This window comes from Acinonyx jubatus, chromosome A3 (assembly GCF_027475565.1).
Source record: "Acinonyx jubatus isolate Ajub_Pintada_27869175 chromosome A3, VMU_Ajub_asm_v1.0, whole genome shotgun sequence".
Lineage (NCBI taxonomy): Eukaryota > Metazoa > Chordata > Mammalia > Carnivora > Felidae > Acinonyx > Acinonyx jubatus.
The window spans coordinates 131559652-131848009 of NC_069388.1; the positions used below are offsets into that span (position 1 = coordinate 131559652).

At 43.6% G+C, this 288358-nt stretch overlaps 5 protein-coding genes across 24 annotated transcripts; 3 read left to right on the plus strand and 2 right to left on the minus strand.

Annotated features, from left to right (window-relative positions):
* Nucleotides 1-347: 347 nt before the first annotated feature.
* MBOAT2 (membrane bound O-acyltransferase domain containing 2) lies at nt 348-128696 on the plus strand. Of its 6 annotated transcripts, none has more exons than XM_053201264.1 (13): nt 348-460; nt 50191-50336; nt 55783-55860; nt 87860-87955; nt 100265-100320; nt 101868-101922; nt 107506-107689; nt 112307-112499; nt 112869-112972; nt 116577-116641; nt 118284-118416; nt 120594-120745; nt 122734-128696. In XM_053201264.1, exons 3-13 carry the CDS (start codon nt 55829-55831, stop codon nt 122957-122959), a joined length of 1296 nt encoding a protein of 431 aa, XP_053057239.1. In that variant the 5' UTR covers nt 348-460; nt 50191-50336; nt 55783-55828; the 3' UTR covers nt 122960-128696. The 6 variants fall into 6 exon arrangements, with proteins under 6 accessions (XP_053057239.1, XP_053057238.1, XP_053057237.1 ...); XM_027077835.2 differs by lacking the exon at nt 348-460 and adding an exon at nt 1045-1255; XM_053201265.1 differs by lacking the exon at nt 348-460 and adding an exon at nt 25560-25723.
* Nucleotides 128697-139521: 10825 nt separating this feature from the next.
* LOC113604918 (uncharacterized) lies at nt 139522-143312 on the minus strand. The gene is made up of 5 exons (XM_053201399.1): nt 143268-143312; nt 142936-143044; nt 141869-142503; nt 141397-141586; nt 139522-141201 (listed from the first exon to the last, which is right to left on the minus strand). The coding sequence occupies exons 1-5, from the start codon at nt 143310-143312 to the stop codon at nt 141068-141070; spliced, it is 1113 nt and encodes a 370-aa protein (XP_053057374.1). The 3' UTR covers nt 139522-141067.
* On the plus strand, nt 141935-243304 carry KIDINS220 (kinase D interacting substrate 220). Of its 15 annotated transcripts, XR_008289701.1 has the most exons (35): nt 141935-142066; nt 148847-148990; nt 155931-156029; nt 156755-156853; nt 161782-161880; nt 162787-162888; nt 165369-165467; nt 167171-167368; nt 169631-169729; nt 171357-171455; nt 172727-172825; nt 176102-176279; nt 179927-180091; nt 181353-181532; nt 182357-182522; nt 184434-184585; nt 184766-185055; nt 186271-186411; nt 187076-187319; nt 187485-187573; nt 189026-189170; nt 193664-193826; nt 212401-212579; nt 213892-214118; nt 216496-216609; nt 217365-217421; nt 221433-221468; nt 223092-223124; nt 227750-227881; nt 230101-230199; nt 231200-231436; nt 238833-238889; nt 239800-240522; nt 241109-241221; nt 242480-243304. XR_008289701.1 is itself a non-coding variant. In XM_027077819.2 (32 exons), exons 2-32 carry the CDS (start codon nt 148883-148885, stop codon nt 235338-235340), a joined length of 5391 nt encoding a protein of 1796 aa, XP_026933620.1. In that variant the 5' UTR covers nt 141935-142066; nt 148847-148882; the 3' UTR covers nt 235341-237101. The 15 variants fall into 15 exon arrangements, 9 of the variants coding, with proteins under 9 accessions (XP_026933620.1, XP_026933622.1, XP_026933623.1 ...); XR_008289700.1 differs by having other exon boundaries at nt 241109-243304; XR_003426947.2 differs by having other exon boundaries at nt 240425-240522; nt 241109-243304.
* An 8497-nt stretch (nt 243305-251801) lies between these two features.
* LOC128311388 (translation initiation factor IF-2-like) lies at nt 251802-270281 on the plus strand. The gene is made up of 5 exons (XM_053201400.1): nt 251802-251808; nt 252301-252413; nt 255115-255181; nt 263382-264443; nt 268169-270281. The coding sequence occupies exons 1-5, from the start codon at nt 251802-251804 to the stop codon at nt 268321-268323; spliced, it is 1404 nt and encodes a 467-aa protein (XP_053057375.1). The 3' UTR covers nt 268324-270281.
* On the minus strand, nt 265370-267834 carry ID2 (inhibitor of DNA binding 2). The gene is made up of 3 exons (XM_015081124.3): nt 267364-267834; nt 266955-267018; nt 265370-266125 (listed from the first exon to the last, which is right to left on the minus strand). Exons 1-2 carry the CDS (start codon nt 267709-267711, stop codon nt 266962-266964), a joined length of 405 nt encoding a protein of 134 aa, XP_014936610.1. The 5' UTR covers nt 267712-267834; the 3' UTR covers nt 265370-266125; nt 266955-266961.
* Nucleotides 270282-288358: the final 18077 nt, after the last annotated feature.

The following is a 288358-nucleotide window of genomic DNA, read 5'->3' on the forward strand; positions in this document are numbered from 1 at the left end:
TTTCTACCAAAAATTTCAGACCGTTGAATTTTGAGCTTTCCTGATATTCACCTCCAGGAGTCCTTTTGAAAAAGTCTTCTAAACAGATACTTGCATTTCCAAGGAACTCAAATGGTTCCCTTTTTCACTAAGTCTGGGCAAATAGATTCGATATACGCATCACACACAAACCACCACACACATGGTGCGGCAAAAGCAACAGCAGTGGGGACTGGGGGGAGGTGACCGAGGGGTGCAGAGATGCCCAGGGAACAGCTGCTGGCCACCAAGAGCAAGCAGTTCAGGTGAGAACGGCCTCCAGCCCGGGGTCGCGCGTCCAGCTGCACCGGGGTCTCTTGCCCCTCGAGGGCCCCGGGCTGGGGGTGGGGGGGGGGTCACTGAGGGGCACACACAACTTAAACTGGCTTCAAGTTTGGGCTTGTCCACCGCACTCCTGAAGACAAAGGGACATCTTATCCAGGTCACTTTTTTGGTTTGTCGCCCTCCTCTTCCCAGCCTCCTGGTTTTGTCCCCAACTTCCCCCAGTCCTGGCTCAACGACGACCCTCACGTCGTTCCCTTTGTCTGGCGGCCACCCCGTTCCCCTTTGTTGTCCACGGCTCCTCCTAGCGAAGGGTGGCTGTCCGCCGACTGTCGGGAAGGACGACGAAAAGGGTGACGGGGCAAAACCCCGCCACGTCCGCACCGCGAAGGGCCGCCTGCGAACGGCCCTCGGCCGCGACCGCCCCTCGGCCCCTCACCGAGGCCTGAGATGGGGGCGGGGCGCGGCGCGGCCAGCGCCCTCTGATTGGCTGCGGGCGTCGAGGCGCCGCGCCGCGATTGGGCGGCGGGGCTGTCTGGCGCGAGGGCGCGCAAGGTGGGGAGGGGGCGCTGGAAGCTACTGGAAGTCAGGGGGCGGGGCGGGCGCGGGAGCGGGCGCGGACGCGGGCGGGAGGCCGGGGGCGCGGGCGCGGGCGCGGGCGCGAGCGGGAACGCGGGCGCGCGCGGGCGGGGGCACCGGGGGAGGGCCGAGCCGGTCACCGCCCCCGGCCCCTCCCTGGCCCCGCCCCGCGCCGCTCACACCGCGGGCGGCCAGGGGGCAGGCGCGCCGGCTGCATCCCCATCCTCGGCGTCGCCCGGCACGGCGCGCGGGCGAGCGGCGCGGGCGGCCGGAGCGCGGCAGGCGGAGCGCCAGGCCGGCCATGGCCACCACCAGCACCACGGGCTCCACCCTGCTGCAGCCCCTCAGCAACGCCGTGCAGCTGCCCATCGACCAGGTACCCGAGGAGGCCCTGCTGGCGTCGCGCCCTCGCCGCCCCCTCCCCGGCGGTGTGCCATCCGCGCGGGAGCCGGGACCCCGGGCACGGGCTGCGGCGGGGGCCGCCCCTTGAGGGGAGGGGGCGACCCGCCTGTTATTGTCCGCACGCCATCTCGCGCCAGCCGCCCCTCCCCGGCGTGCCCACCCAGCCCCCATCCCGGCCGTGCCCGTGCAGCCCGGGGGGGCTCCGGGCACCGACGTGCGCGCGTGCATGCTTGGCCCTGCTGCCCGCCACAGCAGCGCCCCGAGCCGGGTCGTGTGTGCGCCGGGCACTCGGCGATCCGGAGTCCCGAAGCCACTTGCAGTGCGTGTGGGCACGGGTGTAGACGGTGTAGAAAGGCTGTGCTTTGGTGTCTGTGCCCTGCGCGCGTGGCACCGAATGCCCCCACGGGGAAGCAGGATGCATGGACCTCAGCGGAGAGTGCACTAGACCCGCGAGCGTGGCGTGGGGGTGGCCAGCTTAGGGCTCCGCGACCTGCACCTTGGGACAGTTTGCATTGAAGTGTGGCTTATTGAACAGAGAGGCAACAGTTTGCGGGGAAGGCAGAGGTTATGAAGAAAAGTCAAAGTCAGATAATAATCCCAGGATTTCTAGCTGAGAAAGTTGCAACCTTGTGGTTGGAAGAAGCCACCCTACCCCTCTCTCCCACACCCCTCCAAAACAAAAAACAAAACAAACAAAAAAAACCCCATATGACACTGTTTGGGGAAGGGAGGTATTTAAAGGAGGCCAGTTGAGCTTGTGTGAAAGGCCTAAGGGTTTTTGAGAAATAAACAGTAGTGTGATGGGAAAAGCAGCGCCATTTTTATTCCGAAAAAGTTTGGAAGTATTTTCTCAGAGTGACATTTAGGATAGTGACATTTAGGGTCATTGTTGGGGAAGTGGGGCGGAGGGGGGGAGGGCGGAGATAGATTATTGCTGTAGCCCCAGAGTAGATCAACTGAAAATTTTGCTTACAATTATTTCAGGTGTACTGTGATCTAGAAGTGTTTGGGCTTTACAAGGATCCTGGTTCACTGCCGTTTTCTTGAGAGTGCTGCTGTCCTTTGATGTCATCAGGGATTTCATTTATAAGACAGGATTCCTCTGTATCCAGACTGGGTTTCATAGCAGCCAGATGGGAAACCACTCCTGTGCCTGATACTAGGACATGAACTTACTTTGTGCTTTACTGTTCTCTCTTTTTTTTTTTTTAATTTAAGGACTGGTGTGTGTACGACTATATAAAAAATTCTACCTGTGTTCACATCTGAATCTCTTACTTCTATTTCAGTCATAATTTTTGGTTCCTGGTAAAATGCCTTTCCCCCACAAATCTTGAGCAACAGTTGTAGGTCATGCTAATAAAGTGCCAGCGGTGAAATTAATCATGTACTATAAGAAAGTAGTTTCCTCTGTTTATTAATAAACTTATCAGAACTTAGGGTTTGGGGTTTTTTTTTTTTAATCTTCTCAGCCCTGTGGAGGATTCTCACTTTTCCAAACTGAACTACACTGTGTGACCTTTTAGTGTTTTTACACCCGTGACTTAAGTAGGTTGCTGCCAGGGTATTGGCAAATGCAGGGTGGGTATCTGCTTAAGATTTTTTTTTTGATGATGAGGAGCAAGGGAGATAGGCCTCGAACTTTTTTTATTTTATTTTAGTCGATTTATAGTATTATATTAGTTTCAGGTATACAGCACAGTAATGGGACAATTCTGTACATTACACAGTGCTCACCAGATAAGTGTAGTTACCATCTGTCACCATGTAACCTTTCGTTAATTTTAGGGAACAGGTGTATTCTTTCTTTCTCTGCTTACCATGATGAAATATATTTTTTTCCTGTGCTAATACCTTTTATTTTTAAAAAATGTTTATTTATTTATTAGAGAGCCTTTGTGCACTCATGCGAGCGGGGGAGGGGCAGAGAGAGAGGGAGAGAGAATTTCAAGCAGCCTCAAGCAGCTGTCAGCACGGAGCCTGCGGGGCTTGATCCCACTAACTGTGAGATCGTGACCTGAGCTAAAATCCATAGTTGGAAGCTTAACCAGCTGAGCCAGTCAGGCACCCCTATGCTAGTGTCTTTTTTTTTGTTTTAAGTTTGTTTATTTTTGAGAGAGAGAGAGAGGGAGTCAGAGCACACGAGCAGGGGAGGGACGGAGAGAGAGGGAGAGAGAATCCCAAGCAGGCTACACACTGCCAGCATGGACCCCGATGTGGGGCTCCAACCCACGAAGTGTGAGATCGTGACCTCAGTTGAAGTCAAGAGCCGGACGCTCAACCAACTGAGCCACCCAGGCACCCCTCTTTTCGTTTATGTAATGCTTAACAACTTTTTAAAGTGATTTGATATTAATGAAATCATTTAAACATCTCAGCAATCCAGAGCAAGTTCTTTTCGGTACTGAAATAAGCAGGAAACTCAAGGGAAGGTGACAGGACTTGAGATTTTGGCTTTCCTTCTTTGATTTGTTATCTTGGACAACCTTCCTTCTCTTGGGACTGCTCTGAATTTTTGCAGCCATTTGTATTTTGAATTGTTTCCTCTTTTCTAAGCACATCTTAAGATTGGATTACTAACCATACATGTCTTAACTTTTTATGGTGATGATTGAACTATTTCTTTGAAGCAGTGAAGAATTAACTTTTTTGCTGATAAAACTCTTGGAATAACTACAAACTCTTACTGTAAATTGGATGAATAAAGAGTCATTTAATCATTATTTTGAAATACAAATTAATTTTTGTAACATGTAAATAATTGAGTTCAAGTTGAGAGGAAGCCTAAGAATTACTTGTAATCAAATAGTGTGATTCAACAGGAAAAAGACAAATCAGGAAATGAAAAGTGTAAAAATATAACTTGTTAGTTTGTTAATTTGGTATGTGCTAATTAAAAATGTTTTGAAAATTTAGGAAATTATAAAAGCAGTCGTTTTTTTTTAATGTTTATTTATTTTTGAAAGAGAGAGAGAGACAGGGAGAGACAGAGTGCGAGCAGGGGAGGGGCAGAGAGCAAGAGGGAGACACAGAATCCAAAGCAGGCTCCAGGTTCTGAGCTGTCAGCACAGAGCCGGACATGGGGCTTGAACCCACGAACTGTGAGATCATGACCTGAGCTGAAGTCAGGCGCTTAACTGACTGAGCCACTCAGGCGCCCCTAAAAGCAGTTGTTTAATGTCAGAGGAAAAACAGAACCGTAGGACCAGAGAACTAGTTCATCTCTTGTACTAGAGTGAGTGTAGAATTTTTGAAACAATAGAAAATACTGGCCTGTATGGAATATACAAATGTGCATTGCAGGGTAAAGTTAAGAGAGAAAAGAGAAATATTTTGTAGTAAGACCAGGCAAGGAAAAGGAACAGATCTTTTCTTAGACTCCTGGGCTGTTTAATCTTTCCTGAGAATTGCAGAGTGACCTTGAGGTAACCATAGTATTTGTTTAGTGTGCCTTAAATTAAAAAAAAAAATTTTAATGCTTATTTATTTTCGAGAGAGAGAGAGAGAGAGAGTGCAAGTAGGGGAGGGGCAGAGAGGGAGACACAGACTCTGAAGCAGGCTCCAGGCTCTGAGCTGTCAGCACAGAGCCCGACTTGGGGCTCGAACTCACGAACTCTGAGATCATGACCCAAGCTGAAGCCAGATGCTCAACCGCCTGAACCACCCAGGCACCCCAAGTGTGCCTTAAATTTAAATGAAAATACTAACTCCGCTATGAAGTGAGGGTAAATGATGCTGTAAGCCTGTGGGGTTTCACCTTTCTAGGCCTTGCATTCCAGGTGACTTTACTGGGTGGTTATCAAGAAGGGGATAGACGGAGAGCGGGTTTTGAGGAGGATTTGGACGCAGGGAGAGAGCTGTACCGAGACAAGGGCCAAAAGTGCTGTGGAGAAGGCACCAGATGTCGTTGAATATAATTATGTTCTGGATTAGTTGCTGGTGCGGTGAATTTTTAAGACCCCGAAGTGAGGAGTAACAAGCAAGAGAGAATAATTACACGTCCCAGATCAACCTTTTAGAGAGAGAGAGAGAGAGAGAGAGAGTGTAAATCTCATCGTATGTATGTTCTATTCCATCTGATTTACCTCTCTGAGTTACTAGACTGAGGCTGCTCTCTTGCCCTCTCTCTCCTCCCTCCCTTTACTCTCTTTTCTTTCCCTTTTACCATTTTCTGTCCTTATTTCCCATGATGCTGCAATACCGTGAAACTTGAGTAAATTTCCCTAGCGACGTGGTATCCAGGTTGGCCTTCCTGGCAGCCAGTTGGCCTCATCAAGACAGTCCTGTTTGGGGACAGGATTAGTGTTTCAGAGATGATGGACTAAACTGTTTGGGGGGGGAGGGGGAGAGGGCAAGAAGGAGGCTCAAGATATTTTGAAAGGTTTGGAAGGAGGGAGAAAAGGATGGGTGGGGAATGGCATATGACCTGTCTGTAGCTAATCCTGCGAAGTTAGGCAATAATTACAGTGGATAACACGTTACAGTTTACAGACCTCTTTTCACAGCGTTGTATTATTTAATTGTCCTCTCAGTACCCTGTGAAGTCAGGTGAGATTCAAGGTCTGATGTATTTTAGGTGTATGTATACATACAATGTATGTGATATGTGTATATATTTTATATATGTGTTATGTGTATATAGATATGGTATTAAGCATTTGAGTAAAAGGTCAATTTTAATTTAAAGCCTTAACATCACTGTTGTAGATACGGATTGCCAGTAGATTTTTGGAGGAGAGAATGGAGATAAAGAGCTTCCCAAACACTGGAGGCTGGTGGTAGTGGTTGGAATAGGGGAAAACCGTGTGTGTGTGTGTGTGTGTGTGTGTGTGTGTGTGTGTGAGAGAGAGAGAGAGAGAGAGAGAGAGAGAGAGAGAGAGAGAGAGAAAGAAGTGTGGAGGCTTATAAAATCCTGTTTCCTTTGGGGTCGGTTGGTTTGGTGATTGACCTTTTCTGTATATTCTCGCCCTGTACGATGTAGGCAACCAATGAAATGAAGGAATGTGTTCAGGGAAAGAGTAGTTTAAAACATTGACTTACTTCATCCTCCTAGGGTTCTGTGCTATGGTGAACCCCATTTTATAGATGAAGAAATCAGCAGAGTTTTCAGTGCCGAGCCTTTTTAAGAACATGATTTTTAAGGGGAAGAAGGTGAGTGGCAGTGAAACAAGCAAAGCAAGGATTAATTTTATTTTAAAGCCGCCATTTGAATGCTTTAGGTTTAGGACATAAATATTTAACTCATTTGTCTGTCCTGTCTACTTTTACACCCGTAATGAGCATCAGTCTTCATCACGAGAACCCAGAAAATCCTGAGACAATCTGCCGTGGAAGATTCCTTTTAATAAGGAAGGCATATGGGACTAGGAATCTTGAATCTGTATTTTAGGCCCTGTCAGTTAACTAATTTTAGATATGTCACTTTACATAAATGAGTTTCCTTCTGTGTAAAATGTGTGTTGTGCTTAGTTTCAAAATTCCATGATCCTGTGTTTGTTTCATTAACTGAGGAAGCTGCCCCAAATTCTTTTTGGCCAGAGTTGGAGGGAATATAAATAAAAACTCAAGGGAGGAGAAGGGACTAATACGTTTTGAAGAAGTTTTTAACAGTAAGACTCGAAGTTGCCTTTCTGTTTAATCTGAGGCAGCTAAGCAAAATGCCACACGCCCTGACAATTGCAGTTCACACTGGTTTCCCGGTTTTCTGTCCCTCGGTCTGTAGGAAGTCATAGTGTGGTGGAAAGCGGAACAGGCACGACTGGGTCTGCAGCCAGACTCTGCCAGCCCTGTGCTGCTTGGCAAATTACCGTCTTTTTCTTTAAGCCCCAGTCTCTTCAGCTGTAAAATGTAAAATAAATAATAACCTATTTGTAGATGTTGGTGAAGATGAAAACACGTAGTCTGGGTAAAGTGCCTGGCTCCCAGCACATGTTTGATACGCTTTTCCTCCACAAACTATGGAGTGCATGTAAGTTAACATCTGTTCATATGTATTCCATTTTTAATCTTTAGGACTTCTTTTTCAGGAAGGGAAATAGGAGGTTCAGGTTCAGTCATATGCCCACACAGTGATTAAATTAGGATTAAAATCCAGTTTGGAGTTTGGAATCAGAAGTGGATTTTCTGCTTCTTAATGCTTCAAGAGTTCTTGGATTCCCCAGTGCTAGAACTTGACAAGATTTCTTCAAAAGAAAACACACACAATTTTATTTCATTTTAAAATAAAATAAACACAGTCCTCAGAAGAGATCCCTTAAAGATTTTATGAATGACACGGGCGAAGCCTGAAGTCATGCTTTGGTCAATGCATAGAGTGTGGAAAAGAGGGAGGGGTAGCTAATGTGTGAAAAGGTAGAATCGGGATTCAGGAGGGATGAACCGGTGCTAATGACTTGCCCCTTCTTCTTCCTCTGCTGCCAACATCCTGACCGTTCTTCCAATTCTGCGTCCAGTACACCGTGCGTGTCAGTCTGTTTCTGAATCCCATCTCACTGTGACTGATTCCTTACTCGAACCACAAAAGCGTTTTGGGTTCGGTGCTGTTCTGGCACTTACTCTGCTTAGTGATCTGTGCATCAGTCAGGGTCTGCTGGGAGCCAGATTGAACTAGGTAACCGGGGAGACCTTTAAGAACTATTTACTAAGATCAGTGCAGGTTTAGGGAAATCAGCAAGGAATGGGACAGTCCCCCAGTACCAGCTCCGCTAGGGCTAGAGAGGCCAGGGGGAGGAAGGAGAAAACCCCAAGGGGGGAGCCCTAGGGGCTGCTCCCTGCGGCGGTGAGCTTGAGGGAGGGGTTTGGGAGGGACGAATACCTCTACGTCCTTCTCATCCTCCCATCTCCTGCCGCTGTCTCCTCCACAGGGCAAGTTGATGCTTCGGGGGCACAGGTGGACCTGGACGGCATTTAAATATCCAGAACAATATGGTTACTAATAAGCCCTGTGTGGTATTACTCGTTTCTCTACAAGTAAAAACCTTTGGGCACACCCCATACTGCACATTGTCATTCTGTCTCTTCTCAGTTGCACGTTTTGAAAGAATAGTTGATGCTTGGTGCTTCCATTTTCCCAATTCCTATTCGCTCTTACAACCATTGCCATCAGGCTTCTGCCTCCAACACTAACAGCCACATCCAGCGGCAGACTTCGAGAAATGCCCCGTTATTTCCCTGCCTAACTCCTCACAGCGTCCACGCTTGCCTGTGCAGTGCTTTTGAAAGTGTGGCTCTGAGGCCACTTGTATCAAAAGTCACTTGGGTTTGTTGTTAAAAATAGATATTTTCAGTGTGTCCCCAGACCTCCTGAATGAGGGCCAGGGAACCTGTGTTTGTGACCAGTCTCCTACCCTAACCACCATCAGAGTGAAAGAGCTTTTTAAGGCTCTCCATATTACTAAAGGACTATAAAAATGTGACGTATTTTTTACTTTTTAAAGTTTATTTATTTATTTTGAAAGAGACAGAGACAGCACGAGTTGGGGAAGGGCTGAGAGAGAGGCAGAGAGATGATCCCAAGTAGGCTCTGTGCTGCCCGTGCAGAGTCTGACGTGGGCCTCGATCCCACGAACCTGTGAGCTCATGACCTGAGCCGAAACCAAGAGTCGGACGCTTAACCAACTGAGCCACCCAGGCACCCTATGATGTACTTTTTACATGTTTGTGTTTAATCCTTTAACACGTAAGCTCGAAATAGAATGCAGTGTAATGGTGCTGTTGGCAATATGATCAGAAGATTTGGAGAAATAAAATTCGTAACGTACTCTAGAAGGCATGGCCCTGAAATGGAACAAGTGTTTTGTTGACTGATGTACACGTGTCCTTTCAGTCCTGTCATTTATGCCCAGTGACTGTGTGTAACTTCTGGTGTAGACGGTGTGAGGAGTCTGAACGCGGGGCGGGGTCTTCCCTGAATGGGAGGCCTTCCTGTGAGAGGCGTTGCTCGCCCTGGTTCCTACCATCTGCTTACCTTTGCGAACCATTGGCCCCTGAAGGGTAGGCTTAGAATCTCTGTGTTGTGATGCCAGCTCCTTTTTTATTATTCAGAGCCCCCCACCCCCACCCCACCCCCAGACCGGAGCAGTATATTGCCAAAGGCCACGCATTTAGATTTGGAATTTAAATCCTTGTCTGCTGCTGCTACAAGTACTTTGTACTCAGTGACTAAGACTGCCCCGCTCCCTGCCTCCGTGCTTTCTCCTGTCTTCTAACTCCCTGCCTTTGATTAAGCTGTTTCCTCTGCCTGAAGTGGGCCCGCTCAACCTCTCTCCTAGGCTCTGGACTCCCACTCGCCCCTCCCTGTCTTCAGAGCAAAAGCCCATTCTTACCCAGATCTTTCTTAGCAAGGACTTGATGGGTGCTTCGTGGGGTCTTTCCCCTTTCCACTGGCTGCTTCTCAAATGTGAGTATCCTTCCAACTCTAGAAAGCAGTGGTAGGAGAATCCACCTTTGGTTTCCGGGTGATCTGCCCCCCCCCTTGTTGATGAGGGCGTCCCAGGCAACTGCCTCATGCCCCCTCCTGCTTTAACTCGCTCTGATAGCACCTGCAGCACTTTTTAAAAAAAATTATTTTATCTGCTTATTTTACAACTCTCCCTGCTGGGAGTTAGAATAGGGGCCTCGGGCGGCACAGTCGGTTAAGCATCCAACTTTGGCTCAGGTCATGATTTCGTGGTTTGTGGGTTCGAACCCCGCATTGGGCTCTGTGCTGACAGCTCCGAGCCTGGAGCCTGCTTCGGATTCTGTGTTTCCTTCCCTCTCTGCCCCTCCCCCGCTCACACTCTTACTCTCTCTCAGAAATAAATAGACATTAAAAAAAATTAACAACAAAAAAGGAATAGTGGCCTCCTCTTACTCCTGCTCTTGTCCTTCATGCTGAGGACCAGCGTTGGCTTAGACACTGCTTGGAGGAAGCGGAACTGGTGTGGTGAAAAGCACAGATTGGCACCAACGATCGTCATTTATTAGCTGCTGTGGTTTTAGCATTCTCTGATCTTTTGTAAGCAGCAGTGTCCTGGTCTGTCAGATGGGGTGGGGTGGGGGGCCGCCCCAGGGGGTGTGGTTGGCCTTGAGAAAGGGCAGCTCGGGCTGGGTGTGAATGACTGCCGAGGTCCTTTCCCAGGGCTTGTGGAGGATGCGGTGTTGTGCGGGGGTTCAGCCCATCCCTGAGGCTGGTCCGTCTGTCCCTCAGTGCGTTTTCAGCCACGCTCTTTGCAAGTGTCTGAGTGCCCATCGTACACCTGACCGTGCGCTAGACGTGCGGGATACAACGCAGAAAGCGGCTGCAGGCTAATGCTGTGGTTTTAGGACTGTTTCAGAACAGCCACGAGTAGGAGCAGCTGACCAGGCGGGGGTGGAGGGTCCTGGCTGAGGGGGTCACACAGGCCCGATGCTGAGTGAGCGGGCAGAGGGCCTGTGCAGTTGTGCCCCGGTTCTCAGGGCTCTTTGTCCTGCGGCCACTTCACTTTTTCACTCTGTCCTTGTCACTCACACCCTCCTCAGCTACAGGGCAGATCATGGGACCTGGAGATCAGTGGTGACCTCAGTGGATGAGGTGCTTTCTTGTGTTTGCAGCCCAGCTGGGTAAGCTCCCCATATTGGGTTCAGGTCCCCCTGGGATTTGGTCTCCTGCCGGTCCGTGGTGCCTCTTAGCAGGTGCATAGCCTTGAACGTCATGGGCCTGTGTTGTGAGGCTGACCAAAGACTGCACAGCATTTCAGAAGGAAGCTAGGAGGTCAGAAGGAAGCTACATCAACCCTTTGGGCCAACTTTTATTTTCTTCTAGATGGTGACTTAAACGGAGACTAGCAAAGCACCCAAGAATTTTGGAGGACTGTGATGATTATTCAAAGGGAAATGAAGATAACCAGGAGAGGTCCCAGTATTCTCAGCTAAATGATTACAGTGTCTGGTGATGAGGGGTGATTAGGGGTGATTGAAAAGAGAAGCTTTATCAGCATTGTTATCAAGAGATTCAGAAAAGCGAAGCCTTCCAAGTGCATAATTGTCTTTATTCACAAAGAACAAAGGGCCGCAGCTTGTGGTGCCACGCCCTCTCCCCTTTCATTTGGGCCCTCCAGAAGGCTCCTTTGGGATATTCCCCCACCTCCCCCAAGCCAATCCCAGGAAGCCTGGCTTTCTGCCAGCAGCAGGTGTCATCACTGGCTCCTTTCTGGGCAGCCAGTGTCCTTGTGGAGAGAGGAGGCCAAGGGGACCCCCCCCCCAGCTGCCAACCAGGGAGACCTCACTCTTCTGTGAAGGCCCAGGCCTCTGACCAGCTTGCCTTGCTCCTGTCTAGGCAGTGGACAAAAATGTAACATACTTTTTGTGCTAATCCGTAATCCCTTAGAAGCTTTCTTAGTTTTTAGAGGGTTTCTGTGCCAAACTAGGTGTTTATGGAAGGTCAGGCTTACAGATAATATCTAATTTTGGACATATTTAAGTTACTCAGCTACATGCATATTAAAATAAAATAAAGAGCTCCCTGCTTATACAAACAAAAACCTCTGAATCCTTTTCTTTTTTGACACTAAATTTTAGGTAGATCTGTGCACATGAAAGACATTTAGGTGATACTTGTTAAAAGTGAATGGAGAGAGGCTTTGCCTTTTTGCAAAACCACTAGTTTCAAAACCACTCGTCTTGTGGGTGCTCAATAAATAGTGACTGAATTGAATGCATCTAATTTAACAGTATTAAACTTCAAAGATAAGTGTAAAGACCTTCGGTGAAGTTCTAGAAATTGATTGTATAAAAGGAGAATTGTCTGAGAGCAGCATTCAGGTTTACGAGTAAACCCCTGGGAGTTTTTGTTTATTGGAAGGTGCCGTTCAGCTGACCAGGTCACCGTACAGCTGATCAGGTCACGGGTTAGGTGAAATAGCAATGCCAGCGTATTTCCAAATTCAGATGTCTAGAGGGCATGAGGCAAGGAAGGTAAATAAATGTAAATGTAGACTCAGCCATCTTCTGAGGCATGGACAGCCTGGCCATCTGGAAAGCCTATGCCCAGTCTAAAAGGAAAGCCCTCACTCACTTTTGCTGATGGTTACCGAAGCTGATTTTTCTTTTTCTTTTAATTTTTAAAAAATACTTATTTGTTTTTTGAGAGAGAGAGAGAGAGCTTGAGCAGGGGAGGGGCAGAGAGAGAGGGAGACACAAAATCCAAAGCAGGCTCCAGGCTCTGAGCTGTCAGCACAGAGCCCCATGTGGGGCTTGAACCCATGAACCGTGAGATCATGACCTGAGCCAAAGGTGGATGCTTAACCGACTGAGCCACCCAGGCGCCCTCCCAAAGCTGATTTCTCAAGGGCAGCTGGAATGCTGGATTGTTTGTGAAAATATGATTGTTTTAATTTTGGCTAAAATTTTCTGAAGTTTTCTTTTTTTTGAGCTCGAGCAACACATGTAGGACAGATTTAGCTTATTGGCCGTTAAGAAGTAGGTAGCAGTTTCTATTATAGTTGATGGTGGTCAGTCCACTCTGAAGTATATTGCCCTGGCATAGTGTAATAACTATACCAGACCAGATAATAACTGTAGCAGGCAGTCAGCGGTAGAGAAGGCTTGCAAAGCCTGCCGTGCAGTAGTTGGAGATGGAATTCTTATATTCATCGCTTGGTGACTTCATCCTTAAATCTGCCGACAGAATTTCAAATTAAATTTCACCTGACTAGTTCCTTTCCTTTGGAGTGGGTCACATCTTTGGAAATAATCTTGAAAGTTAATATCCCTTTTTGGTGGGAACGTTGGAATCTCACATTACCATCGTTTCATTCCTTTTTGCAGATCCAGCATTACAATTATTAGTTGATCTAAGTTGTCAAGGCTGTTTTATGGGGTGCGACATTTTAAAAAAAAGATCTAGCTAGTAGAGAATAAAGTAATACTTGGAAAGGGCTTGATTGCTTTATAAGCCCCTATCAGGTTTTTAGTGTTTTTTTTAGAGTGTACATTGAATTTTGGCCAGAGTATTCTGTCTTGCCATAACTGTTTAGGCTTTGGAGTTGAAGCTTACTCTACAGTAAGCTTCACTGTGAGTGTTAGCGTGCCGTTTCTAATACCAGGACCAGCGCAGCTGCTCATGTTAGCTACTTACCAAGAATAGAAATGACGAAGACTTTTGGTGTCTGAGTAGAGCCGAGCTGATGAAGGTGGAGGGCAGGGTGAAGCTACCCTTACTAGTGCTTTGTGTCTTCGGAGGTGGTTCAGGGGTTCTTAGTCCAAGATGATGCTCCCACCTGAGCTGGCTTCTGTACCTTCCCTGTAGTGTCAGCCTAGTGTGTCTTTTCCTTTTGCTCTTGTAGAGTATTTTTAAAGTCACATAGTAAAGTCTTAGTATGTTTGGCATCTTGACGGTGAGCCTCAGCCTTCTGCTAGATTTGAATGGAAATTCTAATAAACTGGTTAAAATTGAAGAGAATTGTGGATATCGTAAAGCTGCGTATTTGTTACAATTTCCGATATGGATTGGAAGGATTCCATTCTAAAGAGGTTTCTTTTGTAAGTATAGGAAATAGAAATTAATGGAGAAATACGCTGCCCCAAGAAGGTGTTTGGCACAGACTCAGAGTTTACCACATAGGACTATGAAGTAATTTATCAAGTAACTTTGGTAGCCAACACTTGAGTCGATTTAAAAAAAAAAAAAGTCCCCAGAATATTAAAGACAAGAGGATGTTGGGACCGTTTCAGCAGACAAAATAAATTGGAATAGTGCCCAAGGCTGGTCTTGGATTATTTTCCTTTCTGTATTGATTTGATTGAAAGCAAGGACCTCTGGAAAATAATGAAACTATTAAACTTCATTTCCCTCTTTTGTCCCTAATTCTAGATTTGGTAAATGTATGATATTGAGGTTTTAGCTCTTGTAAATTGAAGAAAGGCCCTATAGGTCAGTGTGCCTTGGCCAGGTTGGTGACATGGGTTAGCAAGTGAATTAACCGTCCCTGTTGGACAGCAGAGTGCAGCAGGGTCAGGCGCAGCCAAGGAAAGTCACATGTGTTGCCTATTACTGTAAGTCCTATCCCGGGCAGGTGGACCGTGACCAAAATCCAGAGCTATCTCTGAAACTGGGAATGAAGTCAACTAAGTAGTCGGCTTGTAGAAGACAAACCTTTGACAAATTGGCATCGTTCTGAGAATGATTGTGGAAATTTGGAGATAGTTGCAGGATTGTAGTCTGCAGTGAATGTTCGTACTTTCAGAACATTTTCTTTTTAATAAATCATTTTTTAAGTTTATTTTACTTTGACGGGGAGAGAGGAGCGCAGGGGAGAGAGAGAGAGAATCCCAAGCGGGCTCCGCACTGTGAGTCTGACGCGGGGCTCAGGCTCCCAGATCGCGAGACCACGACCCGAGCCGAAATCAAGAGTTGGGTGCCCAGCCGACTGAGCTACCCAGGAACCCCTAGAACATTCTTATAAAAGTTGGGTTTTATGAAAGCTGGGTTATGGTATCACTTGAGATGTTAGGAATCACCGTTTTGGTAGGACAGGTAGTACAGAGGTAGGTACACAGCACGGTGTGCTGAATAGGCGGTATGTATGGGCCGGGGGGTTATCGGGTCCTGGATGGGAAGATGGGACAGAAGGGTTCTGGCTCCTGAGCTTCTCGTGTAGCAGCGAGAGAAAGACGGACAAATATTTACAGCATGCAAGTGAGTGTCGGAGGAGAGATGTTGGAATTAGCTCAGAAAAGGCTGCTCCAGCAGAGAATCCCAACAAGAAGTCAGTGACTTAAAGATAGTGGTTTGTTTTCCTCAGGAAGCAGTTTCGATGCAGCTGGTCCGGACTGGGGGAGACCTGTGCACCACCTGGTCGTACAAAGACCTGTGTTCCTTTCAACACATTGTTCTGCTCCTGGCGCCCCATCGTCAGCCGGGTTGAGGCTAGTTCGCCCGGGACGGTGGTCCATCAGCTTGAGGTCACCTGGGAATCCCCTGCTGTGCTTGTTGAAGAAAGGCCCAGACTGCTGGGCCCTGTGGGCAGGGTTTCTCATCCAGGAGGTCTGGGTTGGGGCCTGATAGTTTGCACGTGTAGTGGGTTCACAGGTGATGTTCCTGCCGCGGCCCTGGCGACCATACTTTGAGAACTTGGAAGGTTCCAGTCCTCCAGTCTTTCCAGCAGAAAAGGAGAAAGAACCCCTGCGGTGGCAGTTGTTGGCCCCGAGTGGCACATACATATCACTGTGACTCACATTCCTTCTGCTGGAGCTTCGTCACGTGGCCACAGGTCACACAGCAAGGAGCTGGTTGGGGGTGCGGATGGGGGCTGGTAAGTAGTGCCTCCGTGGGCAGCCCTGTCCAGTTACGGTTCTCTTACTGCTGGAGAACAGGACAGGCTCCGTCACAGTCTGGAATCATCCAGGGAAAAACAGCCGTAACTTGGGGTTGGATTGGTCATGCAAGGTAACGTTTGAGACAGAATCTTGAAGGATGAATTTTTCTGGCATCCCAGGGAGGCTGTGCAGCCTGCGGTCGAGGAAACTTCGCAAAGGGAAGCAGGGCCGACCGAGTCCTTCAGTAAATGCTGGCCGGGCTTTGGTGCGAGGCCTCGGATGGCAGAGATTAGAGTAGACGGGCAGGGTCTGATGGCGTAGCTATTTAAAAAGCAAACATGCTTCGTGCATCAAGATTCCAGTGGTTCAGATCATAGGTGCAGCAGTCAGCCTGGAGTCAAGCTGTGGTTCTGCCATGAAGCGTCACAGGCCACGTGAGTCGCTTGAGCCTCGCTCTCCCTGTACCACAGAGCAGGCACCCCATGAACGGTCGCCTCTGTTGCACCTTTGGTGAGCGCTGCTCGTGTGAAATCGGATCTTCGCTGGGAAGTCTCTGGTGAGCGGCCCTCCGGCTTCTACTCTTCTAAAGCTTCTGGATGGAGAGTTTGCTCCCTTTATTTGGGCAGTGAGTTCCATTTCTGGATAAGTGTAGTTGTGAGAGAGTTTGTCATCCTGGGGCCCACCAACTTTCTGAAATAATTTAGAAATGCTCTGAAGAAGCCCATTCCTTCATGGTCACCTTTTAGGTCGTTGGGGACATTCCATTCATTCTTTACATGGTTGGCTTGTGAACAACTACGCTTCAGTAAGTTAGGTATCAGTACCCCTAAATCTTCTGTGGAATTCATGGGTTTATGTGTGAACACTTCTAGCTCTCCTGGGATGGATGCCACACATCTGGAAGTTCCACATTTTCCAGTGGTGCCCTTTTTAGGGTATACTTGTTTGAAGATTTTCTGCTTTTTGCCTCTATTATTTACTAATACATACTAAAAAAAGAAAAAAAATTACTGATTGGGGCCCCCGGGTGGCTCAGTCGGTTAAGCATCCGACTTTGGCTGTGGTCATGATCTCGCGGTTTGTGAGTTCGAGTCCCATGTCTGGCTCTTTGCTGATAGCTCGGAGCCTGGATCCTGCTTCGGATTCTCTGTCTCCCTCTCTCTCTGCCCCTCCACTGCTCACGCACTGTCTTGGCTCTCTCTCAAAAATAAATAAAATATTTTTAAAAATTAAGAAAAATTACTGATTGAGCAATGGAGCATGTTCGCATAAGTGATACTTTTGAGACAATGATAGAAACCACTGGGCATGCCCCGAATGTCACTTGTTTAGACTCAGCAGACTCATTGTACACAGCTGGCCAACTGTGTATTCAGGTGTGAAAAAAAGAGTGTACCTGAAGAACATGGATGAAATGCTGGAGATGTGTCATCTAAGATTGTGTTTAAATGGGGGTCAGTCAGATCACATTTTTGGTCAAATGTCTAACGGCTGAATGGTTAAAATCAACATTGGGTCAAAGCTGAATATTATCCAGGCAAATCTCAAGAATTTGTCTTCAATTCCTGAAAATGATTGACAGTGTCTTCTAATTATTTCTGCAAACACTTGTTTCCGTCTGTGGATTCAAAACAATAGGAATTCTTTTCCTAAACATTCTTATGAAGACTGTTGACTTCAGGTTTCATTAGTGAGAACAAAACATGTTTTGGATACCCCAGTTCTTTTTCACGCCTCCCTTTTTTTCATAGTCCTGATATACTTTTATTGTGTATGTATGATTCATTGTGGTTATTACTATGTGTGAGTTTCGAGTTTTATCTGCTTGTGAAATTGAGATGGCAAAGCTGATTATTCTGGTTTTAACTCATCCTCACAAGATGTGTAGAATTCCCAAATAGAGCATTTTCATTAAAAAAAAAAAAGGTCATTTTTCATGACTTAAATGGAACCAGATAGCTAATAGTTTTCATACTCATTCATTACAACAGCACTTTACTCTTGCGATAAGAAACCTGTACTTCTATTTTACGTGATAGAATAGTAATGTATAAATCCTATAGGGTGAATTTCTCCGAGGTTAACGCACAATGCTTGTCTATATATTGGAAGGTTAATGGTCGTGAAGAATAAACGTGAACGACATACTCTCTTTGTATAATTGGTGCGACTTTGCTCGTCGGAAATAATGATGGGTTAGGCTCTCTCGAGACGAAATTGAGGTAAGTGGGAAGTTCAGGGTTGCGAGAAATGACCAGGAAATAGGCATCAGGCCTTTTGACCTTTAACAGGCCAAGACCCAAACCAAAGCAGAACAGTGGCTTTGGGCTGGATGACAGGGCAGAACCACACTTCAGTTCATCTGTAACTTGAAAAGTGGGTGAAATAAGGCATCTCAAATTCCTTTTGCTCTTTGGGAGCTGCTGCTTCTTATATTACCTGTAAATATGTTTGACATTTGCGCATTTTTTATTTCATTTGTATTTTTACCGATGACGTATTATGTTCTCTAACAGGGAACTGAATTTAGTTTGTGTGTTGTCTATCTGATTTAAAATGTAACACGTAATTCGCTGTGTAAAATTTATAGAATACAGAGTATAAAGATGAAAATTAAAATATCACCCCTTATTTTTCAACTCAGACTACTTTTGCTAACTCATGTATGTGTTGTGTGTGTACACATATATGTATGTATTTAAATAAAGTTGGGTGCATTCTGGGCTGTTAAATTTTTGTAACCTTTTATGTTTACTTATCATTTGGAGAGTCATTTCCAATTTTATTAAATTGCTTTCCAAGACCTATATAATGTTCCAACATTTGGAACCATACCACTTGTGGCTTGGATGGTATGGGTGAGGGGCGCTGGAGGCTGGATATCTTCCTGCCTTGTGCTCACCTGTCATCCTGAGCCACCTCTAATGAGGTGTCATGGTTAATTGAGCAGACACTTTCAGTTTTCCTTCGTGCTTCTTTTAGTGAGTCCTGCCTCATGTTTCTGAGAATAAGAGGGACCACTCTTCCTTGATTCTCTACCCGTACATGAAGGACAAACGAAAAATTGTCATATTACCATAGGAAATGTAAAGGAGGATAACATTTGAAGATAGACATTTAGTGCAAGTCATAGGTCCTATCCCTGCTCAGAGCCCCACAGGGACTTCTCTTCTGCCTGAGACTAGCATCCCAACTCCTGCCATGATTGGGCCCCACCAGCCTCTCTAGCCCCATTTCCTATGATTTTTTTTTTCTCCTATTTCATCTACACTGGCCTTCTCATAGTTCTTTGACTACTTGAGGCATGTTCCCGCCTCAGGGCCTTTGCACCTCATATTCGTGCTCGAGATGTCTCTATGGCTTACTCTCTACTTAAAGTAGCTTTCTGCTCAAGGCCTTCTAAAGGAGGCCTTCTCCGATCTCCCCATCTGAAAATAAAACCTCCTGACATTTTCTTCTGTCTCACTTTTAAAAATATATTTGATACATTTTGACATTATATATTCATTTCTTTATTGTCTGTTTTTCTCACTATGTAACATCCATGAGAGCAGACATTTTGTTTTGTTTTGTTTTTTCACTAGTGCCTGGGACAGGGCCTGGCACATACGTAGCAGGTGCTCAGTAAATATTTGTCTGTTGTAATAATGAACTGTGAACCTGATAATTATATGTATTTTTTAGATTTTGTTTCCTAAAGCTAACTGAATATAATTTATCAGCAGCAAACGATAGAACAGATGACCTTTCTTAGCCTTAACTTCTACTTCCTTTTTGTCATTCTCCCTTAAGAGTAATGCATCACCAGTTCAGAAATGAATTTTTTTTTCTTGCTAAGAGGCAGTGGTGTAAAATGGGGACAGTGCTGCTTTTTAGGTGGGAAACTTGCCACTAGTCCTTTAACCTCTAGGTGGGACAAGTCTTGGTTCCCTTGTATGTCAAAAAGATAATGGTAGTGTTGGAGTTTGAGGATTTAGTCACTAATAACCCCTCCTGCCAAATTTAGACCTGGCCAAGAGACAGAGAGAGAGAGAGAGAGAGAGAGAGAGAGATACAAGAGTCAGACCAAAGTGGGCTGGATTGTCAGCCCTTCTGCGGAAGCTGGATTGGAGGCCTTGACTTAGACATGCCACCATGTGGAGTTCCCAGAGCCCTGCTGCTTGGGGGTCGACTCAACTCCCCCAACGCAGGCAGAGCCAGGAGCCTACAGGTTTCCCCCAGAAGAAACACTGCACCCCAGTAAACTTCCCACAGAGTGAAGCAGGTTGTAGGCTGGCTTTCAGCCCAGAAGGTTGAGTGAAATCACTCCTCCCCCAATGGGAAGGAGTAGGGGGAGTGGGGCCAGAGCATTACTAGGAGAAACAGGGCACCCAGGGAACTGAGGGTCCCCCTAACAAGTAGGATGTATTGTGGTGAAGACTTTTTTTTTTAATGTTTTTATTTATTTTTGAGAGAGAGAGAGACAGAGACAGAGAGAGACAGAGGGCGAGCAGAGGAGGGGCAGAGAGAGAGGGAGACACAGAATCTGAAGCAGGCTCCAGGCTCTGAGCTGTCAGCACAGAGCCCAACGCGGGGCTTGAACTCACAAGCTGTGAGATCATGACCTGAGCCCAAGTTGGATGCTTAACCAACAGCCACCCAGGCGATCCTATGGTGAGGACTTTTGTCCGATCTTTTCTCTGTGTAGACTTTGGAACATAGTAAGTGCTGAGTAACTTTTAGCCATTATTATTGTTCCAGCACCTGTGTATATCATGACTCATGGCAGTTATCATACTGGACTGTAATCTTGTTTTCTTTTCTTTTCTTTTCTTTTTTCTGTTTATTTACTAGACTAGATTGTAAGCTCCTGGTGGAAGAACTAACTGTTCATTACCTCTTGAATCTCCAGTGCTAGACGAGTTCGTGTTGGTTTGTAGCAGTCAGTGACTAGATACTGATTTGAGAACAGTGGCATAGTGAAAGCCCATGGGTTTTGGAGTCAGAAAAAAAGGAATCTGCTTTAAATTCTTTTTAAACCAAGGAGGAGAGAGGAAAAAGAAAACACCAAGAAAGGAAAGTGGAGATAGATAGATAGATATATGTTTTAACAATAGTAGTTAAAACAATTTCCATTTCACCAAAGAACCTAGCTAAGTGAAATAACACAGACCCTGAATCTTTCATCTTACCTAGGCTTTACAGTGTTTCTTTTCTTCTCACCGATAGGTAGTGGTAAAGAAGTTAAGTTCCTGCAGAGTGATGGATAAATATTAATATTAGAATATGATTTCTAATTAAAAAGTAAAGACAAAGTAGGAGAAGTTAACACTGAAAAAATACAGTGAAGTCTTTTTGGGTATATGTCATTCACGTGAACAGTCAGTAAATACTGTGTGGAAAAATGTATATATGGTGATAAAATTTAAGAAGACAGTAAGTTCTGGTCAGTGGCAGGAATCATTAATAGATAGTCGTCAATCTCATCTGTCTTCTCTGCCTTGAATCTCTAAACTCACTGTTGTCCTCAGCGTTGCTTCTATTTTAACAGTTTCTGCACCCCGTCAACCTTGTCACGTATTGTTCTGAATGTGCGTGGTGACAAGGCAAAAGTTGTAATGATGTTGGCACCCCCTTCCAGTGTGGAGAATATTACTTATTATAACTCGGGCAGAGGCAATCCTCGTTCACCCTGGAGCTTCCCTTCCGGTCTTTTCCAGTCGTGATGTCACTTGCACACTAAAATGTCATCTGGCAGACAGTCAAGATGGAGCCTCAAAATCAGGTGTGGCCTTGAGATCCTGATGGCCATGGGAAAGGGATGCCAGCCCAGAGATCCTCCTGCTTTACTGGGTGGGGGGGGGGGGGGGCCTGGGTCACAAGGCCTATAATACTGGCAGTTTAAATCTCATAGTCCAGAATTAGCATTTGTATGTCGGAAAATGTTGATGGTTTTTCATCATTCTTTCCCCAAACTGTTGTAAATTAGCCATATGCAAATTTGGGGGGGGAGTGGACTGAGGGTGATCTTTCCTTTCGGCCCCAGTTTCAAATCTGGCTCCCCTGCTCTCGGACTTTGGCACATTACTTGCATTTTCTGAGCTTCCGTTTCCTCATTTTTAAAATGTGGTTATTCATAACTGTTTTCCAGGTTACTGAGGTTATTATTCCCGTAACAGAGGCTATGAGACGCCTCAGTACATTGTAGCTGCCCAACAAACGGCAGTTACCACTGATCATCCTTTCAGAATATGAGCAAATTGTGTGAAATGGCTTCTTCCCCTTAGGGAGCGTGCGTTCTGTGTTGAGATAGGCTCGTTCTTCTCAGGTCTCCCCCTCGCTCCTCCCAACAGCACCACAAAGCTCACTTGTGTCAGGGTGTGTTGGTGCAGCTGTCCACCGTCCATATGCCTCCGGGCCCTCCCAGCTGGTGCGCAGTGGGGCTGGAGAACTCGGATCCAAGGACGGTTGTACTGAGTGGTTCTCCCTTCCGTGTGCACGTGGACACATAAGTGCTTTTGACAGGTGGTTACTTCTAAAATGAGCGTAAACATATGATGGAAATGGTTTTTGTGTGGATGTACCAGCTAGAAAGCAATAAAATCTCACTTTTTTTTAGAACTATGTATGTTTTGTAAATTGCTTCTTCTAGGACACAGGATGGAACCATTAAACACTGGAAATTTTCATTGGCAGCTAAACAGAAAATGACTTTGCGGGTTGGGGAGCGTAAGATTTTAATGGTCATTATTTCACTTTTGGGAGAAAAAAATACTTTCAAAGACTTAGTTTTAGGCAGGGGAAGTCAATTTAAAGTTAAAAATTAAAAGCCTTTTTTTCTTAGTAGCTTTCTGTCCTTTACATTGGTGATTTAAGAAAATTTTTGTATAATTTTTTTATTATTAAAATTAAGAATACTTGCCCATTGTGCAAATTTGGAAAGAGTGTTGCTGACTTAAATTTTGAATTCCAAATCCTTAGGAATAACATCTACACTTGGAGAATTTATTTTACTTTCCTTGGATAATTGTCTTCTGGAGCCTTCCACTTTCCACCTCCAATCTGGGTTGATGGCTCTATTGGCCTGATGCACAGTTGTCATTCTGCAGCTTTTCTGACCACATAGATGAGCCAGGTTCATTATTTCTTTAATCCTGTGCCATCTTTCTTGGTTTAGACTTTTATTTTGCTGAAGCACATTTCCAATTGACTTCCTAAGAAAGAGTACATGGGAAGTCAGCTTTCTGAGTCTTTATATATTTAAAAATATCTTCATAGAACTTTAGGTTGAAAATAACTTTCCCTTATAACCCCTAAGGCATTGTGCTGTTATTTTGCAGCATACAGTATTGCCGATGAAAAGTCTGATGCTAGTCTGGTTCTCTTATCTGTGTAGTTGACCTGATTTTTTTTCCCTTGGAGATTTGTAGGATTTTCTGTTTTTCTTCATGTTCTTAAATTTCACATTATCTCAGTGTGGATTGTTGGTAAGTTGTTCCAGTTTGAGGACTCATATTCTTTTTTTTTTTTAATTTTTTTTTTAATGTTTATTCCTTTTTGAAAGAGGGAGAGACAGACAGACCATGAGCAGGGCAGGGGCAGCGAGAGAGGGAGACACAGAATCCGAAGCAGGCTCCAGGCTCCGAGCTGTCAGCATAGAGCCTGACACAGGACTCGAGCTCACCCACTGCGAGATCGTGACTTGAGCCAAAGTCGATCGCCCAACCTGATGAGCCGCCCAGGTACCCCAAGGACTCATATTCTTTAACTCTTGGAAATCCTGTGGAATTGTTTTGAAGATAACAACTTCTTCTCTTCCTCCTCCTCCTCCTCCTCCTCCTCCTCCTCCTTCTTCTCTCTCTCTATTTTTTCTTTCTTTCTGGAACTCTTACTGGTTAAATATTGACATCTCGGATGATTTAAGTCTAGATATTCTCTCTTGCTACCTGTGTCTTTTGGAGACTTCCTTTAATTTTATATTTCAGTCTGGGGTAATTTTTGTTTTCCAAAAATGGTCACAGCACTGTTTCCAGTATTGTCACTACCTATCAAGGATGGAGTTTAGTTCCTTTCCCCTTGAACCTGGACAGGTCTATTACTACTGCTCCAGCTAACAGAATATGTTAGAAGCGTCGCTTCCAATATATTCCACTGGAATATAGTTCACTTCCAGGATTAGTTCATTAAAAGGCTACAACTTCTTTCAGTATGTGTGGTTCTGTTTCTGTCTTTATTTCTCTCTTTCTCAGAGGGCTTGTCCATGGAACCCACCCACCGTGTCGTGAGGAAGCCTCGGGCACACAGAAGCCAGGTGTAGGTGTTTCTTTTAACCTACAGCCCCGGCTGAGGTCTCAGATGGCAGGCGCCAAGGATCTGACATGAGCAAGTGAGCCTTTAGATAATTTCAGTCCTTGGCTGATGTCAGGCAGAGCAGGGATGAGCTCTCCTTGTTCAGAGCTCTGCTCACATTGCAGATTCAAGAGCAAAAGAAATAGTGTTGCTTTTAAGCTACCAAGTTTAGGGGTAGTTTTTATGTTGTCAAATTTCTCATTCTGTCAATCACGTGTTTTTTTAAAAAAAAAAAAGTTTATCGAAGTATAACTGACATACAGTGAAATGAACAGATCCAAAGTGTATATAGTTTGATCTGATTTGACAAATGCATATACACTTAGGTGACCTATATCCCAGGCAACTAACCCTCATGAAAGTGAACTTGGTAGTCCAGAGTGTTAGGTAATGACTTGAAAGAGATTGGTGGGAATATGGCTATAATCTAAATAGGATAGGAAGCCATTTGAATTTTTTTTTCTTAAATAAATTTCATTTTAGGACAGTTCTAAATTTATAGAGTTGTGATGATAGTACAGAAAGTTCCTATATAATTCACATCTACTTTTTCCTGTTGTTAATATGGTATATTAGTGTGAACCTTTATCACAACTAGTGAACCAATATTGGTATGTTATTATTAACTAAGTCCATACTTTATTTGGATTTCCTTGGTTTTTACTTAAGGTGTATATTACCGTGGGCTGCCATAGCAAAATACCATAGACTGAATGGTTTAAACAACAGACTGTTCTGGAGGCTGAAGTCTGAGGTCAGAGTGCCAGCATTGGTGGGGATTTGGTGAGGCCTCTCTTCCCGGCTGGCAGATGGCAGCTCATAAGAAGTTCCTTTTGTGATCCAGGATCCTATGTAGAGTTTCCCATGTTACATTTAGTTGTCGTGTTTCCTTACATCCCTCTAGATGGGGACAGTTTCCCAGACTTCCTGTGGTTTGGATGACCTGACAGCTTTGGGGAGTATTGGTCGTTTTGTAGCATGCTCAAGTGGGATTTGTCTGATGTTTTCCTCATGATCAGTCAGCCTGGGCTGTGTGTGTTTGGAAGGGCATCGAGGTGCAGTGTTGTTTTCATCACTTCTTATCAAGGTGCCTGCTTTCAACTTGACTTATCACCTTTGGTGTAATTTTGATCACAGGCTAGGCAGTGTTTGTCCGGGTTCACCACTGAGTTTTCTTTTTTACCCCACTTTCCACGTTATGCTCATTGGAAGAAGTCATTCTGAGCAGCCCACACACGAGGGTGGGCTGCAGGGGTGTAGTGTGCTGGCGGAGACGGGGAGCTGGGAGGGGAGAAAGGGGGTAAATGGGTTGGCCTGTGCTGAGGGGCGGGGCCGGTGGTTTGCTGGAGGGGCGGGACCTGCACTGGGGGTGGGGCCGGCGGCGTCCGGTACTGGAGGGGCGGGGCTGGCCTGCGCTGGGGGGCGTGGCCGGCCGTGCGCTTGCCGATGGATCTAAAATGCACAGGAGAGAAGAGGGGGGATGACGCCTGCTCCTGTTTTTGGCCTGAGCATCTGGGCAAGTGATGGGAGGAGGGAAGAGAGTGGCTTTGGAGCGTGGGAAAGGACGGACATGAAGGATTTTCCTTTGGCTGCGTTGAGTTTGAGAGGTCTGCTAGACTTTGAAGTAGAAATGTTGAGTAGACCATTGACTGTGAGTCTGGAGTTCAGAATACAGGGGAGGGCTCAGGATTCAGTTAAAGAATTCCATTGTGCGTTCAGACTAAGAATTTGGCTTGACAGAATAAACAGCCTGTGGTAATTTGATTAGAATGATGAGAAAAACTAAAATCAAACAAGCACATCCTTTCTGAGAGCACTGTGAATAAAAAGAAGGAAACAGGTGATCGCTCAGTCAGCATCAGTGGCTCTGTGTGTCTGACCTCAGGTCCCAGCTAATACAGCTAGTTGAGCAGTGGAGAACTCAGAATTTGATTTGCATGTTATAAGCTATCAGGAAAAGAAATAGGAAATTTTAGGTTTTTTCCCCGAGGAAAAATATATGTGTCCATATATTTGGAGCCTTGAAGACAGTCTGCCAGTGTATTACATTTTTTTTTCTTAGAGGGACACCGGTCAGGAGTGGGAGGGCTCTGAGCAAGCTGCATTTTCACGTAGCTGCCAGCCTTTCCATCTCCTTCGGGCTGCGTGTCTACAGGAGCCTCTCCCTGCTCTTCCGCTCCTGCTCTGCTCTTCCTTCTGCGACCAGGGGGGCGGCGACTGGCTTTCCTGTCTTGATGTCTCTCTTTGTGATAATGACTATAGGGAGGCTGAAGGATTTATACTATTTGGTGCCATAATAGGAATTTTAAAAGCTAAAACTGACATTTGGCCGTTAGCACATTAAAATTACAGCAGATTTGACTAGTGCTACAGGTGATGTCAAGTTTAAGTTGCTATCTGGAAGCTGGTTTGTTATTACTTAGAAAATAAAAGTTAATAATATTGGGGGATTTCTAGTTCTCTCCTTTTCCCTTCCATCCCCCCCCAGTTCTTCACTTATTTTTAGAGCCTTTTGTCCTAGTATATCCTCCCTTTCCTGGGGAGTTGATTTTGAAATCCTTACCCACGCTTCCAAGTTTCAGGGAGACCTTTTCGAGCTCCCTGGGTGCCCCTCAGAGCTCATCCAAGAGAGGAGTGCCTTCTCGAATTTGGGGCTCATCATTTCCTTTTCATAGCGGTAGCCATAAGTGTCTGTATCTTTAAGCAGCATGGTGTTTAGTTTTGCTCAGTGTTGACGTTTGACCTTTATTCGGATGATTTATACTGAATATTTTCTTCTGAGTCTTGCTTTTTAAATCAATATTATGGCTGCCAGATAGATTTCTTTTGCTCGCCGTAGCTGCAGTTCTTTTGTTCCTCCTTCTGCCCCGTGCGAATATGCCGTGACTCATTTGTGTTCTCCTGACCAAGGCATTTGGGTGGTTTCCAGTTGTTTGCTATTTATAAATAAGGCTGTAGTGAAGTTCTTGTTCTTGTCTGCCTGTCACACATGCAAGAGTTTCTCTAAGGTTTATCTACCTAGGGTGTAATTAATGGTCATGGGGAATGTATCTTCCACTATATTAAACAATGCCAAACTGTTTTCCGAAGCGGTTAGACCAATATAAACCCCCCACCAACAGTGTGTTAAAATTCTGTTCCGCATCCTCACCATCACCTAGCACATAGTGTTAGCAGACTGATACATTTCGGCCAGTCTTTTGGGTATGAAAAGATATTTTGTGATTTTTACTTCGTTTTTTTTCTGAACACGAGAAAATTAGTATTTTTAGCTCCTGGCCACTTGTATGTTTCTTCTGTGAAATGCTCATTCTTTTGACTTTTTAAAATTTGGGTAGTTTGTCTTCTTCTTGATGTTTTTAGGGGTTCTCTCTGTTTTAGATTTGAATTCTTTGTCCATTATATGTGTTGTAAAATATCTTCTTCCAGTTTGTAGTCTGAGTTTCCATTTTCTTTATGCTGTCTTTTGATGAAGTTCTTGATTATTCCTTGAAATAACTAAAATTTTTAAAATTATGATGACACATAGCATATATAAATATGTAAAATGTACCACCTTAATCATTTTTAACTGTATGGTTCGGTAGTGGGAAGTGTGGTCACATTGTTGTGCACCACATCTCCAGAATGTTCTCATCTCGTGAAATGGGAACCGTATACCTCTTAAACAACAACTCTCCATCTCCCCCCTCCCAGCCCCTGGTAACTACGACTGTACTTTCTGTTTCTGTGAATTGGACTATTCCAGATGCCTCCTATAAGTGGAGCTCCCCTAGTGGGTTCTGAATCTGCTGTGACTCAGTTCAGCTGGCCGGGCAGGCAGACCGTGTTCGGTAAAGCATCGGAACTGTGTGTAATGTCTGTGTGTTTTTCTTTGTAAATTTCATAATCCACAAATGTAGGTGAGGTTGTTCTTACCTTCCTATTAAGACACATGACATAAAGAGGTTAGAAATGCCAGAGGTTACTTGGTTATGGCTGGAGCAAGGATTTGTATTTATAGTTTATTAGGTAGTAATGTGCTGCTTTCTTTAGATCCACAGTTGTCAGCCCGCTATGATATGCTGGGTGACATTCACATGAGACACATTCCCATTTCCGTACAGTGTGTCACATATAGTTCCCGGCAAACTGGTTGCATCTCTGCTGCTGTTTTCTTAGAAATGGGAGGGCAAGAGTAATGCTTTGGGGATAACCTTTATTAAAGTAAATTGTTTGCAACCTTGAGGGACTATTTTAACTTTCATTAGTAATAAATTACTAGTGACACACCTCGAAACTGAGCAACTTTCCTATGGTTCATAATTGCTGCCTTTGACTACTTAATTGTGTTGACTTTCTTTATCAGCTGTGTGGAGCTGCTTAACGTTCACCTCGGAGTTGGTGTAAATATTTGATAATTTGGGATGTACAGATGGTCTTCCAGCTGTGTTTCCTCCCCGGCCCGAGAGCGGAAACTCGTGTTAGGAGTTTGGTGGCAGAGACCGTGTATCGCTACTGTGTGGAGTCTTGCCTCCTCTGCGTACCCTATGTGACGAGGACAGATGTCAGTCCCTTGCGATCAGTTCTCCAGACATCACCACATAATTTGGAAGTCCATTTTGGTTGTGACTGCATCAAAGAGTTACTTTTCAGTGCAAGCTTAATATTAAAATTATATCAAGCAATAGGAATAAGAGCTTATACATACATTTGGAATGATATGGTGATCTGATTACAGTAAGACCAAATGTGAGTAGCGTGCAAATATTTAACAACACATATTTGTTCAGTGCTGCTCATATACCAGGAATAGGTGCTAAGGGTTACAGTAAACAAAATAGACAAAAACCCCTGTTCTCATGAAATGTGCATTCTGGGGATTATTATTTTTTTTTAATTTTTAAAAATTTTTTTATGTTTATTTATTTTTGAGAGAGAGGGAGAGACAGAGCATGAGCAGGGGAGGGGCAGAGAGAGAGGGAGACACAGGATCCAAAGCAGGCTCCAGGCTCTGAGCTTTCGGCACAGAGCCCGACGCGGGGTTCGAACTCACAAACCACAAGATCGTGACCTGAGCCGAAGTCAGACGCTCAGCCGACTGAGCCACCCAGGCGCCCCATATTCTGGGGTTATTTTTAAAGATTTACTGTAGAATAATGTACAGTGTATGACATTGAGAGACCTACAGATCACTTGTGATATTTTTTTGATAGCAATGTCTGAAACCTTTAAAAGTTCTTTAAAAAAAAGTGAGAAATTAAAAATGCTTATCTTGGCTCATTTGGATAATGTATTATATAAGTGCTTAACGGCTGAGTATTCCAAGGGCAGCATCTGAGAGCTCAAGCTAATCATGAAAAGTTAATACTTTTAATATTGACATGACCCTTAATGAAAAGTATACTGCTGTTGGTGGTTGGCAGTATAATTTCAAAATCGAATCAACATATGTGTAAGCTGATACTGTATTGATGTGAAATCTGGTGCTAATGAGGCAGCCCAGGGGAGCCCAGCGAGTTTTTTGCGTGATTCGAAGCTGTATAAAATTAATAGTATTGAAATTGACTTTTTTTTTTTTTTAGGGTGGGTGCTTTTTACCCAGTAGTGCGTAGGTCCCTGGATATGAGTGCTTTCAAGTTAAGTTGGGAAGGGACCACTATTCTTATTTGGGCTAACGCTTCTGATAGATAGCAGGAATGAATATGTTAATAAATAAATTTTATTAGCAAATATAAATAAGCAATCAAATTTAGGAGATAATTTTAGTGATAACGTACCCTAAAGTGAATCAAATGAGGTATATGATCCCAGCCAACTGGGGATGCTGCTTTAGCCTGTGAGGTCTGTGAAGCTTTGGAAGGTGATGTTTGAGTTTAGATGTCACTGGTGAAGTCTCTGTGTTTTGTGCGTTCCAGGTGTGGGGTTAGGGTGGGGGACTTTGGCCTTGAGGTGGAAATGAGTTGGCTGTGTTGGTGGTGAGTATGGCTTAGAGATGGTCAGTGGGAGGAGTAGTGGTAGACGAGGCTGGAGAGGGAGGCCTGGTTCTTGGAGGGCAGAGAAGAGGCTCCTTTGAATTATGATGGGCCGTCGCCTAGCTTATTTGGAGCTGGGGACTGATGTGGTCACATGACTGGCTGCGTGCGGTGGCTGACTTGGAGAGGCGAGAGCGGAAACAAGGGGACCTGTAGGTGCTCAGGCGGGAGGCATGGGCGGCAGCGGAGATGGAGCTAGGACATGCGTGGCTGGTAGAACTTGGAGAGAGAGCTGCAAGGATTTAGGACTGGATTCAGTGTGAAAGGGGAGAAATAAGTAGTCGTCAAAGGTTCATTGCTAGGCTTCCGATTGAACGACTGATTTTGCGATGGTGCGCTTGCTGAGATGTGTCAGTTTTGGAGTAAGAAGTTGGTGGTTGGGGTCGGGGGTGGGGTCAAGAGTTCCCATTTGGACCACAGCCGGTTTTAGAGAGTTACTAGATATTGAGGTGAGGTGGTTTAGTGGGCAGTCGATTAAATGAGTCAGAAGCCTAACGGAGAGGTCCAGACTAAAATGACTGAAAAGGGAAGTGTCGGCAACATGGAGATGAACTCCCCAGGAGTGGATGGAATCTTCATTTTACATCTGTAAACTGAGGAAGTTGGACTGGATGATCTTTAAGCTCCATTCTTTCTGAAGACCAGACATTTATTGAGTCACAGAGACTCTCTGAGAAACTTGAAGAATTTTCACTAAAATGTGTCTAGCCTTTTGAATCATGACAGTGATGAACAGGGAGGAAATACAAGCCTGTAGGTGTTCCCTATCTGTATTTATTCCAACATTGTTGTCGACTGCTTGTCCGCAAGCATGATATGTAAGTGAAATAAATGAAATAGCCTTCTAAAAGTAAAGGTAATCTCAATCGCACGACCACGTTCTCACTTAAACCCCCAGGATGGTCAACGTGAGTTGATTTTTATTTTAAAAATTTTATTTTTTTAAAGTTTATTTATTTTGAGAGAGAGAGAGAGCGCGCGCGCACACACACAGGAGGGTCAGAGAGAGGGAGAGAGAGAAAAATCCCAGCACAGAGCCCGATGTGGGGCTCGAGCTCATGAACCGGTGAGATCATCACCTGAGCTGAAACTGAGAGTTGGACGCTTAACCAGCTGAGCCACCCAGGTGCCCCTATTAAAAAAATTTTAAACAGCCTTTGAGAGGTATAATTGACAGGTAGTAGACTGTGCATATTTAACATGTAAAAGTGGATGTTTTGACACAAGTACCCATCCGTAGCAACTCGCCACAATAAAGATAATGCACATACCCATCACTCCGGAAGTGCCCCTTAGTCACACCTCCCTGTTGCTTCCCCCTGACATGCATCTCCAAGCACCCCCTGATCTGCTTTTCGTCATTGTAGAATGGTTTGCCTATTCCAGAAATTTATATAAATAGAATTGTACCGCACATGGTCCTCATTGTTTTTTTTTTTTCTCAATATAATTATTTTGAGATTTATCCATGTTGTTGTGTGTGTCATAATAGTTCATTCCTTTTTATTGCTAAGTAACATTCTATTGTAGGATACAGTACGATTTGTTTATCCAGTCGTTGTGAATTTAGACTCTTACTTTTTCCCGTCACAAGTATTCCGATTTGCTAATATTATTTGTGACCATAGATGAGACAGATACTAAGGGGTACACACACACACACACACACACACACACACACACACACACAGATACACACTTTCTAAACCCTCTTAATAAAAGGGGGCAGTAGCTCCTTGTTCTTGTACTTATCCCCTTTCTCTTCAGGGATGAGCAACTTGTTAGTCACATGTCAGAGTAAGTTTGACAAGTGTTGTAGATGTTAAGCAGACTAACCCTTTCTTTGTGTCTGTGCTCATGTGATATTTTGGGATGTGTGTGTGTGGTGAGTTTATTTATTTTTATCTGGATTAAATTTGTTTCAGCAGATTGCCTTTACTTGAGCTTTGTAATCTAACAGCTGTGGATGTGTTAATCTAGCACCTTTTGATTTCATAGGCAAATATAAATAAATTCCTTTTAACTAGTTACCAGGAGTTTTACATGGATGGTTAAGAGTTAAATTAAAGGACATAAGCTCACGTTAACCTGGTAGGTAGAAGACAGGTACTTTTCACCTCTTTGAGGTCTTGATTAAATCGCTTGCTTTCTGCTTCTGTGCATTTGGAAAGGCTTACTGCTTTTTGATTTCTGTGGATGATCTGAGACTATGCTTCAGGATCTGTCAGTTAATAAACCCCTGGGAGTCTGGCTGTTTTTAATGATGTTGGATTTCACTGTGGAGTAGGAGGTTGTGGGAGGTCTGGCTCTTGCCTTACTGTTCTGTGTGCCCTTGCCTGGCAATGATAGAGGAAAGAATGTTGTATCTAGGTGTGTGCCTGTCCCAGTAGAGCAGGGTGCTTTGCTGCCTAAGCCCAGTGTGTTTGTTTATGTGGGAGTTGCCATATAATTCAGGCAGTTGCCATATAATTCAGGAGATAAGATATAGTCCAGAGGGGCACGCCACATAAGTCCCTTTACTTTGTGTTCTCATGACGCCACTCTTCGACCTACCACCCTTCTTTGCAGCCATCACCATTCTTCATTTGTCTTTGTGCTGCCTATAGATTGTGTGAGTGCAAGAACCACCATGTCTGCGTTGGTCATTGTACCTGAACAGTGTTTGTTGAATGTGGAATAGAAGTCATCCTTATGCTTCTATGTGTATTTTTAAGTTTCTGGTTATGAAGTTTCTCACGGTAGCACTTACTAGGAAGAGCTTTACGCCCCTAAGAGGGATGGAAGATAAATATGAGCTGTTATATTCTTAATGGTCTGCTCTCCTGGATTTTAAGCAAACTCTGAGGCATGACTCCCCCCCCCCCCCCCCAACCCCCTACTTTTTCTTTCAGTGAATTAGCAGCACAAATGGATCCAGACACTTCACTCGGGGACAGGCGGGAATGCAGAGATGAACAGAATTTATTCTCAAGCCTTGAGAAGCTCACAGTCTCAAGGGAAGTCAGACAAGTGACAAGTGCTGTATAGGAATGATTTAATGTTTTTTTTGAGAGAGAAAGAGAGAGAGAGACAGAGCGTGAGCAGGGGAGGGGCAGAGAGAGAGGGAGACAGAGAATCTGAGCTGTCAGCACAGAGCCTGACACGGGGCTCGAACTCAAGAGCCGTGAGATCATGACCTGAGCCGAAGTCAGACGCTTAACCGACTGAGTCACTCAGGTGCCCCTGTGTAGGAATGGTTTAAAAAGTTTTGGGAGCCCCAAAATATGAGTAAATGTTCCATAGTTTCTAGCTGAGGAGCCCGGTGGAAGTGATCCCGTTAATTAAGATGGGGCCCCAAGAGGGAAGGGGCAGGTTTGGCAGAATGATGAGGCCGAAGAGGGTACAGTAAAGAATTCACTTTACGTGTCCAATTTGAGTTTTGTGAAGAATATTATTCTTTCTTCTAACATTTTTTAATGTTTATTTTTGAGAGAGAGAGAGAGACAGACAGACAGACATAGTGCTAGTGGGGGAGGGACAGACAGAGAGGGAGACGCAGAATCTGAAGCAGACTCCGAGGCTCGGAGCTGTCAGCACAGAACCCGATGTGGGGCTTGAGAACCCACAAAGTGTGAGATCATGACCTGAGCCGAAGTCAGACGCTCAACTGACTGAGCCACGCAGATGCCCCGTGAATGTTATTCTTACTGGGTAATCTGTAGATTTTTATGGTGGTTTATAAAAACCAATTTTCCAGATTTTTGGTTTGAATTTATTTTTACTCTGTATGAGGAGGTTGTTGTTCTCCAATTGAAGAGCTTTGTATTACCTTACTAAAGTTGGTTCTGACAGTAGTGGAGTTTAAGTTACTTGATGCTTGATGAGAGGGTTGTTTGTATATAGCAGTGACCTAATCCCATTTGAAAATGCTTATATCCTTTGGGACCTGGCTGCCATGACGTGACATTTGTGGGATGAAACTCACGATGCAGAGGCAGTGTAGGGAGATGAGATAATTATCTTAAATCTTGGTGCCCAATTTTTATGTTTGGAAATTCGAAAACAAGCATGTGTCACTTTACAAAAATGTAATTATTTGGGGACAGACAATAAATGCCCATGGTGCAAAATAAAAAGGTAGACAGGGATATACGATGAGAAAAGTCTCCTTTTACTCCTGTCTTCTACCCTGAAGGGCAACCAGTGTTACCATTTCCGGGGGTATCTTTCCAGAGGTATCCCCCAGAGGATGTCTGTGATCTTGTGAAAGCTCAGGGATAGCATGTTCCAGGATCGGTTAACTCAGCAGCGTAATGATGTTATCAAAGCCTGCTTCTTCGGTCTTTCTCTTCTGCTGTCCTCTTTATTTCTCTTAGGCAGCGTCCCAGCTAACTTCCAGGCGCCTTTCCCATTCAGCGGGTCTCATGTAAATTGCAGAGGCCCCGGGCAAAGCCCATATATCTATGTCGTGTCGTTTTTACGTGTAAGGAAGACTTTCCCAAGAACCCTCAGCTTCATTTCTCATGGACCAGAACTGCGGCACATGTACATGTCCTGAATTAGTTGTTGGCAGTGATTGTCTGAGATCAGTCACTGCTCACCCCATGGCACTAGGAAAGGGTCTAGTTTTTCTGGAGGCAAGTGGCTGCCTGGTAACTGAACCAAATCAGGGTGTTCTTGGCAGGGACAGCGGTCTGCTGCTACAGGAAATCTAGATCATTTCATCTCAGTACTTATGGGGCTGCCTCATTCTTTTTGATGGCTGTTTAGCATTTTATTGACTTAATGTACCATACTTTAACCAGTCTCTGTCTTTTCCAATTTTTCCCATTATAGAATGCTGCAATACATATACATAACATTAAATATATCCTCTCCCACATTGCCAAATTGTTCTCCATCAGGATTCTGTGAGTATACACTGCCACCAGCAATGCTTCCTCATACATGTGACAATGCAGAGTGCTCTTGAAGTTTATTTTACCCAATTAGATAGGTGACACGTTACCTTATTCTGATTTTAATTCCCATTTACCTTATTTTAGAGTTTGGGCATCTTTTCATATGAAGGAGAACTGACTGTGTATATACATATACATGCCCATTTTTCTATTATTTTGTTCTCTTTATTATCGATTTGTAGGAGCTTTGTATATATTGAGGAAAGTAGCTTTTTATGGTATCATTTGTAAGTATTCCTTTCAAGTTTGTTGTTTATCTTTTTACTTTGCTTATAGTGTTTGGCAGTTAGGGAAAGTTTTATATGTATATTTATGTACCAGAATTGCATCTAATTTTTTTTGTTGGTTTTGCTTCAGAACACTTTAAAACGTTACCTTTATCGTATTCTGCATGCCCGTGATGTGTTTGCATCTGTCTCTAGACTTCCATTTCTGTATCATTGATCTGTCTTTTTATCTGGTCTTCATTCTAGCTTTTAAATTTGCTTTACTCTCTGACAGGGGAAGTCCACTCTCATTATAAATAATTTCCTGGCTATTTCACTTGTTTATATTTATGTATTAATTTTAAGATCATCTTCTTCTTTTCTAAAAAGCCTATTGACATTTTTGTTGTGTTAGACTTATATTTACTGATTGACGTAGGGAGCAATGAACATTTTTTATGATGCTGGAGTCTTTCTCTCTGAGAATGGCTGCCCTTTCTAGTCAAGTGGTTTTTGGATCTCTTCCTCTGTATGGCATTTTAAAATTTGCTTCATGTAGATATTGTCCATTTCTTTTTAAGATTATTTTTAGGGACTTAGTGTTTCTGGATGCTGTTGTATGTGGGTTTTTTTCCTTCCACTATATCTTCTAGCTGGTTGTTGTTTGTCTCTATGAAGATGGTTTTTAAGCTGAAGTTATTTAAGCAGATCGCCCAAGAGCATACTGCTAGTTAGCAGTTGGACTCCAAAGCCTGTTAAGCTACTTGACTCTCTTTTGCCTTATCATCTTCCTACCCTTGCTCTATTTGGGTTCTGATGCTCTGCTTAGCTCTTCAGAACCTCCAAAGCATTAAAACCACCCATGCTACAAAAGGGAATTATATTGGTGTATTCAGGATGACATTTAAATCTCAAGCAAAAAACTTCTGTTGGGCAGTTATTTTTAATTCCTGTTCCCCTTGTCATTAGAAAACTATAGGTATTTTTAGTTGAGTGTGATGTTTTGCTCCTGAGTCTATATTGAAGTCTTCTCTCCTCTTAATTTATTTGTATAGTCATGATATATTCCGCCAAGTGACATTGGACCTGATGCTTAGTTGCTACACAAAAAGCCATCAAGTTTTTGTTTTCTGATAGACTATTTCAGTTCACAATTTGGGAAATTGGGTTTATGTGATAGTTTTTCCATCTGAGCACAATCATTTGTGAGCAGGAATGGTGTTTAATATTTAGGATTAATAAGATCATTAATTAACTAAGGTTTATAAAGAGAAAGAGCAATCTATTAAAGTTTGTTTTGAGGGGGCACCTGGGTGGCTCAGTTGGTTGAGTGTCCAACTTTGACTCCGGTTGTGATCTCATGGTTTGTGAGTTCAAGCACCATATCTAGCTCACTGATGCTGTCGGGGCCTGTTTCAGATCCTCTGTCCCTCTCTCTCTGCTCCCCCGCCACCCACTTGCGCTCTGTCAAAAATAAATTAAACATTAAAAAAATTTATATATATAGTTTGAGGTGTTCTCTATCTCTTTACTGTGGAGATATTATGTAATTCTTGACTTTAATTTGAACATTTAAAAGCCATTAGTGTTGGTTGCCTGGGTGGCTCAGTCAGTTAAGCATCCGACTTTGGCTCAGGTCATGATCTCATGGTTCATAGGTTCGAGCCCAGTGTCAGGCTCTGTTCTGACAGCTCAGAGCCTGGTGCCTGCTTCAGATTCTGAGTCTTCCTGTCTCTCTGTCCCTCCCCTGCTCGTGCTCTGTCTCTGTCTCTCAAAAATCAATAAAACATTTAAAAAAAAAGCCATTAGTGTTGAGAGTATATAGAAAGTTCTATTTCCCCACTCCCTGAGAATGGATGCATTTGAAACAAGGACTGAGCTCTCTTCTTAACCTGTTCTCCAAAGAAAATATTTAACTAAGCTAAACTTTATGCTTTTTAAGTCTTTTTTTTCCCCACTTATATTTCCTTAGAACTTTTTATCTGGAATTCTTTTTCATGATTTTTAATGTTCCTGGTGGGTGTCAGAGCAAGTAATAAATTCCTAAGCAGTTTTTTGTCATCTAAAATACAGTTAACGAAGTGTCTAATGGTGACTTTAAGAAAGCTGCGTTGTAGGATTCAGAAATTGTTATATCAAAAGCAGGGAAATACCTGTTCTTCTGTATTTGAGTAGTGTGTACATGAATTGGACAGAGTTGGTCAAAAGTCTGGAATGCTCTTCTCCAAATAGCATTTGATGAGCTGCTGTGGCTTACTGTGGAAAGAAGTTGGCACATCGTCAAAGGAGTCATCCTCATGGAAAGATAGGCTTATTTTGTGTCTTTCTAGAAGACACAGATAGGGCCAATTCCTTAAAAAAAAAAAAAAAAAAAAAAAAGAAAGAAAGTTTGTGTGTCTTATACCAGATTCTGTGCCCCACTGAGGAGCGTAGAGGTGTACGTGGGGAAGTGTACACGATAGACGAGCACACTGAGTGTGTAGGTGCTGTGGGATCATCGAGGGACACTTGACTTGGCCTGGGCGGGGACAGAGGCCAGACGGATGGCAAGGAGGACTTCTTGGAGGAAGAGTTCAGGTCTCTGTCGGGAAGCATTTTGGAAAAGTTAGTGGTTTCCCACAATGGAACAGTTGGCTTGTGAAATAGTGAGCGTCCTGTCCTGTCTCTGGAGTCACGAGATGGATGATTGACCATCTATCTACAGGCGGCTTCTGAGGGAAACACTCTATGGACTGAGGGCTGGACCAGTTGGTCTTTTAGGACACGTCTAACATTAAGATTTATAGGTTTAAACATTCATAGTAAACTTAAGGCATAGATACATGCATAACAATTTAATACTATCCGTTTCATGCCTTGGCCTCCTAATTTAATTGTGTGTGTAAAGTGACATTTTGAATTTATTTCTTGGGGCAGACTCATGGCTACTTGGGCAGATACAGCTAGTGTTTCATTTTACTCTTTTAATTGTGAAATGTCATATCCACATGGGAAAGTAGATGAGACATAATGACAGGGTGGTGGAGACGGCTAGCTCTCCAGCAGGAGTCGGTGTCTCCCTGTCCTGGCACACAGCCCGGCCACGGGGCCCTGGCGGCCTCGCACTGTGGTAGGGTCCACCACCGGCTCTGCCCACAGCGATCTGTGCCCCATTTTCAGGCTGGGGCTCTTGAGAAAGAAGTGTGCCTTTTTGATGCTCTCGTATTTCCCTTCCCACGGCTGGGTGAAGCAACGATGAGGTTCTGGATGATGGCACCCCAGCATGGAGGGAGCAAGGACCCCTATGTCGCCTGCCTGGGAAGGCTGCCCGCTGGCCAGGAATGTCTGCTTTGGACTGTTACCTGAACCTCATTTTTGTGTGCCTCTTTATTACGGCACCTAATGCTATCATAGCTAATACGTAAAGTTTAACAAAAAACTAAAAATCGTTATCTTTGTAACCACCGTGGCCAAGAAATAGAATATTACCACCCTGTACGTTCCTCCTTGTAACCGGACCCCTTCCTCCATCGTGATCACTCTCATGGCTCCAGTGATAGTCACTTCATGCTGTTTATAGCTTTACCACTCATGCAGGCTTCCCCAAAACAATGCGGTTTTTGCTTTCTGTGAATATATGTTTTTATGTTGTGTGTAGGCTTGTGTGTTGTATTCCTCTGAGTGGATTCAAAAGATGTGTGGCTTCTTTCATACAACATTGCGTTTTGAGTTTAATCCATATGTTGTGAAAAAAATCTGTAATTCTTTCATTTTCATTGTTCTGCGTAGCCTCCTATTGTGTGAATATACCACAGTGTATTTAGCCATTTTATTGTTCATGGGCGTTGGGTTTTTTCTAGCATTTGGCTATAATGAACAACACTGTTTTAAATATTCTCGTACACGTCTCCTGGTTCCCATATTATACCTGTAAGTAGGGAAGTGGCTGAGTTGTAGGGTAGGAATATCTTCAGAAACAGTCCCGTCAGAAAATGCAGGCTGTTTTCCAGAGTAGTTGTGTGTTGGCAGTGTATGAGTTCCCATTGTCTGCATTGTAGTCTACGCTTAGTATTGTCAGTCTTAAAACTTTGGCAATCTGATGGGTATCTAATGATATTTAAAAAAACATTTTTTTAACGTTTATTTTTGAGAGAGAGAGGGAGACAGAGTGCAAGTGGGGGAGGGGCAGAGAGAGAAGGAGACACAGAATCCGAAGCAGGCTGCAGGTTCTGAGCTGTCAGCACAGAGCCTGATGTGGGGCTTGAACCCATGAACTGTGAGATCATGACCTGAGCCAAAGTCCGACGCTTAACCGACTGAGCCACCCAAGTGCCCCTCTAATGGTATTTTATATGGGTTTAATTTGTATTATCTCCTGAAGATTTAAAAAGTGGTTTTTTTGTCTTGCCTTTGGGGCCCATCGTAGCTACTTGAATTTGAGGTTGGTTGCTGAGGACATGTTTCCCAAACATAGCTGCACACAAGTTTTACCTGGGGACAAATTTAAAAAAAAAAGAAAAAATTCAAGGTCCTGGTTTAGACTAGGGGAATACAATTTCTGGGGCCAGTATCCAAGACTCCACTTCTAACTGGCTGTCTGGGTGAGGATTGTACAGCTGGACTTTCACACGTAGATTCGAGCACAGCGCCGAACATGCTGAGGGTCGTTCCATCTGTGGAGCCTGGAGGACCTTTGTTCCTTGACCACAGCCTGTGTGGCCCTGTCTCCGGCCCCCCACCCCCCCCACCGCCACGGGTCTCCCAAAGGCTGGCTGTTTACCTTGTAAGCCACTGGCGGAGGATGTAAACACGCTATCCAGAAGCCACTTACGCTATAGAAAAGTAACGTCAAAGCATATTTTGTATCCCATCGATAAGAGATACGGAGGTAGTGGTTGATATTTTGGGCCACTTTGTTAATGGTTGAGGATTGTACTCCTCTTGAATCGCCTCGAGATTTAGGTTTTTTTACTCTAAACTTAAGGTTTTTTATTATTTATTTATAAGTCAGAGAAAAACCGATACCGTATGATTTCACTCATGTGGAACCGAAGAAACAAAACAAATGAACAAAGAGAAGTACACGCCAGAAAACAGACTCTTGACTACAGAGAACACACTGGTGGTCACCAGAGGGAAGGTGGGTGGGGGGATGGGTGAAATCGGTGAAGGGGGTGGAGAGAACGTTTCTTATTTGTGAGCGCTGAGCAATGTATAGAATTGTTGACTCACTGTCTTGTACACCTGAAACTAATACCACGCTGTGTGTTAACTATACTGGAATTAAAATAAAAAAGTGCAGTATATCAGCTTTGCCAGTGGCTATGCAATAAGTATACAATGTGATCCACGAATGCCAACCATATAGATAATTTAAAATTTTCTAGTAGACACATTAAAAAAGTAAAAAGGAACAGGTGAAATTAATGCTCATAATGTATTTAATTTAATCCCCATGTTAAAAATATTTCGATTTGTAATCAGTATAAAAATTATTACAGAGGGACGCCTGGGTGGCTCAGTCAGTTGAGCTTCTAACTCTTGATGTTGGCTCAGGTCATGATCCCAGGGTTGTGGGGTTGAGCCCCACGATGGGCTCCACGCTGTGTGGAGCCTGCTTAAGATTCTGTCCCTCTGTCTGTCTCTCTCTCTCTCTCTCTCTGTCTCTTCCCCCTCCCCCCGCTCTTGCACACACACTGTCTCTCTCTTTCACTAAAAAACAAACAAAATTCTTAATGAGGTGTTTTACATTCCTTTTTATACTATGTCATTGAAGTCTGGTGAGTATTTGAGATTTCAATTTTGAGTAGACAATGTAAGTGCTCATAGTCACATGTAGCTGATGATCTATTGGACAGCACAGATCTGTCCAGAAGATTGCACGATGATAAGTGTATAACTTGACATATGTTTTATTTTTTTAAATATTTTTTAAAGTTTATTTTGAGAGAGAGAGAGAGAGAGCACAAGTACACAAGCGGGGGAGGGGCAGAGAGAGAGGGAGAGAGAATTCCAAGGAGGCTCAGCACTGTCAGCGCAGAGCCCAATGCCAGGCTCGAACTCACCAACCTCGAGATCATGACCTGAGCCGAAATAAGAGTCGGGCGCCTAACTAACTGAGCCACCCAGGCACCCCTTGACATGCATTTAAACACCTCTGAAATTCCCTCCTCATGTTCTAGGGAAGGGAGGAAACTTAAAGCATAACATTTTCTTAGCTATGCATTAGTTGAAGTGTAGACACCCTTAGTAAAAATGGGAAGATGGTAGGATCGGGTTCAACTTTGGAACTAAACAAAAAAGCATAAGACACAGCCAAGAAGTCTGGATTCCTAATCTCCCATGCTTGCTGTTTCCTTTAAGGTAGAGAACATTTATCTCACATTAATACTGTGAGGATAACTTAAGTTTTGTGAAACGTGACAACATTTATTCGATAGAATCAGAAAACGTTAGTGCTGGGAGCCTGAAGGTATTTGTAGGAGGTAGGCACAGATAAATGTTGGAACACCTTTCAGTAGGAAATTCAGAATTCTGGGTTTGATCTAATTCAGTGATACTATCACACTTGAACTTATTTTCTGTTTTTTGAAAATACCGACTCCACAAATTGATAGATACGTGTCTGTGTATTCATGTAATAAATACGGTTGTGTGTGTAGTGCAGAAAACAAAAGCTAAAGATGGGGTGGGAAGATGGGCGAAACGGGTGAAGAGGTGTGGGAGATACAGGCTTCCAGTTATGGAATGAATAAGTCACAGGAATAAAAGGCACAGCACAGGGAATTTCATAGTCAGTGAAATTGTAATGCACTGTATGCTGACAGAGGGTAGCCAACACTTGTGAATGTAGCATATTGAATAAACTTGTGGAATCAGTGTTGAACACCTAAAACTAATATAACACTGTATGTCAACCATACTAAAAACAAAAACAAAAACCCCAAGCTGAAGACCACACAAATCATAAAAAAAAATTTCTATTGAAAAAGACACCACGGGGCGCCTGGGTGGCGCAGTCGGTTAAGCGTCTGACTTCAGCCAGGTCACGATCTCGCGGTCCGTGAGTTCGAGCCCCGCGTCAGGCTCTGGGCTGATGGCTCGGAGCCTGGAGCCTGTTTCCGATTCTGTGTCTCCCTCTCTCTTCCCCTCCCCTGTTCATGCTCTCTCTCTGTCCCAAAAATAAAATAAAAAACGTTGAAAAAAAAATTTGAAAAAGACACCACAAGCAAAGATAAAAGGCAAGCCATAGGCCAAGAGAAGTTATTTGCAAAGATCAGCTTCAAATACCTAAGTCTTTAGAACAGTCATTGAGAAAACAACCCGATTTGAAAAATGAGCAAAGGATATAAAGAAGGAACTGCATGTCCAATAAACATGAAAAATGCTATTTTATTTTTACCGATTACTGGTGATCAGGGGAAAGCCAAATGAAATGATGAGATAACCTTTTACATCCATTAGCTTGGCAAAAAGTACAAGTCTGACAGTAGCAACTATCGTCGAGAATATGGGGCAGCGGGACCAGAATGGTGGTAGTGTCATCTTTTTTTTAAAGTTTACTTAAGAGAGCTAGAGCAAGGAGGGGCAGAGAGAGGAAGGGAGAGAATCCCGAGCAGGCTCCGCACCCACAGCACAGAGCCCAACATGGGGCTTAAACCCACGAACCGTGAGATCACGACCAGAGCTGAAGCCAGGAGGCGGATGCTCGACTGACTAGGCCACCCAGGCGCCTCCCCCTGCCCCCCCCCCCCCCCCCCCCGGCAGTAGTGTGATCTTAAGGGCAAGAAAAATGCAGATCCTTTGAGTCTTTTACCATTTTATAAAATTCAAAATGTCCAAAGCAATACAATATGTAAATTACACACGTGGTAGACGTAGGACAATACTCATGAGAGCGCTACAGCTTAAGGCCGGTCGTTTATTCTTGGCAGGGGACACGGAGGAGTACAGTCAGAAAGAGGGCTTTGCACAGGGGGCTTCACTGTACGTGCAGCATTGGCAACCCTGGGGTATTTCAAATCCAGCTCTTCTCCGTTAATCTCCTTCTCAGGGGTAACCAGTCCCACAGTTGGATGCCAAGTTCCGTGCACGCACACAGGAAAGCTGAGCAGCGTGTGGCGAGGAGCATGGGCTCTGGAGGTCAAGGTGCCTGCTTCCACGAGATGGTCCTGACAGTTATATGAGGTCGGCCTACGACTCACATGGCCTGTGCCTGGAGCACAGCTGGTGTTTGTTGAGCACCTGCAATTAGTGAAGTGTGGCATTCTTAAATAGATTACATGGAGACCATGCTGATGTCTGGCACATCGTGGGTGCCTAGCAGGCTCATAATTAGTACAGGAAATAAATAAATATAGAATTAATTAATGTAAATATACATTGTAACTATATAGTGTGTTTGTGTTTATGTACATATAAAATTAATGAACGCATACATAAATAGTTTGGATTTTTCTCCTGTTCTGCAGCCTGCGCTTCTCACTTACTAGTATATCTTGGGGATCTTCCACATCAAAACTTAGATCAAAAAGAGATCTATGCAGTTCTTTTAACCACATTTAAAAAATCCAATTTAACTTTTAGTTTCTGTCTGAGAATGGTTTATTTCTTTTCCCAGTTTTTAATTATGTTTTTTTTCCTATTGACTTTTAGTTCTTTGTACATTTTGAACTTCAAAAAAATTTAAACTTTGAAAAAATGTTTATTTTTGAGAGAGAGAGAGAGAGAGAGACAGACAGACAGAGTATGAGCCGAGGAGGGGCAGAGAAAGAGGGAGACACAGAATCCGCAGCAGGCTCCAGGCTCTGAGCCATCAGTACAGAGCCCGATGCGGGGCTCAAACCCACAAACCGCGAGATCATGACCTGAGCCAAAGTCGGAGTCTTAACCGACTGAGCCACCCAGGTGCCCCTACATTTTGAGTATTAAAGCTCTTTGTTATGTATCTCATGTGCATATTTTTTTTCTTCTAGATTGTTACTTATGATACTCTTTTAGTCTTCTTTTATTATGTAGAAGTTTTTAATTTTTGTGTAGCAAATCTCATGTAAAATTAATGTTATTTGTTACGTTATTTCTCTTACATAAGAAGCTTACATAATCTCTCGCGTTCTTGTCTAGGACATACACAGTTTTAGTAATCCTAGCAGTCAGGATGAAGTAGATGACGCTGGGCTGACAAACCGTCTCTAAATCGCACGGGCTTAGAACAACAAAGGTCTGTCTTGCCACTTGTCTAATTATGAGTTGGCAGGGGGGCTTTGCTCATCGTTTCTGGAACATTGCAGATGGAAAGATAACTTGGAAGGTTTTTGTTCTGGTAATTAAGAAGTGACACACGTCACTGTGCTCACAACTCACTGGCCATGGCTGGTCATGACAGGGAGTCGGGACACTCAGTCTTCATGTGCTCAGAAGGAGACGAGCAGAGGTAGGTGAATAGCATTAATGACCACCACAGTTGAGCATTCATTCGTTCGGGAACTTTTTTTTTTTTAATGCTCATTCATTTATTTTGAGAGAGAGAGAGAGAGATCGCAAGTGAGCAGGGGGGAAGCAGAGAGGGAGAGAGAGAATCCCAAGCAGGCTCCACACTGTCAGTGCAGAGGCTGGTGCAGGGCTCAAACTCATGAAGCTGTGAAATCATGACCTGAGTTGAAACCGAGAGTGGGAAGCTTAATCCACTGAGCCATCCAGGTGCCTGGGAATTTGTTCTTAAATGTGGAAGGCAGCACATTGGTTTCTTGTTTCTTCATCTCTAAGGTAGACCGTAGAGCCCATCTTAGAGGGTTTACGTGAGGATCAGGTGGGTAATTGTAAATTGCCTAGAATGGCTGTGTCCGTTTGGGTCCCCAAGGAGCAGATGCTGGGGAGCAGTTAGAGGAGATCTGCCTGGGGAAGTATTGGGACAGAAAGCGAGGGGCCCGGGAGAAGGTGGGAGAGCCTTCGGGTCTGAGTTTGTGGCGGGGTCTGCAAAGCCCATCCCCTGTGTCCTAAGACGAAAGCCTGCCTTCATTTTGCTGCCACCTGCTCCCCCCACCCCCTGCCCCCGGGAGCAGCCCTGGCAGGCCCTGCCCTGCGATGGGTTAGCACAGCGAGGACCGTCAGTCAGGTGGAGACCTGAGCGGTGTCGCACTAGACATGTAGCCCAGTGTTACCAGCAGAGTTGATGAGATGGGTGTGACTTTAGTTTTTCCCGAAGAAGAGTCCTTTCCCCCGGTTACGTTAACTGAATCGTCTAGCTTGCTTTCTACTGACAGGAGATGCTTCTTTTCTACAGATGGGAAATACACCGTTTGTTTGACACACAGCCTCCTGTAGACGGACACCGTTCGTGTCTGTTTTGAAGGGTGCTTGTGTATGCCCTTTGTCTGGGATCACGTTGTGGCTTTCTGAGGAAAGAGTAGTGCATTTTAAGTTTCGATGATAGCCGTTAAACTTCCTTTCAGGAGCTTGCAATGTGCCCGCAGTGATGGCTGCCCACTGCCCTGGTCCTTTAAGCCGGCTCAGGGCTCCATACCTCCTTGCCTGCCTTCATTTGCATGGCCTTACCTGGAGTTGAGAGAAGAGTTTTCAGATCTTTACTGGACATTGACATTTGTAAGTGTTCATGCTTTTTGCTTAATTTGCTATTAAGTAGTTCAGTTTTCTTGTGGATATGTAAAAGTTCTTTGTATATTAGGGAAACGACTCTTTTTTTTTTTTCTATCCCGTGTTCTGCAATATTTTCACACTTTTCCTTTATCTTTTGAGTTTTGTTTTGTTTTGTTTTTTCTGCATTTTGCCATACATAGTTTAACAATCTTTATATGGTAACATCTACCAGTCTTTTCTTTCGTAGCACCTGTATCTTTGAAACAGCTTTTTTTTTAAATTTTTTTTTCAACGTTTATTTATTTTTGGGACAGAGAGAGACAGAGCATGAACGGGGGAGGGGAAGAGAGAGAGGGAGACACAGAATCGGAAACAGGCTCCAGGCTCTGAGCCATCAGCCCAGAGCCTGACGCAGGGCTCGAACTCACGGACCGCGAGATCGTGACCTGGCTGAAGTTGGACGCTTAACTGACTGCGCCACCCAGGCGCCCCTGAAACAGCTTTTAAATGACCTACTTTTCTCCCCAGTTTTATTGAGATATGAGTACATAAGAGATTCTATGAGTTTAAGGTGTACAACATAATGATTTGGTGTGTAGGCATATTGTGAAATGATCACCCTTGGAAGTTACCATCCAGTACCTCACACAGTTATAAATCGCTCTGAGCGGAGCGGTAGATTCTGAGGGGCCGTGTGTCAGGCGGGAGGAGGCGAGCCCAGGAGCCTCCTACATCCCCGTCTCGGGCCCTTCTCCCTAAACGTGTTTGCAGATTTATTTGGGGATATTAAGCATTTCTTTGGATGTCCGTAAGAAATAAGTTACTCTTGTAGCTGTTACATTGGAGTGGCATAAATGAGCAGTAGGCTTTCCAGTTGAACACCTAGACACTCACTTAATTGTGAGGTCAAGCCATGTCATTTGGTGTTGAAGAAAATACTCCTGTCACCAGCTCGTGTAAAACACACTCCTTAAAGAGCATCCTTGGGAAGGTTTGCAGCTGTTGCTTTTATGAGGGCTTTTTTGTGCAACTTTTCAAAAAAGGCTTCTTTTGTATCCGGTGAGGTATGTGACCAGTAAGTCTTAAGTTAGCTCAGGTTATCCATCTTGACTGACTTCTCTCTTCCTGTATCCTGCCTGCCCTCCCACCCCCACCCCCCACCCCCCACTCCCAAATAACTGGGGCCAGTTTCTTTGAGGACCCATCAGGTCATGTGTGTATATTTCAATAAAATAGTTTCGAAAAAAGAACATAAAATCTTTTGTCTTTCTTTCCATCTAGAAGAAAGCTTGTATAAAGGGTTGACTTGTAACAAGTCAAAACAAATGGGTGTGAACTCCACATAGGATCTTTTTCATTGAGTTTATTAGCTATGGGAAGTGGCTCGTTGTAGATGTTTTGTTAAATAGGATGGCGGTATTTTGCAGCTAGCATCGTGTCTGAAAGTCTCGCCTGTGGAGATCAAGCTTAACCTTCAGACTTTCTCTGGAAGTGGAGGGGCAGCCCATTGTACAGCCTAGAACTAGTCAGACTTGGATTTGAGTGTGGGGTACCACCTGTTATTATAAATGATGTTGAGTTGGTTGAGTAAAATGGGAAGTGGCACCTTGTTCTGGGGATTAGATGAGACAATCAGTTTCAAGTACCCAGTGCATGATGATCTTCAGACACTGTAGTTCTGTTCCTTCTTTCCTGCTGTCTCTCCCTTTCCAGTAATCACTGGCCTCCCCAGCCTTTCCCCACCCATGAAAGAATGACTAAGATACAGTTTCAGTTTGGGAAAGTTTTACCTTTAAGACCTTTCAAGACAGGTATTTGGACATCTGGATGTGTAGCCTCCTATCCTTATTCTGTTCCTGCCTTTGCAGGACCACATCCCTTTTTTTATTTTAAAAAATTTCAGTGTTTTTTTCAGTACTTTTGGGCTCACCTGTAAATGCCTCAGCATGATGTGCAAAGCCCTCGCTTTCCAACCACCCTCTCCCTTTAGACCCCCCTCTCCCAGGATTCCACATTGTGTTCACTTCCATTTCTCACTGGTTTCTTCACATTGTTTTTGTTTGTTTGTTTGTTTGTTTGTTTGGGTGTTTATTTGTTTAACATGCCTTTCCCTGTTTTCCAACACTGTTGGTTCTTACACCTTGAGGATTATCAAGACATGTGGGTTGTTTTTTGTTTTTTGTATCAACTTTTGGGTTTACCCCCATAGATTTTGATTCAGTGTCTGGAGTGAGACCGGATCTCATTTTCTTTATCTGTAAGATGACAATGTTGAAAGGGATATTTACAAAGATACAACACGCTGTATGTCAGTGGCTCTAGGATGCTTCTGTGATACTTACCATGCTTTGTTTTATATTAGACACAAATGAAGACAGAAAGGGAGGGGAGAGAGAAGGAAGTAGGGACACAGGGATCAATGGCTCATGTGGCTGTGGATATCAGCTATGATTAGGAACTCATGTCACCTGCCTTCATGCTCCTTCATGCTCCCTTCATTCTCCTTCCTTTGGTGGGGTGTTCTTAAAGCACTTTCTATATAACCTTTAAAAAGATTTTTTAATCATCGAGGTGAAGTTCCTTGTGTACCGTTTTGCTTTTCCCATTAGATTCTGAATTTATCCAGGCCTAGCACTAGGAATTGCACATTTTTGATTTTCCTATGCTTTGCCCATGGTAGATGCTTTATAAATTTTTGTTGAATTAAAGGATGTTTGAAAGAAAAATTTTAAACTGTGAGGAGCTTTGCAGATATGACTAGTTTTTTATATTAAAAATATTTGTCTTTTTTTTAATGTTTACTTATTTACTTATTTTTTAAGGTTTATTTATTTTTGAGAGTGAGAGAGACAGAGGGTGAGCAGGGGAGGGGCAGAGAGAGAAGGAGACACAGAATCCGAAACAGGCTCCAGGCTCTGAGCTGTCAGCACAGAGCCTGACGCGGGGCTTGAACTCACAAACCGCGAGATCATGACCTGAGCCGAAGTTGGACTCATGACCTTAACCAACTGGGCCACCCAGGTGCCCCAATATTTATTTATTTTTGAGAGAGAAAAGAGGGAGACAGAGGATCCAAAGCGGGATTTGAGCTGACAGCAGTGATCTCAATGCGGGGCTTGAACTCATGAACCGTGAGATCATGATCTGAGTTGATGTTGGATGCTTAAGCAAATGAGCCACCCAGGCGCCTCCAAAAATATTCATTTTTCTGATGCATTTACTTTTTTTGCTTAATTAAGAAATTATTGTTAGAACCTTTTAGGAGGGAAAAAGTGCTTAGAACCTGTTGGAATGACAACTTGCTTGTATTGAGTCTAACTGTTTCAAAGAACAATGGTCTCTTAGACAAAGTACAACAATGTTCAACTGTTTTTCTCCTTGTAATGCAAGAAAGAGCGCATAGTTGTCTGTGTCTTTAGGCCGAGACATCTCTATGGATCTATAGCAGCATCTACATGTAGATAGTGTGATTTGTTCCCAGTTGAGGGGCCCGAAACAGTGATTTCGTTGTTGTTTTGTGTTTTTTTGCAAGTTCCTAATGTCAGATGGATTTTTAAAGACCTATTTTCCTCAACAGTCTCTGAGAATATCTTTCATAAGAAAAAAATGGAGATTTTTTTTCTTGAGTCTTTTTTTAAAAAATTTTTTTATGTTTATTTTTTGAGAGAGAAGCAAAGTGTGTGCGGGGGAGGGGCAGAGAGCGGGCGAGACACAGAATCCGAAGCAGGCTCCGGGCTCCGAGCTGTCGGCACAGAGCCCGACGTGGGGCTTGAACTTGTGAACTCCTATCATGACCTGAGCGGAAGCTGGCCGCTTAACCGACTGAGCCAGCCAGGCGCCCCTTGAGTCTTTAAATAATGTAAGAGATTCTTCTCCTTAGCCTTTTCTGCCCTGTTTGGCCAGGGCAGGCATGTTACGGGATGATGTTGCCACCTGCACTTTGTTCCCACTGTCAAGAGCAATGTCACTGCGAGTTACGAAGCAAAAATCTGATGCTGGTGGACTTGAGAGTCCGTGTTTTTCTTGTTGCTTTCTGAAGCCTCCTTTCTCTGTTTCCATCCATCCATTCGCCTTCTGAACCCGTCCCTGAGGTCCCCCAGAGCTGAGGCACTTGGTTCCCAGTGTTCCTCAGTGGTGGAGCTCCACATGGAAGAAGATGCACTCCACCAGACCTTCAGGAGCCTTGACCAGTTCTTGACCCAGGGCATATTTGGAGAAACTTGCCTGTGTCATGAAGACCAGATTCTCTTTCCCTTAAACCACAGGGTGTACCCTGTGCTGTTTCTGTGTCTGCACACCCACATCTTCTAGATTCTTCCAGGTGCCCCTCCCCCCGCCCCCCAACCCCAGGCCTTTCCACCCCGGACGCCACCTGACCCTGGAGCACAGGCAGGTACACGCGGGCCCATTCTTTGCCCTTGAGGCTGTCCTCTCTAAGAAGGCCCGGTTCTTGCTTTTGGTTTCGTTTCTTTTGTAAACTCTAGAAGATCTGGGCCTGAGACTTTAAGCGTGGTGGCGAGTGAAGAATTCAAGTCCGTGTTGCTAATACGAAATTTTAATTTTTCTTTGCAGGTCAACTTTGTCGTGTGCCAGCTCTTCGCCTTGCTAGCAGCCGTTTGGTTTCGAACTTACCTCCATTCAAGCAAAACTAGCTGTTTTATAAGACATGTCGTTGCTACCCTTTTGGGCCTTTATCTTGCACTTTTTTGCTTTGGATGGTAAGTCATTATTTTGATGGTCTTTAAATGAAGACTTGGGAGAGCGTTGTGAATTGAGTGTGCACAGAGATACATCATGTGGGGTTCTGTTCTTATATGTTGCAGGTCAGGTTTTATATTTGTATGTTTCATAGAAAAAACAGAGAGTGGAGAATGGGCTCTCTGTCTTCAGTTTGGGCTCGGAGGGCAATTTGCTATTTATAATGTATGACATAGGACAGACGAAGGAAAAAGACATACAGACACATTTTTCTGTCATGAGTCGTTCTTTTCACCTATTCTGCACATCTTTTAGGCCAAGACAAACAAACCATTTAAAATAGTTTTTTCTTTCTGGGCAAGTGGCTTTGAAGAGTCCGGAAAAACCCACTGATAGAACTCTGTTACCATTTTTTAGATGATTCTGCCCTTAGTAAAAAAGACATTTATTTTGTTTGTGTCTGACGGGGAAGAGTTCTGTATAATGGAAAGCTTTTACTTCTGCCCTGTCAGATGTGTGGGTTCCCTTCAGTCCACTCCCTTCTTAGCTGTCGGGGCTTCCCTGAGAGCCTTAAGTACAGAAACACCATACTTCCCGTGTGTCACAGGTGACTGGTCGTGTGACGGAAAAAATCAGGAGGAGAGACACAGTCTTGGCGAGGCAGCAGAGACTCTCTGCGGAAGGGCTTCTTGGTGATCTCATCTGGATTTTCCTTTTTACGCGAGAGCTTTGTGCTGCTTGTGCGTTTGCCGCACGGTTAACACGCTCACGGAGGAGGCTTTCGGGCTCTCTCTTCTGCAGACACTTGTCGGAGATAGAAATTCCCTGAGAGGGCAGGACCCACTCACTGTGTGCTCTGTAGTCTCTGTTGTGGGGCGTGCAATCCATGGCCCTTTGTGCTAGGATGTGGATTCTGATGCTGGTGAGGGTTGGAAGATACTGGTATCTCTTGATCTGATTTTTGCCTCTGGCAATTCACTTGTGTCCTAGGAACTAATAACAGATCAGACAGGCATCATTTGTTCAGTCTCTACCTTACGGCCATGTGGCCAGTCCTCTGCTAGGCACCGCCACTTGTGTGGAGTCTTGAGGTATAGAGATGGTCTCTGAATTCCCCCCGTGGCCTTTTCCACTTCCTCTACGCCATCAAATACATATCATCAAAGTTTTCCTCATTTCTCAGGGGATTCAATTTAAACTTCTCTTAAATCGTGCCATGGGGGTAGTATTTCCGTATATTTTATTTTAAAATTTTGTTGTGAAACTTTTCAAGTACAGACGCACAGAGAATAATGAGCCCTTGTATACCCATCACCCGGCTTCAGCGGTTTTTGAAAATTCCTCCATTCTCATTTATTCCCCGACTTATTTTTCTGGATGAATTAAAATTATATTCCAGTCTACATATTTCACCCATCAATGCTTCAGTACTTGGGTGACACATTTTAGAGAGGGGCTGGGGAAGGCTTGTAGTTCGGAGCAGCCAAGTCCAAGGACACCATTCATGTTGTGGTCAGTGTAAACAGAGTAGAAAATTGAAATGTAAGTAGCATCTTTCGGGGCCCTACAACACACAGCGCCACCAAGGGAAGCAGGCTCTCTTTCGTCCGAGGTCTGGACTGAGCAGGTATTTTCTTGCCTTCTCAGATGCTTCACACACTGGGCCATGAGGAGCCTGACTTTATTTATACTCTTTAGTATTTCAAATTACATGTGATAACCAGGATTTTTAAAAATAGAGTTCTCTGTTTCTTTTTTTTTCTCGCAGGAAAAAATGTTTTATATTCCTTTCTTTGGGAAGAGAAATTCTTTTAACTTATTTATTTATTTATTTATTTATTTATTTATTTATTTATTTATTTTGCTTATTTATTTCAGGAGAGACAGAGAGTGAGCAGGGCAGGGGCAGAGAGAGAGGGAGAGGGAGAGAATCCCAAGCAGGCTCCGTGCTGTCAGTGCAGAGCCTGATGTGGGGCTTGATCTCAAGAACCATGAGATCATGACCTGAGCCAAAATCGAGAGTTGGCTGCTCCACCGACTGAGCCACCCAGGCACCCCAAGAGAAGTTTTTGTAGTCTCTGCACCCGGCTCACATAACTGTATGCTAATTGGAATGTGAGGGAAGTAGTCGAGTGTCCTTTCATTTTGCAGTTCAACACCCTGTGTTTTTAGGCTCAACGGTAATCGTAGCTGCTATTGATTTTGACGGCTTCCCTTTCGGAAGACATACGTTAGTACTTTGTAAATATCATTGGCTATTTTACCTACTTCTGTTTTCTCTCAGCTTTTTTTTTTTTTAACGTTTATTTATTTTTGAGACAGAGAGAAACAGGGCATGAACGGGGGAGGGGCAGAGAGAGAGGGAGACACAGAATCGGAAGCAGGCTCCAGGCTCTGAGCCATCAGCCCAGAGCCCGACGCGGGGCTCAAACTCACGGACTGCGAGATCGTGACCTGAGCTGAAGTCGGACGCTTAACCAACTGACCCACCCAGGCGCCCCACAGCTTTTTTTTTTTAAACCATCATCTGCAAGTTGAGAATTTGCTTACACTTTATTTAACCCTCTCTGATAACCGTGAAGTGTAGTGCAACAGAGCTTAGACTTTGAAGTCATACCTGGGTTCTGCCAGGAGCCCTTTACTTTGGACATGTTACTCAAACCCTTTTGGCTTCATTTCCTTATCTGTGAAAGGGAATCCGTGATTATTATGAGACCCCAAAGGTGTAATACTACAGAGAGGAGCTTATTAGCCCAATAGCCAGCTCGTTGTGAACCTGGAGAATCACCCAGGGTCAAGGCTGTCATCATAGTTATCATCTGTCATTATCGTGCAGTTGGTGGTCCAGAATGGAAATTTTAGGTTTTCTAATCTCTTTTTTAGTGTTTACCACACAGTATGTTATTTATCACGTCGTCTGTTAGTTGCCCATCTTCCTCTCTATACTGGAAGCTCTCCGTGGACAGAGGCTGTGTCCTATTGAGTCTGTATTCCTAGTGCCCTGGACGGTGCCTGTCGGAAAGTACACATGCTCAGTACAGATCAGTTGAACAATCGGGAGAGGCGTTTCTCAACCTTTTTTCAACTTGTGTCCTTTTTTGCTAGAAGTAAAATTTATACCTGTGTGTGATTTGAAATTCAAAATGAGTAAGATGTGAGATCTAAAAACAAACTGAACTTTTGAGATAAAGGATCCCTTTGTTTTCCAAGCCCTCGGGCAGCTTGAGAGACTATGAAGCCCAGTGTGTGGGTTCCCTCCCGCCCTGCCCCTTGAAGAGTCAGCCAGTGGGTGAGTTGCCCAGGAAGAAACAACTTGAGTTTTACCATCAGTTAGGGCATTAACTAGGTATGTGACTTTAGGACTTAGTTTCCTCAGCTCTAAAATGATGACGGTTGGATTATAATAGACTTTTAAGATACCTCCTTTCTGGAATTTCTACTTTACTAATAATACTTAAGAGTTGAGTGCTTATTGTGTGCCAGATTCCCCAGTCAACGCCTTTCATTATTACCTCCTAAGCCTGAAAAATACTCAGTGGCCACTCCGTATTTATTCTCAGTTTACTAAGGAGAGCAAGTGGGGTGAGCGCATGTGGGTGCTTGTGAAGTCCACTAGTGCTATATACGCGAGTGGAAAAGCACCTTGATGCTTGTCGTGGAGGTGGATGGAACAGAGGCGACTGCAGATTGCTTCATATGGATGAACTTGAACTGTCACAGTAATAAAAGCTTGTACAACAGGAGGCTGGCAGAGCATTATGTTGCACCCCAAAAGATCGCTAAGCACATTTTCTGAACAGTGATGCCAGGGGACGGGGCATCTGAAGGTGCTATAAGGAACCATGGCGCTGTTTGAGAAATGAAACCCTTAGCTTCTAAAGTTGTTATCTATCCCTATGCTCCAAGGAAATTTACTCATAGAAAAGGAAAAAAATATGTATTTCCCCAAGAGTCCTCAAAAAAAATTTTTAAGATGAGTGTCTTTTTTTTTTTTTAAAGTTTATCTATTTTGAGAGAGCGAGAGAGAGAGAGGAAGAGAGAGAATCCCAAGAAGGCTCTGCACCGTCAGCAGAGAGCCCGATGTGGGGCTTGAACTCATGAACCATGAGATCGTAACCTGACCCAAAAGAGCCGGACGCTCAACCAACCGACCCACCTAGGCACCCCAAGACGAATGTCTACTGAGTTCTACTCTCAGTTAATAAAGCCCTTAATGTATCTAGCGGACCTCTTCAGCATTTCCACATTAGATGTGTCAGTGAATTGTCAATGCTGGCCACAAATAGGAGGTGGATAATTAATTAGAAATAGAAAAGTGTGTGTTTTAATGTTTTTAAAGCTTCCTTCTGTTTCAGTTTATATTCATACGTGTTTTTCTGCTTTCTTATGACTTTCTAGTTAGAGTGGTATTCCAGGCCGATGTCATTTTCGTGTGTGTGTGTATGTGTGTGTGTTCGATGGAAGCGGAGACAGACAGACTGGCATACTCTGTATAAAGGATAAAATATGTTTCTTCTGTGGCCCTGCCGTGACGCCTACTTCTCATAATATATCTATGGAAAAATTTATTCAAAAATTTAAGTAACTTTTCCACATTGGTGGTGCCTGTGACTCCATAATGATTAGGTTAAAAAGTAATTTTAATCACAGGTTAAGATCCTTGTTTATATTGTAAGTTGTATACAAGGGTATGAAAATTTTTTTCATAAATTATTCATGCCATCGATGGGGAAAGGAAATTGTAAGTTTGTGTGTGTGCCCATATATGTGTGATCTCAGGGATGGTTTGGATTGAGTTTGCAACCGAGATGTTCATCATGTTTTGCCTGAATGTTGTGAAATGAATGGATAAGTTAGTTTTCTCATTCAGTGGTGGATCTCTACATTAGAACACTAGGGACTTCTGTGTCACGTTAGCCAGAATTTTTTTATGGATAGGTGACTGCAGGTTAAGGATTAGAAGATTATTTGATTAGAGCCATCGTGTTTTCAGAATAAATAGATTTGGGGGTACCTGGTTTGTAGTAAATACTACCATTTGGTACTTTTTGTTGCTTTAGGAGAAGCAGTTTAGGTATTTGGGAAAACAAATAACTAATGTTCTGTCGGGACTGTTCTGAAATCCAGATTTATTACCTTTTCGTCATTGTGCCTTGAGTTATGGAAAAAGCTGTAATCCTTGAGCCACATAACCCTACAGTGCTTTCACGTAGCTAGGAAACGCGGCATGCCAAGGCACTGAGTGCGCCTTTATGGGGTTTCGTTTAATTTTCCCAGCTCTTCTGGGGCTTGTGATGTGGGACTCCCTCTAAGGTGTTCACAGAATTTTAGGCCGTGGAAGTGAGACTCCTTATTCTTTATCTGGGGATGTTTCGTGTTAAACAGAAGCACTTTGTAGCCTAAATGGCTCCAGCTTGATGTCTGCGGATGGGTGTCCCTCTTCTAACGGTGCTCTTATTTTTATAGGTATGCCTTACATTTTCTCGTACAAAGTGGAATTTCCTACTGTATCATGATCATCATAGGAGTGGAGAACATGCACAAGTAAGTGTCCCTCTTTGTACATATCAATGCTCATTTCACTCTGATAGAATCAGATCACAGTTCAGTTCTGTTACATTAAAAATCCTTCTAAACTGTGATAATTTTCTCAGGAGGAGCTGTCCTAAATTGCTTAAAGCCGGCAGCCTCCACCCTGCTGCCACCTCAGGCTGGGTAACGCTGACATGGGGACAGCACAGCAGGCTGTTGAGTAGCATCCCTGTCCCCCACCCACTAGGTGCTGGTACCACCTTCTCCCTCGAGTTGGGACACCCATGAATGTTCCCAGAAAGTTTCAAATGTCCCTTGGGAGGCAAAACAGCAGGCACATGGTGTCTGTTTTGTTTTCTGAATATAGTGCAGCACCTAGGAGGTTGTATGTTCTCAGTAAGCATTTATCGAATGAATGAATGAATGAATGATACCGTGACTTCTGCATGACTGCAAGCTCTTTCCCAGTAGTCTCCTCGAGCCCTTGTTGCTGGGCTGCAGCCTCTGCCTCCTGTAGAGCCCTGACCTCCACCTCGGGGCTGCCAGCATAGTAGCTCTGTCTCCTGTTCTACCTGCAGCAAAGTCCCGGATCTCATTCTTGAACCTGGACATAGGTGCTGGACTTCCCTTCCATCTCTGTCCCTGGGGTGGGAGGGGAGTGCGGAGTGGGAGGAGGGAAGCACAATGGATGGGAATGGGGGAGTGGGTGTAGGCCTTGGAAGAGGAGGGGCAGTAGAAGTGTGTTGCAGGCATACCCGCCTGGAATTAGGGAAGCATTTTCCCGGAGAAGGCAGCACTGTGTGGCTGGGCCCTGTGCTATTCTGATGTGCTAAATAAGCCTTTGTGGACAGGCGTGGGAACCTAAGCGCCTTTCGTGTTAGTTTTTTGTTTTCTAACTTTTCTATGGGAAAACTTATTTTGAGTTCTGAAAATTCTCAGACTTCTGGAACACAGCACAAGGGACTGCCATTATTTAAATACAAAGAGCAGAAATGTGGGATGATTACAGCAGGAAGAGTAGAAAAGCCCGTTAACTGAGAGAAGTTCACCTGAAGTATTTTCATTATAACTTGGCACGTAATTTTCAACAAAACAAATGGTCTAGAGAAAAAAACGTAGAAGGTGTAGATATATACAGTAAACTTGTACCTGTCTGATGGGTTGCCAAGCTGTGGACGGGATTATATCGTAAGAGGTGTAGGAAAGTAGTTTTAAATTTACCATTATATATCGCCCCACCTCCCCCACCAATTTGAACAAACATATCTTGTTTGCCTCGGTGTTTCCAGAAACTTACAGATAATGGAGATAGGGTCCTTACCCTGTGAAATGCACTTTGGGTTGGAGACGTTAAGATAGTCGCACAACAGATACTTGTTTGCTTGTGCTGGGACCCAGTGCTGCACACGAGGACGTGCTCTGTCTCAGCGAGATGCTTACTGTCACACTCCCAATCGCATTGCGATGAGTGTTAGAAAAGAAGAATGTACTCAGGGCTGGGGAAGCATAAAGGAGGGAGCGGCTGGCTTGGAAAGTAGTCAAACGCAGACCATGTGTGCGTCACCCATTCACTACATGTTCAGTAGAATGAAACAGTTGGAAACAGTACAGATATTTGGTGCTAAGTAGAAATTATGCGAAAGTGTATTTTTAAGACTTGAGACGTATTGACAAATACTTTCCTCAGCTGCCTCCTTTATGGATGATGACAAACAGCAGGCTAGGTCATGAGCAGAGACCCAATTCGGACTCTTGCACCGGATGGCCTTAGTGGTTGACCGGATGAGCACTGGTTTGGAGTATGGGTTTGAATTCAGACTCTTTGGTTTGGGACCTTGGCCAAGTCACTTCACTTTTTGGGGTCTAAATGAGATTAAACTGGTGACTCAGCTAAAGAGCACATGCCTCCCTCCTTCGTACTCTGGGTGTCCAGGTGAGCTTTTGTTTGCATACAGGGTTCGGCCAGGAGGAAGAGTTGTTCACATTCCGGACGATCTGCTCTCAGAGGTCATTCTTAGTTACAGATATTCTGCTGGGGATTTTTCCTCCTGATACCATGTCAGAGCTTGCTGTAAGTGCTCAATGCCATCACGCGGAGTGCTGTGCGCTGGAATTCATCCTGTCTTCTTCCCAGAAAATGAACTCGGTGGGGATCTTTTACTTATTTTTTGGTCCCATTGTTGAGCATATAGATGATAGAAGCTCTCGGTAGGTGAGGTTATCTTTTCTGTTCTGTTGAATAAGTATTTTGTGACTCTTGCTTTTGAATATTTTTTTCATCTGCTTTTGGTTTCGTATTTCCAGACAAGATTATACTCGTTCCTGCTACAGCGCTCCACGGCTTGACTTACAGCTCTCTTCCTGGTTCCTGCCCCCTTCCTCCGTGTTCTTCTGCCCCTTAGGCTCTTGTAGAGCAGCAGCCCCGGGGGTCGGGGTGGGGTTAGGGAAAGAAGAGGCAGTTACAGCTGCTCTGGCCGTTATCTCAGTCCAGGAGGACCCCAAAGAGCAGACCGTCCAGGTTTGTTTCCACCTGTTACCTGCCAGTACTAACAAGACTCCTGCAGAATGGATTCCTGGATAAAAATGTCGTTAGGAACTGCCCCAACTCTATGAGGACGGAATGATGATCTCGGAAATGGCATCTGGCAGGCAGAAACCTCAAGTCACTTGAAAATTTGTCCTCATGAAGTTAATTAGCAGTGGTTCGTGGCTCAGCAGGAACTCTGGGGAAAATATTAACTTCACTGAGGACAATCTTATCCTCCCATGAGAGGGAATAACATGTGGCAGGAAGGAAACTGGACTCTTAGATGTTTTCTTTTATGCTCTCTGTGGACCATGTTTGGAAGCCTTGTAGTGGTTTGGGATAAAGATACAGGCTCTTTTGGTATTGCTGGGCTAGAAGTTGAATTTCAGTTGTAAAACCATAAGTAATTCTAAAATTGATTTATTTTTTATTTTTTATTAAAAAAATTTTTTTTAACATTTATTATTGAGAGACAGAGAGAGACAGAGCATGATCAGGGGAGGGGCCAAGAGACGGGGAGACAGAGAATCCGAAGCAGGCTCCAGGCTCTGAGCTGTCAGCACAGAGCCGGATGCAGGGCTGGAACTCACAAACCGCGAGATCATGACCTGAGCCGAAGTCGGATGCTTAACCGATGGAGCCACCCAGGCGCCCCAAAATTGGTTTTTTATGTTACCTTCTGTTTATAATAGGTAATGCTTCAGTAATTATTGTGTATCAGTCACTGTGCAAAGCACATGCACCGGCACTTAAGCCTTTGGAGGTACTGTGTCAGATCTGTTTCACGGGGAAACAGAGGTTAGTAAGTGATGGATCTGGGATTAGAACTAGGTGGGTGGGTCTGATTGCACCTGGGACTCAAACTTTTTGCTTCTAAGCATTATGATCATGAGGATGCATCATTAGAAAAGAAATACCCTAAGTTGATTGAGGAAAAGTAGTGAGAGCCAACAGGGAGAGGGTCCCCAGCAAAGGGTGAGTTTTGTGTGTTTGTTACTCTTCTGTAGAAGAAGGTTGCAGGTATCTTTATCTACAAAGGTGCAGTGCCCTGTGGCATATTGTGCTTAGGGTCTAAGGATTTTAAGTATGCTCAGTTCTCACAGGGAGGAAAAATTATTACTTGGTGATGGGTAATCGGATGTCCAGGTTCTGTCGGATTTCTGAAGAATCTTGAGGACATAGCATCGTTCCATAAAATCCTGCACTAAGGAAAGGCTGTGATTCAGATCCCTTTATACCATTTCACCAATACAGTCTCTTTTGGAGGTATTTGAAGTCCAAGTTTATTTCTAATCGTAAACTGGATCTCTCTGTTAAGATGGTTCAGTCATCCTTGAGCAAGTAAGGGAAGCTTTTTTTTTCCCTAGGCTTACGCAGGGTTTTTATATAAAGTAGGGGGATTACATCAATGTAGGGATGCTAATGAGACTAATACACCTCCCTTAGTAAATAAAGGTGTTACTTTGGGTGGTGCTATTCATCTGAATGTGTTAGAATAAAGAGAAATGTGCACAGATTGCTTGTTCGATGAGGTTCTGCCACATCAGGTCTGTCTAAAATGTCAGATTAATATCTTATTCCAAATTAATCAGTTAAAAAACAAAAGTTTTGGAGATATTATCCAATTAGGTGAATATATTCTTCTTTTTAAAAAACTAATTCTTGCATTATTAAAAATAACTAGAAAATTATAATAATTAAAAATAAGAGTGCTTTTCATTGGCAAAGTGTAAGGACTCATCTTCTGGTTTTGGGTACTTCTGGAGACTAATGTTACTTTTTTTAATTATTTTTTTATTTTATTTTTAATTTTTTAAAATTTACATCCGAATTGCATATAGTGCAACAATGATTTCAGTAGATTCCTGAGTGTCCCTTACCCATTTAGCCCCCTCCCCCCTCCCACACTCCCTCCTGTAACCCTCAGTTTGTTCTCCATATTTAGGAGTCTCTTCTGTTTTGTCCCCCTCCCAATATAAAAACTAATTTTACTTTTACATTAAGATCTTAATCCTTGCCAGGATGTTGAAAGAAACATTAAAAAGCTCACATAACTATGTATTAGAATGGTGAACAAACTCATTCAGTTATGCGTCATAACACATGCAACTTACATAAAATAGGTGGTCCTTGTTGAAGTTTTGTGAGGATAAAAGCTTTAGAGACTGGGTTGTTTGTTTGTTTTTTCACTTTTAGGTAAGAAATGGGGAAGTGGTTTTGGAAAATCAGGGCTTGCTAACTGATGAACCGCCTGTGGTGCGTTTCTACCATACATGTGTTGACATGTGTGAGCATTGTCTTCACGGTGTCAGAAGCAGTGTGACGCAATCAAGCCTTTGGACTCTGACTTTGGCATTTGAATGATGGAGCGGCTTCAGGTGCCAGTGACCTTGCGGAGTGCTTTTTACAAACATCCCATTTAACCACCCAACAGGGGTTGGGAGGGTGTAATTTATGTACAGACCATGAAACGGAGGTTCCAGAAGGCCAATTCACTAGAACACAGTCACAAAACCAGTAACTGTCACGCGTGGAGATCTGTGAAATTCCTGGATGTTGTTAGATTGTTTATTGACCGAAATTCTGCTCAAGGTTGTGTGTGTGTGTGTGTGTGTGTGTGTGTGTGTGTGTGTGTGTGTTTTACTTGGAGAAACAAAAATCGTTCACCTGTTTGGCAGATAGCACAAAAATCCTAGTTGTTTTTTGGAAGGATAGCAACCACCATTGAGCCTTTGTATTGTGAATGGCTTTATAAAGTACATAATAAATACAGATTTTAAAATGCTGTTTTAATGTGACAAGAAATAGATTTTAAAATACTTCTGAATAATTAATTTGTTAGGGAAAAAAGTGCTGACCTCCTCCTACTTGTTGCTAGCTTATTAAATAATTCATTTTAGAGCAATTATGGAAAGATAGAGGGTAATAGAAATGATGGGCATCTATTTTTTACAGTGAAAATTGAGCTTTTGTGTAAATTTCATGAAGGGGGCACCTGGGTGGCTCAGTCGGTTAAGCGTCTGACTCTTGACTTCCGCTCGGGTCATGATCTCGCACTCTGTGAGTTCGAGCCCCGTGTCGGGCTCTGTGCCCACAGCTTGGAGCCTGGAACCTGCTTTGGATTCTGTGTCTCCCTCTCTGTCCACGCCCCCTCTAATGCTCTGTCTCTCCCTCCTTCAAAAATAAATAAACATAAAAAAATATTTTTAAACCCCAGTAATTAGAGAGCTGTTATTTAGATTACTATGCAGAGCTTTTTTCTTAAACACCAGAGCTTTAAAATGGATAGAAAACAAACTTTAAAGGATTGCAAATAAAATCCAATGAAAGGGAAGAATAAAAGTTAAGAAGTGAATAGGGTAAAATCCCCAAAGGACAACAGAACTTTAATCGCTAATAAACTGATAATAGCTAAGTTACCATGAATAGCTAACATTTATTAAATCCAAATTCTATGTCAGATACACATTAAGTGCGGAAGTGAATTCGCATTTGGTCCTCACAACTGCCCTGTGCTCTCAGACTGTAAGCTCAGCTTCCCAGAGCTACATACCTCCCCCAGGTCTATACCCTGGTCCTCAGCAGGCTCTGAGTTTGAAACCAAATCTGTTCGGTGCCAGAGCCCACGCACCCAGCTACTAAACCCCGCTCTTCCCCCGCTGTATGTGTGTGGATTTTCTATGGGCAATGATCAGTGCCCCACCCATTTTATTTCAGGGTTGTTTTCCTTCATTGTTAACCTGTGTGTATAAAAGTAAAATAATTTAATCTTCGTTTGAACACTATTGGGAAGCTAACACTTGTAATTCTAATTCTTGGGTGAGTTTCTTAGTTTACCTGGGCTTCATCTGATGGCTTCTGTAAGTAAGTCATTTTTCCTACCCCCAATACCAATAGAACATACTTTTATTAGCAATAATATTTTCTATAGCAGTGTTTTTTACGGATAAAGGGAGGTTATATCAGAATTGAGGGGAATGAGATCATGATTTTGATATATTGCACCCCTCCTTCCCCACCAAACAATGAAACGAAACTGGCACCAGCAGAATTTGTTATTTGATCTAATTTTTGTGTCTGCTAACACGGGGCAGAGATTCTCCTGCGTCCCCACTTCTTTTCCGATCTGGGGGCTGATCTGGCTGGTCTGCTCTTTGTCCCTCTGGACTGCCATTGTCTGCCCCCCTCTCGATGAGGAGTTTGCAGAGTGCGGTCCAGAGACCCCAGGAGTCCTTGAGACCCTTGTAGGAGTGGGAAGGTCAGGATGGTTTCTGTGACGACATTTAGACGTGATTTGCCTTTTTCGTTTTCATTCTCTCACGGGTGCAGGATGGGGCTTTCTCCAGCCTGCTGTGTGATACCGCAGTAGAGCCCTTGCGGATTCAGCCGTTGTCTGTTAAGTCAGGGGTTACAGAGACTTGCACAAGCGTAACACATTGCCACTCTTCTCGTTAATTTTGTTTTGGTTTTAGAAAATATATTTGTCACAAAAATGTTTATATTGGCATGTAATAGGTGTATCGTTGTTCTTGAATTAAATATTTTTAAAATTCTCAGTTTTGGGCGCCTGGGTGGCTCAGTCGCTTAAGTGTCCAACTTCAGCTCAAGTCATGATCTCATAGTTCATGAGTTCGAGCTCCGCATCGGGCTCTGTGCTGACAGCTCAGAGCCTGGAGCCTGCTTTGGATTCTGTGTCTCCCTCTGTCTCTGCCCCTTCCCCACTCATGCTCTGTCTCTCTCTGTCTCTCAAAACTAAATAAATATAAAAAAAAAAAGTTTAGAAGTTCTGAGGGGTGCCTGGGTGGCTCAATCAGTTAAGTGTCTGACTCTCGATTTTGGTTCAGGTCATGATCTCACTGTTCATGGGTTCGAGCCATGGGTTCCAGCTCTGCACTGGCAGCATGAAGCCTGCTTGGGATTCTCTCTCTGCTCCTCCCCTGCTCTTTCTCTGTCTCTCTCTCTCTAAAAATAAATAAATTTTAGTAAATAAAAGTTCTGAGATGGAGATAAAGATAATTCTTGGCAGATGATCCTTAAGGATGCAGGGTGAGGTGTTTAGAAGTAGTAAGAGGGGGAGGAGGAGGGGAACGAGCCCTACGGGGAGGAGGCGTGAGCTGACTGTCTGCAGGTGTCCCCCCTCCACCCCCCGGCCAGAGAAGGGTGCTGGCCCTTCCCCTGCCCTGTGCGTTTCCGCACCCAGCCCTCGTTAGCACGGAGCGCCTCGTGGGCCTCGGCCCCCTGCTTCCTCGCTGACGTTCTCTCTGGCGTCGTCTTCCGGCTGAGCAGCCCAGGCCGATCCAGGATCCCTGCTGCTTCCTCGTCACCTCCACGCGTGGCCGTCACTAGGAACTCTTGGTGCTTTGGTTTCCTCTTGGCTTGTTCTGGGGGCGACACACTTGTGACGCATTTAAAACGGCACCTGCCATGTCATGAGCGCTCGTTAACTGCTGTCCCTTCCCTCCTGATGCCCCAAGTCCATCCTGCTCCGCAGCCTTGGACCTGGACGCTCACATTAGTCTGCCCACTGGCGGCCTGCCCTCTGCTCTGGCCACGACGGCCTTTTTAACTGTCTGCCCGACCGTGGCTCCCTTCTGCCTCGGATTCCGCGTTGGCTCTCTGCAGCTGGGCCGCTTGGCAGCGCCTCGGTGCCTTTGCCCTGCCTTCCTGCCCGCTCTGGGTCATGGCTCTCGCTCCCCGACCCGGACGGGCCCAGACGTGATGAGCCATTCGTAGTTGGAGCACACATTCTGCCGTCTCACGCTCGGTTCCTTTCTGTTTGCCGGGAGCCCCCACCGCAGCATGCGTTCCTGACGGTCAGACAGCGTGTGAGCTCTGGGCTGAAGCCCTTTCCCCTTTTCCTCTTAACCCCCTCCTGCCAGAATTAGGCCCCCTTCACCTTGAGCGGCCCCTGTGAGGTCGCATGTGGTGCTGTGCTGTACAGATCTGTTCACAGGCAGGGTCACGCTGTGGTTGAGGGCCCGGCTATAGAGCCACCCCACCCCGTCCTCACCCGCTTGGTAGCGTGGTCGCACCGTCTGGGTTACTTAGCCCGTCTCTACCCTCACTTTCCTCATTTGTACCTTAGGAGCAATAATAATTCGTACCTCATAGGACCGTAGCAGAGACTGAATGAGGTATACGGTATTTCATTAAATACAAGATGCCATTATACCGTTATTTTATGTACCACTAAAGAAGATTACTTGCTGCCGGTTGGGAGAGCATTCTTGATTTCACAGACGTTAAAACGTGAAAATGCAGGCGTATCAGATTCAGTGAGGTCCAGTTTGCAGATCCCCTGCGGCTTGCTGGGCGAGTGGCGGGCACGTGGTGGCCGGTGTGTGTCTGCCTCCCGTGCTAGACTTGGAACCTGAGAACACAGGGACTGAGCCACCTTCGATTTGTAACCTCAGAATCTCGCCAGAGATTAGCGAGCCAAATGTGTACTTGAACCCAGCCGAGTGGGCTCTGGGCACGAGCTGACCGATTTCTCGGACCTACAACCAGAGGGCAGGCCGAAGTCTGTACTTCTCCTTCCAGGTCCCCACTTGTGAGAAGTCCTGGCCGGCTCCGCTCTGGCTCGGCTCTCGTGGTGCCTTCTTCCCGTTCCCACTTCTTGGATCTTTGGCATTCTGAGCCAAAATGTGGATTATGGAAAACTGTAATTCACAGTCTCTCTTTTGCTTTTAAGAGCTTTGAAGAATTAATTGAATCACTTGTTTTCCTTTTCCTGCTTTTCTCCTATAAATTTTTTCGCCCTAAAGTGTAATAGAAAAAAGATGCGTGGTCTTTTGTGTTGGTGGGAAGGGGAGGGTCGGGACCCAGTGTTAAAATGCAGCCCCTGATGGACAGAGAGTGACAGATTCCTAATCTTCTGCTTGGTAGAGGCCCAAGATCTTTGAATTGGGGACGGGGAGGGGTGATGTGAAGCCTTTTCCAAGCATTCTTTTTTTCAGAGTCCTGGTTGTAGTAGCAACGAGAACAGACTGAAATCTGGATGCGTTTTTTTGTAGATAATTGTCTTTCTCAGTTGCTCCCAAGATTCTGTCATTCCATTGTTTGCCAGATGTAGTTCTTGATGTTATTGAAAGCTTTAAGTTTATGCATAATTATTGACTTACTAGGACAGGCTGAGTTGGGACTACTAATCAGATAATATTTTGAACTAGAATCCGAAGGTTTCAAATCTTTTTAAAAAATATTTATTTATTCTTGAGAGAGAGAGTGTGAGTGGGGGAGGGAGGCAGACAGAGAGGGGGAGAGAGAATCCCAAGCAGGCTCTGTGCTGTCAGCGTTGAACCTGATGTGGCACCCCATCCCACGAACCGTGAGATCGTGACCTGAACTGAAATCAAGATCCGGACCCTCAACCGACTTAGCCCCCAAAGGCCTTAAATCTTGACGTAAACTATAAAAGTCTGTATTTTGAAAGATGAGAGAATCTTAATGCCAGCAGCCCAAACCCAATTTTACTTGCATATTTGAGTCAACTTTGAGAACAATTAAGTGACTTTCATTATGTTACTGAGCCAGGTGTGGGAGCAAAAGTTGGATTTTACAAACCAAACCAACAGTGGGGTGGTTTGGTTCATTTCAGTCTTCTGTAAACAGTGTGAGGACAGGAAAGAACTGGGTGACTTCATGTATCAGTGTCACTATTTGTATGTGGTCCAGTGAATACAGCTAAGCTCCTTTCCAATTTCTCATGAATAAGGCTCTGTAAAAGAACACCCCAAATCCCTCATGACTTTTATTACATTTGTAGCTCAGTGAGATCTCTTTGTTCTGGCCGAGAGAACACCTGGTCAGGAAAGCAGGGCGATCACCCAGCAAGGCCGGACTTCCCAAGGGATGGTGAAGTTTTCTCAAGGAACGTAAGAGTGCCTGCACATCTCTAGGGAGGACTCAAGAGTGTCTTCTGGTCACCAGACACCAGAACCTGGTGCCCCTTAGCGGGGTGATCCTGAAGAGGTGGTTACTCTACCCTCAGGAGGACAGCAGCATCTGAAGTGCCCACTACCTCTGAATCCTGTGTGAACGTGGCACGGCTGCCCTTTGTGGGTAAAGCAGGTGGGGTTTTTGGTGTTTCACAACTCCTCTCTTAGAGTGGCAGATCTGGAGATGATCTCCCGTGCACAGAACTCAGTTCACTGTCCTCAGGGAGGTCTGGCAATCTGCTCTTGCCATGAAGACTTCGCCAGGTATGGGGAGCTTTCTTCTTGTCTGGGTCTGTGTTGGAAGTTTGATTTGATTTACCTCCCGCACATACAGCGTTTCTGTGCCAGCCTCCCCAAACCCCGTCCTGACTGACAGAGCTTCCAGCTACGGAGGAACAGAGAGGTTGGCAAATGTTTCCCTCCCCCAAACGGTTAGAAGACGGGACACACTTACCAAAACCATTTTAGGGCTCTGGAAATTTAACAAAACAAACAACATTTTGAGAAGCATTTATCCACCGAAAGAAACTGCTGAACTTGGAGTCAGCATAGTGGGAATCTGTGCTATTCTTGTCTGAGGTTCCCTCCACTCCTCGCCCCCTGGCAAAGTAACTCTGCTGGTGCAGGGCTGGCCAGGGGCAGCTGACTGGATGTGGAGTGGAGGGCAGAAACCCCGCACAGTGGCTGTTCCTCCAGCCCTGCTGTCCTGCGGACGTGGGGCATGCATCGAATAGAGAGATCCTGGAAATAAGAGAGCCATCAGGGGACTTGAGAAGATTTCCACGCGACGCTGGCTGTGGGGAGGCCCGAGAGGGCCTGGGGGAGAGTAAAAGCTGAGGCGACTTCACAAGTGCTGGACTGCTGCATGAGCTCTCTAACCCACATGTAGATACATAGGCAGAGGGCAGTGCCCTGCCGGCTGAAGGTATTTGGACATAAGCGCTTACTAAGCCCTGGCTGACCACTGAGCTATGCGGACACAGGGGCGACCCCTAGAGCGAGGCTGAAAAATAAAACCCAAGTCTTTGAAAAACTGAGCAGAGACATCAGCTGCTACGTGCCATGGGTGAGAAAGATCCAGCAGATTAAGTCCTGGCAAAAAAACCAAAAACAGCACGACAGCAATGCTCAAGGAAAAAAGGCAATCAAAATTGAGTTACTATATTATTTAATATGGCCAGTTTTAAACAAAAACTTAGGACAAACAAGGGAAAGGCAGTCAAATGAAACTGTCTCTAAATAGATGCAGATGTTGCATTTACCAAAGACTTTGAAGCGGCTGTTATGGATCCGTTCAAAGACATAACAGAAGATATGATGACCATGAGTCAACAAATAGGGAATATCACTAACAAAATAGAAAGTATTAATAAGAACTGGATTGAACCGACTTGAAAAGTTAATAACTGAAATGAAGAAACTTACTAGATGTGCTACACAGTGATTTGTGATGGCCAAAGGGTCTGTAAACTTAGAGATGGATCGATAGATATTAGCCAGCCTGTAGCACCGATGTAAAACATACTGAAGAAAAACAGCTTCTGAGTCCTGTGGGGTAACACCATGTATACCAAATAGTCCAAAAAGGGAGGTACAGAAGCAATTCCGTTCATAGCAACATCAAAAAGAATAAAATATTTTGGAATAAATTTAACAAAAGAACTGCAGTAACACTTGAAAACCACAGAACATCTCTGAGAGAAATTAAAGGAGATTAAATGGGAGCGCCTGGCCAGCTCCATCCAAAGAGCGTGTGACTCTTGATCTTGGGGTTGTGAGTTCAAGCCCCATGTTGGGCGTAGAGCATACTCAAACAAACAAATACATACATACATACACAAATACATAATACATACATACATACATACATACATCATACATACATAAATACATAGTGCATAATACACACATGCATAAATACATAAATACATCATACGTACATAAATATACATACATGCATAAATGCATACATAATACATAAATACATAATACATGCATAAATACATCATACACAATGCATAAGTACATCATATATACATGCATAAATACATCATGCATGCATAAATGTATAATACACACATACATAAATACATAATACACGCGTGAATATATAATACATGCATAAATACATCATGCATACATGCATAAATACATCATAGTACATAAATACATCATATGTACATGCACAAATACATCATACGTACATAAATACATCATATGTACACGCATAAATGCATCATACGTACATAAATACATCATACGTACATGCATAGATACATCATGCATGCATAAATGCATAATACATGCATAAATACATCATACATACATGCACAAATACATCATACATACATAAATATATCATACATAAATACATCATACACACATGCATAAGTGCATACATAATACATAAATACATAATACATACATGCATAAATACATCATAAATGCATGCACAAATGCATAATACATATATACGTAAATACATCATACATGAATAAATGCATAATGCATACATGCATAAATACATCATACATACATGCATAAATGCATAACACATACATAAATACATCATACATACATAATATATACATACATAAATACATCCTACATACATACATACACACATACATAGATGGAGAGGTATTTCATCTTCATGGGATGGAAGACTTCCACTGTTAAGATGGTGGTTTTCCCCAAACTGATATACAGATTTAATGCAATCTCACAAAAATTTCAGAAAGCTTTTAAAATAGAAATTGACAAGTCTGTTAGGCATCGGACTTCGGCTCAGGTCATGATCTTCCTGTTCCCGAGTTCGAGTTCCATGTCCGGCTCTGTGCTGACAGCTCAGAGCCTGGAACCTGCTTCAGATTCTGTATCTCTGTCTCTCTCTGCCCCTTCCCCCGCTCATGCTCTGTCTCTCTCTAAGATAAATATTTAAAAAATTAAAAAAGAAATTGACAAGCTGATTATAAAATTTATGTGAAAATACAAAGGACCTTGAATAACAAAAAATTTTTTTGAAAAGGCACAACAGAAGTTGGATGTACGCTATGGTAGAGTCATAAAGGTGCTGTGAAAATGGCGTAAGGGTGGTCATATAAGTCAAAATTGGGAGTCTAGAAACAAACCCTTTATATACTTATGGTCAGTTGATTTTCAGCAAAAGCGCCATGGCCATTCAGTTGGGAGAGGATGGTCTTTGCAGCGCATGGTTTTGGGACAATTGAAATGTGAAGAGGTAGGCATAGACCTTTCCCTCACACCATACATAAAATGTCACTCAGAATGTATCCTAGACCTCACTGTGATACTGGAAACTAAAACTTCAGAAGAAAATATGGGAGCTTTTTATGACTCTGGGTTAGGCAAAGACTTCTTACCTATGACACCCAAAGAATGGCCCACCCAGAAAATTCACTAATTGTCCTTCATCAGAATGAAAACCTTTTTCTCTTCAAAAGACACTTCCAAAACAATAAACAGGCAAGTCACTGGGAGATATTTGCAAAGCATATATGTGATTCAGGACTTGCATCCTGAGTATATAAAGACTCTTACAGCTCAATACTAAGACAACCCAATTTAAAAATCAGTAGTATGGGGCTACAGCCAACAAATACACTCAACATCCACGTACCTGCTAGTGCCGTAGTCTGCTCTAAACAAAGATCCGTGACGTTCCTGCCATCCTGGAGTTCAAGGTAAAGAGGGGCAGGGGGGAGGCAGACAATAGGCCGGTAAACAAATACGGAAGTGAAATTATTTCAGAGAGAGATAGGAGTGAAATAACATGGGTGCCACGGGAGAGAGCTGAGAGCTGATGATGCATGTCAACCAGGGGGAGAGCCCGTGGGCAGGAGGGAGCGGCCCATGCCCGGCTCTCAGGAGCATCCGGTGTGGTCGGACACCTGAAAGAGGCCCCGCCTGGCTGGTGCCTGTGAGCAAGATCGCCAGTGGTGTGAGATGAAGTCAGAGGGACAGGCTGGGCGGGCTGTAGTTGTAGGTGCCGTGGGAGGACATACTTCCCATAGGGGGACATACTTCATCAGACTGTGGTTCCGAAGCCGTGTAGCTGGGGTTGTTGGGAGGGTATGTGTAGCAGGAGCAGAGGTCAGAGGGACTGGGAGACCCCACCAGACAACACACGTTGGTAGCTTTGGCCCAGGAGGGGACTGTGGAGAGAGAGGCGGACACATAGGGGTGGACTTTAGAGGCAAGACTAAGGACCGGATTGAGGATTGGCTGTGGGGCATGAAGAAAAGGGAGGACTTGGCTTGTGGCTTGAGCCGCTGGCGGGGTGGTGGTTATTTATGAGATGGAGGAGAAGCAGAGGCCGGTTGAGATGGCAGTGTCCGGCTGGCAGTCAGATGGGCCTGCCGATCGGAGTGAAGGCTCTTGAGCCTTAGAATTAAATGTAATCATCCAGGGGGGACATTGTTCATAAAAGAAGACTGAGGCTTCCTTTGAACTTGTCTCAAGTCACAGCCAGTAAGAGGTCAAGCTGGTGTTCCAACTGGTATCACTCTTTACTCCGGAATCAGCTTCTGTGTTTTCTTGAGACACCCTAATTTAAAAACTTGACCTTTCCTTCTCAGTTTCTATGGATCATATGTTATAAAAAGTTGGAGTTTTGTTTTGTTTTTTACTTTTCCTTGGAAATCCTTAGCACTTTCTTTCACATTCTCTACCTGAGCCGGGGCTTATTTCCTCGTACTGTTCAACTATTCGTGTGACTTCCAGACCTTTCTCTTATAATCCATCATGTACATCAATTAGTCTTAATTATCTGAATAACTATTTCATCCTATTACTTCGGGGCTCAAAAACCTTTGAATCCCCGCAGAAAAATGACCAAAATACTCATTCAAGAAATTCATGCCCTTCAGAATACTTTGAACCTGTTTTACCAAGTCAGCGTATTTCCTGTTGTCTTTCCCAGGTTTTGCTAGGTGGGTGCCATTCTGGCCACAGCATGACGTACTGACTCTTGGCTGTACACATCAGCTCAGCTGGGAAGCACCATCCTCTCTGTGTCACTCTTGTTCTGTGTTTGGGGCCTGTGTCCGCATTGTCATCCTGGGAGCTGTTAGTCCTTTCTGGCCTGTGGTGGTCTTTTCACACCAATTCTGTTGTACCCCGTATTCATCTTCTTGGTACCGTTCACTCGCGTGCACACGTCCCACACGACAGAACCGCACAGAACGCCTTCTCTTGGTCAAGCTCGGTGCTACGCACTGAGGGAGTCGGGTGGCTGAGGTCCTCGAGGAGCTCGGTGTGGTGGAGGATGTGGACATCTGAGAAACCGGTTTTTACAAAGGGTGGGAAAGCCATTCTGAGAGGAGATCCATGTATCTCTTGGGATTGGAGGACTGGCAGTTAGAGCTAATCCTGCAAAACCCAACACTGTTACTCAGCGATTGGCTGTCAGACATTGTGACAACATCCCTGACTTGATGGCAGGTTCTTGAACTGGAGAAGTTGTATCTTTCGTTCTTTCCGTTGCTCTATAAAAGGCAAGTGTATTGAGTCAAAATGACATCTTTAACAACCAACTCTAGGAAAACATAAGACACGTGATCTTAAAATGTGAAGAATGGCTATTGTGTGTCTTTAAGCGGGTGTGCTTATAAATGTAATAGTGGAAGGAGCTTTTGTCTTTTTTTTTTTTTTTTTAATATTTACTTATCTTGAGAGAGAGAGAGCAGGGGAGGGGCAGAGAGCAAGGAGAGAGAGAGAATCCCCGGGAGGCTCTTCAGTGTCAGTGCAGCCCCACACAGGGCTCAGTCTTATGAACTGCGAGATCATGACCTGAGCTGAAATCGAGAGTCAGGTGCTTAACCAACTGAGCCACCCAGGCGCCCCATTAGGGGAAGGAGCTTTTAAACTTGGTTTGGAGAGACCACGTGGCTAGATAGTTGATTGATCACGTATTGGTTATTTGAGGATAGATTAAACTGTTAATTGTAATACTTCTGCAGAAACACTGTATCTTAGCACGTGTTACTGCACACACAGTAAAAAGAAAGAGAACAGTATCACATTTGTTAAGAGTCCACTACATTTATAACTGGATTCTTAGAATAAAACTCAGGAAATTCTCAAATAGATTTTATTTTATGTATTTATTTATTTTTAATTAATTTATTTTGTTTTAATTTTTGAGACAGAGAGAGGCAGAGCATGAGCAGGGGAGGGGCAGAGAGAGAGGGAGACACAGAATCCGAAGCAGGCTCCAGGCTCTGAGCTGTCAGCACAGAGCCTGATGCGGGGCTCAAACTCACGGACCGTGAGATCGTGACCTGAGCTGGAGTCAGACGCTCAACCGACTGAGCCACCTGGGCGCCCCTCAAATAGATTTTAGAAGCCTGACGTGTTGACGATGGTTTTAAGACTCCATTTCGAGACTGCCAGTTGTTTGTAGCAGATTTAACACCCACATTTACCTGAAACTCCACTGAAACGGGAGTAAAATGTCAGAGCTATGAAGTCAGAGATGGAGAATTGGAGGTGCCTGAAGCACCTGCAGAGAGGATGGTCCTGTCGGGGCCCAGCTGTCCTGCCCGGGCAGGGGTCATTCTGGGACTGCGCGCAGCTCTGTCATCATGAGCCATGTCATACCTTTTGCCACTGAAACTCTGCGCATGTATGACTTTCATATAAATGGGGACGAAAGTCGAGGCGAGCTCCCTGTGGGATGTTGACCTGGGAATTATCAGCATGCCATTCCCGGGGCCACTTTCAGATGCTGTCGCATAGAAAAATGATTCTTCAGGCTGCCTTCCACTTAAAAACCACTAAATGAAAACGGAAAAACTTGCTTAATCATAAATTTTTAAAATAAGAAATATGAAGAATTTTTAAGCAGTGATCTTTCCAAGTCTCTGCTGACTTTATTAGACTTCAGATCTCGTTTGAAATATACTCAGAAATAGAACATGCAGTTTGTTTTGTTCATTTCATTCATTCCTAGGTGAATAGATTATTATGCCTAATAATTTATAATGTATTTACAGGACTGTTGTGGTTTTCGTGAAAAACTTTACATATATACATACTGAGCATTTTAGGAAATTGTGTCTGTTGTTAATTTTGTAAGTACTGTACCATTCTTCCGGTTACCTGTTATGAAAGTCAGTTTTTAAGCTCCTGTAAATTATTTATGGAGTACTTTTCAGACTATATTTCTTTTAGTGCCATCTTTGGGGTTAAATCTAGTGCCCCCTGCCAATATTTAATTTTTAGTTCTTGGCTTATATTTATTCCTACTGAACTAGATTTTTATTTAAAAAAAATTTTTTTTTAACGTTTATTTATTTTTGAGACAGAGAGAGACAGAGCATGAACGGGGGAGGGTCAGAGAGAGAGGGAGACACAGAATCCGAAACAGGCTCCAGGCTCTGAGCTGTCAGCACAGAGCCCGACGCAGGGCTCGAACCCACAGACCGCGAGATCGTGACCTGAGCCGAAGTCGGACGCTTAACCGACGGAGCCACCCAGGCGTCCCTGAACTAGATTTTTAAAAAAAGGCTAGGCAGACTGGGAAAATTGTAGTTTTGATTGTTTAATGTGAAATGGTATATTCTAGAAATGGAAGTTTGCAATTGTGGATAGAAGCTTTTGGATAGATTTTGAGAGAAATAGATATGAAATGTAGGTTTGGGGAATTATCTACTTATAGGTGTTTGAGTAGCATCTCTCTGCAAAATTACAGCGATATCCTATGGGCTTCGGTATAATTTGCCAACGAGGAGAGTAGAGGTCAGGGTTGCAGGTACCAGTTTGAATAAAACTTGCTCCCTGACTTAAAGGCTTTTGTGACCCACTGGCAGGTTTAACCTGAGCTTACTGCACTCAGCTTTGCGTCCCTCCCAGCAGTGCCAAGGAAACGGAGGGAGAGAAACGGAGGGTGAGAACCATCCAGACGGATGGTTTAGCAACACACTATTACATAAGAACAAAATTATCCTTAAAGTGAAATAGAGCCCTATCTCACCAAAGTAATTAATGTGAAAATAGCACCAATGGAAAATCATGACCAACTTGAGCCAACACTGATGGTGACTAACTTGTCCTTGCCCTGAATTGCTGGAATTTCTGTGATCTGCCCGTGTACACGTGATGACAGCTTTGGATGTTGCCAGGTTTCTTGAAGCTCAGTCATGTCCTGATGCTGTGAGTCTTTAATAATTCTTATTCCAGGGGCGCCCGGGTGGCTCAGTCAGTTAAGCGTCCGACTTCAGCTCTGGTCACGATCTCACAGTCCGTGAGTTTGAGCCCCACGTCGGGCTCTGTGCTGACAGCTCAGAGTCTGGAGCCTGCTTCCGATTCTGTGTCTTCCTCTCTCCCTGCCCCTTCTCTGCTTGCTCTCTGTCTCTCTCTCTCTCTCTCAAAAATAATAAACATTAAAAAAAATTAAAATAATTCTTATTCCATGGTTGTAATCAAAATAGAGGTCTAGTAAATGTGTATCATTCATGCCATTCATCCTATAGAACCAAAGAGGTTTTTGTTTTGTTCTGTTTTGAATTAACTCCTCCATCAATGGATGTTCTTGAAGAAACGTGGACTTTGTTCTAGGTGTGGTGGGTAGCTGTTGGGGAGTCTTGAGTAATGCCCACTGGGAGCTGGTCCCACTTGAGACCTTTTCCCAATGGGCATTACTCAGTCGTGTGTGTGTGTACGTGTACTTATTTATTTATTTTATTTTGAGAGAGAGAGAGAGAGAGAGAGCATGAACAGGGGAGAGGCAGAGAGAGAGGGAGAAAGAGAAAATCCCAAGCAGGCTCTGCACTATCAGTGCAGAGCCTGATGTGGGGCTTGAACTCATAAACTGTGAAATCATGACCTGACCGAAATCGAGTCAGACGCTTAACCAACTGAGCCACCAGGCACCCCAAACCAGTGTCTATTTTGTAGATAGATTTGGGCATGGATATGAGTCATCTGAGTACGATATGAAGATCGATTTGGAGATTTGGGATATGGGGTGTGAGTCATAAACATATATCAAAAATGACTTCCGGTTTTTTGGCAAAGCTGAAAGATGGTGCCATTTACAGTGATCAAGAAAACTAGAGAAAAGGTGGTTTTGGTGGGATCAGGATTTCTACTTGGAACGTGTTAAGTTCCAGATGCTTTCCAGGCAACACCTAGAGATGTTAGGTAGCTTGTTGGTTGTTTGACTTTGGAGAGGAGGACGCATAGCCAGGCTGGAAATTGAGAATCTGGGAGCTGTCAGTACATAATGGGTATATAAAATCAGGGGCAGCGTGACATCCTCTTGGAAATCAGTAACCGGAGAAGAAAACCAAGCCCTGGGTCCCCAGGCTGAGAAGGAATATGCAAAGAAGATTGTATAAAATGTGTTTATTTCCAAAATACTTTTCAATCAACTTTAGGTATAATTTACTTAAAACAAAACCACCAGTTCAATGGGTTTAGACAAACAAATAAACTGTAACTGCTGTCCAAATCAAGTTAGAGAACGTTTTACTCATCCCCAAAGTTTCTTCCTCTCCCTGTGTGATCAGTCCGTCTCTGTTCCTGCAGCCAGTGATCTGTTTTCTGTCACTAGAGAGGAGTTTTGCCTGTTGCAGAATTTTGTATACATGGAACTATATAGTAAGTAATCTTTTGTGTCTGCCCCCCTCCTTTTTTTAAACTCAGTTTAATGTTTTAAAATTCCTGTGTTAGTTGTGTTTATCAACAGATTGTTCCTTTTTTAAAAAAAATTTGTTACTTAATTTTAATGAGAATTAGAAACTGGAGACAAAGCACACTCTAAGACATTTACATAGGAAATGTTTCTGTTTACACAGAAATTTACCAACAAGAAATTCATTTTGTAACTTTATTTATAAGTGTTTATTTGTATTTAATTTTGAGAGAGAGAGAAGCATGTGCGTGGGGCAAAGGGCGGGGGGGGGGGTGTGGAGAGAGAGAGAGAGAGGGAGAGAATAGGAGAATCCCAACTAGGCTCATGCTGTCAGCACAGAGACTGACATGGGGCTCAAACCCTCAAACTGTGAGATTATGACCTGAGCCAAAATCAAGAGTCAGACAGTTAACCGACTAAGCCACCCAGGTGCCCCTGTACTTTATTTTTTAATAGAAAGTCTGACTCTGTGAATATCTTAATTAGGTTTTTACTTAAAGTGAACTTAAAATATACTTATATATTAAAATATGTACTATGATCATGGGCATAATTGTCTTAGAATATATCAGTGTGTATATGTATGTACATGTGCCTGTATTTGTATATATAGATACAATTGTATGTATGTGTTTATATTTTATATATGTATATATATTTATGATCCATATCTATCAGTCTATTTCTCTATATGTGCACACACAGATAATATATAAATATATATAATTTTCTTTTTAAAAAATTGTTTTGAAATGTTTATTTATTTTGGAGAGCGAGAGGCACAGAGAGAGCATGCGTGTGAGTGGGGGAAGGGCGGAGAGAGAGGGAGACACAGAATCTGAAGCAGGCTCCAGGCTCCAGGCTCTCCAGGCTGAGCTGTCAGCACAGAGCCTGATGTGGGGCTTGAACTCATGAACCATGAGATGATGACCTGAGCCGAAGTCGGACGCTTAACTGACTGTGCCACCCAGACACTCCTATATAATTTTCTTATATAATCTGTAGTAAAATGAAATCTTATGATATGACTCAATCTGAAGTATTACGTGGTATATGTGTTTTAATGACTTTTAATTGCATTTAAAAGATCCAAAGTGTAGCAATTATTATTTTTAAGGGTTTGTTTATTTTGAGAGAGAGTGTGCAAGTGAGGGAGGGACAGAGCGGGAGAGAGAATCCCAACCAGGCCCCATGCTCAGCACAGAGCCCGATGCGGAGCTCGATCTCATGACTGTGAGATCATGTCTTGAGCCGAAATCGAGAGTCAGACACTTTAAACACCGAGCCACCCAGGAGCCCCAAAGTATAACAATTATAATTTATCTTTTAAAAAAAATTTTTTTTAAGGTTTATTCATTTTTGAGACAAAGAGAGACAGAGCATGAACAGGGGAGGGTCAGAGAGAGGGAGATACAGAATCTGAAACAGGCTCCAGACTCTGAGCTGTCAGCATAGAGCCCCACGCGGGGCTACAACTCACGGACCGCGAGGTCATGACCTGAGCCAAAGTCGGCCGCTTAACCGACTGAGCCACCCAGGCGCCCCTTATCTTTTAGAAGTAAAAAGGAACACCAGATGGAAAGAGTCCGTCTTTTCAATTATTAAGGATTCCATGATGGAAGCAAAAGTGGTCCTTAGATGCTGTAATTTTTTAAAGAAAAAAATCAGATCACAACCTACCAGATTGTTCCTTTTATTGCTAAGTGGCTTTCCATTGTATAGAATATGTGTACTACAATTTATGTATCCTTTGTCCTACTTATTAATGGACATTGGAGATGTTTCAAAATTGGGGCTATTATGAATACAACTTCTAACACATTTTTGCACGAGTCTTTTTATGAACATATGTTTTCATTTCTCCTGCATGTTGTGCAGCAGAAGAGGAATTTCTGGGGCACAGGGTAAAAATATATTTAATTATATAATAAACTGCCAACCTTTTCCAAAGTGGTGATATATGAACCTGTTGCTTTTACAGTCTCACCAGCATTTGGTTTTATCATTCTTTTCAATTTTAGTCGTCCTAGTGGACACGTAGTGGTATCTCACTATGATTTTAATTTAGATTTCTCTTGATTGATGATGTCAAGCATCTTTCTTGTGTTTATTGACCAGATGTACACCTTATTTTGGGATGTGTCTGTTCAAATCTCTTGACCTGAACTTTATTATCATTTTATAACTCAAAGGATGAAGCCTTTTGTCAGTTTTATGAATTAGGAGTATTTTCTCCTAATATGTGACTTGCCTTTTCATTTTCTTAGTGGTGATTTGTTTTAATTAAGCTTTTAATTTTAATTCCAGTGTAGTTAACAGTGTTATATTAATATGTTTCAGGTGTGCAATGTAGTGATTCAACAACTCCATGCATTAGTCAGTGCTCATCATGATAAGTGTACCCCGGTGGTGATTTTTAAAGAACAGAACTTTGAATTTCTTTTTCTAGTTTATTTATTTTTGAGAGAGAGAGAGACAGAGAGAGAGAGACAGAGTGTGAGTGGGGGAGGGGCACAGAATCCAGGCTCCAGGCTCCAAGCTGTCAGCACAGAGCCTGATGCGGGACTTGAACCCACGAACCATGAGATCATGACCTGAGCCGAAGTTGGCCGCTTAACCAACTGAGCCACCCAGGTGCCCCATAGAACTTTGAAATTTTGAAGTCTGTTTATCAAATTTTTGTTTCATAGCTTAGAGCTTTTTGTGTCTTTTCTAAGAAATCTTCATCTGCCCTAATCTGTGAACATTTTCTTGTAGAAGTTTTATAGTTGTATTGTTTAGGCTTAGATCACTGATCCATTCTGAGTTCATTTTTGTGTGTGTTATGAGTTAAAGGTTGAAATTAACTTTTTTCTGTATGTAGATCCACTTGTCCCAGCATTGTTAACTGCAGATACCATCTTCTCTGTATTGGATTGCAACTCACCCTGTATGTTGTGGCTTTATTTCCAGACTATTCTGCTCATTGGTCCATGTGACTAACCTTACACAAGACTCACACATCAGAATACGGACTTTCTTCTTATTTTGCCCTCCTCCTCTGCCTATACTTTCCAAGACCCTGTTTGGTCATATGGTTTTTGTTTTATAGTGTCCCCTGTGTTTTTAAAGCTGTCTCAAAAATTACGTAGAAATGCAAAGGCTACAGATTAGCCAACAGTGTGTTTGAAAGAGGAGCGCATTTCGAGGTTTCACAACCCAGTGTAAGTACCTGACTTCAAGACTAAGTATAAGCAGAGGAGGAGGCAGAATAAGAAGACAGTAAGTTAGTGTTCAGATATGCGAGCCTTTCCCTGAAGCTGAGCTTCAGGTCATCTGAGCTCACACATCTGGGAAAGTGAACGGTTTAATTTGATTTCAGCACATGAAAACAATTACTCATTTGTTAGATTTTTTGTCTTTATTCCCGATAGGAATTTTGAACCTTTTGGTGATGATGTTACCTCTTTTCCTCCTTTCGGAAGAATTCTTTTTCATTTCCCCTCAGCACTTCTGGTTCATTAATCCCATAGTCCCTGAGTTCTGAGTTTTTCCTGAACAGTCTCCACACTCTATCTGATACCTAAATGAATAGCTATTTTAGATGTGATTTCTCTTTTTGAAATGAGGCAGTGATTCAACATTTATATTTCTAAAAAGAAGAAAATGTTCTGTTCTATAACTCTCCCAATGCGATTGATTTGATACGAGTAATAATCGTATCAGGATGCTCTGGGCTGCAACGAGCAGAAATCCCAACTCCTGGTACACAATGGTGTAAACAGTATAGAAAGATTTACCTCCCAGAGCAAGAAGTCGTGAGGCAAGGCAGCTCTTTTTGATTAGTTCAGCAACTCAGTCTCAATGAGGGCATCAAAAAGTTCTACTTTTTGTTCTACTTAACTTTTTTATTCTGCCTTCCTGGCGTATTGATTTGTCCTTCGGCTAGCTGCTTTTACAGGTGAAAGGTGGCTGCTGCACTTACAGATATGACAGTAGCAAGTGTCATACTTAAAGAAGGAGAGAAGCCTTTCTCCCATCCAAGTACTAACCAGGCCTGACCCTGCTTAGCTTCCGAGATCAGACGAGATCGGGCGCGTTCAGGGTGGTATGGCCGTAGACAGAGAGAAGCCTTTCTAAAAGCACCGTGTCAGGTTTCACTCACCAGACCTAAGTCGTATGCCTACCCATAAACCAGCAGGGAAGACAAGATTGCAGTTGATTGAGTTAGAGTCCTCAGGATCCCTGTGTCTGCCTTTTATAAGGGAGAGAAGGAGGGGTCAGAAGTAAGGTAACTCTCTTACCATCACACAGGATGTAATAAAAAGTGACGGAGCCATCATTTACATCTAGATCAGTTCTGTCCGGAGTGTATTTGCTTGTCTATGTTTCTGTTTGAAGACATTCATTGAAATTCTTACCTTGAGCATAGCACTTACGATAACGCTGCACACACACGTATTGGCCTGTCTGCTTTTCCTCTGCTGCTGTGTGAGTGTGCAAAGTCAAAGGCTTGCCCCAGCACCTTGCCCTGTGTGATCTGACTCAAAAGAAAACAACAAAAGTTGGCCGTGCTTTTCCGTCAGTTAGGAATGCATTTCAGTTGCAGATAATAGGGAAAAAGAATTCACCACCTAGGATTCTTTCTGGATATTAGGCTACTCAGAATCAATGCAGCAGGTCAACGTGTCATTGAGGAACCAGGTTTCTTCTCTTGTTCTTTCATGCTGTCTTAGCCTGTTTGCCACCTCACAGGATGCAGGAGGGTTGCTACGACAGCCATCACATCCATTTTCTAGGCAGAAAGAATTCAAAAGTGTGAAAAGCCACATCAGCTGTGTCTGTCCCCTTTTCTGCTTTCAGGAAAGCTATCTAGGACTGTACATTAGAAATACATTGTGGGGCGCCTGGGTGGCTCAGTTGGTTGAGCGCCGACTTCAGCTCAGGTCATGATCTCGCGGTTCATGAGTTCGAGCCCTGCGTCGGGCTCTGTGCTTGAGCCTGGAGCCTGCTTTGGATTCTGTGTCTCCCTCTCTCTCTGCCTCTCTCTCTGCCTGCTTCTCTCTCCCCCCCCCCATAAATAAATAAATAAACACTAAAAAATTTTTATAAAAAGAAACACATTGTGAGCCACAGATATAATTCTAAGTTTTCCAATATACACAGTTGAAAAAGTAAAAAAGAAATGTATTAATTTTAATGATATATTTTATTTTACCCAGTATATCCAAAATATAATCATTTCAAAATATAGTCAGTGTAAAAATTATTAACAGTGTGTCTGAAGTTATTTTTTAAGGCCTCAAAAAGCAAAGTGTATTTTACAGCTACAGAACATCTCAATTTAGACCAGCCACGTTTCAATGCTCCGTAACCACATGTGGCTGGTCAGTGGTACTTTCTAGGGACGCCAGATGCATAAATACACGTGCACAAGTTAACTATAAATGTTACTAATATAATGGATATATAGTTCATAACTTACAAATAATAAAATATGCAATACTCTTTATTGTAAATTTCATAGAGCCAGTTGATTGTCATAGAATTCTTTCGTTGATTTTTGCCAAACTCTTATAACTCACCACCTCTGGTTGTAGTTCAACCATGATATGACGTAATCAGACTACAAATAAATGTTTGGTTACCGACCAGTTCAGTAAAGAAGTTGCTTATGTCGTGGACAAACGAATGTCGTTCTACCAGGAATGTTGCTTGCTATTTCTGTTTATATTAACAAATAAGATGAAAATGAGACCTTGAAGATGAATGTTGGAATTTCACTCATCTGTCCGTATGTGAGCAACTTCTTTTGCTGCATTGAATAATAGGTTTTGCATAATGGAAGAGTATTTCCTCTTTCTTTGTTAGTTACAATACAATGGCTATAGTCATGGCACCCTTCTAAAAGATTAATGGGTATTTCCTTCATCGTTTTGTTCAGCATTTTAATTCTAATTAGGGTCAGTAAACCTGCCCATAAATTGGTTAGGCTTTAAGGACCATTACAGTTGCTGTTACAGCTGTTTAGCTGTACTGTTATAGGGTGAAAGCAACCCTAGACACATGTAAACAAATGGGCATGGGTGTGGCCAAATACAAAATTTTATTTACAAAGCTGGCGGTGAGCCAAGTTTGATCTACAGCCTTTAGCTTGTTGATCCTTGGTTTCAATGATCAGGAAGATTTATAACATTTGCCAGTTTTTGTAGTGTAAATGCTTCACCACGGTAGCTTTAAAGTGACTAACTTGGAGTCCTTGAACGTGGGACTGGGAAGAAATGCTCCATAGCTCACCATTAGATAGTATTTTTGTCGTGCAGATGCAGGAGATGTAAATAGCCTCAAGAGCACAGAAAATAGCAAATGATAAGATGGAACTGAGAAGTGACGCGTTTTGAATATTTAATGCCTTTGTAATACTGTTTATTTAGTTTTATGTTCTATCACTTCATTTTTAATGATGGCTGTGTTTAACAACCAGTTTACAAAAATTCTTAAACTAACAGCCCTTCGGAGCTGGCATGAGCCCAATCTAGGACAGTGGCTACCATATTGGGCAGCACAGATCTCGGACTTCTCCAGGAGCCTCATCCGACTTCTGCATGTGTCTCACAGACAAGATCTGTGTGTCCTGCCACTCTAGCTGCAAGAGAGGCTGGGGATTGGATATTTAGCCTTTGGGCCTCTGCAGTAGAGGAGAAAGCAGGGGACAATGGAGATGGAAATACACATGGAGCAAATCAGCCTAGAATGTCTACTCCAGTTTTGTTCTAGAACTTTTTCCATGATATTATCAGTATATGTTTATATACACACAAATGTGTGTATATATGGATACCTGCATAGGGGGTTCTGGTACCTCAAGTGAGATTATTCTTTAGTTCATTTTTTCTGCTTAAGTGACTTTCATTATGTGTACATACAGGTGTCTCTAATCACTATTACCGAATTCCATAGTGTGGTTTTCTATTTATTATTTCCATTTATTTTAACTAATACTGAATTGGAGACATTTAGTTGGTTTTCTATTTTTATATATTTATATGAAGTATAAATTTCATATTACTTATAGTACTTTAGTGAATATCGATGTGTATATCCTTGTGAATATATGTAAGTATTTTTATTTTTTAGGATAGACTCCAGAAAGTGAAATTGGTAGTTCAGGGAGCATGTACAGATTCTGAGGTGTACTGCAAAATCACTTGCCCAAAAAAGGGCTGTTTAAAATTTTGTCCCACCAACAGCATCTAAGAATGCCTGTTTTCCCTACCCAAACTGGATATTGCCTATTTTTAAACTTTGGGCAGTGATGTTGGGCAAATAGTATTCTAACATGCATTTCTGGATTATTCCTATGAATTCCTGATCATTCTTTATCTTGAATCACATTTCTTTTTTTTTAAGTTCATTTTTTTTTTAATAATCTCTCTATCCAACATGGGGCTTGAACCCACAACCCTGAGATCAAGAGTCGCCCATTCCAACAACTGAGCGAGCCAGGCACCCCTCACTTATTTTTCTAAATGGACTGGCTTTATAATTTTTTTTAACTCTATAATTTACTCATTCACATTCTCACCCATTTTCACTTCATTTCTTAAGTGAAATCTGATTTCTTAAGTGAGATCTGTTCATAATCTGGATTTTTGTACGTGTGCGTGTAGTGTGAACCAGGAAACGATTTTCTTTTTATTTCCGAAAGGAGAGCTAACTTTCTAACCTCTTTTACCTCATTCCTCCTTCTCCCACTCATTTCTGATGCCAGCTTTATAGTCATAAACAGAAACTTCCAGTTGGATGAGTCTTTGTTTGAACTTGTCTGTTTGGTTAATCTTTTGATCTATTTATGAAACAATACTACTTCATAAATCACTGTGACATGCTCTTTTGTCTGCTGGGATCCGGCGCGTCCTCCTCACCGCGTGTTTACTCAGTGTTCCAGAAGTCCTTGAAAGTCAGCTGGTCAGGTCCCACCCAAAGTATTGTTAGGATTTTGATTGGGATTGTGATGTTAAATTTAGAGATTAATTTCAGAAGAATGGGCTTTATGTTATTGAAATTTTCAAAATAAGTCTAAAATTAAGTTAATCTATAGTAACACATACACCGTCCCTTTCCTACTTCAAAAACTTCCATATCCTTTCTCCCAGGAATCCATAGTGTCTCAGGCCAACAGAATACTTAGTGTTTTGGTAGATTTTTTTTTTTAAGATTTTTTTTTTAATGGTTATTTATTTTTGAGAGAGTGGTGAGAGAGAGCATGCATGCACAAGTCAGGGAGGGGCAGAGAGAGAGGGAGAGAGAGAATCCCAAGCAGGCTTCACACTGTCAGCACGGAGCTCAGTGTGGGGCTTGATCTCACAACCGTGAGATCATGACCTGCACCAAAAGCAAGAGCCAGACGCTTAACCGACTGAGCCACCCAGATGCCCCTATTATTATTATTCATGGTTCCATGTGTTGGCTAGATTCGGCGGGACAATTTTTGCTTGAGTTCTTACGTGGTTGCTATTAACTGTTGGCTGCAACTGCAGTCATTTGAAAGCTTAACTACTTGACATCCAAGGTGGTTTCCTTCCACGGCTGGCGGTTGATGTTGGCTGTGGGCCGGGAGATCAGCGGGGATTGTTACTTCTCCACCCGGGTGCCATCTGCTCACACGGGTGGTGGGGCTCAGAGTGCTAAGGACAAGCATTTGAGATGGAGAACGCTGCAAGACTTCTTCTGACCAGGCCTTGAAGTTTCAGGAAGTCATTTCCATTATGTTCTATTTGGTAAACCAAGTTATTAAGTCCAGCCCGGATTCTAGGGGAAGAGAATTCGATTCCAGCTCATGTTCAGAGCTGCATGTGCAGTAGGGTTTTTACTGGGGGCAGCGACCTGTACTCTGGCCTGCGCAGTTTACAGTGCATCCTGCATGAACAGTATTCTCACTTCCTCTCAAGACCCCAGAGTGTCACCTCCTTACGGCATCTGGCGTGACCCCTCCATCTCGTCTAAGTCAGGTCTGCTATGGATGAGGCTTCTTCAGTGTGGTTCCTCAAGGACAGCTCTTGGCCATGTGAGGACCAGTGCGCTAATGGGGCCGGTTTTTGCACCCCTTCCCCCGGTACCCAGTATATAGTGGTGAACAGTGATAGGATACTTGTAGTAGATCCTTCTGTTAAAAAAAAAGGAGAAGAATGCAAGTCGCTTAGCAATCTCTGGTCCATAGTAACTGTGGGATCCAGATGGACACCTGTTACCCATGCCTTGAGTGGTGCCCCCATCTAGTCCCTGTGAGTTGGTCTCAGCGGCTCTTTATCCACACCCTGAGCTGTCCTTCCTTTTTATACAAGAGGTAGCCAGATTTTGCCGTTGAATAACTTTCTCAGCCCACTACCTACCAGTAGATAACTGGGGACGTGAAAATCTCTTCATTTTGAACTGTTTCTCCCTTGGAGTCCAGTCTTGTGTAACTCTCTTGAAAACTGATGCGGGCTTCCTGTGTGTCCAACTAGAAATCTCCTGCATTTGACCGAAGCCACACCCACAGACCTCTTTCAGACAGTCTCCCTTTTCTTTGCTCTGAAAGTGCTGTGGGACAGCACCCTCCAGGTTCTTGTCTAGCAGAGTGTCTAAGAGGCATAACCTTGAGATTCGTGGCAACTGCTGTTTTTTTCTGAGAGGTTCTCTAAAGGTGTGCCCTTAACGTCTCCCTGAGGTGCCATGTGGAACAGTACCTCTCGACTCATCTTCACTGTGATTGCTTGAAGAATATTTTGTGACCGGAAAGATTGTCCTGAGCTCTTTCTTTTTTTTTTCCTCTCTCTAAATTCTGCTAAACACCTGAACACTTCTCTTTTTTAGTTCATTGCTCTGTATCCATACTTTGTCGTATGCGCCTAAAAGGAACCCGTTAGCGCTTCTGGAAGGTATGTTTTCTATTTTCCACATCAGAGTGAGCAGCAGTGTTTCTGTAGCTTCCGAGTACAATTTCCTGACTGCTCTACATGTTCACTAGCAATTCCCTTCAGGCCTTTACTGCTTCCACCTGCCACACCATCCCAAAGCCCGTCCTGTGTGCTCCAGGTTTTTATTATGGTAGCACCCCGTTCTCACTTACCGATTTCTCTTCTGATTATACCACTCTACCAAACTGCAGTGGCCTCAAACAAGTAGGTATGTTATTTTGCTAATGACATTGTGGGTCAGGAATTCTGGAAAGGTTCAACGGGATAGATCGTCTCTTTTTGATAGGGCGTCCGCGTCGTCACCCACACATCTCACAACGTGGTGTCTGTCTCACTCTCTCTCCTACGTGGTGTCTCATCCTCCAGAACTTCTGCATGTGGTGATCTCCCCATAGTCACCCTTCTTTCCTGACCACCAGCTTCCAAAAGGCAAGAAGTAGAAAGTGCCAGGCCAATTGCGGGCTGTCCTCGGAACTAGCACAGTGTTACTGCCGTAATCTACTGGTCAGAGGAGTTGAAGGCCAACCGGGTTCAAAGTGGGTAGAGAAGTAGACTCTTGTTCTTAACGGGGGGAGGGGCAAAAGGTCAGGTTGTAGAAGACCATATGAAATGAGAGATATTGTAGCCAGATGTCAACCACATGATTGTTAGAAATTGTGATTTGTGGACTCTGTGTGCATGAGTATGTGTGTGTGCTATTTTGTCAGTTACAGCTATTGGGAGTATATTAGCTTTGTAAAACATTTCAGTTAGCAGGCTATCCTCCTTTCCCCCCCGACCTCAGGAATAATTCAAATAGATCAAATTACCTATATGTCTAAAGTTTAAAAGATCTCTTTCATAAAACTACCTAAATTGCCTACACAAGAAACTTAAGATTTTAAGTTAACCAAATATATTGTTTTTTACCCTATCGGTTCCTTCTGTATTATCAATGTTTTAGAAAGTATGTCCCCAATTTGAGAACATTTGAATATTTATCCACATTTCCTGTGTGTTTTGGTTTTAATGTTGTGCAGTAATTCTTTTCTTTTTAATTTTTTAAATGTTTATTTATTTTTGAGAGAGAGAGTGAGTTCAAGTGGGGTAGGGGAGACACAGACTCTGAAACAGGCTCCAGGCCCTGAGCTGTCAGCACAGAGCCCAGTTTGGGGCTCAAGCCTATGGACCACGAAATCATGACCAGAGCTGAAGTTGGACGCTTAACCAACTGAGCCACTCAGGCGCCCCTTAATGTCGTACAGTAATTCTTTAGTTCATCTGGAATTGTCTAATTCTTTAGTTCATCTGGAATTATCTTGTTAACTATTTAGATGATAATCCGGCCCTGCTAATTTGCATTGCAGCCTTTATCTATGCAATGTTAAGTGTTCTAGAATCTGTTTCTGGTCTCTTCTATTGATATGTAAATTATTTTCCATACTGTGTGTTTAAATATTGTAACTGTCCCAAGCACCTTGAGATGTGAAAATCACTAAATGTTCATGCTTGTAATATGTGAGTAAATGCTACCTGATCCACACTAAAGATGTATGATTTTAAACTGTTGAGAACAAGAATTTATTTAATGTATGATCTAGCCACACATTTTTGTGCCAAATTGTGTTTTCTAAAAAGGAAGAATAAATAGAAAAATTACCAATACTCACAGTTTTATACTTGTGAACATGACTTTCAATTCTGTCATTTGGGTTATGGAGGTCTTTCAGAAGGAAAAAAATAATGAAAGCATTGATTAAATGGATTTACCATTGAAGGTGGTACGAAAGTCAAGTAAACTAGGTACTAGTAAAGAGTTTTTACAATTTATTGAAGAAAGCTATTTGTGGAGTAGATCTAGAAATATTTAATTTTTGAACCATATCATATGGTTAATAAAGTATTTTAAAATGTATTCTCTAATAAAATGAATCTTTTATTTTCACTAATCTAGTTTGTTTCTGTTTTCCAGATATTGTTTTGTGTTTGCTTTGGGATACCTCACAGTGTGCCAAATTACTAGAGTCTATATCTTTGATTATGGACAATATTCTGCTGATTTTTCAGGGTAAGAGTAAAACTTTGATTCAGTAGCCTGTTTTATCTACTGTCACGTTGGTGGAAGGACAGCCTATGGTTGCATTTAGTAGTTCTAATGAAAAGCTATTGACAAACGTTTTTGTTGAAAATTCCTCTATGAGCTGAGACGTTTTCTTCATGTAAAGTGGCCTTTTGTAGTGCTTATAAGTCACAAAAATAACCTGTCCTTTTAAGTTGACTTCTATAAAATTTCCAAATATGTAGCGATTGAATTTGTCGTATGGCATTCTGATCTTGAAAGCATTTCCTAATTTCACAGAAATTTCTGCCATCAGTTATAACTGTTGAAAACCATCCCCCTTCAGCCTGTATCCTTGAGTCTCTTTCTTTGATCTCTTGAGCGAATCCCTTTTGTACAGTCATTCACCAGCTTCTCTGTAAGATCTGGTCACTTCTGCTTCTTAACAGCCCCTGAGACTTTTCTTTGGGCCAGAGGTCCTCTGAATTTTCTAGAGCAGACATTTGAATATGTATTTTGGTTGCATGCATTTTCGCTTTCATGGAATGTTCGCTTTCTTATGTCTGCACTCAACCGAGTAGTGGAAAGAACTTCTGGCTTTTTTGTTCCTTCAAAGGGGTCGTAGTCTAGTTGCTCCATGGTACTCTTTGTCCTGCAACAAGCTGATGAAATGTCTATTCCAAAATAAACATAGGCCGATCCTTAAGGACTGACTTGCTTACCATCCTTATAAAGGGACCTCTGCTAAGGATAAGCAAAGTAGAAAAAATAAAGTATGTCATGGCAACTCTGAAAAAAAGTTATTCAACATTAGAAATGGACCAAAGTTGTATGAGCTTAGAGAAAAATTACTGCTATGAGACAAGAGAATTCTAGAAGTTGAAATTTTCTTTTTCTCCTTAATGGGATTCAAGTAGATTTTACTTTTTTAAAACAGATTAAAAAAAATAGATTTGGATGAAAGGAGATCGCATGCAAAAGAACAAACAAATCAAGCCGAAACACACTGATTAAATACACTTTACAAACTAGTTAAATTAGCAATATATCGGGTAGAATAGAGAAATATACCCGGAATTCGGAAAAGGAGAATAAATGGCTGGCGGTCTAGCTTATAGATAATAGATATTCTTGGACAAAAAGAGCTAATGGATGGAATCAGTAAACATATTGGGCACTGAAAATCTTCACGAACTTGAAGGTGTAAGCCCGGTCACACGTTGTCATTAGGGTATGAGAGTAGGACCTAGTTGTGAATGTTTACAAGAGTCAAGATCACTTAGACAGTTTAATCTTCCTGGGAACAGTTACCCTACTGTTCATCGCGGTATCCGTAGTGTTTAGCACATGGCGACATGGAACAAACCCTTAGTGGATCAATAATAATAATACCTCAGTTAAGAGGAAAGTAGAAAATACAGTGAGAAAAATGGGGGAAAACAACAAACACAGAGTAGAAAACCTGAGCAGTGCAGGCAAAGCTGTGCTATCCAAGATAAGTTCAGAGCTTACTGGGGCACCTTGGGTGGCTCAGTGGGTTCAGCATCCGACTTCAGCTCAAGTCATGATCTCGTGGTTCGTGGGTTCGAGCCCTGCGTTGGGCCTTGTGCTGACAGCTCAGAGTCTGGAGCCTGCCTCAGATTCTGTCTCTCTCTGTCTCTCTCTGCCCCTCCTCTGCTCACACTCTGTCTCTCTCTTTCTCTTTCAAAAATAAACATTAAAAAAAAAATTCAGAGCGTTAGTGCTTGTGTTACAGTGAATGAAGAATGAATGAATCAAGCCTTTAGTATGAAATACAAACAAAAAGAATACTCTTGACTAATTCAGTTTATGCATGTAGATAACAGGAATGTGAACATTAGCAGCTAGTAGTTAATACTGTAAAATCACAAATTTTCAAATGGCCTTCTTCAGTGCTAGGACACTGTAGCCATGTTCCAGGGACACTAAGCAGGTGAGGCTGTCCCCTCTAGTCACACTTCAGCCACAACTGCTCTGTGTCTCTAGCTTATATTTTGGGATTCCGCATATACTTCATTTAACAAATATTGTGCTGCTTATATTTTTAAACTGCCAGATTTTTATTTATTTATTTAAAAAAAAATTTTTTTTTTTAGTGTTTATTTATTCTGGAGACAGAGACAGAATGTGAACAGGGATGGGGCAGAGAGAGAGGGAGACACAGAATCTGAAACAGGCTCCAGGCTCTGCACTGTCAGCACAGAGCCCGATGCGGGGCTTGAACCCATGAACCGTGAGATCATGACCTGAGCTGAAGTCGGACGCTTAACCGACTGAGCCACCCAGGCGCCCCTAAACTGCCAGATTTAAAAACCAGTCTAACGTAGCTAAATTGAGCTCACTGATGCAGTTCTTGTGAGTACAGATGTGCGTGACACAGTGTTTACTGGGCCCTCACAACTGCTCTTTTGGTTGATCTAGTCATCACCTTTCTGATTTCTCAAACCTGATATTCTAAACTTGTTACTGTCTAGCTGGAGATAGGCTCACATTGTTAAAACATCATCATTTCAGTGGCTTAACATAATACGTGTTTATTTCTCAGCCACTTTGATGGTCCACTGAATAGGGAGCCTTTGCTTCACACAGTCATTTAGGGAAGCTTCTTTCTTAGGGCTTCACCTCCGTCAGCATCTCTGGAATCCTTTTTTTTATTAAAAGGATTATTTTTTAATGTGTATTTTAGAGAGAGAGTGCGCACAAGTAGGGGACGGGCAGGGAGAGAGGGAGACACAGAATCCGAAGCAGGCTCCAGGCTCTGAGCTGTCAGCACAGAGCCCCATGCAGGGCTTGAACCCACGACCCATGAGATCATGCCCTGAGCCTAAGTTGGAAGCTAAACCACCTGAGCCCCCAGGTGCCCCTGGAATTCTCTTGATTACGCTGATGGAGATGCTATTGGGGAGCAGAGGGAGAGCATGCTTCCTCACCACTGCTGCTCACCCCCGATTGGAAAAGACTGCTTATGTGGCCCACAAATTAGAGGGTAGTTTGCAGTAAGAGCAAAACACGTGTTTAAAAATAGCTTTATATGGTGTGGCTTTATTTTGCTGAAATGTAAAATTTCATTTAAAAAATTTTTTTAGTGTTTATTCATTTTTGAGAGAGACAGAGCATGAGTAGGGTAGGAGCAGAGAGAGAGGGAGACAAAATCCGAAGCAGGCTCCAGGCTCCGAGCTGTCAGCACAGAGCCCAACGCGGGGCTCGAACTCTTGAACCATGAGATGTGACCTGAGCCAAAGTCAGATGCTCAACCAACTGAGCCACCCAGGCGCCCCTAAAATTTCACTTAAATACTTAAATATAATTTACAAATGTTTAAGTATGTGGAAGAAAACAACATAGCATTTTAAATATAAACCTGATACAAACCTCCTAGTTTAATGTGTAATTTTTATCCATTAGGAGGAGACATTTGATCATCATCAGTAAACTGATAAAGATTAGGCAGAGACAAATTAGCTGAAAGAGGCCTTCTGGGAGAATGAAGCTGAAGGACTTTTTTTTCTTACTGGACACAGGACAGAGAAGAAGCCATCTAGAGGCAGACTTTCCCCTTAATGAAATATTTAGGCATTTGGGGCACCTGGGTGGCTCAGTCCGTTGAGCGTCCGACTTCGCTCAGGTCACGATCTCACGGTCCGTGAGTTCGAGCCCCGCATCGGGCTCTGTGCTGACAGCTCAGAGCCTGGAGCCTGCTTCAGATTCTGTGTCTCCCTCTCTCTCTGGCCCTCCCCCCGTTCATGCTCTGTCTCTCTCTGTCTCAAAAATAAATAAATGTTAAAAAAAAAAATTAAAAAAAAAAAAAGAAATATTTAGGCATTTAGAAGCCTTGTCCTCTCTCTCTGCCCCTCCCCCGTTCATGTTCTGTCTCTCTCTGTCCCAAAAATAAATAAAAAACGTTGAAAAAAAAATTAAAAAAAAAAAAAAGGGGCGCCTGGGTGGCGCAGTCGGTTGAGCGTCCGACTTCAGCCAGGTCACGATCTCGCGGTCCGTGAGTTCGAGCAATGCGTCAGGCTCTGGGCTGACGGCTCGGAGCTTGGAGCCTGTTTCCGATTCTGTGTCTCCCTCTCTCTCTGCCCCTCCCCGTTCATGCTCTGTCTCTCTCTGTCCCAAAAATAAATAAAAAACGTTGAAAAAAAAATTTTAGAAGCCTTGAGCGTGTTATAATACGAGCAGAAAAGATCCTAACTTGAACCTAATTAGGGTAAATATCCAAAATGTTGGGCGTCTGAAGAAGGTAGAGTTGAATACAGTGGCCATCCTTTGTCCCGAACTGTGCTGTTGCCTTGAAGCTGGCCGCACAGGAGGTGGAACCAGGCTCTTGCTGAGGAACCGCATGGGAACTCTTCCGTCCGGGGCAGTCTTTCTTGCCTGAGGCACAGGAAACTGATATTGTGCCTGTATATGAATGTGAACATCTGTGTGTTTGGGGTGGGGAGTGGGACATGAGTTCAAGATACATTTGAAATGTTGATCAGATTAAAGGGACTCGTTTCTTAACAGAAGTTCCTTTTTGCAGAAAGGTCGAAAACCACTGTAGTCTTGACTTTCGTGGTAGCCTTAGAAAATAGAGGAGACATTAAAATAATTAAATAACTTCCCTTTAGATTAGCAATAACCAGTTAGCAAGTATAATAAAGGATCCTAGCTTCACAAGCAACGAAAACCATGACAATGTCTATCTGAGAATACACGTAAGAAGAAATGCACAGGACCTCAGTGTAGAAAACTGTAAAACTTTATTGTAGGATATAAAAGAACCCTAACGGGAGAAATATCTTGTTACTCAGACGGTAAAATCTAATATTATAAAGATGGGAATTCCTCTCAAGTTAATCTGTAGGTGTAATGCAGTTCAAGGTGGGGTTTTGAGGGAAATTAGATGAATTGAAAAGTTCCTCTAGAAGTAGAAATGCTCGAGAGTAGCAATTTCAGTACAAAACACACTCCTGTTTGTAAAGTAGCCGTCATTTAACTATTACAGGACTGACACGGGAGTAGATAACACAGTGAAGCCAGAGGAGAGAAGCAGACCCATTGATCCAAGAAATACAGGGACGGAATAGAAACAGTGGGAGAATAGATCCGTGGGGAAAGCCCTTCTCGGTTATTAAGTAAATGGTGTTGAGACAAAAGAAGGGTAACTGCTTTCCTTCTATGTAGGTAAAGAACTTGTAGACGGAAGTAAGAGCAAACTTGTGTGGCAGAAAGGTAATGAGTTCTGATTGGAGTATGTTGACTTTTGAAGGGGTAGCTGAATGCATCCACCAAAAGAGATGTACAGGACATAACTTTCCATTCAAATTAAGGCTGTGTTTTAGAGCTCACCACGTGGTATCAGATGCTCAGCAGACGTTTCATTACTGCTTACTCCTGTGTGTCCGTTCAGCTACGATTTATGGAGCACACGCTCTACCTTTTGCGAGGTGCTCAGTACTTTTGTAAGTGACAGTCCTGTCCAGCATAAGGGACAGACCGTTTGGTCTAAGAGCTACAGGTGCGATTGTCGCACGCACTCCTAGAAAGCCTCGTTTGAGTCTGATTGTAGATTCTCTGTGCCGCGTGCCGAGCTCTGGAAGGCCTCTCGCTCTCATCTCCCTCCTCTCACGCTGTGCCCAGTAACTGTGTTGCAAGTGGGATGGGTGTAAATTATTCAGCCCAACCGCTAAACGGCAGTGTTCCATTGACCCTGTTTCGTCCCGTGGGAGCATCTCCCACACCTTGACCTACATTTGTTTGCAGGAAACATTCTATCTGGCTGCTACTAACGTAGGTTGAGTTACCAAGAGTAGACGGCTAATCTGTGGCTTGATTTGTCTGGTTTCTGCCCTCCGCAGGCCTTTTCTACCGTTACATCCTTTCACAGAGCAGCGTGCTTTAATGAGATTTATCAGAAGTCTTCGGTTTTCTTGGGACTCTGAGCCCTCACGGTGTGTGCCCGGCTCTGCCCCGCAGCCCCGTCCCGGCTGCCTTCCTCAGTCGTCTGATGCCCACGGCCCTGCTCTCCTGTCAGGACATTGCCTTTGCGCCCAGTCCGTTCCCTGTGCTCAGGGCGCCCTTCCTGTCCAGCCATCGGTGCCTGTCCACCACGGCTAATCTTACGGGCCCAGATGACAGGACTCCAATTCGAGGTTTTATCCCTGGGTTTGAATTTTCTGTCATCCCTGCACGCCTTTCTTCAGATGTCTCGTTTGGCTCATGACACTTTTTTATATAGTTATTCACATACCTGTTCATCTCCTGTTTTAGTGAGAAAGCCTCATCAGAGACTGCACTTTACAGCTAATTATCGTGACCCCCCAGGGCCTTGTGCTTTAGTAGCAACTCCACTGTTTAGTAAAGAAGGTTTTATCAAACATTTGCTGTCTCTCAGATACTGTTCGAGGTATTTGTCATACTGCTGCATTATTTAATCCACCCAGTGTTACTTTTATCTGTTTTTTAGATAATAACTTGGAGGGGGGCTGAAATAGCTTCCCAGTCTTCCAAATTGATCAGTGGTGGGGTCAGGATTTAAGTGGGGTTTTGCGACTCTTGTCCCGCTGCCTGTTCACTGCCCACATCTCCACCCGAGTGTCCAGGAGGCAGCTCGCACTGGACACGCCTGAAACAGACTCCCCGATGCCCTCTCTGCCCCTCCTGTGATCCTTCTCCCTTGCCTCCGTCCTTCTGCGTGGTTGCTCTGGTCAAAAACCTTGGCAGCATCGGGTCTCAAGCCCTGCCTCGTATCCATTGTCAGACCGTCGGCCGATCCTGTCGTCTTTACCGTTACATGGTGGCCAGGCTCCACATCAGACCACACTTGCTATCACCCTGGTCTGAGCCACCACCCTCTCCTGCCCACTTATCCCCCTGCAGCTCCTCAGTCTTTTTTTCAAGAAGTTTGGTTTTTTCATTTTGTTTAAGTGTATTTATTTTGAGAGAGAGAGAGAGGATGTGAGCAGGGGAGGGGCAGAGAGAGAGAGAATCCCAGGCAGCCTACATGCTGTCCGTGCAGAGCCTGACATGGGGCTTGAACTCATGAACTGTGAGATCATGACTTAAACCGAAACCAAGAGTCTGACGCTCAACTGAGGGAGCCACCCAGGCACCCCTCCTCAGTCTTTTCAGCCCAGAGTCAGAATTCACCCATTTATTTTTTTTTTTAAATGTTTATTTATTTTTTGAGACAGAGTGAGACAGAGCATGAATGGGGGAGGAGCAGAGAGAGAGGGAGGCCCAGAATCCGAAGCAGGCTCCAGGCTCTGAGCTGTCAGCACAGAGCCTGACGTGGGGCTTGAACCCATGGACCGTGAGATCACGGCCTGAGCTGAAGTCAGAAGTTCAACCGACTGAGCCTCCCAGGCGCCCCTAGAATTCACCCATTTAACACCAAGTTCCTTCCGTGCGGAAACCCTCCCTCGCGTGGGTCACTCAGCTCCAGAAGCCTGCTGGGTCTGACCCTGACCGCTGCCCCTGCATGTCCCCATCCTCCCTCTGCACCTCCTCTCATCCCGCCAGTGGCCTTCTGTCTCCCCACATGCTAGTCGCGCTGCTATCGAACTGCTGTTGAACTGCTCTCCTCCTTCCTGAACATTCTTACCCCTTCAGGCTGCTCTCTGCCTTGTTCTCACTTGAAACGTCACCTTCAGGGTGAGGCCAGGTCTCCTCCCTCCTCCCCCCACCCTGCTTCGTGCCTGCGCTCAGCACTTGGCAGCATCTGGCGTAGGATGCGTTCACCTGTTGACTCCTTCATTATCTCTCTCTGTCCGATGCACCGTGAGGTCCGCGGCCCCGAGAACTTCACCTTGTGCACGGTTGTGTCTCCAGCATCTGGTTTCTTGTAGGTGCTTGTTAGGTACCTGTTTCTGAACGAGGCAGTAAAGTGAACGAATGAACGTGGCTCAGAAACCCGTGGCCCTCTCCGTGATGACTCACTGCGTTTTCTTTGGCATTCGGTATGTGGGGCTTATTTTGGCCTCGGTGGGTTTTGCTGTTTGTGGAGGAAAGAGAGGACCACAGTGGAGAGCTGACAGTTGGGCTCTGTTGTCAGGTGACTTGCACCCAGTGGCAAGCTGACCTTTGACCCGGCAGGTGCTTGCGGTTGATGGCGCTAGAGATAGCCTCTCCTGGAGGTAATGGGCAATTGAGGCAGCGACTGTTCTTTTCAGCATTCAGTTTCTTTTTTATTTATTTTTAATTTTTTTTAATGTTTGTTTGTTTTTGAGAGAGAGAGAGAGAGACAGAGCATGAGTGGGGGAGGGGCAGAGAGAGAGGGAGACACAGAATCCAAAGCAGGCTCCGGGCTCCGAGCTGTCGGCACAGAGCCCGACGCGGGGCTCGAACCCGCAAACTGAGATCATGACCTGAGCCGAAGTCGGACGCTCATCCGACTGAGCCACCCAGGCGCCCCTCAGAGGGTCTTTCTGATTCGTGTCAGGTGATCTCAGACTTCCCAGGACCCTGGAAGCGATTAGCATTTGGAGACTCCAGTAGATGCGAAGTCAGCAAGTAGTTAAAATGTCAGTAAAGGTCTAAGTGAAATCATGTGTGAGTCACTGAAACAGGTATTTGTGAACAGAGTGCCCTCTCAAGAAGACCCACAGCAGGTACTCTCTGAGAACAGTGGAGTTGTTTTCGTTTACAAGTGTTTTCTCCACACCCTGGGTTCTGCCGTATCGAGGTAAAGTTGGTCCTGCTTCGGTTGGCTTCCTGGTCAGGCACATGGCCCGTGTTGGCCTCGTGTGTCCATTTCCCCCTCTGGTTTACTTTTCTCAGCTCTCAGTGATCTGTTCATGCCTTGCTGAACTTTCACTGTAGTACTGGCTTACTTTCACTTATAACCCACTCCTTTTGAGTCTCTCTGTGCTACTTCTGCCTTCTAGCATTTTACTGTCACATTCACCACCCCCTGACCCCACCCCGTGACAGGTTGGACCAGAGGCCCTGGAACTGCCACCCATTTAAAACCAAAGGGAATAGTCGGGGCTAACCATCACCAGTAAAGGGAACAAAAAGATGCCGAGACGTTTTTGCGAACCAGTCGGTCCTTTGAACCCGTGTATATGTCTAGTGCCCCAGGTGCAGAGATAAATAAGTCGGCGTTCCTGGTGTTCAGTAGCCCAGGATTTTTTGTGGTGACAGGAAAGCAAACAGAAAAATGACAAACAGTATGGTAAATGCTTTCAAGCACAGATGAGAATGGACAGGCTAGAGGGAGTCCGACCAACCTGTAGAAGGAATAAGAGATCTTGACCGGACGCTTAGAGGAGTCCGTTTATTTAGTGTTTCTAAAATATTTACTCAGCACCTCTCTTGTGCTAGGCACTGTGGGTTCAGTGGTGAAAAAGACTGTTGGTTCCTTACCTCGTGGACTTTCTGGAGAGGAAAGACAGATTTTAAACCAACAATGAAACAGCCACGAACGTGAAAATATTTTGGAGGAGGAAAACAAGAAGCTGAGGTTAAGTGAAGGGCGAGTGTGGGCATTGAGGCAGAGGGGCTTGAGGCAGAGCTGTCCACGGGCCTCTTGCGCAAAGTGATTCCTCAGCTGTCCTTGCAAAAACAGTTCCAGGAAGAGTGGTCTAAGTGGAGGGAGCAGCATTTGGAAAGATCCTGGGGCATTCAGCCCTGTCACATTCACCACCACGAGGGCTTTCATGAGCCATCCTGCAGCCTGCACGGCACATAGCACAGCACTTGCATGGGGAGGCCAGGTGGCCAGGGCACAAGGAGGGCATGCACTCACAAAGCACATATTTGCATTTTTGGAACATCTTATATATACGCACCTAGCAGTTTGTCATTGAGTTGATATATTTTTTTTTTCTTTAAGTAAGCTTCACGCCCGGCGTGGAGCCAAGCGTGGGGCTTGAACTCAGGACCCTGAGATCAAGACCTGAACTGAGTTCAAGCGTCAGATGCTTAGCCAACTGAGCCATCCAGGCACCCCGTCACTGAGTTGATAAATTTAATAATTATTTTATCAGTGGTTTTTATTATGACTTGAGGTGAAATGGGAATTAGCATTTAGAACTGAAGAGTATTATATAATTCTTTGCTGAGCTATATTATGAAGAGAACTTAGGCAGGATGAGAAAAATGATTCTTTTCCCCCAAGGAAGTGGAAATCATTATTTTTGCAATTCTCAGAGGCACATAAAACATCCCGAAAGCTAAAACGGCAGCTGGGTGTTCAGAGAAGCCTGGGGGATAGGCTGGCTGAGGGATCATTTCCTGAGAGTGAGTTGCGTTCACATAGGAGCTGACTTTTAAATTTTTTTTTTTCAACGTTTATTTATTTTTTTGGGGACAGAGAGAGACAGAGCATGAACGGGGGAGGGGCAGAGAGAGAGGGAGACACAGAATCGGAAACAGGCTCCAGGCTCTGAGCCATCAGCCCAGAGCCTGACGCGGGGCTCAAACTCACGGACCGCGAGATCGTGACCTGGCTGAAGTCGGACGCTTAACCGACTGCGCCACCCAGGTGCCCCAGGAGCTGACTTTTAAGGGAGCCCACGGGGAATCTCCTCCCTTCTGCACTTTGAGAGCACCTGCCATCTGACAGGTTTTTCTTTTCTGAGATCTTGCCTGTTGGGTGAGGAGAATGAGCTGTAAGTCCTCAGGGGTCTGGGTCTGTGTGTCGCATTGCCCCTGAATGCCTGAAGGCATTCTCCTTTTTTTAGGTGTTGAAGGATGCTCGTGTTCGGCCACGGGTAGAGCTGATGGGTAGAGCTGATGCTGACCGGTCTCGTGCTCTGAGCAGTGGGGACAGGTGGAAGGCACGGGGTCTCTGTGACGGAGTCTGAGCCGCCTCCTGCCGAATGTGGGCTGTGGGGCTGGCCTTCCTGAAGGCCTTTCCTTGGCTGCACATACTCTGAGCTTGAGCTCACCCTCTGCCTCTCAGCAAAACGTGATTTTCTGGTTTTAGTGGAATATTCCAAAACTATAAATAAATAACTTGTGATTAATTGTTCTTTGATACAAACATCAGTAAGCTACCGTAATAAAGGATAAAGATGTATCCCGGTGGTTTTTTTTAACGTGGATTTATTTATTTTTCCTTTCCAAGTTATCCATTCAATTAGAGATTACAAAACGGGGAAAATATTGCCATTTTCTTAGTTGTAACACGACTTAAAGCCCTCTGTAATGTGCATGTTAGGTGCTATCTCTGGGGTGGCTCTCCCAGACCCTTGGTCCTTGGGCCCTAGACCAGTGAGGTGGACCTTGTCCTGTTTCTTCGTGCCCCATCTCTCCTGTTTTGTTCTACATTTCTCACCCAGTCTACCTTAATTTTCTACCTATTCCCCTTTTCCCAACTCATTTTTCACCTTTAAGTCAGCCGAGCCAAAGGGCAGCAGTGTGGCGTGTTGAAAAGTCAAGATCCGGAAGCCAGGGCCCAGCCCGATGTCTGCCTTCGCCTCCCTCTGGCCCCTCGTCCTAGTGCTCTTAGTGCGTGAGGGAGGAGGCGGGTGGCGATGCTCACACAGGGCCTCGTGGGGGATGAGCATGCGTTTCTCTTTCCCTCCCTTGCTTCCTCCTTTCCTCCCTTCCTCCCTTCTTTCTTCCCTTCTTCCTTTCTTTTCTCTTTTTCTCTCTCTGCCTGCCTCTTTCCCTTTTCATTTCTTCACTCTCTCTCTTCCTTCCCTCCTTGCCCTGTTTCCTTCCTTCCTTCCCGCCTGCCTGTCTGCCTTTTAAAGCAAGGGAGAAGCCCTAACTCCCTTAGCCCCTATACCTTCCCCAAACATAGCAGCCCCTGAATTCTCTCTTTGAAATCCCTTGGAGGTCTTTTTTTTTTTTTTTAATGTTAAAAAGTGTCAGGATTTTGTGATTGCATAAGTGGAATAAACTTTTTTCTTTTTTTAAAAAATATAATTTATTGTCAACTTGGTTTCCATACAACACCTGGTGCTCATCCCAACAAGTGCCCTCCTCCCTGCCCATCACCCAGTTCCCCCCCCCCCCCATCAACCCTTAGGTTGTTCTCTGTATTTAAGAGTCTCTTATGGTTTGCCTCCCTCCCTCTCTGTTTGTAACTTTTTTCCCCCTTCCCTTCCCCCATGGTTTTCTGTTAAGTTTCTTAGGATCCACATATGAATGAAAACATATGGGATCTGTCTTTCTCTGCCTGACTTATTTCACTTAGCATAATACCCTACAGTTCATCCACGTTGCTGCAAACGGCAGGATTTCATTCTTTCTCATTGCCAAGTAATATTCCATTGTATATATAAACCACATCTTCTCTAATACATCATCAGTATTATTTTAAATTTCTCCTTTTAAATACTTATTTTTTTTATTCTATTACAGCCCAATGATGATAATTACCCAGAAGATCACTAGTTTGGCTTATGAAATTCATGATGGTAAGAATTTAGAAATTAACTTTTCATCACCGAAAGAAATCCTATTCCAATATACTTTCACTTGAGATAAGACCATAACTTTCTGCATTAGAGGAGCTAAGAGACAGGAATATTCAACTCTGCTTAGGTTCATTAAAGTGTGTTTATTTACTATTTTTTTTTTTTGCAGTTTTTCATCTTAATTTCACACCTGATTTAGTGAAAAAAACAGTAAGAGTGGGGTCCGTCATATGACCAACATTAGTGGCAGTATAAAATATAAAAGAAATAGACATTTGGTCTCAATCAAGTTTTATTGGTCCCTGCTTCGTCTTTGTTACATTTTTATTAATTAGTATTTGAATGCTTTTCCCCCATCCCTCATCCCTTGTATATACAATACACGCACGCACAATTGCATGTATTTTTAGCATAAATATTTATATATTCATATTTTCAATCTTCAGTGAATGGACACCTTGCCATAGGAAATGCTAACACTCTGGGCTGTGAGTCATGAGTTAGACTCTGGTTTCTTCCCATACTGGAGGGACATCCCCGTCAGACTGGTCATCCGTAGTGGCCCACAGAGCTTTTTACGTGGATTTTTAGCCCCACTGCATACAGCACCCATCCTGTGCCATCTGCTAAGGAACACCTACAGATATGTTTTAAGTATATTGTTTGCTTCTTAATTTAGTTCTCCTTTGGTCTTTAAATTGGGCTTAGAATCTAGTAATGTGTAATCGTAAGTCCAAGCCTCCTCTTTGGGGAGAGAAGGTAAAGATGATGTATGTATACAGTTTTCATTCATTAGAGTCAGAGAGAGGTAGGGAAATCATTTCTTGCTTTATGTTGAGCTTCTGGTTCATAATACTGATGTTAGTCAATCATCTAACAATGGAAACATTTTGATGCCCCCTTCTGTTTTTTTAAATGTTTACTTACTTATTTTGAGAGAGGGGCAGAGGGCGTCAGCCGAGGAGGGACAGAGACAGAGACATAGAATCCAAAGCAGGCTCCGGGCTCTGAGCTGTCAGCACAGAGCCCAACATGGGGCTTGAACCCACAAACCATGAGACCATGACCTGAGCCGAAGTCAGATGCTCAACTGACTGAGCCGCCCAAGTGCCCCTTAAATGCCGCCTTTTGAAAGTCATAGTGTTTATTATAAAATATGCTAGCATTTTAGAATTTTTTTTTTTATTATTCTCAAATTAGTTAATATACAGTGTAGTCTTGGCTTCAGGAGTAGAATCCAGTGACTCAGCACTTACATATAACACCCATGGAATTTTTAAGTTAATAATAATTCCTCTAGAGAAGTCTCAGATTTGTGCCTTGATGTGTGTTATTTATCTTATACAGACCTAGACACGTTGGGTTCCATGGTGGTCCTTTGACGTGATTGAACCGATGTGACAATGAGAAAGAAAGGAACCAGTTACACCAAAAGTTGGGATTATAGCATGAATTTCCACTGAGAAAATGGTAGAAGTGTGAATGGGGGAAAATGCCATTCTTGGGGGAAATCACAGTTGACCAAAGTACCTGTTTTTATTTCCCAGGGATGTTTCGAAAGGATGAAGAACTGACTGCATCACAGAGAGGTCTGGCTGTAAGGTACGTGCCCTTCCGTGGTGTCCTGCCATGGTTCACGCTGTCTCTACCTGGGATATACTCGACTCTCATGGCTAAGGCTGCCTTGTCCTCCTAGAGGTACTGACTTCGTGAAAACCAAAGCTTCCTCCCTCCGCATACCTCCCTCCACCAAATCTGGCTGGGTGAGGCTGCATATCCCTTCTAAGGCTCACATAGCACCTTGGATATATCATCACATAGTATGTGCCTCCTGTGTACCATGAGGGTATCACCAAATTTTCTGTCTCTCCTGTGACTTTCTGAGTTCCTGAAGACAGCAAGATCATATAGTCTTCGTGTCTGCCATGTAGTAATGGTCTCCACTTCCATTTACAGACCAATAACTCAATAGCAGGTACTGAGTTAAGATATGTTAATATAGCACATAGATGCCATGTTTTGAAACAACAAAGAACCAGTAAAATATTCTCAATATTCTTTGAGGAATTTATTCTGGGTTGGTTTCTACTTCCTTTATTATAGTACTCTGTTGTCTTATCTAAGGAATAGCTTAATTTCTTGGATAGGGTCTATCTTAATACAATTAGACATCAAAAACTCATTTTACCTAAAGGAAAAATTCCTTGGAAGCCCCTTGCTTTCTGTAAATCAAAAACTAACAGGTGCCTGGCTGTCAGAAGAATGAGGTTAAGTTTGTGGTAGTGGATAGACCCTACCCTGAGGCTTCCCTCTTGGCAGCATATCTTGGGAATCTTCTTACATTTTCCCCACCTTTAAAATTACTCCATTTTGATATTCTCCGTAGTCAGTATTTACATATCAGTAAACACACACTTGAACAGACAGTTGATGAGCGGGCACTTTGATCTGGATTCTGGGGTCTTTAGGAGTCCTCGGCCCATCCCTGCCACCTCTCATTAATGGACAGTCAGCTCCCAGTTCCGCCTTGCCCTCCCCCCACACACCTACCTAGCAAAACCCCAAACGCTATTAAATTCAACTCTCCGCCTACCCAGACCACGGAAGGGAGCAGACTGGAAGAACGTTCGTCCCCGTTGACTGCACTTGTTTTGACGGGGTGGCCCCACGTTTAACATTAGGGCCTTAGCGTGGTCAGTGGCCGCGGTGCGTCTTCCGGTCCGCTCCCGCGAGCGCGCTCTAGTTCCTCAGACGCCCCGCACACCCTCCCCCAACTCAGGGTGGCAGCAAAGTTACTTCATTCTGCAACCACTAAAGCTGCCAAGCTGCCTGTGTCTGTAACGCCATGCTCCACTTCCTGTCCCGTCCCAAGCGCTGCCCATAGTCCAGCCCAAGGCCAACTTCTCACTTCTCCCTGAGTCCAGCTGCTTTTAACTCCAGGATCTCGCTTCTCGCCCCGGCCCGGGCACTGTCACTCGTCATTTCTCCCTGTCTTTTCGCACTCAAAGGAGAAACACCTTTACCTCACTTTCCCTGCGAGCTGCCTCCCCAGTACTCTGCAGCCTTGTAGAGCAAGCCTCTGTGAGAGATTTGTGTCGCCGTCTCCCCTTCCCCACGCCCCTGCTCTCCTCAGCCCACGGCACTCGGGTGTGTCCCCACTACTGGTCTGATAGCGTTTTTGCAGGTGGCCTTACCCTCGGCAGACGTAATTGTCAGCCTCCCAGCACCATCTGACCCAGCCGATCCGTCAGTCCTTGCACTACATTCCTCACTTGCCTTCCAGGAGGCCACCCTCCTGTGTTCTTCCCACCTCTCTGGCTGTTTCCGTCTGTCTTCTTTGCTGAATCCTCCCCCTCTGAGGCTCACCACTAAAGACTCGTGGGTTCCAAGGCCATCCTTGGACTCCTCCATGTTCTCTGGGGATCACGTGCCGTCCACTGGCCTTCAATACGGTCCACCTATTTGAAGTCTTGTAACTGTCTTCCCACGGCACCTCTCTTCTGAGTTCCAGCCTCACCCTCATCTGCCATTTCAACATCCTGCCGTGGATCTGAGCAGGTGTCTCAAATAGGACAAGTTCCAAAAAGAGTTCCTGATTTCCGTCTCCTTCTTCCCTCTCCCCGGCCCGCTACCTGCTTAGTTAACAGCAGTACCACTTGAAACTAGCCCCTTAGGGCAAAAACCGAGGCAGACTCATGCTTTCTTACTGCAAATCCACTTCTCTGGCAAGTTAACCTCTTCCTTGGAGACCTGTTTCTCATCTGACCATGACATCTGACCGTCCCTGATCAGACTGGCTTCTCACCATTCCCACTGAGATTGCCCCAGCCGGACCTCGCCCTCTACCGGGCCTACTGGAAAAGCCTCCCCAGCAGGGCTCAGTTTTCTCCCTTTTTTCCCTCCACAGTCTGCATTTCACTCAGCAGCCACAGGTCTTTCCGACATGCGTTGGATCATACTATTCCTCTCTTCTGAGGAAGAGCCCACAGCGGCTCCTCATGGAATTAACTGGGGGTGGACTAACACACTTAGGACCGCCAGGTACGGGGCCCGACAAGGGCCACTAGTTGTACACAGACCCCCTTGTCAGAAACCCCCCCCCCTTCCCTGCCATCACTCTCTGTCCCTTGGCCCTCCTTTGTTTTTCTTCACAGTATATGTTATTGTCTGATAGTATAGATTTATTTTCGATTGTCCTTCTTTCTGCCCCCTTAATGAAACAGCTGTGTGCAGAGAGAAGTTGAGCTCGTTTATGATTATATCCTCATCGCCGAGATAGCAGCTCACCACTGGGGGTGCTTGCGCGCCCTCCCCGGGGACATCAGACAATGTCTGGAGACAGTTTTCGTTGTCACAGTGGAGGGGGGTGACGCTACTGACATCTAGCGGGTGGAGGCCAGGATGCCGCTAAACACCCTCCAGTGCGCAGGACAGCCCCCTGCAACAAAGAGTTATTGTCCAAGAAAGCCCGTAATGCTGAGATTGAGAAGCTCGAACCGAGGACCCAGTGGAGTTGACCCCAAATAAACGCCTATGGAACGAAAAATGGTTCTGTCATTTCATGTCATAAAGGACATGCCTCTCATTCTAAGCAGCAAATACTTCTCATTTTAAGTAGCAAATGTTATAATTAGCTACTCAGGACGTAAAATGACTTGTCATTTGTTATGACAGTTGAGCCAGGACAGCTTCAGCAAATGTCATGGTTCAGAGTTATCTCCTGTCCTTGCAAATTGTGACACACTGTTTGACTTGGGAGGACTGAGCTGTACGCCTTGATAACCTGGCATTGTTTCGGGGCTTGAAATACTCAGTGTTGAAATGGAGCTGTTTTGGGGGAGCGCAGGAAGTTCATCACTTCGTGATTGCAGGGCACGCACCCTTGTTTGAGGCAGTGAGAAAGCATTCTCTTTCAGCATCACGGGAAGAAAGACAAGAGAAAATCTGCCAGCAGCATGTTTCTCACCTCAATTTTGAGCCTTCAATAGAAAAGACGTAAAGCCCAAAACAATTTTAAATGTGGAAAAATAATTCTGGAAGAATCTAAAAAGGAGTTTGGCTCCGTGGTGATCCAGCTAGTATCAGATGGACAGGAAGCACAGTTTTCTTTTTTATGGTTTTTTTAATAAAGACACATATGAGGGGGGTTCTGTCAACTTCTCTTGGCCACAAAGAGTGTGCTTTTTTAAGGAAAGCACTTCTCACATTTAGAGAGGAAGGAAGGATGGTAACATCTTCCAGAAGCCTGCTTCCTGTCCCCAGGTGTAGCTGTTCTTTTAAAAATCTCTTTTTTAAGTTTATTTGAGAGAGAGACTGAGCACAAGTGGGGGAAGGGAGGAGAGAGAGAGAGAGAGAGAGAGAGTCCTAAGTAGGCTCAGCACTGCTAGAGCAGAGCCCAAGGTGGTGCTCGAACTCATGAACCATGAGATCGTGACCTGAGCCGAAATCAAGAGTTGGACGCTTAACTGACTGAGCCACCCGGGTGCCCCAGCTGTTCTTTTATTTATGGTAGTTTATGATTGTCAGTGGACAGCAGACTTGATAAATGGAGCTGCTTTTAGGAAATCAATAAGGGGAGCCTGGGTGGCTCAGTAAGTTGAGTCTCCGACTCTTGGTTTCGGCTCAGGTCACGATCTCATGGTTCGTGAGTTCGAGCCCCGTGTCAGGCTCCACACTGACAGCTCAGAGCCTGCTAGGAGCTCCCTCTCTTTGTGCCACGTGTGTGCATGTGCTTGCTTTCTCTCTCAAAATAAAGAAATAAACTTAAAAAAAAAAAAAAGAAAATCAATAAAATGCAGACTGCTAAGTCACCTGTATGATAACGTATGTATTTTTTACCCGGTTACCTGCAGTAAGAACTAGAATGCTCTGTAAACTTTAGATACCACGTGCCATTTGCACAGACCTCAGAGCATTTGAATGGAAAATGTTGCAAGGCATCCCTCATTGCTTTCTCACACCCACATGCAGTGTATCAGCAAACCCTTAGGTTGTCCTGCCAGAATATACACCAATGCTGCCTCCCAGCCACTGTCCTCTCCTGCCTAGAGATCCCAGTGGCCTCCTGGCTGGTCTTCTGGCTTCCACTCGTGTCCTGCCCACCCTCAGGGGCTACAGGGCTTCTTTTGCAGCATAGGTCTTTTAAAAACCCTCCTGTAGTGTTTCATCGCATTCAGAATAAAGTCCGAAAGTTCCTACCATGGCTTAGAAGGCAAGCCCTATATGATCTCCCCTCGGTTCTCTTGGACTTTCTCCACGTCTCAGCCCCTTCTAGCAACAGCAGCCTCCCTGCTGCGGGGCACGCTCCGTCTCAGTGATTTTGCACACACTGTTCCCTCTGCCCTGATCCTTGTCACAGATACTCACAGGACTCCCCGTCTCACTCCTTCCGGGCTCTGCCCAGATGTTGCCTTGTGAGAGAGGCCTTCTTTGACTTGTTCATGTAATGGTAATAGCAATAGTAAAAGTAATAATAGAAACCTTTCTCTTTGTAGTACGTAGCATCTCTGAAAATACTTCATACATGTTTTTAAAGTATCTGTTTTTTGCATCTTCTATGTGAATGCAGAATATGTCTCTATTTTGTTCACTGCAGTATCTCTAGACCCTAGAGCAGGTGGGCATATACTCGGTGCACACATAAGATTTGTCGAGTGCTTGAATGGTTAGCCAGTCAGGGATGATTCTTTATGCCACGTCTTGTCTGTCTTAGGTTTGTTTTATAATGAAGAAATTAAGTAGAAACCTGTTGTAGTTGGTCATAAAGGCCTGTATGGAGGCTCCCTTTCCCAGAAACACCATTGTGCATCACTACATCCTGGTCTTTTATATTCTTACTGTTTGGGGACACCCGGGTAGCTCAGTCAGTTGAATGTCCGACTTCGGCTCAAGTGGTGATCTCACGGTTCATGAGTTTGAGCCCCGCCTTGGGCTGTCTGCCGTCAGCACGGGACCCGCTTGGGATCCTCTGTTCCCCTCTCTCTGCCCCTCCCCCTGCTTGCCCTCTCTCTCGCCCTCTCAAAAATAAATCAACATTTTAAAAAATTCTTATTGTATGAATGCAACTGAAAATTGAAGCTTGTTTTATGTTGGAAATGGTAAGGGCAGTGAGGAAGATGATTATTCCTATCAGATTTTCTGAACGCTTATGTCACATCTCACAAGCTGCGCGTTTTCCATTTACAGACGCATGCCAAGCCTCCTGGAGTACTTAAGTTACAACTGTAACTTCATGGGCATCCTGGCAGGCCCACTCTGCTCCTACAAAGACTACATTACTTTCATCGAAGGCAGATCGTACCACATGACAAGGTCAGGCGAAAACGGAAAAGAAGAAATACAGAACGAGAGAGCAGAGCCATCTCCAAATGTAAGGTCATGAGGTTTATCTGGAGCCTTGATAGCTTGTATTGACTAATGTTGTTTGTTTAAAGATTCTACTGTTTTCAAGTTTTGAACTTACCCATCTATTTCTTTGAAAATATTTTTCTAAGATAAATGACCCTTCACACTGTACCTAGTAATGATGCCCAGTAGAAGTACAGTCAAGTTCAAAGAACAAAATGAAGGTTACTTTACAAGCTATGCTGAGATCCTTAGTGAGAGTGATGCTTTATAGTTGCGGGATATTTTCCAGGAGAGCCGTTTGTCTGAAACTGACGCAACCTAATTTTCTAGGCTCTTTCCTTACCTGTATGCCATGTTCCCCTAATTCCCCTTTTCTCCTCCCCTGCCTTCCCTGTCCTCTTCCTGATCATCGCTAGTTGAAATCTTACTCCTCTTTAAAAGCCTACATCAAATACCACCTTTTCCATAAAACTTTTCCTGATTCCCACAATAAAAAAGTTAATAATGGAGCATCTGGGTGGTTCATTCAGCTAAGCCTCTGACTCTTGATTTCAGCTCAGATCACGACCTCACGCTTTGTGAGTTTGAGCCCCAAGTCAGGCTCTGTGCTGACAGTGTGGAGCCTGCTTGGGATCCTCTCTCTCCCCTCTCTCTGTCACTCTCTCTCTCTCAAAATAGGTAAATAAACTTTTTAAAAGAGTTAATGGTAGCTGACACTTTGATAGCATTTCCCATGTGCCAAGTCCTGCCGTGGACACTTCACGGTTTGCTCTCTCAGCCCCCCCAGCACAAGGCAGGTGCTGTTACTCTCACCACTGAATGGACGAGGAAACCAGGCCCACGTCATTTGACCACGATTGCCCAGGTTGGCTGTGGGAGAACTCGGGTTCAAACCCAGGCAGTTTGACTATGAAGTCCGTGCTAAATTGCTTCACAGCGGAGCATAAACTTTATTTCCTCTGAACTGCTGGGAATGATGCTACTTTATCAAGAAGGGCTCTCAGGCTTTGTGCCAGCTGAGTTTCTGGATTTGATCTGGTAGAATCTTTTGTGGTTTTTAAAAAAATTTTTTTAATGTGTACTTTTTTTTTTTTTTTTTTTTTTTTTGAGAGATAGAGACAGCATGAGCTGGGGAGAGGCAGAGAGAGGGGGAGGAGACACAGAATCCGAAGCAGGCTCCAGGCTCTGAGCTGTCAGCACAGAGCCTGATGTGGGGCTCAAACTCACAAACTGTGAGATCATGACCTGAGCCGAAGTCGGATACTTAACCGACTGAGCCGCCCAGGCACCATTTTTGTCTTTATTAAAAGTGACTTCCTTTTTAATGTTGGTTTCAAAGAAAAGAATGACGTTATTATAACAAGAGGTAGGCAAACTAACTATGGCCCATGGGCCAAATGCACTCAGCTGCCTGTTTTTGTTTTGGTCCTAGAAAAAAAATCTTTTTAATGTTTATTTGGTTTTGAGAGAGAGACAGAGCACAAGCTGGGGAGAGGCAGAGAGAGAGGGAGACACAATCCTAAGCAGGCTCCAGGCTCAGCTGTCAGCACAGAGCCCAACGTGGGCTCGAACCCATGAACCGTGAGCTCATGACCTGAACCAAAGTCGGACGCTTAACCGACTGAGCCCCCCAGGCGCCGCTGATCTGGTAGAATCTAAAAGTCCCATGAGAAATAGTCCAGTCAAAAAGTCTGAGACAAAAAAGGGAGCCAGTATGATTTTTCTGAATGTGGGGCTTGGAGCAAAGGATCACCCTCCTTTGAGTTTCTGTAAACTGAAGCATGAATGAAGAAAAGCACACCCAGTCTCTTCTCTGCCATGTGACCCATCGTGTTTTATACCAAAAGGTGCTTTTGTCTTCCCACTTTCTATTACTGGTTACATATTAATTGATAAACGTTGTATCAAGCGGGATCGAATTTCAGGCTTGACATGGAGTACATTCAAATCTCTTCCATTGATTGTTTGGTGTCTCCAGGCTGACCACTTGACCCTTTAGCAGTCTCATTGCCATCAGAGAAAGGAAGGATAATTATAGATAGCTCTGATATTCCAGAATCTTACCCTGGAGTAGTAGAAAGAGTATTAAAAGCTAGGATTCAAGATACTGGACATAATGTTATATAATACTAGAAAAATTTCAAGCACTTCAAACATGTGAGTAGTAGTAAATCACACCCAACAAAGAATAATACAAATGTATTCATTCCTTCTGTCACCTCACTCTGAATTTTTATGGGATACACTCTCAGAAAATGTCACTTTCCTTTTTTGGGTTATAGACATCATAAACCAGAGGTTGTTGGCAATGGCAAACACTCTTAATGTATGATCTCACTGTCTTAATGTATTTGGAATTGAAATTCCAGAGGCATAAAATTTACACAGTCGGAGGTGGTAGTGATTTACAGATCACTCAAAGGTATTTGGAAGCTCTCTGTGCATCAGTGGCGTGGGTAGACTCTTGGGATCCAAAGTAGGGCGGTCAGGTAGCCAGTGGCCCTTTTGTTGGGGACCTCCCAACTGTCTTTATCTAGGTAAGATACGGGTTTGGGTACTAAAACAAGGGCCAAGATAACAGCAGCTTAAAAAGGTAGGACATCTGGTGTCAGTGGTCTGTGGATAATGTGGAGGCCCTGGGGGTGGGGGATCTAAGCTCTCCCCTGTGCTTGCCATCCTTGGGGTGTTGCCCTCATTTACATGGTTTAAGCTGGCTCACCGCAGGAGCTGTCCACGTTACTTGTGCCGACATCACGTGGACCTCGTGGCTACACTCAGCTGCGAAGCGGACTGTGCTGTGTGGTCTTCAGCTAGAGTTCAGTGCCCCCAAGTAAACATTCCATCGTTGTGCAAGAAGGGGAGGGTGGCTTCGGGGGAGCACCTGTCTGCCTCCGTCATGATGTCTGTAGGACTTTTCTCTGAGGCTGCTTAGTTTCTTAGTGAAGGATCCTCCAGCCTTCTGCAGTCTCACGAGGTAGATACAAAGTTGACTGCTGGTTTCTGGAGCTGGCCCGGTCAAGGGGGCTGAGGATTTCACCTCTCAGGATGCAGACTTCCTCCAGAGTCTCTACATTTCCATCCCAGCACTTACCCCGCTCCCCACCCTGGACCTGTGCCCCTAAGCCTGATCTTCTCTGGCTCAGCTTCTCTGAGAGCTAACGTCTGGCCCCCCTGCTGGAATGGTGGAAGGTGCCACCTTATTGAGCAGGAGACTCTGATACCCAGGGCCTGTACCCGGCTTCCCAGGCCCCCACCCCCGCCTCCCCGGGTCCCTGATCTCGCTTTGCCTCAGCCTTTTTGGGGAGTCTCATGGGCGAGTGTGCCTACCGCTGGTTGCGATCAGATGTGTGCTACTTGAAGTTTTGTTTTGAGACTGAGACCTGGAAACTTGCACACGTAATCGGAAGGCCACAGCCTTTCTCACTGTGTCCCTGAGATGACGCACCCACTTTGTAGGTTAATGTGTCAGGCCATTTTCTCCAGCTCACCTCATTTGTAATTATAATTTCTCTCTAATTACCTGCTTTAAATCTCTTCTCAAATGTATAGGTTAGATATTTTGGGAAGAGGTGAAGAAAAGGTAGCCTTTTCCGTACTGGAGGAGGCTTTCAAAGACATGGAGGAAATAAGAATACGAGCTGCAGCGAGGAGCCCTTGACCACTCAGCACCTCCTCGCAAGGCCAGCCCCAGAACAAATAACGCTCTTCCAGCAGTGCAGTGAGCCGGGCATGTGCTTTGACTCCTGCCTCTGAGCCGTTTCTTTTGGCAGTGTTACAGAAAGTGTTCACGTATGAACGTTCATTTGCAGGTTAGTTAATTTGAATATTATTAGGTTGCTGAGCAGGAGACTCAAAATGCAAGTATTTTGTTACCTCCCATGACCTGGATACAGCCAGCCCTTCCTTTCCTCCACCTGCTTCCCTCCCTCGGCAGGGGCCGTCACCTCCCTTACACCGAGTCAGATGGAAATATTCCGGCCTACTAATGATCCAAAAACACCACGAGTTGGGTTCTCTTACGGTGATTTCGCCTTTCCAGGATACAGTAAAGAATGGCTTTTTTTCTTTCTTTTCCCCATCAGAGTCTTCTGTGCAGATGTTTTTTGTTTTCTCGGGCGTGTGGTTCTTTTCCTTTTGTGAACAAAATTGCATCCAAGAACTTTCAGATTTAAAGAGATGTATGAGTTGTTTGTTGCAAAAATAATGTTCATGAGATGCGTAGCGTTTGGGAAATACAGGGTAAAAGCACAATGGAGTAATCAACTGCGTATGAGTGTGTATATTAAATGTACAATCCACCACCAAAAGTTTTTAACGTGACTGTTTTCATGTACTCACACCTACACGCCTGTGTTTGCTTTCAGATTTTTCTTTTTAACCGAAAGTTTTGAAAATACAAATTGATATTTCTAGTGATTTGAGCCATACTCCGGAGGCGTTAGTTGGAGAGAAGGCTGGAAACGGTCCTACTGTGAGACCATGAAGGCTTCAAATGCCGAGCACAGCGTAGCTGATGATTTTTCACCGGGAAAGTTCTAGAATTAATGCTGCATTTGGGAAGATGAATCCAGCAGTAGTGGGTAGAACGAATGAAAAGGGAAATGGATTAAGTTTATGAAGTCTTGTCTGGTTCTGTCAGGTTGCAGTTATTCAGAAGCTCTTAGTCTGTGGACTTTCCTTACTATTTCACTTGACCATCTCTAACACCTTACCTGTGGAGTATAACATCGATGAGAATTTTCAAGCTACCGCTTCATGGCCAACAAAAGTCATCTATCTTTACGTCTCTCTTCTGGCTGCCCGACCCAAATACTATTTTGCGTGGACATTAGGTAAGTGACACGTGGTAGACCTCACCGTTCATGTGCTGAAGTGTATCTTACCCAGTGGCTAGCCAGCAGAGTGCCCTCTTGAGGAGATGCAGTTAAAGACCAATTAGGAACATTAGTCATCTATTAGAAGACACAAACCTTGCAGCTCGTATCCTAAATACAAGGATATATCCTACAGACTGTTAGCATGGCCTAAAAACTGGCTCAAGGCCCATTTTATTATAATATCAGATAAAAATGAGGATAAATCTACTTTTACTGTTTAAGAATAAAAGATCCTAGTATGTGATAAACATGTACCTTCTGAGAGAACGTGGTAGATTGTTACATAGGTTTTTCATACCTTCTTTTTCACTTTGTTTATTGCAGCGGATGCTATTAATAATGCTGCGGGCTTTGGTTTCAGAGGATATGATGAAAATGGAACGGCTCGTTGGGACTTAATTTCCAACTTGAGAATTCAGCAAATAGAGGTTAGTAAATCATTAACAAGTCAGTTACCCTGTGGTACTTTACGTACCCCACTTTGCTTTTACAGCTCGTGACGCGATGTCCCAAGAGTGATGTTGAAGGCTTTTTAACAATAATAACTTATTTTTCCATTCAACCAATATTTGTGGGTTGTCAATCATGTGCCCCGGGCGCTGGGGATCTAGCGGGTAAGATTGGTGTGACCTGGGCCCTTCGATCGTGGGGCTTTAATCTAGTGGGTGCTACAGAAGGGTAGATTGGGGTCAGAGGGATAGAGGGTGTGTGGGGGCTACAAGATAAGGTCCAACTCAGATGAGGTAGCTCAGGGAGGGGTCCTGAAGGAAATAGTCTTAAGCTGAGTCCTAAATGATAAGGAGGAGGTTGCCAGGCACTCCAAGTAGAGGGTGATCAACCTGAGAAAGGATTTGTGGCTCATGTTGGGTCATAACAGAGGGAGTGGTGACTGGAGACTGGAGACACAGAAGCCAAGCCGAGATACTTTCAGAGGCTGTATTAAGAGTTTTGAGCTCTCCTAAGAGCGATGGAGTGTGGTGGATGGGTTTTATGCAAGTGAGGTGGTCACAGCTGTGGTTTAGAAGGGTCTGGCTATGTTAGGTAGAATGAGTTGCCCTCGTGGAACAGAGTGGTCTGTTAGGAGGGTGTTGTGTTAATCCAAGGTGATGGTGACCTAAACTAGAGTAGGGACAGTGGGGCCGGAAAGACATAAGCACCTTGGAGCACTGAGATTCAGCAGAACCCGGTGATGTGCTGGCATCAGCAAGAGAGAATGAGTTATAAATTGGGACCAGATATCTGGCTTAAACCAGTTTTATGGCGATGCCTTTCCCTGGGAGAAGGAACAAAGAACAGGTACAGGTTTGAAGGGGAAGAGACTGTGTGTTCAGATTTCAGACTTAACTAAGTTGTCCGGCAGACAAACCAATGATCAGACACTAGCTGCAACATCTGAGCTGGAGATCCTAATTGGGGAACTAGAAGCATGTAGCATTTCAGGTTTTGGGGGGAAACCACGAGAGTAGCCATGAGAGAGCAGCGAGAGACCGAGAAGGGATGTGAACCCCCAAGGAGCACCTGTGCCCTTGGCTGGGCAGAGGAAGGCAGGTCAGGAGAAGGAGCCAGAGAAAGGAGAGGAAAAGCAAAAGTAGACGTTGCTTTGCAAGCCTGAGAGAATTATTCCAGCAGTGGCAATTACCAAAACCTAAGGTGAAAAGTTGACCGACAACTTGATAATGAATGGGTCAGGCTGGACCTGCCGCTGAGCCTTACCGTCACTGAACGTTCTTCACGAAAAGTGGGACAGTCAGTCATTAAGCGCCTGTGGAGGTGATGCCATAGGAAACACAGCACCGTCTTTCAAGTACTTTGCCAATACAGTTCAACGTGGTTAGGTCTCTAGATCTTTCTAAATGTAGAGGGAGTGTGCAGTATAGAGAAGTAAGTTAAACGCTAGATCCAGAAGCGGGAAATCTACAGGCAAAGGACCCAATTTCCCCCCACAAGTAAATGCCACAGAAGAGTGGGGGGCAGGGAGGGGCCGCTACAGATTCAGAGAGCAGAGCCAAACACATCATAGCACACTTGTTTGCACCCTCTGAAAAGACCAACTGGAAAACCATGTTTTTAAACAGTCGGGATATTAGGCCACAAAATGAGCGTTAAATGATATTAAGGAGTTAATACTTAGTTTTGTTAGGTCCGATCTTGGTTTTTTGAAAGTCCAGTAAATTCTGAACTATGTACAGGTGAAATAAGATGTCTGATACTTGCCTTGAAATTTTCCTACGATGTCAGTAATGAAAATGGGGAAGGGGAAGGAAAAGCGTAAAGTGTGGAAATTGAGTGATGAATGTATGTATGGCAGTGTTTCTAACTTTCTGTTCATTATTGCCACCCTGAGGAGGTTTTGAGACATGTGTCACCTCATCAACCCCCACCCCCCCCCCGTGAACTTTAATACTGCATACACGTATGTCCGTTTATATATCATGTATATACACATATGCTTTTATACATAAAACGAGTAAGCCTTTTTTGCCCCCAAGAACCAGTTTTCATCCTCTTGGGGGCAATATCGCCCTTGGTGAGAATGCATGGTCTAAGAAAAAGTAAAGAAGGGGCCGCCTGGATGGCTCAGTCAGTTAAGCATCCGACTTAGGCTCAGGTCGTGATCTTGCGGTTCTTGAGTTCAGAGCCCCACATCGGGCTCTCTGCTGTCAGCGCAAAGTCCACCTCAGATCCTCTCTCTCCCTCTCTCTGCCCCTCCCTTGTGTGTGCTCTCTCTCTCTCTTTCTCTCAGAAATAAACATTAAAAAAAATTTTTTTAGAGAAAAAATAACGAAGAAGGAGCTAGTTTCCTGAAGGAGGGGAGGGTGATCAGGGTTGGATGCGACTGAGATACGGGCAGTAAGAGCAGGACTCAAATGCCAGCAGCTGTAACACCTGGGGGTTGAGTGATGATTTTGGTAATGGTTTCACGGGAGGGATAAGCTATAGAAGCCAGATGATACAACTCTTAGGCATTTATTACCTGTACAAGGAAGGAGGGTAGAGATAAGGCCATAGCTGAGGGGAACAGGTGAAGGCAAGAGTTTTGTTTAATTTTGTTTTAAAATGGAGAGATTGAGGGGTGCCTGGGTGGCTTAGTCAGTTAAGTGTCTTGACTCTTGGTTTTGGCTCAGGTCCTGATGCTATGGTTCATGGGATCAAGCCCTGCGTTGGGCTCCAGGCTGAGTGTGGAGCCTGCTTGGGATTTTCTCTGTCTCTTTCTGCCCCTCCCATGCTCGCATGTGGGCTTGTGTGCACTTGCATGTGCACTCTCTCAAATAAAAAAAAAAGTATGGATTTAAGACAAGTCTCAAGTGTTATATGATATTCTGCACTTGGATTCAGAGGTTATAAGTAGAGAAGACGGAAAGTATGGTTGATCTGGGACTCGGAGTTTGATAAGCAGATGAATTAAAAGGAAGAAGAAACAAACGCATCAAGAATTTTGATGAGCCTAACAAATACTGCACCAGTCTAAATGGTGAGAAGGAAGTGAAGACATAGGAGGAGACACTTGCTTAGGGAAGAAGTAGAGATGGGAGACCAGACCTCCTTCTGAGGTCAAGGGGGAAACTTTTATCGGGAGAGGCTCGAGTGGAGAGGCTGGGAACTTGGATAGATGGCAGTAGTTCGGGTGAGGCCAAGGTTCCGAGCAGCCACAAATGGTGGCTGAAGAGGCGTGGGGGTGACGGAATGGAGAGGCTGTGGCTCGATGGGACGTCCAGTCCCCAGTGAAAGCGTCATGGAAGGGTCATGGAAAGGTCATTTACATATCAGGAATGTCTTTGGGATAATTCCATGACAACGCCTGTAAATGTTAACATATAGGAGAAAATGGGGATCATCTCGTAGATGTCCTCTCTGAGATGCAAGTTTTATTTGTACAAGCACATTACTGTATTAGAAAAGCAAATATTAAGGAAATAAATCAGTATACCGTCAGCATCAAGTACTTGATTTTTAGCGCAACAACATGTTATTGCTTGTATCTAAACCTTCATTATTTTGTTGGCCAAAGAAAAAGGTTCTTTTGTTTTTCAGATGTCAACAAGTTTCAAGATGTTCCTTGATAATTGGAATATTCAGACAGCTCTTTGGCTCAAAAGGTATGTTCCTTCAAGAACAGTCTTTAGCTGTGCTACGGTGTCTAATACTTGAGGTTGAGTTTCACTGAGTTCAGATTCTTGATTCAATAACAGTGTGTTGAGTGACACTGACCTTGGTGTTGACCAGGAAATACTGTTAATGTCTTCCAACGCAAGAGTCTATCGAATCTGAGAACTGTGTCGGCCTGAGTGGTGAATGTTTCTATCCCGGGCTTCTCGGTTCGCCTTCCCAGGCATCTTTCCGAGGTCGCCAGTGTCCTCCTGCTCTCGCTGGTTGGGGATCTGGTTAAATAAAACAGAGTAACTGTGCAACCACTGTCCAGATGCCCTAGATTGTCCACAGCAGTTCCAGTTGCAAACATATTTCAATTCGACAGATCTTTCTGTATGTTAGGCACAGGATACAGCGATGAGTGAGCCACAAAGACCCGACCTCTGCAGTCAAAGAATTCACGATCTTGTTCAAAACACAGCAGCGTCACCTGCGCGTTCCCTGTAGCCCTGCAGCGAGGAAGAGCGGAGAGAGAGAGCAGGAGCAGCGAGGCACAGGGGGAGAGGAAGTGCTGGTGCCAGGATCCGTGATGAGGAATTCGTCACACGGCCGAGGGGGAGCCACAGGCAGCCCGAGTGGGGCAGCATTTGTAAAAGAGGAAGTTAGGGAGCTGCACAGAAACTCCCAGGGACTCTGTCTCCTTGTTCCCAGTGAGATACGCTGCTGTATCTCGAGTTTATTTTATGAAACATCATGGCTCTAAGCACTGTGTAAAGCAGCCTGTTTTGGGAGGGTCCTTTATTTCATGGCAAGTTGCATATCTTTTTGCCTTGAGATACCCACCATATGACATTGTCGCTTTGTGGTACATTGCAGTCTCCCCAGTGGCTGCATATTTTCTGAACTAATCTGTGTGTGGTTGTTGTTGTTGTATTTTATTTTATTATTTTTTAAAATGTTTATTTCTTTATTTTTGAGAGAGAGAAACAGAGCATTAAGTGGGGGAGGGGCAGAGAGGGAGCCCAGAACCTGAAACAGGCTCCTGGCTCAGAGCTGTCAGCACAGAGCCTGATGCGGGGCTTGAACCACAAACCATGAGATCATGACCATGAGATCATGACGAAGTCGGAGGCTTAACTGACTAAGCCACCCAGGCACCCCTTTGTTGTATTTTAAATTTGATAACTTTTGGGGGCACCTGGCTTGCTCAGTCAATGGAGCATGTGACTCTTGATCTCACGGTCGTGAGTTCAAGCCCCGCATTGGGAGTAGAGATTACTTACGTACTTACTAAATAAATAAATAAATAAATAAATAAATAAATAAATAAGACACCTTTAGAAAGTCTTACTTTCATTTGAGTTCTCTACCATGTTACAGGGAAATTTTAGACTAAGCACATTGAAGTTTTTTGGTAAATAGTATAGATTTCTTTACATGTACCATAAAAAGATGAAAATCAAATTTGTTTTCCTAGATCAATAGGAATATCTAATAGCCTTCACCTCCCTGAGGTCACAGGTCAAGTTGTGGCCGACGCTAAGTTGTGGTTGTTTTCCTGGTTGCCCTGGGCCATGTCGGCTGAGAAAAGAATGATCGCTGTGGGCTGTGTGAACTCTAACCACTCAGTGTGGCGTTCATGGTTTCCAGGGTGTGTTACGAACGAGCCTCCTTGAGTCCAACCATCCAGACGTTCGTTCTGTCCGCCATCTGGCATGGGGTTTACCCGGGGTATTACCTGACGTTTCTCACGGGAGTGGTGATGACACTGGCAGCACGAGCCGTGAGTATCTAGAACCCCACGTCGTCCTCGAGGGGGAGTCCACGTGAGTGGGAGGAGGAGGCCGAGCTCACCCTCTCCCCTAAGGCCTCATTCGTGTGGCCGCAGATGGAGCCGTGCTCTGGTTAGAAGCGAGGGGGGCGCCTGGCGTGTTTGTCCAGCGCTCCTGCGGGAGGGACCTGCACAGCGTTGGTTGTCTTTACGCGGTTTTCTGAACGAGAGCTAAAACCTGTGTTAAATAAAGATGGGTTCATTTCACAAACGTTTCCCGAGAGCTGTCCCCGATGAATCCTCCTTTAGGTGAGGAGGGGAGCACGAAGACCATGGACAGAGCCGGTGGGCCATCCCCGGGTGGCGGGTGCCAACGTTAGAGACAGGACACAGTTCTTTAGAGTGTTGGCTTGGTTGGAACCTGGAGTCATACTTCGGGAAACAGTTGAGAAATCAGGTTGGTGACATGGGTGGGCAAGGAAGGACAGTTCAGTGTGAGTCCTTGAAAGTGACGTGACCAAAACAGTGCTCGAACAGGCTTCTTCCAGCACGTACAGGTGAGGAGGCCTCATTTAACAAACTAGCAGAGATTTAGTCAGTTTTCAGGTCAGTTTTCAGGTGGGGGTACATATGTGCATATGTACAGCACGAGGCATATATGATAGATCCCGTGGGCTTTATAGATAGTAAGTAACATAGTTGTTTAGAGGTGAAAGAAATCCCTTTTGGCTGGGTTGACCAGAGGTGGCCTCATTAGGGAAGCGTGGTTGGATTAGGGCTTTGGAAGATGAAGGTCGTTTTAAAAGTGAGCCAAGTTTGGTGGGAGTAGAACATGACACGGTAGGCCAGGAGATGACATTCTCGAAACCAAGTTTGGAAGTGGCAGTGTGTTTGGAAACGAGAAGTAAATCTGGTTGAAGCAGAGACTTTGTGAATCCCTAAATAGTGGATAATTCTGGAAGGGGAAAGGAGTGCAGGGGGCGGAGGGAGGAGGGCATAATAGAAGGACTTGACAGACGAGGAGAGGGCCCAGCCCTCATTCCGCCTGCAGCCCGGGGACTCCGGGAAGGTCTTCAAGGAGGGAGATGACCAGTGGAAAGCCGTGCTTCAGGAGAGTGGATTTGCCCCTGGTGGTCAGGGGCGGGGAGGGTGGGTAGGTGCTGCACGGGGAACCAGGCAACATGGTAGGTGTCGGGGCTCGTTCTGGCCACTACGAATGATGGTCTCGCTGTAGGGAGAGCCGTTAACCACACACCAGGTCACTTCTGAGAAACTCGGTGGTATCCTCACGGGGCCGTGTTTCACCTCTGAACATATTAGACAAGAAAAGCAGGGAAGATGATCGTAGAAAAGAGGAAATGATGTTTGGTTAAGTTTGCACATTTCAAAACTGAAATGTTTTGACTTTTTTGGAAGCTAAAAAAATGTTTGAATAGTGGTTATTAGGAAACACCTATTTTGAGAATGTGTGTCGTTGCCATTTATTCTAAGTGTGTTTGGCCTGAGCTCAGTGTATGATCTTCACTTGTATTTCACAAACCCAGGTCTTCAAGAAGAGGAAGGATGTCTCATTAAGTCATAGTAGAAAACATTGAAAACAGACAGAACTTTATTTATATACTCTACCAAATATGATTTAAAGAGCTCTAGTCAGTGTTATTTTTAACTTTGGGGGAAATTAAAAAAAAATTTTTTTTTAACGTTTATTCATTTCATCTTTTGAGAGACAGAGAACGTGAGTGGGGGAGGGGCAGAGAGCGAGGGAGACACAGAATCTGAAGCAGACCCCAGTCTCTGAGCTGTCAGCATGGAGCCCGATGCGGGGCTCGAACTCACGGACCGCGAGATCATGACCTGAGCCGAAGTGGGCCGCTCAACCGACGGAGCCACCCAGGCGCCCCGGGAAACTTTTAATTTTAATACAACTTCAAATCTCCAGAAGAGTGGCAAAGAACTCCTACATGCCTTTTACCCACACTCCTACATTTTGTTCTCTCCATATTTTTCACAGATACATGTATTCGTTTTTGCCAAACCAACTTTTCCCGTAATGGCAGCACCACCTTAGACTTGCACCAGCAACGCGTGAGAATGTCAGCCACTGCACGTTCTTGAAGCAGTGGATGTAGTCAGTGTGATTCTGTAGCAACATTGAAGATAAAGCACATATTTTTGTTTCTTTATTTCAGATGAGAAATAACTTTAGACATTATTTCATCAAACCTCCCCAGCTTAAATTATTGTATGATGTTATAACGTGGATAGTGACTCAAATAGCAATAAGTTACACAGTTGTGCCATTTGTACTTCTATCTGTAAAACCGTCATTCATGTTTTACAGGTAAGTGTCACTCTTAAAAATATACCAGTGGGAATAACTTTATTATTATTATTATTATTATTATTATTATTATTATTATTATTATTTTAATGCTTATTTATTATTGGGAGACAGACAGAGCATGAGCAGGGGAGGGGCACAGAGAGGAGGAGACGCAGAATCCGAAGCAGGCTCCAGGCTCCGAGCTGTCAGCACAGAGCCCGACGCGGGGCTGGAACTCACAAACCGCGAGATCATGACCTGAGCCAAAGTCAGACTCGGCTTAACCGACTGGGCCACCCAGGCGCCTGGGAATAACTTTATTTTTAAGAGCAAGCTCTTTGCTATTGGGTAGTGTAAAAAAAAACATGCCCTAGCCTTACTTTCTGTAGTTAACTTTTTCATCTTAAACCAAGCAGTCCCAAGATTTTTATGGAATGATTCACACCACTTAACCCTCATACGAATATGACTTAAGAGATGTGCCAGCTGGGCAGCCACTGCCTCAGGTCTCGCAGAGGTTTAACTAGAAAATGTAGCTGTTCTTTTTACACCTGGATGGTAACTGGACTCACCGTGGGAATCCTTTCACGATGTGTACATGTATCGAATCATCATGTTGCACACCTGAGGCTACTGTAACGTATTAGGTCAGTTGTACCTCACTTAACCAAATAAAAGAAGCAGCATCCGGCTAGTTGTGGCCCGTGGGCTGGAGTTTGCTCACCCCTGCCCTGGGGTCAAGGGCTAGGAGTTTATAAGCTGAAGCAAAGGCTTTTGTGTCTCTCGGGATATTCTGGGAGTGGAAGCAAAATAATATCTTCCAGATAATCACGAGTAAGTATTGGTTGAGTCTGTGCACCAAGAGTTCGGGTTGTCAGACTGTTAACTCCAAAAAGGAGAGGATAGGCGAACTTGAAATAAGATGAACAATCAAAAATAGGACAGAGCGGTTTTAAAATGTAGTTTGTTCTTAACAAGGGATTGTTAATCCTTTTCATTGCTTTAGTCAAAAGGAAATAGATTACTTGTATTTCATGAATTTGTTCCCTTCTTACTCTTTTATGTTTCACGGGTACTTTGTCTTCTCTGTATTATGGAAACTCTTGTCTTAAATTCCATGTTTTATCTCTTTATTGTCTCCCTCACCCACCAAATTCCGCTCTTGCTGTGTTAGCGAGATCTTTGAGATCAGACACTTCATCTTTCATAAAGTCCTCATTACCCCAGTGTTTAGAAACAGCAACACAGAACGCGTGGTCAAAAATTGTTGAATGGAATATGGCGACACATATGGACAGACATTAAGGAACTCCACTAAAATGTCCCCTTTTCACAGAATGATTACTTGTTTTTGAATGTGATCGAGCTGTTGGTTAGGTTTTCTATCCCAGGTACTTTGTTCATGATCACTTGAACTTACAGCTAAAAAAAGTGGCCTCGGTCGCACTTGATTTATACTTAATTTCAGGAATAATACCTCTAATAATATTCTTAATAATGTGACTTTCCTTTATTATATGACAGTGACCATCAAGAGGCAGTATTATCTATTACTCACATCACTGGAATATTTGTAACTTAATCAGGGGCCGTAAACAGCAGAGGAGGCCAGAGCATTTAAGGTCTTTATTATCTCTGCCTTCTCTTTGTTCACTCAGTGTTCGATTCTGTGGATTTGCGAGATTATTCTTAGGTCGCTGCAGCTGCTAATAAGTACCTTTTTGTTTTTGCTCTGTGTAGCCATGGACTTATGACCCTTACAGAGGAATGTGATGTGATACCTAGTGTCATGCTCCGAAGCGGTCTGGGCTTATATGCTGCTTTCTAAAAACTCACTAGCATACGCCTTAGAGCTGCATCTCATGGGGCAGGGGTGGGACAGGAATGCAAGAGATGTGGTGAATGCACACATCCTGAGTGGGGCCTGGGACATTTTGACGAGTGTGCAGTTGCTAAGCATCCGTGATCAAAATCTAATAAAGTAAATTCTGTTTTTTTTCTTCTAGCTCCTGGTATTACGGCCTGCACGTTGCTGGTATCTTAGTATTATTGTTGTTGCCGGTGAAAAAAACTCAAAGAGGAAAGAATACACAGGAAAATGTTCAGCTGGCACGATCCAAAAAGTTTGATGAAAGAGAAAATTCCTTGGGACAGAATAGTTTTTCCACAACAAACAATGTTTGCAATCAGAATCAAGAAATAGCCTCTAGACATTCATCATTAAAACAGTGAAGGGGAAAATATGCTGACGGCTATTTTTTCTATGTTAACAGAAACCACTCTTAGCACCTTTCAAGGGATTTGTGTTTGTTTGAAAAGAGATTAAGTGGGGGGACATCTGACAGATCTAGGTAGGGAATTTCCTGTATAGCAGATTGGAAACGGAGTGAATAACCCCTCCCAGGCCATGTCCCTGTGGGCCACGCCTTATATAAAAATATTTCCATTATTTCAATGGGCACTCAGGACCTCAGCATATGTCCACACGGTCATATGTGTGCCCTGTTGCTGAATGTATGTTGCGTATCCCAACGCACCGAAGAGGTGGACAGGTAATTGTGTCAATCTGGATGATTGAGAGAAATTAACTTTTCCAAATGAATGTCTTGCCTTAAACCCTCTATTTCCTGAAATATCGTTCCTAAATGGTATTTTCAAGTGTAATATTGTGAGAACACTGTTTCAACATTTGATGTTATATGCTGTAAAGGAATTCTGGAGGAATTTTGAAACAGGATATTTAAGATGTGGATACTTTAAAAATGCAATAAACATCTCAGTATTGGAAGGGTTTTCTTAAAGTATCTCAGATGACTACAGTATGTAGCGAAACCGCAAACAGGACCTATACGTAGCTTATTTTCCTGGAGAATTTAATTACTTTGTGTCAGAGCCCGTCAAGGAAGAATTTCTTCAACACAATTAAAGGTGGGTAATGGGATATTTTAAGTTTATTTTCTTAAAAAAAAAAAAAAGCAAGAGAAGATGACAAGGGAAGGAAGGAAGGCATGAATGAAGGAGGCCCCACGAGGACTGGCGTAGAGCCTGCTGGGATGGGGCACAGGTGCACAGTGTGGCTACCACGTGCTCCGCAGACGTGCTTTTCACCTTTACTTATCTGAGTTCTTTGTGATTATGTAAGACATCAAAATGTAATAACTTTTTAATGTGGTGGACTTTGAAATGAAATTTATCAAGCATAAATTATATAGGATTGTTAGAGGGATCATGAAAACAATAGTGGTGGATTGTGTGAGGGTTATGGAAGAGAAATCACTGAGTAAGGTGACTGTCTAGTCACTTTCTTATCCTTAACAGCTTACTTCCTATTTGGGAAAGTTTTAGGGAGATGAAAGCTTAAAGTCGTGGGGTCTGGCCCACATTTTTAGAAAATAAAATAAATCAGTTTCCAGACTCTTAAATTCTTACATTAAAATGTTGCTCTTCACTCTTTTTGATGAGTTTTAGGTTCTGTAAGTAGAAGAGTATGCTTTTATCTTACAGGCCATTTTCCCCATAATTGATCTCACCTTGAATTACTAGATGTCTCCTTTAATGCCACAGTCTGGTGACGGGCGTGGTAAGCTGAAAGCAGAGGAGGGGACTGCGAGGCCATCCTGGAGTGTAGGGCTTCGGCCACAGATAGTGAATCACGGGATCATGGCGTTTGAGAGAAGAGCGGGGGACACGGCCTTCTGACTTCACCTTTATTTGACCAGTCTTTGATTTGACTTCACCTTTATTTGACCAGTTCATTTCCTTTCTGCCTTACATTTTTAATGCAATGCAAATTGGTTAGGTGTGGTGTGTGTTTTATTTTTGTCGTTAGTAAGTTTGTAAGTGAAGTTAAAGCAGAACCCCTATCTGGCTTGAGCTGCGCAGTATTTCATTTAAAGAGAAACAGCAAGCGTCCTTGGAACTGGTGAGGTCTCAGTCAGCAAAAACATCAGCGTATCTTTTTAGAACTTCAGAAATATCCTGGTCTTTGTTTATAGCTAATGTGGTTATTTTTCTAAAGGTAGAATTTTTCCACCTGCTGAGGTCAGCCATACCCTGCTACTTACTTCCCAGGAAAGGACAGATAGCTAAATAAATTTTCCGTTTTCCCATGCATTGAAATTAAGCTAGCTGTGTAACGTGAGACGATGGAAAAGAATAATCATGGAAAATATCTGCCCCCGAAAGGTCTCCTTAGTTTAATTACTGCTGCAGAGAATCTGATCACTATTTTTCAAAAGTAAACAAATTCAGGGTTTAAAGGACAAGTCTAGGCATGTCATAAATGAAAATAAGAGAGCTTAATAAAACTTTTTTTCAGCCCACCTCTAGCCATTAATAAATAATAACTGTTTATTTTTATCACCTATGTCATTTCTCTGCCTGTAAACCTAAAATCATTGTTACCTGTTTCTTGTTCAATGAATGTCCTCATGGTGTTGCCATCCAGGAAGCAAGATGATTGAATAATTTTCCAATTACTTTGAAGATGATACATTATCTATACAGATTGACTGATTTTCATCCCTTTGGATCAACTAGTTTTTTGGTTTTTGTATGAAATGGTTTTAGGATAGCTTTTCTCTAATTTTGTAGAAATTCTCATAAGTATGTAATCTAGAAAAACTAAAGAAATCTAATTCTCGACTTTTCTTCTCAAGAAGAAACACTTTGTGCTGTGTGAAATGACTGTATCTACTTGGAGTGTTGTAAGGATTAATACTTCTACTTGAAGTGGAAACTGGTATATCTCTACTACTGTTAAGTATAAAGGGATTCATTGTACTATGTGCTTGCTTCTTTTTTAATCAACACAGTAAGATTCAGTCCATATTTATATTATTTCTCCACTCTTCAGTTGTCATGAAACTACTCCAGAGATGATCGGTGAACATCATTATTATACTACTCAGGGAAAAAAAAAAAAAAAAAGGAACAAAAACATTATTCTTCCCTCAATTTCATTTTCTTGAAACAGTAACAGTTAATTTGATGTATCTCAGTGATCACCATTTTACAAGTAGCTTACTCTCAGTTTTAAAAATGAGCATTTTTATTGGAACTCAGGGTAATTGGAGAAATGTATGCAGCTTCTAAAACATCCAGCATAGTAGAGAAGGTTTCTTTGGCTTCAACAATGTCCAGCCACCACTTTCGCCACCACCATACTTTTGGTTAAGAAGTATTTGTGTTATTGACCCCTGCCGTGTGTGACAGGCATATGCAGGATTTCCATAGATAACAGTTTTCAGGAAACTTTGCAGTACAAAGAGTGGTTCTTTTTTAAAGAGTGAAGGTAACGCACATGGAAACACTGATTGTCCTGGGAGATCTGGATGTTCATCTGGCTCTGTTATTAAGGAACCTTAGGATCTGGGCAAGTTGCCTGTCCTCTGGATCAGAGTTTCTTAATAAGAAATTAAAGGATCAGTTCTAAAAGTTTATGACCAGTCGATTTGTAATGAATGGAAGCCATTAGCAAGATGTGTAGGAGTCACGGACAAAGGCAGATTCACAATCAGAACTATTGTCATGGTCATTTACTTTTATTTCTTGAGCAGCTCCAAGCCCAGACTTTTCAAAAGGTTTTCTTGGCAACCGGCAACCGAGGAAAATCTTTCAATCCCTTAAATCAGAAGGCGTGGCAGCATAACCTTTCTACTGAATATAGCCCTTCACATGAATCCTTGATCATGAAATAGTCTGTAGTGAAGGAGACAGATCTTCCTTTTGCTTTCTCTGCTTGTTTGTTCATTTGTGCCGTGTGAAATTGAAGGTGATCTGTCCTAGAATGTGTCAGTGCAGCCCACCAAGTTTACTGGACAGGGTTTACCACTTTAAACTACAGAAGACATGTTAAAACTCGGCCGTGAAAATAATGACAAAATTTATACTTTTATTCAAGGACTAGATTGTGTTTAGGACAAAAAAAGTCTTTCCTATTTAAAATTCATACCCTGTAAATTTTAGTTTGTATATTCACAAACCACTTGGGCACTTACACTTTTTTGTTTCCTTATTATAAACTTCAAAATCATTACTTACTTGATGTTAAGGGTTCTCGGTTAAAACTGAAAGAAAAAATTACTTGAGAGAATAGTTGTTTCAGAATGGTGCCTGCTGTTGCGTCAATGGAGGACTTGTCCGGAGTTTTACATCTAAACCGGTATTTGATGGAGTTTCGTTCACCCACTGGTGGTCTATCCTGGCTGAAATTGAGTACATCAGATTTCACATAGGTGCGGAATTCTATGTAACACTGTGAAATGTAATCTTAACTGCCCTCAAGTACCTTATTAAACTCTTCCTCTGAACCAAGTGTACATTTAAGGAATGGCTGATCATTTATACGAGTACCTTAGATGCAGAAAGTTCCTTCTGCAGCCGTCCTCGTGAGAGTGGGTTCGTATCCGTGCACGCTCCTAATGCTGAAGGAAAAGATTGGCTAAACTGTACCTGAAATTGGGATTGGAAAGATCAGAGAGTAGAGGGTCTCCACAGTGTGTTTCTGCAGCACCGTGTAGTCAATCTATGTATAGTGACTCTGGTTACCGAAGAGAATTTACAATGAAATTTTCCATGTTGGTGTTTTATAGGAATGCTCTTATAATCAATGACTAGGCTGCTTTTTGAGGCTCTCATTGTATAGAGGATGCAGCCAGTTACATTTTAATCAGTGGGCTGCTTATTAATGTTTTTATATGTTTTAAAATAATATTTATTTTAATAGATTTTTAACATGGAAATCCCAGTAAACAACTGACAAGCTCTATAGTTTATTGATTGGGAAGACTTTCTGAAATGGCGCCTGAAGACACATTTTTATGCCGACTGATTTGTCTCGCCTTTAGAATTAATGATACCTGTCTTCTTTTAGAAAACCTTTTATAAAGCAAAACCAAACCAAAATGACCCCAAGACTCTATGTCCTAGAAATAACAACATAAAGAAAGATCCATGCGGAATCACTGTCTAAAGCTGAAGTCAGTGATGCCATCTCTCCGCTCACGTTTCCTCAGATTTTGCTGCCGCAGAAAGAAATGGAAATAAAATGAAAAACCAAAAGATACAGAGCAACACCCAACACAATGACTAGCCATTTTCTTAATAACATGTTTCAAGTGGAGAGAGTAACTAGCTACCTTTTCCTGGAGTCGTAAATGACTGTGCCCTGGCCAGTCTCTATTTTGGGGTAACTTCTCCGAGAAATTAACTTGGTAATATCGCTTTTCTGTCCTTCACCGCTGAAGGACACCCGTGAAGAGTTTGACAGACTTCAACATCTGCCTCCTTCCCAGTTTTAAGTATTTTTGGTTCTGTATGTGCAGATTGGTCAGCAAAGTACCTTTGCTCCTGACTTTGTGTCACAAGGAGAAAGGAATCAAACACCCCACACAGACATGTTCCAAGCCAAGCTTCGTCTGTCACCTATGCACGACCGCCTCTCGGAACCAGAAAGGCACCGCATGAAGCAGTAGGAATGACACTAGAGATAATTCAGGTGGAACGAGAGAAACCCTTCTACGTGCAGAGGGAGACCGTATGAGCTCATTCCTGCCTGCCTTGAAGAGTCGTATCTTGACCTGTGCCTAGGAGCGGTCGGACATCGTCGCCCGAACATGGGGAGGGGGCCCCAGCTGTAACAGCCGGTTTTTGTCGTCTGCCTTCCCCGGGTAAGACTAGAATGTGGCGTTCTGTGCTTTTTTGTTTTTGTTACTCCAAAATATTTTTTTAAAGAAGGGTTATTTTTCAACAGATCCGTAAACTATTTCTTGTTGTATGGTTCTCAGTTTGAACTCCCGCTGTGTCGGTTACACTGTGACGTGATGATTTCATAACCCCTCCTTTCCAGTCCGTGTCCCTGGCGCTGCTGGCTTATTGCTGGGTTTTACAGATGTTTTTAACTTGTGTATAAATGTTTTTTTTCTAATTTCTGTGTCTTTAAAACTGATTAAACGGTAGTTTAAAAATATGTGTGTGTGTTTGCTAATTTCTGAGGCTTTAAATTCCATCTACAGAAGTGAACTCCAGGCCTTTCATCTCAGGAGAGATCATGGTCTTTCGTTTACTAGGGGATTCTTCAACATGATGATTATATTCTAAGGAATCATTAACTCTTTAATCGCTTACAGATGACTTAAAACATTGCAAGGACGTGGATGGAGCTAGAGTGAATGTATTATGCAGAGTGAAATAAGTCAGAGACAAATGCCATATGATGTCACTCGTGGAATTTAAGAAAACAGATGAACATATGGGAGGGGGGAAAATAAAGGAGAGAGGGAAACAAACCATGAGAGACTTAAGGATGGAGAACAAACAGGGTTGCTGGAGGGAGGTGGGGGGATGGGCTAAATGGGTGATGGGCATTAAGGAGGGCACTTGGGATGAGCACGTGGTGTTATATGTAAGTGATCAGTCACTGAATTCTCCTGAAACAGTGCACTTGTATATTAACTAACTGGAATTTAAATAAAAATTTGAAAAGAAAAATACTTAAATTGTAGTCACATAAACACTTTGGAAGGCAATTAAAACAACGTTAAGTTAGGGGCGCCTGGCTGTCTCAGTAGAGCATGCGACTCTTGATCTCGGGCTTGTGAGTTCAAGCCCCACGTCGGGCATGGAGCTTACTTCAAAACACAAATCCCTCAAGTGAGTGTACCTCTCAAGTGAGACCTCAAAACACAAACCTCTCAAGTGAGAGCACCAGGGCTCCCACTGGGTTTCTGTGCCTTGATTTCAGACTCCAGGGAACTGTGCGTCCAGAGGCCCCTCTAGACTCTGTCGTGAACCACCATGGGAAAAACGTCTTCCGCTAACCCTCGTACGAAGATGCCAGGCTGGACACCCCCAAGTAAGCCCGTCCTGGTACTTGCTCCCTGGGAAGGCCTTAGACTGTGATGGCAGGTTTGATGACTCCCTTTTGAGATTCAGGGCTGTGCTGACATTGGGCCACGACCACGAGAGGCAGGGGCACCGCTCCTGGAGTTGCCTGCCAGCCCAGCACATCCCTCCCAAACACAACAGCTTGGGTAACATGCTTCGCGGGAAGGAAGGCCCGTGGAAGGGCTCCTGTTTTATATGGATGAATATTGTAATAGTGTATTTTGTATTCGTTCTTTGAACTATCCATTCCATGATTCATGAGTTCCTACACTTGCGGGGCAACTGAAAACTAAACCATGGCCCTTGGCTTCAAGAAGCTAGTAAGTGATTACCATATAGTACAGGAAGAGCTTTATTATAGGCATGCACAAAGGGGCCTCTGGGACCAGGAGGAGGGGGGAGCTTGGGAAGAGTCTGGGACAGCTGAGCACAGGGTTTGTGAGGAAGTGTTTTACTGGCGGAGGAAGATGTGGGAGGGGCAATAACTAGAGGAAGAAAAAAAGCATATGTGGAGAATTTTCTAGCATTACACACCCATAGACGAAAACGAACAAGGTTAAATCCACTATGTGCCAACTCTCCAACACTAACTTGTCTTCCTCCAATTAGGAAAGGAATAATAGGAAGACATGGAGTTTAGACCATTTTTTAAAAATAAAAAAATAAGACCTTATGAAATATTTCAAGCATATAGTTCACTACAGAACACAATTAATAGACACTCATGTACCCACTGCTGACGTTGAACAAATGTTTTTGCTTTGCCACATTAGGTTCAAAATTTGTCTTTTTTAAAAAAATTTTTTTAAGTGTATTTACTTTGAGAGACAGTACAAGTGGGGCTGGGGGCAGAGCGAGAGAGAGAGAGAGAGAGAGAGAGAGAGAGAGAGAGAGAATCCCAAGCAGACTCCATGCTGCTGGCTGCAGAGCCCGATGTGGGGCTCCAGCTCATGAACCGTGAGATCGTGATCTGACCTGAAAGTAAGAGTCAGATGCTGGGGCACCTGGGTGGCCCAGTCGGTTAAGTGTCTGACTTTGGCCCAGGCCATGATCTTGCAGTTGGTGAGTTCGAGCCCCACCTCCGGTTCTGTGCTGAGAACTTAGAACTTGGAGCCTGCTTTGGATTCTGTTGTCTCCCTCTTTCTCTGCCCCTCCCCCACTTGCGCTCTGTCCCTGTCTCTCAAAAATGGACAAACATTGAAAAACACTTCTAAAAACTCAGACACTTAACTGAGCTACCCAGGTGTCCCAACCTTTTTTTTTTTCTTTTTTTCTTAAATAAAAAGCATATTGCACATAAGGCCAACATACCTTTCTCTTCTCCCTCCTTTAGAAGTAACAGCTACATCAGTATGAGCCTCTTTTTGTCAGCTTTTTGGTTGCCTTTCTTTCTTGTAAACCTAGCTACATGTCTTTAAAAACATTTTTATGTTCAGGACGCCTGGGTGACTCAGTCGGGTAGGTGTCCTGCTCTTTGGTTTTGGCTCAGGTCGTGATCTCACGGTCTCGTGGGTTCAAGCCCTGCGTTGGGCTCCTTGCTCTCTCTCTCTCTCTTCCCATCTCCCTCTCATGTTGTCTCTGTATCTCTCAAAAATAACAAATAAACATGAAAATATTTTTAAAAATTTTACGTTCTATTTTGTATGCTTTTCTAGGTGTCTATAGCAAGACGGTGGCGTTGGCTCATTCAAGCTTGTTGCTATAGGCAGATGTCGGCTCAGATTGTTAATGTCATTAAAATACTGCATTTCTCTTTACTGGTAAGCTCTTTTCTATTTTCTTACTACATTTCTTTTTCAAATGTGCTTTGTTTTGTGCTCACGTCCTGCAGAGCAATTCCGGTGGCATCCATTAGCATAGGCTGAGACTCGCCACCAGCCGAGGGCAGGCCCGGATCTGCCGGCCAGGGCTGAGCGGGGTGCACTGTGCCCAGGAGAGGGATGCCATTCACTGGTTGCCGTCCTTTTTCGTGGGGTGGGTAAGAGAGTACTGTGACGAGATGAGCCTAAGATCTGAGCTACCGTCAGTGGGGAAGGCCACCGCCCCCCACCTGGAGACCGAGGGCTCCTGAGACCACGAGGCCCTTCCAGCTGGCCAACTGGACCACCAGCCCCTCAGGAAAGCTGAGTTCCTGTTTGTCACCCCACACCTTTTAAATGCATGAGTCACCTGCTCTCAGGAAGAATGTTATAAACACATTGCCTCAGGATTGAGCTGCTGCTCCCATCCCCGCCAAAAACAAAAAAAACACACAAGTACTGGAAAACCATCCCATAATCCACAGCCTTTACAATAAAGCTTAAAAGAGCAGTCAACATAGGACCTGTGTTTCCTCACTCGTTCCCAACCCTCTGCTGAACACCATGTGAGGGTCATTTTTGATCTCTGTTGCTGACTGTGGTAGTTGGTTTTCCATTTTTGTATCACATGATCTTTGCAGCATTGGGCTCTGCTGACCAGTCTCTTCTTGAGATCTCTTGTGTTTTTTTGTTTTGTTTTTTTTTAAGTTTATTTATTTATTTTCTGGCGGGGGGAGAGAGAATCCCACGCAGGCTCCACACTGTCAGCGCAGAGCCCAACACAGGGCTTGAACTCATGCACTGTGAGATCATGACCTGAGCTGAAACCAAGAGTCAGACGCTTACCCCACGGAGCTACCCAGGTGCCCCAAGATCTCTCACCTTCTATCCTCTTGCTTCTGCCTCTGGCTGATCGCTGTCTGCTGAGATACCACACCCTGTTCCCCTGTTTACACCCTTGTTTACTCTAGTTCCTCAGTGCCTGTCCCGCCCCCTGGGCAGGTCTGTCTCCCAGCTTCCTCTCCCTCCCTCCCTCCTTCTCCCGCATCTGGCCAATATGCATGCAACTCCCACCTCAAAATCACAGGCACCTCAAATTTAGGACCTCCAAATCCATCACCCAGTTTCATCACCCGAAACTTGTGATTCCTCTCGTAATGCCTGTCCCATTCACTATCACAGACATTTCCCTGGCTACCCAAGTCAGGAACGCGTGCACAACCCGTAGCCTTCCTTACCCACCGCCACATGTCTGCAACTTCCGCGTGTGCTACCTCCTGCGCAGTTGACTCCCCGCGGCCCCAGCCTCCCCATTTCCCACCTAGGTGGTAACCTTGCTGATCTTGCACCGTCCAGGCAGGCCTTCCTCCAATCCGCCCTCTAAAGCGCAGCCTTGGGCCGTCTTTGTAACATCAACACTTGTTTTATGTTCCTCGAAAAGGAAGCTGTTCCCCGAAACCTTTATGATAAATTCAAACTCTTAAGTATGGCATACATTCTACGATCCAACCCCCGCTTATCCTGCGCTGTGCTTTTCTCTCCTGATTCACGCCCCTCCCGATACACACGTACTGCCATGGACTGAAGGTGTCCCCCATGAGATTTACGTTGAAATCCTAACCCCGAGGTGATGGTGTTAGGAGGTGGGGCCTTAGGTCATGAGGGTGGGGTCCTCAAAATGGGATCAGTGTCCTTATTAAAGAGACCCCAGAGAGCTCCCTGGCCCCTTCCATCGTGGAGGACACAGTGAAAAGTCAGCAGACTGCAACATGCAGGAGGGCCTCTCGCCGGAACTTGACCTCACTGGCATCCTGATCTTAAACTTCCAACCTACAGAACTATGAGAAGGAAGTTTCTGTTGCTTATAAGCCACCCGGTCTACGGTATTTTGTTAAAAGCCCCATCGACTGAGACACTCACCTTTGTTATGCTTCAGCCTTGTTGGATAATTATACTTCCTCCAATCTCTCTCTCCTGCCTCCTAGCCTGTGTACCTGCTGTTCCCTTTACCCAGGATTCCCCTTCATACCACACCGCCCCGACCTGTGCTGCCTAGCTAACTCTGGTTTCATCATCAGGATACAGCCTCGTTGTCACTAGTCAGGAAATGTTCGATAAGCTAGTATTACGTGCCAGACAGAATGATGAGGACTAAGCGTTCAGACATGAGCCACTTCTCTCTGGGCCGAGGCATGAGCCGGGGAGCTGCCTGAAGCCAGCATTCCCGGCTTGCCGTGCTAGTATTTGAAATGTTCTTCCCATCCTTAGACGTGTAAAATTGTAAGCGGAAGATCTACACCTGGTCAAAAAGGAAGTTCTCTCCAGTCAAAATTTATTCAAGAGAAAAACAGCAGGCACATCGTAGTGGAGAGACATTCTACGAACTACCAGACCAGTATTCTTCAAAACTGCCAAGGTCGTCAAAAATAAGAAAGGTCTAAGAAATTGTCACAGTCAAGAGAGCCTAAGGAGACACGACGACTAAATGTCACATATCCTGCGTGGGATTCTGGGACAGAAAAGGACATTAGGATAAAAGAAAGGCTAAGGAAATCTGAATCAAGTGTGGGCTTTAGTTAATGATAATGTGTCAGCATTGGTTTATAGTTATGACAAATGTACTAAGATAAGATGTTAACAGTTGGGGAAGCATGTGGGGTATGTGGGGACTCTTAATCTCAGGGTCGTGGGTGTGAGCCCCATGTTGGGGGTAGAGATTACTTAAGTAAATTAATTAAAACTTGAAAAAAAAACTATTCTAAAATAAAAAGCTTATATGTACATACACACGTGTGTGTGTGTGTGTGTGTGTGTGTGTGTGTAATAGTGCATTGGTAACTCTATGCTAAATCACTGAGATTTAGAGTCTCTCAGTGATTTAGCATAGAGTTACCAATGCACTATCATGCACTAGAATTTTTTTTTTTTCTGGATCATACAACATAGAATTCATCAAAATCCCTGTGCTTTTAGGACAGTACTTTAACTGTAGCAATGCTCCAGTACTGATTACAGACCAGAAGTAAGAACGTGGGCTAAGGTCATGGAAAAAGTGCAAGGTGGTGTCAGAACAGATGGAACCTGTATACCTGGGGGCGTAACAGGCTCCGAAGCACGCCCCCTGGCGGCCTGACTTAGAACGGCAGACAAGATCTTTGTTGGAAGGCAGGCCAGGGACCTGGGAAGCCAGAGTGTGGGCAGGTTCTTCTGTAAGGATATTGAAATCATCAAGGATCATGTGGTGGAGAGAGTGACAATAATCAGGTTCTAATTTTTTTCAGTAGGGAGTGACCCAGGGAAGTCTGTAGGTGTCAGCAGCAAGGAGGGATGGCATGAGCTTCTAAACCCTAGGGTTTTAGGAAGGAAGCAGAGACAATTTTTTGCAGGTGACAATGAGGAGGAAGGAGGGCACCTTCCTCATCTCCAGGGTCAGTGATGAGAGAGGGAAACCAGCTAACACTTAAGATGTCTGCAAGGACAGGTATGATCTCAAGAGAGAGAAGGGTTTTCATTAGAGCAAATGTCGAAGGGAAGCAATTGAGGAAATAGGGGATATTTTACTAACAATGTGCCATAAATTCCGGGACAGTGCAGTTTCGGGGGAGGAGGGAGGGTGTGGAAGAGAGGCCGTACAGAGCGGCATGGGGATAGCAAGTTTTCCTCTTCCAATACTGATGAAAACAGAGATGATGTGGCAAACATAAATATACTGAAACGCTATCTTCTAGATGAGAGAAACTTCCAGGCAATCACTGTGGCAGCATGAAGTTTGGATTGTTTAGCCATTTGTACAGGAATTTCCACCAAAAAGCACCACCAAAAATACCTACTCACATTGTGGTTTATGGGTCGAAATTCCTAATGGAATAAAATGTCAGGAGCACATGATTATTGGAATAAAATTCCATAGTTCTTCATTATTAGTCAGTTTCTCTTTAAGCAAACTGATTCAGAAAGTCAGATGATAGTCATTTGGGCCGTTTCCTTATATTGGAGGTATTTTGAATCATCCTATTGTCTACTTTTCTGTTATTCTTGATAAAAGTTAATAAAAGTTTTAATTAATTTTATATGTTTATGGCCTACCTGTGCCCCTGGAGTAAAGTTACTTTCAGGAAAAGACTGTGCACCAGTATAGAAGAGAAGTACAGTGACTCACTCTCTTACTGCCTCGAGTACACTGATAAATGTAATTTGACCACTTCTTTTCTGTTTTTATGGGCTGGAGTGGGTTTCAGTGAACGTACGGCTTATGTCATCTGCAGATTAACCACATCCTTGAATTCTCTCTTCTCTTCTTCCTGTTGCCCCTTTAAGTAGACTTATTAGATTGGTAACATGAAGATGTGCCCTGCTGGTAGCCTAGTTTGGCTTTATTTTTTTTTTTATAATTTTTAAATTTTATTTAAATCCAAGTTAGTTAACCTATAGTGTAGTAATGGTTTCAGGAATAGAATTTAGGGATTCATCACTTACATATAACACCCAGTGCTCATCCCAAAAGTGCCCTCCTTAATGCCCCTTGCCCATTTAGCCCATCCTCCTACCCAACGCCTCTCCAGACACCCTCAGTTTGTTCTCTGTATTTAAGAGACTCTGATGGTTTGCCTCCCTCTCCGTTTTTATCTTATTTTTCCTTCCTTTCCCCTATTTCATCTGTTTTGTTTCTTAAATTCCACACCTGAGGGAAATCATGTGATATTTATCTTTCTCGGACTGATTGATTTCACTTAGCATAATATATCTCTAGTTGCATCCACATTGTAGCAAATGGCAAGATTTCTTTTTTTTTTTTTTTTGATCACTGAGTAATATTCCATCGAATATATATACCACATCTTCTTTATCCATTCATTGGTCGATGGACATTTGGACTCTTTCTATACTTTGGCTATTGTTGAAAGTGCTGCTGTAAACATTGGGGTGCACGTGCCCCTTCGAGTCACTATTTTTGTATCCTTTGTATAAATACCTAGGAGTGCAATTGCTGGGTTGTAGGGTAGCTCCATTTTTAATTTTTTGAGGAACCTCCATACTGTTTTCCAGTTTGCATTCCCACCAGCACTGCGAAGGGATTCCCCTTGCTCTGCATCCTCACCAACATTTATTGTTTCCTGAATTGCTAATTTTCTTGTTTGACTTTAGTCGCCCTGCAAACAACTAAAACTCAAAGTCTTTTTCATATGAACTGATAATGAACTCTGTTATAACTTTCTTTCCTCCAGTTCTGTCCCTCTTTCTGTCTGTCTCTCCCTCTGTCCCCACTCCATCTGTACACAGGGTTTTACGTTTGCCCCTCAGCACTGCCTCTCATTTCTGTTCTTAATGCTGTGTTCCAGAATATTCCTTTTCTTTCTGGTGCATCTGAGGGTGAAAGAGACTTCCTTCTGTGTGTGTGTGTGTGTGTGTGTGTGTGTGTGTGTGTGTGTTTTAATGTAGAGGGAACATACTAATTAGTCAGGGAGGAAGCTGGCAAAGATACTAACAGAAGTGACAGTGACACCATCATTAATTAAGGCAAAAAAAAAATGACATCTCAACAGCATCCCTGTTATCCCCTCTCCTTTTCAGTAATGGATGTTTAAAGCAACAACTTTGGTTGGGCCACCTGGGTGGCTCAGTTGGTTGAGTGTCCAACTCTTGATTTCAGCTCAGGTCATGATCTCATGGTTCGTGGGATCGAGCCCCATGTTGGGCTCTGTGCTAACAGCATGGAGCCTGCTTGGGATTCTCTCTGCCCCTCTGCTTGCGTGTGTGCTTTTTCTCTCTTTCTCTCAAATTAAATGATAACTTACAAAAAAACAGGTAATAACTTTGGTCAATAAAGTTTTTGTTTCAAATCTATTTAGAAAGTTAAAGAATTCTCTGTGGTGAGATTGGGAGAGATACCTCTTCAGGTTTTTTGCATTTTCCAAATTCTTCATAATGAACACATGCTCCTTTTATAATCAAAGGAAAGCAGTTAAAAAAATTAAAAAAAAATTTTTAATGTTTATTCATTTTTGAGAGAGAGAGAGAGATAAAGCACAAGCAGGGGAGGGGCAGAGAGAGAGGGACACATAGAATCTGAAGCAGGCTCCAGGCTCTGAGCTGTCAGCACAGGGGCTTGAACCCACGAACCGTGAGATCATGATTTGAGCTGAAGTCGGACACTTAACCGACTGAGCCACCCAGGTACCCCTGGAAAGCAGTCTAAGATGTTTATTTATTTCTTTTGAGAGGGTCAGGGAGGGACAGAGAGACAGGGAGACAGAATCCCAAGCAGGCTGCAAAGCTGTCAGTGCAGGGCCTAGGCATGGGGCTTGAACTCACAAACCATGAGATCATGACCTGAGCTGAAACCAAGAGGCGCCCCAAAGGAAGGCCGTTTTAAAAGCAACGTAGTGTGTATAACTTCTTAAGATTTCTATGGAAAATGTGATCTAAAATGAAACTGAAGCCATGTAAGGAGATTGGGCTGCTGAGATCCTCATCCCGATATGCTGATACTGTTAAAAAAGATGGAAGGGTGATTAAAATTACAGTGTTGATGGGGAGGGTGGTGAGGGGTGGAACGATACCTCATAGTTTTCCTTGCACGTAATGGCACAGGACACGTAGAGAGGCCGGACTCTTAGAGTGATTGACGTGTTTCTGCTGAAGCAGGAAAGCCTTCGGATGGGTTTGCCAGAAAGATTTAGGCAAGCTGTATAAACTGCAAAAATATCAAGGAAAGTGGAAAAAGAGAGAGGCTGGAAAGAAAACGGAGGAGAAGGAATTTCAGTTCTATTTTGCAATAGTTACATTGTAGCAAGGTGGGAGTATTAGAATCCCTAAGCACGAAAGGAATAAACGACATTTGGCATGAGTTAGGGCATATTTATTATCAAAACAGATGTAATTCCCTAAATGTAACCATTGTGTTGATAGAGGAGAATGGGATATGGCGGGATTATGAAATAACTCTCTTTTCCTCAGAACCGCACCTGCACAAACTCTACAGCCACGCCTCGCTCCCCACCCCTGGGAGCGGATGAAATATCCAGTAGGGCTCATCACTTAACAATTTTCCTCCTTGGGGCGCTTGGGTGGCTCAGTTGGTTAAGCGTCTGACTCCTGATTTCGGCTCAGGTCATGATCTAACAGTTCAAGAGTTGGAGCCCTGCACTAGGCTCTATGCTGACAGTGTGGAGCCCGCTTGGGATTCTTTCTTCTTCTCTCTCTGCCCCTCCCCTGCTATGCGCCCATATGCGTTCTCTCTCTCGCTCACTCTCAAAATAAATAAATGAACTTTAAAAAAAAATAATTTTCTCCTCCCTCTTGGATCATAAAACTATCTGTTCACTTTTGGTTTAAAGATTCTCATTTTGGTAATTAAATGCATGGCCTGGATAATACTAAAACTCCTGAATTTAAGGTTCTCCCTTCCCCAGGTCAGATCTGCAAGGGAGGAGGAACCCTAGCTGGCAAGATCTTTCATTTCCCTCAGTGCTTCTCTCTTCTCTCTCTCTGCTTTCCTTGCTGTCATCTGACCTTCCTCTCATCCTCCACTAAAATTTGGGCTGGAGTAAAGCCTGTTTCCAGTAGCTTCTTTCCAGGCTGTTATATGGACTGTTTTAAAAACGATTCCTAAAAGAACCACTTATACACTGAGTATCTTCAGGGTTTTTTTGGGGGGGGGGGTGAAAGAGGAAGGGAGGGCATTCAGGTAGCATCGGCAACTGTCTTTCTGGCGTCTGGGACTGAACGTCGCACTTCTAGAATGGGATTTGCCAGGCTCTTAACTGAGAAATCCCCACAGCAGTGCATGGGTGCTTGGGACCACCTAAGCTGGAGGACCAGAGCTTCCTGCCCCACCTCCCGTACCTTGCTTGCTGTTGTATATTCCAGTATCCCCCAGAGAGGTGTTCTGGAGAGGCGGTTCACTGGCACTCAGCCCGGCTGACACCTGCTGGGTGGGCAGAGCTCAGCTGATACAGAAGCTGAGGCCTGTCTAACGCCAGCTTGTTGGAAGGGGTGGTTGTGCTAACCGGGCAGGCCCGTTGCGCTTCCAGAAATTATGGGGTGAAGGGGCTGGGGCGCGTGGTGGTGCCGTGGGGATTACACAGGCGGGGGAGCTCCTGGGGGAGGCGCATGATTCAAGAACCCTGCCTTCCTGAGTCATCATCTCCCTGGCCGACACTTCAGTGAGATCTTCAGTGCCTCTTGGCCCGTTTTCTGATACGTAAGCCACGTTTTCTCTTTGTGTGCGCGAACTCCTCCAGAACATCTGTCAAATGCCTGGCTGACTATTCAATTCATTGTGTTTCGAGCCCAGGCTGCCTTTCTGGGGCTACCGATTCTTGTCAAACCACAAATTCCTATTCCCATGTCACTGTCACAATCAGGGGTTACTAAAATGTCACCTGCTATCCTGTGTAGGCCTTCAAAAAATCACTTGACACTAAAACAGTATGTTCATATTGAAATCACTGATTTGGACACGATGGGACTCAAACCCAAGTCTGAGAATGGTATGTCATTGGGATCAGCTGGGGAGATGTTTTTTTAAGTCCCCAAGTGTGCTCTTAGTTTTTTTTTTTTTTTTTTAATGTTTATTTATTTTTGAGACAGAGAGAGACAGAGCATGAATGGGGGTGGGGCAGAGAGAGAGGGAGACACAGAATCGGAAGCAGGCTCCAGCCTCTGAGCCGTCAGCCCAGAGCCTGTTGCGGGGCTCGAACTCACGAACTGTGAGATCGTGACCTGAGCTGAAGTCGGACGCTCAACCGACGGAGCCACCCAGGCGCCCCTGCTCTTAGTTTTTAAGAAGGTCCACGGATGCGTCTGGTGTGCCAAGGCTGGGAACCATTGAAAACATTTCTCCGTGGATCAAGCTGGCAACTTCTAGAAAAAGCCAACAAGGAGTATGGCTCCATCAGATGTTGCTGGGACATGCATGAGACCAGGAGGGAGCACCCCCAAATAATTTGGCAGTGTTGTAGATAGTGTGGTTTCTTCCTCAGTGGTTTGTTAAGGCCAGACACTGTTCCAAACAGGGCAAGGGGGTTGGTGCAGAATAAGGATGTACTGAACCTTATAGTGGGAGAAGACAGGTAAACAGGTTAAAAATGCTTTAACACATGCTGAGTACCTACTAGGCCCTATGGATACCGAAGACGGACTGGCCAGCTCTGCTTGAAGTCTTCCAGGAAGCTATACAAAACTGGGGACTACTTGAATGGTATCTTAGAAAAAGGAATTCATCTCTTGGAAGCAGCTGGGCAAGAGGCAGGGAAGACCGTCCTGGGAAAAGAATGGAAATGAGGAAGAGTCAGGCCCATTGTTCCAGGAACTGTCAATACTTGCCAGCCTGGGGGTGGGGGCCGGATAGGCGGAAACTAGTGGGTGGAGCAGGGGTTAGAAGTGGGTCAGGGGCCCGCCCCCCGAGGAGTCTTGCATGTGAAGTACTTTTTGGGAATCTATTTTATGGAAATGGAAGGCTGCTGAGGAGTTTAGGCAAAGCAGTGACCTGAGGGAGCAATCTGCTGGAGAACCAGTTAGCAGGGCACCAGCAGAGGCAGGGAGAGGGTTGGGGGCTCTGGGGATAGCCCTGGAGGGGAGCTTCAGCAGCCTTTAGACTGATGGGGGTTGATGAAGAGGCTGATGGGATGTCATTGGGAAGGGGAGGGAGAGGTTATAAAAAGACTTCCCAATTCCGGTCTCGGTCTCGGTGGCTGGGCGACAGGCGCCAGGTCCCCAGACAGGAGCAGTCCCGGAGGAGGATCACACTGGGTGGGGACGGTGAAGAGTCCAGCTTTGCGCTGAACTCTGGAAACACCAGCAATTTAAGGGAGGTCGAATCTGACAGGTGCAGCCAGAGGAATGGGAGGAAAACTAGCAGAATGAGAGTCATAGAAGCCCAGAGAGGGGAACACTTCCAGGAAGGAGTCTGGAACCGAGTGAAACAGTGAGGAGTGAGTTGAAAGCTGTCAATCGCTCTGGCCTCGGGAAAGACCGAGGTACCTTCAGCAGAGACTGGGTGGACGGCCCGGGCTGGCCAGGGGTCTGGGGAGCCGGGGAGGGAGGCGGTGGGCTCTCTGGAAGACCAGGAGTGCAGATCCCACAGGCGCTCCACGGGGCTGACACCTCTCCTGTGGGTTCCCGAGGAAGGGGCTTGAGCAGGCCTTCGTTCGCAACGCCTTAGAGATGTCTTCTGAAGTTATAATTGGGTTTAAGTTACTCTGCGTACAATTTGATTACAATGGTGAATAGGGGTTAGGAGTGAGTGAACGATAATCGGAAGAGTGACACCGACGAGGAAGAAAATATTGCCCACGGCTCTTGTCAAATTGCACCCCTTTGGAGGCCAGAGGGAGGGGGCGGAGGGCCGCTGGGCGCGGTGATTCGCTGACCCTGCACCACACCCACCCGCCCGCGCGCGCCCCGCAGCCTTCGGGACTGGCTCCCCCCCCCCCCGCCGGGGGGGCGTGGCCACCTTCCGCCCCGCCCCGTCACCCGCGGCCACGTGATCTGTCAGCTCGCGGAGATGGAGGAAAATGGCCGCCGGGTTTGTTGAGGGCGAAGCGCTGAAAGCCGCCGTCTCTCCCTTTCCCGTCCTCTGACAGCGCCCGCGGCAAAGCGGGTCCTTTCCGTTCGAGCTGTAGGCGCGGTCCTCGGGCCGCGTTATGAGACGGTCAGTGCGGTGGTCGGCTTCGCGGGATGACTGGGGCGAGCAGGTGGGGGCGAGGCCCAGCGGGGAGGGGGCGAGGCCGGGTGTCTCGCCGGGCGACGCCGCGTGCGGAGGGCCCGCGGCCTGGTGAGGAGGGGGCGAGGCCGGGTGTGGAGGGACCCGCGGCCGGGTGAGGAGGGAGGTGGGTGGGGAGGGGGCGAGGCCGAGCGCGGAGGGCCCGCGGCCGGGCGTGGGGGGGAGGGGGGAGGGGGGAGGCCCTGCGAGGAAGGGCCGCGGCCGGGCGGGGAGAGGGCCGGGCCGAGGGTGGGGGGGTCGCGGCTGGGAGCCGGGGTGGGGGCGGGGGGGGGGGGGGCTCGGGGTCCGGCCAGCTAGAGCGCCGGGAAGGTCTGGGACTTGGTGTCCGCGGTGGTCAGTCCGCCGGCCGGCGGAGAGGTGCTTGGCTGGGGGCGGGGAACCCGAGTGAAACCATTGTTTTTCTTTTGTCCAGCTGGCACGGCCTCCACTGGGGGACCCGCCGTCGCTGGTACCGTTACCGCAGGCGTTCCAGATTTCTCTCCCCGGGCTTCCAAGGGCGGGGTGGTTGGTTTTCTTCCCTTGCTTTCTTAGCGGGCTTCATTGCTCCATTGTCCTGTGTGGGCCTTTATCTGCCTGGCAGAATACCAGCAAGCCATTGATTGCGACGCGTCTGGGATTTATTTCTAGGGAAGCGATTTCCTTGTCAGCCAGCAATATTGGGTTATTTTTCTTTCAAGTCGTTGTTGACACAGGGGTTTAAACCGATGAGCAGTGTTTTCTTACTAATAACCGTTTAGGGAACCGTCTCTGCCGGCCGCTAGGGGCGCTGGCTAAAAATGTGGTTTTGCTAGCCTTACCGCTGGCCTGGGGTGTGGCTCTGGAATCACCCCTTCCGATTATGGGGGGCGGGGGTGATTCTGACGTCTTGGCATTGCCCATACTTGGGCAACACGGAGGACCAAACGTCTAAAAAAATTAAAGCACCTTAGGGGAGTTGATGGAGAGTCAAGGTTGATAAATTCTGCCGGCAAGACTGCGTTCTTTGTTCTGGAGCTTTAGTAGCACGGACACGCTCATGAAAATCATTCTGGGGTGCTTGTTAAAATGTCGGTTCTGGGCCCACCCCAGATCTACCCAATGGGATTCTCTGGGGGAGAAGCCAAGGAATACGTGCATCTGGCCCACTTACCAAGTCACTCTGGTGGACGCAAGGATGGGAATCCTTGTTCGGCATTCTTTGTGTGAATGATTTCCAGATCTGTTTTTCCCAGTGCCGGGTGGATTATCCAACCCAGCTCTTCTTGGAGCACCTCAAATTCAGCCTGCCAAGGCACCCCAGGGCGGGAGTGGTGAGGAGGGAGGGGGGCACTACCCTGCAGAGAGAACTCCTGACTCCGCCCCCCCCCCCCCCCACTTCTGAGTTCCCTCTTCCCTCTTTTTGTTAATGGCTGCACCCTCCTCCAGCCACCTATGCTTGGCAGCTAATCATCCTTGAGTTTTCAAAGATTTCAAAAAAAAAAAATCTCCAGTCGCATGGTTTCTTTGATCTTACATCCAGAATCTCTCTTCTCGATATATTGATAGGTGAAAAGGTCAAATATGGAGGATCTTACGTTGTTCAAGCTCATATCTGTCCTTTCTTCGTCATCCCCACCGCACGTCCCCTCTCCCCTGGGTTGTTTTGGTGGTTCCCTGGCTGGGGAGTTCTCATTTTTTGTGTTTTTCTAGTCGGGGTCACGTACACCGCTGGGAGATTACCTTCCCCAGGACCATGCCAGCGTGCCATCTCCCTCTTCCTGCCTTTGCTCAAAAACTGTCAGTTTCTCAGCTTTATCTGCCACTATTTAGGGCTGTTTTGAAGGCAAGGGCTGGAGACTTACTCTTTTACCTCAGGGAAAAGGAGATTTATGGGACTTGATGGGCATCAGCGAGAAGTCAGCATCCAAGGCAGCTTCACCTTCTGCCCCTCTCCCCGGGGGCCACGTTTGTTTTCTTCCTTATGAGGAGTCGTTTTCTCTGTTCTTTGTTCGGTTCTCTCTCCGCTGACTGGCTGTCTCAAAACTGTATCGTTTTGAAAATGGCCCATAATAACTGAGTCTTTGTCTCTTATTCCCAGTTCTCAAGGGAGGAATCTCGTTGGCCTGGCTTATGTTTTTGAGCATTCGCAGGTCCCAGATCACGTGCCCATCCTTGGTTATGTTGATGGTAGAAAACGGGGCTGTTGAGGGAAGCAGAGCCTGTGGGCAGCAAAGACCTACGGAGGAGGCACGTTTGGTAGACCTGTGCATTTATCCAGTTTGACAGCTATCTGGGATGTTTCTACCTGCACTGCTCCTGTGGTAGGTTCTGGGGAGATGAGAACGAAGGAGAGACAGCCCTCATCTTTGAAGAAGTTAGGATCTAACCAGCCACCCTTACTTTCCAGTCTTAGCTCTCACTTTTACTTAAAACTCCGCCCCCCCCACCCCCCGCCCCCGCCATGCTATTCATTGTTTCTTGGGTATACACTACACAGTCACTTGGCTGTCCGTGTTTATCTTCACATGACAGTACCAGGGTCAGGCTGTGCGTGCCAGGCCAGTTCCTGACAGCCAGGGGCTGCTTTTCTCTTTCTCGGCCCCAATTTTATGAGCATTGTGTTAGATACCAGGTGATTCTTGCAAGAACTTGGAGTTTAGAGCTGTGGACAAGGGTGAGTAAAATGGTATATAAGCAGTCTAAGTTTAGGTGTATGCACAGAGTGTGGAGTCGGAGAGTCAGGGCACTGGCCCAACTCAGAGTAAGCAGCCAGCCAGTGGAGGCTTCCAGAAAAAGATAACGTTAGAGCCACGTCCAGAAGACGAGTAGAAACTGTCTGGGCGTATCTGTGGAGGATGGGCTTTCTAAACTCAGGGGGATATGGGTGCGGAGGCCTAGCAAAAAGAAAGTGTGGGGCGGTCAGATTAGTAGATTAGTCTGCCTGGACCTGGGAGTGGGGAAGCAGGTTTGGGTAGAGGGTGGGAGGGATGGGTCTGGAAGGGGAGACAGAGGTGGGGCTGGAATGGTCAGATGTGGCCAGACTGTGAAGGATCTACCTGTCTTCACCATCACAATCCAGGAATGCGTGTATGAGTTCTCACTGCTCTGCACAGAGCAGAGTTTTCCATAGGAATCGTAGAATTGAATAGTGGATATTTACAATGGCGTTTAAAGGCTTCAGGGGCTTCAATTCCTTGAATGACTCGTGAGTAATAAAACCACCATCTTTTGTTCACCCGGCATGAATTTATGGGGAACTAACAGAAGGATTTTAAAAAGGAAGTTGTTTTAGATCCCTCTTGCTTCGCTGTGGCAGTTTGGTTGAGGTAGGGGAAGACTGGAGACAGGAGACTTAAGTTGGGGGACTATCACATTGATCCAGGTGAGAGATGGTGCAGTAGGAATTTTTAGGACAAGTGCCTAGATTATAACAGTTTTCTCTTTTCTGAAAACAGTGCCAATACTATGTGACCTTGTAACCCCCTCCCAACCCTGTGACCATAGTTAATTGGTTCTGGTTGGCACTTGATCCAAGCTGGGACTTTTGAATCTGGGAACAAACCACCATCTGCTTTCTCTGATTTGAGAACCTGATTTGGGCTTAGATAGCTCTTGGCCGCCATTTTTCCACTTGTGTAGAAAAAGTTGGTCTATAATAGAGAATGAGAATTCTCTTGGCATTTGAGGTCCAGGGACACCCACCTTTCCCACAGTGTGCTTATGGGAAATAAATCAGTGTCCTTAAAATAAATCTCCTGTTTGGCTGAAGCTGGGTTAAATTTGTCTCTTGTACCCTCAGGAGTCTTGATTAGCATATATGGTGAAGGCCCTGAACTAGGGCACTGAGAGTGGGGTTGGCCGATCTCAGATGTTGGGAAGTACATTAGACTGAAAATGGTAACTGTTGCACACTGAAGAGAGCAGTCAGTGCTTTGAAAGGGTGGATGTGAGGATAGTGTTCAAAATGGAGGGAGTAAGTTGAGCAAAAGGGAGGGGTGTGTGGAGCAGGACGCAGGTGGGGGCAACTCTGAGTGCTTCAGCTTGGCTGGGCTGTGGGGTTGAATGGGGTTTTAGCCTTGATCCTAGAAGATGTGAGAACAAATGGAGGCGTTGGATATTGGTGATACTTCAAAAAATTTCTCTCACTGGTTTGCAGTGGTAAAATATCATATTCTAGGGGATGTAATGTACGGCCTGGGGAGTACAGTCAGTACAGTCAGTAGAGTCAATAGTATTGTAATAGCTTTGTGTAGTGACAGATGGAGATAACAACGTACACTTGAAACTAATAGGATAATGTATGTCAATTATACTTCCTGGAGAGGGGATAAGCATTAGGAAATAAAGTTTCTAAAGAAAATAAAATTTACATTAATGCCATCACCATTTGATCTGTTTCATTTCAGTACTTTAAAATGTATATATTTAAAATAGTTGAGATGTTGTATAGTTTTTTTGTTTTTTTGTTGTAGTTTTTTTTCTGCCACTAAATATATCACGAACACTTTTTTTCGTTAGTATATTTTTTTGGAAACATGTCGACGACTCTATCTGATTCCACTGTGTGACCATATCATAATTTATGTAATCTCCCATATCTGAGTTTTTGTTCTTATGAATAAAATTGTGTTGTATTTAAAATCTTTGTCCATGTTTTTTGTGTTTTTAGAATTGATTCTGAGGAATGAAGTTACTTAACTTTGAGGATTTTTAAAAAAATAAGGTATTATTGAGGTACAATTTACACCAATATTATTTACCTTTTTAGTGTCCAGTTTTGAATTTTGACACATGCATATAATCATGTGACTACCACCACAATCAGAATATAGAATAGTCCAAGAACTCCCCAAATGCTCTTGTACCCCAATGTAGTCACCTCATTCTCCCCCCTTAGACTCTGACAACCTCTGTTCTATTTTCTGTCCATATAGTTTTCCTTTTTCAGAATGTCATATAAATGGAATCATATAGTGGAATAGTTTGTCTTCTGGTCCCCAAAGATAGACTTCCATCCCACATGCAAAACACATCAACCTATCCCAAGGGCCCCCAAAGTCTCAGTTCAGCTTTAACTCAGAGTCCCAAAACTCATTTGAATTTCAGCTCTCAGGTTCTAAATCTCATCATAGAAATCAGGTATGAGTAAAGCTCGGGGTAGAGCCATCCTGGGGCATGATTCCTGTCGGTCTGTGAACGCGTGAAACTCGAGAAGTCAGGAGCTATAAAGTACGATGAGGGGACAAGTGTGGAATACCAGTAATTGACATTGTCCAAGAGGGGGGGGTGGGAAATGGAAGGAAAAAAGACATCACTAGTCCCAGGTAATGGTATTCTCTTAGAGAAAAAGTTTGTAATTTCGGTGAACTGATTTATTGATTTTCTTTTTTTGAGAACTATGCTTTTAGTGTTATATCAAAGAAATCTTTGTTTAATCCAGAATAGTCTATATTATCTTCTAGAAGTTTTGTGGTTTTTAGATATTTAGGTCAATTTTAGTATATGCATTTTGTGTAAGGTATGGGTTGAGATTTGTTTATTTGGATGTCCAACTGGATACAACATCATGCCTACTTTTTTTGCATTTACATTCTAGTAATGGTAGATGGACAATAAACACACAATATGTCGTATTTCCAATGGTGGTAAGGGCCGCTGAGAAATAAAGGAGGGCAAGGAGGTGGGACTGTGGGGACCCCTGTGGAGTATGTGTGAGGTTGTTACTATTTCACATCACATGGCCAGATTAGACTTTCCTAACAAGGTGATTGAAGTAAGTGAGGGAGGGAGCCATGTGCATTTTGGTGGAAGAGATTTAGGCAGACAGAATCCCTGGGGTGGCACAGCGCTTGACCTCTTCAGGCAATGAAATGGATAAGGGAGCGTGGTGGGAGATGAGGTCACTTAGAGTCATCGAGACCAAGGTAACACCCGTGATTTGAGTTCCTGGCGAAGCCATTGGAAGGCTTTGAGCAAAGAAGGATGTAATCTGACTCAGTGCTCTGCCAGGTGTGGTTCTTCAGTCAGCAGCAGCGGCTGCTGGGACCTTGTTAAAGAGACAGACTCAGGGGCTGCACCCACACCTACCAAGTCAGACTCTGGGGGTGAAGCCCAGGCATCTGTGTTTTACAGACTGTCTAGGTGATGCCGATGCATGTTATGCATTGAGAAGCTCTGGTCAGACTTACGTTTTCAGAAGATCGCTGTGGTTGCCTCGCGGAGGATCGATTGTGAGGAAGGCGAACAGTTAGGATCTAGATGAGAAGTCACAGTGGCTTGGACCAGGGTGGTTGTGATGGAGGTGGTGAGTAGTGGTTGGATGTGAAATATGTTTTACAGGTAGAGCCAAAAGGACTTGCTAATAGATTGAATGTGGAGTGGAGAGGGTGAGACAAGGCAGAGAGAATTCCATGGAGGAACAGAGCTGGAGCTGCCACTTCCTGAGGTGGAGGAGAAGTGGAGCACTCCCTTTTGTGTAGGGGAGGTGATGAGGACGGCCGGGGGGATGAGTGTGGAGTTTGGGACTTGGATGAGTTAAGCCCGAGTTGTGTGTGAGTCTTGGCAAGGGAGGGGTGGGCGTTTTGACAGCTGGGCTGTGGGGCCTTCACTCCTGCAGGTGGAGGTCTACTTGTACAAATGTAAGGTGAAGAATGATGATATAGTTAGCAGTAAATTAGTTTTTTTTTCCCCTCAGTCACATCTGTGCTTTCCTAATCAATATGTGTGTTTTATCTAATCTGCTTTTGACAGGTCTTGCAATAAAGAGAACTACAACTTTTCGTGAAAATGTCAGTTCTGATATCACAGAGTGTAATAAATTATGTAGAAGAGGAAAACATTCCTGCCCTGAAAGCTCTTCTAGAAAAATGCAAAGACGTAGATGAGAGAAACGAGGTAAGACCAAGTTCCTGAAATTAAAATCCTTGAACAAACATTGGTTGACTACCGACTACTATGTACAAGGCGTCGTGCCAAGGAAAAATGTAAGAAATAGGAAGTTCTTAACCTTGGTAAGATTGTTAAAAGTACTTGAAGCGCCAACTCCCTGTTTCTTTCTCTCCCCAGCCCCTGGCAGCTACTCCTCTACTTCTGTTTCTAGGAACTTGACTGCTCTTTGTACCTCATATAAGTGGAATCATACAGAATTTGTCTTTTTGTGACTGGTTTATTTCACTTAGCATAATATCCTTAAGGTGCAATCATGTTGTAGCATGTGACAACATTTCTTTCCTTTTTAAAGCTGAGTAACATTCAGTTGTACGTATATACCACATTTTGTTTATGCATTTATGTATTGATGGACTTTTGGGATTTTTCTTCCTCCTGGCTATTGCCCAAATAGCGCTGCTATGAACATGAATATGCAAATATTATAAATGTTTTTGAAGCTGTTGAATCAACAGTTATTAGTTTATGACTATGATTATTTTTGACATAAGGTACCTAAATTTCATTAAATGTTAGCTCTCATAAGGAAATCTTAACAAAAAAATTTTGTTACTGCAAAAACCTTGTGATAGTGTTTTTTATTGAATCAGCTCATGCTGAGGGGCACCTGGGTAGCTCAGTTGATTAAGTGTCCGACTTTGGCTCAGGTCATGATCTTGAAGTTTGTGAGTTCGAGCCCCATGTTGGGTTCTGTGCCGACATCTCAGAGCCTGGAGCCTGTTTCAGATTTTGTGTCCCCCCCTCTCTCTGTCCCTCCCCTGCTTGTGCTCTCTGTCTCTCTCTCAAGAATAAATAAACATTGCAAAATAATAATAAATAAAAGAATAATGCTGATACTTATCTTGATTTACAGGTAAAGGACTTAATCCCTCAGTTTCCTATCCAAGATATTACCTGATAGAACCCAAATTTGAACTCTGTTCTATTTGATTTCAGATCATAATCTGTTTATGCTCTGTTGCCATTCTTTGAGTTTTCAGAATAAGTTCATCCAATGATGTACTGATACATTCAGTGTTTCTATATTGAACATATTATGTTTTGGGTAGGTAACTCCTCTGTGATTGTGCATTGTCAATAATTGTTCTAAACAGATAAGAGAAAATTTAAAATTGGAGATTGTTCACTGTTTTGAAAGAATTACTTAGGGACACCTGGGTGGCTCAGTCAGTTAAGCGTCCAACTCTTGATTTTGGTTCAGGTCATGATCTTGCAGTTCGTGGGTTCAAGCCCCATGTTGGGCTCCACACTGAGCGTGCAGAGCCCTCTTGGGATCTCTCTCTCTGCCTGTCCCTCTGCCCCTCCCTCACTCTTGTCTCTCTCTCAAAATAAGTAAATAAACTTAAAAATAGATTGAAAAGAATTACTTACAAAAGTGGTCATTTTAATTAGTACATATTAACATACTTGGAATAATAAAATGATTATAGTTTAAAAATAGTAAGTATTACTTCATAGACATTTTGTATGGGAATACTGAAAAAATAGCCTCACATGCAAGGACAAATATAGCACATCAGTGAGCACAAAATTTTATTAATCTAATTCGTGTAAAGAATTAAGCATATTTGGTATAGAGCTTAAGTTGACATCATGCATGAGGTAGCATTTAACTGATATTAATAGTATTTATATCTAGTGTAGTATTGTATCCATTCAAATTCGAGTTTTAAAATAATGATTTGGAACAACCTGGATTGTTAAACTATGGCTCCGTGTGAGTGATAGAGACAGAGTAGCTTTCTCAAGTCCTTTTATTGTATTTTGCTTCTACAAGTGTTTATAAAATTTAAATTTTATAGAATTCTATAAAGTTGTGTGGATTTCCTCTCCTCTTTGTTGCCCCTAAAGTATGTAATTACCTTATGTTAATGTGTTTTGGTTATCAGTTTTGAAAAGGTCTCAAATCAATAAAATACAGTTAAGCGACTGGCTCTTGATCTCAGTTCAGGTCTTGATCTCAAGGTCATGAGTTCTAGCCCCATGTTGGGCTCCATACTGGGTTGTAGAACCTACTTTAAAAACAAAAAGCAAAAAGAACTTAGCCTGTGGGATGCCCGGGCGGCTCAGTCGGTTAAGCATCTGCCTCCTGATTTTGGCTCAGGTCATGATCTTGTGGTTCGTGAGTTCAAGCCCAGTGTTGGGCTCTGTGCTGATGGCGTGGAGCCTGCTTGGGATTCTGTCTGTCTCTCTCCTCTCCCTATCCCCCCCCCCCCAAATAAATAAACCTTAAAATAAAATAAAATAATGTGGGGGAAATTTCTGTATTTAGCATACAATTGGCTGCCATCAGTAAATGCTAATTTCCTGCCACCTTTTCTCTCTGCTTTATTTGTAAACTAGATAAATCTCAGCCTGTGAACATTCTCAATGATGGCAGGTCTTCACCCTTTGTAAAGTAGTGACGGGCTTTTATTTTTAGAAAAGAACAGACAGTTTCTCTGAGGTCTTCTTGGTATAAGATTTTAGTGCTGAGGTGGGACAGTATTCTCCAAGAAAATGAAGTGGGACTGTCAATTCAAGGAGTGGATTTTGTTATGTGCTTAGAAATAGGCTCTGAGGCAAATTTCAAAGGAGAATTTAAAAATGTTTTAGTTTCATTACAATTATTGGAAGAAGTATATATTCTCCCAAGATTTGCTTTAAAGGGCACTGGTTATTGAGGTCTGGTACACCTAAATAAATTCAAGTAGGACTACCTAGGATTTGGGAAGAACGAAAAGGGATCCTGAGTAGGAAGTGTTTTTGCACGTTAGTCTTCTGGGGAGCTGAGATAAAGTATGGTGACCTGTCGGGGGAACGTCCCTTGGTGCAGTGTTCTGTTCTAATGTGTTCCGGCTTGAGGTCATCGTAAGTGGAGTAAGGGTTATGTGAACAGGTGATCCTGTGTAGTTTGGAAAGCACTGGGCTTGGGGTTTGCTGGGATGCGTGGGATTAGGTATGGAAAGGGCCTTTAGTGATTCATTTGAAAATGGAAGGATAAAGTCACGGCTGTTTTAAGTTACTCTCTCTCCACAACTGTAGTTAGAAGTTTGGTTAAGCAAGAACTAATAGAATAAACGAACGTTTTGTTATAAGGCCCAGCTTATAAGGTCACTTTTCTTCTATCTTTTAGAATGTAATAACTTCACGGCAACCTTTTTGGTAAATTATTTATCTTTTTGAGTGGTGTAGTTGTCAAAGGTGTATCAGTTAAGGATCGCTTTGGACTGCGTGCGACAGCTCCTACAACCATGTCTCCATCAACTTGAGGTCTTATTTTTCTCACGCGATGATAAGCCGGAGGAACCATGCCAAGGTTGATATGACGGCTTCAGGAGATCTTTCCAGGCTCCTTCTGCCCTTCTGTCCACTCCTCACTGTGTGCTGGTCACAACGCCGGCATTGTGTCTTGTGAGGCAAGAAGCCCAGAGACAGGCCGGCCTGGGCCACTTAGCCGGGACAGTGTCCTGGGATCATTCCGGCTGCAAGCCAGGCTGAACTACGTGGGCATTTTGTTTTTGGTTTTGTTTTTAAGCTGAGCACGTTGCCACCCCTAACACAATCCCGTCACTCGATATTGGGAGACAACTAATAGTTTCTGCAAGAGAAACTAACGACTATTCAAGTCTTTCGTTTGGCGTGTTTCTAGTTAATCACATTTACATCATCTTTCGTGTTTGTGTTATAGGTATTTTTACACATCTACGTTATTTTTTCCTCTCATATGCTGGAAGCACCTGTCTCTGTGAACTATCTGACGTGACTGTGACCCCCAAAAGTAAACAAAAAACGTCTGAATCTCTGGAGTTACTAATGTGAAAATTCTGATGTAAAATTCATATATCCTTAGGGCCATAGATTCAGGGTTAATTGGCTTTAATTTATATATTATACCAATGACTTTGTTGTCTCACTTTTTATCCTGGTTGATTAGAAGGGAGAAGGGTGCTGCAGAAAGTTGGTCAAAGAGGTTAGAGCTGACAGAGGCAAGCTGGGTGTGATAATTGATGTCTGTAGTTGTGACTCAGAATTGTAAACATGATGTGTAAAGGTAATCTGTTTAATAAGTAGTAAGTAATGTGTGCATTGCTTTATAAATTAATGGCTATCATACAATATATAATCAAATTTAATGTTTAAAGGATAAACTTTTTCACCTGGAAAATCTATTTGTGGATAATACCTCATTCCCTAATGACTTTGGTTGAATGACATGTAATTTAGTATCTGTTGTTCTATAAGAATGTCTGTGTTTAATGCACTTTACGTGTGTGCTTTGTTTAAACCAATATTTGTGTTTAACTCTTATGTTCTTATAATAGCATCTGTTGCATTTTTGCCAATTATTGTAATTATTCGCTTGTTTTTTAAAAAAGAGAGAGAGAGAGAGAGAGAGAGAGAGAGAGAACAAGCAGGGGAGGGGCAGAGACAGAGAGGGAGACAATCCTAAGCAGGCTCTGCACCGCCAGCACAGAGCCCAGTGCGGGCTCGAACTCATGGAACCGTGAGATTGTGACTTGAGCCAAAACCAGGAGTCAAATGCCTAGCTGACTGAGCCACTAGGTGTCTCAGGTGTCTGCCAATCACCCAGGCGCCCCCCAATCATCCAGGCGCCCCCCCCAGTCACCCAGGCGCCCCCCCCCCAATCACCCAGGCGCCCCCCCCCAATCACCCAGGCGCCCCCCCAGTCACCCAGGCGCCCCCCCAGTCACACAGGCGCCCCCCCAGTCACCCAGGCCCCCCCCAGTCACACAGGCGCCCCCCAGTCACACAGGCGCCCCCCAATCACCCAGGCACTCCCCAATCACCCAGGCACTCCCCAATCACCCAGGTGCCCCCCCAGTCACCCAGGCACCCCCCCAATCACCCAGGCGCATCCCCCCAATCACCCGCCTGACCCATCCCCCATCCCCTCCACTCCTGTAACTATCAGATTGTTGTCTATAGTTAAGAGTCTGTTTCCTGGTTTGCCTCTCTTTTTTTGGGCGGGGGGGAGGGATATAGTATTAAATAAAAGAACAGACATGCTTCTTACTCTCGTGGAGTTTAGAGCCTTTAAGAGAAAGGATAATAATCAGGTGTTGATCCCACAAATGTAAGTAATTACAAACAAGGATTAGTATAGTAAAGGAAAACTAGAGGAGTTGGTAAGGCTTCCCTGAGGGGTTGATATTTGACCCAAGAGCTGATGTGACCTTATAAGCTGGGCCTTATAACAAAACATTTGTTTATTCTATTAGTTCTTGCTTAACCAATCTTCTAACTACAGTTGTGGAGAGAGAGTAACTTAGAAACAGCCGCGACTTTATTCTTGGTAGTTAATTGGGTGGGACAGAGGGAAAACTTTGTGTGAGGGTCCAGAGGTGGGAAAGAGCTTACGGGTTTGTTGGTGAGGAGGGAATGGCCCAGAATAGGTTTCGAGGTAGTCCTGCCACAGCCACTGTCAGTATTTTGGTTCTGATCCAAAAGAGCAACAGGAAACCACTGAGGATTTTAAGCAGAGAAACGATGTCATATCAGCATTTTAAAAATCACGGCTATTCCCCCACCCCCCACTGATATACACATAGTAAATAGATGCTTAGATACATATTTATCTACTTGAACTTAATTTTCGGTGTAAATCTTTTCTCGTATACCTTAAGTATGTGGTAACACCTTTAGTACCGTCACCGTTAGCCCAGAGCCGCTAACCTGTTTCACACCGTGGCCCTTACAGAAGGCGCCAGTGTGTGCGTTGCCCTTGCTGTAGGTGAGCCTTGCTGCTGGAGGCGAACCCATCCCAGGATCTGGCTGCCCGGGCCCTGCCACGCTGTCTCAGGGCTCAGGAAGTACTGTCTCTTATTACCGTGTCTTATTCTAGGCACACAGGCTGGGCAACTGTGGTGTAATGAGCAGAAGCTTTAGTTTAATGAATTAAGATTAGAAGGGAGGTCTTAAAAAAACTGTTTATGTATATTATATATATAGCACCTAGATTGTTTTTATTTATTTTACTTTCCTCCCCTTTGCCCTTGACAAACATCTTAAATATATTAAAACCACATTCTGTATCATATTCTATCTGCTATAGTTAGAGAATTTGGTTACCATAAATATGCTAAGAGTTTTTTAAAAAATGTTTATTTTTGAGAGAGAGGGAGAGAGAGAGAAAGAGAGAGAGAGACCGCGTGAGTGAGGGGGGGGCAGAGAAAGAGAGGGAGACACAGAATCTCACAGGTACTGAGCTGTCAGCACAGAGCCCGACACGGGGCTCAAACTCGGGAACGGTGAGATCATGACCCAGGCCAAAGTTGGATGCTTAACTAATTGAGCCACTCATGTGCCCCGAATGCTAAGATTTTTATATACATTGTGGTGATTACTTTTCAGAGCCTAGTATTATTCATGTTGACTTATTTGTTTTTTAAGTTTATTTATTTTGAGAGAGAAAGCACAAGTGAGGGGCAGAGAGAGAGAGAGAGAGGAAGAGAGAAAGAGACAGAGAGAGAGAGAGAGAGAGAGAGAGAGAGAGAGAGAATCCCAAGCAGGCTCCACTGTCAGTGCAGAGTCCATTGTGGGGCTCGAACTCACGAACCATGGGATCATGATCTGAGCCAAGGTCAGACGCTTAACCGACTGAGCCACCCAGGTTCCCCTCATGTTTATTTATTTTGAATGAAATTTAGCATCAAAAATAGACTAGTAATGCTGTAGTAAAAAAAAAAAAAACGTTTTGTTTTCTCTTTGACTTTTATATTATTAGTCAACTGAAAACTTAAGATTTCAAAGGTGTTTGTAAACTTAAGAAATTCTGTAAACAATGTTTGACATACCATTGTGATAAGCAGGGTATATTTAACTGTGGCATTTCAGTTCAAGTACAGCATCTTGAAAAGCTCTCTGTGTCTTTTATATTCTCTAGTGTGGCCAGACTCCACTGATGATAGCTGCTGAACAAGGCAACTTGGAAATAGTGAAAGAATTAATTAAGAATGGAGCTAATTGCAATCTGGAAGATTTGGTATATATTAAAATAATCTACTTCTTTGTTGTTCTTGTCTTTTCCATAACTTTGCTCTTTGTTTTTGAGAAGGGATTCAAAATTAGTAGGTTACGGTTGTGCTTTCAGATCTGTCTTAACTTTGCCTCCTATCCCACCCAAGTCTGCTTTTTAAAGGGGTGATACAGGAGAGGAATTTTTATTTTCAGTGAAAGGTCTCAGCACTTCCTGTTTTTTATACCCAGATGGCACTGGCTGAATAGGGAGCACATATACCTGGGCGCTTGTAGCCTTTATTTGAAAACAAAGGACAGTAGTTCTTTATCACATAGTTTCTAAATCCATCATGTGGGATTGCGTTAGTTTGATAGCCTGTGAATGTGCTCTTAAATCTGATGACAAGCTCTTTAATTTCAACTTCTAGCAATGGTTGCTAGCCACAAGGATTAGCTGTGAAGTTTTGATAGTCATCTTTCCTTTTTCCATGAAACCTCAGAGTGTGATTAGAAGGCCAGTGACAAGACCAAGCAGCTGTGAGAGCACTTGACACACTGCGGTCATGCAGGCAGACGGATAACTTCTTGACAGAGCTTATGCTGCGGTGTTGTTTTAGACTAGTTCACAGTGGGGTCACATCATGTCAATTTGGTATGATCATTTGGTATGTGAAGTCGAACTTATTTTTCCTCACTTTGGATTTTTGTTTTTTGGTTCTGAAATGGTAATGTTTGTACTGTGTGTTCCAGGATAACTGGACAGCACTGATCTCGGCATCAAAGGAAGGGCACGTGCACATTGTGGAGGAACTGCTGAAATGTGGGGTCAACTTGGAGCACCGTGACATGGTATGTATGAGGGCTATGGTACGTTTCATTAGCCGGAGTCTTATTAACAGTAGTAGATGTCTGGGACCTTGGCTTCTCGTGCAGGAGGTGCTATTATAATAACGTTCTTAGGGTCTGGGGCTGGGCACTGAAATGACTCTCAGGAATGTGTTAAAGCCCAGGTGATACAATGAACCTCTTTTAGAGTATTCTTAGTTATTGTTATTCTTGGTTTATTTCAGAGTTTAAAATTCTGAAATATTATTAAAAACAACTCATTGACTTTCAATGTAACAATGTTTTGAAACAAATGTGAAAGAATTGTTTCCTTTAAAGAGGAACTTCAAGAGGGACAGTATAGTCTTATAAATATTTTCAGTTCAAAGTGATAATTTCCAGAATAATATTTATAAATTTATTTTAAAAATGTAATTGTGTTCGGCCATGCCATCTATACACATTACAAGTTTAACAAGATGTGATTCTTTATTATCTGAGCTCTTACTGGATCTTGGCATCTGCTTAAAGCATAAAGATGAAGAAAGAGATCATTTCTAGCCTATTTGTCCTGCAAAATGTTAAGCCTTTTCCAAAGTTAGCTTTAGTAGTGGAAGAGAGGAAGGAATTGATCTGCCGTGGTGTCTAAAACGTGCATTACTGTGCTAATAATGTGAAGTGCAGGCGGTCTGAGTTTTTAAGAAACCGCAGCATTCTGCTGTCTTACGCTTACTATGATAATTTACATGGTGTGTTTGCTTCCATAAGCTTAGTTGTATTCTCACACTTAATGAAGTGGGTGGGATACTTATTTTTATATAAAGATACAGAACCATTTTTATCCTGCTTATTTCTGAAAAGGACTTGAAGTATATTGCTCTTAAAGTTTAGGGAGAGAGGGGCGCCTGGGTGGCTCAGTCGGTTGGGCGGCTGACTTCGGCTCAGGTCATGATCTCGTGGTCCGTGAGTTCGAGCCCCACGTCGGGCTCTGTGCTGACAGCTCGGAGCCTGGAGCCTGTTTCAGATTCTGTGTCTCCCTCTCTCTGACCCTCCCCCGTTCATGCTCTGTCTCTCTTTGTCTCAAAAATAAATAAACGTTAAAAAAAAAAAATTTAAAAGTTTAGGGAGAGAATTCCATGATGTCAGTAACCCAGGCAGAGAATGGGTATGGCAGGCAGGAATAAAGTGTGGTCTTCTCATCTTACTGACATATAAAGTAGAAGGGAAACTCATGGGGTTTCCTACTTCTCAATATCTTGTTAAAGGCACCAAACCTGTTTATCACATGGATTAATATTAGGTTCCCATTCTGAGCCTGGTCCCTTTATACGCGTTAGTTTCTCTATGGTGAGTTGACTTCTCAGAACAATCCCATGGGCTGGGAATTCCTTTTGTTCTCAATGGATATAGTTCAGGAAATTGAAACTGGAAGAAGTGCCCTGTGCCCACAGAAGTCAGGCCGAGGTTTGAACCCAGGTCTGCCTTACTCCAAAGGCTTTCTCCTCTATCGCTGCTCCCCTGTTTATTAGCAGGGAGTGAGGAACTATAGAGTACATGTTATTGAATGTGTCAAACTTAGCAAGATTGCACAAAATTATCTGAAGCTTTTTTAGTTCTCCATATTTTTTATTTCCCCTAAGTAATCACCACAACTTGTTTTAACATATCTAAAGGGTCTTTGCGTTTGGCTTTCAAATGCCAGAAGTTGGGAAAAGTGAGGACCGTGTCTCCCTGAGTAGTTAGCATCGAGGGACCGAAACCTCACAGGATCGGGTGGGTGGCAGTAGCTGAGCCATGAGGGAAGGCAGAGTCCTTGGGACTTGTGTGAGGAGAGGAGGGCGACCGCCAGGCGCTGCTGGGGTTCAGGAAGAACTCCGGGGTGTAACATCTGGGAATCTAGTGCGGGTTTTTCCTTGAGAGGACCTTTGTGGGCACTGAACTACAGCTACTGCTGTAGGTATTCGGTTCTGATCTTTTCATTTGCAAATTTGGGTATCATTCTCTCAGGATTAAATGTTAATCTCCTAGATGCTTGCATAGGGTGACATTATACAAATTAAAATGAGAGCATGATATTCAAACAGTTCTGGGAAGGCATTTTAAAGATTGAAATACTGGTATATGTGAAACTTGACTAAATATTCAGCTCTATAATTTGAGCTAAATTGTCAGCCTTTCCTTGTCTTTTATGTCCTTGACACTTTGGAAGATCACTCCTGTGGCATCTTTAGAATCTCTCTCAATTTAGATTTGTCTGATGCTTCTCATGATTAGGTTGAGATTATACTTTGCTGGGGAAGGATACCATAGAGACGATATTCCCTTCTCCGTGCATCTAGGTACATGCTAGCAGAGTTTGTCACTGGTGAAGTTGACCTTGGTCTCTTGGTTAAGGTAGTGTCTGCCAGATTTCTTCATTGTAAGGTTACTATTTTCCCCTTTGTAATTGCTAAATATGTTGGAGAAGATACTGCTTTTGATTAAACTTTCACTCATTTGTTTTAACATCTATCAGTATATCTTGCATGCAGCAGTTATTAATGTGGTGTTATAATGGTGATTTTCCTACTCCCCTCATTCTCTGTACATTGATCAATTGGAATTCTTCCGTAAGGAAGAGTTGTTTCTCTCCCCTGCACACCCTGCCCCGCCCCCTACCCCCCCCCCCCCCCCCGTATCTGTATGTAGTTACCTATCTATGGATATATATGGTCTGATGAATATTTATTTATTTATTTTTAAGTGTTTATTTATTTTGAAAGAGACAGAGCGCAAGCTGGGGAGGAGACGAGAGAGAGAATCCCAAGGGGGCTGGAACCCACAGACTGAGATTGTGAGCTGAGCTGAAATCAAGAGCTGGACGCGCCTAACCCACTGAGCAACCCAGGCGCCCCTGATGAATATTTATTTTGTTCTCCGGTTTATAATTTGGTTCTGTACCTGTTTTCCTGCTCAGGTTGTTCCAACTTTGGCCATGGAAGCTTCTATACCCTTTTAACATGTGCTGTCCTTATTTTCCGGCATCACAAGATGCTTCAGGCTCAGGTTCATCTTGTATTTTTCCTGGCTTATTTTCCTGATTATTAGCTCTGGAATCAATCAGTTTTCCATGGAAGCCCGTTTTCTTTTATTGGAAAATGGTATTGAGAAACCAATATCTTGGTGTTAGGTATGCTTGTTATTACTGGGGTGTCACTGCTTATAGTCCTTCTCAATGGATAGACATAGAAGATAGATGTCTTTATGCTAATTCTTGCATATACATGCATCTATTTCTATATCTATTTGGGTGTGTGGGGGGATGTATCTTTTTTTTAAAGAGACCAGGTTAATACTGCCAACCAAATTCATTATAGACTTTTCCCTTTCCTTAATTTGTAACCCTTCTCTGATAATGAGAAATCTGGCCCTATTATCTGCACAATGTAGTCACTTATTTGTTCAACTCTAGGATACGAATTGAAGTAGCTACAGAATTTCTAATCGATACTCTGAGAGAAAGAGGTTTGCCTACTTAGTACAGTGTCTGTGTGTAGTTCTTTCTGTTTTTAACATTACAGTATTCAGTCAAAACATTGCTTTCCAAAGTTACCTACGGTTAGCTTCTAAGTAGTTATGTGATTATGTGATTCATTTGTAATACAGTTAGATTCATTTGGCTCAGTCTGTATTCTATTTTTTCTCTCCACGTTCTGGTTGATTTTTGAAAAATTTGCATACAGTACAATTCCCTCTTGTGCTGTACGGTTCTACGGGTCTGGACAAGTGCATCGTGTACGTCTACCGCCACATTTTAAACAGAGCCGTTTCACCGCTAACAGTACCCCCATGCTGCCCCTTTGTAATTCCTCTCCACCCCCTCCTCAGCCCCTGGCCACTGCTGATCTGTTTTCCCTTTCTACAATTGTGCCTTTTCTAGATTAGGGCAAGTATTTTTTTTAATCTCCTTTTTAGTGATGATGAAAGAGAATCAGAGAAGGATTAAGTGATTTATATTCTCAAAACCAAATGTGGATTTAATGCCGGTTCAAAGACAAAACGTTCATTTCTTAGTATAATTTGATTACATTGGTCTCTTTTACTGAATTGTGTTCTAGCTGAAGAGAAAATTGCTTAAAATAAAAAACAGTAGAAAAGAAAATTGCTCCTGTAGTTTAGAAAATAGAAAGTTATCATGCTGGTAATTCATACTTGATGACTTCGCCCCTGGATATCATGATCTACAGATCATTACCTTAGCGTCCTGTCTTTTTTAGGAAGAGGTGCCGTAGTGATCTGGGATTTATAGGTCGTGTTTATTGTTAAGTTTTTATTTACTTATTCTGAAAGAGAGAGAGAGAGTGAGTGTGTGCGTGCACACGAGCAGAGGAGGAGCAGAGAGAGAGAGGGAGAGAGAGAATTCCAAGCAGGCTCCACACTGTCAGCATAGAGTCTGATGTGGGGCTCGATTTCATGAACCATGAGATCATGACCTGAGCTGAAATCAAGAGTCAGACACTCAACTGACTGAGCCACCCAGGCGCCCCTATAGTATGTGTTTAAATGCAGGAGCCAAATATCATTGCTGGAATTCCTCTCTAGAAAAACTCTAGGCTCCTACAAGGAGAATATATAGGGACATATAAAGTGTTCTGAAGCAAAATTTTTAAGGAGCCAAAACAAAACTTGGAAATGTGAAAGAATTCAACATGAATATTCTCTATTTCAGTTTCCATGATAGAGTCAAAAGTTGGAGTAATAATATCTGGAATTAAGAGATTTGACTTATTTCTGATACTATTGTATATTTCTCCGGGGAGCTTGGGAGTTTCAAACTACATAGTAGTGCCTTCGTAAAACAATGGTTTTAGAGAAAAATATTCAAAGGAGGCACTTCATTAATGCCATTTTTGTGCTTGGAAGTGATCACAAAAGTTTTCTTTCCACCCGCTTCCCCTCTTTTTTTTCCTTAGGGAGGATGGACCGCTCTCATGTGGGCATGTTACAAAGGCCGCACCGAAGTGGTCGACTTGCTGCTTTCTCATGGCGCCAATCCGAGCGTCACTGGTTTGGTGAGCATTAGCAAAAATGTCACTGTGACACAAGTGGGAAGTTCTCTTAGGGAACACTTAAGACTGGTTACGTTTTAGACTTCATATTCAATGGAAATGATCTAGATCTTACTAAAGATAATAATGCAGGATGTGATTTCAAAGCACAATGAGAATTTTTTTCTCAAGCTAAGCTTGTCGCTCAGTTCTTATCAATAAAAAGGCAGCTCTTAGAGCTTAAATGTTAATTTAGGATTTCAAAATCCTTAAGTCATCTTACCTGTTTTCTGTGGGTATGCATTCTTAATCTAAACTTATTTAAAGGAAAGGGGTGTTTATATATGTGTGTGTATCTATCTATCTCCATACCATTTTTCTATACATTTCTTTAAATGGTAATACATGCATCACTACTCTACTTGAGACTGGGTCTCAGACTGCAGATTGAGAAATTGTCTATATTTTGTACTATATACATGTATGTCACATCATGTACTCTTTAACTATCTTGTGATTTTGTCAATTATACCTGAATAAAGCTGAAAAAAAAGAGAAACTTATTCAAGTTAATGGAAGGATTATATAAGAATAGTTTCACATTTCTCTTACTAGTCTTGCCTGTTGGCTAGAAATCACATTAAATGTATTAATCTGTAAAAATAAATATGTTCATAATATGTATGTATTTAAGGTTGAGTGCATTTTATTTGATGATTATGTTTTATGACTGTTTTTTAAGTAGAGAATGATCTGTAACTTGATTTTTTTAAGTTATTACTTTGTATTACTCCCTTTGTTATTTACTTTTCTTAGCACATGTGTGTTGTAAATATCCACCTAAAAGATTTTTCTTTCCCCCCCTCCCTTGCCCGCTCCCTCCTCATCTTTTTTCCTGTCTACTTACATCCCCACCTACCTGTCTCCCAGCAGTACAGTGTTTACCCCATTATTTGGGCAGCAGGGAGAGGCCATGCGGATATAGTGCATCTTTTACTGCAAAATGGCGCTAAAGTCAACTGCTCGGATAAGGTAGGTCAGCAAGACCTTTCCGGGTTCCGGTCCGCGTTATGTCCGCGCAGCACGTCTGAGTATAGGTTTCTCTATATGATCGCATGAGATTGCGCTGATGAATCTTCTCATTGTGTTTATGAATGTGTTTTATATAGTCAGGTATGTCACAGGCAGATCCCTTGTAACTACTACCTTCTGAGTGTCCCTCTGTTGATTTTTTTACATCACATTCATCATTCTCTGGAAAATAGATAGGGATGATTCCCTGTTTTCATTTTTTGAAATTTTCTATTGTGACTTCAGTTCTGTCTGCTTTCTGTATTGTTGCCAGAGTGGTTTTTCTAAAAGTCAGGTTTAGTTTTCTCTCTCTCTCTCTCATGCTTAAAATGCTAAAGACACCGATCCCTGGTGTGATGTGGGAAGATAGGCCTTGTCCTCTCTCTGCCTTCTGAGCCCTGTAGCTGCCTTGCCTGCACGTGGCCAAAGGATGTGGGTGCCTCAGTTCGTGTGTTCTTGGTCCTTCCATGCCTTTGCATGTGCCCTTTGAGCGTGGGGAGCCTTCTCCTCCTGTGCTTTACTTTCTCTTCATCCTTCACATCTGCTCATTTGCCATCCACTTCAGAAAGCTTCCCAGAATTTTGTTCTGTTCATTTTTTAAATCCTTAATCGTCATCGCAAACATTTAACAAGTATTTATTTAATTAGAACTTGATACATTGTGGCTAACTGTATTCTTTTCAAATTAATAACAGTTCAGTGAAATACAGGAAAATAGTATTAATCAGACATTTTTGATAATTGGAATACATTTTGAGCATAAATTTAAGTCAGATAGTATTGCTTAACCTGAGGGGAATGTCAGAAATTGTCCTTTTCTTAATCTGGATGGTACTTGTTTGGGTGCACACATATGTAAAAAAAAATCGTCAAGTAGTACAATTTAAGATTGATGTATTTTATACACTTTATGCAGGTTGTGCTCATTTTTTAAAAAGTATTATCTAAAATTATAGCTTAACAAGGACCGTAAAGAGACTATGGCAAATACTTACAATATGGCACTTAAAAATCTTGTATTTGGGGTTTGCCTGGGTGGCTCATTCGGTTAAGCATCCAACTTTGGCTTGGGGCATGATCTCATGGTTTGTGGGTTCGAGCCCTTTGTTGGGCTCTGTACTGACAGCTCAGAGCCTGGAGTCTGCTTTGGATTCTGTGCCTCTCCTCTCTCTGCCCCTTACCCCGCCTGTGTGCTTATTTATTTTTGAGAGACAGAACATGGGTGGGGGGAGGGGCAGAGAGAGAGAGGGAGACAGAATCAGAAGCAGGCTCCAGGCTCTGAGCTATCGGCACAGAGCCTGACATGGGGCTCAAACCCACAAACTGCGAGATCATGACCTGAGCCGAAGTTGGACACTCAACCGATTGAGCCACCCAGGCGCCCCTATTGATGTTTTCTGATTGACACTTTAATGTGATGGTGAAAGCTTTAATTTCTCCTTCTGACCTATTGAAAAATGCTTTATGGGACCTGGCATTCAAAGCCCCTCCAAAATCAGGTATTATGCTACCTAGTCTGTCAGTCTAACATTTTGAGAAAATGTTTAGTACCTACTGTGTGCAGTGCCCCATATATGTACTAAACACAGAAAATATAAAAACAAAGTTCCTCAGTCATGTTTGCTACATTTCAAGTGCTCAATAGCCGTATGAGACTAGTGGCTACTGTATTGGCCAGTGCAGAATTATAGAGCATTTCCATCAGCACAGAAAGTTTTGGACAGAGCTGTTATAGAAAGCAGGCGTTTATTACATGTTTATTTTAATCTCTGGTCTCATGTAGTTAAAGATCACTGTCGATATTCATGTGTCTCTTGATTGGCAGGCTCCCCAAAGATACAGCATTGTTTTTATGAATAATATATATTCTCTGATGTCTTTTGAATCACGTTCCAGCAGAAGGTGCAGTTTCTAGGCTAGAGTTTATTTTATCAAGTTCAGAGGCTGATTTGGGATTGGTGGCTTAGAGCATGGACTGAAGCCAAGCTTGTTTGGGTCCTGCGTCTTACTGTACCTCTTAGTAGCTTTGTGACTTTAAGCCAAAACTTCTCTGGGCCTCAGAAGTACTTAGAATCGTTTGTCATTTGGTTGTTACTATTTTTGCCTGTAGTCATACTGTTGAACTTTAAATTGTATTTCACAAGATACAGGAAGCACTGAAAGCTTGTTGAAAATTAGAGGCTGTATGACATTATGGTGGAAAAATTGTCACTAATTATGAAAGTTAAAGTTGGGTAAAAGAAATTTCATACAGTGGTTAATCATCTCTTCAGGAGAGAGAAAGTGGGAAAAATAAGATTTATCTAGGATTAAAATTATAATTTCTATAAACAGTAATTTAAGAATACTCAAAGTATGATTTTTATCAAAATTCATGTTGAGAATTTGTCTCTTTTACTACAGATCTGATAATAATTTTAAATTTATTATTATTATTTTAGTATGGAACTACTCCTCTGGTTTGGGCTGCACGGAAGGGTCATTTAGAATGTGTAAAACATTTATTGGCCATGGGAGCTGATGTTGATCAAGAAGGAGCTGTAAGTATCTTTTCTGTTTAGTCCCTCGTGTGTGTTTATAGTTTGAAGGGAGAGAATATTTTTTCTAAGTATATGCCTAGAAAATTTTCCCTACAGTTGTTAAATAATATGTAGACAAACAAGCATTTTTTTTCTATTATCCTGACAAATATATTGTAGATATGATATGTTATAAATATATGCCCTTAAGGAACCATTGCTAATGCATGTAAGTTTTAGGAGGCTAAAACTCTAAAGAACATCTTTCAGTAGTCTTACTCTTGATTGAATTCATATTGAAATACTCTTTAAGTCAAATAGTTGGAAATACTATTAATTGTGGAAAAAAGTTATGTTCTGTTAAAATACCTTTTCCTTAAAAATTTAAAATAATATTGTAAGTTTTTGGATAATTTTGAGCTGTGGCTTGTTTTCCTTCTCCAGTAGATTTAAAAATGTCAGAAATTGGTGGTCAAAACCTAGAACGCCTAAAAGCTGGTTCAATACATTATTCTGACTAGCAGGTATTAATTCCTTATTGAGCACCTGCTGTGCATGCAGCCCTGTGCCAAATGTGCTGGAGATACTGGAGAGGCCTGACAAATTTCTTTTCCCTTGAAATTTTGAGAATATAGTTAAAGGAAATTATATTTATGCGTAAGAAATGATTAATACAGACTATTATTTGCAAAATGAAGTATTATGTGAGATGGATCATTGGAGTATTCTGAGGAGACATACCACCAAATCTCTGGCTGCAGTGTAACAAAAGTGAACTCTGTATCACACTTGACTTCTTGACATGATACCAGCCGGTTGCTCCTATTTTCCATACTGGCAGATGCTACTACTTGCTGATCTTTTTAGTGCTGTGTCAAGAAAGAGTGTGATTCTTATGTGAAATTCATACGTTTCACTCTCCTTTTTTCTGCACAGTTTATCAAGTGGAAGAGTGGCTATTTCTATGATTTTTGACTTAAAGAATTTTAAAAGGCTATTCTATTTTAATATGTGAAAACAACTATGACTTAGTTTTAGGGGCTGGTCTAATAACTGAAATATTTCTATAAGGAAATTACATGATGTCTCAATATAGATCAACTTCTCAAGAAACAATTTTAATACTTTTGGTAACGGGTCAGTTTCTTCCATCAGGTGATTTACTGTTATAAACTATACGTGCAGCTTTTAAAAGAACCACTAAAAATAAGACCATTTTTGAAAAATGTGGTTTCTAGGTCACTGTGAAAGGAGAATGTATTACACTTTATTGAAATATCCTATAGCTATCAGTTCATTGTTTTCAATGAATTTCACTTCAGTTTTTCATATAGTTTTTATTATAAACAATTCTTTGAAGCCCAATTAACCTTATTTTGGATTATTTAATTTAGAATGTGCTTAATTTTGAATCATCCCATCTCATCTCATTATATAGTGAGAGGGTCTGTTCATTGTCAGCAAATCCAATGTCAGATTATCATTTGAAGAATTGAATGTCATAACAGTCCTCTTGACTCGAGAATTAATGTATCTTCAAAAACAGAAAATATGCTTCCTGACCAATTTTGGTATGTGATTGGTTATTTATATTGGCATTTTATTATCAGAAATAACTGTTAATGATAGACTATCTTTTTGAAAATACCAGTTTTATGATTATTGCATAAGTTATGTTTTCTAGAATGTACTGATTTCTTGGGCTTGTTTTTATTTTGTTTTAGAATTCAATGACTGCACTGATTGTGGCAGTAAAAGGAGGCTACACTCAGTCAGTGAAGGAAATTTTGAAAAGAAATCCAAATGTAAATTTAACAGATAAGGATGGAAATACAGCTTTGATGATTGCATCAAAGGAGGGTCATACGGAGATTGTACAGGATCTGCTTGATGCTGGAACATACGTGAACATACCTGATAGGGTAGGTTACCTATTTCAGATTGGTCGTCTAGTGGTAACATGATGGAAGATTACCTTAGCTTCTCACACCTTTCAGGATTCTTCATGTATGTCATGCATTTGTTTTAAGATAAATTTTATTTCTGCCTTTAGAACTGAGGAGTTAACAACTATTCAATCTTTGTGGAAGGTGTTCTTTTTAATCTTTGTCAGATAATATTGTTACTGAAAATATCACATGTACGGTAACTGTTCTTGATGTATATTACTGTCGTGTTGTTCGTGGCTGCTGTTACTCACTTCCCCAAGTTTTCAGGTACCACCTTTACACTTAAAATTTTCAAAATTGTACTCTTGCTCTACCCTCTTCTCAGAACTCTACACTTGTATATCCAACTCTGCTTGAACTCTGCTTGAATGTCTGCTGGGCTTTTAAGACTTAGGGCAAAGCAGATGACTTGTTTGTTTGGTTCATCCCAAGCCTGCTTTTCCTCCTGCCTCCATCTCAGGAAATGGTGTCCCCATTCACCCTGTTGTTAAAGCCCCAAGTTCTCCACAGTAGCCTTGGCTTCTCTTCCTCACCTGCCACATCTGATTCTTCAGTGAGTCCCCTTGGTTCTACCTGCAGAGTGCATCCTGTACGTGTCTGCTTCCTTTCATTTCCCCTAGTACCTCCCGAGTCTCAGCCACCGTCTTCCCTTGTTACAGCAACAGCACCTTAACCGGGTTCTCTTTTGTCTCTAATGTATTCTCCATGCTGTGCTCAGAGTGACCTCTAAAGCAACAAATCTCATGTGTACTCCTTTATTTAAAGCCATCCACGGCTTCTCTTGCACTTAGGATAAATGTTACTTCTTTGGTTTGTGAACACCATAAGACATTGTCCTTGCCTGACTCTCTGTCCTCGTTTTGCAACACTTTAACCCTGTTTTAATAGGTTGCAGGCATATTAACGTTCTTCCCTTTCTTGAACACGCCATCTTGTTGTTGCTCTGGGACCTCTGCACCAGCTATGCTCTGTTGGGAATGCTGATCATCATGATCACTGTGTAGCTGTCTCCTCCTTGTCATTCCGACCTCAGCTTAACTATGAGTTCCTCAGAAAGATCTTCTCCAGTGACCCAATCCAAAGTAGCTGTCCAGTCACTTTCTATCATATCACTGTTATTTTAATTTATTTGCATGGCATTTGTCTGATTGATTGTTTGTTTGTATGTATTGTCTGTTGTCTGTCTCCTGTAGCCTGTCAGTTCTTCTAGAGCTGGGACCTTGTTTGTCTTGTTTCCCAGTACCTAGAACAGTACATGGCACACAGTAAGCAATGAAATATTTACAACGTTTTATTAATTTACTAGTCTGGAGCCATATTAATGCTAACATTCTCACCTAAAGTTGGTTTGCCTTGGGTTTGTTTCTGCTTTTAATGTTGTAAAGATACTACTACACAGGGCGCTGAAGTCTGTAATCCTCAAGGACCTGCATCTTGATTTATAGCCCATTGAGGCCCACTAAGGATTGAGATGAGCCACAGCCCATAGACTCACCCAACTCAAATCCCTGCAACTGATACGTAATTTAGAGTAAAAAAAAAAAAAAATTCTGCCCATTGCCAAAATAGCCATTTTACATTTGAAGTAGTAGAAGGGTATAATTAATACTGATCGTTGCTTGGTGGATATAATTTCAGGGCAAAGAGATGTCTTTATGAGGTAATGAACTTCATCTAAGCCTCATTGTGGGGAATGAGTCAGTCTTAGGCACTGTTAGCCTGTAATGCCAAATTGCCTAGAATGTAGATACTGGTCTGGGAACCGGCCTCTCCCTTAATTAAATGTGGTTGGTTATAGACCCACTGATGGCCCTCGCCCTACAAATCCCTTTTTTACAACCCATGACTTTTGTCACATAGAATTACTCCAACAATTTTGTATTATGTCATTTCTAAGTGTTCGTTTGGTTCGTCGACAGCTATGGTGTCATTTTATTTAATTTACACTTAGAATGGGAGGTCTTCTTCAAAGAGAATGGCTTATCGTTCTGGGTGACTTGTCTTTCTCAACTTTTGTCCTGGAATTTCAGAGTCCTCATTTTGAGGTAGAACCTTCTCTGGCACTCAGGGCCCTTAATGTTAGGTGTTAATATTAGTTAACTAAAATTTTTCTCTTGAGTTACTCTTTTATCCAAGAAATTTTCAGAGCAATATCTGTTAGTATACAATGAACCTTAACTTCAAAGCAGTGTTTATTTGTTCTTGTCAGTTTGCCTTTTTTTTTTGTCTTTTCAGAGTGGAGATACCGTGTTGATTGGTGCTGTCAGAGGTGGTCATGTAGAAATCGTTCGAGCACTTCTCCAGAAATATGCTGATATAGACATTAGAGGACAGGTGTGTGTGTGTGTGTGTGTTATCTCTGCTGCTACCTCTGAGCATAATTAGTTGTACGTGTCGACTGATCCTAATGTCATTCTTCTAATTTTTCTGTGAAGATAAACATCTAGACCCTACGATATTTAATGGATGCCTATATTAAGTTTCACTGCCATTCTTACAGAATTTCTCCATTAACATCATATTAGATGACATTAGAGCATGTTAGAAGCTCGTATTTTTCAAACACGCCTCTTTTATTAATGTGTAAATATATTCAATCCTGAAATTAGTAGTTTACGAGACAGTTGCTGGTACTTTGAATGCATGTAATTTATTTATTCTGTTTAGTACTTTCCCTCTGTTCTGCCTTTTCCCTCCATATGTTGTTCTTCTATTCTTGCTGTTTCTCTTCTCCTTCCCTGTTCTGTTTGCCTTTCCTAGGACCACTTGATAGTGCCTGTGGACTTTGCTTAAGCCATAGCTCACAGAGCTACAAATTACAAATTACTAATGCTAGGTAAAAGCTCCCCTAAAGTTGTGAATTTAGCCAGTATTTTAAGAGATTTAGGTTAAAAAAATCTGTACTTAACCCATTTTGTTGTTGGACAGTCTACACTTCTGCTCAGTTTTTCCTTGTATCCAAATCCATTAAAAAAATATTTATTTACTTATTTTGAGAGAGAAAGAGGGAGGGAGGGAGAGAGAGAGAGAGAGACAGAGAGAGAGAGAGAGAGAGAGAGAGAGAGAGAGAGGATCCCAAGCAGGCTCCACACTGTCAACGCAGAGCCTGACTTGGAGCTTGATCTCTCCAACCGTGAGATCATGATCTGAGCCGAAATCAAGAGTCTGATGCTTAACCAACTGAGCCACCTGGGTGCCCCCAAATCCATTAAAAATTTTTTTTTTAACCATTTATTTTTGAGAGACAGAGCATGACTGGGTGAGAGGCAGAGAGAGAGAGGGAAACACAGAATCCAAGGCAGGCTCCAGGCTCTGAGCTGTCCGCACAGAGCCCAATGTGGGGCTTGAACCCACAAACTGTGAGATCATGACCTGAGCCGAAGTCAGACCCTTAACTGAGCCGCCCAAGCGCCCCTCCATTTTTAAATCAAACTAATAAATATTATGCCAAATGCTGTGAGGGACTTAACATGGAATCCTTGGCTGTAAGAAACAGCATATTTTAGGGAGGTTTTACTTTGTTTTGTTTATGTTTTTGTGTTTTGCATAAACATATAAAGTGATGCCTTTTGATAGAAGATGGTACATGATTGATTGCTTAATGAAAGGTTCGAGTGTAAGAGTCTTGAGTTGGGGAAAGAGGGCATTAAGGCTTTTGAGAGCAGGTAGAATTTGAGTAAGATTTGAAAGATGGGTTGGATTTAGATAGGTAGAGAAAAGGAAGACTGGTATTTCAGGCAAGGACAGTGGAATAATAGGATGAGAAAATTCAAGAAAATGAGCAAGTGAAAGACTACTTCTTAGCTGCTGAACAGATAAGGGTTGATATTCTTTCCTGTTTGTTGGTAAGATCTCTTAATGCTTTCTGGCAGAAATGTTAAAAATGATGTTTTATGTTTACAAGTAGCAGTTTCCCAATATTGTATCTTATATGAAGTGATGATTTTTTTCTATTTTGTAGGACAACAAAACTGCTTTATATTGGGCTGTAGAGAAAGGAAATGCGACGATGGTGAGAGATATCTTACAGTGCAATCCTGACACTGAAATATGCACAAAGGTATCAAGACCCAGTGCAGAATGTTTGCTGATTTTTTTCAGTCATTGGTGTTTGATGTTAGAATTATGCTGATTTTACTGGCAATAGTCTATATCAAATCAGGCAGTAATTTTGTATCCTTTCGGAAGTTGTGTATTCACAGGAAAATACAGTGTGTAATTCGTTACTTTTTAATTAAACACTTTCAGAAAATACAATATCAGCTATTCACAAATTGTAGACAGGTCATTTCCTCAATCCTTTTATGCTCTTGTTTGGAATGCAGATCATATTTCCTTTTAAAAGACCAAGGTGGGTGGTTCTTGGTTCCCCAAACCAGTTGCTTTAGTCTATTTTACTTAAATCATGTGAAAAATATAAAACTTGATAAGACTTTAGCGACTGTATTTGGCTTTATGTGTAATAGTTTTCCATGGGGAAATATATCTGGAATTCTGGATCGAGGTGGCAGGCCTTCCTAGTGAATAAACCCACTTTGGAGTTACTACCCTTATACTTCTATTTTATCTGCTGCGGATTGGGACCAGCCTCTTTCTGTCCGGATTTTGGTAACATCAGTGCCCTAGGACAGAAAGTTTCCTGGGTTACCTTTTGATTTATGGGTGGCTCCTAGATAATCTTTTTTTTTGGACCTATGTGACGACCACTGTGACCTTATGTGGGTTCTGACCAAGCTTCTGTTTTCCTAATTCAACGCTGAGCTATGTATGGTCTCTTCTTATTTCCCTCAATTTGATTTTGAAAAAAATCATGAACTTTTTTGAGGTTTTCCAGACGCATGCTGTTTGTATCAAATTGTTATCCCTGTTACACACGGGTCCTTAGGTGCATAGAGATCTGAAGTGACGCTGGTAAAGATTTCTGGAAAATCTAGACACTGGCGGGCCTGGACACTGGCTGAGCTGTGGGTCAGTTGGGAAGATGGTGAGAACGGGACGTAGTCTCTGGCGGTGCTGCCCAGATGTCAGTGGTGGAGCCTGGGGTACGGCCACATCAGTGAGGGGCAGGGCACTGTCGCCAGAAATGGCTGACGAGTCGCTGGGCCATATTCCCATTCTCGGCTGAGTGACACCAGATGATTTCGATACAAATGATTGGTGGTGAAAGGCAGTTTTCTTACTCGTTTCTATGGCTACGTTTTTTTGAGGGCATTGGCGATATGGTCTGGTACCACAGTCAGACAGTTGAATTCTTACATGTGCATTTACATGACTTTAAACACGTAGGAGTAACACTGTTAATCTGGCAAAACTTCTTATCTGTGCCTGCAGGATGGTGAAACACCGCTTATAAAGGCCACCAAGATGAGAAATATCGAGGTAGTGGAGCTGTTGCTAGATAAAGGAGCTAAAGTATCGGCCGTGGATAAGGTAAGACATCTGCGCAGAGAACGCTCTTTGGAAGGCTGTTGCTAGCCTGACCTAAATAGTTGCTGGACTTAGAGGGGGGCTGGTTTCATTTTGCGGAGGGAGAGGTTACTTGCTAGGGATATCTCTTTGGGGTTTTGGTGCCGTGATCTCTTCTTGGCTGTTCTGATAGCGTGCTGCAGAGTGGGCAGACCTAGTGTGCTGTTAAAGAGGCCGCTTCAGATTTTCCTTCCGTTGCTCATGCCGGTTCTGGTGAGCCGCCGCCGACCACCATCCGAGGAGGACGTCGTCCGATGTAGAGCCTGGTTGCGGATAAACAGGAGGAAAGAATTTAAGGGGCTGGAGAAAATAGGCTCAGAGCAGGCTGGCATTTATGTCCACTAACAGGAGGTAACAGGTGCTGCTGCGTCCTCACCATAATTCTTTTAGAGAAATGTTCGTAGTTTTTTAAAGTTTATTTATTTATTTTGAGAGAGTGAGAGGCAGAGAGAGAGAGGGAGAGAGAGAATCCCAAGCAGGCTCCACACTGTCAGCACAGAGCCCGATGCAGGGCTCAATTCCACAAACCGTGAGATCATGACCTGAACTGAAATCAGGAGTCGGACACTTAACTGACTAAGCCATCCAGGCGCCCCCATAGTTTGTTTCCTTTTACTCTTTACTTATTTTTGAGAGAGAGAGAGAGAGAGAGAGAGAGAGAGAGAGAGAGAGAGACAGAGTGCGAGTGGGGAAGGAGCAGAGAAAGAGGGAGACAGAGAATCCAAAGCAGGCTCCAGGCTCTGAGCTGTCAGTGCTGCACCCGATGCGGAGCTTGAACTCATGAACCGCAAGTTCATGACCTGAGCTGAAGTCGGATGCTTCACCGACCGAGCCACCCAGGTGCCCTCATCAAGTGCCCCCATAGTAAATTTAACTTGAAATTGCTTAATACTTTATACAGAATTAATCCCCAGTTTGAGTTTGTTTTCATTTTAAATGGAGTTCTTTTCTACTTTCAACTGATTCCCTCCCATAAAACGAGTGAATTGATTTCTGTACAAAGTAAGAGATATTAATAAATTTTTCCATCTAAATGTATGATATGATTTGGGCTCTCCTAATCCATAATAGACTGAAGTTTATCTTCCTATTATTCATGAGACAATTAAACAAACAAAAAAACCCACAGAATCAATATGTATTAGTATTTTATTTTATCAAGAAAACACCACTGTTTCAGGAAAAACATAACAAAAAATCTTCCCACCCATCATTACCACATTTATATAATGTCATATAAAAGGAAGGAAACTTTAATGTTGAAAATTAGGAATGACAGAAAGTCAAAGAAGAGATTTTGAAATTGAATATATTTAGGTTTATAGAAAACTTCCTGTATTGGCTGTTTTTCTCATTCTGCTGTTACTTGTTTCTGGCTCTGATTCCCTAATTTACAATAAGGAACCCACTGGATTAAGTGCCCTTTAAGATTCCACATGGCCTCATTAATTCTGTAACATGCCATTTGTAAATATTTGTTGCATACTCACTAATAGATTTCCTGAAGTTCTCGGTCTCGACACCCTTGTGTGTGTGCCCTGCCTCGAGTCAGCACACACTTGTGACAGGCACACGTGATACTTGGGGCGGTTGTTCACTCATTCAGCACACACTTACTGAGGATGGGTAAGGTGGTGGTGTGCTAGAATTTGGAATACAAACCTGTAAAAGTCTTGATCCTGGCTCTTCGTAGAGGATTTCATAAAGATACACTAAGAATGAAGACTAATGCTATTTCCACCTAGCCTATCAGAGATCTCAGTTTTTCTTCTGCACATTGGCTGCAGGTGTTGATATCTTCCCTGTCTTCCCTGAATTTTCAGAAACCTTGTGTCTGGCAGAAGTGACACAAATGATATTTCTACCTTCTCACAGATTTGGGGATAAGAAATGGGGTTCAGGTGGGGAAATAAAATGATGAAATCTGATGCAGATGTGTTTGGTTTGAGGGCCCATAAGACATTCAGGACGCCATGACCAGTAGGCATTGGGAAGTATAGGACTAGAATTTGGGCAAGGAATCAAGACTAGTGGTCAGAATTTGGCAGTCAGTTACCAAGAGATAAGAATTGCATGGGTGTGACTAAGGTCATCAATGGGAAGAAAGATCAAAGCTGAGGTCAAAACTTTACTTACGGAGTGTGTCACATCCTACTTAGTTTTATAGTTTGGATATTTATCTGATTTTTCCTGTTATGTTGTCAGCTGTTTAAGGTCAGGGACTATTTTGTCTTCCAACCCCCCAAGTGCCCAGCTGGTGCCTTACTTGCATGGAGTGAGTTCAGAACATAGTTATTGTGCCATGTGTTTAGGATGTAGAAAGAGAATCTAGAAATGGAAGAAGGAGACCCAAAGCAGAAGATGAAAGTCAAAATCAAGACAAGGTTGTGCCATAGAAGCTGTAGGAAGAATACTGCAGGTCATTTTCATTTAGTGTTTCTAGAGGGATCAGGGTTGGCGAGAACTGAGAATGTCATTTGTTAACTGGATCAACGTCTTTAAGAGATGGTGCTGGTGAAGTAAAAAGTGGGAGAACACATCACGGACCTAAGGTTTTTGTTTTGTTTTGTTTGTTTGTTTGTACACGTTTTCATGAGTGTTGGATGTGAGTACAAACGTGATTAGAGATTCTAATACGGGAAGAAGGTAGGTTGATGGGCTGATGTAGGGAGGAGAGCAGGAGAGGTCGCACTGGCCGGAGAGGGGCGCACGGAGTACGGCAGGGCTCCACGGGAGAGAACTGCAGGACAGGGTTGAGGGCTTAACATGGTGGAGGCTGCTTGGCAAAGGGCACGGGAGCAGGTGAGATCACTCGTGTCAGATGGGGTATCCGGATAGGCTGTGAGGCTTTCCAGACGAATGCAGAAGAAAGTTGTGCGAGAGGGTAGAAATTCGTTGAGGAAAGTGAAGGGCGTTGTGGACAAATAAATGTTTGGATGAAGGCTGGCAGCGGATGGGCGAAGGGAGCCCGTTGCTTCTCTCTCAGTGGGTTGAGGGGAGGGCAGAAGAATGACTTCGTTCTCCAGGGCTGTGGGAGAAAGACTACCCAAGAAGAGCTAGGTAGGGAGCTAGAGAAAGAAATTACAGAGAAGGTAGAGATAAAAATTCAGATTTATTCACTGTGTCTGAAAAACAGGAGAAGTTCAGATTTTTCATTATGTTACAAAACATGAAAATTGTTACTCTGTATGTGTTACATGGAAAATACATGAAAGTTCAAGTTTCCTGCCTATTTTACAGAAAGGAGACACGCCTTTGCATATTGCTATCCGTGGGAGGAGTCGCAAACTGGCAGAACTTCTTTTAAGAAATCCCAAAGATGGAAGGTTACTTTATAGGCCCAACAAAGCAGGCGAGACTCCCTACAACATTGACTGTAGCCATCAAAAAAGTATTTTAACTCAGATATTCGGAGCCAGTAAGTATTGGGTTTTGTTCCTGACTGAGCTTTGAAAAAATGAATGTTACGTGAAAGTTAAGGGGCCCATAGCAGTTTGGCATTTATCACTTCACTGGAGATTGTGAAAGTTGAGGAAGCTATTACTTTGCTGTGGAAAAGTACTCCTTCCTGCCTAAAGCTCTTCTGCATTGTCCTGCAGTGTCTACATCGAGTACATCCAGAGTCAGCAGTCGACGTTTAAGACCTCTGAAAGTCTAGCCTGCTTTTCTAAAAATCTCCCCGTTCTCCTAGGCGCGCGCACTTCGTGTTTTTACCAAAACATGCCCTGTTTTCCGTGCAGCCTGACCGCTTAGAGTTCCCCGTGTTTGCTCGTGTTCTGCCTGCCACAGGTCTGTCCTCTCCATCCCCGGGAACGTCCCTTACCTGTCAGTCTTCTTTCTCCAAGCCTCCTGTCATTTCTCCCCTTCTCAGTGACGTTTTAACTGATCTGCCTCACCAGGCAAAGTTTTTCCTAGTTTGAATACTTAAGCATCTTTACGTTTCCTTTTCTAATACTTATTATACCTGGCCTTTTATTTTATTAGAATTTCCTCCCTTCAGATTCTAGGTTCTTCAGGATAGGAACCATCTCTTCTTATCTTTATGTCCTCTGTAACATCTAGCATAATGCTTTGAATATTGTACTAAAATGGTTTTTGATTGAAAAGAAAGTACATGCACATATAATCATTCATATGTGGTGTTTTGAAGTATGGAACAATTTTCTACTAGAATTAAGAGAAACAAGCAGGAGATAGTAGAATCCCACCACCTTGTAGTTGAGCTTCTTACTTAGATACTGTTTTTACGTATGATTCTGTTGTATTGAGTTCTTATATTTTAAAATACTTTTTAAAAAAATATTTTTATTTATTTTGAGAGAGAGAGAGAGAGAGAGAGACAGAACACAAACGGTGAGGGGCAGAGAGAGAGACAGAGAATCTGAAGCAGGCTCCAGTCTCTGAGCTGTCGGCACAGAGCCCAACGCGGGGCTTGAGCCCACGGACCGTGAGATCATGATGTGAGTGAAGTCAGACACTTAACTGACTAAGCCACCCAGGCGCCCCTAAAATATTGTTTTCTAATTATAATAATGCACACACATTAAATTTCTAGAATAAAGATACAAATATGGTAGAAAGTATAAATTTCCCGTTGTCCCCTATCTCTTAATTCATAACTGTTTGAATGACTTAACAGGATTTTCTATACATTTCTAAAAATGTTTTATGCTACATATACAGCCTTAAAAAGTAATAATTGGGTCATACCCATATTATAAAAGTTTTAAATAATTAACTATATTTAAAAGCTAATGTATATATATTAAAAGCTACAGTAAACATCTTTGGACACATATCCATTAAGCTTTATTTTTAGGATTGTTTTCTTAGAATAAATGCCCAGAAGTAGAATTGGCAAGTCAGTGGAGGCTCACAGTGTGGGTAGACTTTTCATATGGTTATAACAATTTCTTCTGCCTCAGGCCATATCGTGCAGTTCCCCATAACCTTGCGAATGCTAGATATCTCCAGCCTCCTTAGTCTATGCTAATCAGATCAATGAGAGAAAAGAATCTCCTGTAATTTGCAGTATAAAATGATTAGTGAGATTGAGATCTTTTCTTATGTTCATAGGCCATTCGTAGTTTTGCCATTTTCCTCTGTGTATCCTTTGCCTACTTTCCTCCTGAGTTTTTGCTAGTTTTTAAAAATTGGTTTTAAGTGTCTTTGTGTGATATAGATATTGACCCTGGGTCCATCCTATATGTTGCACCCCTCTCCCAGCTTCTTCCTTGTTTATAGTGATGGGGTTTTTATTCCTCATCTAACAGTTACGCAGTTTTGTAGTGTATTTGTCAGTCTTTTCCTGCAGTTCTGGCCTCAGTGTTATATTGAGAAAGGCCTTTTCCATGCACTGATTTAAAACATTTTTACCCTATATTTTCTTCTAGCATTTTTATGGTTTCACCTTTTGCATTTAATATTTTAATATTTCAAAAACTTACTTTTATGAGGTATGAGATGTATAGAGTTTTCATTTTATTTTTTAAAAAATAGGTGGCTCATGCACTGTTGGTTTGAATGCAAACTGGCGCAGCCGCTCTGGAAAACAGTGTGGAGGTTCTTCAAAAAATTAAAAATAGATCTACCCTATGACCCAGCAATAGCACTGCTAGGAATTTACCCAAGGGATACAGGAGTGCTGATGCAGAGGGGCACTTGTACCCCAATATTTATAGCAGCACTTTCAACAATAGCCAACTTACGGAAAGAGCCTAAATGTCCATCAACTGACGAATGGATACAGAAGATGTGGTTTATATGTACAATGGAATACTACTTGGCAATGAGAAAGAATGAAATCCTGCCATTTGCAGCAATGTGGATGGAACTGGAGGGTATTATGCTGAGTGAAATAAGTCAGTCAGAGAAAGACAGATCCCATATGTTTTCACTCATGTGGAACTTGAGAAACTTAACAGAAGACCATGGGGGAAGGAAGGGGGAAAAAAAGTTACAAACAGAGAGGGAGGGAGGCAAACCATAAGAGACTCTTAGATACTGAGAACAAACTGAGGGTGGATGGGGGGTGGGGGAGAGGGGAAAGTGGGTGATGGGCGTGGAGGAGGGCACTTGTTGGGATGAGCGCTGGGTGTTGTATGGAAGCCACTTTGACAATAAAGTATATAAAAAAGTAAAAATAAATAAAAAATAAAAAATAGATGGTTCGCCTCTCCCAGCATCACTTGCTAATTCCTCCCTCGTCCACTGGTTTGAAGTGCCACTTAGCTCTACGGTGCTCTAATTGTTATAGCTTTGTCGTGTATTTTTTATTCTCCAGAAACAACTACTCTTTCTCTGGTAGTCTTTTAATATTTTTTCTTAGCTATACTTACGTGTTCTGACTTTTCGATTTTTCAAAAATTTCTGTGGGATTTTGATTGGAATTGTCTCAAAGTGATAAATTAATTTGGTGAGAATTGCTGTCTTGAAGTCATCGAACCTTTCTGCCTGGAGCCATACGATGTCTCTCTTTCTCGGGTTACTGTATTCTTCAGTGACTTTTAATAGCTTCTTTCTATAGGTATTGCACATATTAAATTTATTCCTATGTGCTAGTTTGTGTTTTAATCATTTTATTGATTCTAAAATGTACATTGTTCCCCATTTTAACATCTCTGAAATTGAAATGTGTCTTACAATTGATGGATGAGAGAGCATTGTGTCATAATTTGGCAACACGTTTTTCTTTCTTAGTTGTACATGATAATGATGCATCTTTTTTTTTCAATATATGAAATTTATTGTCAAATTGGTTTCCATACAACACCCAGTGCTCATCCCAAAAGGTGCCCTCCTCAATACCCATCACCCACCCTTCCCTCCCTCCCACCCCCCATCAACCCTCAGATGATGCATCTTACAGTAAGCAGGTAGGTATCTTAAGTTCAATGAAATACGGTATGTAAGAATTAGTACCTTTGAACCTATTACACAGGTCTAACCATTTAAAATAAGGCTTTTTTCCTAATGAAATCAATAATCGATAAATGAGACTTAATGTTGCTTTCTAGTGGTAGTGTCTGTTTTTAATGTAAGGAAATGGTGTGTTTATAATTACAGGACACTTGTCTCCTACTGAGACCGACGGTGACATGCTCGGTTACGACTTGTATAGCAGTGCCCTGGCAGACATTCTCAGTGAGCCTACCATGCAGCCGCCCATCTGTGTGGGGCTGTATGCACAGTGGGGAAGTGGCAAATCCTTCTTACTCAAGAAACTAGAAGGTAAAGGGCATGCTTGTACAAAGTCTGTGTGTATAGTGAGGTTTCCTTCGGTGTTTTTTCTGAAGTAAAGACAAAATAGATTTTTATGTATGGGTGTGTGTGTCGCACAGTTTACTACATTGAACGTTTTATTGCCCTCCAGTTGATCCTGCACACGATCATTTGATTTCTCTTCCTAAAACAAAATCCAGTTGTGTTATAATACGCTTAAGACCCCTTGGTAGCAGATTTTCTGCATGTGCTATTTATTGTTATTTTTATTTTTATTAAGTAAGCTCCATGCCCCACTTGGGGCTTGAACTCACGACCCCGAGATCAAGAGTTGCCTGTTTCCCCCACTGAGCCAGCCAGGCAGGCGTCCCTGCATGTGGTATTTATAATCGTCCTATTCAGAGCCCCTCTTAAACTTGTCAGTTAGTATGGTACACCCACCAGCACTGTCTCTCGTGGGGCCCCGTGCTGTGGGCACAGTCACAAGGGCTGTTGCTCTTGCAAGAACAGCCTAGACACTTTTCCTGGGTTGTTCCCTCTGTTAGGAGCTTCATAGACAACCCCTCCCCCCCCACCGGCCCCCACCAGCCTTTTGATTGGCAAAATCTTACTCATTCCTCAAGGGCAGGTTTCAGTATTACCTATTAATTTTTTACCAGGTTTTGTGGAAGGAATGACTTGTTTAGGGCTCATTTGGGCTCCGCACACACCTTGAAGAGCAGTGATTCTTAAATGTGATTGGAGGGAGAAGGGGTGAGGAGGAGAGAGGAAGGGTCATGATGTGTAGTTTGAAGACACATAGCAAAGTAATGTTTTTCAGTTTTGGGCATGGAAATAATACCTTGTTGCTTATGTAATACAAACCACAAAAAATAAATATCAACAAAATCTTGACAAATGGGAATATATGAAAGGATGTGTGCACCGTCAGTGTGCAGCAGGAGAGCAGGTGAGACCAGGGTGGGTGTGCCCCTAGGGAAGGAGGCTTGGAGGCTTATCTGAGGAGAACTTTGGCTAAAATGGTTAAGTAGCAGCACTCTATATAGGGGTTTAGTAAGTGCCCGATATATGTCTATACTGAAAATGTGAACATTTCAAATTCAGTTTGAAGTTGTATTTCTTAAAAAACTTGGAGGGAAAGAAAAAAACTACACCTGTTGCTAATATCACACTGCATGTTGACTAACTGGATTTAAGTAAAAACCTGGAGGAGAAAAAAGTTGCGTTTCTTAAACAAAACAGGACTGAGGCCTTCTTATTTCTCTTTCAGATGAAATGAAGACTTTTGCCGGACAACAGATCGAGCCCCTTTTTCAGTTTTCCTGGCTTATAGTATTTCTGACTTTGCTGCTCTGTGGAGGGCTCGGTTTACTGTTTGCTTTTACAGTTGACCTGAATCTTGGAATAGCAATATCATTGAGCTTCTTGGCTCTCTTATATATATTTTTTAGTAAGTTTTTGCTTTTTGTTTTTTTCCCAAAAATAGAGACAATGTCAAAACTCATTGTTTTATTTAAAAGAGTATCTGTATCTCTTAAATGTATCTATATTTATAAAATATAAAATATTATCTATAGTTCTTAAATATTATCCATATCCCGCCTCTAAGTGATTTTCATAATTAAGTGAGAAAAGGGATCTTTTTGCTATTTTAGAAGTTGGCCCAGAGGAACATTGTCCACCACCTGGCTGGAGTAGCTGGAAACGCTGGTGGAGCGCTCGTTAATATTGAAGCAGAACTATAATTTGTTACACTCGCTTTTTAATATGTTAATGAATTACTGTATTTAAGTCTTGTTTGAAAGCGAGTCTTCATAGCCGTCACTGGCATGCTCTCGGGCATTTTGATCATGACTGTGATCTTTATTTTATCTGAAAACAAAGTAAATAAAACGTAGTCCTGTTCTTGGGGGATATCATCAGTTGTAAAAGAGGAAATAGATTCCCTATCAGAGGAGCCGGTGGTGTAAAAAAATGATAAACCCCAAGTCATGTACATTTGAGTCTGAACTAAGTGATATGTTTCTGTTTAAGGCATTATCTTTCTGATTGTGTTTCTTATGTCATATTTGAGTGAGTTTACTTTTCCGTTTTCCACGTACCTTCTCTATGTCGGTTACTCGGTTGAGGACTCCTTTGAGGAGGCTAGGAGATAGCCTGGCACCAGGGAAAGTCCTGTACGCCTACCTCCCGTTGCTTGATATTTGACAGTTTGAGAAAAGAGGCTGCTTGAGTAATGACTGTCAAATAATTGCTTAATCGTTTACTTTTTAGTCGTCATTTACTTTGGTGGCCGGAGGGAAGGAGAGAGTTGGAATTGGGCCTGGGTCCTCAGCACCAGATTGGCGAGACACATCGGCTACTTGGAGCTGCTCCTCAAGTTGATGTTTGTGAACCCGCCTGAGCTGCCGGAGCAAACCACGAGAGCTTTACCTGTGAGGTGAGTTAGTCCCGTGATGAAAGTAGCTTTGGATAAGATGGAGCAAAAATGAAGTGTTTGAGCAAAAATGCCTCATCTCTCAGCGTACGTTCCAAAAAACATTGGTTTCGTGAATTTTTTATGTGAGAAATAAAACAACATGTCCTGGTTGAGTGGGTTTGAGAGACACTTCATGTCGTACCTTCCTCTTGTACATAAAAGGATCGGAGACCTTTTATCCTAAAAAAAACCTGGTTAACTTTGATTTAGCAAATTTTTTCAGAGCATAAACCTTTCCCCTTCCCCCCCCCCCCCCCCACCGTTTATGACACCTTTTCCATCCTTTGGGGACACTTTGAAGAGAGTGCAGGACCTAGGATGGGTCCTGGCATCCCCTTGCTTTAGCACGTAACCGTGGCAACACAGCACGCTCTCTGAGCAGCTCTTTTCTCGCCTGTGGAAATATATTGACTTGCCTGTCTAAAGTTATTACTATCAAATAGGAAATGCATGAGAGAACAGTTCAGAAATGGTGGAAAACATGTATGTCAAGAATAAAGGAAAAGTGGAAGGCTCCAGGGGAACGTCAAGTGAAAAACAAAGTACAGAATTGAAAGCCAAAGGAATTCAATAGGAATCAGCAGAATATTTAAATGTATATGAAATGATTAAGAATTTTAAAATTATTTTAAGATAAAATGTGTAATCTAAGAGGAAAATAATTGGGCCAACCCAGATGAAACATTGAAGCTATGAATATAAGAGACAAAAATAAAGGCAAAAACTTATGTGTAATTAGCATATATGATTAGGTATTAGGAGAAGGATTTATAGATGAAAAGGTAAAATTAAAAAGTTAAGAAAACATACAGAGTAGAATGAAATAATTGGGGGAAACATTTTTACAGAAAATATATTTTAAATTAATGAGATGGTATTTTTTTTAAAGTCTGAACAATTAAAATAGCATAAAACAAGGTCACACAGTATAGTACAGTGGGGTCTTAGATTGTATTTGAAAGCACTGCTTATCTACTGTGTTGAGATGGACATTTAATTTAGGGATGGCAGGGGAGAAAGGAATAGATACAGAAATCATATCCACCCAGAGGGTCAGGAGGCAAACAACTCAGTTATTTCAAAGAACAACTGTGAAAAGCATATTTTACAACTTATTTTTAAATCCCTGGGAAACGTTTAAGCTGTAAGTAAAGCATTCTAAAACTTGAGTTTCGAAATGGCATTTAATTCTTAACAACTGTAGGATTCTCTCCACTTTCTGATCTCTCTGTTGGCACTTAGCACACTTTGTTTGGGCAGCTCTTTTGGCTGCGTCCTTTTCAGTCAGCGTGCCCGCGACCTGTTGAGACAGACGTCTGATGCTTTGTCGGAACTCTGTCGCCTCTTGCTACCCTGCTGCTTTCAGTGAGAGTTAATGTCCTATAACTCTGCTACCTTTAGCTTTGGTTATTGCCTTTTCCTGGGACAAGTATGTAAGATGTTAGAAGTGGTCGATCCCTAATTACAAGTCCTTTTTCCTCCTCAGAACTTTATTTTATTAAAAAATTTTTTTGTAATGTTTATTTTTTATTTATTTTTGAGAGAGAGAGAGAGAGAGAGAGAGAGAGAGAACGGGGGAGGGGCAGAGAGAGAGGGAGACACAGAATCCGAAGCAGGCCCCAGGCTCCGAGCTGTCAGCACAGAGCCGGACGCGGGGCTCGAACTCAGGAACCAGGAGGTCATGACCTGAGCCGAAGTCGGACGCTTAACCGACTGAGCCACCCAGGCGCCCCCCTCCTCAGAATTTTGAACACAGTATTTTAAAAGGGACATTAAGAAAATGTAGGGTAAGTGATACAGAGATGATGTATGTGGAAATTATTTGTGTCTTTAGATACCTGAGTAACAGTTTATTCCCCTTTTCCCCCCAAGGTTTTTGTTTACAGATTACAACAGGCTGTCCAGTGTAGGCGGAGAAACATCGATGGCTGAAATGATCGCGACTCTGTCGGATGCTTGTGAGAGAGAGTTTGGCTTTTTGGCAACCAGGCTCTTTCGAGTATTCAAGACTGAAGATACACAGGGTAGGACGCCCCTCCTACGTCTTTGTGTGTGTGTCGGGGTTGAGGATGGGATGAGTGTTCAGGGCATTTCCGTGAAAACATGAATGAACATCAGAAATCCCTATGCCATGACTGTAATGGTTAGGACTTCCTAGACACTTGGTGTGTAAATAATTGTTAAAACCGTCTGTTGTCTTGCAGGCAAAAAGAAATGGAAAAAAACGTGTTGCCTCCCATCTTTTGTCATCTTCCTTTTTATCTTTGGCTGCATTATTGCTGGAATTACTCTCCTGGCTATCTTCAGAGTTGACCCAAAACATCTGACGGTGAATGCCGTCCTCATATCTATCGCGTCGATAGTGGGGTTGGCCCTCGTGCTGAACTGTCGTACGTGGTGGCAGGTGCTGGACTCTCTCCTGAATTCTCAAAGGAAACGCCTCCATAATGCTGCCTCCAAACTGCACAAGCTGAAAAGTGAAGGATTCATGAAGGTAAAGCACTCATGGGTCATTAGAAGGTAATTGTAGTGTGAGTGTGCTCCCCTAACCATCATGGTGGGGCTTTAGGGAGTGGGCTCTCTAAGGGTCACAGTGGTGCACTTGTTTTTAGGTTTATTCCTGATTTGCCCTATGGAAATGTACATTTAAAGTGGAAAAAATGAAAACAATACAGATTTTTATAAAATAGACTTTTATAAGATACTCCTAGGAGTTAGGAGATTGCTCTACAGGTCACCTGCCCAATAGTAACAAGTGTCCTGCCTGATGATATGGGCTCCCCAGAGCCTGGTAGAGGAAGCAAGCACCACTAAAACATAGAAAATAAAGGGGCGCCTGGGTGGCTCAGTCAGTTCAGTGTCTGACTTCAGCTTAGGTCACGATCTCATGGTTCATGAGTTCAAGCCCCACACTGGGCTCTGTGCTGTCAGCGCAGAGCCTGCTCGGGATCCTCTGTCCCCTGCCTCTCTCTGCCCCTCCCTGGCTCATGTGCTTGCACGAATTCTCTCTCTCAAAAAGAAATTAAAAAAAAAATTCACGTACGTATGTATTTATTTATTTATTTTTGAGGGAGAATGTGTGCATACACCAGTCGGGGAGGGGCAGAGAGAGAGGGAGACACAGAATCTGAAACAGGCTCCGGGCTCTGAGCTGTCAGCACAGAGCCCCACGTGGGGCTCAAACCCACAGACTGTGAGATCATGACCTGAGCTGAAGTTGGACGCTCAACCGACTGAGCCACCCAGGTTCCCTGATTAAAAAAAAATTTTTTTTAATAAAATAATTAAACAAATAAAATAGGACCATACTTTTAGAACCAAAAGGGACTTTGTACAATGTCTGTATCCCCTTCCTGTCATCAAGGTCACTTGCTATCAGGAGCCAAGTGTAGTGTGAATCCTTTGGATTTGCATTCAGTTCCTAGCCTTTTGACTTTCAGAGCATGTGATCTTGGCAAGCAAGTCACTCAACCCAGTTTGTCCTTTTAAAGTGGATGTGACCATGTCCCTTGTAAGAGTGAAATGCTCTAATTTATGTAAAGTCACTTGATGAATTGTGAGGCACTCGCTGCAGTTTCAGTGGAGCCACAACTGGCGGCGAGGACCTGGGATCTCTTTTCTTCCCGTCAGGTGAGTGTCTATCAGTGTTTTCGAGAAACGTGCTTAAATTTCTCATATCTTCAGTGCTTCTATCCTTTCTCTCCTGCAGGTTCTTAAGTGTGAAGTGGAATTGATGGCCAGGATGGCGAAGACCATCGACAGCTTCACTCAGAACCAGACAAGGCTGGTGGTCATCATCGACGGACTAGATGCCTGTGAGCAGGACAAAGTGCTCCAGATGCTGGATACTGTATGTCGTGGTCATCTTCAAACTCCCGATTGTCCCCTACGTAGCAGCTGAATGACTTCGTGCATTTCTCAAATGGAATTTGAATAGTACTTTCTCTTTTGTAAAAACAGCCTTTTCTTAGTGTAGAAGCATAGCCAGTCAGTGTTTCATCACAAACAGATTTAAACAATTTTGGCCTAATGGCTGTGTGAGACCATGAAGAGAGTAGCTGTAAAGTCCATGGTGTGACTCCAGTTGCGGTTAGAATCAGAGGCAACAGTAGGGAGCCCGCAGAACTTGTAGTTTATGGTAAAGTAGGGCACATCGGTGGCTCTGTGAGGTGCATGACTGCGGAGAGAGCCAGTGTGGCCAGCACCTCATGTGTTTTCACAACTGTTTCTCATGTATGTTGATCTTTCCTTTTATGTAGACCATAAATATTTTAAAATAGGACAGGGTTAAGTATTTTCTTTGAAGGTTTCATCACGGTCAGATGGTGAGAAATTGTCACATGGTAAAAAATCACATTAAGACTTCAATGAAATTTGTTTTCATATGGAATAATATTTTAATAAACAATTAGTATTTAAAAATATAGTCACTAAAGGATAGATCTGGAACAGACTTTTTGTTACTTTGGATAGTATGAAATTTATGTCATAAATACACATTTCTTCTACCACAGGTCCGAGTTCTGTTTTCAAAAGGCCCATTCATTGCCATTTTTGCAAGTGATCCACATATTATTATAAAAGCAATTAACCAGAACCTGAATAGCGTGCTTCGTGACTCAAACATAAATGGACACGACTATATGCGCAATATAGTTCATTTACCCGTTTTCCTTAATAGTCGTGGACTGAGCAATGCAAGAAAATTTCTTGTAACTTCAACAACAAATGGGGACATTCCGTGCCCAGATACTGCAGGTAAAGATCAAGTTCCTCAGGTACTTCAGGTTTGAAGTAGTTATGTAGTTTTTGTGGTGACTCGCCTTTTACCTTGAAAAGTATTGTTAGTATTTCACTTCTCTTTAAATATCACGTACAACAGAATTTTGGTACAAATGGTGCTCTCTCAACAAATTCTTTAAGGGATACAGGAAGATGCTGACAGAAGAGTTTCACAAAACAGCCTTGGAGAGATGACTAAACTTGGTAGCAAGACAGCCCTTAATAGACGGGTAAGATGCCATTTGTTTTGAGCCAAATGCTTGTGCTGCTGTTGTTCAAATAGAACTAGGGTGATGCTGCTTAAATTATCTTCTGTAGATAGTGCATTCAGCTCGGCAGATACATTGGATTATTGAGTTTCCTTTCGGCTTCAGGTGTTTTTGAGGAAATGCCTGACCCTGGAGCCCATCACAGCTGTGCAGCGTGCAGCAGCCCCTGTCCTCTCCCAACCTGTCCCCAGCTGCCCTTCCGGACCTCCGGCCCGCGGAATCAGGATCTCTCAGTGAGATTTGAAAGCTCCCCAGATGATCTCCTCCAGGGTTTCGTTCCACATCAGGCTGTGTCCGTCCCGGGTGCTTGTTGCCACCATCGCTGTCCGGGAGGAAGCGCCCCGTGCTCCTCCTCTTGGCCTTCCTCCTTCCCAAGGGTCTGTGACGTGTGACCCTTTCTTTCCACCCACGTAGTGATTTTGTGTCCTGCCCGGCCACCTTGGGTTTCTCCTCGAACGCTCTTGTTTTCCCTGTCCTGCCCCATTTCTAGAACCCTCTTTTGTACAGATCGAGGGAGTATCACAGGAAGATGTCCGCTTGCAGTAACTTACAGCGCTAGTGCCGCTGAAGGACGGCTGAGCTGGGCTAGCGCTGGCACCATTTTCTTTTTCTGAAGAGAAAAATCCAAATCCACAATTTGGGACATTTTACAGAAAAAATGTGTCTTCTTCAGTGGTATTTTGATGTTTTGATTTCATGTCTCTCCCCTACACAAGTATGAATACAAAATGAACATGAATGACAATTGATAGCACCAAATTAAGAGGAGGGTATAGTTTAGCATTTTGAATTTGTCTCCTGGGAGTCTGGCCGTCTGGGCTGCGTGTGCTCGCATCCACCATTGCCTTGTTTCCTGACCTCAGAGGAAGGCTCGCTTCTGTTGTGCGCGTTCCTCCTCGAATTAGAAGGGATTCTCTACCCCACTCTGCCCACCTTGGTGCCTTTAATTCTTACGCAGATGTGAAGGTAGTTGTCACACGTTTAAACGTTATCTCAACATGAAAATGCTGAATCCTTAAAACTAGACAGAAGGTTGTTTGCTTTATTATTTCCGGGTTCCTACAGGAACTCTGAGTAAGATGGAACTTCTGTAAGAGTTTGATTGAATTCTCTTTACATAATTCTGCTTATTGCAAATCTTTAAGGCATTTGATTTTCTGTAACTGTACAACCATAAATCAAAACACATCTGAAGCTAACACACAGCATTTGATGCAGTTGCTGCTGATATTACTTTATAACTGTTCTGTGAAGATTCTGCCTCAGAATAATAATAATAATGCCTATTATTACTGTACAAGCTTCCCCTTTGGATTATTTCTGTTGTCATCATTACACATATACTAACTTCTCGAAAGGCCTTAAGTTCTCAGACAAGTATTGGTTCATTCTCCTCGTGATATACTCCTTCAGGATACTTACCGAAGAAGGCAGATGCAGAGGACCATCACTCGGCAGATGTCCTTCGATCTTACGAAACTGCTGGTTACTGAGGACTGGTTCAGTGACATAAGTCCTCAGACTATGAGAAGATTGCTTAATATTGTTTCTGTGACAGGTAACTTTTCTTCCTGTCTTCTGGTAGGTAATAAACTTTAACACATTCGCAGAGCAATTCAGTTTCAGAAACAGAAGGGTGTACTGTGTTCATACGTTTACACCGTTGTCTAGCACTTTCATTTGCATTGAGTGTACCTAATAAAACCTATATTAGTTTTGACAATGCAAATCAATCATCAGTTGTGCACTGTTATTTTTAAAACTTGATTTAAAAAATTTTTATTTCACCTCAGGTTTAATTTTTCTCTTTGTACGAAGGTAATTTTATGCTAATTTGTATGACTGAATATAATCAACTTAATAATTTAAATGTTGACATTCAGATTTTGTATGCTGCTCTTCTGTTTTATTTTCAATTATATTTTCTTTTTTATTGTGTTAAATATAATACATATAACAATTTACTGTCCTGACCATTTTTGTAGGTACACTTTGGTGGTGGTACATACATTCATGTTTTTGGGCAGCCATCACCTCCATCCATCTTCGTAATTGTTTTCATTTTCCAAAACTGAAACTCTATACCTGTTATATAATTGCCCACTTTCCTCCCTCCCCCAGCTCCTTGCGGCCACTATTCTACTTTGTCTCTACAGAATTTGACTACCTGAAGTACCTCATATATGTGGAATCATACAGTATTTGTCTTTTTGCGATTGGCTTATTTCACTTAATACAACGCCTTTAAGGTTCACCATGTTGTCGCATGTAGCACGTAGAGTCCTTTTTAAGACTGAATAATATTCCATTGTATGTCTATACCACATCTTGGCGTATCCATTCACCTGTTGATGGACATGTAGGTTGCTTCCATGTTTCCATGTTTTAGCTATTGTGAATAATGCTCTTATGAACATGAATATATCGTAATATTTTTTGAGACCCTGCCTTCAGTTCTTTTGAATATATACCCAGAAGTAGAATTGCTGGGTCACATGGTATTTCTATGTTTAATTTTTTGAGGAACCTTCATTTTGTTTTCATGGCTGTACCATTTTACATTCCCACCAACAGTGCACAAAGGTTCCAATTTTTCTACATCCTTGCTAGCACTTGTTTCTTTCTATTTTTTTTTTTTTTTTTGATAGTAGCCATCCTAATACATGAGAAGTAGTATCTCATTGTCGTTTGGATATGCATTTCCCTAATTAACAATGTTGAACATTTTTGCATATGCTTGTTGGCCATTCCTATATCTTCTTCAGAGAAATGTTTATTCAAGTCCTTTGTCCATTTTGAATTGGGTTGTTTGGGTTTTTTATTGTTGAGTTTTAGGAGTTCTCTGTATATTGTAGATATTGATCTATTGATCCCTTATCAGATATGTGTTTTTTAATTATTTTCTTCCATTCTGTGGGTTGTATTTTCCTCTGTGGATAGTGTCCTTTCACGTACAAAATTTAAAAATTTTCATGAAGATCAGTTTGTCTGCTTTTTGTTTGCATGCCTTTGGTGTCATATTCAAGAAATCACTGCCAAATCCAATGTTGAGAAGTTTTTGACCTATGTTTTCTTCTAAGTGTTTTATTGTTTTAAGTTACATTGATCCCTTTTGAGTTAATTTTTATATATGGTGTTAGGTAGAGGGTTCAACTTCATTCTTTTGCATGTTTTCATAGCACCATTTATTGAAAAGACTGTCCTTTCCCCACCTAATGGTCTTGGCACCCTTGTCAAAAATCACTTGACCATACATATGAGGATTTATTTCTGGGCTCTTCTATTCAATTCTACTGGTCTGTATGCCTGTCTTTATGCCAGTCCACATTGTTTTCATTACTGTAGCTTTATAGTAAGATTTGAAATAAGGAAGTGTGAGTCCTCCAGTTTCATATTTCTTTTTAAGGATTGTTTTGGTTCTACAGTGTCTCTTGAGATTCCATATGAATTTTAGGATGGATTTTTCTATTTCTGCAAAAAAAAAAGTCATTGGAGTTTTGACAGTGATTGCATTGAATCTGTAGATGACTTTGGGTAATGTTGCTATTTTAACAAAATTAAGTCTTCCAATCCATGAACATGGGATGTCTTAATTATAATTTAAAATGTTGAAATTCAGATTTTACATGTGTCTATTGTTTTAGTTTTCAAATGACATTTTATTTTAAATGTTTCTTTATTTTGAGAGAGAGAGAGAGAGAGAGAGAGTATGTGCATGTGCACATGCAAGTGGGAGAGGGGCAGAGAGAGAGAGGGAGAGAGAATCCCAAGCAGGTTCCATGCTGTCAGTACAGGGCCTGATGTGGAGCTCCGTCCCACAAACTGTGAGATCATGACCTAAGCCAAAATCAAGAGGCAGATGCCTAACTGATGAGCCACCCAGGTGCCCCCAAGTGATATTTTAAATAAAAAATATTGACAATAAAATTGAAGATTATTGCCCTGTGACTGAATTCTTTGCAAGGAATTCTGCTCTTCACCATGTTAATGCTTACATGTAAATGTAAATACTTATAATTTAGTTTGTAAGTATGTATTTCTTTCTTGGCATGACATTGAATAGTACTTGGTAATATTGGCTAGTGTTCACTCTGTTAACGATAGTTACACTGGAATTTGCTTTTATGCTAAGGTTGGGGTACATGCTCTGAACTAAATTGCAAGTGAGAGTGTGTCTAATATGTGTACAATAATTTTGGTAATTAAATCCCTTTAAGTGAGGTCTCAAACCTTATTAAGTTGATTATGTTCTACAATGGAAATGTTCTAGCGTATTATCAATAATATTTATGTACTTATTTAACAAATATATGGTGAGTGTCTAGATATGCCAGAAATTGGCCTGGGTATTATGGAGATAAGCAGCAAACAAGGTAAAATTCTTGACTTACTGGCGAAGACAGAAAGATATAAAAAGTCACGTAACAATAAGTGCCATAAAAACCTCATCTTCCCTTACCATTTAGCTTTGGAATACCCCTGGTGCAGTCATTGCTTCTTTGCTTTTCAATCTAAACCAGTTCCTTTGGTGATCTCATGGAGTCCCAAAGGTTTATATACCATCTACACATGATTCTCAAACGCATGTCTTCATCCTTGTTGCTTTCCAGTTGCCTACTTGATACCTAGTGGTGTCTTATATTCGTCTGATACTTAATATGTCCAAAATTGAACTTTTGATCATCTGCCCCAAACTTAATCTGCCCATAGACTCCCATCTCAGTTAATCCAACTCTTTTTCCAGTTCCTTGGGCAAAAAAAACCCTTGATATGTTTTTTTCTATATACCACCTCCAATCTGTAGTATGTTCTTTAGCTCTATTTTCTTTTTTTTTTTTTAATTTTTTTTTTCAACGTTTATTTATTTTTGGGAGAGAGAGAGAGACAGAGCATGAACGGAGGAGGGGCAGAGAGAGAGGGAGACACAGAATCGGAAACAGGCTCCAGGCTCTGAGCCATCAGCCCAGAGCCTGACGCGGGGCTCGAACTCACGGACCGCGAGATCGTGACCTGGCTGAAGTCGGACGCCTAACCGACTGCGCCACCCAGGCGCCCCTTTAGCTCTATTTTCATACTGAATCCAGAATCTGACCACTTCTCACCATTTGTAACATACTACCCTTATCCAACGCATCATTATGTCTCATCTGTATTAATTGTAGCAGTAGCCTAACTCATCTCCCTGCTGCTACTTTTTCCTCTGTGGTCTATTCTCCATGTGGCGGCCACAGTGACCTTTTGAAATAGAAACCAATCATCTTGTTTCTCTGCTAAGAACTCTATTATGTTTCCGTTTTGTTGAAAATAAAAATCTTAAGTCCTTACAGTTTCTTACAAGGCCCTTTTGATCTCTCTCTCTCTCCACCTCTTTCCCGACCTCTGACCTTATCTTCTACTCTCCTGTTCCATCCCTAACAGACCTCTTTGCCGTTCCCTGAAAATGTCAGGCATGCTCCTGCCTAAGGGCTTCTGCTTCTGCCTGTAATGATCTTTCTTTGGAGAGATGCATCATGGGCTTTCTCGTCTTGTCTTAACTCTTTGCTTAAATGTCAGCTTTTCAACGAGACCTTCCTTTTTCGTCTTAGATAAAATTACACTTCTTTCTTTGACACTCCTTGCTTTATTAATTTACCCCATAGAACTGATCACCTTTTAATACACTATGTCATATACCTACCAACTTAGACAGTTCTTTAGAGGATGAGGTCCATCATGGGTTCATTGATGTTCTGTTGTCTGATTGTTGAGACTGACACATAGTTCTGAAAGATTTTGCCTACAGGTATGTGGTCAAAGCAGTATATAGCACTGGTGGCAAATGACACAGCAAAAATTACTTTAGGATTAAACAGAATTGTGTTTAATCCCTAGGAGTTTTCCAGTACAGCTCTTTGGATTACAGAAGCCATATAAATACTAGGTTGAAATTTGTGGTGTAAATTAAATTGCAGTGTTTAAAGATTTAAATCATTTGTGAATATGCTAAATGTTTTGCTTAGTATAACATTACACATCTATGAATTTAAAAAACTGTTTTCATACTTTTTAAAGGGCGATTACTGAGAGCCAATCAGATTAGTTTCAACTGGGACAGGCTTGCTAGCTGGATCAATCTTACTGAGCAGTGGCCATACCGAACTTCATGGCTCATATTATATTTGGAAGAGACTGAAGGGATTCCAGATCAAATGACACTGAAAACCATCTATGAAAGGTACGTTGTCCGACCTCTTTATGTTTCACTTTATCTTAGATTAACTTGACTTTTCAGAAAAAAATTAATGCAAATAAAGCAAAATGAATACAAAATAATATACATGAAATGTATACTTCTGGATTCAACTAACCATTCTCATTAATTCCATTATAATTTTGGAGTTGTATTAGCACAGGTATATATCTCATGTAAAATTTATAACTTAGGTAGTTGAGTATATTCTTCCCTTTGCAGTGTAACTTACACAGTAAAAAAAGTTTAATAGTCCTATTAGTTTTATGTATTTATACATATGAAATGCAAACTGTGAAATGTTATTATTTGTTTCCATTTTATTTTTTATTCTAAGAGTCTTCATTGAATACTAAGGAGGTTCCATTTTCAAATCATTAGTGCAGGTATTTTCAGTTTTGGGTCTGGAGAGTTTTTGAAACTGTGAATACGGGCTGGAAAACATTCTTTGCGTTAAACAATAAAGGAATTTATTGCTCCTTTATAGTCAGTCATTTGAAGTACTTCTGAAGTTTTTACTTCTGATAAGAAATTGATTAATTTTTTCTTGAAAGACGTCACAAATCCTTTTTGTTCACCAGAACATACCTTCAGAGTTTCCAAGAGCTGCTCAAGTAAGCTATCTGTTAGAAACAAGGTGGTAGAAAGAAACTATACAGTTTCACAAATCTTGGTATAACTGAAACGATTATTTTAAATATAATTGAAACACTAATGAAGCATTTAGTGTATAGTTCATATATTAAAACTTTTAAGATTACAAAAAATTTTTCTTGAAGTATTGTCAGCATGCAGTTAGTTTTCCTTTGTTTTTCATCCCCATTGTTCATGTAGATATTTTATTTAATGTTTTCTGAGGTAAATAACTAGCTTTAGGCTTACGGAGGATGGCTGTAGTGTTAGTGTACAGATTTGAGGTCTTCCTGCTTTTGCTGTTTAATTTACACTAAATTCAAGTAGTTGTGTAAACCGTGTGCTGTATCAAGTAGGTGTTCCAGTAGGTGGCAGTGACACATAATTACTGCCGGCTGTGGAGAAGTGGCATGGAATCGTATCTGCTCTCTGGTATCTGAGAGAGTATCTTCTTCCCGTAAGACACAAGATTGGTTTTTCCCTTGGTTGTGCAGTAAAACGTTGTTTTATTTCGTAAGTTTTGCATCGTAACAGGTGTCGTGTAATGTGTAATGAGTGTTGGCTAGATGAGCTCAGTTATTGTTAAACAGTTAAAATTTAACTTTGGAAACTCTCTAACTTCTTACTAACAACTCATCCCAATGTAATGGGGTTTATTTTTCACATGGTGTATTTTTCACCCAAAGCGCCAGTTAGCATGGACAGGTAGTCCTTTGGGACTTCGTCTTATCCTTGAGCAATGGTGATGATTTGTGTGTCAATAAAAATATGTCTCAGGAAAGAATAAGCCTTCATTTAGGGACTAGAAACAGGGTTCTTAGAGCCTGTCTGAATCAGTATTGTTCCTGGAGCATGTATTTGGTTTCGGGAAGTTTGAACTTGTGGCCGCAGGAGAGCTGCTTGTGTCACAGGGCCCTCATGGAAGGAGGAGAGACTGCTCATCGTGAGCATTTTCTCCTTTTGGTGTCTGTGTCTCCAGCCTTCCTTCCTCAAGTGCCGGGTTCTCCGCCAGGAGCCTTAGTGCTCGCGACGCCCTGTGAAGCTCAGGTGGCTGGGCGGCTCCACGTCCTCAACAGGGAAGATTGTGGTTCGGAAAGTTTAACGCCCCAAAGTCGCTTAGCTTGTGAGTAGCAGAGGTATTTCAGTCCAGGTCTCTCAGAGTCCACAGAGCGCTTCTGTGCCCGCCACTGTTCTAAACACTTTGCGTTTTGACACCTTTTATTCTCACAGTCTGTGGAGTAGTGTTATTGTTCGTGTTTTACACATGAGAAAATTGAAGCCCAGAGAAGGCAAGTCACGTAGTGAATGTCTCACAGCCACTGAGTGGTAGGGCCGGGTCCCTGGCTCCAGAGCCACGTGCGAAGGGTACTGCCCCGCACAACAAGGTAGGGTCATCTGTGTTTTCTTCAGCTGCAGCGTTGTCTGGAGTATGTAAGGCACTGACATCTTAGGAGGAAGATGAAGTGTCTCAGGTTTTTACGTTTCTGTGTTCTCCATTTCTTTCTAGAATTTCACAAGATACGAATATTCTATTTAACACGTAAGATGGTTGATACAAATCGTCTCATTTACTGCAGTGACAACGGATCTATTAAGCAGGCATTGCTGTAATACGTTATTTTTTTTCTACAAGTTTCCTTTACCTTCGTAAAAACAGTTGTTACATTTTTCAGCACCCCACCCCCAGTAAAAGAGTAAATATAGTTCATGTCAGTTTTTGGTTTGGGTACAGAAGAGGACTCAAGTCAGTCTCTTTGTCTTCCTTTCGTTGAGTATATTGCTTAGAAGTACACTGTATCTCAGGATTACAGAAACACTGATCAACTTTTCACATTTGAACGGCTGCGGGCTTGAAGCCCCCAGCCACTGGGTCCTCTGCGTGTCCTGCGACGGAGGTAGGGAGTGGTTAAAGTCTGGGTCCCCGGGAGACGGAAGCACGAGGGTTGTGCAAATGAATAAAAGGTCTTTAAAGCCCTCAGAAATTTATCTTTCGGTTCAATCCAACAAAAATATATTAAGTGTTTATTATTTGTGGGTCCTGCTTCTGGATGCCGGAGGTACGGTTGTGAACAAGTACCTGTATATTTACTTTCAATCCAGCAGTCATTTACTTTGAATGTACACCTCCACAAACAAGAAGTTGTGCAACTTAAGTGTGCATTTATATAAGAACATTGGGGGGGCCCCTCGGTGGCTCAGTCGGTTAAGCGTCCGACTTCAGCTCAGGTCGTGATCTCACGGTTTGTGAGTTCGAGCCCCATGTCGGGCTCTGTGCTGACAGCCAGAGCCTCGAGACTGCTTTGGATTCTGTGTCTCCCTCTCTCTCTCTGCCCTTCCCCCGCTTGTGTTTTTTTCCCCCTCTTTTTCTCAAAAATAAATAAATAAACATTTACATAAGAACATTGGTTGAAGCACCATGATAGGGTATCTTGTAACTGTGGGAAAGAATGGAGAAAAACTCTGTGATTTACATGGAGGAATTTCTAGGACATAGTAAGTGAAAATAGCAAAGTGTGTAAGAGTGTACAACATGATACTGTTTGTATAAGAGAAGAGGGATAAGTGCCCCTTACCCGTTTATCCCATCCCCCCTCCCACAACCCCTCCTGTAACCCTCAGTTTGTCCTCCATATTTATGAGTCTCTTCTGTTTTGTCCCCCTCCCTGTTTTTATGTTATTTTTGTTTCCCTTCCCTTAGGTTCATCTGTTTTGTCTCTTAAACTCCTCCTGTGAGTGAAGTCATAGGATTTTTGTCTTTCTCTGACTAATTTCACTTAGCATAATACCCTCCAGGTCCATCCACGTAGTTGCAAATGGCAAGGTTTTATTCTTTTTGATTGCCGAGTAATACTCCATTGCATATATATACCATATCTTCTTTATCCATTCATCCATCAATGGACATTTGGGCTCTTTCCATCCTTTGGCTATTGTTGATCATGCTGCTATAAACCTGGGGGTGCATGTGTCCCTTCGAAACAGCACACCTGTATCCTGTGGATAAATGCCTAGTAGTGCAATTGCTGGGTCGTAGGGGAGTTCTATTTTTAGTTTTTTGAAGAACCTCCATACTGTTTTCCAGAGTGGCCGCACCAGCTTGCATTCCCACAAAGAAATGTTTTTGATGGAGTATTTTTCATCATATAATAAAAATAACTTGGAGTGAGTTTTTGTGGGGGGAATATTTTGTTCAAGTAAATATATATCTCCAATTCTATATTGGAGATGTAATGAGATAATTAGAACTTTGTTTTGCTATTAAATTAATCCATTATTTTAGACTTCAGCACTAGGTGGGCCTGCCATCCATTAATGGGTTGGATTCAGGGGGATTTTTAGATTTTTTTTTTTTTTTTTTTTTTTTTAGAAAAAAGTGTGTTTTATATGCCTACAAACACAAAGAATATTTTGTAGCTAGTCTAAGGAAAAGAGAAAAAGACAATGTAGTAAGAACCTTCGAGACTTCATTAAGGAGTTGACTTAATAATTGACTTTAAGATGATTTGGAATGAAAAACTATAGGAAGACAATTTGATTAACATATTGAAAGATCATATATTGGAATATGTTAGAATAATTTAGCTGACTATTTCTAGTTACCCATAGTTGAGTTCTTTGATTCCATTGCTTGTCATTTGAATAATAAGAAGTTTTATTTACAGCAGACAAAAGCAGCAGTATATAATTGATATTCATTTATTTTATTAAAGAAATCTGATTTGATAAAAACAATCAGAAAATAGTATTTTTAACGCTAGTAGTAAAATTTATTTTTTAATCCATAAAAAGCCTCATTTATTTTTATAGCAATTTGATGACACATCTGCTTCTTTATTCAGCTGAAAAAGAAAATGTTGGTTCTTGGTGTTTGGTAAAATTGCTTTGTTAAATTATTTTCTAAATTGTTCAACTTTTAACAAATGACATTTGATACTAACACTAGAAAGCAATTTCAGCTAATTAAGTAGATCCCTCTATAAACCATTGGAACATTAAGATGACATACTGTTCATTCAAGATTATTTTAATTGGTACAATTATTGTAATTTTCTTGCAATTATGTGTTGAGCTAAAAGCTTTTGTCTAGATCATTTGAGGGTTTTTTTTGTTAACATACATTTAGGAAGAAGAAAGGGAGTAAAATAAAAACTATAGATAAAGATTTTCTGTCTACTTTTTATTACAACGTTTTAGACAACCATTGAAATATGTTAGTATAAAACTTTATTTCTGGTGTTTTTCAGTAAGCATTTTAAGCAATGATAGAAGTTTTTAAAAGATCAATTTAAGTAGTTTCATGAAGGTAATGTTTTAAATTTTTGTTTTGACACTACTCACGCAATCTTTTACTCAGGATGATATGGTCAGAATAGTTTTGTGATAAGGATAATGCCATACTCTTAATTATTTAAAACAAGTTTTGAGAGAGCCTTAGAATGGTAGCCATGTTCCATTCATTGGAATAGCTATTTGCTGAATAGGCACTGTACGCATCTAACTTATACCTTTATGCTCAATTCAGCATCTTTAAATTATTCAGGTAGTGGTATTTCTGTACTTCGCATTTTTCATAATAAAATCTCGTATCTTATGATGTTCATACCTGATACTCAGCCAAAATTTTCCTAAGTTTAACTTGCTCATTTCTGGTTATCTCCTGCCTCCCTTAGCTTTCACTGACCTCCTTCCTCTTTCTTTTATATTATTTGTTGTCCCTCCTCCATCATGTGACCCAGATTATGCACATGTCTATTTCTGTCGCATGTGGATTTAAGTCGTGAATTTCAATAGCATGAAAAGCTGGATAATAGTTTAGATTTGTGAAGAAGTTGTCTCATCTCCTTTGTAGTACAAAGTACATCCTTTGTACTGGTGATATTTCTCCTAATTTTGATTTTGAGATACTAGAAATATTTATGCCAAACACTGTTTCATGCATGGTACTTTTGGTGCTTTTTATATATAGTGTAGAATCTTAATGAAATTCTATCTTTTTGATATGATGTGACTTCTCTGCATGTGTTGATGTTGTCACCATTCAACATTTATTAAATTACTGTCATGTATATAATTTTTGTTTCCATCTTTTTTCTCAAAACACACTTTCCCTGAATACGTATCCCGTAAATACTTTATTCAGGGTAGTTCTTGTTGAGAAGGGAAAAGCTGAGCAAAGACTTGAAGGAAGCAGGAGAATTGGCCAACTAGATATCTAGGGAAAGCATTTCTGGGCAGAAGGAACAGTGTGGACAAAGTTGTAAGACCAGAGAGTACCTGGAATGTTTCCGCAACAGCAAGGACAAGGGATTTGGTGTGGCTCGAGAGGATTCAGTAAAGCGACGGGGTGGGAGGTGAGGTCAGGAAGGTGTGGAATGTGGAAGATCGTTGTAAAGGTTTTGGCTTTTACCCTAAGTAAAACGGAGATCCGTTGCAGGGGTTTGAAAAAATTGTATCCGTACCCTGTATGCTCTAAGGTGCCTATTATTTGGCTCTATCAGTGTAACTTGGCGTAAGTCAGGGAATCCTATTGACCGAAGGGAGCGTATTTTGAGAATCCTGTGTTGCGAAGGGGATGGGAGTGGATCTTGGTGGGAGCATTAGGGTAAATGAAAAGTTGTGCAGAGTAGGTGGGGATCCCACAGTAAAGATGAAATGAATGATAGAGAATGGCACTTAACAGCGTGCCATGAAAATGAGAAAGCTAAGAAGTGAACAACATGTGTAGACAGTCTGTTGCGGTGTAGTGAAGAAAACTGGTTATCTCTAAACATCTCCATTAATTTATGACTAATTTCCCTGTATGTCTTTCCTGTTGTAATAATTTCTTGTTTCTTAAAATGATTTTATTCTTTATTTTCTAGTAAAATGTTGGACTTAGAAGCCTACTTTTTGGATCATTTTTTAAATTACCTTCTTTCCTTTGGACTTGCCAGCTGCATGGTTTGTCCCCCAAGCCCCACATTTAAGCCCCTGGTTGAGAGTGAATGAAAGGTGGTGTCTGTAGCATTGGCTGATAGGTCAGTGGTGTAGAGGGCAACTAATGAGTTGCTTGTACAGTAATATCAATTTGATCTATGAGTACTATAAGATGGAAATGATGCTCATTGCGTGTCAACTTGGGCTCTACAGATAAAGAAAAATAATTGGTCAAAATTCAATGTACAAGCATCAAGCTTATCTGGAGTTCTGAACAGGCCTAGCCTGGCTCTCCAGCTCATTCTCATGCTTTCTCCCTCTTGCTTTTTACCCTTCCACCTGCACTTCTCTGTGGCCCATCCTTCCTCCCCCACCTTATTCTTCTGGTCACATCTTAAATGCCACAGCCTCAAGAATCCTTTTGTGACCGGCATACCCCATTCTCCAAGATTTTACTAGATGTGTTCCATGTATACTGGTATGTTCCTTCATAGCACTTAACATAGTTACCTTTCTATAAATATTTGCATTTCTCCTTAATATTTGTTTCCTGAACTAGACTGTTAACTCCACGACTGTAACTTCCTTAAACCTTGCTGAATCCCTCACGTTAGACGTTCTTGGTATGGAGTAGGCAGTAGTGATTATTTCTGAGAGAATAAAGAAATATGATGATGACATTTGGATCGAGCAAAGTATGGATTAGGGGAAGGTGGTAAATGAGAAGCCACATTTTATCTTGAAGAGAATACTATTCATAAAGACACCTGATCTTTGGTTCTAAATGTGGGTAAAATGTTTCCTTTGTTATTATACTAGTAGTTCCCTGGGTTAGGCACATAGTAAGTTCTCAGTACATAGCAATCGAATGGTAATTACATATTTCAGTCAGCACCTAGTAGTTTCCACCTTTTGTTGGGTGATACAACAGAATCAAAACAATGTATTTCATAGTCATTTCCTTGTAACTGTGAGTTCACCACATTTCTAAGGTTTCTTGCATTTATAATCCTTTTATGAATGCCATGGTTTGGAATTACTTCATATTGGCCCACCCTTAGACAGGCCCCTCCCACTTCAGCTCCTACCAACAGGCTATTGTCAGTGTTGTTAAAAAGGCCTTATGAGTTAGCTGGACTCCCAATTTTGTTATGCTAAACATTTTGATCAGGTTCATTCGTTGACAAATATTTATAGAGTCTTTTATGTATTGGGCATATGCTAATAAAAGTACTGGTTAGTATTACTTGAGTCTTCAGTATATGCCCCACGTTGGATTAAGCAGTTTGTATGGATTTTTTAATTTAATGCTAACTCTGGGAGGCCAAGAGTGGGAGTTACTTGGGATCACACAGCTACTACTGCTGGAGCTTCCCCAGACCTATTTCTGGAAGCCAGGAGATGATCTGTAACTACATAGCAAGGCAGCAGATCTGAGAGAATTACAAATACAGAACTATACTAATTTTATTTTTATTTCCAGATATATTTTATTCATTTTCAAATGAGTATTTAGAATTATTTATTATATATCAATGGGAATATTATTATGTATCAACGGGCAGATAGGAAATTTTCCAGAGGATTGAATTTCTGCTCTATTAAACAAATGCGGACTCTTACCAACTTATGTAAAACCCCAAATAAATGCTTTATTCAGTTCTAATTGTGTCTAGTAACTGCAATAGGTTCTGTAGGGAATGCTTAAAAAAATCAGTTGTGATATTTGACACTTAAACAGCTGGTACCTCTGTTTTTTAAGCCTTTATATCATTTTTATATGCATTAGGTGGCTGTAATTTTTTTAGGTAGCTTTTCAGTAGCTTTTCATTTGCTTTAAATAGGATAAAATTGATTTTAAAAATATTTTCTCATTTAAACTCATGATGCCATGTTCAGTAATTTTATGGAAATAAAATAAAAATAAAAAGAACAGAGAAAGAATTTTAAATGTTCCAAAGTTGTGCGTTTCTAACTCCAACATGAAAAAAGTATATTAACTAAGGATGTTTGAAATCTGAAATAAAAAACTCAACTTCTCTAATGTGTATGTTTTGATATGTAAAACAAAAATATTACTTATGCAGGTAATAATTGTATTAACATAATTTATATTATAATACGGTACGAGTATTATGCACATTTACATTTTAAAAAACCCAAGTCTGATTACTGAAGGATTCACATTTGCCACCAGACTGTCTATTTGTCTGTCTATCATCTATATGAAGTTATTTTTTTCAACAGACGTTTATGATTTTAGAACTTCAAGTCAAAATATTTTTAAGACTCTTTGAAATAGGAGAATAAACAACAAAAGTGCTGGGTAACCGAAACAGGTAAAGGGAGTGGCCGCTGTAGAGCTCTGCCTCCAGCAGCTCCTGGTAGCAATATCCGGGAAGTCCACAAGGGGGGAGTATTTCACTAGAGACATTATTAGCATGTTCAGCCAAGAAATAAGCCCTACTTCATTTTGCTCTTCCCTTTCCAGAGCAGGAAAACAAGGAAAGCACTTAAGTTTAAATATGAATATCTGACACTTTAAAGTTTCATTTCCATGCCTGTTTTTTAAAAATGGCTTCACAGGACGTTCGTAAGTACTGAGACTCTTGATCACAGGCAAATGAGTGGTTATCTGATTTTATGGCATAGTCTTTATTAAGTTTAGTACTACCTTTTCCTCCTCAAATTCTTTTAAATGAGCTTTTGTGAAAAGGGTGGGTATGAAAAAAGGGGAGTATTTGAAAGATATAAATAAATAAAATTGGTCTTTATAAAGATTTGTATTAGATTAAAAGTATTAAATTCTAAACACTGTAGAACTTGGGTTCTATTCTTATTAAACATTAAATCTTTAAGATAGCTTATCTAATAAAGGTTTTGTTTTTTTAAAAAAAAAATTTTTTAACGTTTTATTTATTTTTGAGACAGGAAGAGACAGAGTATGAACAGGGAGGGTCAGAGAGAGGGAGACACAGAATCTGAAACAGGCTCCAGGCTCTGAGCTGTCAGCACAGAGCCTGACACGGGGCTCGAACTCACGGATGGCGAGATCATGATCTGAGCCGAAGTCAGCCGCTTAACCGACTGAGCCACCCAGGCGCCCCGAAAGGTTTTGTTTTAATCTGAGGCATATTCATAGACAAGCTTTGATTTCAGAACCTTCATTCTGTATACCTCCTTTTCAGAGTTTTATTTCAAAACATTTGCTTCCTCTAGATGGTTAATGGAAGAATCTTTAAGAATTCCAAAAGGAAACAATAATAGGAACATCTCTTACTGTTTGGTAGCACCTCCCAATATTAGTAGTGTTCCTCAAGCAGCTATGAAAATCGGATCTCATTTACTTTTATCAGAATATTTTTTTAATACATCTTAGTACAAACTCTTGATATGGGACAATGGGCTTTACATTTTTATGATAGATAGTATTTTCATATTGAGTCAGTTGCAATTATTTTGCCTCTCTTAACCTCTTTACCGAAGTCTTCTGTTATTACCCTAGCTTGAAACTATTGTTTTATCATCTGAATTGGTATTATCTGATCACTTGCGTGGCAGCAACTGGGTAGGCATTGGGCTGTAGTACGTGGTTCCTCAGGCTTCCCCCCAACCCCCCCCGCCCCGGTGGAAACCTTTTTGCAAATTAAATCTTATGCACAACCCCGGTAAATAAAGCAGAATGAATATAAATTAATTGACTCAAATTAGAATGTTTCCTAATAAATTCAGTTAGAAAAATGAGCTGTTCTGAAGCACATATTAAAATTGAAACATGTAGGGGCGCCTGGGTGGCTCAGTTGGTTGAGCGTCTGACTTTGGCTTAGGTCATGATCTCGCGGTCTGTGAGTTCGGGCCCCACGTCAGGCTCTGTGCTGACAGGTCAGAGCCTGGAGCCTGCTTCAGATTCTGTGTCTCCCTCTCTCTCTGCCCCTCCCCTGCTCATGCTCTGTCTCTCTCTCTCTGTCAAAATAAATAAACATTAAAAAATTTTTTTTTAATTGAAACATGTGGATGATCCCTGCATGCTTACCTTGGCATAAACCTCTCTTTGTTTCTGTACTTAGTTTTGGTAATATAATATCAAGAAAATGCTGAATCCTAGGTAGATTCAAATGTTACCAATTTTTAAACGTGCTTTGCAGTGGCAGGATGTTTTCAATTAATTTGGCTTCATCGGTCGGTCACCAGGCTTATGTGACAGCTGCTCACATTTCTTCTAATTGGTTGAAGTGCTGGGTGCTGCTTCTCTGACAAGGTCCTGTCACCTGAGTCATGTCATAAACTAGCACTGATTTCTGACCTGTTTATTACGCTCTGACTTGGGCACATCAGGTGGAGTAGTGCACTCGCTTGCCTAACTTTATGAAGAGGAAAGTGCTGGACTGGATTAATAAAAAAAAAAAAAAAAAAAAAAAAAAGGAATTTATAGCTGCACCTGAAAATGGAGGAAAAACCTTATTTCAAAGTCTGCAAAAAATTAAAACAAAAAATCAGGATGACCTGAGGCTTATATGTTGGTCTTCTTCAATGCATTAAAATTTAATATGTAACAGTGTTCTATCTGATTATATTTTAAGGAGTTAAAAATATGTAAATCATTACTTAAGAACTCTGAACCCTGTCTGTGGCCCCCAGTTTGAGCCAGTGCAGGGAACGGGGCACAGGCTTTTGAATCAGGCCGGATGGGCACCAGCCCTGCCACGTACATCGGAGGTGACGTCAGGCCAGTTGCTTCACATCTCTGAGCCTCGGTTTCCTCATGTTAAAAGTTGAAATGGTACCTCATGGAATGTTTGGGAGATGGAAATTAGGTAAACTAGAGAAAACACCTGGCTCAGAGAATGGCAGGCTGTAGATGTTCGTATACAAATACTAGTACTTTAAAAAATTTTCTTCGCAATTCCTTATAACCTTCGAATATATTTTTGCTGTCAGATTACACGTAAGAACACACGTAATTTACATGTGTGTTCTTCACAGCATCTTACACAACACACAGAAATGAAGGCGGTGCCTTATCTGTAATGTACATGAGCCAGTGCAGATACCTCTTTGAGCTTTTGTATTTTACCCTTCCTGTTTGTCGATCCTTTCTCATCCCTGTAGTTACTAAACTTGCAGCCTTAAAGCCAAGTTAAGTTATGCTTCCGTTGTCATTTTTACACCAAAACCAAGGGAGCTCAGATGTGGAAGGGACGGCATAGGCCAGGGCTTTCCTTCATTACTTTGAGAGAGAGAACATCTCCCACGTGGTGGGTGTGGGAAGCATCCACAGGGCCGTCCACAAGATGGAAGAGATCTACTTCAGCCCTCTGAAATAAGGAAACTGGAATTGAGAGAGGTTACAGGACTTGGCCCAAATCACACAGTTACCCAGTGACCCAGCCTTTCAAGTAAATTAATTTTTTTTTTTTTTTTAATATTTATCTTAGTGTGAGAGAGAGAGAGACAGAGAGCAACAGAGCATGAGCAGAGGAGGGGCAGACACAGAGGGAGACACAGAATCCAAAGCAGGCTCTAGGCACTGAGCTGTCAGCACAGAGCCCGACGCGGAGCTCGAATTCACGAACCATGAGGTCATGACCTGAGCCGAAGTCGGACGCTCAACCGCTCAACCGACTGAGCCACCCAGGGGTCGCTTAAGTTAATTTTGTTACACCTTTTAAATAGTTCATCTCGTTACTTTTACTTGTCAAACATTATAGCCTTATTCTGACTTAACCTGAGCTGGTGAAGTCTGGATTTAAGGATAGGTGCCACAGTAAGTACCCTGTTCTATCCTTTCAGAGCCCAGCCGGGGTGCAGTGTAGGTCTGTATTCCCAGAAATGACAACCTGTAATGGAAAGCATCTAACACGTAAATAGGTAGTAAGTTTATACAATAGCTTCAAAGGGAGACTTTTACCCCAGACGTTGGTTATACTATTTCCTTGGCTGTTGAATGCACTGCTGTTCATCACTGGATCGAATGGAATCCTCGCTGGAGAGTATTAAGCTGCGTTTCTTTTCGAGTGTAAATGCTTCTGTGTCAAAATAATTCAATGCTTTAAAAAAAAAAAGGGATAAGGAGATTTTTTAAATTCCACTATAATTAATGTACAGTGTTACATTAGCCGCAGGTGTACAATTTAGTGATTCCACAACTCTCAGTGCTCATAAGTGTGCCCTTATCCCAAGGATATTTTTATGGTCATAAAATTTGCCTTTATTTCTAGTCCTAGTTCATTTTTCAGTTTCTGATTACATTTGCTATGCAAGCTCAAAGAAAGAAGCAAGGATGGCCGCAACATATGAACAAGACGTGGCCAGCAGCACCGACTTGTAAAGAAGTAACTTGGATAAGGGGGAGCTGTGTCACGTGAGGTCCTGGGTGTGGTGGCATCTCTGCCACCAAGGTCGTGTCTTGTGCTGTCCATGGGAGTCCTAGCTGAAGTCCAGCTGCAGTTATGCAAATTGCAGTCTTAATGATAGTCTACTGAGTTCGCATATTGAGCACTTAAAAAAATTTTTTTAAATGTTTATTTATTTTTGAGACAATGCGAGAGACAGAGTGCAAGCGGCGGAGGGGCAGACAGAGGGAGACACAGAATCCGAAGCGGGCTCCATCCAGGCCCTGAGCCGTCAGCACAGAGCCCGACGCGGGACTCGAACTCATGAACCATGAGATCACAACCTGAGCCGAAGTCGGATGCTCAGCCGACTGAGCCACTCAGGCGCCCCTAAAATTTTCTTTAAATTACATTACTACATGTTTCTTCCAGTGTAAAAAAGTAATCTTGGGCCTTAATATTCTGACCAGATAGGAAATACACACTGTCTTGAAAATATATACGCCTTCGGTGGGAAATAATCTTTTTAAAATGTAGAGGAAGCTGTTCTGCTAAGCAAAAGAGTAACATTGTTTAGCTCTCCCAGTGATTTATTTGGAAATTTAGACAAGTACTTTCACGGTTAGCATTATATAATCCTAATTGGATCGTCCTTAAACACATAAGTCAAACACATTAAATGCTTGAAACCAGAAACTAACAAACCTGAAGGCTTGGCATGATTACGTATTCACCGTGCCACATACACAAGTGCTTTGTTGTTTTCTAGTGCGGTTACCGAATAGGATGCCTTTAAAATGCAGCATTACTTTTGTAAGCTTTGAAAAGTAGGTGCTAATGAGAACATTGGACCCTGCACTATTGTTTTGAGAATGGGCTCTGACCACTGCATGCAGGCGCCCCTTTTCCCTTTGTTCCGCTGAGTGTACTGGGCTCAACACAGCCTTGTGCTTGTGGGCAGTTGTAGTTCCTGTTACTTTGCTACTTTTGTTACTTTAGCTATAGACGCCCTAGGCTAGTGGCCTTTCCAATATGATGTGAAAGGTGACTCCTGGAATTGTTGTCATGGTACTTTTATAAGAATCGTACGAGTGATTGAAATTTAAGCGATGCAGCAAAGGCAGTACCTCAGAGGGAAATGTATAGCCGTAAATGCCGATGTTAAGGAGGAAGAAAGACCTTCATAGCTTAACTTTATACCTTGATTAACTAGGAAAAAAAGAACACATTTTTAAGGTTTCAAAGCTAGCAGAAGGAAGGAAAAAATAAAGATTAGAGCCGAGATAAACAAAAGATTAGAATAACTATAGAATTGACCGAACCAAAAGTTGTTTCTTTGAAAAAGATCGACAAAATTGACAAACCTTCTACTACACTGGCAAAGGAAAAAAAGAACACACAAATAACTAAAATCAGAAAGTGACGGTACTACCACCAATCATACAAGAATAAAAAGAATTGCAAGAGAATATTCAGTAGGTGCAGAAAAGGCATTTGACAAAATCCAGCATCCTTTCACAATAGAAACACATAGAAAACTGAGAATACAAAGGAGCTTACTCAACATGAAAAGACGTTTGTAAAAAAACCCACTGCTAACCTCATTCTCCATGGCGAAACACTGCAAGTTTCCCCACTAAGACAGAACGTGATAAGGACCCCTGCTGCTGTGGGCTGCATGTGTCTCTCCCAAGTTCATATGTTGAAACCCTATTCCTCAATGTGATCATATTGGAGGTGGGGGCTCTGGGAGGTAAATAGGTTCAGATGAGGTCATGAGGGTAGAGTCCTGGGATTAGTGTCCTTACAAGAAGAGACCGTTAGCTGCAAACCAGGGAGAGGGTTCTCATCAGAACCTGACTGCTGGCACCATGATCTCAGACTTCCATACTCCAAGAACTGTAAGAAATAAATGTTTTTTAAATCACCCAGTCTATGATATTTTGGTATAGCAGCCTGTAGCTGACTCAGACACCCACTTTCACTACCACTGTTCACTATTATACTGGAAGATCTAGTGAGTGCAATTGGACAAAAAGCAGGAGGAAAAGGATCCAAATTGGAAAGGAAGAAATAACACTATCTCCAATCGCAAATGATGTGATCCTGTATCTAGAAAATCTCAAGGAATCCACAAGAAAGCTGCTAGAGCTAATAAGTTCAACAAAGTTGCAGGCTACAGATCAACACAATATCATTTGTGTTTCTGTACCTCTGCAGTGAACTATCTGAAAGGAAATTAAGAAAGCAATTCTAGGGGTACCTGGGGGCTCACTTGGTTAAGCATCCAACTCTTGATCTCAGCTCAGGTCTTGGTCTCAGGGTCTGTGAGTTCAAGCCCTGTGTTGGACACCACACTGGGTGTGGAGCCTACTAAAAAAGAAGAAGAAGCAGAAGCAGAAGAAGAAGAAAGCAATTAAATTTACTATTGCATCTAAAAGAATAAAATACCCAGAAATAATTAAGAAAAATATTTTTAATGTTTATTTATTTTTGAGAGACAGAGAGAGACAGAGCATGAGCAGGGGAGGGACAGAGAGAGAGGGAGACACAGAATCCGAAGCAGGCTCCAGGCTCCGAGCTGTCAGCACAGAGCCCCACGTGGGGCTCAAACCCACAAACTGTGAGATCGTGACCTGAGCCGAAGTTGGACGCTCAACCGACTGAGCCACCCAGGCGCCCCTGCCCCCACGCCCAGGAATAAACTTAACCAACAAGGTTAAAGGCTTGTACAATGAAAACTATGAATTGCTAAATTAAAGAAGATCTAAAAAAATCTAAATGGAAATATATCTCATGTTCATCAATGGGAAGACTGAATATTAAGATGTCAGAACTACCCAAAGTGATCTACAGATTTAATACAATCCCTACCAAAATAGCCTTGTTTTGCAGAAATGGAAACCTGATTCTCAGATTCACATGAAATTGCAAAGCATCCCAAATAGCCAAAACAATCTTGAAAAGATTCTTCTTGAAAAAGAAGAAAGTTGGAGGACTCACACTTCTCAATTTCAAAACTTACTACAGACCTACGGTGATCAAAACAATGAGGCACTGGCCTAAGAATGGGGAGATAGACCAATGAAATAAAATTGAACATTCAGAAATAAACTGATACATCTGTGGGCTGCTTGAGCTTTGACGAGGGTGCCAAGCCCATTTCATGGGGGAAAGAATGGTTTCTTCCACAAATGGTGCTGGGACGACTAGATCTCTACGTGCCAAAGAATGAAGTTGGACCCCCATTTCACACCACGTACGAAAATGAACTCTTAAGTGGATCAACCTACTTTTTTCCAAGTGTAAATCTCTTTTCAATATCAGAAAGTGTAATTACAGTGAAAATTATTACAGAAGAATAGAGCTCTTTGGGAACAATGCATTTTTTCTTTGTATTCGTTCTACAAATATTTATTAAGCAAAAGTGATGTGACACTATTCTGCTCTAGGCTCTGGAGATACAATAGTGAACAAAACTGAACCTCTTCCAAGCTTTAAAGGAACTTACGGTCTAGAGGGGGAATAGACATCAACAAAATAATTCCACTAATGATTATCAAATTCCGATTGGGATATGTGGTGTGCAGGAAAGTAAATGTGCTACGAGGGTCTGCTCTTGGGAAAGACTTGCTTGAAGAGGCGGGGATTTGGGTCGAGACAAAGGGGGAGTAGGAATTAGCGGGGTCAAGACCGAACAAGAGAGCGTAGTTAGCTCCTGAGGCGTTCTGGGTTTTCAGTGGTCTTTCCACACATGTGGACTTCACTTCATCTTTTGTTTCACACCCATTGGCGGTGGTGCTGAGGAGCTGTTTTCTGTCTGTGTTCCATCTCCATCCCGGAATCTCAAAAGTGCTCTGTGCATAGAGTGTTATTTAATAAATGGGCATTCACTGATCGAATGTATTTGAGCCCAGTAGGGGTTGAATTTGTCTTAAGGTAATAAAATTGTGAGGCAGTTAAGAGTGTTCTCTAAGTTTTTGAAGGAATTTTGTCTTCTTTTTAACCTTCTAGGATTAAATAATGACATTATCAGGCAGCTACTTTTAGATAAAGTGTGACAAATCATGCCTTCTTCATAAATTATGCTTTTAGAACCTGTTTATATTTTGATTCAAAATAGAAATTTTTTTCCCCCATGTAATTTAAGACCTCATTTTGAATGCAAGTGATTTGAATGGCTTATGTAATTTCTGCCAGGGAATTAATACGGACTTTCTATAAACCACTGTCATTTGTAATCAAAATGCCTTTAACTTACATTGCCGTTGGCATTAACAAGTATTGCTAGATTGGTAGCATAGAAAGAAATTGCATTTAAACTTACTAGGAGCTCATTGATGCCTGAGGCTTTATAATGCTTTCTGTGGGCCATTTAACTGCTGGCAACTTTAATTCACATGATTCGTAATACTGGAAATTCAAATTCACTCTTAATTGAAAAGTGAAGTTACTTAAATTCTTTAAATACTAACCTTTGGAAAAATATCTGAAAAATAAAGACACATATGATTTTAGTGGCCCATTGCCGAAAGATTATCATTTACATAAATATCTCTTTCAGTGGAAGAGTTTAACGTATTGAGCTCAAAAGGTTAGAATCGAGACTTCAATCTGGAAACCAGCAGTAGACTGTTGGCTTGTGAACAGCAGTATTGTTCATCATATTGAGAACACTGTTCACATTCAAGTTTAAGCAGAGCTGGCATTAAAATTCAGTTAATTTGTTTCATGTGACTTGTCAGCTGTGTGTTTTTATCTAAATCTTTCTAGCTTCCCTTCTTAGTATTTTATGTTCCACTCCTGAAACAGATGAACTACCTTTTTAACTGTTTAAACTCTGAAATCTTGGCCACTTCTGCAAATGAGTCTTTGTAACCATTCTCCTAGGTTTTTCATTTCATTTAAAATATATCACTGATCAGTTTGAATGCCATTTTAATTTATTAAAAAGTAATCCCATCAGAGGGTTCTTCTGTTTTGTGCAGGTGTGCGTGAGTCCGTGCAAGGGACTCCCTGAGGCTCATTAACACAAAATCCTTGTCCTTGTGTCCTCACCAGCACCCTGTCTTTTCTTGTTTGCTAATTTTGTTCCCTGGGCTTTCCCTCGGATGGCTTTTAATATTTGGCTACTAGCCCAGGATTGGGTCTGAGCAGTAAAGGAATAGAAAATAAAACCTTTTTTGAAACAGGAAAAACCTGTACTTTTTTCTAGTGTATGTAATTTATTTAAAAATTATCATTTACTTCTTTTCTTTGCAAGCTAAGGACGGTGGTATTCCATAATAAATGTGGGGTTGAGAGCCGGTCATCTATCTTCTCTTGCCCAGTTGCATGGCTTTGGGCAGGCTGGCTCATTTGTCTGAGGCTTGCTCTGCTGTGTGTAAAATGGTAACTCCTTTAACCTTCACCAAAAGGTCCTCATCCACATGTGAAGAGCCTGAAAAACCTGCTTTCTTTCCTGTTCCCTAGCCCGAGTCCTGCCTGTGGCCAAAGGCGTTCTAATTCTGACCTCACACTTGTTTAGTCATTTTGTAACTGCAAATTTTTTTGTCCTTAAAATTTTTTTATGATGTGTAATGTGATATTTATTTTTATGAACAGATTTTAAGTTACATGTAGAATTTTCCTTTCTAATAGTGACATTAATGACCTTTTCCATTTGTTTCTTGTTTAAGGATATCAAAGAATATTCCAACAACTAAAGATGTTGAGCCACTGCTTGAAATAGATGGAGATATAAGAAACTTTGAAGTGTTCTTGTCTTCAAGGACCCCAGTTCTTGTGGCTCGAGACGTAAAAACCTTTTTGCCATGCACTGTAAACCTAGACCCCAAACTACGGGAAATTATTGCAGGTGGGTATTGGTAGTAAGTTTAATTTTTCTTATCTGAAGTCCTCAAAATGTTTCCCATTTCTAACTTAGCGATGTAAGTTTCTCTTGCTCCACGAGATACCAGGAAATACTGAACCAAGCACTACACAGGAGAATTTGTGGAATTGAGGATTAAGAATCTTGACATTCCTTAGAAAATGTTAAGTAATGTTATTTATTAAATTCACTTTATTCTAATATTTTTCATGAGAACCCACACACCTGACTTAACTGCTTTAGAGTCAAATTTTGAGATATAGTCACCATTTTAAGATGTCAGCCCATTATCGGGCGCCTGGGTAGCTCAGTCGGTTAGGCATCTGACTTCGACTCAGGGCATGATCTCACGGTTTGTGAGTTCGAGCCCTGCGTTGGGCTCTGTGCTGACAGCTCAGAGCCTGGAGCCTGCTTCGGATTCCGTGTCGTCTTCTCTCTCTGCCCCTCCCCCACTTGTGCTCTGTTTCTCTCTGTGTCTAAAAATAAATAAATGTAAAAAAAAAAAATTAAGATGTCAGCCCATTGTAATTTTTCTGAGACCAAGCTTAATATAGGAGTCTTTATCCAAGGGGGCAAAATATGGTTATCTAAATTTTAACTTAAATTTGTGGACTGGAAATTGAGGATAGTGACATTGAAGTTTTGGAATAATTTCACTTGTCCTTGAGGCACCACTACATGCACATGCACACACACAAAATCTTTATTGAGACACATTATCTTTGGTGTGGCACTGCTGACCCGCCTTTGAGTTTTCCGGGAGTTATGAAGAGAGAGCCTGAAACTACTTGTACATTCTTTTTTTAGGTACTAGTTATAAGGCTGATGTCAAGGTGTGTTGTGTGGCCATGGAATTGGTTGTGGTTGTTCAGAGATGGATGAGTCATATACTTTGCAAGCCCACAGCTTAGCGATCATTGTATTTATTAATATCAGACAGGTGTGAATTATTAATAGTAACACTTAACGGATCATAAACAATTGTTAGAATAGCACAAGTACCTTAAAAAGTCAAAGAAAAAATTATTGCTCTGGTAACTGAAGAGAAGAATCCAGATGGTGACTTTTCAAATGGTGACAAAAGCTTTAATGCAAACTAGTTGGGTTTTTCCTCTCTGGAATGGCTATGGACAGGGTTTTCCGAGCCAAGATTTCCTGTCTCCTTTAAGCCAGTTGGAATTCTTGGCAAGTGAAAAAAGCATGTCTCTGTCTGGTAACCAAAGAAGGAGGTGATAGTTGGACTAATTACTAAAGTCCTGTTTTCTTTTGCCTTCTGGGGTATCATTTAATCTTTTAGATGTTCGTGCTGCGAGGGACCAGATTAATATCGGCGGACTTGCATACCCCCCGCTGCCTTTACACGAAGCTCCTCCAAGGCCACCGTCAGGCTACAGTCAGCCTCCGTCTGTCTGTTCTTCTTCTACTTCCTTCAACGGACCGTTTGGAGGTGGGGTCGTGTCTCCACAGCCTCACAGCAGCTATTACAGTGGGATGACGGGACCCCAGCATCCATTCTACAACAGGGTAAGAGAGTGCTGGGAATCCTCAATTTTAAGAACTTGTTTGGGGGAAATATCAGAAGTTTTCTGCTGTGGATTCTATTATTGTTTTGAAATGGCACTTTAGCTTTAAAATAGGAAAAATGTTAAGGTGGAATTTAAAGTACATGATTTTTTAAAAATCAAAAGAATTTTTCACTTGGACGGGTTCTAGATCTCAATGGAGTCTGAATGTTAGAGATGCTTTTTGTTTTTGTAAGAAAGTGAACTCCACAGGGTCATCAGTGACTGTCCTGTGCTACGAAGGGAGCTGTTTCTCTATTTGTTCATAAAGAAATGTTGCATTTGTTATGTTTTGTGTAATTACATTGGCATTTAAAAACAATGGTGAACTTGAATTTCCACAGTAGTTTAGTAAACCCATATTTAATGTGTGTTACAGCTTTTAAGCGTGAGATAATGATGGGAGATGCTGCTTGTAGGATTCAGATGTTATTGCCAAATAACAGCCCGGTGGCCCATTTCTAAAGTTATATTTCAAGTTTTGGCAGTCATGTATAATTGTTTACTTAGTATAAATATGATAATTTTCTACTTAAAAAGATGAAAGCACAAGTATCAGTGGTATACAGACCCTGTCAAGGTTAGTAGCCCAAGCTACACCCACCTTAGTGATCTTAAATACGAAGATTTCCTACTGGAAAATGGAGCATTGAACCCTCCTTGTGTACTTTCTGGAACCATACTGTAAGGTCCGTTACAGTTTCTTATTTTTGTTGTCTCCCTCTTTAGTTTAATTTGAGAAAAACATAGAGGCTAGTATTCATAGGAGCCAACGACTGCATGCCTAAATAAATTTCACGTGAGCTAGGAGGAAAGTGAAGTTTAGAATAAATGTGGCAAAGAAGGAGTTCCAGAATTTAAATTAAAATTTCAGTTTTTGAAAAATGTTGGCCATCTAAGTACAGTTGACCCTTGAACAACACGGGTTTGAGCTGTGTGAATCCACTTATACCAAGAGGGTTTTTGGTGTTTTGTTTCGTTTTGTTTTTTGATAAATACAATACAGTACTGTAAATGTATCTTCTCTTCGTTATGGCTTTTTTCTCTAGCTTACTTTATTATAAGAAAACAGTATATAATGCATACAACATGCCAAATATGTGTTATTTGATTATTCTGGTCACCAGTAGGCTATTAGTAGTTAAGTTTTGGGGAAGTCAAAAGTTATGCGTAGACTTTTGACTACTCGGAGGGTCAGCACTCCTAACCCCTGTGTTGTTCAAGCTCAACTGTAATTAGGGGCACTATTCACAGAGGTCCTGTGAATAATGTTATTCTACTCTTTCATTCAGACAGGGAGAAAAAGGTAGATCAGTAGCATTTTATAATGTAGTCCATATTTACAAAAGTTAACTGTGGGGTAACAGTGTTGAAATGCAGGTTTTTTATTTAGCAGTCTTAAAATCTGCTGTAGTTTCACATAAAATGGCTCATTGATCGGTCGATGACAGTTGAGGTTTTGAAACCAAGAAATTTATTTATTTTTTTAATTTACCATGCCATCTAGGCTGATGTGATGCTTTAATAGCATTTTATCATTTTAAAAACACTTAAAATTTTCTCATGTTTTTAGATCTAGTTATTATTTGTTCTAGTTATCTGAGGTTTCCAGTCTAAAAGTTAAAAGCAGAACAATTTTCTTAAATGGCAGCAGTTAAAAGGTAGGGGAGGATGTTATTTCAGTGTAATGAAGCTTAATGAGTTTTAATCTTTATGTTTAGCCCATATAATTTGCTGTCTCCTGTTTATGTGAAGTTGGCTACAAATAAAGGCAGTAGTTACAGATCTCACTAAACAATGGATTCCCCATTAATAAATACACCTTATTTAAGAGATAAACTCTAAACTATAGGATATAAAGTAAGCTCTAGGAGTAATATTCTTGGAATCCATGCTAGGTGTTCTTGTATACGTTGAGACTTTTTTTTTGGTCTTACTTAAAGCTCATCTTTTTTTGTAAAGAACAGTATTCTATTAAAAGTCCATTCTACTTTTTTAAAGAGATTGTGAGTTAATATTTGTAAATCACTTAGAAACTGACATATGGAAGCCCGTAAAAATGTTAAAAAGAGACTCTTGTGTCAGACTGTAAGGTGCAAAACTTCAGTTGCTTAGAAACCTTATATTAAATCAACAATATGAAATTTTAAATACTGGTCTTAACTTTGGGTTTAATATCTGACAGACTGTGAGTAAGGTACTTTTTCTTTTGTTTTGTCACTTGCATTATTCAAAATTTGGAGTTGTGTTTTGTTGGTTAGTTTCATTTGATAAATCTCATCACACTTTGATTTCTGTAATTGTTTATCCCCTTCTTTTGTTACGTGTTTTTTCCATAGCCATTCTTTGCCCCCTACCTTTACACGCCAAGGTATTACCCTGGCGGCTCCCAACACCTCATCTCACGTCCATCAGTAAAAACGAATTTGCCCAGAGATCAAAGCAATGGCCTAGTAAGTATAAAAAAGGGTAACTAAAGTATTAATCTAATAAGACACATAGACAGCACTAGTAGTTTGGTTATTTCCTTTCTGTAGCAAAAGAATGCAACTTATTTAATAAATAGCGTTAAGACACATAAGCTATTACTAACATAAAATGTGTTTTGTTTTTCTTTCTGGTAAATGTCTGTGGAAGGAAAATGACTAGCAGCCTCAGCGAATAAATGTCGAGTTGTTTACAACCAGAGTTTTTGGCTTATAATGCAGTGTTTGTTACCAAAACTTTAAAAACTAAATCTTTACATCTGCTCATTTCTAATATCTTTTTAAGAAAACATACTTACATGGTATCTGTATATATATGCACATGTACACGTATATATGCTAGCCCCATGGTATAAAAGTTCAAGGATATATTGGAGGAGCATTTTAATCTAATGGCAGAAATTAAATAGGATAGGGAATTATTCAAATGTGTGATTGAATCCAATCCAAAACAAAATACATTGTAAATTACCAGGTGTTCCTAATGGTCAGTTTAACAATGGAAAAAAAAAAGAGATTTCCCGTTAACATATTTTTATAAGTGAGAAGATAAAAGCCGTAGAACTTCAACTGTTTATTTAAAATTTAAGTGTCGCCGAGGGACGCTCCAATCACGCGCAGGTTTCGGTGTTGTCTGTGGTCGTGTTAGTGCCATGTTCATTCATCACCCTACGGCTCGGCCCCCCTCACCTTTCACCCACACTCTTGTTTTGTGTTGTTAGGAGGTTATCAAGGAGGATGCTGCTGAGGGGCTTCCTTCACCCACAGACTCCTTGAGGGTAACGGCGTAGCCTTGTGCTGGGAACACGGGCCTGTCATCGCTTCTGCAGCAGGAAAGACTGTCTTAGTTGTGGTGACAGCAGTTCCCTAACTCTGCCTCTGTGCTGTGATGGCTGCTCCTGTAGAGTAGCTGAATACTAATAATGAGAGCTCACGGATTCATTTAAAAGCTAATGCTTAACTTTACCCTCTATTCACTCAACTCTTTTTCCCCTTTTTCAATGACACCAGGATGGGCTTTGTTTTTTACAGCAGCCACCAGGAGCAGTCAGTTGGTGGTATTTGTTCCTTGGTATTGAGCTGTTTTCACCTTTGACTGGTGGTGTTCTTCAGCCTGCAGTTGGTACTGCACGCATGGAACACTTCTGAAAGTTTCCCAAATCCCCCTTGAGGGCACAAAAGCACATTATCAGCTAGGTGGTGTAGACCAAAACGGATCTGTAGTGCCTCATTCTTAATCTAGGTGTCCACAGTTTGTGAAACCTTAGCGTGAATGTACTATTTTTCTTTATCTGTATATTTATTAAAATAAAATTTTTAGATAAGCAGGTGGTTCATTATATAGCTGGAATTTTTTAAACCTTTTTTTGGCTAACGCCTTAAAGCGAGTTTCTTTTAAAAAACTGTATAGGAAATCATTTCATATATTTATCATTCATTCAAGACTTTGTATTTAATAAGAGATTTGCTTAATGTGATGAGCCTGAAAATCTTCATTTACTCAGTGTGGAATTTAGGAACCCACTCTGTATTGTAATGTCTACTGATTAATTTACAGAATGTTATGCCCGTGTAAACATGATCAGTTTAATCTAGAGCTGTGCTAAAATGCGGCATGACGGTTAGAATTAATGTGGGGAAATACTACATCCTGAGCTTACCCACAATTTTTAACTTAAAACATGCATTTGGGTAGGCAGTAGTTCTTTAACTTTAATTTTCTTTGAGTTTTTCTTTGAGAAACTTTGAGTTTCTTGGGGTTTCTCTAAGAGAAAGAACCATCTTGGTGTTTTCACTGAGGAGCTGGTGATTCTTTTTAAGTCATTAATGTTTCAGCTGAAGTGTTTGAGTGACTCCAATTATCCAGGAATAATAGACACAGTAAACCACTATAATTCTATTTGGGTGTTGGGGGAATCTTTTATCCGTGGATCATTGCCACTGTATGCAAGAATGACTTTTAGTTTAGTCAGAGAGCCTTTCATACATACCTTCGTGCATGTAATGCAATTCTCTAAGCTAAAATTCCTTAGCAAACTTTTGATGAAAATCAGATACTGTGAAGAATTTGATGGTCTTAATGACACAGACATGCTGAAATAGTCGCTATTCCCATGCTTGAGTGTGTGGACAAAGACTTATAATTAAAAGATGTCTGTAGTTTCTTTCAGGGACCAGTGAAGGAGCATCAAGCAAATTGGAAATGGGTTTTTGGGGAAGGGGAAATAATGCAATTCTTGCGATGTGTTTAGAAACCCAATAACAAAGCAGAAAGGTGCTCTGCCTACATTAGTGCCTTTGTTTAGTAAAATAACCATACTATTTGCTGTTCTTTTAACATTAAAAGGTAGTTTTGTGATTGGCCTAGTGAATAATAAATGCTTATCACGCTTTTTTTGCTTTTAAGAAATTAACAATGACAATAGCATGTAAAATTTGTTTGGTAGAAGACTAGTAAAAGTAGACACGTAGTTCAAAGCCAAATTAAAAGCAGTGGTGGAAATGTGGAGAAGTATCTGTACATGGGAACCTTGTCTGGGATCTTTAGAGCTGAATCAACATAGCAGTAGTTAATGTAAAAAATAGCTAGCTCTTCATGGCTCATATGGCTTTCCAGTCCTGTAGTAGAAAATGGTAGATTTCTGAGATAACAGGCCTGTGGATTGAGTCCGTCTGCTCATTCAGCTGTCCCCCTGTATGCAGGAGGTGATGACAAGAGGCGCTTATAGATAAGTCAGGAGCTACACAAACATCTTGGGACAAATTGTCTTGTCATTACGGACACAGAATGATGAGTAAAAATAAATATAGAATACCACCAATAAAGCAAGACTGTAAAGAGTTAACCAACTGGGATTTTCAGTGTAAGTGGTCCCATCTTTTTTTACCGTAAGGAATTTTGATAAACCTTTATAAAGTAGAGCCTTATGAAAACAATTGGGTTTTCTCACATTAAAGGAACACTGTAATGATTATAGCTTGCTTGCGAAGGACAGCCAAGGACTTACCAGGCAGGTTATTGGTATGTCCAAGTGTTTCACAAAAGTGAAGATGTAAAATACAAGACTCTATGCTAACTTTAAAAAATAATCTTATACTAGAGAAAATATATGCCAAATCTTATAAAACTGGGCAAAAAATTAACATTGGACCCAAGATATATGTTCCCCAGAATATCACAGCTAGAAAGGAGCTTTTAAGGCAGAGAAGTTCTTTTCAGAAATGAAATATTAATCAGGACTCTGGTTCCTAAAACCAATAAAAGCAGAACTCTGGTCCCCACCTTGGACTTACCCTACCTCTTGAGGATCCTCAAGAACTCTAGTCCCTGTGGCCTCATTCGGCTTCATGGTACAGAAGAACGTTCAAGACTGGGTCTGGGAGATTTCCCTGAGGTTTACTGGAGGGGAGCGCCAGATAGATGTATGACGAGGATCCATGTGGCCTGTGTCACAACCCAGTCCTCAGACATGCTGCCTTCTTTGCTCCTGTTAATACTAAGCATGACTTAGCCAGGTATTTGATCTTAAGTCAAATAGACCCTGGTGGTTAGCTCTTTGCCTTGGACAGACTACTTAACATCTTGGATACCCAACTTCCTCATCTGGAAAATGCAGGCCTACCCCATAGGTCTGACTTAAGGATTACTCAGCCTTAGCATACTTTAAGTACTTAGTGATTATTATTACTACACCAAAGGCAAATTTCATGGAGCTTTAAAGACTCAGAAACTAAAACTGTTCCATGTTAAATTAAATGACCTGTGTCTCAATAGTGGGAGCAGTGTACAAATACACCATTCAGTGTAGATTAACTCAGTCTTTTATCTGTTGATGCTTCTGTGGCCCGAAAGGTGTCCATCAGTTTGTTTTCTTAGAATTTAGAAGGATTTCTGGGTTGAGTGCTCTGAATACTTTTAGATTTTGACAGCCTTCTAGGGAATTTACTCAGTGCCTTTACTTTCTCTCAGTCCGATTCCCACTAGGAAATAGTGGCATCCGAGCATCCTGGGACCATGAAGGGAAGGACCCAATAGGGGAGGGCTTATCTCATGCCAGGCCTCCTCGGGGCATGTTGTTGCGGTATTTCAGGTTGCTCATAGGAGTATTCAGTCTTTTTATTTAAGGCATGCTGCTCGTGGCAGAAGCTGTATTTCACTGAAAAGCAGTCCTTCGAAAGAAGGAATGGTACAGCCTCTCTTTACCCTTTTATCCTCCCTTGAATTATTTAGCACGGACTACTACTGATGCCTGTGTGATCACTCACTGGCTGCACAAACTTGAGTATCTCCCAGGCACTATTCTAGTGGGATGCAGCAGTGAAGAAAACTGATGGAACTCCTACCCGCATCGAGCTTCTAGGTTTGAAGGCTGCCGCAGGAATTATCAGGACTCTGAGGTCATTCCTTCTCAGCCTTCTCTGCCACAGGGTTTACTCGATACCTTTAGACAGCTTTATTTAGATCACTTTTATACCACATTGAAAAGGCATGAAGATAAATAGTACAAAGTATAATTGTGAAGAGCTTCAGAACTGCAAAGGCAGTGTCGAGAACAGTATCCTTATTTCCAGCGTGCCGTTAGAGATTGATGAAAATGGTGGAATTAATACAGGCATTAAAAATGAAGGTCTTGGTTTTCATTAAACTGGATCTAGTGGGAGTAACTCAGTAAAAAGTAAAAAAAGATGGGGCTTGATAGTAGATAATTTTTATTTCCACCACTGGCTTAGAACTTAAACCTGTTTTCAAACAAGTATATGTCCAAATCAAGCTGTCTCTCATTGTTCAGGAGCAGACTTGGACAAGAAAGCTAAAGACGCCGTGGGTAAGGAGTGGGCATGTTTTAGGTTTTACATAGAGTGCAGGCACCTGTCACCTCTCAGTGGCTTCTGTTGGGGTCATTCCTGCTTTGTAAAGTGATTTAGAAGTGCATTTTTATTCTGTTCCAGTATGGAAAAGTATTCACTTATTTTTCCTTTAATAATATAGTGAAAAATTGCATTCACCTCAGGCTCCAAAGTCTTTGTGCCAGACTTCGACCCAAGAAAACTTTCTTTCCCTGAGCGATTAATAAACTGCCACAAAATTGGTGGAGATATTTCCACAGAAATATACTGCAGTAATGATATCATTGAAACTCTGGTGTACGGTTAGAAGTTAAAACATGAAATCGTGTTCATTGCAGTTTTTGGTACTTTTTTTAAAAGGCTGCCCTTAAAATGTAGTGTTAAGCCTTATCTGTCAACTTTGACCTCATTATTTCTCATGCAATCTGAAGAGTGAGTTATATTTTCCAGCTAGGTCAACAACAGCTTTCTTTTGTGTTTTGGGTATCTTATACTAAGCTAATTTCATTAGCATTCCTTTTTTCAAGTCTCCATGTGTATATATATATATATATTGCGCATATATATGTGTATATATATATATATGCATATGCGTATATATGCGCAATATATATATATACATATATATGTTATATAATATATAATACATTTATATATAATTAACATGTATAGTAACTTTCTGAAAATCCTGTTTATAAGGTAGATATGTAAATTAGAAGAAAAGATTCCCATTAGGTGTTGCAGATACTGAATGTGTTAAAAGGACAACATTGACATCAGGCTAGCAGGGCCCTGCCCTTTATTAAAACAATGTTGTAAGTTAACTTTGAATCAGTATTGTCAGTCATCTGTAGATTATTTTCACTATTTAATAATTTTTACTACCACCCTAGTGGGTATAGAAGAATAATCAGTAACAGTGGCATCGGCTTTCAATGGAAGTTTTAAAAAATCTACATCACTGAAATCGTTCTGTTAATCACAGTATGCAGATACTTTCTGCCTTACGTTTAGGATTTCTTGAGCCATAAGGCTCTTAAGGCTTTCTTTTCAAATGGTATTTTAGTGCATCGATCATGTGCCAGATGCCCAGTGAAACAAACCCCAAATCTGAAAAGTAGATTTCTGAACATTAAGCATAGTGTGGCTAGATAATATTTCATTTTATGAGGTGCTCACGTGAATTCCAAGTGCTTAAATCTTATTAGTAAAGTGGTTCTCTTCAGTTGCAGTTTTTAATTAGAATATCTAAATATTAATTTTATACTGGTAGGTGGTAGGAATATTGACTTTTCACAGCAAATTTTATTTACCTGGTTCTCCTGTTGAATGTATGGCCCATGATTTATTCTTTTAATAGAAAGACTATATGTTCTGAGAGTACAGTTTTAATGTTACCAAGAGCATGTTAATGACATCACACTACCCTGTGTGTGTGCGTGTGTGCGCGTGTGTGCAACTGCGCATGTGTGTTCCTTGCCTGGTGCTGCTGCAGAGGTGTCTGAGGGGTGACAAGCGTGCTGCCTGTGTTTATTACATGTGCCTATTTGATGTTTTACTTAAGCTCGTGTCCTTCATTCTGTTTTATTCCTTCCTTAAAGCCGTGTGACTCTGGGTTTAACAAACAAAGAAAGGTACAGAAACTTTCAGTGAAATCTTCTTACTTTTCTTATTAGACTATTAGAAGCAACCATTGGCACCCTCATGCTGGGCTGTTGATACATCTGTGCTTATTTCAGTGCCCGAGTTTATTTTAATAGCCGCTTTTAGCCTTTGCATGGCACTCATTCTGGCTAATCACTTCTAAGCTTATTTAATAAATTTACCAAAACGATAGTGTTTCAGAGTGTAGTTTTAATCTACTTACAATATAAGATAATATAGTTGCATCGAGGCAATTTCAGTCTGTTTTGTTAGCTTTACTTTTCCCTAAAGAAATTCTGACTTGTGTGCATTTTGAAGTTTATATTTAACAGTTTAAACAAACTAACATCTTTTGTATTCAAATATCTGCATTAGAAATTTTTTAAAAATAAATTGTGATATATGTTGAAATGATCTGTTCTAGACTGATAGCTGATATATTTCAAATAAGAATGCATGATAAACTTTAGAATATTACCATTCTGTATTTTGTCAAAGTAATATAATTAGTTTTCTATTCATTTACCTGTTGAATTATTAAGTACTCTTTTTCCTTATCACTTTGGTACTCTTTGTCCTTTTATGAGGTTTCCATCCAAAAATCATTATTTTGATTACTAAGACTCATTTGGTTTCAAAATAATTGTATTATATGTGATTATTTTAAATGTATGTTTATCTATTTGGAGAGAGAGCGCATATGCCTGTACCTGTGCGGCGAGGAGGGTCAGAGAGAGAGGGAAAGAGAGAATCTCAAGCAGGCTCCACACGGTTAGCATGGAGCCCCACACGGGGCTCGATCTCACAAACCTGTGAGATCACGACCTGAGCGGAAATTAAGGGTTGGATCCTTAACTGACTGAGCACCCACACGCCCCTATATGTGATTATTTTAGAAAAGACCTGGCAGGTAATTACCATTTCTCCAATGTAACATATTTTAATTTATTGATAATTTACTCCTCATCTTGAAAAAGTCCTACCTACATATAACCAGGAGTCAGACTCTGGCTTTGGGATCTTATGATCATGTGTGTGTTTATCTTTTCTTATAAAGCTTCTAAAAGTCATTCAGAGAGTGTATATTTTCTGCATCATCCCCAGTGATACAGAAATTATGTTTTAAAATAATTGATAAAATGCAAACGTTTTAAAGGTGCATAAAAGTAAAATTATGTGGAACTTTGTTTTTTCGAAGGACAACAGTGGTATCTATCAGCATTGCTCTATCGCTGAGCTCCCAGATTCTCTGTGGAAATAAGATACTCTAAAAGTTTACGTTTCCCCCCGAGCTGACAGAGTTAATTTGTTCCATGTCTATGATACTTTTCCTTTTTAGCATAGTCAGAAATAGAGTTTTGGGGGGATTAAAAAAACTTTTTACTTTAAAATAATTTTAGACTTAAAGAAAAGGTATAAAAATAGTATTCCCTTCGTGTTAACATCTTTCATGACTGTAGCATACTGTTTAAGAGCAGAAGTTAAAATCGGTACGATACTGTTAACTACCTACAGACTTTGAGTTTCACCGGTTTTCCACTAATGTCGTTATTCTGGCCCAAGAGCCAATCTAGTTGTGTTTGTTTATATTTCTCCTTAGAGTTCTCTGATCTGTGACAGTTCCTTGGTCCTTCCTTGTCTTTCATGACCTTGATTATCGCTTCTGAAGAATACCGGTCAGGTATTTTACAGACTGTCCCTCTGTTTGGGTTTGTCAGCTGGAGGTTATATGTCTCTGGTAAGAGACCCACACGGGTGGTGCCATGCCCTTCTCAGCGCATCCTGTTAGAGGGTCTGTGCTGGGCCGGAGTCTTACTGCTGCTAATGCTAACCTTAATCGCTTGGGTAAGGCGGCCTCTGCCAGGTCTCAACACTGTAAAGTTGTATTTTCCCCTTTTTAACGAATAAATATCTTGGGAGAGATACTTTGATACTCTGCAAATATCCTGTTTCTACTTATACTTTTGCCCATTAAGTTCAGTACACATGGATGCATCTTAGATACAACCACTCTTGTTGTGGTGCTTTCTTAATGGTAACTTTCTCTTTCTTTCTTCTACAATTATTAATTCAATTCTATTAGGAAAAGCTGTCTTTTTATTCCTCAATTATTTATTCAGTTACTTATTTTCACTTAATTATTTCACTTATTCAGTTGTTCCTTTATAGCAGTATGGACTCATTCTATACAGAATAAGTTATAATCCATTATGATAATTATTTTGTTGATCAAGCTGTGACTTTTGAACCAAGAATATGTAAAGCATAAATGCATCCAGAGAGAAGAGACAGGTTGAGGAATAAAAATGTTTGGAAGGCAGCAATGAAGACCATTTAAAAGATGAATATCATTCACCAGTAAAAACAATAAAGTGCCTACGCACGCCGTGACACGGATGAACCTTGAAAACATGATCCTAACTGAAGGAAGCCAGACACAAAGGGTCACATGTTGTGTGGCTCCATTTATATAAAAAGTCCCGGATAGGCAGGTCTAGAGACAGAAAGATTAGTAGTTGACAGGGGTTGGGAATGGATGTTGAAGGGTGGAGAATGACTACTAACGGGTACAGGGATTTCTTTTTAGGGATATGAAAATGTCGCAAAATGGATTGTGGTAATGGTTTTACAACTATGCAAGTATAGTAAAAACCACTGAATCATCCACTTTTAAAGGGAGAATTGTATGGTATGTGAATTATATCTCGATAAAGCTGTTTAAAAGGAAAGGAAGATAAAACCAATATGGTTATTAAGAATTCATAAAAAGCATTTTAAATTTCTATAGTAGATATTGGATAATTAGCATGTTGAATATTGGCTATACTCACCCAGGCAGAAAATAGAACTATGTATAGAGATAGGAAAACCAAATTATGGAAATACTAGTGTTTTGCTGTTAGTATTTTTTGAAGCAGTTGTACCTCGGACCGTATAATCTATGCATGTTTCAAATTTACATTTAATTAAAAACAAACTCTGAGTAAACATGTTTGGTGCAGTATATTCCAAGTCATTAACTTCCAAACTTTTATGGGTCCGTCTCATACTTGTTAACTTGCAGAGATTCCCTAACTGTCATAAATTAATACTCCAACTCCCTGTTCAATACGGTCTCATTCCCTAGCTATATTTATATATAATAAAGATATGTGCTGTGTATATGCTGTTTGTGTGTATGTGCTCTCACATTACAAATAACGTTTAGCAACCGGTTAATAGGCAGTTTGGGCTGTGTTATCGTGTATTTTTGTCCTGATAATGGTAAAAGAGGCAGTAGAAAATATGTTTACACATCCTTGAGGATAGGATATTATTAAATTAGATTGAGTGGTATACAGGGCCGATCATTTGAACGTTGTCTTTATCTGCTATACTAGTTGGTTTGTCTTTTCTTTATTGTGGTTATAGTTTCTTTAAATTTTTTTCTTTTTAAAAATTTTTTAAATGTTTATTTATTATCAAGAGACAGAGAGAGAGAGAGGCAGAGCATGAGCATAGGAGGGGCAGAGACAGGAGGAGACACAGAATGCGAAGCAGGCTCCAGGCTCTGAGCTGTCAGCACAGAGCCCGACTCGGGGCTTGAACTCTCAAACTGAGAGATCATGACCTGAGCTGAAGTCGGACGCTTAACCGACTGAGCCACCCAGGTGCCCCCTAGTTTCTTTAAATTCTTCAAAAATAGTCCGTTGGAACAAGGGAAATAGGAAGTTGTAAGACCTGATAAGTTAGGGTTCTGGTACAAATCTGCTACTAACTAGCTATTTGTTCTGTGACTTTGAAGTCAAAACTTAACCTGTTTAGACCTCAGTGTCCACACCTATAATTGAGGAGATCCATATATAATTGACCACAGGGCAAACACTTCTTTAGTACGTCACCACATTCAGAAGTTGTTTTTCTTCTAAGTAAGTACTAGAATTATTTATTATTGTGATTTTTCTTTTAAATGAAACCACATTTTAATGGATTGTATTTACTTTTACCTGTGTTAAGAAGTAATATTTCTGTTTTATATTTACGTGCTTATTGTATAGATTCTTAAAGGGAAGTTTTAAATTCCTTGGATATAAAATCTGGTCAAGGTGTGAAAACTTCAGCTCTCATAGACTATCAAGCTAGTATGTAGAGACATTTAAAGCTGTTCAGTATAGGCATTTAAAAAATTATTTCATACATTTACCTTTTGTATTTTTATAATACAGTCATCTGAATTTTCCCTCTTTGTTCCTTTTTTTTTCTCTCCTTTTTTTTAACCCCCTGTCGTTCCTGTGATTGAGGGCTGTACCCTACTTTTCTGCAGTCAGGCTGTAAACATTTGAGAAGTTGGCCTAGGCTTCATTCACGGAATGCTCTATCTTCATAGAAAAGTCGTTTTGATCAGGCTGTATTTGCTAGAATACAAGCCGCTCATTAAACTAGAACAGTAGCTAAGTCCGTTCCCTGATGGCATTTTCCCATACTACACATCTTTGTTGTTTTTAACCTTCGTTTGAAAATTTGTTGTTAATTGGAGTACTTCTTGGTGTAACTTCATGAGAGTTTCTCTGTCATGCGCCACATGCATCTGGCACGAAATGCTATTCACACATGTATTTTTCCATGGCTTATCTAGGGGTCAGGCCCAGCCTCAGGAGCAGTGGTATCACTGAATTCAATGAATGTGGATGCGGTATGTGAGAAACTGAAGCAAATAGAGGGGCTGGACCAGAGTATGCTGCCTCAGTATTGTGCAACAATCAAAAAGGTGATGTGCACACTGACCTGCTGACTCAAAGCAGGACCGAGGGTGCGGGGACGGGCTCTGTGGACAATGAACACTTCAGTTCCAGCAGCTCAAAGATGCATTCTCTGTTGCAATGGGAAAGCTCCAAATGGAAACGTGATTCTCGCTCTTTTGTATCCTAAAATTGCCCTACTGGTCCTTAGTTTATAGGTGGATAAAAGACAGTAGCTGTATTACAGTGCTATTGTTTTAATTTTTTTTTAACGTTTATTTTTAAGAGAGAGAGAGAGAGTGACAGAGCACAAGCAGGGGAGGGGCAGAGAGAGAGGGAGACACAGAATCCGAAGCCGGCTCCAGGCTCCGAGCCGTCAGCACAGAGCCCGACGCGGGGCTCGAACGCACTAACTGTGAGATCATGACCTGATTTGAAGTCAGATGCTTAACCAGCGGAGCCACCCAGGCGCCCCGCAATGTTATTTTTTAAATGATCGACTATAAGTAAAAATGCCTTGATGAGAAATACAAAGCTCTGAGGAACTTCACATCTAGATAAACAGTAACTCATGTCTCCAATATGCAACACAGAACATGTAAAGGCTTTTTCTGTTATATTTTCTTTGTATTATGTGTGACTTAATAATTATCAGAGTAAACCACACTTGCTTCATTTTCCCCAAGTTCTCACTTTTATGTGTTAATAGGACTTAGGAGTATGTCCCATTTGATGAACCCTCATAGGTTTGGTGTGCGAGGCTCACATGCATGAGGAAGTTTATTCCTCCTATGTCCTATTCTTCCTACTCTCCCGGCCACCGCAAAGGTGGACAGTGACGCCTGGGATTCAGGGGAGGCTTCCCATATTGTACAAGCCTGCGTCCCTGTTAGAGTGGATATTTGCACTAAGTTATGCTTTTTCTTTTACTACAGTAGAGTAGAACATTAGTTAGAAGCCTCTACTTCAAAGAATGGCATCTAAAAAAGTTTTGTAAAGAATGATGAGCATGTAAAATGAGATACCATTTTACTAATCTTAACTTACGTTTAGTCGGAAAGGTTTCAGATGATGTCAGTTTCCTTACAGATCTAGTTAGTGCTGATGCCTGTTTGCAAAAGCATCAAGCATTGCCTTCCCAAGGTACAAACCTGACTCTCTCCTCCGGGCCACTTGGGTAGTATCAGGAAAGGATGAGGCCTCCAACTTGAATCGTGGGCAATTTTGTTTCCATCTTGACAGCATTTTCTTTCCACTCAGCTCTTTACTGACAGCCCTGGCTTCTGAGGCCCATCTTAGCCCTGGTTTTTTAAGTGCTGCGAACTGCTTTGCATTTCTGCAGCAGGACCTCTGTCATGGGCTTGCTCTGTGCACTTGTGTCTTCACAATTAACTTGAGTGAGCAGAGGAGGGGCAGAGAGAGGGAGAGAGGATCCCAAGCAGGCTCTGCACTGTCAGCACAGAGCCCCATGCTGGGCTCAATCCCACGAACCGTGAGATCATGACCTGAGCTGCGATCAGGAGTCAGACGCTCACGTGACTGCGTCACCCAGGCGCCCTCATTCTGTCGGTTTTTAAACACAAGTAGTCCGTAATTTTACCACAGTTAATAAAACCAGGCTTTGTATTTTGTAAAATCAGCCAAGGTACCTATTATTAATAAAGAAAATTTCATCCGTTCTTTGGGAGAAACTAGAATTATAGAGACCCAATGTGATACATTTTTGGTGAATTCAATAAATTGGGAAATTAGTGGGTGGACATTCTTCATGGCTGAAGTTATCTAACATAGCTGATAAACAAGCTTGTCAGAACTTACCTCACTTGGAACTTAGTCTGTGACTGACACACTAACAAGGACAGATGACTCTGCCCCTCCCAGAAGCTTCGGTTCGTGTTCATATGTTACAAGATTAGAAGAGACGAACTAACACCTGTGTTTATTGCTCATGACAGGGTGTAAGTAGTTTGGGAAATAGTTGGGAGGGTTAGGTCTCGGGTTGGTCCCTGAAGAGTGATTTGTATTACTTGCGTGTTAAGACACTTGGAAAAAATACGGAGTGGTGGATATTGATCAAAGTCAGCTTGTGTATTATATTATTACATAGGCTAATAACCTTTTTTAGGTCAGTGTTTTCTAGTCTGTAATGACTTTTTTTAGTGCTAGTGGAAAGGTACTTTTTAATCGCTACTGTTTCAGAATATCTCATATTTTCTTTGTTTTTCTACTTGCATTTGTTTTCATTCAGGCAAACATAAATGGCCGTGTGTTAGCTCAGTGTAACATAGATGAGCTGAAGAAAGAGATGAATATGAATTTTGGGGACTGGCATCTTTTTAGAAGCACGGTAAGATATCTTATATTTATGGAATTATTTACAGTAGCGTATAAGGCAAGCGCTGATCAGCACTGGCCTAAACTGCTGTTTTTCTGTATTCTCGTAGACAGAATATCCACAGCAGTGTGTGGTAACCTTTGTCTTTCGGACATTTCACTCGGAAATTTGGGGAAGAGGCAACCTGCCAATTCTCCACGCTTTCACTGACGAAGCCTTTTTTCTTTGACCTGCCTCTAGCCAGGCTCTCTGTGCCTCTAGGCCTCAGCCTCGGTGTCTGGCCTTGCCAGGCCTGCATCGCCCAGTGTTAGCAAGGATCACGTGAAGTCGGTTTAGAAAGGACTCCCACCCGCGCTATCTGATAGCCTTTGGTACCCGATCACACCCCTCGTTCCCCATCACCCCCTAGATGATATCTGATCACCCTGGCCTGCCTTTCGGAGAGTCCTGTCAAGTTAGTTTGGCCAGAATTCCCTTGACCTTGGTGTTTCCTCTTGGAGATTTTCCACCCGCCGACCCCCACCCCACTCCTCGCTTGTCCACACTGCTTTCCGGATTGGGCTCAGGGCTGTCTTGAGCTCTCTTTTCCCCGGTTGCAATAGTTGCTGATTAGAATCTGTTTCACCGTATCAGCTACTCTCTGGCTCTGCTTCTCTTTGGCACACCACAGTTGCATTCTGTTTGTTAAATGTTAACACAATATAAACTGAATTTTGAACTAAAGTAGTAATAACATCGGAGTCAAGTTAAATTTTAAACTAAAGTAATAATAACACAATGGCCAGATTAGCGCACGATGTACACGTGATGATTTTGCCACTACTTCTTTTAGTGTCACTGAAGTGAAAGATAAGCAGATACATTTCAAATCCATTAGGAACTCACAAGAAGTCTGCCTTTTCATTTTCATTACAGTAACTTTATAGTGTTTTATTTTTTTTTAATAATTTTTGAAGCTCCTAAACTGTGATTTGTCAGTGTGGGTATTGATGTTCTTTTTCCTTCCGTTAAGGTACTAGAAATGAGAAGTGCGGAAAACCAAGCGGTCCCCGAAGACTCGCGTTTACTTAGTGAGAACAGCAGCGGCCCGGTTCCCCACGGCGAGTCTGCTCGGCGCTCCTCCCACAACGAACTGCCTCATACTGAGCTTTCCAGTCAGACCCCCTACACGCTGAACTTCAGCTTTGAGGAACTGAATACCCTTGGCCTCGATGAAGGTGCCCCACGTCACAGTAATCTAAGTTGGCAGGTATTTATTAAATGTCATTTTTCACATTACTGAAGAGGGAGGGCGATACTTAATTCACTGAGAATATCTTGGTGCGTTGATGTGGTCATTCGGAAAATACTTAGTGAGCACCTCCGTGAACAAGACAGAGGGCCCCCTGTTTTCAAGAAACTGTACTTTTCTGGAGGGGACAGTCAGTAAAATAAAGAAAAAATAAGACCATTTTGGAAATGGGTAAGAACTGTTACAATAGCGCACTAGGGTAACAGCATAGAGAGTAAATGGGAGCCGGGCTACTTTGGTTGGGCTGTCGATAGAGTTCAGGCTTCGCTTGCTATTTTTCCTGTGAAAGTCAGTAGTCAGGGGCTAAGATACATCTCTGTTGGAAAATTGCCACATATTACCCCTTTGAACAGCATAATTTGGTTTTCAGTACATATGCCCAGTGTGTAGGGATCCTCGTTTTCTTTCTATCATCTGAGGTGAGCAATGGGTGAGTTCCACTTTCCGGTGTTCTTAGCAGAGAGAGGCCAGGTGAGAATGAGGAATAAAGAGGACCGTGAGAGACACATGAGATGGAGTGAGGAGAAGGTAAGAAAAAGAAACTAGGCGAAAACAGAGCAGGTTGCAGAAGAGAGGACAGGCCAGGGAGGAAAAGCAGTAAACAGCCACCACAAGAAACCGTTCTGAGAGGGAGTGAGTGGTATTTAGGAAAAGCGGTACCTGGTAGGTCTGCCATTTTTAAGAGGGTTTGGTTTAGTCTGGTAGTAAACACATTTTGTTGTTGTTGTTGTTGTTGTTGTTGTTGTTGCTGCTGCTGCTGTTATCTTTTAATATATGCCGGAACCTTTTTCTTTATGTTGGGAAACCATCTTATAATCGGGTACTGACTGAGATAAAAATTCCCTTCTTTCATGAGAAGATGTGTTCACACTTGACCCTTTTGTCCCTGTGTTTCTACCAACAGTGCTTCCTTTCTTTTCCCTGGAATGCCTTTTAGCATTCCTTAAGAAATCCTCATTCTCTGCTTTTCCATACTTGGCATTTCCTACCGTGACCTGGAAACCCATGGCCTTCCCATTAATGCGGCGGCTCTCAAACTTTGCCGTAATCTCAGAGTCGCTTTGCACTTTTCAGAATTACCCAAGACCCCGGATAGCTTTTGTTTATGTGACTTGTGTCTGTCAGTATTTACCATATTAGAAATAAAAACGGAGAAACTTTAGAAATATTTATGAATTTATTTAAAAATAAACACATTACATGTTAACATAAATAACATTTTCATGAGAAATGACAATATTTCCCAAACAAAGCAAACTTTAGTGAAAATGGGATTGTTTTGCAAATCTCTTTAATGCCTGGCTCAGCAGAAGGCAACCAGACCCCCATATCTGCTTCTGCATTAAATCTCTTGTGGCCTCACGTGTCATGGAGCCTCTGGAAGGCCTGCTGGACACTGTTGTGGGACCGAGAGTGAGAGACAGCTGGCATTGTCATAGGACGTTCTTTTGGGAGTTGTTTAGACCTCATGGATTCCTGAAGCCTTGTGGACACAGTGCATGTGAGAGCGGAGAAGGGTGCTCTCCTTATGGTCTCAATCCACTGGCAGGGGCCCTTCTCAAGGAGATGGGTCATGTCCTCCCTGTGGAAGACTCCTCTCCTTGTTTCTGCTTCATGGCTCCAGCCTTTGCTCTTGTCCCTTCTAAGACTTCCTTGATTCTTTTTCTTCAATTTCCCTCCTCTTTTTCCTAATCTGTAGTCTTTACTCCTTATTTATTAGCTTTTCTGAGATCTAAAGCATTTCTAATCCTAAAACTTCACATTGGAAATCAAACTTTTAAAAATACCTCATTTCTCTGTTTACTGGGATCTGACTGTTGGCCTCATGGCTTCCATTTCTGTTCATTTGGATCCTGTGTTTGTCTTTTCTATTGCACTCTATGCTTTAATCCTTTAAAATTATTATTGTTATTGCTTGGCATTTACAGTACATTTTCTTAACTGAAATTTGGCAGTAACTTTACATCATACAAATTAGGTAAAGTTTCTTTTTTTTTTTAATTTCAAGGGTATTTAGCAAATAATTCTTTTTTTCCTATTAAAATTTTTTTTTAATTCCAGTTAGCTAGCATTCAGTGTAATATTAGTTACAGGTGTACAATATAGTGACTCAACACTTTCATACAACACTCGGTGCTCATCAGAGAAAGTTTCTTTTTAAGATACATTGAAGACTTGAGTATTTTGTTTTTGAGATATATGTTAACCCTAATCTTCTTTGTCTTCCCTAAGAGGAATTTTTATGTTATATCAATGAAGGTGATTTTTACCTTAAATAAAAGTTAAAAGTTTGATGTTCTAAAAACAAATGCTAAGATTATTTGCTAATATAACCTTTAATTATACTTTAGAAGATTAATAATAAACTAATTTTATTAAAATTATATAAAGCTTTCTAATAACAGTAAAATTATCCATAAGTTCCCAGCTTTTATTAAACTGTGTTATGTACAATTCTTTTAAAGGAATTTGGTATTTTGAGGACACTAAAAATTCTGCGTGTACATATATATTTCCTAAGTTGATATTTATGCCTTTTTATTTATTTTTTTTTTTTGCTTACTTGAATTCTTAAATTTATTTTTTTCTGTCTTCACAGTCACAAACTCGCAGAACCCCAAGTCTTTCGAGTCTCAATTCCCAGGATTCCAGTATTGAAATTTCAAAGCTTACTGATAAGGTGCAGGCCGAGTATAGAGATGCCTATAGAGAATATATTGCTCAGATGTCTCAGTTAGAAGGGGGTACAGGTTCTACAACAATTAGTGGCAGATCTTCTCCACATAGCACATATTATCTGGGTCAGAGCTCATCAGGGGGCTCCATTCATTCTAATCTAGAACCAGAAAAAGGGAAGGATAGTGAACCAAAGCAAGATGATGGAAGGAAGTCATTTTTAATGAAGAGGGGAGATGTTATAGATTATTCTTCATCAGGGGTTTCCACCAATGATGCCTCACCCCTGGATCCTATCACTGAAGAAGATGAGAAATCTGACCAGTCTGGCAGTAAGCTTCTCCCAGGCAAGAAGTCCTCAGAAAGGTCAAGTCTCTTCCAGACAGATTTGAAGCTTAAGGGAGGTGGACTGCGCTACCAGAAACTTCCAAGTGATGAAGATGAATCTGGGACAGAAGAATCAGATAATACTCCATTGCTCAAAGATGATAAAGATAAAAAAGTTGAAGGGAAGGTAGAGAGAGTATCCAAGTCTCCAGAACACACTGCAGAGCCAATTAGAACCTTCATTAAAGCGAAAGAATATTTGTCAGATGCTCTCCTGGACAAAAAGGACTCATCCGATTCAGGAGTCAGATCCAGCGAAAGTTCTCCCAATCACTCTCTTCACAACGAAGGGGCTGATGATTCCCAGCTTGAAAAGGCGAATCTCATCGAGCTTGAAGATGACAGCCACAGTGGAAAACGGGGAATACCGCACAGCTTGAGTGGCCTGCAAGATCCAATCATAGCTCGGATGTCCATTTGTTCCGAAGACAAGAAAAGCCCTTCCGAATGTAGCTTGATAGCCAGCAGCCCTGAAGAAAACTGGCCAGCGTGTCAGAAACCCTACAATCTGAACCGAACACCCAGTACTGTCACTCTGAACAACAACAGTGCACCAGCTAACAGATCTAATCAGAGTTTTGATGAAATGGAAGGAATGAGGGAGACTTCCCAAGTCATTCTGAGGCCCGGTTCTAGTTCCAACCCAACTGCTCTTCAGAATGAAAACCTAAAAAGCATGACGCATAAGCGAAGCCAGCGTTCAAGTTACACAAGACTCTCCAAGGATTCTTCAGAGCTCCATGCAGTGGCCTCCTCTGATACCACAGGCTTTGGAGAGGAAAGAGAAAGCATTCTTTAAGAAAAACAAGCGAGAGCAGAGTGGGATTACTGTACCCCTGTGACAAAGTTGACCCGTTTTTATAGTGAATCCATCCATGTATGTCATCTTTGTACGTTTCACTCACAAATAATTAACGCATGGGAAGGTCTTTGGTGAAAGAAACATACACTATACCACAGAGGAAAGTGTAAGAAAGGGTGGTTCATCACTCACCCTCCACTGTCTTTGTAATTAGAAGCTTAAAAACCCACCGTTGTTATTGAGCCTTTCATTGGCACACAGCCCCATAAAATTTCTCGTGACAAGGTCTAAGTATAAAGATAGGTCGGAAATATTTTATTAGACACAAAGGGTGTGGTTTGCCGAAGAAAATGAAAGCTAGAGACTCCTTTTCTACAGCATCCCCTCATCAAACATTCAAAGGAAGACATGACGTTAGATGAACCAGAAGCAACTTTTGCTCTTAGAGGGTAAGAGACAAGAATTTATAGGTTATGGAGTAGCCCAGAGACTAAAGGTAAATGCTCTATAAATTGAGAACCGGCGTTCTATATGATAGATGAATGGTTTAACAAGGGCTTTAAGCATTAATAAGAAGATGATGAACAGCGCTCAAAATGGAGCCCCAGTGACGGGACCTTTGTGAGCCTACTAGGAGAGTGGCCTGCGGGGAGGGGCCAGGAACCTCCCTAGGACCTGGACCCGTCCCCCAAATCCCAGACCTGGCTACAAGCACCATCCGCCTGCTTGAGGACTCATGCTGGTCTTTTCCGTGACTCTTTTCAGCTGTGTGCCCAATTTTTCATAGCCTAGCGGTGAGAGGGAGAAACATGAATTCTTTCTCTGGAGAATCAGGGAGGCATGGGTGATATAGAGGCACTAACAAATATTCATGGAACGAGAGAATGAGGAAATACTTATGTCAGAAAGGTCGGTGTCACTTGACAGATGACAGGGAAATGTTTAATTAGGTAAAACTAAATTATTGCCTTCTCTCCAGGCAGAGTGTAGATTAAGCATCTACTTCATCTATTCCTAAATTAGCATGCTAATCCCGGGGAGCAGGGGGAGGACCAGAAGAAAGGATACACTTCTTTAAAAAGTTTAAAAACGTAACAAGACAAGGGTAAAGAGCAGATAAGACCGGTGAGATTTTCCATTTATTGTTAGCGGGGTTAAGAGAATGATCACATTTAAGTATCGTACAAGAAATGGACCTTGTCATCATGCGTTGAGTATTTTTGTTGTTGTTTTGACATAGCTTATTTATGTAGAATTAATTTTGGCAGTGTATCCGCAGTCACAGATAAGATCATAGATCGTAGGTGTGCCATTGCCCAAATTTAGTGTTGCATTTGTGATGGTTTTCACTGAATAGATTTTTATTAATATACTGAATAAATTACTTAGTTGACCAGTCACTGCACTAAATAGTTGCTGTTTGGGGGTTTTATGGCCTTGATGTGGAAGTATAACCTAACATTTTCTTAAGGTGTTCATTTCGCATGACTTTAACAAATGTTTTTAACCAGTTTTTAAAAGGCAGGATGTTATTGGCATTATATATTGAAATGTTAACATTTTAGTATTAATAGTGCTTATTGGTTTGCAATATTGTATAATTCGTAATTATTTCAGAGGCAACATTTTGTTCTTTTTCCGGTGAGTAAATGCAGCCTAAGATCACTGTAGTACGTTCTTTACGCTGTTTGTGAAGTTACTACTAGAGTGTTAAGTGTACCACTAGATTTAGAAAACAATAAAAAAAATTGCATGTTATTCTGACTCATGAATTTTTATTCACTACAGTGATGATTCACATTTTGATTACAAATGAAAGAGTAATTTGTGTGTCTGTTTTGTCGTATGTGTGCGAAGTTCGTGAAAGGCGTTCAGGTTCATGGAGCAGTCGCACATCTGGCAGACACCTTCGGGGCTCCCCACGAGTCTTCTGGAGAGAGCATGGCTCCTAGGTCCCTGTGCCTGAACGGTGCTTTACTGAAGCATTGCTGCCCAGTAGCACAACTCTGTACTGTGCGTTTCTGTAGCTGGAAGAACTAGGTTGTCCAGGTCCTGGGAAGATGTCAGTTTCATTGTTCTGTGAACATTATGGAAAAGTTTTCTTTTTCATACTCTTAACAGAAATTGACAAACCAGATGGGTTATTGAGTCATACCATCATTCCTTTGAATGTGTGTCTGTGTGTGTGTGTGTGTGTGTGTGTGTGTGTGTGTGTGTGTCTATTTATAAGATACAGCTCAGTCTGATTCTCACAAAGGTGAAGCTCTGCTTTAAGCTGGGTGGAAAATGATAAGAAAATTGGTGTTTTGATCTTGCTCGTCCCTTCGATTCTGCATCATTTAGAGTTTTACCATATTTTATAAACCACTCTACCTTCACTTTAAGCCACAGATAGTTCTGTTCACGTAGCAGAACGTGAAGGCAGACCATTCACCTTGGACGTGTGGAGTGGTATGCAGGGGCATAGCCCTTCCGCAGGAGACTGGAAATGGAAGCAAACTATTGCTTTCTCTCAATATACTTCTTACAGTGCTGAGTGTTTAAGAGTCAGCTCCCAAATTCTGGGAGATTGAAGCGTTTGGAACTGAACCAGCATTTCCAAAATTGACAGGAAAATCTGTTTTTGTGTTCTCTTTTACTTATGTGAGTTTTAGATAGCAGTCAATACTTTTAGTGGACTAGCCAAATAATTTTAGAAATTTATTTGCTAAAATTCTCAACTTGAGAACTCTTTTAGATCATTTGCATGTCGCAGTGCTGCAGTAAAATATATTTGTAATCATGATTTTTTTTTTCTTACAAATACTAACCATTAGGAAATATTGTTTGAATGAAATTATTTTTCTGGCTAAAATACTAAACTTAAAAGGTTTTAAGACTTCGTAGTTTTTGGTTACACCAGGAATTCTCAGCCTATTTAGAAGTATCTTACAATTTTAAAATCTCTGAATTCCTGGCTCACTCTTGAGGTAATCAACAGACCTACCCAGAAAAGGGAGAACTAGAGAGCACTGTTTCCCTTTACTTTATGGATGAGTGACACTGAGGGAAAAGCAGGTGAAAGGGAAGGTGCGATAAAATCAACTTCTTTGGCAAACACTTGGGACTGAACATCTCCGCTCCTTTACTTCCCACCTGCCCTTCTACACATATGCTGACATCTGGCAGGAGGGGAGAAACGGGGAAACTTTCTTGCCTGGGGTAGGGCTGAGGGCTGGCTAACCTGGGGTGGGCTATTTGAAATGATTGCATTTTTAATTTCCAGGTTGTGGTGCCCCCTACATTTCCCTACCCCATAGTTTCAAGCATAGGCCATCATTGTGCAAATTAATTGAAATGTAGAAGTTTATATATAACAGTGAGCCCACACTGGATGATCTTTTTTTTAATGGTTCATCACTTCAGAAAGGTTGAGAATCCTTGGTTGAGACTGATTAACTAGAAAGAGAAGCTAAAATCTTACATGATTTTAAACCCTTTCATGTCTAGGAAGAAAACGCTGCCCTTGAGATAGATACATCTTCAGAGGATCCAATTTAAACTAAGGTATGTAAAAAATTAGTTTTCAAATTCAACTAGTTTTAAGCCAGCGGTTGCAAACAATTCTCACCAGTTAGAGAATTTATATTCTTCCTGCTTTAAGAAACTGGGTTAAGTAAGACACATTTAAAGCCATCGCTGGAAAGCATCCGCTGTCCCCTACGAGGCCAAAGCTTTTTAAAGTAAAACTCCTAGTAAAGCACAGCCTTGGTTTACACCATCACGAGTGTGATGTGCCCAGGTTCACGTGGTGGCCGAAAGAGCTCATTAACACGGCCCTAGTCTCACTTGGGTGGAGAGGACTTCCTGAATGGAACTTGGGTGGCTTATATGATTAGCTCCATCCTGAATTTCCAGTTACAGTGAGGCATTAAGAAAACAAAGAATTTATAAGAATAAAAGGGTGCATGGAGAGGGAGGAGATTATTTCCAGACTTGTGTCAGAAGTCAGTAAAAATGTCAATGATTTGATCTCACTGGAGTGAAGACAAAAGTTGGAAAAAACATGAATTACATACTATTGTACGCTAAAGGCAGTGGATTGCTTTAAAGCACACAAACTGTTCTTAATGTGCCTGTGGAGTATGATCAGCCGTCATTTGTTTACCAAGAACACACTTAGGTCCTGCATTTTCGGAGGCTAAATCTAGTTTTTGTAGTGCCCTTTACGCTAGCGATAGACGCCAGGAGTCCTTTCTCAGTTTTGCCGAGATTTAACAAAACATGAAATAATACTTCAACTGAATAATTGAAACTGGAATAAATGAAAATTTACTTTTAAAAAAGAATATGGCACTGTATGCTCCATATTCAAATCAAGAAGCTGCTTGAAGTAAGTAAGATCGCCTCGATTTCCCGCTATCATTTTCTAATCCTAACATGGAATTTGTACTGATTTACCTTGTTTTCTTTCAAGGCAACAGGGGCTCTAGATCTTAAGTGTCCTGCCCGTAGACCCTATCTCGTGGCAATTCGGGTAGCTTCTCACAGTCGGCTCCTCGCCAAACATAAGGGGTAACGAAGACGCTACCGATTACCACTCAGTAATCCCGCTACCCGCTCGCTGGAGAAGAGAGACTGGCTCACCTCCACCAGTTTTCTTTGTGGCTAGCAGTTGTAAAATTTGAATTCGTTTCAATGAAGTGTTCCATTTATGCAATTTTAGATAAAAGCCCAAACGTGTAGCAAAAAGCATGTGAATGGATTCAACATAACCTAACATTTCATGTCTCGTAGCATCTTCTTGGTCAAGTAGCTAGTAAAAGTTAGATTGTTATTTTCAAAATTATAGCTCCTGACACTAGTACCTTTTTAGCTATGCTTCTGAGAATTCACACGCAGCATATTGTTACGGTTAATGCATATTAAACTCTTTGTGTTTTTTAAAAAATTATTTTCTTTTTGAGTTCTTTGTGTTTTTCTTCCTCTACTTTTTACCTGAGTTCTTTTCACTCTTTTTTTTTTTTTTTGTCTTAAGTCGTTTTTGTTGTTGTTGCCGTTGTGTTTACATTGTTCTATATCCATCCTATTTTACCAAAAAGCGTTCCTTAGAGCAGCAGATCGGGAAAGACCCTCATTACCTTTTAGACCAAACCTCGGATTTCAGACAGCCAGCGGACATTCAGTCAGCACTTGTGACGTGAGTGAATAAAGTCTACCGTAAACTGGGAGAGTGCCCACACATCCTACACTGTGTCTTAAAAATACTGAATTGGGGGGCGCCTGGGTGGCTTAGTTGGTTAAGTGTCCGACTTTCGGCTCAGGTCATGATCTTACGGTTCGTGAGTTTGAGCCCCGCGTCGGGCTCTGTGCTGTCAGCACAGAGCCTGCTTCGGATCCTCTGTCTCCCTCTCTCCGCCCCTCCCCCCCCCAAAATAAATAAACATAAAAAAATAATTAAAAAACTGAATTGGAATGCTTTTATGCCGCGGCTTGTGCTGCGGTCCTTGCAGCCCCCACCCACTCTCCCCTCCCTTTATGCCGCCCGCTACCCGTCTGGCCCCTAAGCTTTTCTGTTTGTGACTCTGGGAGTCCGCCAGGACATTTTCACCAGGCTCTGTTAAGACTCCCAGGGAAGGATCTCCACAGCCCATCTTGATAATCCATGCGGATGTGTTTTTAATCCTCTCAAGCCCTTTGTTTAGCCCTTGGTGGAGATGCCCATCGTATAAATTAACATCATTGTGGAGTCAGATTAAAATGCTTCACTCTACATTTTACTTTAGGACGTTGGAAATATTTTCAGGTGTAACTTAGCACGCACATGTTTTCTCTGAGCCCCGTGGGACCACATCATTATAATGAGGACCTTGCTCTGAGAGCCATCTCAGAGACTCTGGTATGTAGGCTCACCCACTACAGCTTGGTCTTCCAGCCTTTCTTTCGGGAGGATTCTTTACTGTGTTCCCTGGCCACCCGTCATCGCTCTCTGCCGTCCGTGTCTCTGTCTCGGGGGGCCTAAGTGTGACCAACAATGAGCATGTTATTCTGGGATCCTATCCTGAATACTTCATACACGAGCCGGCCATCATGTGTTTGAAGATTTCTTCAGGAAAGTAGGCTAACGGCTATAACAACCCCCAAATCTCCTGGACTCAGTACCGTTGAGGTTTATTTCTTCTTACTCCTGTGACAGTTCACTGTCATCTAAGTTGGCATAGAGCCTCGGAGACTCACGCCCCTTCATCTGTGGCGTCACCAGGTTCCAAGGCCTCAGAGTCCTCTGTCCATCTCCCACGTTCCTTGGACACACGAGAGCAGAGAGCGAGGAGGGCCGCACACCAGCAGTGAGCTCCATCCAGGCCAGGAGGTGATGTAGATGCACTTCCGTTGGCCTTCCTGAGTCATGTGGTAGCACTCAGCCACAAGGGAGGCTGGGAGTTAGGTGAACTGTTTCTGCTCTGCACAAAGAGCCAACATTTTGGCGAGCACGTGGGAGTCTTTTCTACTTCGGTACTTGATGTGGATTATCTGTGGCAGATTAAATACCGTGACCCATCTTGTTTTCAACGTTAACAGCAGTTAGTTCTTTTTGTTGACATCTCTTTTAAAATTTACTTTGTATGTGGTTTTCCTTCTGGTAGAGAAGTCTGTTAAAATTATAACACCTCACCTAGAAGGATTTTAGGGGAGGTTGGTTTTCAGTTAGCCAGTTCTTTCTGTGCATCCAATAAATTTAACAGATTTCTAACGTGGAGCAAATTGCAGGGAGAATTAAGCAAGGTTACAAATGGGAAAAGAATAATGTTTCACCTTCCCTAGAATTCTTTTCTGTCCAAAGACTGTCAGATCATCCAGAATCTGCCCAACTTTCTGTTGCTATGGATTCTTTGAACTTTCTTCCTCCTGGCACAGAGCCAACAGCACCCCCTGGCTGCTTTTCCTTGTGCTTGAGATGTGGAAGGATGTGGTGCTGGAAGGTTCCCGCCCCCCGGGGTGGGGCCTGGTAGTTGCAAGAAGCTAGACCCCTGTTAGCGACCACTCCTAATTGGGGAAACAGAGCTCCCACCCTTAGAAGTCAGTGGAAAATTAGACTTTAGGCCCATAATTTTGTTCTTAAACTCTTCTGTAGTCTAACTCTCTTGACCACTTTCCAGTTTTTTCCCATCAGTATTTCATCGATTCTAAGATGCCCTTTTTTTCACGGTGTGACCTTTCTGAAACATCTTCACAACCAACAGCATCAATGGCAGCATCGCTCCTTAACATTTCCTAAGGTAACGACACCTCCTCCAGTTGATGAGGTCTTGTTTGGTTGATAAAACATGATATTATTTTAATATATGGCACGGTCATGTTGAATTGCACTTTAAGCAATAGCAATGAGCTGGTGATGATTTGTATGTCACCGACGTCCGAAAGTCACCATTTTATGTTGAATATTTGTGTTATCAGTCATTGCTCATCCTGTATTCATTTTGGATACTTAAAGTATTGTTATGCATTTATTATAATAAAATAACTTACAGTTATTGAACACACATTATGCGCCTGACAATGTTCTAAGAGGCTTATACGTATGAACTGATTTCATCCTCACAACGACTTCATAAAGTAATTACTATTATCCTCAATTTGCAAATGAGAAACTGAGTGACAGAGAGACGAAGGTCACATAGCAGTGAAGTGATGGGGTCAGGTTCCAAGCCCCGGCAAGGTGGTTCTAGAATGCCCATTCTTCATGCTACATTTATTTTATTGTTCTTTAGCTGGTTCGGGATGGGTCAGTTCTTACATTTTTCAAGAGAGATCTTAATTTTAGCTTTATTTGCTGCACCATCATCATTGTCTATTTGTTTTTAAAATAGGGTTTGGGGTCTCTCTGTTTTGTTTTAGAAAGATGGAGATCTAAAAATAGTCTATAGTCCTGTAGATAACATTTATAGAGAAAAAAAAATTTTAACATCAAACACCTTTGTTCCTGCTAATGATTTTGGAACAATGTCGGAGTTTTGGTTAAAAATTTATTGACTTTAAAAACATCTTTTATTCCAGTATTATTGATGGATTAGACCACTACATTAAAGTTTGCACATAACGTTGAAAATGATTCATTTTCTTTGCAGTCTTATTGTTATTTGGCTTTCTTACACTTGCTCTTCTGTATGTCTACTGTCAGTGTTCTGTATTAGATTATATCCTAAATACTACAATATGTATTTTTCTTTATATCCTATTATTGAACAGAATTAATGCTTAATAAATGTTAATAGATAAGTAACATATATCTACTTAAAAATCATTATTACTGCAGTAGAGTTTTTTAATGATTCTGGTCACTGCCTCCTTTTTTTTTTTTTTTTTTAATTAATTATTTTTGAGAAAGAGGGTACACGCAGGGAGGGGTGGAGAGATGGAGAGAGAGAATCCCAGGGCTGACCCAGGGCTCAGATTCATAAACCATAAGATCATGACCTCCACTGAAGTCGGATGCTTAACCTGCTGAGCCACCCAGGTGCCTCCTAAGAAGAGAAAAAGGAAAATAGGCAATGCTGGGCTCTTTGTGCTTCATGATATCAATGAGTCATGAGACGAGGCAAGAAACCAATAGACACGCCAGTAATGTTGGGCGGGCAGTGGTTTGAGGTGGTGGTCAGGTGACACTCTAGTTGTGGATAACTGTCTGCCTAGTAATTTGAGCGCTTCCTTGAGCCAGATAGTGTTAAAAGTACTTCCCGTGGGCCAACTCCTTAAGTTCTAACCTGCTGATGGACTAGATACTATTATTATCCCTAGTTTACAAACATGGAGACTGAAATGCAGGAAGTTATCACTTTTACATAAACTTATGTGCATTATATTTTTATAACAGTTCCTTCCTTAAAACACTGGCATTATTATTATTACTATCTTCGTTTTTTTTAAATTATTTTTTTAACGTTTATTTATTTTTGAGACAGAGAGAGACAGAGCATGAACGGGGGAGGGTCAGAGAGAGGGAGACACAGAATCGGAAGTAGGCTCCAGGCTCTGAGCTGTCAGCACAGAGCCCGACGCGGGGCTCGAACTCCCGGACCGCGAGATCATGACCTGAGCCGAAGTCGGCCGCTTAACCGACTGAGCCACCCAGGCGCCCCTATCTTTGTTTTTGAGAAAACTGAAGACTTGGGGGTTTGAGACCCACCCCCAGGATCACCCAGCAAGTAAACAGAAAACACCAACCCTGCTTTTCTGACACATCTGGTGATTTTCCCGTCACACACCACACTGCCTGCTTCTCTTCCCCCAGTGCCCATCACTGTGCCCCGCGTGGGTCTGTGATGTTTCCGTCGTCCATACTCCCTCGTCGTAGAAAACGGTAGTGGAGAGGAGTAAACGTGTCTGGGTCTTCACGCTCAGCTGAACGAACCCCAGGTTTTCCACAGAAGCTCTGTGTCCTTCCTCCCTACCGTTCCCGGAACCACGGCAGCCTGGGTGCTAGGCAGTCACGTGCTCCAGATCTGCAGGCCACCCCGGACCTTGCGACCCTCGCGTGACTCAGCACGCATCCCCCATCTGGCCACACCGCCCTCACTGACGGGATCTCCTGAGCTGAACGCTGTCCGTTTAGCATGAACGACCAGCGTGCACTATTTAAACTTGTTCTGCGTGTGTGTGAGAGCAGCCACACGCATCCGAGCACACACGTGTGCTTGTATTAAAATTCTGCCTTGCAGGATAGCTGGTTTGATCGTGCCCATTGCTGAATTGGTGGGTTGGTTGGACAGTCCATCACAGGTGAAGAAACAGAACTGAGTCACAAGACTTGAATTACGGGCCTGCCTCTGCTACTTAGTTATCAGATGGCCATTTACTTGTCCGCCTTAGTTGCTTCATCTACCAAAAATATAAATGGTGGAGGAAAGAGGACTTCTTCCCTTTGTTAACTGGTGTCACCTCCCCAGAGCTTATTATGTGTTGGTCACTTGCAAACATTAGTTCTCTGATCTTTGCAATACCGAGGGACGGATATTTTCCCTATGTTACAAACAGGGGAACTAAAGCTGAGAGAAGTTAAAAACCTTGCGCGGCGTCTTGTGACATGTGAGAGCAGAAATTGGAGCTCTGGTCTGACACCAAAGCCAATGCATGTACCCCGGCCATCCCTCCGCCTGTCCAGGGATGTGCGTGCAGGCAAGTTGCAGACATTCAGCACACGGGGTGCAAACGCTGTGGCCGTTTACTCCAGCCCCCTTGTGTTTACTGATGGGGAAATTATACAGCGGTCGTATCATTACAAGCATTTCTGTTGTGCGCAGAATGGCTTGCTTGCATTCACTTTCAGCTTCGTTTATCTCTGTCTTAGCTCAGCTGCTGTCCCCAAGCTCCAAAGGCTGGGTGGCTTACAAACAACAGAAATTTGTATGTCCGTTCTGAGGCTGAAGTCCAAGATCACGGTGCCAGCCCGGTCAGGTTCTGGTAGAGCCCTCTTCCGGCCTGCAGATGCTGACTGTGCTTTGTATCCTCTTATGGTAGAGAGTCGGGAGGAAACGACCTCTCGTGACTTTTACGAGGGCACAAATCCCATCATATGGGTCTTGAGGGGACGCGTTCCGTTCGTGAAATCTTCCGCTGGATCGCCTTCTGGCTAACGGAGCCCACTTTTTGTCGTTAGCCCCCTTAAGTGCTAACCAGTGTTCACCACGAGTAGAAGCTCCCAGCTTCCTGCCACTCAGGTCCTACCGACTTCCTGGGTGCTGGAAATGCTGGTGCTCTCTCTGCTGCTAGGGGAGCTGAGTACCACGCCTCTGCACCTGCAACGGAAGGTCAGCCTTTCTGTCGGGGCTAATGGGTTTACCTGCCACCCCCGGAGGGAAGAAGCGTGGTCCCAGGGGTGTGGGCTGCAGCCAGACTTGGCTTTACCATTAGGTCAGGAAAATGGCTCAGTCTGGACCCGCTCACCCATCAGGATCCCTCCTGCAGCTGGCCCCTCATTGCTGGAAACAAGGTGATCTTTCCTCCGGGACCTGTAGGCACTATTCCGGCTTCAAAGCAGCCAATGTATCTTCCAGAAGTAGATCTCCAACCCCTCGTGCCTCCCAGGAGGCTGGGGGATGGGGCTGAAAGTTCCCTGCTTCTAATCATGGCTTGGTCTTTCTGGTGACCAGCCCCATTCGGAAGCCATCCGGGAGCCTACGGAAAGTCACCTCATTAGCACAAGATGCTCCTCTCCCCTGGGAAATTCCGGGGCACTTACCCCGGAATCTCTGTCAGGAACCTGGGTCAAAGATCACATATATATGTTTCTCATTATAAATAAAGCAAACATCAATGTAACCACAATTTCTAATAAATAGAAACTGCCAATGTCTTTGAAGTTTTTTGTGTGTCTCTTCTGGAAGTACCCCAAAAGTACTATTCCTTTGCTTGAAGTATCCTCTCCTCGCTTTACCGCTTACATATGTCTCGTGGGACAATATTACCTGCTTTGGATCTCACAGAACTAAGATCATGCAGGGGCGCCTGGGTGGCTCAGTCGGTTAAGTGTCCGACTTCAGCTCAGGTCTCGATCTCTCAGTCTGTGGGTTCGAGCCCCGCGTCGGGCTCTGTGCTGACAGCCCAGAGCCTGCTTTGGCTTCTGCGGCTCCCTCTCTCTCTCTGCCCCTCCCCTACTCGTGCTCTGTCTCTCCAAAATAAATAAATGTTAAAAAAATGTTTTTAAAGACATAAAATCACGCATAGTATTTATGTATGTGACTTGCTTATGTATGACTATTTTGATCTCCTATTAATAAAATCATCATTGGCATTTACCCTTGACTTGCTTTCTTCATTGAACACTGTGGGGTTTATCCCTACTGCTGTCCATAGTTATAATTCACTAATTGTGGTTAAAGAACAGTACTCTATTACATAAATACTTATAACTTACCTAATTATCTTATTGGATATTGGATTGTTTCCAGTTTTTATTGCAGTGTTTGTGCAAATGCGTTTTACACATCTCCTGCTATTCACATGCAAGAGTCTGGGCTTTTTATGTGCAAATTTCTGTGTTTGAGTTATTAAAAAAAACACATGTATCTTTGTAATCAGAAATTACTGCAAACAGAAAAGACTCTTCTAGGTTTATTATATCTCTAAACGTCCCCGGGGTAAGTCTATGTCTAGACTAGTGACGATCAGGAAATCTTAACGAGGATATCAGGAGCTGAGAGCAAATGACAGTGAGTGACAGCACAAGAACCTGCTGTTTGGAAACAGACCAACACTGGGACCTTTCCTCTTGGAATAATGCAAGGGGAAAATAGCTGTGAGCCAAGTCGTTGTGCTTGTGATAGGTGTGACCGGGAGAATGTGTGTGTGCCCCACAAGCCCCACAATGCCAGACCTCCACGTCCCCCAGCATCAGAGGAACAGTGCACCCACATGTGGGCGGTCCCCTCCCGTGCGGGCGGGCTAACACAGAACTCGGAACTGTCCCCCAAACCAACTCTCCCTGCCGTGTTTTCCTCCTTGTCATTGGTGCCATAATTATCCCCTTACTTGGGCTCAGAAATTGAGTTATCTTTGCCTCCTGTCTCTCCCACTCCCTCACCCCATCCGTCACCAAGCTCTTAGCTGTTCTCTGTAGTGGCTCTCCAGACTGTCCCTTTAGGGTCCCTTCACCTTGACTCTAGCCCCCACCATCCCCTGCTTCCCACACCTTCCCTTCGTCATTACAGTCCGCACACAAGTACCAATGGAGCCTCCGAAAACACAGAGTTCATCGTTTCCTGCCCAACAGTGGCGATGCCTCTCCCGCCGCGCCAAATATCCAGTTCCGGTGAGCTTCCAGGAACGCTCAAGGCCCTTCAGAATACAGCCCCGTGCTACTCCTGTGCAAATCAGTCTGTAAGCTAAGAGTTGGCCACTTTCCTGGGTTTTCCTGAGTATCGCAAAGGTCTTCACGAAACTAGATTCACAGACGGTCCTTATTTTTGTGGGTTTGTCCTCTCTCTCTCTTCGTCCCATGTTCAGGTGCCTCCTCTTTTCTTCCTCACATGCCAAAATGCCCTACCTTCTCGACACAATATCTTCTACTGAAGTGCAATTGTCTGGGGTTTCCCTTGAAGCTTAGACACTTTTCACAACCCAAGGGCATGTTCATTTGTGCCATCGTGCATGCGGCCACGACCGTAGGCCAGGCGCTGGGACAAGCGTCAAACTCGCAACTTGGCGTTTAGCAAGTTAACAGAGTTTATTACTGAAGGAGCTGCAATAAATGGAGAAATGATTGAATCTCAAAAATTTTTGATAAATTTAATGAATGATAGATGACTCAGATGAGTGCTGAGCTTAGCCACATACAGAAGCATAAAGCTCTCCAAAGAGACCTGAAAAGATTTAAGTCTAACACCATTACTTTGTAGATTAAAAAATCAGACTCGGCGTGTATTCCAGCGCGTCGGGACTTGTTTTGACTTGCAGCAGCATTAATCTCAACATTGTCTAAACTAATCCTGTTCTAGTGGGCTTAACACATAGAGGAATTCATTACAATGCATTGGCCTAAAAAGAAGGGGCTATTAGTTGGAGTGAAGAAAACCAACGAACGTGTGAAGTCAGTTTTTCATGTAAAATATAAATACATAAAAAGAGATCTGATTGGGCATAAATGACATCAAAAGCGAGAGTGTGACCCTGAAAATTAAACCAGGTATAGATGATGTCAATGACCACCCAAGTGAACAGTCCGTGACATGGTCACGATAGAGGTAAGGGCTGTGATTCTAGCCCGGGGGACACGTGCTGGGAGAGGAGTTAACTTCTGAGAGTAACTCACATGTTCTGAAGGACAACTTGAACACAAGGTAAGACTTTTAAAAAAATCTGTGCCATGCATTTGAATGACAGGAGAAAGCAAGGGCTTAGCATTTGTTCTGGTCTTTCAAAGGAAACGGGACAAAAATAGCATGGATTTGAGGAAAACAGTAATTGGTGATGAGAGATGGTGTTTTCTCCATGACCCAGAAACAAAATGTCAAAGTTTGCACTGGAAAATTACAACATTCCCGATATCCCCCCGAAGTACACATGTCAAATCGCAAAGAAAGAGCACGTTGCTTTGTCTCTCTGCCATCCGTGGGATGGTTCAAACCCGAGGTCAACAGTCCATCCATCCCGACACACACACACACACACACACACACACACACACACACACACACTGAGGGTCGGCGGGATGCTTCACAAAGCGGAGAGTTGAGCACGATCTGTTGACTTCACTACATGCAGGACCCAGCTGGACAGTTTCTTACCAAAGTCTGTCACCAAATTTCTCTGACTTTAGCCTTTCCCTGGATGTTTGTGGAAGGCTGGTTATGTGAGGGTATTAGCGAGTATCACACAAAAAACTGGATTTGTGGTCCGATGCGTTTTGAAAATCCAATCAAATAGGTTCCTTTGTTCCATAATTTATTAAAACTTGCAACGTATATTTGGAAACTTCCGGAAGAGGGAATGGTGTGCAATCTCTTCCAACTATATCCTGCCCCAAACTCTTTTTCCCTCGAGGAGGGTGCAGGACAGTACTCTATAGAACATCCCATAAAGAGCCTTGGTTAATTGAGGCCTTTCCTGCAGATGACTTTTGGAAATTTCAATAAAGCAAATCTGTCACTGAGCCTATTCAAAAAATTATGCTGTTCCCGTGGAAATGATTTCCACCCAAGGCTCGTCTTCAGAGCATAAGACATTTGTTTGGGTGAGTCTAGTCCTTCGATACCAGGTAAGAACAGAATGATCACAGGCAGCTCTTTCCTCCTCTGTATCCTGACATGTCAGCCTGCGAGGACAGGAGCCCAGGAAGGGGGGGTGACACAGTGAGTGAATTCAACACATACTGAAGTCTCGAAAGCAGAGAGACAAGCTGTATCCCAGAGAAGAGAGCTGGTGTGTGTGTGTGGGGGGGGGGGGGGGGGGGAGGGGGGGGAGGGGCGGTGGGGGGGGCCACAGGGAAGGGGAGGGTAAAAGGCGCTCCCAAGTCCTCAAAGCCCAGGGTCGCCCCCTAGAGGTGGAGGTTGAAAGTGGATGCAAAGCAGAAGGCTGGCTGACCGTCTTCCCGTCACCATTGAAAGCCCTCCCCTCCTCCTTTCAATCTCCTGAATATTTTCCTGGGAAATGTTCAAACCAAGTGATTTCCAATTCTTTGCTACCAATAAAATGGAAGCTAGATGTAACTGGGTTGTCATGGTATAGAATACTAAAAATAAAGTTTGAGAGTGAATTGCTATGCAATTTCTAGCATTGAACTTGGAAGAGGTTGAAAGAATCAGTGACATTGCTCTATCAAAACCGCTTCCAATTCTATCTACTTATTTATGTGAGTGAGGTTTCTTGGCACTTAAATCTATACAAATACAAACAGGGATTAAAATTCATGTTGAACTCTGGCTCGTTCTATACAATAGTAATATTCATCTGTGGAGACTTAAAATAACTGAAAACTGGTTTTATCCATCGTGTTTAGAGATATATTTTCTGTAAAATATTATCTTAATGTTTATAAAGATTTTTAAGCATTGAGGAATGTTTTTGTAATAACTGGAAACAAAAACCCTTAGAATTGCAATATGTAAGTGCATACATACATTCTTTTTGCAGGAAGGCATAATAGGGTGAGAAATGATTTTCAAATGCAAACGTATATTAGGATAAAACTTTGGGGGGAAGTGGAATAGAGACACTAGTCCAAGGAGAAAAAGAGACAATGCGAGAATTTTGACTCCTGAAGAAGATCTTGTCTTGTATTTAAACACGTGTGATCATGGCTGTCAAACCGTGTTGATATTCCAGTGGATGGATGTACTTAAGAGAATAATGAAATAATTTTGTGTGAAATTTTATTTTACAGCCATTTGAACACATAACAAAAATTTTAGATGCCAACTTAAAAAAATGTGGGCAGATATATGATTTTTCAAAGTCCTTGAAGGAGATTATTTGAAGTTTATTTTCTTTAAAACAGCCCGACGTGGGGCTCGAACCCACGAACCGCGAGATCATGACCTGAGCTGAAATCAAGAGTCGGATGCCTGACTGAACCACCCAGGTGCCCCCAAAGCTTATAATTCTTAAACAGCGTGATGTCTTACCTTGTCAGCCCATGTGCAGGTTACCAATTGCTAAGTAGGAAATCACCCCAAACTGAATGCCACAAACAGTATTTATATGTTATATCATATATGTGTATGTATGTGTATATATATATATATATATATATATATATATGACATTCTTCTTACAGTTGCGGGGTTGACTGGGCTCAGTCAGGTGTCCTTACTCAGGGTCTTGCATGCAGTTGTGGTCAGATGGTGGCGGGGTCTGGAGGCATCTCACAGGGTTTCTCACTCACATGTCTGGTGGGTGACAGATGTCGTGTCAGCTGGGATGGCAGTCACTACCAGGATGGCAATACCTACACCTGGTCTCTCTCCGCTGCTTGGGCTTCTTCACAAAATGGCAGGTACGTTCCAAGGGTGAATGTCCTGAGACTGAGAGAGGACGGGAGAGAGAGACAGAGACAGAGACAGAGAGAGAGAACCAGGCCGGAGTTGTATGACCTTCCGTGAACGAGCCGTGAATGAGCCTTGCAATTCACAGAGCTTCTCTTCTTTTGCGTTCACAAACTCCAGCCCAGGTTCAAGGGCAGAAGACGGACCCCCACCCCTTGTCGCTGAAGTGGCAAGATTCTAGAAGAGCACGTGGGACCAGAATATTTTTGCAGCCATTCGCAGAACACACAAAGTGCCACACAGATCACTATGGGGACCAGGAAGACAAATACTGTCCTACGACACCATCATGGCAGAAGACGGACGGAAGAACAACTCTGCTGGGTGCATCGTAGCCTGATTTTAAGGAACTGATCTTCCTCCAGGGCGGGAGGATTCTAGATCGCGTGCTGGCGCTGAATGGATCCGTCGCTTTGCTTCTGGTGACGCTGATGGCCACTTAGTGCAGGGACCCGCCCGTACCTCCCGGGGAGTGGAGGCACCGGGTGAACCCCGCCTCCTGCAGCTCTTCCGCGGCCTCGACCTCAGCTCTGTGTTCCTCGAGGCTCCCGTGAGGGTAGCGTGGGGCCGGAACCTGTCTTGGGTGAAACTATTTGAAGTCAAGTAGATATTCTCCTTCAACATTGAAGCCTTCAGCGTACTTTCCGTGTGGGATCGCGTCCATTTGTCCCCCCGGAATGATTTTCACTTGGTTGGAACATGTCAGTTAAAATTTACACCCTCACTATAGTGAAAAAAAGATGTAAAAAATAGAAATGGCTTTCTTTTCAGACACTGTCACCATCTTTCTCTTGCATATGGCTTCCAGCAAGAGGTTTGTGTGTTTTTTTTTTTTTTTTCCCCTTCCTTCTATTTCACTGATGATTTGGCTATGGAATCTCAGAAAACTTGGGCCCTTGCCTATAACTAAGAATGTAAAGGCCTTACACTGAAAATGTGGAAGTGTATAAAAAATCTTCAATATATATACTATTTTCAGATTGCATATCAACATAACATTTAGGATTCAAGTCGCCTATCTTTATCTGTGTAGATGCCACATCAGAACTACCACCTTCCTATGTATAAATGGGTGGAAATGGCCCAAGAGCCGCTTTCAACACTTCCAGAACTTTGATCTCTTTCTCTGCTTAACTACTTCAAGGGTGTCACTTTCTATGATGGGACGGGAGAACGCTATCCATTGTGTGTGTTTCCGGTAATTAAAATATTTCCTCCTAGACAAGCTGCGTCCGTCGTGTAGCCGGGTGGGGGAAGCGCTTCTCAATTTTATCCTCGGCGATGACACCTCGCCATTCCGTGTGTTGTTAGAGTAATCGTTTCAAGTCCAAAACGATTTAGCAGTATGGTTTTAGATCTAGTCACCTAGTCTTTCAGATATGCCAAAATTCTCTCTGCCATCGTGGAAGTGGAGATATTATTTACCGCGTTGGCCCAAGGTTCTATTTCGGACTGGGTGTTCAATCAGCTGGGAGTGATAGTTGGGAAAAGGGAAACGATCTAACGAGGGATGATGTTCTATGATGTGTGGTTACTTAATATGCTTTTTTTTTTCCTTTGGTTAAGAAGCCAAGTTAAGTGCGGTCTGGTTAATAAGTTTGAAATATATTGGCTATAACTAAGAAAGACACATATAAACCATTGACATCTCGACATCTCAGCAGCTGGAGAAAATGCCAGCATAACTCCTAAATTGAGAGTTTTAGTGACAAAGCAAGATATGCCTGGAGGAGTCACACAGCCAAAATTATCCCTGCCATTTCCACCAAATGTTTCCAAAGAGCTTCTAAAATGGTGCCTGCGGTAAGGAGTTAGCCATTTCCCACTTGTAGGACCTACGGAGGATTATAGCTTCTGCTCAGGTTTTGAAGTCTCTTGATTTGCACCGGCAGCACAGGACTCGGGACACCCGGACTGGCTCTGATCCCGCCCCACCCCAAAGCCCAAAGTGTCTAATGAAAAGAGCTTGTGTCGCCAACTTCCAAGATGGCCTCAGTAATCGCCCACTCCTGGTGCCCACACCCCACGCCCCACGCCCTTGTGGTCCCTCCCATTGTACCAGGGTTGGTCTGAATGACCCACCGTGGTGCTATGTCACTTCTGAGCTTTTGCCCTGGACACTCTCTCTCTGTCTCACTCTGGGGGAAGCTGGCTGACATGTTGTGAGCACCCCTCTGGAGAAGCCCATGTGTCAAGGAACTTAAGACCTTCGGCCAACAGCTGGTGAGGAACAGAGGCCAGCAGCAACCACGTGAGCGAGTCCGAAGCTGATTCCCCAACCTGGGCAAGCCTTGAGGTGAGAAACTTTGAGTCAGAGCCACCCAAGTAAGCCATTCCTGATTCCTCACCCTCAGAAACTGTGCAAGGTCCTACACATTTGTTGTCTTAAGCTACTAAGTTTGGGGGTACTTTGTTATACAGCAGTGTAGGACTAACACATAACTAAAGTTCTATTTTATCACTTCTTTAAAAAATTTTTTTTAATGTTTATTTTTGAGAGAGAGACAGTGTGAGCAGGGGTGGGGGTGCAGCTCGAGGGAGGAAGACACAGAATCTGAAGCAGACTCCAGGCTCTGAGCTGTTAGCATAGAGCCCAACATGGGGTTGGACCCACGAACTGTGGGATCATGACCTCACAGCCGAAGTTGGATGCTTAACCGACTGAGCCACCCAGGAGCCCCTAAAATTCTATTTTAAATCCAAGACTTGGTGAGAGCCCGCGGTGTCTCTCCTCTGAGCGGCGTGGATTTCGAGTCGTACAGGAGAGGGCACGGGGTGCCAGAGCCCGGTGCACCCGTCAGGGTCCGGTCCCAAACTTTAGCGGAAAGAATAAAACTGTTAACTAGGTATAAAGTACTAACTCAGTAACCGAAAAAAGCAAAAGCAAAGAACAGTCAGGCATCACAGAGGTGGTCACCGCAGGAAGCATTTCCACACTTGGACCGAGGACACAAAGCAGGCGGCTGGAATTATTAACCCTCAGAAGCTCTAAGAAGGGGGTGACCCTCACTGGTGTGGGGGCCTCTGAGCTGGAGGAGGGTGCCCTGGGCCTGGCTCCCAGATCCCCCTGAGGACCAGGTGCTGCTTGCTGGGGCTGCAATCAGTGCGAGGAGGGCAGGGGTGGGGGTCGGCCAGCTCTCCAGGTGTTGAGAAGCTGCAAACAGCCTCCAGGTGCTGCGGGAAGTCTGGGTGCTGGGCGTGGCTTCCGTGAGTCGCACACCTGCGGGTGCCCTCTCTCGTCCCCTCCCCGCCTGCAGGTGCCCTTTCCCACCCCTACTGGCCACCCAGAGGCCGCCGTGCTGCAGAGCAACCGAACCCCCAAAGGTGAGCCTGGTGGGGCGGGCTCGGAGCCCAGAGACAGTAACTTCAACCCTGGCTCACCTTGCAGCCTTTCCTTGCTTGATTTCTCTTCCTAGCACTTACCTCCCTCTCATATGACAGAATTTACCTGTATATGGTCCGTGTCTCACTGCTGGAACTCGGGCCAGGGGTCCCCGTCTGTCTGGTTTGCTGGGTCCGCGGCACTCAGAACGATGTCTGGCACACAGGCGGCACTCGATAAATGTGCAATAACTGAGTTAATGAACGTAGCCCCTTTGGCACATCGGAGATCGTTCCCCGGAAAGAAGCGTCTCCTGTGTTAGCAGGACGCAGTGTGGTCCTCACAGACCGCAGAGCCCTGGATGAAAATGAGCACAACGTGTCCTGCTGCGTAGCCCTGTCCCTGTGTGGTTTGGGGTTGCTTCCTCATCAGATGGAATTCTCGGGGGCAGCCCTCCAGGGCTCATACGTACTTCGGGATGATTCTCAGAAGTCACCGTCAGCTACAAAACCAGGGCCTCACACGCTTGTTCAGAAATTGCTTTCCCAGTCAAGACATTTTTACATTGGATTGACTCAACCAGTATGGATTACCTTTAAATTTGAGGGTTTTTGCTCCTTCAAATATTTCACTTTAGGGGCCCAGAGTTTCAGTTAAGCGTTTCTGGAATATTTTTTTCCCCTGGTGGGCTTTGGCAAATTCCGGTAAAATTAGAACCTTAAGAAGGGCCTTTCCCTTTTCCTGTCTTGATAGAGCTTCCGGAGGACTTTCCGAGACATGAAAGTTTGAAGGAATGCGTGAGTTTTTAAGAACTTTCTTCCGGAACCGATGGAACTTATTTAGAAGACTGTATGTTTAAAACACACCTTACAGCACTGTTTCTAGGTGGAAACTTACTTAAAACCAGGACCATATTCTACAAGGAAGGCGTAATCACACATGCGGAAATACACATGCTGTTCTCCTCTGCTCATGACCGTGGGGAGGACAGACAGGCCCCCGGGGCATTTCTGGGCCTCGTGGACTTTTTCCCTGCCGCCTGTCGGTGAGACTCATGCAGAGCGGTGTCTCTGAAAGGCGGCTGAGCCAGGTGACGGAGGAGAGTTCATTTGCGCTACAGGTCAAGGTAGATCTCGAGGGAGGGAACACGGAAGTCGAGCCACGTGGCAGGAGGGCAGAGACTTTGGAGAAGGGAAGGGCCCTGTGCCACAGTCAGCAGAGCACGGAGTCTCTCTGACCCGCGGCTCCAAACACGGAGGACATTTCCAGACATTTCCAGAGCATTTCCGAACACAGAGGACGGTCCTGTGCCCATCACTCAGCGGGGACGCCAGCGGCATCTGGCCGTGCCTGTGTCGTGTGCCTCACTCCCCTTTCCTTTGGACTATTTGGAAGCAAATACGAGACACCTCACGTGTAAATACGTCAGTACGCATCTTAAACGACAGGGTCATTCTATTTCACACGGACCCAACCAATCCTTTAACATCATCCGATGCCCCGTGTTCATTCGCATTTCTCCAATTGTCTGAAACTGTTGCCTGTTGAGAGTCGAGGAAGCTGAACGAGACTCACTCATTGCACTTGGCTGTTCCATTTCCTATGTCGTCTTCCTTGAGGACAGCTCCTCCCCCGTCCTCCCCACGAGCTCTGCTTTAATATCACTGCCGTGTAGACAAAGCCGGGTCAGTCGTCCTGAGGAAGTCCCCATTCTGGGCTTCTGCCCGCTTCCTTGGGATATAATTTCACTTGCTCCCCAACCCCCCACCCCCGTTTCCATAGACAAGAAGGTTAGATCTGAAGGCTTTGTATTACTTCAGATTGGGTTATTAGAAATAAATGTTTTCCTACAAATGTTTCACGAGTGATGCTGTGTCCCTCCGACTGCACGCCAGGAAGCATCTCCTGGTCCCTCGCCTGGATTTTTCGTGACTGACCCAGGGGTTCAAGCAATCATTTCCTTATAAACAGCCAGATCATTTCATTATCGAATCCCCCATCAATCTTTCACCTAATGATTCCACTCAACATTGATGACCGTTGCCTGAATCAGCAACTATGTGATACGTCACAGTCCTTGCGTTCCCTGGGACTTGGGGGCTGCAAAATGGTTTGTTAATTTTGTCTTTTACAGTTTTCTGACATACAACTCGTACTGGGAAGGCAGGGTGAACGCTTTTTAATTTCCCTTTAATTATCAATTTTTAAAATGAGTTGGTGCCCTAGAATCTTCCATTGGGACCCAAAGAGTTTTATTCTATTTTTGTCATCTCTTTATTTTTGTCTATCTTTATCATTTTTACTTCCTGTCCTGGACTGGGCATCAGTCCTTTCTCCAAGGAATGTTGCTTACTTCTTGTGGTTAATGGTATCGGAGAACACAAACTGATTTTAAGGGGGTGCTTATTACTACCAAGTTATCATAGCTTCTAGGCATTTTCAGTGGAATGCTAGAAAAATATTTTTTAAGAGAAGTGAGTTTCAATTGATACTGTCAGTTCAAATATAAGAGTTCTGGGCTTTTACTTCTTTAACTTTTATTTGTATCTAATCTCTCTGACACTGAAAGTCAAGATTAAGTATAATTACTTCTTTGCTTATCTTATATATTTACCGGTTTAAAGATAACAATATCAAGATTATTACTAACAATATGACAACTAAGTGAACTTTATGGTTTCTTTGCAGCTCTTTTTAAAAAAATGTTTATTTACTTGAGAGAGAGAGAGAGAGAGTTCGAGCAGAGGAGAGGGGCAGAGGGAGAGAGGGAATCCCAAGCAGGGTCCACTCCCAGTGTGGAGTCCCACATGGGGCTCGATCCCACGGCCCTGGGATCATGATCTGAGCCGAAATCAAGAGTTGGACTCTCAACCGACTGAGCCACCCAGGAGCCCCCCTCTTTGCAGCTCTTTCTGTCCTTAGAACATCTCCACTGGGCATGTCGAGTAAAACTTCTGTGTCCTAAAGTCAGCTGGGATAATAATTCTTTTCTTGATATGGGTATACAACCAACCTGAGATATCACTAGGTACACCTGTTCTACTTTTAAAGTTGTGTATATTGCTTTTTTCTTTGATTAAAAACATTTCCATTACAATCAAAACTATATGACAAGATACATTTAGAAACATCACATTTCTCCCCCCTCCTCCATCAATAGCCATTTCAATTGGTTTTTGGTTTATCTTCTATTTCTCTACAAATGTAAACAAACACGAATCTCTACGTGTATAGTATGCCTTTCTTCTGACACGACAGCCCGTTCCCCACATGGCTCTGTGTGATGCTCTCTCCACTGGGCGTTATACCCTGGAAAGCACACAGCTCTCCCTGTCACGACGCTGCTCATGAATGTGCGGTAGAATTTCCAGCCAACCCCCTACTGGTGGGCGTTTGTTTCCAATCATTTACTATTAAAAAAAAAAATGCCAGGGGCCCCTGGGTGGCTCAGTCGGTTAAGCGGCGGACTTTGGCTCAGGTCATGACCTCACGGTTTGTGGGTTCGAGCCCCAGGTCGGGCTCTGTGCTGACGGCTCGGAGCCTGGAGCCTGCTTCGGATTCTGTGTCTCCCTCTCTCTCTGCCCCTCCCCTGCTCACGCTCTCTCTCTCAAAAACAAATAAGCATTAAAAAAAATTAAAAAAATAATAATGCCACGTGTTAACTTGAGGCATAAACTAGTTCCTATTTTGCAAGTGTAACTTTGGGATAGATCCCTTGGGTGGGACAGCTGGGTGAAACTGTCAATGCATGCAGAATCTTGCGGGCTGGTGTCCAGTTCCCCTGCACATTTTATCGTGAACGATGGACAAGACCGTTCCCCTCACCCCCCGTCTTAACAGAGTGCATGGTCATTTTTGCACTTTTGTCCATCTGCTGGGTGAGAACTGGTATCTCATGTGGTTTCTTTCCACTTGCTGTTATCTCCCTACGAATGGAACGGACCATCTATTTGTATGTGTAAAGGCCACTGTATTACCTGTGAACTCTTTCCCTTGTGTTGAAGGACTTCTTCTTTTTCAGATTTAGGACATATGTGTGTGTGGCCCATTGGCTTGACTAAAGGCTTGTGTGATGCTTAGGCATGTCTAATGTTCAAGTTCGAGTTGCCTCTTGGCTGTGATGCACACCCTTCCATTGCCATGACCTTCGGTAGAGACTGCCTTATGTGTTGGACTTTTCCATTCCATCCTTGATTTCATCTCTTTGAGATCTCTATCTCTCAGTGCTGTGTTCTGGGTTATTTCCTCAGCTCCATCTCTGAGTTCATGAATTCTCTCTCTAGTAGCTTACACATTTTTGTGTGTGTGGTAAAAATACACGTAACGTAAAAGTTGCCATCGTAATTGTTTTTCAGCGTGTCGTTCAGAGGTATTAAGTACATTCGCACTGTTGTGTATGCAACCATCACGGCCATCTGTCTCCAGAACCCTCTCATCCTGCAAAGCTCCTCCTTCCTTCTCCCCTCCCCCAGCCCCTGGCAGTCACCCCTCTACTTTCTGTCTCTGTGATTTTGACACTCTAAGTACCGCATATAAATGGAATCACATAGCATTTGTCTTTCTGTGACTGGCTTATTTCACTTAGCAGAATATCCTCAAGGTTCATCTTAGAGCAGATGTTGGAATTTCCTTTCTTCTTGAGGCTAGTGTTTCACTGTATGTAGACACCACATGCGGCTTATCCACTCAGTCTGCTGACGGACACGTGGGTTGCTTCCGTGTTTTAACTACCGTGAATAATGCAGCCATGAAAACAGACACAAAAAGTCTCCTCGAGACCCTGCCTCAATTCTTTTGGGTCCATACCCAGAAGTGGAGCCGCTGGAACATACGGGAAATCTATTTTTCAATTCTCTTGAGGCGACGCCATGCTTACTGTTTTCCACAGCGGCTGTATTATTTTACATTCTCACGAACGGTGTACAAGAGTTCCAGCTTCTCCACGTCCTCCCAGCACTTGCTATTTCCTGCTTTTTTTTTCTCTTTGTGATAGTAGCCATCCTAATGGGTATGAGATGTCATTATGGTTTTGATTTGCATTTCCCTGATGATTAGGGATGTGGGGCATCTTCTCGTGTTTTACTGCCCGTACCTAGATCTTCTCTGGAGATAGGCTTTTCAACTCTTTTGCCTATTTTTGAATTGTTTCTCTTTGTGTTGTTGAGTTTTAGGAGTCCTCCGTATATGGTGGCTATTAATCGCTTATCCAACGTATGATTTGCAGAGATTTTCTCCCATTCTGTAGGTTGCCTTTTCACTCTCTTGATGGTGTCCAGTGAGGCACAGTTGTAAATTTTCACAAAGTCCAATTTGCCCACTTTTATTTTTGTTGTTGTTTTATTTATATTTTGTTGCCTGTGCCATGTCCTATCCAAAAAATCATTGCCAATTCCAAAGTTGTGAGGCTTATGCCACATGTTTTCTTCTAAGACTTTTATAGGTTTAGCCATTACATGGAGATCTTGGATGCATTTTGAGTTAGCTTTTGTCTATGGTGTTAGAGAAGGGTCCAACTTTGCTCTTTTGCATCTGGATGTCCGGTGTGTTGAAAAGACCAGCCCTTCTCTGTGGTGGGGTCTTGGCATCCTTGTCGAAAATCCTTTGACCATGTAGGTGAGGGTTTATTTCTGGGTTCTCTAGTCTGTTCCATTGGTCAATACGTTTGTCCCTCTACCAGAACCACACTGTTTTGACGGCTGTAGCTTTGTAATAAGTTTTGAAACCAGGAACTGTAAGTTCTCCAACTTTGTTCCTCTTTCTCAAGAAAGCTTTTGCTCTTCAGGGTCCCTTAAGATTCCATCTAAATTGTAGGATGGATTTTTCTATTTCTGTAAAAGATATCACTGAGGTCTTCACGGGGATTGCCCTGAATCTGTAGTTTGGGTGGTATTGAAATGTTAACAATATTCAAGCCTCCATTTCATTGAGCGTGGGATGCCTTTTCGCTTATATACGTCTTCTTTAATTTCTTTTTGCCGTGTCTTATAGTTTTCATTGTGCAAGTCTTCCGCATCCTTGGCTAAATTAATTCCTAGGTATTTTATTCATTTTGATGCTATTGTAAATGGAATTGTTTTCTTAATTTCCTTTTCAGATTGTTCGTTGTTAGCATGTAGAAAATCTCCAGTAGTTTTTAATCTGGGTTTTAACCTTCCACTGAGTTTTCAATTTCGGTTAACTGTACCTTGCGATTTTCTTATGTTTTTAATTCGTTCTTCTATTTCTTTTCTCGAATCATTTTAGTTATCCTCACCTTTGAGCCTCTATAGTTCTTTGGTTTCTAATCTTTCTCTTCATTGTATCTACTGAATCTTTCTTTCACCGAAAATTGGTTTTCAGTAGCATCTAAAGTTTTTAATTGTAAACTTACTTTCAGCAAGCCATTAAACAGGAGGATTTTGTGTGGTTGGTCTTGAGGGCTTCTCTCTCTGGAGAACTTTGCCCTTGCTCCTGCCAAACACCCCAGGGGCATCACCAGCCAGGAACCATTTTTATGTTAATTTATCAGCATTAGAGTTTTGCAGACGGTCTGTGTCCCATGGATTTAAATCTCCACTCCCTGCGAGGGCAGACCCGTGGCTCTAACTTCTCAAGGGAGATGTTTCTTTCCCCTCCTGACCTCAGGCTGACAGGCTTCCCCAAGATTGTCCAGGATGAGTAATTTAGTCTACACACTGACATGGCAGGCCTTCAAGAGTGGTTTCCCTGCCAATGTCCTGCTTCCCGTGGGGGTGAAACCTCGCCTCCGATTCCTGTTGGGTCAGTGGCCCCCGTGCCGGGCTTGGTACCCCCACTCAGGAACTGCCACCGGACGTGGCCTGATTTTTAATAGCAAATGATTGGAGACAAGCCAAACGCGCCAGTGTTCAGCTCTCTGTCCACACGTCTCTGCAGACTTCCCCCGGTTCCTGCCGTCGGGGGGCAGTGAGGGGCGGCTCTCCTCCAAGTGACTACTCCCATGGTCAGCACTAAACCAAATACCTGTTGGGCTTCTGGACAAATCTTGCCTCTGTCTCAGATCACCTTTATGAGGAAATAGACGTTTGAGGCCTTAGCAGAACCATCACCCGGGAAAGACAGAGCCTGGAGACTCCCTTCCAGTAGCAGAGGGCATTAGGAATCAGAAGGGCGTGTGGTGAGTCAGGCTGACACGGATTTGGATTGCCCTGGAGCTGTGCACCCACAACGTGGAAACCCCATAAATAATTATCCTTGAACAACAACAAAAAAGCTCCAGGAAACAGGTGTTTAGTGACTATAGGTTACTATTTCCTAGTAACGTCTACATCGTTGTCCTCAGAAGTCTTCCCCATTTGAGTAAAACACTGGACGGAGTCTGTCCACTGACTGCCGCATGCCCTTGGTCACTCCCTTGGTGTCTCTGAGGACAGCTTCTGTAGAATGGAGAGACCACATGTTTGCCTAACTTCGAAGATGTATCCGTGGCTTTGAGAGCTAAAATGTAAACTGACCCACACATTTATCGTTTGAGGTTAGTGTGACCTTGATTCCAAAACCAGATAAGGACAGCACAAGAAAAGAAACCACAGGCCCCATTGTACTCTAGAACATTCCAAGTACAATACTGGCTAACAGAATCCGACAGTGTGTGTAAGAAGTAATCATACGTCATGTTCAAGTAGGATTTATTACAGAATAAATGCAAGGCTGATTCACATCAGAAAAATCAGTGTTAAGACTCTAAAGAAAAATAGTATCAATAAATAGAATACATATATTTTACCAAATTCATTCCCGAATTGTGAGTCAAAATCCCCCCAAAACAAAAAACAGCTAACAATTAAAGCGTTCTTCCTAAAATTGGTCAAGACTACATAACACCACAAAATCCTAGAGCCGGGTCATGCATCGTGGAGAAAGTCTGACTTGTTTTCATTAAGATCTGGAATAAAACAAGGACGCTCCCTCTCCCCTCCTAGTCCTTTAACGCAATATCGGAGGTCGTGGTTGAGGTTATTCGGAAGAAATAAAAACACATTTAAAGATTTAAGGAAAAGAAGCGAAAACACGCCGGCTTTCATTCGACTTCACAACTCACTTTTCTCCACAATCCAGTTGTAGTCTCTCTGCTCCCGGGAGGTCAAGTCTGATGCTTTTATTAACATCCAAGACAGCGCCTAGTGGCAGTGGATACTAATCTGCAAAAGGGGATCCTATCTAAGTTAGGAAGTAGGTAAGAAGACGAAATAAGAAGAAAACACAGTGGAAACGACTGTACACATGCTAGAGAGGCTCTCTTTCCTGGTAATCCGTTTTCAAAAGGCAGTTTCTCCGTGCCGTTTCCCCCCTCCCCCCCAAGCTCCAGCTATCGCCCCTCGGCCTCCCAGCGCCCCGAAAACCCCGCTCGCGAGCCGCCTTCCTGGCGCCGGCCAGCAGGTGGCGCCCGACCTCCACCGGCCGGACCCGGACGAGTGGCCGGAGCTGCGCCGCCGAAAGCCTCCTCCGAAAGGTGCCGCTTTTCCTGGACGGTGCTGCTACTCTGGGTGGTCGTCCAATCGTTGCAAACGGTCCCCGGCTTCCAGGGACCGCGCAGGTGCTCGAGAGCCCCACCCCGGCCGCACCGCTTCCTCTGGAAAGCCGGCGAGCCCTTGCACAGGACCTGCCGTCCGGGTCTGATCCTCTCGCCGGTCCGAGCGGACCACGAGAGGCTGGGGGCGACCGGGAGCCGGCGTCCGCGCCCCCACCCTGTCGTGGACAGGACAGGATGGGGTGGGAGCGGGAGCGGGGGGGGGGCAGCGACCCGTCCTCGTGCTTCCCGCCCCCGCCCTGAGCGGAGCGGCTCGTCGCGCTGGGCGCTGGGCGGGCCGGCGACAGGTGGCCGGACATCAGGTGGCAGGTCCGAAGGGCGGCCTGCGCCGGCACGCCCCGCCCCGCCCAGGTGTGGCGGGCAGAGCCGGCGTCCCCGTCGGTACGATTATCAACAACAACGACGGCCCCGGTCAAAGCACGTGCTCACCTGCGGCGCGGACGCCGGGCGGGGCGCGGGTGGCGTCGGAGGCTGCCCCGCCCGGGTCCCCGGCGCCGCCCACCCCCCCGGGAGGAAGCGGGGTCGGGCGCGACCGCCGCAGAGGACGCGGGAGCCGGGCGAGGTTGGGCCGAGAGCCCGAGGCCGCCCCTCCGCACCTGGCCCCGCGCTCTCCGTGACGGATCCCAGGTCAGGGCCGGAAACGCCACCGCCGCCAGCGCAGACAAGGTGGCGCCACCCAAACACCTGCTGGGCTGGGCCTGAGAAAGTGGCCCCAGGTGAGACACCCATCCCCACCCGCCCGTCCTCCCCACCTTCCTTCTCCGCTCCCGTCCACCTCGAGCCGGCCTTCCAGAACCTCCCACCCCACCCTCACACACCTCAGGAAGTGTCTTCCTTCCAGTTTGGGAATTTTCGCATACGTACGAATTTTAAGTATCTGTCCGCGGCAACTACGTGTTTTAAAGCAGGAGCCAGAAGCTGCCAGGTGAGGGCTACATGGAAACAGCGCGCTGGTACTTTTTCTGTGACTTAAAAGGCCTTTCTCCCCTCCCTCCCTCTTTTCCTTCCCAGGGCAGTCCAGGGGTGCAGTCAAGGGTGAAGGGCGATTTAACGGCCACCTGTCTTGGAAGGTGGGCTCCGCCCAGGCCCTGTCTCCAGGAGCCTGGGCGAGCTCCAGGTGAAGGTACAGGGGAAGCTTGGGGAGGCCGGGAGCGCCCGGGGCCATACTGCGGCTTGAGTTCCTACAGGCAGTCACTGGGAGCAAGCAGTTAGCACCCAGGGGTCTTTTCGCCCTTCCCCTGACTCTTTTAAGTCATGTCCCGAACTACAAGCAGTTTCATATACTCCAAAAGTGTCTGAACACCTACTCAGCCAAGTAGTCCTTCCAGACTCATTTATTGTGAATGCTCTAACTCCTAGGAGTCACCGTCACAGCAACTCCTTGGTTTGAAACTCAGCCCCAAGGCACAGAACTACTATTTCCTTGCGGGACTAAGACTTCTGTTTACAGCCTCCCCAGCCCGGTCAGCTCTCTTAAAACACATTAGCGCTTTGCCCCCAAAGTGCTCGCACCGGAGCACACATCTGATAAGAAGGAGTTTCTTCTGCATACAAGTCCCAAGGCTTAGGGGGTGGTGGCAGTGATGGTTAAATCGAGTGGAGACAGAGAGAGAGATCTTAAAAACCATTCAGAATTCAGGTATTGACTTCAGACATGTTTATTATCATCTTATACAGTCTACATAAATTTGAACTTGTATTTATTTGGGTTCAGTTATAACATAGCATAATAAAAATCAAAGCACTGGTCCTCTGAAATAAAGCAGGCAATCACCATTCAATAAACACACGATTTATTTTGTATAAAAGGGTTAAGTTTACAACTAAACTTTTATAAAAAGTTTAGCATGAATAAGTACATCATTACACTTTGTATGCAGAAATATACATCTCTGCCACTATACAAGAAAACTCTAATTAAAGAGTTCACAAGGTTTCACTCAATATATATATATATATTTATATATAAATATATACACAGCATTCAGTAGGCTTGCGTCAAAAAGGTAATTTCTGACCAAAAGACTTCATTTAAGTAACTGAATACTGGATCCTTCTGGTATTCACGCTCCACCTTTGAAAAAAGGCAAAGTCTGCTTAAATTGGGAAATTCCTTGTGATTTTAAACGTTTTCGCTCCCCATGGTGGGAATAGTATATAAAGAAAACCTTCCAACTGCAGAAAGGGCATTTAAAAGTCTTTTTCATAAATAACTAATATCACAGTCCAGGTCAGAGAACACCCTGGGGAAGATGATCATTCTTAGTTCTCCTTCCATTTTTTAAAAAGGTCCATTCAACTTGTTGTTCTCCTTGTGAAATGGTTGAAAAATAAGTTCAGCGCGTTAAAAGATCCTGCGGACTTGTTGTTGTGCAAAGAAAAGAAAAGTCATGACCACCTGCAAAAGATCGGGGGAGAGGCGGGTTTTAGGAGAACGGAACCTAAGGGCAGAGGCGGGCAGACTGGCGCCACGAGGAAGCCGCAGTTTGAACATTTAACCACCGAACACTCAAAGATTGGGCAAACCCTGGCGTCCAGATGCAACACACACACTCGGCCTCCACAGCGAAAATTAAACATTAAAACAGCAGAGACTCCGGGGAGAAACTTCCCAACGCAATCTCCTAGTTGGATCTCCAACAGCAGTGCTCATGGGCGCCAGTCTGCTTCTTGTAACAATTATTTGATTGAAAACAGCCCTTTAGTTAACAGATAGGGAAGTCGGAATCCCACATCACAGGGTCTGAGGCGCAGGCAGGCAGTGCTGGGCTGGCCGAGTCTCAGGAGGGCTGAAGTTTTAGGGAAGGAGGATCTCTACGGAATTTGTGGTGATAAGATTAATTACGTGGAGGTTAGTACCTCATAGTACCAGAGCACCAGTACGAGAACGCCAGGCGTTCCGTGTGTGGCAGAAGCCAGGACGCATTTTCCCCAGCCGCCTTCACACTTAAGTTACTGGTATTTTGTTTTGTTTTTTGCGTTTAAAAGGAAAATGTTCTGTGATCCGGAGTAATCAGAGCTAGAAGCCCCTTCATAGCTCGTAGGCACAGGCAGTGTGCTACGTGCAATACGACTGAAGAACACATTCATTTACAAAATCCCCAATTTTGCAGATACACAAATGAAAACACTCTCTCTCTCTCTCTCTCTCTCTCTCTCGCTCTCGCTCTCGCTCTCGCTCTCTCCAAGAGGCGGTGTCCGGACGGGAGGCACAAGCTAACACTCACCGTTTATTCAGCCACAGAGCGCTTTGCTGTCATTTGACATTAACTCAGACGGGAATTCAGACGCCTGCGAGAGAAAGGGGATACACGGCGATGTTAGACAATCTTAAGGAGAAAGGGCTTTTTTTTTTTTTTTAAAGTAATCCATAGAACAGCAAGTTTCATTAAACACGTTTTATGCTACAATCCGAATCAAAGACAGATGCATTAACGTGTCAGAACTTATCAGCAATTTCACGCACCACTCGATCTATAGCAGATTTGCTTTTAAAAAAAAAATTTTTTTTTTTAGTTAATTAGCTCATCGGTAAGTCACGGACTGCGGCCGTCTCGACAATGGGTCTGCGAGTGGCAGCCCAGGCGATGACTGGGGTGCGCGGCAGCGGGCGGGGGCACCGGGAGCAGGTCTTACCTGCAAGGACAGGATGCTGATGTCCGTGTTGAGGGTGGTCAGCGGCGTCCTGGACGCCTGGCTCTGTCCAGGTCGCTGGTGGTGCAGGCTGACAATAGTGGGGTGCGAGTCCAGGGCGATCTGCAGGTCCAAGATGTAGTCGATGACGTGCTGCAGGATTTCCATCTTGCTCACCTTCTTGTTCTGGGGGATGCTGGGCACCAGCTCCTTGAGCTTGGAGTAGCAGTCGTTCATGTTGTACAGCAGGCTCATCGGGTCGTCCACCGGGGTTTTGCTCCGGGAGATGCCCAGGCTGTGGTCCGAAAGGCTGTTTTTCCTAACGGACCTCACCGGACTGAAGGCTTTCATGCTGACCGCGCGGGGAAGGAGAGACCGGGAGGGAGCGGGCTGCCCAGGAGCTCAGGCCGCCGCCGCCTGCGGAGCTTCCTGCGCTGGGCACCAGGCTCGGCTCAGAATGAAGCCGGGAGCCTGGCGGGGCGGCTTTTATCGGCACTCGCCGGGGGCACACGATCCGGGTTCCTTGCGTTCCCATTGGTGGAAGCCGGCGCGTCCATCAGACCGCGCGGGCGCCCCCATTGGCGGGCGCGGGCGCGGGGCGAGCGCTCGGTCCTTCCGCGTTCGCAGCCAATCCCCGCGGTGTGGGCGGGGCGGGCGCGAGCCCAGCTGGGGTGGTAAATAGAGTACAGTAAGCGCGGGGCAGGAGCGGAGCAGAGGGCCGCGGAGGAGGGGAGGACGGAGGAGGCCAGGGGGAGGAGGGGAAGGGGGACCCCAGGAGTCCAAATGTGCATCTTTATTCTAATTCCAGGGGTGAGGCGGTACCCTCGCTCTAGGGTGTCCCTTGACGGAGCCTTCCACACCCTGGAGGTTTCAGCAGCCCTAAAACCACAGCGACACCGGCAGGCTCTGCACAGCAGAGGGAAAGTCACCGTTCACTGCGACCCGCGGAATGTCATCGGATAGAAAGCATTGCTGAAGAAAGTGAAAACGCAAATAAGTTTGCCATTGACGGGAGAGGTGCGTAGAGTTCGGTCTCCAGATGAGGCTAAGCTATGTCAAAACAAAACAAAACAAAGCAAAGCAAAACAAAAAGCACCCACGCGCGCCCTCCACGACAGGTTTAGTGTGGGATCGTGCGACTCGGAGCAACACGGGAGGCATTATTGAAAACTCAGTAAAATGAGTACTTCTTGGAAACAGTGCTGATCGCTATGGAGCTCTGAGAGGCAGGACACTTTCGGGGTTCCTTTTCTAGAACAGGCAGGGCTATTATAATGATCCTATTAACCGGAAATCATTAGGAACATTTGCATAGCGAAGCTGTATTTACATACACTGCCCTTGAGAGGCTGCCGGTCTATGCCTTGCAGTGTGGGTGGCAAAGTAATGTGATTAATTATGCACAAATCCTGATTTCTCGTGCCACATTTCAGCACTGATAGTATTTTTTAAGTTTTGCGAAAGGGAGGTGGCTCTAGCCGTTGACCGGTCTTCCCACTTAAAAAGAAATTGTTATGTATGAGGTTTGAAATCCTTTCAGCCCTGGTACAGGATGCAGCTTCAGGTTTTTGGTGTTTTTTTTTTTTTTTTTTTTTTTTTTCCTTTTTTCCCTCTGTAAATCTTTGGGAAGTTCTTCCTGCAGTCTAAAGTTTGCAGCTTATTTAAATACCTTCCAGTTAATTCACACATAATTCTGATTTAACTGAGGACTACAGTAAATCAGCTGTTTTGAAAATCCCATTTCCCTAGGAATACAAGACAGCAGAAAACCCGAGAAAAATGTAATATTTGTAAGTCCCCTGTTTACTTTTTCCCTCAATCTTCACCTTCTTTGCGTTTAAGAAAAAGGAAGGGGGCAGATCAGAAAAGAAGCAAAGCTTAGTAGTGGGGAACCTGCATTTTCCCCTTCAATCAATCATTAATTTCTCGGCTAGTGGGCCAGCCTGTCTCTTGGACGCCCGCCCGAGCCATGTGCCTGCCCCAGGGTATCTCTTCGGCCAGGCGGTTTGGTGGTGGGTGCTGAGGTGGATGTCGCTTTCAGAAAACCAAGTCACTTTATTTTGGAGCATGGAGGTGGACGCTTCCCGAGCCCGCCGAGAAGTCTGCTGAGGGCCTGGCCCCGGGGAGCTGCCTACGACTGTGCTCCGGACAGCGTTCGCTTAACCACCTCGCCTCCGATATTAAGTCTGGAAGTGATTTAATGCCGAGCCCCCCCACGGTGCGAGCCTTTTGATGTACTTTGTGTGCCTGTGTTTCTGTCACATACGTGCCACAGTGGAACAGATTTTGTTTTGACACTATTTTGGTTCATGATGTTATACTTTGACTATTTTACAATAATAGCCAATGTAAACAAACATCTTTGGGATTCTCAAATTATTACTTGTGATTCTTGGACATTGCGGCTCTGTGATACTGACGCATTCCTAGCTTTTTCCAAGGACACCGTATGTTAACATCCGTGCCAGCCTCATTATCCCAACAGCCAGGCTCTGGGCTGGTTCGTAATGAGCGTTGTACGCTATTACTTTACACACTCGCCGAGTTGATGAAGGCAGTGTCTTCTCCCAGGATCATCTCTGTACCCTGATGTAGTAAAACTGCTAAATATGGTGAAAGTTTTGTGGTTTCTTTCTTCAGCTGCCATGGCAGCGTCCAGTCGGCCCGATCGCGTTGAATTCGACCGGCACGCCACCCGGTTCCACGTCCATTTAAAGATCATTTTAAGGGGATTACGAGGCTGAAGAAGTTAATGATTTAAAAAAAAGAAAAAAAAAGGCCCGAGTTCCTCGTACGTCGGTCTCAGCAAGCCCAATGCGAAATTACCTTTAAAATGATGTTTCCGTGCAGAAAGGGGCGTGGGAGCATTTTCGGGGTGGGTTACAAGGCACTGAAAAAATCTGTCAATTGGTGTCTCTGTGGGTTTGCATGGGAGGCCTCTGAAGTTCAAATGGTCCCAGCTGCAGAAAGGGCCCTGGACTTGCTCGATCCGTGGGTGGTGGGAAGGTGCGAAGGACTTCCGGTGGGGGTGGAGACACCGTCCCCTCGGCTCACTCGCTGGGACGCCCCCCACTTAAAGCCACACGCCTAGCCTGGAGGCTCCCCTAGCCGGGCTCCAGGGCTCGCTCACTCAGTCTCCATCCCGGCCCGGCCGGCGGCTCCCGGCGCGTCCAGCCCCTCGCCGTAATCGGAAGCAGCTCCGGGCCGGGCGCGCCGGGCCTCCGGGCCGCCTTTGCAATCCCCGCGTGATGCAACGGGGGGCGGGAGGAGCCTGCGGGGGGCGGGGGGGGGGGCAAGGCCCTCCCTGCACATCTGGCGCAATTGGGAGCGCTCGCCTTTCTTCCCCCTGGTTTTGTTCTCACAGCTGTGTCCATTCCGCCCGTGACCCCCCGAGTGATCCCTGACAGGTGATGAATTGGCGGCGGCGGCGGCGGCGCGCGGGCCAGGCCGCGGCGGGGCCGGAGCCGGAGCCCCGGAGCAGACTCTCTGGCGCCAGGCGCGTGACGCCGCCCATTCACGCCGCCCTGCAGCCTTGTCCTCGCGGCGCCGCTCAGGCGGCTGCCATGGCAACCGCGCCGTCACTCAGCGCGCGCGCCCAGCTGATCAATGCCTGCGAGGCCCGGCCGTCCCAGGCTCGCCCCGGCCGGGCCGCCCGGCCCGCGCGCACCTGCAGCCGCCGCACGTCTTAAGTTTCGAGCGATTTGGGGGAAGGCGAGGGGGCCGAGGAGAGCAGGAAGGGGCGGGGGCGGGGGTGGGAGTCGGGGGAGAAGAAGAAGGAAAAAAAAAAAAAAAAAAGCCGGGAGAGGGAGAAGAAAGAAATCTTCCTTTTGCCGAAAGAGGCATAGCGTGGCTTAGAGGTTGCCAAAGCAAGAGGTTTTGCTTTATTTCATTTGTTTTTGCAACCGAGGCGTTCGGGGTGGGGCTGGCGCGAGGGAGGAGCGGATGGGGAGAAGGTGGCGGTCTCAGCGGACGGCGAGATTTATTTATTCCTTTGGAACTTCGCGGGGATGACTTTGATGCGGGACTCCTAAAAATACCTAGGAATGACCCCCTCCCCGCCCCCGCTGTCTCTCCCCCCCCCCCGCCCCCCGCCGCCCCTGCTTTCCTCCTCGGAACCCTTGGAGGCTGCGCTAGGAGCCGTCAGATTTTTCCAGAACGGCACCCCCAACCCTCCGCCCCGGGGTCCGCGGCTCCGAGCCGCGCGCGCCAGCAGACCCGCGTCTGCGCCCTCATTACCACTACAAAGCGGGGCCGACTGAGCCTCTTTCCAAAGCTGCGTTCTCAACTGGGAGCATCTAGAGGCCAGAAACTTCCAAGCCGGCCCGCGGACGCAGACGCCTGCTCGGTCCCGGCTTTATCTCTAGGGAAAGTTCCATTTTGAGAGCCAGATGCCAACATTCCGGGACAGTTTACGGCATCCGGATCCCTCAAGGGGGCTCATCTGCAGTTCAGTGTTAGTAGCAATTATTTATCGTCTGTCCTGGAGAGGAGCTCCTGGGCAAGGATGTCCTCCGCTGGCCCTGAAACGGGCTGGGGTGGGGGCACGACTGTTCCCAACGTGTTATCTGGTTTAGCAGAGTTTGTTGTGGTTTTCGAGGAAACAGCATTTGGATTACATAAGGATTCAAGTTTTTGCTTTACTTGTTTATTTAATACCTTGGCAAGAGGGAGCCCTTACCCTGAAACCAGATAACCGAATTTGGGTTTAAGGCAGCCTTACAGGAGGGGGGCCACGGGAGGGGAGGAAAAGGAGTGAAGCCACAAAAAGCAAACAAGAGGATGTTTATTTTTCTCTCTTTGGGTATTTTTGAAGACTCGCCTAGCCTCTTCTCCTTCTTGTCGCTCACAGCTAATGAATTGCATTAACAAAGCGCTTCGGCTACCACGATGGCTTTAACAGTCATCCCCGCCCGCCGCGATTCCGGCCCTAATAATTCCTTCTAGGATCCGGCGCGCGGTCCTGTTTGCCCAGAGAGCCCAAGAGCACCAGGAAAAACGCCGTGCTAAATCCAATTGCTTTCCACCGTCTGATCTCCTTGTAGGGAGATCACCTTTCAGCTCCGTTAAAAAAAAAAAAAAAAAAAAGAGAGTTTGGGAAATTTGGCGGAGGGACCTATTTAGCCACCAGCACAGCAAATCTTTAGGTACAGATGCTGTGAAGTACCCCGATGTGTGGCTGCGTTTGGCGTTCACAAAGGACTGTCCTGTGGCTTTTTGTTCCGGTCACCAAATTACAAAAGAAAATTAACTTGAGCAAGAGATAAGGTCTTAGGAAACAATCCCGGGCTGCCCGCGAGCTGGCGGGCGCGGGGCTGGCGTCGCCGAGTCTGCGCCACCCCGAGGCGCGCGTCGCGGGGCCCGGCCCCCGCGGAGATCCCCGGCCGCCGCGCCTCCTCCGCGCGCCCGAGCCCAGCGGCGTCCGTGGGAACCCGCAGGGGCCCTCTCCAGCCAGCGACAAGGGCGGGCTTGTCTGGAATCAAGCAACATCTTAATATTATAATACGGCACCAAAAGCAACACCCGAGCCCCGGCTTGCGGGTCCCTAACAAGAAACACATTGTGCGCTCCCTACCCCCACCCCACCCCCTGGTTGGCCGAAGCCACGTTTGCGCGCCAAGTCCATGACTTCAGTGGGGAGGAACCCGTCCACCCCGCACCACGTGCGCGTCCCCCTCCCGCCGCCTCCCCGCTGCGCCCGGAGGTCCCGGCCCGCCGCCGCCGCCGCCGCCGCCGCCGGGGGCCGGGGCGGGGGCCAGGCGCAGGCCCTTCGCGACCCGGGAGGCCAGTGCTGTCCATCGCCTGAGGCCCTGGTGGCATCCAGAAGGCGCCAGCTCGGGTGATTCTGGTCACTGCCCTCTCGGGTTGCTGGTGGAGAGACTTGTGTTTATCAAATAGCTCGCCCTTCTCTTCCCTACCTACCCAAGTCCTTGTGGCTTTCACTCCCAGATTCTGCTTCCGACACCCCACCCCGCAGGTCCATTTACAGACCTCCTCCTTTTTGGTTGGACTGACCTCTAGCAAAGGGTTTGCAAGCCCCCCAACACTGCCACTGGCTGCGGGGAGGCCACAGGACTTAGGGCTACATCCTCTGGGAGGTGAGTGCTGGGGACCAGAGGGCGGGCGGGGACCTGCAGACTCCGGAGGAGCAACCCCTGGGCCCTCCTCATCAGCTCTTGGGGGTCCACCCATCTTCCCAGCACCACTGGCCCAGGCGCCAGGGGCCTCAGCCGTTTCAGGGCTGGAGTTGGCTGTTCTCTGGACCCTGGAAGGAGGGTGAATTAAGTCCTACATTTTATGTAACCATGCCTGCCTTTCTCCGAGGCTGAAGAACACAGAGACATTCCATTTCAGAGAAAAAAGGGCCACACAATGGCCCTCTTTGAGGGGAGGTTAAACATTCACATTGGGGAAAAATAGCTAATCCTTTACTAGCCCAGCTCACCTATTTTGCTCTTTATCTCCAGCCTGTGAGTGAGGAAAGGCAGATGTCCGTTTTACAGAGGAAGAAACCGAGGCACAGATGAATGATGGATGTGGGCCCACACTCCCAGGACATCACCCTGTGACAAGGCAGAGGTGTGTGACCTTGACCCCAGGTGGGATATTGATTACTTTTTTTACCTTGAATTTTGTCGCAGTCCTGGAAGATCAGGTGCCCACAGCTAGGAATTTGTAAAAAACACTTTGTTCTCAGGCCTTTCTGAGAAATTTACTCTGAGAGACCGAGCTCGACCCTTTATTAACAACTGATGAGGACTTTTCCTTTTTTTTTTCTTTTTTTTTTAATATGAAATTTATTGTCAAATCAACACCCAGTGCTCATGCCAACAGGTGCCCTCCTCAATACCCGTCACCCACTTTCCCCTCCCTCCCACCCCCCATCAACCCTCAGTTCTCAGTTTTTAAGAGTCTCTTATGTTTTGCCTCCCTCCCTCTCTAACCTTTTTTTTTTCCTTCCCCTCCCCCTTGGTCTTCTGTTAAGTTTCTCAGGATCCACATAAGACTGAAAACATATGGTATCTATCTTTCTCTGTAGGACTTATTTCACTTAACATAACATTCTCCAGTTCCATCCACGGTGCTACACAAGGCCAGATTTCATTCTTTCTCATTGCCACGTAGTGTTCCATTGTCATGAGGACTTTTCAAACCTTACTGTATGTAGTGCATTCTGAGAAGCTTCTGGTAAACAACAGCCTCTCAAGTCAACCCCATGGTTAGTGAAGTTTGCCTACTAGGCAAGAGTGAGCCATCTTGGACATCTTGAGGACCACCACATTTGTTTTCAGAAAACTCCAGAGGACAAGAAAGTCTGTTACATTTACCCACATTTTTGCTTGTTTACTTTGTTCTTTCTTCCTTCTTGATGTTCCAATATTCTTTCTCTCATCAGTTCTTTTCTGTTTCAAGAGTGTCCTGTAGGCATTTTTTTCAGGGTAAGTCTGTTGGTGACAAGTGCTCTTAGATGTCCTGCATCTGAGAGGTCTTGCTTGCCCTTTGGTTCCTGGAGGATATTTTGGTTGTATCTGAACTTCTGGGTGGATAGTTCTTGTTTTTCAGCATTTGCCAAGTGCTACTTCTTTCTGGCTGTTAGGGTTCCTGATGAGAAATCCGCTGTTGTTCAACTTGCTTTTTCTTCTGTAAATAAGGCGGTATTTGTCTCTGTTTCCTTTGTCCTTAGTTTCCAGAAGTGTGCTTATGATGTATCTTGGCTTGGATTTCTTTGTGGTTTTCCAGTGTGGGGTTCTCTCAGTTTCTTGAATCTGTAAGTTTAAATCTTCCGCCAAATTTGGAAACATTTTGGCCATTATTTCTTCAGATATTTTTTTCAGCCCCAGTTTCCTGAGATCCTGATGACATAAATGTTAGGTCTTCTGTTATAGTCCCTCCGGTGTCTGTAAGACTGTACCTTTTTTTTTTTTTTTTTGTCTACTTTCTCTCTGTTGTTCTGATTGGGTGGTTTCTACTGTTTTATTTTCAAATGTATTGATTCTTTCTTCTGTTCTGTCTATTGCTCATTCAGTGAGTTTTTGCTTTGGCTGTTGTATTTTTCAGCTGTAGAGTGTCCATTTGGTTCTTCTTTATATCTTCTATTTCTTTCTCTTTTTTTTTTCAGTTTATTTAGTTTGAGAGAGAGAAGGAGAATGTGCATGTGTGTGAGCAGGGGAAGGGCAGAGAAAGAGGGAGAGAGAGAATCCCAAGCAGGCTGTGCTCAACGTGGAGCCCATTGTGGGGCCCCATCCCATGACAGCAAGATCACCATTTGGGTCACAACAAGAATCAATCAACTGACTGAGCCACCCAGGCGCCCCTACGTCTTGTATTTCTTTGTTGAGATTTTCTTTTTCTCCCCCCCCACCCCCCCCACTTTTTGGGATCATGTTCATAATTGCTCATTGAAAGACTTTTTGGATGGCTCAGAAAGGCCTTGAGATGACCCTACCCCAACTATTAACTAACTGCACCCATGCTGGAAACCCCGAGTGAGACTGCTCACTGGAGCCCAAGCAGATTATGAGAGAAGAAGTTGTCACCTGAAGCCACTAAATTTTGGAGTGGTTTAATACATTGATAACTAAATCGCTACCAAAAGAGAAATTGGGCCAGTCAGGGTGGGGGCGGGGGCGGGGATCAGAGTTTCTAAATATAATTTTGCATAGGCATTATAATTGTAATTGCTTATAACTGGGCATTCCCCCCGCCCTGAAAGTTTTATAACAACAAATTATTTATAGTGCATAAAATATCCCCACACCCAACAAAAGTATCTTAATTTTATTTTATTTTATTTAAAAAAATTTTTTTTATATATTTATTTTTGAGAGACAGAGTGAGACAAAGTGAGAGTGGGGGAGGGGCAGAGAGAGAGGGAGACACAAGATCGGAAACAGGCTCCAGGCTTTGAGCCGTCAGCACAGAGCCCAACGCGGGGCTTGAACCTACAGACTATGAGATCATGACCTGAGCCGAGGTCGGACACCCAACCAACTGAGCCACCCAGGTGCCCCAAAAGTATCTTAATTTTAAAAGAAATGCATGGTGTCTTTGTTTTTTTAATGTTTGTTTATTTTTGAGAGAGAAAGAGAGACAGAGACGGAGCACGAACAGGGGAGGGGCAGAGAGAGAGACACACAGAATCCGAGCTGTCAGCACATAGCCTGACGTGGGGCTCGAACCTACAAACTCCCAAGATCATGACCTGAGCCGAAGTCAGACGCCCAACTGACTGAGCCACCTGGTGCCCTGAAATGCAGTGTCCAGTATACAGACAGGAATGTAGTGTGAGTCTTTTTTTTTAACCGATCAGAATCCCTCCCAACTCCCCCCTCAGGTATAGACTTTATAATCACAAGTGCTAACTATGTATTTTGGTCCCAGACTGAGTAGGATAAGTGGCCTGACTCTAGGGCCCCGGAGAGCGGGGGAGAGCTGAGCAGGCGGGGAGGGTGGCTGGAAGTGAACCACAGCATCCCTACTGAGGGCGTAAGAATCTGGCGGCTCCAGACATTCCAGAAACCGTGTTATAGAACAGTCTCAGAAGTATCACTCCTCATCACCAAGATTTCAAGATTTTGACATTTTTTTTCTTCACACCACATGAAGACGCTGAGTGTGGAGGGATCATGCTTCCCAGTTAGGACCAGCCTCTTTGTCCCACTGCCTTGTTGATTTAACCTCCAGGGACCCCTGGGACACTGTTTACCCTTCCGAAGACACCACTGGCACCAAGACTCAGAAGCCTGTACCAAGAAGGGGGCTGGGAGCCCCGCAGGCAGTCGCTGTTGGCGGCTGCCCAAAGGCTTCCTTCCTCCCCTGTGACGCTATCCCAGTGTGGCCATTTTTGATCCTGAGAAAGGAGTCAGGAGTGGGTCGATGCAATTACAATTCATTAAGTCCTGCTTTGAAGTCAGGAGCCCATATTCCCAGGGAGGAGCCACTGTGGAGATGCAGAAGAGTAAAATGCTCGCTCACAGTACAATGTTTAGATTCTTCCAGCGGCTGCTGCTGCTGCTGCTGTGTGTGTGTGTGTGTGTGTGTGTGTGTGTGTTAGGGGAGCACCCACAGGGAGGCTGAGGGGGAGCTGAGGGCTCTGAGGGCTCCTATCACTCACCCCTCCCTGAGCCTGAGCCCTGGGCCCTGAGGGGGTGGCTAATTTCTTTATGCTCCCTGAGTGTCTGTACAGCTGCCTGCAGTGTGCCCTCAGGTGAGCTCCTGGGAGGCCGGGGCTCCTCCACCAGTGTACTGGGGTTTAAATCCAACAACAGACTGGACAGGAGCATTTCAGCTCTGAACTGTACCCCTCCAAATGTGCTCTGGGAGCCCCAGCATGGGCATACTGAGAAATGCAGTCTGGGGGCGCCTGGGCGGCTCAGTCAGTTATGTGCTGGATTTCAGCTCAGGTCATGACCTCACGGTTTGTGGGTTCGAGCCCCGCGTGGGGCTCTGTGCTGACAACTCAGAGCCTGGAGCCTGCTTCGGATTCTGTGTCTCCCCGGCTCTCTCTACCCATGCGCACACACTCTCTCTTTCTCTCTCAAAAATAAATAAACGTTAAAAAAAAAACCCAAAAAACCAACATGCAGAGTCTCAGGCTGCAGCCCAGACCTACGAATTAGAACCCGCGTTTTCACAGGAGTCTGGGTGGTCCCTGCCCGGCAAAGCCTGAGACTCAGGGAGCCGACGTGGCAGCCAAGGCTGTGGAAAGAGCCAGCCAGCACAAATGCTCATACGGCCACCTCGAAAACGGCGTCTTTTCTGAGCAGCACCTTGCACCTGGATCACACAGCCGACTTGGCAATGTTGCCCTCTGGCTCTCACACTGACCACTAGGGCAGGTGGCCTCATTCCCATTTTGCGGACGAAGTGACCGAGTGCAGACGGGAGCCCATAGCCGCGTGGCCCAGGGCTCACCTGGGAGTCAGGGTTGAAGCTCAGGGCGCTTTTCCCATCGCCGTCGCCCCAGGGCGGCCCAGGGAGGGCCTGCGGAGGAAGAGCAGGTGAGGGGCCTCGAACGGGAAGCAAGCCTGGGTGTCGCGGGTGGAGCCGCCGCTGCTAACAGGGCTGTTGGTGCCAGTTCACCCCCGAGGATGCCGGGGTGGGGGTGGGGTGTGGGGGGCCTGGCTGACAGCGCAGGGCCTGGGAATTGCCGGGTTGGAACTCCCACCGAGGGCCTCGACCTCACGTCCTGGTCTGCGTCCTGGGGTGCTCTTCTCTGTGGGCTAAGTGCTTGTATGGCCCGATCTTGCTGAACCCACGTAGGACCCTCAGAGGTGGGGCCCCCTGGCTTTCCCTGCTTACACACCAGGACACTGCCACGTGACCTGTGCGTCCACACAGCCAGGAGATGGGGGTCTAGTATCTCGACCCACACCCGTCTAACTTAAGTGTCTAATCTTTGTGCTGAGTTCCTTCCCGAGGCTTTCTGAAAAGGTGTCAAGTCCATGTAATTATCTCTGGGAGAAATGCTTGCTTTAAAAAAGAAAACATTTACCATGGATGTTTTATGATAGTTTGAAACATGACATTTTGAAATAAAATCGTCTTTTTTTAAAAAAAAATTTTAAATGTTTATTTATTTTTGAGAGAGAGAGAGTGTGAGCAGGGGAAGGGCAAAGAGCGAGGGAGACACAGAATCCGAAGGAGGCTCCAGGCTCCGAGCTGTCAGCACAGAGCCCGACGCGGGGCTCGAACTCACGGACGGCGAGGTCATGACCTGAGCTGAAGTCAGACGCTCAACCGACTGAGCCACCCAGGCGCCCCTGAAATAAAATATTCCTAACTACCACCCTCACAGTGTCTTCAGGCTCTCTTATGGGATTCTCTGCTCTGGTGTTTGCCCTTGGGGGGGGTGGGGGAAGAAGGTCATGCTGTCTGTGGGGACTGAAGGAACGATACTGAAGGCAGAAAGTCCCTGAGCTCGCCCCGTGCAGCAGTGTTCTGAGCAGGAAGCCCCTGCCTCTGTGGCCACCGCATGTGGTGGGAAAACGCCTGGCCCTCCTGATCCATTTCCCCGCTTGAAAATGTGACTGAACGCCACCTCCCTCCAAATGATATTTTGGACATTCAACGCATGCCCCACTCAATACCTGAAAGAACGTAAGTGCTCGGTGAACAAGGTTGCGAGGGAAAGTACGTGGCATCCATTTAAATTGAAATTTCACATAAATGATGGTACTTTTTTAGTATACATCCTTGTATTTCATGAATGATCACTATGACAGCAGCAACCACACCTCATGACAGAGCTAAGGAATTTGTTAAAAAAAAAAAATAGGGATTTGCATTTATTTTTTATGAAGTTTTGACCCGTCAAGCTAACTGACGGAGAAAAAACATTTTTAACTACGCTTGCAAAATGTGGTGTGTGACCATTAGAGGGCTTATTTATTTATTATTATTTTTTAATGTTTACTTATTTATTAGAGAGAGAGGGGGAGAGGCAGAGAGAGGGAAGGAGAGAGAATCACAAGCAGGATCCTTGCTGTTCATGTGGAGTCCGACGTGGGCTCTCATGAACCATGAGATCGTGACCTGAGCCAAAATCCAGAGTCAGACGCTTAACCCAGTGAGTCACCCAGGTGACCCAGGTGCCCTAGAGATCTTATTTAGCAGTCCCAACTTCAGGAGTCCCTCATAGACTCGCATGGGTCCACAGGCACCCCACCCCTCTGCACATGCTAGCTCATGGTGTCAATTATAAAGTGATTTCCAGGGACGCCTGGGTGGCTCAGTCGGTTAAGCGTCTGACTTTGGCTCAGGTCGTGATCTCAGGGTTCATGGGTTCAAGCCCTGCGTTGGGCTCTGTGCTGACAGCTCGTAGCCTGGACCCTGCTTCGGATTCTGTGTCTGTGTTTGTCTCTCTCTCTCCCCCTCCCCTGCTCATGCTCTGTCTTTCTCTGTCTCTCAAAAATAAATAAATGTTTAAAAGAATTAAAAAAGTAATTCCTTTCCGGGGAAATGCACCCCCTGAGGCCCCTCTCCCACGTGAAGAGACTTGCTCCTCCAGAAATGCCCCAGGGAACATTCACTGATCTAGGGCTGACTGGGGAGCACAGCGCCACACCGTTGGAGACCGTATGGAAGAAACCGTGGAAACGTGTCGGTGATTGAGTGAGTTCAGGCAATGCCGGTGGCTACAACAAATGAGCCCTGAGATGCGGAATCGCTTCCACGCGCAGGAAGTTCGTTTCTCACTCCCAGGCCAGGGTGGGTGTTAGCGGCCGGCAGGCCACTCTGCTCCAAGTGAGGACTCGGGGACGCAGGCTCTTTCCATGCACGCGGGTCCACCACGTTGGCCCTGTGCTTCCAGGGTGTCTGGGTTCCTGCCCGAGGACGGAAGGGGGCGTGGAGAAGCCCGTGCAGAACCCCTTGGGTGGTTTTTCTGGTTCAGGCCCGGAGCTGGCTCACAACACGTCGAGCACTCACATTCTGTTGGTTAGAGAGGGTTTCTCAGGCTTTCCAGCTGATGAGGGTCTGTCCTGAGCGGGACGTTCCCTGGCCTCTGCTCCCTCCTCCAGTTGTGACAACCATTGCTCAGAGGCCCCGGGGTGTGTGTGTGTGGGGGGGGGGGGGGGGGACAAAATCGCCCTGGCTGAAAACCTGGGGGTTGGAACTCAGTTGCACGGCCACGCTGGCCACGCCTAACTCCGGGGAGGCTGGGAGACCTGGTCTGGTTGTGTGACCAGGAAGAAAATAAACTGGTTTGGAGCCTACCAGCCTGCCTCTTTCGCAATGACATTTAGAGAGCCGGTGCCTTTCCTGCGGTGGGCACACAGGCTGCCGCAGAGCTGTTCCCTTCGGGGGGGGGGGGGGGGCGCGCAGGGGGGTGGCAGATGCAGGAACTGGAGAGACCAGCATTTTGGACTTGGGTCAGATGAAGAGAATCCAAACGCCACCACTGTGTTGGGCATCACTGAGTATTTATGAAGAGGTGGATGTTTGAGAGAAGGTGCAGCAAAGGAGGAAATGTCCACTTCGGAACATCCCCTTAGGATTCACAAACACTTTTACGCACCTGACTGTGTTCCCAGGCTGCCCCAGAGTGGGAACGGATATGGCCAGCAGCCATGTCTCAGGGAGGGGCTTTGATGGCTTTGTCTTACCGGAGGTCCCTTGCGTTCTGCAGAAGGCAGAGCAGACTGGGGGTAGAAAGGGAAACGTGCAAGTCAGGTATTTGGGTGTCTTGTCAGGGAGAAGAATCGTCATTTGGAAGCCCTGTAGAGAGAATTGTTCCGTCGGCGGCATATTGTGTGTTTATTTAATTTATACTTGAAAGAAAGCAAGAGGAAACATGTAGGAAGGTGTTTTCATAATTCCTTTATTAACGTTTACATGAGTTAATGAACACGCAAACAGACCTGATGAAGACATGTCAGTAATAAAACAACCAGGTTGGTTTTAAAGAAGGATGTGAGCCATCAGATCTGACCTCAGGCTGGAAGAGAGGACAGGTTTTCCAGGCCCAGAAACCGCAGCCAGTGTGAATGGTAGCACAGAGGAAATAGAGCTCAAAGGCATCCGTCTGTCCATCTGCCCGTACAATACATGTTTTCCGAACACCTACTATGCTCCAGATACTCCTTTAGGAACTTAGGAATCATCAGGGAACAAAACCAAGGTGCTGGCCTAGTTCTAACTACATCCTAACGTAAGCAGCCCCAGCTTTAGGGACTCCATTTTAATGTGAGTAAGAAGCTGAGACTCAGAGAGGATAAATACCGACTCTGAGGTCACAGAGCCACTAAGTGTTGGGATCAGGGAGCAAAGCTGGGGGTGGTAGATATGCTTTCTCTGCTTCTTTTGGTCAAATAGTGAGAAAAATTATCCTCAAGTACAGGAGAGTAACAGAGCCCCCAGGCAACATTTCCAAGTCTGCTCAGGAATTGAGTGTCGTGCAGGCAGTGATGGGACCTTGCCATTTTGTTCTTGAAAGCACTGCCAGCCAAAACTTGACTAGAATGATCTAGCAGCTTCTGGAAAACATGGTATTTGTAGACTCTCCCATCCCTAGCTCTTCTATAAGAATCTGGGAGTGGGATGAGGAATAAGGCCAGGCCTTTAAGTTTTTTCACAAGACTCCTAGGCAACCCCAGGGTCTTACCTTAAGAAACACTCCCCAGGCCCCTGCTTCTTAGCAGAGGTGGAGATGTGACCCCAGGACCTGCATCTTAGGTATGATCCCCCAGGCGACCGTTCGAACCATTTGGTGATTGGAAGCGGCCATTTGATCATGGAAGGAAGGTTCTGATGTCTGGGGACACGGAGGGCACGATAGGAAATAATCTCCCACGGTCACCCATGTCCCGGTGAAAAACACGATTATTTCTAATCAAAACGAAGTGGTTCTTTCACTTTTGAATGTAAACCACACAGCCCTAGGGAGATCAAACGGCAAATTTTTAAAAGTCCAAATCGAAGTGATCTTTGTGTTTGGATGGTGACGACGTTCTGCTTTTTGTTTTTCTTTCCTCTCATTTCTACCCACCAGTGTCTTCAGTGCTTCTCACCGCTACTCTCTGCGGACAGAGTGCCTAGTAGAGACAGTATTTGCTGCTCTGTAAGAGCTGTTTGTGGGATCTTGGCCTGACTCTCACGGCCCTGCTGACCATGCCTCCACGGCTCCAGGAAGGCGGGCCGTGGCACTGACGGATTTCTGGTGGAGGGAGCGCTCTGCATGACTCCATGGACCTGACTTTTTAGGGGAGCCGGGCTAGTTTACCGCACGCCCAATACAGGGTAAGCAGCCACCCTGTTCAGCAAAATCACGGTAAAGCAAACACACCAGGGGAAAAAAAAAAAAAACAAGGCCCAGGTCTTCCCACACACATGGACCGGAGCAGTAGCTCAAGGATTCAGAGGGTGCAGCACAGAAGCCCCGTTTCCCTGAGGCCCAAGCAGGGCCACGGCTCAGAGGCCACCCGGAGAGCCGAGAAGCAGTGACAGGGGGCCACTGTGTCACCGTGTCCCCGGAGAGGGGCTGACATGAGAGGAAAGGTACAGGTTATTCCAGATTTTTAAGCTGTAGCGAACCTTTCGCTTCTTTCCTTTCTCTTCTCAAGCGGCCTGGAAAGTAGGGCTAAAAAGGACATCGCGGCCCCTGACATGGGGCCGTCTCTACAAATGGGATTTTAATGCTGCGGACCCTGTGACCAGGGCCCTGCTGGCATTCCTTCTCGGGAAGCCGGTGGGAGCTCGCTGCCTGTTTCCCCTCGGCGTTTCTGGGGTCATCCGTGTTAAGCCTTCGGTTAAAGAACAGCCCCTTTGAAGCAGCTGGTTTGGGCCGGCCTCCTCGTCCCGGGATGGTTTCTCGGTATTTGGGCTCACGTGACACAGAACTACGCTGGATTCCTCGCCTTTTAAAGTTTGCTGGGTTTTTTTTTTTTTTTTTTTTTTTCAGCTGAAGTGGCTTGTTGTGCTTCAGAAAGATTTTGCTTTTTAGGTCATAAAGTGGAGCTTGAAGACTGGGGAAGGGTTTTCTGGTTTTTTTGTTTTAATGTCTTGCCTGCATTCTGGATGTTTGCGGGGTGTGGGAGTAAGGAAGGAGAGCAACAGGTCTGCCCGTGGGGTGGGGGGGGTTGGGGGGGCGCCTGACCTGAGCTCAGGGGTGGCATGGGAGATTCGGGGTCGGGCCCGGGGCTGCACTGAGGCAGACGGGGAAGGTGGCCTTCACGCTCTCGTTCTCTCTCCTGCCAACCTGTTTCTGTTTTCCGTATAGCACCCACACCCTTGGAATGTTCTCTAAAAAGTGCTGGGAGAGCAGGGTCTCATTCGTCATTCGCGCCCTGTCCCCACTACCTACAATGTGCGCGGCACGATGCTCATGGACAAATCCTTGAAGATGTGCATGAAGAGGTGGCTGTCCTGAACATTCTCTGCGTCCAAGTCTGCTCAGGGATTCTCATTTAAAACAAATTTTTTTAACGTTTATTTATTTTTGAGAGAGGGAGACAGAGCATGAATGGGAGAGGGGCAGAGAGAGAGGGAGACCCAGAATCCGAAGCGGGCTCCAGGCTCCGAGCCGTCAGCACAGAGCCCGATGCGGGCCTCGAACCCATGAACTGTGAGATCATGACCTAAGCCAAAGTCGGACGCTTAACGGACTGAGCCCCCCAGGTGCCCCAGCGATTCTCATTTTAGAATAAGAGATCAGTGGCTGTAGTTGTCCCCACATGAGAGGGAAAGGGACATGATGAGGGCCAAGTGTGTATTGGGAGATGTGTGGTTGAGCAAGGAATCCCAAGTGAAAAGAAAAGTTGAAGAGTGGATTTTGACCATCAGGGAGTGATACCAAATGTTATTTGATCTTGTAGAGATCAAGAGAAAAACCAGTCATCGATTGCTTTTTAAAAAGGTAGGACGCTCACACGGTCTGAGTTTCGTTTTGTTGTTTAATTTTTTTATTAACAAGTTTTTATTTATTTATTTTTTTTAACATTTATTTATTTTTGAGACAGAGAGAGACAGAGCATGAACGGGGGAGGGGCAGAGAGAGAGGGAGACACAGAATTGGAAGCAGGCTCCAGGCTCTGAGCCATCAGCCCAGAGCCTGACGCGGGGCTCGAACTCACGGACCACGAGATCGTGACCTGAGCTGAAGTCGGACGCTCAACCAACTGAGCCATCCAGGTGCCCCTTGTTGTTTAATTTTTAACTTACAGCACCTCCTGTGAGTTTTTGCCTCTGGAGAGAAAATCGTATTCAGAGGTGATCTGTGACTTACCAGAAACAGCATCATCAATGGATGGGGAAAGACAGCGCAGGACTTCTTGTAGATGTCATGAGTTTTCTCAAGTAACAGTGTTTTCCTTTGGAAATGAAGTAAGTGCCAGCTCTGAGTTTTCTCCCTCCTCTCCTGCGAAAGACTCAATGTTTGTGTCCTCCCAGATTCCGATGTTGAAACCCTCCCTAATCTGCCGGGCGATAGTATTTGAGGCGGGTCTTTGGGAGGTGATTAGGGTTAGAAGCGGTCTTGAGGCTGTTGCCCCAGGATGAGATTAGTGTCCTGATAAGAAGAGAGTCCAGAGGGCTCGCTCCACCCACCCCTTGTGCTGCAGACCAGCCAGAGGGCTCTCACCAGACACTGAAGCTGCCGGTGCCTTGATCTTGGACGTCCAGCCTCCAGAACTGCGAGGAATGAATGTTTGTCTTTTAAGCCACCCAGTGTATGGTATGTTGTTATAGCACGCCCCCCCCCCCCGCCCCCCAATTATGGACCACCCGCCCTGTCTCAACCCTGGATCCCCGGGGCCGACCTCTCTGAGGAGTGCTCCCTCTGGGAAGTCACTGCTGTCCTGGCCTCAGTCCAGCTGTCAGCCCGGCCCCTCTGATCCCTCCCAGCCCCCCCAGCCTTCTGCACCATGTACAGACTCTGGCTGGCCTGAAGGCCCTGCCGGTTCTGCCCTGATCCGCTTTCCAGCCCAGCTGTTACTACCTGCTCCTACCCACGCTGTGTGTGCTGCCCCCGGGACACCACATTCTCATGGGCGCTGGGTGGGGGTTTGCTTACAAGGGATTCCCTTCATCGCCCCCTTTCATGGCCTGAGCTTTTTTGTCCTTCAGCCTCAGATACCACTTGCTCTAAAATCTTTCCCGGTCCCCAAGGTGGACCTTCCACCTAAAAGCCTCGCTCGCACAGAGAGGGCTGGGCTGGGAGTGTTCCTGGAGCCCCCTTCCTTAGCAGAGCGCCTGCGGGGGGCAGACGGGGCAGCGTCCAGAGGCCAGAGCTACCGTTGTCTCCGTGCAGCGGGGCAGCCGCTCTCAGTGTGGCCATGACCGCGACATCACTGGGGACTTGGCAGGATTGCACATTCTCGGGCCTCACCGCAGGCCTGCCGAATCAGTTCTGGAGGTGTTCAAACGGGGCGGTTCTGGGGAGCGGGCCCAGAGGTCCGTTCCGACCAGCCCTCCAGGGGATTCTGACGCTCGCCAAGAGTGAGGACCGCTGGGCTGGAGCAGAGAACGGTGACGAAGAGACATTGCTGCTCCTTTGCCAGCCTCCCCGGCGTGCTCAGATTTGAACATGGGCGTGCGGAAGCCGCCGGCTGGTGACATCCGCGTCCCGCAGGCCCACGCGCAGGAAATAGAGTTTGTCACCCATAGCTGAAAACCAAGTATCAACAAACCCGCTGGGGACCAGGCTGGACCAGACCTTGGAAGAAAGGGAGCAGAGCCCCCACCGGTGTTTCCAGCCGAGGGCCCACGGGGGCCAGGCCCACTGGGACTTCCAGCCAGGCACCCGGGTTGGATTAGGAGACCGTGTTAACAAGGATCTGGCTGGGGGAAGGAAAGCAGCTAGAAGCACCAGGTGAAAGTCCAGGGCCCCAGTTCTTGAGGTGGTGGTGGTTGTCTTATCAGGCCTGGGCATTTAATTGTCATGTTCACGGACTCACAAAATGGTCTTGGCAAAAAAGATCCCTGAAAGTTCCCTCTGTGCCGTTTTTCAAGTTACAGTTGAGCAGCAGAGGCCTGGAGCCCCTCAGCGGCCTCAGCAGATGTCTGCCGGAGGGCGGGAGCAGGGTCTGGAGCCCCGGCTCTGGCAGAGACCCTCACAGAGCAGAGCCGGGAGCGGGGGCTTCCCCGCCCTCACCTGCCCCTTTTTCTGCATCTGCAGGCTGCCAGGGGCTGGGGTGTTCCTCCAGGCAGGTCCACCCTAATTGTTGGAGGCTTTCTGAGAAGTTCGGGTACATAGCTCCCTTTTTTCTTCAATCTTTGCCCAGTGCGTAGGCAAAGGGGAAATTTGCAATGTCTACGCTCACTAGCACGTGCCGTGCTGAGGAAGCAGGAGCTGAGTGGGGCCTGGGCTTTCTCTTCTCCCCAGAGCTCACAAACAAGACCACAGTGGGGACAAACAGGCCTAACACATGCACTCCCTTGTCCCCCCAACAAACCCAAGCTCCGGATCTCCCAGTGATGGTGTTGGGACTAGGATGACCACATACATAATAGAGTCTCTAAAGCGGGACATTAGTGAGAGCTACAGCGGGTACCATTAGCAGCCCAGGGCCACGGCCTAAGCAGGTGTGAAGGCCGCCCGCTGTCCCGGGCAAGTATACAGTGTGGTCACCCATCTATGAACCGGTTGAGGGTAGGTATGAAGGATTTCATAAGCAAAAACACAACACACAATTGTTATAGAACGTTGGCGGTCTCACCATGATCTACGGGCACCAGAAAGAGTGACTTCCAAGGCCCTGGGTTAAACGGTAAGTGGAATTAGGCGTAAAGGACAGCCTGGCATGGAGGGTGGGAGTCGGCTATGTGAGGACGCGGTGCGTTCTCAGTTTGAGTCCTGGGGACATTCTGGTTTCCTCCCAGTCAGTCTCTCCAACACAAGTGAGGCCAGAGCAACTTTCTAGCAAAACTGAGATCCTGCGGTTGTCCTGCTCCAAGCCTCTCAACAGCTCCTCATGGCTGACAGGAAGAGGCAGGACTTCCTCTGGAAGCCCCCACTCTGCTGTCACTTGGTTCTGGGCCCTCCCGCCCCCTCCCCCTGCACCTATGTTCACAGGTCCCAGCATGCCTCTTTCCCACCCGTTCGCCGCCGGAGGCCTTGGAAACTGGTTCTCAAACCCCCTCTTCTGAAAGGCCTTCCTGGGCGCCCCCAGGCAAGGGCAGCAGCCTCTTTTGCTCCAACGGTCAGGGGGCCTCATCCACCAGGCTGGGCCACAGAGAGTTAGATGCGTTTCTTGTTCATCCCCTGTCCCCCGCTGTGACCATCACAGACTAGAAGCTTCGAGATTAGCTGCTGACCTGGTTAACTTGTCTCTTCCTACATATCTCCAGGAAAGGAGATCCTTCCACTCCAGTGTCTTCCAGGGTCGGGGAGTAGGGACATTAAGGAATCTCAGTCAGAAGGGATCCCCGGGGATGGTGTGTTCACCTGGGATGAAGCGACCTGTTCGGGGGCACACAGGCGGTTTTGTCAGAGGGGAAGGGCCGCTTACACACATTCTCCTGATTAAAGAACCCATCCCCCTTCTCCAGCTGCCACTGGAGTTGA

Bases quoted from the DNA above. Each gene is read 5' to 3' on its own strand.
- LOC113604918 (XM_053201399.1), bottom strand. From the start codon at position 143,312: ATGCCGAACAAGGATTCCCATCCTTGCGTCCACCAGAGTGACTTG. The intron at 143,045-143,267 runs GTAAGTGGGCCA...TAATTTTTTTAG, and splicing joins GCGTCCACCAGAGTGACTTG to ACGTTTGGTCCTCCGTGTTG. The intron at 141,587-141,868 runs GTGGCCACGCCC...TTATAACTTCAG, and splicing joins GTGACGGGGCGGGGCGGAAG to AAGACATCTCTAAGGCGTTG.
- LOC128311388 (XM_053201400.1), top strand. The intron at 252,414-255,114 runs GTAGCGTGGGGC...CCCCGCCTGCAG, and splicing joins TCCTCGAGGCTCCCGTGAGG to GTGCCCTTTCCCACCCCTAC. The intron at 264,444-268,168 runs GTGAGACACCCA...TTCTAATTCCAG, and splicing joins GCCTGAGAAAGTGGCCCCAG to GGGTGAGGCGGTACCCTCGC.
- KIDINS220 (XM_027077819.2), top strand. From the start codon at position 148,883: ATGTCAGTTCTGATATCACAGAGTGTAATAAATTATGTAGAAGAGGAA. The intron at 181,533-182,356 runs GTAAGTTTTTGC...TTTACTTTTTAG, and splicing joins TCTCTTATATATATTTTTTA to TCGTCATTTACTTTGGTGGC. The intron at 186,412-187,075 runs GTATGTCGTGGT...CTTCTACCACAG, and splicing joins TGCTCCAGATGCTGGATACT to GTCCGAGTTCTGTTTTCAAA.
- MBOAT2 (XM_027077835.2), top strand. From the start codon at position 1,181: ATGGCCACCACCAGCACCACGGGCTCCACCCTGCTGCAGCCCCTCAGC. The intron at 87,956-100,264 runs GTAAGAGTAAAA...ATTCTATTACAG, and splicing joins TATTCTGCTGATTTTTCAGG to CCCAATGATGATAATTACCC. The intron at 116,642-118,283 runs GTATGTTCCTTC...CATGGTTTCCAG, and splicing joins ACAGCTCTTTGGCTCAAAAG to GGTGTGTTACGAACGAGCCT.
- ID2 (XM_015081124.3), bottom strand. From the start codon at position 267,711: ATGAAAGCCTTCAGTCCGGTGAGGTCCGTTAGGAAAAACAGCCTTTCG. The intron at 267,019-267,363 runs GTAAGACCTGCT...TTTCTCTCGCAG, and splicing joins TCAGCATCCTGTCCTTGCAG to GCGTCTGAATTCCCGTCTGA.